Raw genomic sequence first — 281526 nt, 5'->3', positions numbered from 1 at the left:
ACTACAACCCCTGGCCACCAGGGTTATATTCTTTTTTCGCTCGTTTCATCTCAGGTGTTGTCAGCATGGCTAGTGGTCTTGTGCTTTCGGAAGTCATGGTGGGGTCAACTTTCCCTTCAGTGTAATTTCCCAGAGGCCGGAGATGAGATAAACAGAAAGCAAGCCACTTGTAGGTCTCCTAGTCTCTAGAAATATAATCCATCTTTCTTCCCTTAGCTTTTCCTTACGTCAACAAGGTTTTATGGCACCCTAATTGCCAAGCTGTCTCCTAGGCACTTCGTATACAGTGATCAAAACAGATAAGGATCACTGTCCCCGTGAAGCTCGTATTCTAGAGAGGAGAGAGACAATAAACAATAGCGTTTATAATAGATAAATAGATTATACAGTAGGTTCAGCAGTGGTAAGTGTGGGAAGAGAAAAATGTTTACAATAAAGTGGGGTAAGGGACACCAACAATTCCAGGGGAGATGCAGCTGTAACTTGGTAGACAGGGTGGGTCTCAGTGAGAAGGTAGCATTTGAGCTAAACCTTGGAGGAGGTGAGGGATTTATGGGGGGGAGGCATCTACAGAAGAGCATTCCGGGAGGAGTGAGTGATGGAGGCAATGCCCTAAGGCTGGAGCAGAGCTCTGGGGGACAAAGGAGGAAGTGATTAGAGGATGCTATGGACTGAATTGTGTCTCTTCCCCCCAAATTATTATGTTGAAGTCCTAACCTCCAGTACATCAAAATGGGACCTTATTTGGAAATAGGGTCGTTGCAGATGTAATTAATTAAGATGAGGTCATCAGAGGGAGCCCTAATAAGAAGGGGGAAGTTTGGACACAAACACATGCATACAAGGAGAACATCATGTGAAGATGAAGGCAGAGACTGAGGTGATGTTTCCACAACCAAGGAATGCCAAAGATTGCCAGCAAACCACCAGAAGCTAGGAGAGAGTCATGGAACAGATTCTCCCTCCAGCCTCAGAAGGAGCCAACCCTGCTGATACCTTGATCATGGCCTTCCAGCCTCCAGAACTGTGAGAAAATACTTTTCTGTTGTTTAACTCCCCCCTCCCCCAGTTTGTGGCCCAGGGGCAGGAGGTGGAGGAGCAATAGAGAAGGGCTTAAAGGCTGTGTTAAAGATTCTCTTTTTCTTTCTTTTTTTGTTAAGGGAGGTACTGGAGATTGGGTGCATGCTAAGCACACACTCTTCTACTGAGTTATATCCCCCACTCCCTAAAGACTTGTATCAAATTCACCTCTTTTTTTCATAATTAAGTAGGATATATCCCCCAGTGCAAGTGTTATTCAGCATTAGAAAACTATTAATATAATTCACATGCTAACATAGCTAAGAAAAAAAGGTCTATCTTCATAGGCCTTTGACTAAATTCAATACCTATTCCTGATTTAAAAAATAAAACTCAATAAAATAAAATAGGTAACAACTTAAAAAACAAGTCTTAACTAAACTCCGGATTTTATTTGGATTTTGCTAGTTTTTCCATTATCTCCTCTTTCTGAACCAGCATCTGATCCAGGGTTCCCCAGGGCAGTCAGTCGGCATGGCTCCTTAGTCTTCTTGGTCTGGGACACTTTTGCTGAGTCTTTTCTTGTTTTTTATGACCCTCAGTGTTGAGGAGTGCTGGCCACTGTTTAGTTGAGGAATACGCCCCAATCTGGGCTTGTCCAATGTTTTCCCATGATTAGACGGGGTGATGGGTTTTGGAGAGAATACCACATCAGATGTATTACTCTTCACATTATTTCAGAGGTACGTGAGACCCACACAACATCCCTGGCGACATCAGCCTTCCTCATTTGGTGAAGGTAGTGTTTGTCACGTTTCTCCACTGTGAAGTTACTTAAAATGCACTTAGAAGGAGGAGGCATAAATTGGGAGTTTGGGATTACCAGATACACACTACTGTATATGAAATAGATAAACAACAAAGTCCTGTGTAGCAAAAGGAACTATATTCAATATCTTGTGATAATCTATAATGGAAAAGAATCTGGAAAATTATGTATATACATATGTATGTATATATATAATTGAATCACTTTGCTCTACACCTGAAACTAACACAACTTTGTAAATCAGCTATACTTCAATTAAAAAAAACCTGAAAAAATACACTCAAAATGAAAGCTGTAAAATTTATTTTTGGAGACATTGAGCGTGACATGATCTGACTTAAAACATAAGCAGATCTCTCTGGCCATCGCGTGGAGGAGAAGGGGCAGCTGCAGGGAAGACCAGGAGGTCGCTTTGGCAGTTTAGGTGAGAAGGGGTGGCCAGGGCAACGGCAGTAGAGGAGATGAGAAAACAGGAGTTGAAATTTATTGTGGAAGAGTCAGCAGAATTTTCTGATAGATTGAGTGTTGGGGGTTTAAGAAATAAAGATGTGGCCAGGATGAGTCCACACATTCTGGTCTGAGCTGTTGGAAGGATAGATTTGCCATCACCTGAGCTCAGGTAAAAAGTCCAGTCTGCCACTGATCTCCTCTCCCCTCCTTCAATGGCTCACCCATCTAACAAATACTTATTTGGTGTCCCGGCTGACTGCATAATTTGCAGGAACCAGTGAAAAATGAAAACACAGGGCTCCTTGTTCCAAAACACGGGAAAAAAGAGCTTGTTTCTTTCTTCCATGGTGTTTCTCTTAATGGGACAGAGTGTTTTTATTTGCTATTTATTGATGCACTCCCTAAGGCTCGGCGCATTTGTGGGGTGGGGGAATGGGAGGCTGAGCCCCTCATCCCTGGGAGGCAACAAGAGGTGGGACTGCCCGTGAGCTGAGCTCCAAGTCCCTATGCATGTTCCATTGTCCCATCAGACTTCACTCATGAAACACAAATTCCAAGATAAGACTATTAAGAATCTCAAGGTCATGACTGCAGAGCATTAGACCCCAAAGGCAGGGCTCTTCTGATTACGGGGCCCTGTACGACTGCAGAGTCACACACCTGCTCCCTGTTTGGCATCTGCTAGTACATGTCACACACTTTGCTGGGCACTAAGGATGCAAAATAGAGTTCTTTACAGAGGAGGATAGGAAGGGATGCTTTATTCATCACTCCTCCGTGTCAGAGTCTTGCCTATTCACAGTCCAGCGGAACAGAAAGAGTCCTAAACATGAGTGCAACCCAGCCTGAAAAGTACACCACCAGGGAACTGGGTGGTGGGTGGCACGGAGGCCCCGAGGGGGAGGAGACTGTAATTTAAGGGTTGAGGAGTCCTGGACATCTGCTCACAAACGTAGCTGGACAGGCAGATCTGAGTGAAGAGAGGGAAAACGGCCATCACAGTGCTATTTATTTATTTATTAAATTAAAAAAATTTTAAATTGAATTATAGTTGATTTATAATATGCTCACTTCTGGGGTGCAGTGGAGTGATTCACTTACACATATATTCATATATATATTCCTTACCTTTACTTCTACTCAGCGTTCTATTGTAGGAATCTTTCCAGAGCGGTGATTGTAGTTATACATTGTGTTTAATAGAAACATAACGTTCCATTGTACAGAACCCATTTGTATAAAAGTTGTTTGAAGGGCATTGAAATATAATCAGATTTTATTTATTTATTTCTGGTAAACTTTGTCCTCGCTCCTTCCATCCTCTCTCCCTTCCTACTTCTTTCCTTGCTTCCCTCCCTCACATTCGGTGGGATTGCAGGGTCAGAGAATTTGTACTGTTTAGTGAGTTTGGTACATATTCCCCCAACAGCACTGTGGGGGTCGTGTCGTGTATAAATATGTCTTTATAAAGACAGCAAAATGTCATCGAAAATTCATTATCTGCCAGATACTGTGCTAAGCACTTCACATGTATTAACTCATTGATCCTCATAGCAATCCTATGAGCTGCCTCCTACTTTTATTCTCATTTTCCAGAGGAGAAAACCGAGTGAGTATCTGAACTTCCCGAGGGCGCCCAACTGGCCAGGGGCAGAGCTGGGATTTGCATCGAGGTGGTTTGGCTTTAGAGCTCGTGATCTTGTCCTGTTTCATCATCACATGGCTCCATGAGGCAAGTATCCCCATTTTGATAAGGATAAGCATATTATGATACATGTTAAGAAACATGCCCAAGGTCATAAACTGTTAAAGGAATGCCAATATTTGAATCATGGTCTGCCTGGCCCCAAAGCAGGGGTTTCTGGGTCCCTTGTGAGGATTTCTGAGTTCATTCAGGACAGTGTCTTCAGGTGGGTTTTCATCTGCTCGTTCTCCCAGGTTCCTCTGTGGGTTCCACCAGAGCCTGGCAATCAGGTTGGGAAGTCTGCACCTGCCCAGGTCACGCCCCTGCCAAGTCCTGTCGCTGTCCTGACTGTCACAGCCCCGACTTCAGGACATGCTGCCATTCCCTCCCCTCTCCTCTCATCCTAGATCACTGTTGGCTTCAGAATTCTCTGTTGGGCCCAGTTTTGCTTGTGTGTAGCAGAAAACACCACTTGAACAGGTCTTAACAAGAAGACAATTTATTGGCTCTTGTAACTGAAAAGTACACAGAGAAGATGACCTCTGGGCATGGTATGTTCAGGACGCTGGCTCCATTTCTCTGTGATTCTCTTGGTTCTGCCTTCCTCCAAATGTTAGTTTTTGTCTTTGGCCTGGTTGGCCATTTATGGCAGCAAAATGGCTTGCAGCAGCAACAAGACTACATACTTGCTTTTCCACAGTTATTAAACAGCCATCCTGAACTTGGCTCTGAGTGGGATCATCTTAGGTCACAAACTTGCCCTTGAACGTGTCACTATGGCAATGGAGACCATCACTGGGGGAGAAGAGTGAACCCTTCTCTTCCACCTCCCTTGCCTCTACTTTGGTCCCCAGGTCCAGGTGGATTCTTCTGCAGGGATGTGAAGAGATGCTGATGCTGGCATCAAAGCTGACAGAGGGATGAAATAGATATGATTATAGCCATATTATGCATAGAAGCTGCCATTTCTAAAACAGAATAGCAAGAACAGTCCTCCACATTTTGCCAGAGGACTGGCATTCGAGCTGCACATGTCATAACAATGTTTGTGGCACTGGATGTTCTGCACAGAATGGAAAAATGCTTTCCCCTTAGGAACATAGATTCATCTAAGAGGGAGCTGTTATAAGTGGGAAAGGAGGTGCAGAAGATACGTTGGGTGGGCGAACTTGCTGAAACATCTTCAAATGGATAAAATTTTATTCCAAGCTCATCTGTATGTGCCTTTCCCCCTTCTTCAGTGAAATGCTCTTTCTTACCACGGAGGGAAAGATTCTTTTCAACTCTTGTCCTCCAGATCATCTTCCCACTGGAGACCTAAGCTACCATCATTGCCACTCCCATGCTCATCCAGAAGGGGCTCCTTCTCTTTTACTCCTCAGGCTGGAGGGAGGATCAGACCCTCCCTTAATACCCGAGTGATTAGTTGAAATAAACTGAAATGCTGAACCAACTTGACTGAGGGCTTAGGAAAAAAGAGGGTCTTAGAGCTAGGTGTTAGATCCGGCCGCTCTTGCTTTGATCTTTCTCAATAGATCCTTTCCTTGCAAAGATTTCCGTGTCCAGTGGCTGCTGCCCCCTTGTGGCAAAGACTCTTTCAGCTTGCACTTGAGTGCATGTAGACTTTTGCAGTCCAGACCCCAGACAGTCTATTTTCTCCTGTGTTCCCCATTTTCTGCCCAGGAGCTACATTTTCCCTAGAAGATTAATAGGAGGAATGACTGTTCCCTACAGGGACTACCCCATCTTCAAGTCCATTCTAGTCTAGGCATCAGAGCACCTGTAAAGGCAAAGCTTGGGTAGCCCCAGGGCAATTGCTTCCTTATACTTCCTGCTATTACTTATAAATAATAAGAGAATCCAGGAGGACAGCATGACTTAGTTTAAAAAATATGCTTGCCAGTGGCAGAATGGTAGGCACAGTGCCAAGATAAATTTGGCATTTACAGAAGGGGCAGAGTTTACACTTGCACAGATTAGCACTAACTCTAATCAGTAGAAGACGGTTTGGAAAGGACAGACAGACCAGCCTGGCTGTATGGAAGTGAAACTTTCAGGCATATCTTCCTTATATAGACTCTATGACTGAAAGTGATGGACACTCTGAGTCACAGTGGGGATCCACGATGCAGGAATCAAAGGAGATGTGTCTAACTTCAGTTATTCTACAACCATTGAGTGAGCACTTCCTCGATTCCCTGGAAGAGGCTCTGAAGATGAATCAGAGAGGGTCTCCAGCAGCCCACTGTCTAGTGGGGCAGGCTGCAGTTGTAAACACATCATGACTGGACAATAGCCTTCATGTTGTCATGGAGAAGTGGTTACCAAAGGTAAAGCCAAGGGACAGACATCAGCTGCTGGGAGCAGCTAAGGCGGGTTCCCAGAGATGCTATCCTTCATTACTGAGAGCGGGGAGAATGACATTACCTCTACTCCTCCACTCACCAGCTGCCCCAGCTCCTGTGGTCTCCCTGTTGTCCACCCAGCCTCCAAGAATGACCCCCAGCCTCAGGGCCATTCTAATCAAGAATGGTTCATTGGCAGTGGTTGTTCAAAGGAGCAGCTGGCAGTGGAGGGGGATTAGTTCTCCTGCCAAATCTCCACCAACATCTCCACCTCAAAGAAGCTTAGAGTTTCAGTAAAAATTGTGTGCTTGCTGTCCAATCACAGCTCAAGGGCAATCTCCATCTCCTTCCCACTGAGTTTCCCTCTAGTACCTCCCAGTGGCAGACTCCCACAAGGCCTTCCTACAGGGGACTCCTTCTGAAGTCTCTACTGTACAAAGTCAAGTCCTTTCCCCTTTATTCATGTCAGGCAAGTTGGAAGCTTTCAAATGAAAATAAATGCAAGAAAAAGAAGAGAATAAAACTAGTCATCCACAGAGTGGAGAATTCAGATAATGGACCCTTAACTCCATCTTCATGCCTGGTTTCCCTGCTTGGACATATGGACCCTGGGAGTGTCTGATGCCCTGTGATCACTTGACTTAACCTGTTCTCCAAATGTAGTTGTGGGCAGGGCTCAGGGAGGTGGCATGCTGTAGTGTGGCTTCCCTAGTTCACTTTATTCATCAAGTTCCCTCTCAGAGTGAAGTCACTCTGGTCTCTGAGCTCCAGGTTCTTACAGTTGGATGCACATGACTGGTGACTAAGGTAGGAAGCCACCTCTGTTTGCCAGAATTGTCATTGGGGTAGGGTGACTTGCTTTGACTCTATTCTAGAAAATGCATCCATTTGTCTTGGACCTGTGATTTCTGCTCGGTTGGTTTCCTGCCTCCTCCCTTGTGATGGTATAGTAAAACCTGATCTCATCTATGGCTGTAGTTGGTGACAAGGAGGCCACAGCCTTCTTGCCTCCTCTCTTCATACCTCTCCTTTTTATGGGGAAGAGGATGACTTTCCCCAGTTGGATGTTTACTGCTTTGCTTTAAGACTTTGTCTGCTGTGAAAATGCATTACTGGCAGGGATAATGAAATACATGGATCTGAATGAACTCATAGGACCTCAGGCCTGGAAGCAACTCAGGGGTTATTTACTCCGTTTTTTTCAATTTACAGATGAGAAAATGGAAATCTGTAGAGGGAAAAGGACCAGCTCAAGGTCACACAGCTTATTAATGATAGAATCAGGATAGAATGAGGACTGTATACCAGCTACCCTTATTTTCAGTCTTGGTAACTTTTCTTAAGTTTTCAGATTGTTCTCTGAAGACCCTTGGGGGTTTTGGCAGAACCTCTTAGCAGCTGTCTGTGTAGAGAGAGCAACCCTTCCTTCTTCCCCAGTAGATGAACTTTTATCTCTTACATATTGGGCTTCTAGTAGGATTTTGCTTCAACCAATGCTTCACAGTTTAAAAAGATATTTGAAGACAGCTGGATGAGTCTGTGGATGTTTAGGGGTGATTTCAGGGACCCGGATGGGAACTTCTCTCAAATGCTAACACTTCCTTTAGACAGAGGAACAAAACATTTATTGCTCCTTTCGATAGAAGGCTTAAAGTACACTTGAATGCAACCCACTGCTGTCATTTCCTTCCCTCAGCAGATTTTAAGAAGGTCAAACAACAATCAGGAAGGACATAGGAGGGAAGATGACATAGAAAGAGATATCTGAGAGCAGATTTGCCTCCTTCCACTTTTCCTAATGCTGGCTTGCCCCGAATATGTAGGATCAAACTGGTCCTCCCATGTGAGTGCACAGACATGGCTGGGGATGCAGACGGTCAAAGAGAGCACAGAGGTAGTGTTTTAGGTAGAGTTGATGCCGTTACTGGGCTGACCAACAGCAGTTTTTTTTCCCTGTAATCCGTTTTTTTCCCTTTAATACATTTTTCCCCCTGTAGTCCATCTTTTCCCATACTCAGGGCAGACCTCAGAGTTACAGGAAGTTGACAGCATGGTGAAGCTGATCTCTAAAGAAGTTTGGGTTGCAGGTGAGGGAAGGGATCTTCGGTTGCCAAGGCAGCAGAGAAGCAAAAGATACCCCAGTAACTGTGCTCCCATCCATGATGAGAACGACTTGAATCTGAGTTATTAAACCATCTTTCTTTCCTTCTAATCTTTCAACTAGATCAAACCATGACTGTATTCGTGGCAGATTTTTCGAATTACACTGATTGGCAGTTTTATGAGTTTGAAAATATCACTGGCACGCCACCCACAGAAGAACATTATACTCCCTGTAAGATAGACACTGAGACACTCAACAAGTATGCCGTGGTTGTCATCTATGCTCTGGTCTTCCTGCTTAGCCTGCTGGGAAACTCCCTGGTGATGCTGGTCATCTTATATAGCCGGGTGGGCCGCTCTGTCACCGATGTCTACCTGCTGAACCTGGCCATGGCTGACCTGCTCTTTGCCTTGACCTTGCCTATCTGGGCCGCCTCCAAGGCAAAGGGCTGGATCTTTGGCACACCCTTGTGTAAGGCGGTCTCACTCCTGAAGGAAGTCAACTTCTACAGTGGTATTCTACTGCTGGCCTGCATCAGTGTGGACCGCTACCTGGCCATTGTCCATGCCACACGCACACTGACTCAGAAGCGGCACTGGGTCAAGTTCATATGCTTAGGCATCTGGACCCTGTCCTTGATCCTGGCCCTGCCCATCTTCCTCTTCCGTGAGGCCTATCGACCGCCCTTTTCGAGCCCAGTCTGCTATGAAGACTTGGGTGCCAATACAACAAAATGGCGGATGGTGATGCGGGCTCTTCCCCAGACCTTTGGCTTCCTCGTGCCCCTGCTGGTCATGCTGTTCTGCTACGGATTCACCCTGCGCACGCTGTTTGCAGCCCACATGGGGCAGAAGCACCGGGCCATGCGGGTCATCTTTGCTGTGGTGCTCGTCTTCCTGCTCTGCTGGCTGCCCTACCACCTGGTCCTGATCGCAGACACCCTCATGAGGATGCGGGTGATCTCAGAGACTTGTGAGCGTCGCAATGACATAGGCCGGGCCCTGGATGCCACTGAGATCCTGGGCTTCCTCCACAGCTGCCTCAATCCTCTCATCTATGTCTTCATTGGCCAGAAGTTTCGCCACGGACTCCTCAGGATCATGGCCATCCATGGCCTGATCAGCAAGGAGTTCTCGGTCAAGGACAGCAGGCCTTCCTTTGTTGGCTCTTCTTCAGGGAACACTTCTACCACCCTCTAAGACCCCCACACAGGGCTCTTCCCTTCCCTTCACCATCCATTCCAAGCTTCATATCCTCTGACTGTTCACAGTCTGCATGTCAAGGCAGCCTGCCATTCTGGTTACAGGGAGTTGCTGAGGCCACATCCTTACCAGGCCCCCATTGTGTGCCTTGGCCCCACCTCTTACCATAATCATCATGTCAACTGCTAGAGCTTGGTCCATCCAACCATTGAGCCCACAGCCCTCTGTCTTCTGGCAGAGAGTCTTTGAAGACACTCATTTAAGTAACTATAAAAGTTTCCACCATTGGGAACCAGTGATGTCAAACATCATTAGTTGCTTCCCCAACTTTCTCTTTCCTTGCCTTCTAGCAAAGTCCCTTGAGAGAGGCTGAGAATGACAGACACTCACTTTCTAAGACTCTCTTCAGCCAGGAGTGGCCATATCATCTGGTTCTGACTACTGAGACTTAAAGGTAATAGTGTGCTGGTAAACCTTTCTTCTTGGGGGAAACATCCTGATTTGTAGTATTTGCCATGTTCTATGGTGTAAATAAATGCTCCCACCGTGGCCGATTTCAAGGGTGATCGTGTTTAGCAACCAGCTCAGGAAATTTAGAAAATGTAATAATCTGCTTTCACAAACAGGTACAAAGTGGCTCCAGTGCACCATTGCTTAAGAGGAAGTCTGCTGGGGCCAAGGGACGCCTAAGAAATATTCCTGTTTAAACACACACACACACACCTGGTTCTTGTCTTTGAATATAGTTATAAGATATGATGTGTGGAGCTGAGACAGCCACTTTTTTGACAATGAGGCAAAAAGTGTGCCCGATGTTTTTAGGCTGATGGAGCCAAAAGATAAAGAGAACCTGAGAAAAGAGTTCAGAAATAAACCTAAGCATAAATGGTTAAATGATTTTCAACAAGGATGCCAAGACTATTCAAATGGGGAAAGAATAGTCTTTCAACAAATTGTGCTGGAAAAATTCGATAGGCACATGCACAAGAAGGAAATTGGACCCTTACCTTACACCACATACAAAAATTAACTCAGAATGGGGTTGAGATTGGAGTCTGAGATGAAGTCTAGGGGGACCAGGGATGGGATGGCAGCTTGTGATAAGGTGGATGGTCAGAGAAGGATGAATGTCAGGAATAGGGAGAGATCCAGAAATAGAGAGAGGCTGAGGATGAGGTTGAGTGAGATTCAGGGAGGGTGGAGATAAGCTTGGGACCAGATATGGAGTAAAGCTTAGGAATGGGATGAATTTGGGGGTGAGCCTCAGGAAGGGGTGTTAGAAATGGAGTGAATGTCAGGAATGGATTAGTGGGTATAATAGTGGCCATTGCTATTTAGTCTAGTTAGTGGCTGGAGCAAAACAGTATCACTGGAAGGGTCACCATCTTCTTTGGATCTGTGTCTAAGATGCTCTTTCTGAGAGCAGGATGGAGATGCCTTGGCCTGTATACTTGAGACTCTACAAGCAGGTTAGTGAGGAAGGAGTTAAGGGCTCAAGCCCTAAGAGATACATTTGATTCAGGAGAGAAGACAGAAGAATGTGGAAAGAATCCAAAGAGGAAGGCTGGGAACTGGGCCTGGCAACCTCCATCCTCTCCCTCCCTCCCCTAATTCCCCTTCCACCTCTTCTACTGTGTAACTCAATGCTTATCTTCCTTTATCCTCTGCTGCCTCAAAGACAACTCCATCGGGGCTTCAGTAAGTAAATAAGGATACATACTGGGTCTGGGGAAATACAAATGACTAATACATGTCTGAAAAGAAGCTTGGCCTCACTAGTAACCTGCAAAGTGGGAACCCAACAGCAGTAAATAACTTGGAAGTATTTTAAACAAGGCAGGGATGTAGTCAGAATTCTCTTCAAACAATACACATTGTTCAGTTAGATTTTTAAATGGAGTGTGTAGTTCTCTGGGTATAGCTCAATGGTTTGGATTTCAGACCTGTAAAGATACCAGGATGTTGGTATTGAAATAACATGGTGTATGAAAATATCAAAAACTGGTGTTTCGTTCACTAGATAGGGTAGAGATTAGATATCTGGTCAAGGTCAGGGAGATGGCTCACCTCAGAGAGGAACTCAACGTTCAGGATGGGGCTGGGACCAGGGATGCGGCGCATCTTAAGAGAGGAGTGGGGCAAGGGTCAGAGATGGGAGTCAGGGATGGAATTGGGGTTAGGGATGGGGTAAACATCATGGACTGGATGGGGGACAGGGATTGCGATGTGAATGTGTGTTCTGCACAATGCTTGCTGATTTTAAATTTTGGAAATTTGTTTTGTAGGCTTGGTAAAAATATTCCAGCCCCCAAGTTATCATGTTGAATTATGTTATTTCCCCCTACACAGTTCCCCTTCTGGTCAACCACAGCCCCCTTACTATCTGTTGCCTCCTTATGTGGTGGCCCATTCTTACTGGTTCCAGCAAAAATATTAATTGATAATCTGTATTTTATTCTGTAGTGGTTTAAGACTGCCTCTTTCCCAGCAACTTGCATCTTAGAGTATTTTAGAGGCTGAAAGTCTTATAGATGCAGATGAAATAAAATGATAATTTCCGCTTTGGTCTAAGGGTCTTTCCAGAGATATCTTCCCATAGATGACCACTAATCAAGAATTATATTGTGGTTTTGGTTCCAGATCACTGCAGTAAAGTGAATATCGAGATAAAGCCAGTTGCTTGCATTTGTTTGGTTTCCCAGTGCATATAAAAAAAGTTTTATTCACTCTATACTGTAGTCTATCAGGTATGCAATAGCACTATGTCTAAAAAATGTACATACCCTAATTAAAAATACTTTATTGGTGAAAATTGCTAACCACTATCTGAACCTTCAGTGAATCATAATCTTTTTGCAACAGTGACATCAAAGGTCACTAGTGAGCAAATGCTGTTGGAAAAATGGTTCTGATAGACTTGCTTGAGGTAAGGGTTGCCACAAAACTTCAACCTTTGTAAAAAAAAACAAAACCCAATATCTGCAAGTTTCAATGAAGAGAAGTACAATAGAGCAAGGAGGCATGACTGTATAGCATTTTGCTGTTTCTACACAGAGGTTAGAGGGACCAAAGTTCTCTGGGTTTGACCCAGAAAGCCACAAGTGACTAACAGCTGGGCTCTCACAGTGACTGCTATTATCCATCCTGCTAGTCTGTTTTTAAACTCAAGATTCTTCATCTGGAGGTCGTCAGCTTCAAGAAGTGGAATAGAAGGACGTGGAGCTCACTCTTTTCCACAAGTACATCAGAAATACATCTACATGTGGAACAATTCTCACAGACTATCTACTGAACTTGGGCAGAGGATCTTGTCCAATTGAAATTACAAGGAGAATATCATGAAACTGGATAAACAGCAAGGTCCTACTGTACAGCACAGGGAACTATATTCAATACTTTGTAATAGCCTATAATGAAAAAGAATATGAAAAAGAATATATATATATTACCGAATCCCTACACTGTATACCAGAAGTTAACACAACATTGTAAACCAACTATAATTCAATCAAAAAAATCCTTCTTCCAACCCTGAGGGTAGAAATGAATTAAAGAATGAAACAAATAAAAATAAGCAGAATATGTTAGTGCAAACTTTTTAAGATTAGTTTTCCTTTTTTATCAAAGTATTTCCCCCTACATTATTTAAAAAAGCAAAAAAAAAAAAAAGAAAAAAAGAAAAGCAAAACAGCTTTATAAAGCTTATAATGAAAACCAGCAGCAGTCCCCCTTCCTGCTTCCCCCCAGGTAAAGACAACAGCTTTCAACACTCATAGCTGTTTCATTCAACAACGGTCTACATATTTCTAAATATCATCTTTATTCTGCTAGCTCTCGAGATTTTTTTCTGAGTTTTAGGTATCATCTTTTGACTTCCTATTTTGGCTTCTGTGGATTTAGCACTCTCTCCTGCTTCCACCCCCCAGTCCAAGCAAACACAAACACTGCCTCCCCCATTCTCCCAGGACATGAATACCACACTTTTTTTGTTAAATCAACATTCAGTGTTTAAGTTAAAATGACTACATAAAAAAATAACTCACAGTTGGGTAAAATGTTTACATTTCCCTTTTTTGTACAAATTTTGTTTTCCCTGGAATTAACGATAGTAATTTTTCCATGTACTTTTCATTACATCAGTACCATATGTCAAGGTAATAAACATCAGATAATCTGTATCTATATTCTTCTTTCCTGGAGACCTTTCTCCTTGAGCCCTTCATATCCCTGCTCCAATCTGAACGATTATTCTTCAGGCCTGCTCCTTTTTTTTTCTAAATTGCTTTAACTACATTTACAGATAAATTTTAGAATCTGATTGCTAATTTCTACAAAATATTTTGCTGGAATTTTGATCTGGATTATGTTGAATCTATAGGTCAATTTGGAGAAAATGAACATCTTAACAATATTGAGTCTTCCAATCCATGAGCATGGCATCATTCTCCAATTATTTAGATCTTTTCTAATTTGTCTTGACAATGTTTCACAGTTTTTAGTACATAGATTTTGTACACATTTTGTTAAATTTATCCCTCAGTGTTTTATGGTTATTCAAATGTTACTATAAATGGTATTTAATTTTTAAAAGTTTTTTCTTTCTAGTATGTAGAAATATAACTGAGTTATGTATATTGACCTTGTATTCTGGTATCTTAGTAAATTCACTTATTAGTTCTGGTAGTTTTATTTTTAAAGATTCTTTTGGATTTTATATGTACACAATCAGATCACCTGAGAATAAAGATAGTTTTATTTCTTCCTTTTATGCCTTTTATTTATTTTTCTCCAGTACAATGCTTAATAGAAGTTGTAAGAGTAGACATCTTTGCCCTGTTCACAATCTTAGGGATAAAGCATTCAGTCTTTCTCTACTAAATATGATGTTAGCCAAAGATTTTTCATGGAGGCCCTTTATCAGGGTGAGGATATTCTTTTCATGAGTGGGTGTTAAAATTTCCTCTTTCATTAAGGGCATGGCCTCTGGAGCCAGACTACTGCTACTTAGGGGCTTTGAGACTAGGGGCAATTCGTTTAACCTTCCTCTACCTGCTTGTAAAATGTGGATAATGATGTTATTCAGCTAATTTCTATGAAGATTAAATTAAATGATTACACACACACACACCCCATTTAGAAGAATGCTTATGATACCATAAATATAGCTATAGAAATGTTAGCTATCATACTTTTGGTTTACTCCCTTATTTTTCTGAGAAAGGATATAAAGTAGATAACCTTTTAGACACTTTGAATTTCCAAAAAAGTCTTTGTTCTACTCTTGCATGTGATTGGTATTTTGGCCAAGTATTGTATTGCAGGTCAGAATTCATTTTCCCTTGGAATTTTGCAGATTTTTCTTAATTTCTTTTAGCTTCTACAGTCACTGTTGACACTTCTAATGCTATTCTGATTCTTGATCTGTTGTATGTGACTGAATTTTCTCTTAGGAACTTTTAGAATATTCTTTTTATCCTTGTAGTATTAGAACACATGATTATGTGCCACATTAGGGGTTCTTTTCTCATTCATTTTGCTCAGTACCTGGTGAATCCTCTTAATCTGGAAACTCAGGTTCTGTGAAATTTTCTTGTATTATTTCTTTGATACTTTTTTCCTTTTACTTTTCCTTCTCCTTTTTGACTCCTTTTATTTGGCTGTTAAATCCCCCAATTGACTCTCTAATATTTTTTGTCACTTTTAATTTGTTTTTCAGTATCTTCATCTTTCCAGTTTCCATGAAATTATCCTTAACTTTATCTCTCAACCTTTGAATTAGGACTTAAAATTTCTGCTTTCATATTTTAAATTTCTAATAGGCTTTTTTGTTCTCTAATTTTTCCTTTTATGGCACCTCTTTCTTGCCTCATGGATGTAATATTTCCTCTTATCTTTCTGAGGCTGTTATGATTTTTGTGAAGATTTCTTTAGCTCCTTTAATTGTCTCTGTGTCTTTTTTTTTGATCTGATAACACAGTTACCACTTGACATCTACCTTCTGATTTCTATTAAGAAAATCTCTTATCTTTTATTTTCCCTCACATCCTCTTTGTTCTTGTACCTTGTGGGAGTATCCCTTTAAAAAAATCCCTTAAATGTAATTTTTAGTGGATTTTTGAAAGGGAGCAGCCATAAAAACATTCCTCCAATCCTCTATTTTTGATATAAAAATTTCCTGAATTTAGAAAACATAGTTATTTTGAAGTCACATTCAGATTGTTTTATTATCTTTGGTTCCTCAAGTGTGAATTCTCCTATTTGCTATATTGGCTGAGTGTTGATTGTAGTGGCTGTTAGTTCTTATAATATTTGATTGTGAGCTAATCTATTAAAGAGCATTTTTTCCCCGTGGATGTCTTGTATGTATCCTGGATACTGAAGACATCTACACAGGGGCAGTGTCATGGTTGTTCTTGATGGAGCCTTACTGGGTTACATGATTCATAGCATTTTCTGTTATTGTTATTTCTTGGTCCTAGGTTTCCATACCATTCCAAAGGGCAGATTTGGGTCCTCATCATTTTCTTCCCAGGACTTGTAAGTCTGGATGTCCCTCGGGTGGCCCTATTTCCTCCCCAGCCTAGGACAGGCTGCTCACTTTGAGGTCATGTCTCAGAGCTGGCAAGTGTTTTTCTATCCCCAGGTAAGGGTGAGCCAGCTCTTCCCTGATTCCTGGCTTTCTGCAAGGAATCCAGTTCCAGTTCCACACTGTGTATGGGGTCTGTAGATAACAATGGTGTTATCATTCTCATCCTTAAGATGCATGATCAGTTCTAGTATCCTTCTGGGTCCCTGTGGCTTCAACTCTTACTTCCTGATAAGTCTGTGCATTTCTAAATTCCCTTTTCATGTTTGGCCCTTAGAGACCACCCATGCCCCTTTGCTTTTAATCTCACAGATTTATTTAAAAATTAAGAAGTATATGTTATTTAACATTTCAAAGCAGGGTATGTGTGTGTGTGTATTGTTTCTTCCCATGCCTCTTCAGACCACCATCATAACCAGATAACAGTAAAAATTCAAATAGCATATAAAATCAAAACAATTTCTCTTCCTGTTCTTTATTTCCTTTCCTCAAAGGTAAGCATTGTTAAAACTCTCTCCCAGTGAATTTTAATATCAAACTGAAGGACGCATTGGCCAAATTTCTAGTTAACTCACAGTGTGTCTGTGTATGCTGCATCCACATGCTTGTGTTTGTGCATGCGTATGTGTGTGTTGGATGTGAATGACCGTGCGTTATCCCAAGATTATCACCTCCTTCTTTCGGCCAGGTTCAAATCAGCAGGATGGGAGAAGTAAGATACAGAAGGTAAGTGAGGAGGTGTCTCTGAAGAAATCCAGTCACTTCCGACATGGGAAGAAATTGTATTGCCCAACAGAAACCTATGAAGTCACATCCGTACTTCTCTTGGTTCCCATGTTGTAAACAAGACTGTCTTCCTGAAAAAGCTGGCTTTGCTCCAACTGTGAGACTGTTGAAGGTGGAGGGAGACTAAGCAAGTAAGGTCTAAGGGGCACAGAGGGCAGGGCTCTCCACTTTGCTGACGTCCTTGTGCTGATGATATGTATCTGATGATACTCAGCATGCCACTGTCTGCTGTGCCCATTGGCCAAGGTGTTATAGAAAACATGTTAATAAGTAAGAATCAAATATCCAGTTAGCTGATTATGTATCAAATGTCTATTATGCACCCAATTTTGTGCTAGATCCTTAAAAGAAGGGCAGGTACTATAGAAATGAAACTTAGGAGACAAGAAAAACCTGTGAATGGAGGATATATGAGGAGTACATGAAATTTCCTGTAGTTTAAAAGTGATCAGAACAAAGAGAACTTTCTGGGGGTCCTAGTGCACCACAAGCTGAATCTGAAGATTTGGGGAAATGTTTCTAATTAAAGAGAAAGAAAAGAAAGACTTAGTAGCTGCATGACCTTGAACGTTCTTTTAAACTTTCTGAATCTCAGTTCCCTCTTCTGTGAAATGAGGTTGGAGTAGGTCAGTTCCTTTCCAGTTCTAAAAGAAGATATTCTAAATCGAAGAATCTATACGTCTACAGGTGTGAACTTGATATGAAACTTCTACGTTTGCACAGATCATGATCATTAGTAATTAGGTGCCTCATAGAAGACCACTTCTTACTACGTGCTTTCTGGGCAGATGCTGACCAGGTCTAACATGAAAAGTTCTAGAAAGGCCTCGCTTCTTCCCCTCCTCCTCTCATTCCTCCCTTCCCCCCACCTCCCCTTCCAACATCTTCTTCCTTCATCTGTCAGCAATTCATTCCTTTGGAAAAAAATGCAAATACCCCTGGGTGAGGGGAATACTTTTCTTTCAATTATTAAGCCTAGAAAGAGAATGGGTTTTTGAGCCTCTCTTTCTGAGCCTTCAAGGTCATGAGCAAACCAGCACATCAGCTTAGCCTCTTGCTAAAACAGATGTGTCTGCTGATAACTGTAGACATAATATGCAGCAGGCTGTGTGAAAAGCACTTTTTACATGAATTGCTTTATTTAATGCTCACCAAGACCTTATGGTAGTATTATTATCCCTATTTTACAGATAAGGAAAATAATCGGGTAAGTGGCAAATTGCAGTTTCAATCAAGGATTAACTGCTTTCAGAGTCTGAAGCTCTCAATTGCTCATGATAGGTGGAGAAGAACTGGGGTGAAGTGAGAGCTCCAGAGGGGCTTTGGACAAGGCTGGGTCTTGGTCTATCCTGAGTTGTCTGATCTTGCACAAGTCACTTAACTTCTCTGACCCTCATTTCCTTGAAGGCATGGTAGCATTAGAAGCTTGTCAAGGTTCAAGGTAATGGATGTCAGGCTCTTAGAATAGACTAGGGCCTTGATAAGTGGCAGATATTACTGTCACAGCAGAGTCTTGGAGAGGTATGTCAGTTAAGGAACTGGTTAGTAATCCCAAGCCTTCTAACTTTAAGGGCAGTGCTTCCTGCTTGATGTCACAGGGTCAGGGAGCTAATAGGAGAGTTGGAATATAGCGCTTTCAAAGGCATTGGGCTACTCTGAGATGAAAAGTCAGATTTTGGAATGGGAACCGATTGTCTTCCATCACGTTCCTACAACACCCATTTTTTTCTCTTCTCCTGGATCATTGCTATTAGCATACAAGTTCTCATCTTATAATAACTCTCCTTTGACCCCACATTGCTGTCAGCTTCAGTGCTAATTTTCTGTTCCACTTTTCAGCTAAGCTCTGAGTCTCACTGCTCAAGGGGTGCTTTAAGCCTGTGACATTTAGCAGAGTCTCAACTGGATGCTGACCTGGACCTACTCTGGGGTTTGCATAAGTCTGGGCACAACTTAAAAGAATGAAGGGTCTAGGGGCCTGCAGGGAATGAGCTCATCCCTAGGGAGGCAAGAGTTAAGCTCACGGGCCTGCAGAAGGCCATCATTCAGAGTTGGGGGCAATGGAATTGGGCGATGTGGTTAAGACCAGCCTTGGACTGTGGACTCTCACTTGAGTGTTAGCGAGATAGGGCTAGGAGTGAACGTGAAAAAGGCTGGGAGATTTTGGCAGTGAAAGCAACATACTCACTCAGGAAACCTGGCCATGTTCCATTCCAGGTGGCTGGGCTGAAATCGGCAGCTGAGTGAAGGCCAGCTTGGCAGGAGGGCCCAGGAGCCTCAAGGGGGTAGGTGGAAAGTGGGTCCTGGAAAGGTTCCCTGAGCTGCTGAATCACTGCTTGCTCACTGGGTGTACACAGACAGGTGTAAACAAAGAAAGAGTTTAAAGGGAAAAAAAGAGTCAGATTTCTGTCCTGCCAGGAGTGTAGAAGAGCGTTATTGTTTTCTCTCACACACCACACTTCCTCCTTCTTAAGTTTCTGTTTTCCCTGGGCTCCTGCTTCCCTCCCACATCTTTGCCTTCTTTCGGTCTCTTCGGAAGGCCCCTTTCCTCTTTCAGTCCCTTAGATGCTGACATTTTTCCAGATCCTCTTCTCTCCCTTTTCTGCCCTTTCCCTATTGTCTGCTTTTCCTGAGTGATGTCACCTACTCCTGTGGCTTGAATGAGCAGCCATCTCTGTGAAAATGAGCTCCAAAAATGTGTTTCCAGGCTAGCCATTTCTTCTGGGCTTCCAGCACTAGATTCCAGGGCACATTGACATGTCTTTGTGTACCGTTACTATAAATTCAAAGTTGAAGCCAGCATCTTCCCTCCAAAACCTGCTTCTTTCAAGCCATTTGTCCAAGCTAGGGGTTGAAGAATGCTTTTCAGCTCCCTCCTTCTTTCTCACTGCCCCACCCCATCCAACTGATAGCCAAGTCCTCTTGGTTTGCTCTTTAAGATCTCTTTAACTCACGCCCCTATCTCCAACTCCATTGTCATTACTTTGCACAGCCACTCACCATTTCCACTGTAGCCTCCTAAGTGGACTCCTGCCTTGAGCTTCTACCCCTTTCGGTTCATTCATATACCACTCAGGGAGCAATCTGATTGCGGTGTTCATCTGCTTAAAGCTCCTATTGCCTGTGAGATAAAGTTCCAACTCTTTAGCACAGCACTCAAGGCCCTCTGTGATTTGGTCTTACCTGTGACCCAGGCCTATCTATGTCATCTTCACATCTGGTAAGGCCTTTGCTTTGGCCATTCTGACTTCCTTTTCCCCTGATACATCATCCTGTCTGCCTTAGTTTAGATTTCTCTGGTTGTAGTAACAGAAACCTGCTTTCAAGAGGCTGGAGCCTAAAGGGAATTTAGTGAAAGGATCCAAGGGGTATCTGATGGACCCCAAGGGTCATGAGATTTTAAGAGGGACCAGAACCAGGAGCAGGAAGGTGGCTCCTTACTTGGGCACTCTCTTTTTGAGGGCCACTGCTTCTTCATCTCTACTTCATTTAGCAGGTCTATTTTATTCCTCGTTTTAGGCACAACTTTCTCTGCTTCTTTCTGCTCATAGCTATCCATGAGTTTACATCACCCCGAATAAACTGAAAACTGCCTTCTGGGTCTCTATCAAAAATTGGTTTTCTTTCCCCCTGAATTTTCATCTACAGGTACTGGAAGAAAAAGTTCATGGCACAATCTTTTTTTTTCCTTTTAATTTATGTATTCATTTTACAATATTATATTTTTAAAATTGAAGTATAGTTGATGCACAATATTGTATGTGACAGGTATGTAAGGTAGTGATTCATAATTTTTAAAGGTTATACCCCATTTATAGTTATTATAAAATATTGGCTGTATTCCCCATGTTGTATAATACATCCTTGCAGCTTGCAGCTTATTTTATACCTGATAATTTGTACCTCTTAACCCTCCACCTCTACATGGGCACAATCTTATGAGTCTTGACATCAGTCTTGTGGGAATTAGGTTCCTCAGGGACCTGTGAGGAGACTTTCCAGTAGAGAGAAAGGAGAACGACTGGGGAAACAGGAAACCAGGGTCTAGCCCTGCTTCTGTTACTTGTAGTTCAACTTTGGCAAGTTTCCACCTACTCTGGGCCTCAAGTAGGCCACCTGTCAAAAGGGGAACTCAGTCTAGAAATGAATCCTTTTTTTTTTTCCAAAATTTTATATACATACAATGAAATATTAGCAAAAATTAAGAGAACTATGACAAGGATGAACCCTGAAGATAATACAATCAACTGGTCACAAAAAGATAAGTACCATATGATTTCACTTACATGATGTACCAATAGTAGTCAAAAATCATAGAGACAAAAAGTAGAATGGTTGTTTTTAGGGGCGAGGTGGGGGGGAAATTGAAAAGTTGTTATTTAATGAGTATGGCATTTTGTTTTGTAAGATAAAAAGAGTAGTGGGGATGGATAGTGATAATGGCTGAATACTCATATGAATGCACTAATCAAGAAGTGAATCTTTTGGGGGAAGGTGTAGCTCAGTGGTAGAGCGTGTGCTTAGCATGCATGAGGTCCTGGGTTCAATCCCCACTACCTCCATTTAAAAGCCAATCAAACAAACAAACCGAATTACCTCCTCCTCCCACCCCCTCAAAAAAGAAACTGGGCTCCCAAGAAGTGAATCTTTTAAGCTCCCTTCCACCCAGACAATCTAGATTTAGGTAAAGCAGTTCAGGGCCACCACTCACAGATGGGCAGGTTTGACACTGCACAGCCCTAGAGGGTTGCCATTTGCAGAGTGTTCAATGTACATGTATATGTCCTAAGTGGAAATAGTAGAATCTTCCCATAAATGGAGGATTTTTATGCGACACTGACCCTGGTCCCTGGGAGTTACTATGACATTGAATCCCCGGAGCCTTTCAGAAATTCCTGGGAGTCATGCTTATTCATTTTTGTCAGCTGAGTTGGACCCTTGGGCAAGGGAGGGAGTTAGGCAGGGGGCAGCAGTGGTGTCCAATTGCCATGGCCAATTGAATAGTCAAGCAAAGTAAATCCCTTAGTATAATGCTGGACCTCCGAGAAAGTCCTCTAGAAAAGCTAGCTGGTATTATCACTGTAGTGGTACAGAGAAAAAGTATGGGACAGAACACCTCATGGGAATTAAGAGTTTAACACAACTTCTGGGTTGGCTTGGCACAGAGCCAGCTTTGATAGGAAACCGTCCCCACTGTTTATGGCCACGGGAACATGTCTGACATCAGACTTTGCAAGGCTCTATTGGGAAATCAGTGATGTGTCTGTTTTCTCCGGGAAGGTGCCTTGTGAACGTCTCTGAAGCTGCTTGGGGAGGGGCTTAGGTTGGGACAGTGATGTCTGCTCTTCCCCACATCCTCTCCCTACCCCCACATCTGCCCCACCTTGGGTGGATGGAATGGTCAGGAGGAGGCTCCATGCAAGGCTATCTTGCTTTTGGCTGGGGGTCAGCCTAGAGGAGTTGGGGGGGGGGTCTTAGAGACTGGAAGTGGATATGGAAAGAGAGAAGATGTAGACTATATACCTGTAAGGGGAAAATCACTCTCACAGACAATTCTAATCCTGATAGAGAATTTCTCATGTCCAGTTTGAGCAGATCTGCCACCATTGCTTCTGGGTCAATGGGTTTTAAACTTGAGTCTTGATCAGATTCATCTTGGGCTCCAGATTCTCAGGACCCACTCTCAGCTATTCAGATTCTTTAGGACTGGGACTGTCACCTCACGTTAACCTTACGCTGGGGTAGTGAGTTGGATATTTTCCATTTGCTTGTCCAGACCCCCCTCTGCCTTTCTCTACCATGTGCTATGCCCTGGAATGCTGACCAATATGGACTGCCTTAGTGGATTTCTGGTCCTCTGGTTTCTGAGTTCAGCCAGTAGGAACCCTGGCCGGAGATGTACAGGCAGAAGCTTCAATTTCAGAGAATTTATCCCCCAGCTCTGTCCCTGCTGATTGCTGGGAATGGCTCTTGGAAGGCAGCCCACATCATATAGCCTTCTCTTGGGGCTCCTGCCATGGCTCCCCTACCACTCCTTGGGCCTAGGGTTAGTAAGAGCTCACAATCGTTACTGGCCTTAGGGTGCTGCACCATTGCTCATTACTTTCTCCAAACCCTTCCCATATTTTGTTAAAGGTCCTTTTTATTCAATTCTCATGAGTTTTTAAAAATTGAGATATAGTTGATTTACAACATTGTATTAGTTTCTGGTGTATAGCTTAGTGACCTACTTATACATGTATGTATGTATGTATGCCTTTTCATATTCTTTTTCATTATAGGTCATTTCAAGGTACTGGATATAGTTCCTTGTGCTGTACAGTGCAACTCTACTATTTATCCAGTTCTCGTGAGTTTGATGAAACTATCTGTCCTTGCCCAGCTCCAGGATGCTATCTGGGTCCTGCCTGGACCCTGATCCATTTGGGGCTTGTCCACAAAGCTACACTTTAAGCAAGGAGCCCAACTTAAAGATGGAGACAGAAATAGAAATACATTAGAAATACTGTTTCAATGGCTTTTAATGCTTCCTAGTTCCTTTTTGGCCTCTTAGTGCTTAAATTATTTGAGACTAAGGTGATGTTTTTCAAAAAGCAACTTTACCAGAAAATGAAGTTAAAAAGGAAAAAAGGCTAATACTATTTAAGGAGAAAGGAAAGCACAGAAACAGGCATATCCACAAAGCCCAGCCTCCTTGTCTGTAAGGAGGCCTACACCCGTGATGGCCCGCAGGCCCCATCCATACTCCCCAGGCCTCAGTCCTCTCAGTTCTGGAAAAAACACTACCCCAACCAAATAAATTGAAACCATTGAAAACTGCATGAATTAATCGTGAATATTACTCTGCCCTCCAATTCTCTTTAACAGTAGCTCCTTTTAACAGCTTGGTGTAGATCCTCCTAGATATTTTTCTGAACATTTTTAAACCCATATATATTTTTATGTTTTTAAACAAATGGATAAGCCATTTACTATGCATGCTGTTCTACTTTTCTTTTTCATTCAACATTATTTCTTGAAGATCTTTCCATGTCCATTCACACACAATCGTCCCTCAGTTGTCATGGGGGATTAGTTCTAGGACTGCCCCATGGGTACCAAAATCCACAGATGCTCAAGTCTCTTATATAAAATAGCATACTATTTACATATAATCTACATTCATCCTCCTGTAGACATTAAATCACCTCTAGATTACTTACAATACTTAACACAATGTAAATGCTAAGTAAATTGTTGTAACTACAAGATAAATGCTATGAAAATAATAGCTGATGCATGGTAAATGCAAGTTTGGTTTTTTGGAACTTTCTGGAATATTTTTTCCGAGTAGTTTCAATCCGTGGTTGGTTAAATCTGCGTATGCAGAACCCATGGGTACGGAGGGCTGACTGTAACCACGTCATTATTTGTTCAAGTTTTCTAAAAACAGTTTTATTGAGGTATACTTAATATAAAATTAACTCATTTTAAGTACACAATCCGATGATTTTTAGTAAATGTAAAGAGTTGTACAGCCATTACCACAATTCAGATTTAGAATCTTTCCATCACCCCTAATAGAAACGTAGTGTCTGTTTGCAATCAACCCCTTATCTACTTTCTGCCTCAATAGATTCACCTTTTCTGAACAATTTATGTCAGTGGACTCATACAATATGTGATCTTCTGCTCTGGCTTCTTCCACATAGCATCATGTTTTTAGCCCTCAGTTAAACCACTGCCTTCAATGCATTCCATGATGTGGATGCACCTTCATAGTTTGATCTAACCATTTCCCTACTGATGAACATTTAGGTTGTTTCTAAGCTTTGAGTTTTATAAACAAAGCTGCAAGATGTATCCTATATGCATTTGTCCACTTATGTGGGTATTTCTAAGGGGTATATTTTAGAAGTGTAGTTCCTGGATTAGAGGATGTGTGCACTAAAAGAGGTATGAAATTGCCTTCTCTAAAGGCTGGACCTATTTACTCTCCTAGAAGTAGTGATGATAATACTGTCTTCTCATTTGATGAATTCTGACCAAAACCTCTCTGCAATGGCTCCTCCAAATTACTGAAGTTGTCCCCTTTGTTCTCCTGATGACTTTCTTCATATTTCCCCCTTTATTTTAATAATTAAAAGCATTTTAATTGTGAATAGAGCACGTACTTGTGGAGAACTTACGTTTATAGCTTAAAGAATGATAATATAGTGAACCCCAGTTTTCCATGACCTAGGTAAAGAAAGAGAATATTATCAGCACCCTCCAAAGCCCCAGTGTGCTCCTCCCTAATGGGTTGAAACCTTAAAAAAGCATTATCCAAACGTTGGTGGTAACCATTCTTTTGTCTTTAGATTCCTTTTCATAGGTAACCAAAGTTCGAGTGAAAGATTTGTACAGAGTCAGTTTAGTTAAGCTGGAATTATGTTTTCCCAAATCCCTTCCTTGCTTAGTTCCAAGTTAGCGTCGACCGGAAGAAACTTTAGTGTGAGATATGCAAGGCAGAGTTGGAGCACAAGCTGCATTTTTTATGCTCTGGAAGGTCAGCACCAGGTGCGAGTCGCTGTGACATGCTGCCGCTTATCTGCTAGCTGCTGTCGTTGGTCTGCCCGCAGTGGGTCCCCAGCCCCTCGTGCTCCCGAGGCAGGTGTGCGCTAACCTTCACGATGCAGGCGCCAGCTTCTCCAGCAGGCAGGCCATCCACAGACAGAGCCTGGAGGCCACGAGAGCCCCTCGCAGCTTTCAGTCTGCCCTCGCAGGTTCCAGCTTGTCCTCGCTCTTCACTTCACATGCATCTTTCCTTCTTGGCTGTCTGTCCTGCCACTTTCAGGTCCCAACACCAGAAGCAAAATCAACAGCCTGATCTAGACTATTTAACCGACTCCCGGTTGCTACAGTCAGATCCCTGCAACAAATCCCTCCTCCTAGTGGTTCTGCTTTTCTAACTGAACCTTCTGTGGTAGAGCATGTGTCTCAAGAGAGGGTTTAGTTTGGCCTGTCTTTGAACTTCGTGTTGGGCTCTGATTGTCTTTTAACTGTCCTGCCTGCCAGTGCAGAATAGGGTAAGCTTACCTGAGCCTGCCCCTGTACCTCTGCCCTAAACCTCAGCTGGCCCTTCCTTCCATCAGACTCCAAATCCCAGCACCAACATAGATGACTCTAAGTCCTGAAGAAGTAGACTGGCCCTATTGTGTGAGTGGAATGCTCTGAGAAGTTCATGTATAACTCATGTACCATTAGAAAAGCAAAATATTTGGAAAAAAATGAATTGAACTAGGAATTTTTATTCCAGTGTCATTACTATTCAGCCATGAGATTTTGGTCAAGTTGCTTTGTGTGGGCTTCAGTGTCCTCACTTAATGATTTGAAGGACTTGGCCTGGGGGTGGGTCTCTGGGTCTCCCCTGGCTTTACTGCTGCGCGATGGTGTGGTTCTCCGTGACGGTGTGGTTCCCCCTGTGGGCCTACATGTGATGTGTTTCAATGTGACATGCAAACTGGAGGTACTTCTTCATATCACCCAAGAGAGGCTGCTGTTATGAACAACAGGAGCCCATCCTGCAGAGTCTAGGGAGGGATTGTGGCAGAGGAAGATGTCATAAACTTTGGGGACAGAGAAAGAAGACAGATGGTGTTAGTGTAAGCAGAGGAATGTTCTCTGAAAGCAATAGAGAGGCCAGCTCAGACGGAGCATGCAGCTCTGGGCAGAAAGTTGCTGGGCCCCGACATAGTGGGACTCAGGCCTGGAAACTTTGGAGGAAAGACAGAAATCAACAACTCAAAGGCAGACCCTGATTTGCCCTGTCCTAGTGATGGCTTAGTTGGTAGATTATTTGGGCCAAGACTGTCTCTATGTATGTGTGAGAGAGTGTGAGTAAGAGACAGGGATAAATATTAACAGCTCACGTAAGTACAACTCAGCCTCCGCCTCATTGCTTCTGGGCTTATTTTATCCTCTTATTTTCCTTGGAGAACCATGTTCTTTTAGCCCCTGTTCAACAAGGAAAGTGCAGAGTTGCTGGAACCGGAGTGGCCTCCTCCCACTGACAATCATCTCAGGGAGCCGTCCGGTCCGCCTGCCTTGCCCAGTCCTGGCAACTCTGGTGTTTGGTAATTACCTGTCTCCCTGCCTTTCCCTCCTGATGAATCAGAAGCTAGTCTGAAGGCTCAGCCAGAGCAGCTAAGTCATGTTTGATCCTGACTGTAGCACGCCGCCTGGCAGAGTGAGCTGGGAACAAGAGATTACTGTTGCTGAATTAATCCTGTTTGCTGAATGTGAAGGAAAAGCACCTTCATGAGTTAGAAGTCATAGTTGCCTGCCCCGTGAGCATTCCAGCTCAGAAGTTTGCTCCTACCTCCCTGGAGAGGCCTCTTTTCATGGCCAAAGTGGCTATCCCCTTGATTAAATGGTCAGACAGTTGTTAACATGAAAGGGATTGGAACCTGGTAAAAGTTTGGTGATAATGAAGTTCAGTTCCCCTTGCTTCCTGACTTCCTCAATAGGCTGCTCAGAGCCAGAGTCCCTCCTGTCCAAAACCCGTCAGAGACAAGCCCTATGAACAGGGGCTCTGCCAGAGGGAGGCTCAGTCTGTTTTGAGTGCTGCTGTACCCCAAACTCTGAAACAGGAGGCACCCAATCCTGCTGAAGGAATGAGTCAAATCTTTGTTTTGTCCTGGTGACTTATGCCATTTCCCTATTCGACATGAGTGCCCTTTTGTCAAACCTGAATGATGAGTGTGTCTGTGTGTGTTCTGGGTGGTAGAGGGGAGAGAGTGAAGGGGAACTCAAAGTGGGGCTTGCTGGTTTTGAGCTCAGGAGAGCTCTCTGACTTCTGGCTACCCAACCCTCTGACTTGGTAGACTTTCTCAGCCCTTCTAGGTTCGTCCTTGACACTTGAGTACTCTTGCACCCAGGGACGTGAGGAACACCAGGGGATCCCAGGCCACGTTTCCTTCCATAATACATATTCAGCGGCAGGAGGCTTGGGCTGGGGGAGAGGAAGGAAGAAATGCCAGCCTCCACCTTGATTTTAGTCCTTCTCTCTATGTACTCAGTAACTAACAAAGGGATTTATTTATCATAAAGAATTTCATTCAGGACCTCTGCTCATCCTTGCCCGACCTCTCTGTAGCACTTAAATGCTTTGTGTTGCAAGTAATGAAATACCCAACTAAAAGTAGTTTATACAAAAGAGACATTTAATGATATCATTTAAGAAGTTATAGGTAGGTGGGTCCATTGGTTCAAGTTTGCCTTTTTGGAACTACGTGGTAAAATATGCATAATACCGAATTTATCATTTTAACCATTTTAAAGTGTACAGTTTAGTGGCATTAAGTACATTCACATTATTGTGCAATTATTACCACTGTCCATCTCCAGAAACTTTTCATCATCCCGAACTGAATTCTGTATCCATTACACAATAACTCCCCATTTTCCCCCTTCACCCAGCCTCTGGTAAACACTATTTTACTTTCTGTCTCTATAAACGTGACTATTCTAGGTACTTCATATAAGTGGAATCATACAGTATTGTGCTTGGTTTATTTCACTTAGCATAATGTTTTCAAGGCTCATCCATGTTGTTGCATGTATCAGAATTTTATTCCTTTTAGAGACCGAGTATTATTCCATCGTAGGGATATATCACACTTTGTTGATCCATTCATCTGCTGATGGACAATTGGGTTATTTCCACATTTTGGCTATTGTGAATAATGCTGCTATGAACATTAGTGTACAAATACCTGTGTGTAAAGTGGGACCTCACTGTAGTTTTGATTTACATTTTCCTAATTATTACTGATGACCTATTTCTTTATGTTCTTTGGAGGAATGTCTACTTTCTAATTCCTTTACCTATTTTTGAATTAGATTGTTTGCTTGTTTGTTTTTTGCTGTTGAGTTGTAGAAATTCATTATATATTCTGTATATTAACCCCTAATAAGATATATGATTTCAAATATTTTCTCCCATTCTGTGGTTTGCCTTTTCACTCTGTTGATAGTGTCCTTTAATGCACAAAAGTTCTTAATTTTGATGCAGTCCAATTAACCTACTGTTTCTTTTGGTGCCTACACTTTTGGTGTCATATCCAACAAATCATTGCCAAATCCAATGACATGAATCTTCCCACCTATGTTTTCTTCTAAGAGTTTTAGAATTTTAGCTTTAATTTTAAATCTTTGACCCATATTGAGTTAATTTTGTATGTGGTGTAAAGTAAGGGTCCAATTTCATTCTTGTGCATGTGTACATCTAATTTTACCAGCACGATTTGTTGACAGACTATTCTTTCCCCATTGAATAGTCTTGGCATTCTTGTTGAAAATCACTTGACATTTATGCTTAGTTTAACTTCTGAGCTCTTTATTCTTAGGCTCTTTTTATCATTTGGCTCCATCAGCCTGAGTGTGGACATACTTTTTGCCTCATTGTCACAAAGTGGCTGCCTCAGCTCCACACATCATATCTTATAACCATATTCAAAAGCAAGAATCAAGGATATGTTTCTCTCTCTCTCTCTATCTCTCTCTCTCTTTCTCTCTCTCTCTCTTTCTCTCTCTCTCTTTCTTAAATCAAGAATATTTCCCAGGGGTCTCCAGACCCTAGCAAACTTCCTCTTAAGCAAAGGTGCACTGAAGCCAATTTTTACCTGCCTGTAAAAGCATACTATTACATTTTCTAGATTTCGTGAGCTGGTTGCTAAACACTGCCACCCCTGAAATCAGCCATGGTGGGAGCATTTACACACTGGAACATGGCAAATGCTACAAATCAGAAGTTTTTCTCCTAGAAGATTGGTTTACCAGAACACTATTGCCTTTAAGTCTCAGTAGTCAGAACCAGATGATATGGCCACTCCTGGCTGAAGAGAGTCTTAGAAAGTGAGTGTCTGTCATTCTCAGCCTCTCTCAAGGGACTTTGCTAGAAGGCAAGGAAAGAGAAAGTTGGGGAAGCAACTAATGATGTTTGACATCACTGGTTCCCAATGGTGGAAACTTTTATAGTTACTTAAATGAGTGTCTTCAAAGACTCTCTGCCAGAAGACAGAGGGCTGTGGGCTCAATGGTTGGATGGACCAAGCTCTAGCAGTTGACATGATGATTATGGTAAGAGGTGGGGCCAAGGCACACAATGGGGGCCTGATAAGGATATGGCCTCAGCAACTCCCTGTAACCAGAATGGCAGGCTGCCTTGACATGCAGACTGTGAACAGTCAGAGGATATGAAGCTTGGAATGGATGGTGAAGGGAAGGGAAGAGCCCTGTGTGGGGGTCTTAGAGGGTGGTAGAAGTGTTCCCTGAAGAAGAGCCAACAAAGGAAGGCCTGCCGTCCTTGACCAAGAACTCCTTGCTGATCAGGCCATGGATGGCCATGATCCTGAGGAGTCCGTGGCGAAACTTCTGGCCAATGAAGACATAGATGAGAGGATTGAGGCAGCTGTGGAGGAAGCCCAGGATCTCAGTGGCATCCAGGGCCCGGCCTATGTCATTGCGACGCTCACAGGTCTCCGAGATCACCCGCATCCTCATGAGGGTGTCTACGATCAGGACCAGGTGGTAGGGCAGCCAGCAGAGCAGGAAGACGAGCACCACAGCAAAGATGACCCGCATGGCCCGGTGCTTCTGCCCCATGTGGGCCGCAAACAGCGTGCGCAGGGTGAATCCGTAGCAGAACAGCATGACCAGCAGGGGCACGAGGAAGCCAAAGGTCTGGGGAAGAGCCCGCATCACCACCCGCCATTTTGTTGTATTGGCACCCATGTCTTCGTAGCAGACTGGGCTTGAATAGGGTGGGTAGATGGTCCTGCGGAAGAGGAAGATGGGCAGGGCCAGGATCAAGGACAGGGTCCAGATGCCTAAGCATATGAACTTGACCCAGTGCCGCTTCTGAGTCAGCGTGCGTGTGGCATGGACAATGGCCAGGTAGCGGTCCATACTGATGCAGGCCAGCAGTAGAATACCACTGTAGAAGTTGACTTCCTTCAGGAGTGAGACCACCTTGCACAGGGGTGTGCCAAAGATCCAGCCTTTTGCCTTGGAGGCGGCCCAGATAGGCAAGGTCAGGGCAAAGAGCAGGTCAGCCATGGCCAGGTTCAGCAGGTAGACATCGGTGACAGAGCGGCCCACCCGGCTGTATAATATGACCAGCATCACCAGGGAGTTTCCCAGCAGGCTAAGCAGGAAGACCAGAGCATAGATGAGGACAATGCCATACTTGTTGACATCCAGAGATTCTGTCCGGCATGGGGCAGAGTCTGGTAGGATAGAGGGCAGGTCAGTGTTGTAACTGTAATTACCAAAATCTTCACTGTAATTCTCCCAGTTAATGTCGTCCATATTTGAGGTAAAGTTAAATTTCTGGCCTAGAGAAGAGAGATGAGTGTTACTGCACAATAAAATCATCCCAGATTTTAGCCCGTCTGCTCACAAACCTCAGACAGCATTCTTCTTGTTAGCTTGGAAGTAACTTTCACTTCATGGAATGGCCAGGGCTCTAAGGTTTTGGAGACACATTTAATAATAAATGATACATTTCACAAAAAGTGTCTAGTTCCCTTCAAAGTCAGAGAGAGGATAACACTTTCCATGACATTGCTATCACCCAAACCACTGTTTCAACTTTGCTTTGGTTAATCCCTACAGAACATGTGATCTTGGACCCCCTTAGTGGTGGGCACCTCTGACTGTTGAGGCTGATTTTGATGTCAGAAACATGAAGTGCCATTCAGTGCTTAATCCGGGGGATTAAGCAGGCAATACAATTGGGTTAGACCCCCTAGAAAAAGATCAAAGCTTGCCTATAAAGCTGAGAGATGAATTCTTTTGTCCAACTTTCTGAAAGTTAGTTAAAAAGAGGTGTTCTGGAAAAACAGTCTGAGTGATAAGAGCATAGAGTTTCCAGTTGCTTGAGGTAGAATAAAGTTGACTCCGTTGGCACAGCCCAGAATTCTTTTGGGATGCAGGAGAGCTGCTCTGGGAGCACTGGTGCCGTTTGAAAAAATATGTTAAAAATCATAAGGCAGCTGACTGATTCTCCACATGGGTGGAAATGTAACAGATTATTTTGGGAGCTCTGGGTGGGCACATTCTGCCATGCAGGGGTGAGCAGAGAAAGGCAGTATGTCCCCAGCATAAGGAGGAGGGGCAGCAGGAAGCAGAGGAGGCCGATGGAGATACGCTATCCTTGTTTTGGTGGCTTTCCAGGCCTGGTGTGACCCTCCCTGTTCTGCCAGTGAGCACCTTCTCCCAACTCTGACTCTCCAGCATGCCAGGACTATCCCAGCTAAACCTACCTCTGTGGGCTTTGCCCTTATTACAGGGGTAGCAGAGAGCCTGCTTCTGGGGGAAGCTACAGCCCCTCTGAAATATTATCCCAGTTTTCAAAGAGGAAGTGAACTAAAGGAACCAGATCTTGAATTATCTTCCTTTTGAAACATGAAATCTATCACCACAGAGCCATTTCTTTATAACAAGGCATGGTCGTCCTGTGACCCGATGCAAGCCTGTAGCCCACCTGAACATGGAACCTACTGTTAAAGAGAAGACCATCAAGTAAAAAGGCTCAGGAATTACTTCACATTCACTACCACGATCATAATAAAAGAAAAAGGACAATACGGTGGTGATGAAGATGTGGAGAAGTTGGGCCCCTCACATATTGCTGGTGAGAATGTAAAATGGCACAGCTGCTTTGGTAAACAGTTTGGCAGTTGTTAAGAAAGTTAAACACAGCGTTATCATATGACCCAGCAATTCCACTCCTAGTATACCCAAGAGAATTGAAAAGGTATATCCACACAAAAACTTGGACATGAATCTCCTTAGCAGCATAACCACCAGAAAGTGGAAATAATCCAAATATCCATCAGCTGATAAAAAGATAACAAACTGTGGTATACACATACAAGGGAATATTATTCAACCACAAAAAGGAATGAAGTACTGATACACGTTACAGCATGGATGAAACTTAAAAACATTATTCTGAGTGAAAAGAGCCAGACACAAAAGGCTTCATGTTGTGTGATTCCATGTATGTGAAATGTCCAGAATAGGCAAATTGGCAGAGACGAAAAGTAGTTTAGTGATTGCCAAGGGCTGGGGGTAGGGGGAATGTTAGTGAATACAGGGTTTCTTTTTGGGGTGATGAAAGTGTTCTGGAGTTAGATAGTGGCAATGATTATATAACTGTGTGAATACAGATCTTTCTCAACTTACAATAGGGTGATGTCCCAATAAACCTACTATAAGTTTAAAAATTCATAAGTCAAAAATGTATACTAACCCACGGAACGTCATAGCATACCTTAGCCTACCTTACATGTGCTCAGAACACTTGCATGGGACTACAGTTGTGCAAAATCATCTAACACAAAGCCTGTTTTACAATAAAGTGTGGAATAGCTCAGCAACTTACTGAATACTGTATGGAAAGTGAAAAATAGAATGGTTGCTTGTCTCAGTCCAGAATGGTTGTAAGTGTATTGGTTGTTTACCCTCATTATCAGGTGACCAGCATCATGAGAGAGTAGCTTCTTATATGTTGCTAGCCCGGAAAAAGATCAAAATTCAAAGTACAGTTTCTAGTTAATGTGTATGGCTTTTGCACCATCGTAAAGTTGAAAAATTGTAAGTTGAACCATTATCAGTTGGGGACTGTCTGTGTACAAAAGTACAAAACCCCACTGATTCGTACACTGTAAATGGGTGACTTTAATAGTATGTGAAGTGTGTCTCAATTTTAAAAATTAATCAAAGGTGTCTAAGCTTGCAAAGGAAATGCAAATATTAAAATAATATCATCAACATCAATGACAACAACACAAGTGCTAGGAAGCTTTTCTCAGAAGAAGAAGCTGTGGTACTGTCAGTCATACATAGCAAAGCAGAAACCTGAATGAGATCAGGAGGAACTAGGAAAATATGCTCTTTTCCTCTAGAGAGATAGAATTCGCAGGAAGCCTTTGCCTTCCTGAGAAGGCGTTACTTTTCCCCCGAAGTGATGGGGGCCAGATAAATTGCCTTCTCAGCACTCAGAGACCACACAGATAGAGTAGATGAGATAGGTCGGTCCAGGAAGTTGAGAGATGTGGTGATGAGGGTGGGTTCCTGCCTGGCCAAGAGGCAGGGATGGTAGTGAGAGAGGGGAATAGTACAGCTGGCTCAGCCAGTGTTGCTGGCAAAACCTGAAAGGAATCACTGGCTCTGCAGTCACAAAGTCAAGAACAAATTTGCTCAGAGGTCCAGGGTAATACCTACTGAAGTCGCAAGATGGGTCACTTCCAGGAGCAGATGATCAGAGATGCTCTAAGGAAGCACAAGATCGAAGAGAAGACCCACCTTTGAGAGTGGATGCAGAGCTCAGCGGGTGTCGGGAGCTCATTCCCTCAGAGAGGAGAACCTCACATTTATGAGCATCGGCTGTGAGAAGGCAGAGCTGGGGCAGTCACAGAAACTGCCTATCAGAAGGAGCAGCAAAGGCCAAGTGTGATTCACAGAGAGTCTTCATTCTGGATGATCCCGTGCTCAGCTGTACTGGAGGCGGGCTGGAGGCGAATGGGCAATCTCCCACTCCCAGGCATGAAGGGTCCAGAAGGAGACCATGCAAGTCAGGACAGACAGTAGAGAACACAGAAAAGGGAACAAGGCCAGGACAACGACCTCCAGCCACTGGGAGGTGGGGATAGGGAAGATTGTTTTAGTGTTGTTTGCTTTTTAATTCACCAGTCTCTGAGGTGCCTCGTTAGCGCAGTAGGTAGCACGCCAGTCTCATAATTCACCAATCTCTGGAGAGGCTGTCTTGACAGGTAAAGGGAGAAACTCAGGGCAGGCAGATACACATCTGGGGTCTGGTCTGTGCTTCACCAGTACATGATCGTTCGGTAGTTACAAATAGGTGTGATTGACCCTGTTTACTGGTGAGAAGACAAGCCATAACATGGTTCAGAAACCAGCCTGTAGTCACAGAGCCTCCAACAGGTGTGAATGGCTTGACATGCTGTTTTCAGTCTACAGATCTGCTTCTTAAAAACAACCATAGCTCTTATATTAAACATACTTGTAAGCTAAGTTCTTGAGATACCACGAAGTCATCCTGGATATAGTCCTCTCCCACTGTTTGAAGTTTTGTGCATTGCTTCCTTTGCTATTCCTTAGGCCCAGAATGAGAGAAACAGCCTTCACAGGGTAATAAACCAAATGCCCTTGACCTGACTGGTCCCTGCTGACCATCCAGCCACGTTCTCAGTAACCAAGCTGGAGATTCCCTCATTGAGTGAAACCGCCAGCCCCTTAATGACTCATGGTAGTTCAGAAACTCTATAGAAAGGATGAGTCTAATTTATTTCATGAAAATGCTAAATTTACAAGAACCCAAACCTTCAAGGCAATCTTTAACAACAGCGACAAGCAACAACAACAAATTCAAGATTGTTTTAATACATTATTCTTTCTCCATAAATATCTAGCATCTATAAGTAATCTAGTAATCTTTCTCTATAAATATAATCCACACATAAATGCATTTAATAGGGGGGAGAAGGGCTCAGCAGCCCCGGGCTCTTCCTCAGATCCAATCCTAGCCAAGCAGGGAGAGCTGGCTGAGTGGGCAAGAGAAGGGGGTGGGCAGTGAGCTGCCCTAGGTGGTTGTTGGAGAGAGATGTAGGGAAGAGGGGCAGAGGCTCTCCCCTTGAGGGTAGGGGGGCCTAAAGAGATAAGAGGGAGATTAAAGGATATGGGGATAGATGCCTGAGACCAATGGAGGCTGGATGTCAAGGGGGACAGAGAACAGAGAACTTCTGGATGGTGGGAGGTGTGGGTGTTGCAAGACTTACCAGGATTCTGGGCTTGTCACCTGAGGGACACCTCCAGGAGGAAAGATGTGCCTGACTGAAAGGGCGGCGGTGATGAGATGGCAGTGGTGAGAAGCCGGCGGAGGAAGTGAGTGGTGGATTAGGTTGCTCAATTATGGGGTGGAGCCCCTGAGGGTGCGAGATGCTTTTGATAGCTTGAATAATTAATTCCCAGGTCAGCCTTTTGATAACTAGGAGTCATTTTATGAACTGGCAGAGCTCATATTGGGAAGGGACCTGTGGGGTTTTCTAGCCCATCTCTCCATTTCACAGAGGAGGAAACTGAGGCCCACCCAAAGGAAGTGGTCCAGGATTTTTCTCATCTTTGCGCTGATCTCAGCAGCCCCTACTCTTTCAGTTGCCCTGCCTGACTCTCCCCACACTCCAGCTGCCTCGGGCTTCCAGTGCCCCAGACACCACTACCCAGGAGCACCACTGCTCTTGAACATCTTTCCCATCTCAAAGGGGAACAGCTCATTAAGGCAACAGAGGTGGAACTTAAACTTCTGGTGAGTCTGGTGGCTTTCGTTCTTAGACTTAATGCCTCTTGTCTCCACCCCAGCCAGCCCAGGCATCCTTAAAGCCTCCCAGATTCCTTCTCCAAGCCACCCACCTTTGAGAACCCCTACCCGCAAACGGGGGCCCCATTCCACCTCGCGTTGTCTTTCACCTCACTCCACAACCGTCTGCTCTCACCAGGCACCTCTCTTAGGGCATTGCTAGCTTTCTCTTCGCTTGTCCACTTGGAATTGGGTCTGCAGTAGCTGCCACCTTTGGGGCCAAGACCATCTAATTTGGAAAGCAAGCCATTTGGTAAAGTTAAAATCCCACCCAAGTTCAAACACATTTTTGAAAACTGTTGAGTGACAGCAAGACTATATTTTGGCACATTTGCTGTTGATTACACCTGAAAGGATAAATACAGGCAGAGCAGTGGACACTAATTCACCACCCCCTCCCAGGCCCCCACCCGGGAAATCGATGCCTCAACCCCCTCCACTACTCCTGGCCCTGGCCTCTTGCTTCACGCGTCCCAGGACTCACGGAGTGCTCAAAGCCTGTGACAATCTCATCTAAGCTACCCCTAGGAAGGAACTTTTCAGTCCCACTATTTAGCAAATATTCTTTGTCACCTTTCTCTTTCCTATGCTGGAGAAGAACGCAGTGATTTCTGACCAGGTGATGCTAAACCCAGACAGAGGCCTAGGACACATGGAGAGAGACCATGAGAACAACAATTAAGAACTCTGTTAGCTGAGCAACTCTGGGCAAGCAGCTTTTCCTCTCTGAGTCTCAGTTTACTCACCTGTAAAATGAGGCCAATGACAGAATCTAACTTGTTGGGTTATGCTGAGGATGAAATGAGGGTAAAGCATAGTGTGAGCATTTATTGCATTTATTGTTGTGGTTATTATTATTGAAATAGTTTATCAGCGAATAGCATGATGTCTCTCCCATGACATCCCCAAGCAAGAGAAAGCAGTGAGTCTGCTTTCTGAGCTGAAGTCCATGTGTATCTTAATTTGCTTTGACCTGAATAAAAACAGTCACGCTAGCTGTAATGTTGAGTATCAGCTTAGGGTCTAGCTTCTGGGGAGAGTGCTTTTCAGAATCTGTATAATTTAATCTTCACAACAGCCCCATGAAGTGTGCACTTTCTGAATGAGGAAACTAAGACTCTGGAGTTAGGCAACTTACCTAGAGTGACTCAGATGAACTGAGTTTTAAGCAGTTTTTAAGACTTTGTTTTTTAAACCTGACCTCAAATCCAGTGTTCTGTCCACTGTAACAAGGAGCTAGATCCCAGCCTCAGTTTTCTGAACTCTCTGTCCTAGACAACTGAATACGAAAGGTATAGAAAGGACAGCCCAGATTTGACATGTCCCAACCAGTCTACTTCCTGATTGTCATTAGATTGATTTAATTTCCTCTGAGCCCACTGCATGCCTATGGATGGTGGATTGAATGTTAAAACCAGCATCCAATCGTGGTTCTGCTGTTAATGGTCAGGGTGAGCTTGGACAAGTCATTTTTCTCTGGGTCTCAGTATGGTCCATTGGAAAATGAGGAGATTAGCCACATGCTGCTACTTAAACTTAATTAAAATAAAATAAAATTTTTAGTTCCTCAGCAGGGGGGGGGTATAGCTTAAGTGGCAGAGCGCATGTTTAGCATACATGAGGTCTTGGGTTCAATCCCCAGTACTTCCTCTAGGAATAAATAAGTAAATCTAATTACCCACCTCCCACCTCCCCAAAATTTTTTAGTTTCTCATTTCAAGTGCTCAATAGCCGCATGTGACTAGTGGGTACCATACTGGACTGGGGATCTACAGAACATTTCCATTGTTATAGAAAGTTTGTTTGTACCGTGCTGTCTTAGTGAAGACTTAGTTATTTTAGCTTTAAGTTTCTGCAATTCATCACTTCAGTTCTCAAGGGACTCAGAGGAGACTGAGATTTCCAAGTTCTTTCCATCAGAAATATGTCCCCAGCAGCCCAAAGTCTGAACAGCCCACCTACCTGCTGTTGTTGCTACAGCTGCTGTGTTACTGGAGTGGCCACGGATGCCTCCACTGTGACTCAGGGCTTGGTAGCTGTCAGGGCTGTTGGACAGGAAAAAGTGAAGCAGACTTTACATGGAAACTTCTGACCGGGGCCACAGGGGGAAATCCAGGAGGCCCACAGTGGGAGGTGTTCCCACAGAGGAGCAATGAAGTCTTTTCTAGGACTCTGACTGCAGCCCGAGGCTCTGCCTGGCGATTCTGTAATGAGTGCTGGGAATTTTCACACCTTCTTGTCTAATGGCTTCTGGAAGAGCCTGCCAGTCTGAAAGTGGAAGTTGACTTCCTCCGCCTCTGTTCTGAATCCTCCTTACAAGGAAAATGCAGGCAATCACAGCCCCCAGCTGGCAGATGTGCCTAAATTTACGTACACACTTTCTTCCTTCCTTCTAGGGGCAGCATGAGAAGTCACCCTCATCTTTCTAGTGAATTCCTGCACCTGGCTGTGGGACTGACTGCCTCTCACATCTTTGAGGATCTTGCCTTCTGGGCCCTCTGCCCCTCAATCACCTCTTTCCCTGAACTTGCTTGGGTCTTTCCCTCCCTCTGTTCTAGGACCCCTTTAGCTACCATCACCCCCAGGTCCTCCATTTCACAGGCAAACTTCTTGAAATAGCAGCAAGCAGTTGCTGCTTCCACTTTGCCAACTTCTTGTTCACTGCTCAACACACTGCAACCAGCTTCCTTCTCACTGTTCTGCGGAAACAGCTTTTGCCAAGGTTACCAATGACCTAGGGTTACTAAATCCAGTAAACCTTTTTCTTAAAACTGTTTAATATTATAAAAATAAAGCATGCATATTGTAACAAATACAGGTGATACAAAAGCATATAAAGTAAAATTGGAGTCCCTTCCATCCCTCTGTTCACCCATATCTTGTGAACATCTTTCCAGACCTTTGCCCATGCATGTACTAACATGTTTTCCTTCCTTCTTTCCTTAATAAAATAATATTTAACTAGTTATATTGTTCTGCACCTTAAAAATGTATCATGTATCTATTTCACATCAGTTCGTATAGATCCATCTTGCTTTTTTCAATGATGACATAATGGTCCATGGTATGGACTTCACATGATTTATTTGATAATTACCTTATAGATGAATATTTAGGTTCTTGCTATGAGCATCTTTGAATGTAGGTCTTTGGGAACTTGTATGAGTGTTTCAGTAGCTTAAGTATAATTTTGCTGGGTCATATTTACGTACATTTAAATTTTGATTATAACTACTACATTGTCCTTTAAAAAGACTTTTCCAGTTACTCTCCTGTTATCTGTATAAAAGGACCTCTTATCTTATCTACTCATACTATCTTGTATTTGTCAATTCTGTTAAAATATCTTGGCTCAGCCTGCTGTGTGCCTTTTACTTTATTTATGGTGAAATTGTTACCATCCATGTTTTATTTGATCTCTACACCATTTAACCCCACTGACCCTATTCTCTTCTTATTGCTCCTGAAGTTCTCTTGGTCTTGCCTGTCACTTTATTTCTTAATTCATTCCTCAAATATGGATGCTCCTTGGAGCCTGCCTTGGTCCTCTTGTCTACCTGCTCTCCCTAGACCTGCCCACCTGCCTCCTTGGCTTCATCTCCCACCCAATATGTGCTAGCGTCTCCCACACCTGTAGTTCTCAGCCTCTTTTCTAAGCTCAAATTCCTACATGTAATTCCTTCCTGAAGTATCCCCTGAGGTCCTACAGATGCTGCAGGATGCTGAGTTTGCAGAAAACCAAACTCATAGGATTCCCTGAAACGTGTGTTTCTCCTCCTTAACCTGGAAACGGGCACACCCTCTACCCTACCCTCGTTCTTCCTCTCCATGGAGGCCATCTCCGTAACATCTTTGTGATTATCTCCTCTTCCTCATCTGGTGGCGCCAGGCCCCATTTTATTCTCTCTTGCTCAAACTCCTGCATTTGTTGTGTGATGGCTATAGATTCCAGAGCTGGACTGAGTTAGGATCTCAGCAACGTCACCTTGGACAAGTTATTTCATCTCACGGGTCTCAGTTTCACCATCTATAAAATGGGGATAATGAGAGCACCTACCACAGAGGGTTGTCCCGTGGATTAAAGGAGTCTGTATTTGTAAAGCAGTTAGAATGGTGCAAGCACTGTGGGTTGCTGCTGCTGCTGCTACTACCACTACTATTTTCCTAAATGCTTTCTGCCTCAAGCCTTTCCCTCCTCAATCCATCCCCCACCCCCTACCAGGACGATCTTCTTAAAATGTGAATTTGATCACCCTCTTCCTCTCTTACAACCCTTCAAGAACCCCTGTTGCCCTCAGGCAGAGTCAAATTCCTGATCTGGCCAACTTGTGTCCCCGCATGTGACCCCACATCTCCAGCCTTATTTCAGGCCATGCCCCCTTGAATCCTCAACACGACTGCCCTGCAGTTCCCCTGCAGAGCTGTTCTGGTTCCGTTGGGCTTTGTCATGCATTTCCCTTTTTCTCATCCCCAGCCTCCTGGTCTGGCCAACTGTCTCCTTTCCAGTTTAGCTCAGTTGTCACCTCCATGCACCACTGTCCCCTCTGTGCTCCTCAGCATCCACAGACTTACCTGTGTGATGGCTTCAATTTCAGGGACCTGTAATCATCAGCTTGGCTGCCTCCTCCTTCCTACAGTGAGGTTCTTGAAAGCAGAAATTTTTATAATTTATATGAAATCTGTCTCCCCAAACCAGTCACAGTGTTTGATATGTCCTAGGTGCTTAGTATCCTTTGTTGAGCACTGAATGGATTGACAAAGTGGGGAAACTGATGTACATTGCCCTGCCATCTCACTGCTGCCTTTGATAAGGAGAAGTTCTCACTAGCTCTCCAGGGCAGGAACTGCTGTTGCAAAACTCTTGCTCCATGCGACGGTAATGGGCTGCAACTCTTGGTGGCCCTGACCCCAGGAGGCAGTCCACAGGCTCTGGTCAGAGTCACAGGGTTACCCAATTGCTGTGGAGTCTCTGGCAGTCTGTGTGAGGCAGAGGGGACAGGAATAGCACACATGCCTGTTTGGAACCACAAAGTCTGCCCTGGAGCACAGGTAGGATAGCTAATCGCCTTGTCATAGAGTGGGGCCTGTATTTCTTCTGAAACAGCATTCTCGGAAGCAGCACAACTGGGTTCCCAATGAATAACACCTAAGACTTCTTGGGCAATCAGGGGATATGATCTGTACCACAGAACTACACGAGTCCTTAACAACAGTCTTAAATATTAAAGTCTAGCTGAGTAAGCACTGCACAGAGAGTCACCTAGACTCAGCCCCTTCCTCTAGGCACTCACAAATTGGGACCCTGCAAGTCACCATAGTGGTTGGCAGGGAAGGACAGAGAGGCTCAAGCCCCATGTCTGTGCCTCCTCTCCTGTCCACCAAACCAGACATATGCCCTGGGGAGTAACTGGGACTCTCACATTCTGTTGGTGTGAAGGTACAATGTACAATCTCTTTGGGAAATAACCCAGCAGTTTCTTAAAAGTTAAACATACACCTATCATATGACCTGGTCTTTCATTCCTAGGTATTTACCCAACAGAAATAAAAGCATATTTCTTTGCAAAGATTTGTACAGAGGTGATGATGGGAAACATTTGTAATAGCCTCAAATTGTAAACAACCCAAATGTCAGCAATAGGTGAATGTATAAACAAATTGTGGTATAGCCACACAGTGGAATACTACTCAGCAGTGAAAAAGAACAATGGATCTATGCCACAACATGGGTGAATCTTAAAATAATTATGCTGAATGAAAGAAGGCAGATAGTAAAGAATGTATACTGTATGATTCCATTTATATAAAATTGTAGAAAATGCAAACTAGCCTCTAGAGACAGAGAGCAATTAAGTTGCCTAGGGATGAGGAGAGGTGTGGAGCAGGAGGGAGAGATAACAAAGGGCACAAGGAAATGGGGGCTGATGGATGTGTTTATTATTTTGAAGATGGTGTGGCTTCACGGATGTATATTGAAGTCAAAATTCATCAGATTGTACACATCAGATTCATGTGAAGTGTATTACATGTTAGCAGCACCTGGAGAAAGCTGTTAAAAATGAAAGATGATAAAGACATACCCCTGAAGCACACAGACTCCAGACAAGTGTCTTGATGGATGGGCTGGCTGAAGAGGGAGTGCAGAGGAGAAACGTCAGGGCCACCGGCTCTTATTCTTGGATGAGGATTTTCTGAGGGTGAAGGGACTTTCGAGAGGATGACAAGCACTCCCTCATGTCACAGAAAAAGCCTGACAGCTGAGTGCTTTGCAAGGTTGCCCAGCTCAGCAGTGGGAGATGCAGGGCGGGCACCTGTCTCCTGACAGCCAGCCCCGCTCCTTCCACCCTCCACACCACGGCCTGTCCACTCAAGTGCTGTCCTCTTTAGATCGCTGACTTCCAGAAGGTGGGACTGGTCAGACCAGAGGGCCAGGAAGAGCTGAGGGGTAGGGGGTCTTGGTCAGAGGACTTGGGCTTCTCTTCTCTGGGAGCAGGGTGGGCAGTGGCGCTCTCTCTTCTTGTAATCCACAGAGCAGGCATGGCAAACCCGGCCTCCGCAGAGCCTGCAAAGCAGAAATGGAAGAGTGCGGCATGCATGGATGTGTACCGGGCAGGGGGCAACGGGATTCGAGCATCTTCAGGTCCACTTGTTTCTCATCTCCCGGCAGAACAGCCCTGGGTCTGTCTCAGGAGGCCTCCCCTTTCCTAAAGAGTATCCCGATGCCCCACCCTCCAGGGTCCTCTAACTCCAAATGGCAGGTTCTCCTGATGGCCCATTGTCCTCGCTCCTGTTGCTTGTCCTGCCACCGTGTTCCCAGGGCAAAGTGAGGGGCGTAGCTTCCACTGCACAGGAAATCTCTTCCCAGATGAGATCAGCCAGTCTATTCTTGGAAGGGTTACACAGTCCCATCTTTCAGATGCCATTCCTTGTCTGTCCCCTTCCTACTATTCTTGTTATGTTTCTGCTAAGCTTTGGGTAAAATGAGTGGCCAGCTTTAGGTGGCCTTTTATAAGGTGTTCCTCCCTTCTCTGGAGTGGGCAGAGGGCTGTGGCTGGTGGAAACTGGGTTGTCCCAGAGGAAGGCTTCTGTGCCCCACCCATTACCTGCATGGGTACCGCCGAGACAGCCGGCCAAAGATCTTGCTACAGCTGACACAGCATCCAGGGGCCACAGAAGAGAGATGCTGGACCTTCTGCCACAGGTCATCCTTCTCTCTGATGGGTGGTTGGAGGTGGGGACATATACACACAGAGGAAGATAGAAAGATGGAAATGGCACAGATGGAGAGACAGAGAGGGACAGAAAGAGACACAGAGATAAAGAAGAGAAAGACAGAGAGGGACAGAGTGAGTCTCACAGAGATATACACATAGACAAAAAGAGACCGGGGATAACAGAGCAGAAAAACAGAGACACAGAAATGGAGAGGGAGACAAAGAAGGATGGAGACAGTCACTCAGAGAGAGAGGAAGGAAGTCAGGGAGGTGGAGAGGGAGACAGAGACACACAGAGAAGCAGATGGGGAAATACATGTAGAGGGAGAGAGCAAGACACAGGGAAAAAGATGCAGAGACAGACAGGGAAAGAGACACAGAAATAGAGGGAGAGACAAATACAGAGAAGATGGAGAGAAAGAAAAAGACATAGTGATGGAGAGAGACAGAAACAAGTGAAGAGACAGTGAGACACAAACACACAGAGATTGGTGAGTCTCCAGTTTTTCTGGGAAGATGGATGGTGACACCCAGGTTCTCTTTGCCCAACATAACCTTGATGTATTATTTAAGAACTTGTTCATATCCCACCTCCTCCAAGAAGCACTCCCTGATTTGAAAGCCTCCAGGGGGTTCTTGCTCCAGACTCCTAAAGCATATAATGCCTATTATCTTTTATTTAGCACATTGTACAAACTGCCTTGTAGTTACATATGTTTATCCTCCTGCAAAACTATCTTCACTGTTTTTTAAAGGATGTTTATGAATGTGGGTAGTTTTATATTTTTATCAAAATGACACATACATACAATTTAAAAAGTGAATGGTACAGAAGGACTTCTATCAAAAGGCCTTCTTCCCAGTCTCAGTGGCAAACCCCTTACATCTTTTAGCTTATTCTCCTTGATATTACTTCCATGTTTATGTAATATGCTCCTATCCTTCTTTCTTCATTTTATTGATTTATCAAGAAAGAACATCTTCTATAGAGCTCCTTGATATCAGAAGATATGGCTTATTTATTACCATACTCACTATTAACTCTTCTTCCTTCCTCCCAATGCAGTTATATCCCATTTTTGGTTCCTCTTTTGGCTACGATGTAATTTTACAGAATACACTCACACATTTATTTCTCACTCATTTTATAAACTAAAGATATATCACAAGACTGCCATCCTGCAATAAGATTATACCAGCAGCCTTCTCTTCAGCTTTCCCCCTCTCTACTTCCTGACTTGTCATCTATTCCTGCAAATCCAATATGGTAGCCACTAGCCACATGTGTGGCTATTTAAGTGTATATTAAACTTAATTAAGGTTAAAATTAAAAATTCAGTTCCTTAGTTGAAACAGCCATATTTGAAGCGCTCAGTCACTACATATGACTAGTAGCTACCATACTGGACAGGGCAAACGCAGAACATTGCCACCTTCACAGAAAGTCCTCTTGGAGTCTGTTCTGTACTTACTGTTGTTTGGGTGGTGACATTTACACTTATTCTATAATTATAATTGTCTTCTGTGCATTGCCTTTAGGTTGATTCTAACATTGAAAAAAATCAATGAATAGTCTTTATTATTATTAGACAACATATAAGCATACTGTGTCAACTGGAGCTAAGATGTGTCCTATAACATTTGCCTTCTTGGAAATTTGTTGTTTTTCTAAGACTTTCTAATTGCCTTTCTTTGCTCTTTGCACGAGTTGCCTTTAACTTAGCCTAATCCTAACTGCCCCCTCCACAATTTTTTGTCATAGCAGATACTCTACTGAGTCTCTTTCTCCCCAGAGACCTCCCTCCTGGACTTCTCAGTAATTCTGCTATAGCCTGAACTGACTGTTTCCTGGGCTTGCTGCCCACTTGTCATCTTGGAGATTCCCTTTTCTTCTCTCCTAGGCTAGAGCTACTATTTTCTGAATTCCACATCTTCTTTCTTGGCTTACTTCCTTGTTTTTCTGGAGTATATCCTTCATTAACTTCCTAAGAAAGGCTGTGTGGGAGGTGAATTTTCTGTGACCTGTCTATCTGAAAAATGTCCTTCCTCCATCCCCTCCACACTTACTTCACAGTTTGGCTGGACATAGAATTCTAGGGCAAAAGCCAGCTTTTCTCAGAACTTGAAATCATTACATCATTGATTCTTAACATTTGTTGGGTTTGAAGTCTTCTGTAAGTGGACCTATCTTTTAGGATATTCTTCTTATCTTTGTTTTACTGAAATTCTACAATGTTCTATCTAGATGTAGTTGGTTTTTTTCCCCCTTTTGTTTATTGTGCTTGTCACTCAGTGAAATCTGTAAATCTGAGCTCTGTGTCCATCAGAGCTGGGAAAGTGTCTCATATTTTCATCTGATAATTACCTTCTTTCCATTCTTTCCTTTTTTTGAACTCCTATCAGTTGGAGAAGATACTGAAACTCCTGAATCGATTCTTTATGTTTATTTCTCTCACATCTCCTTTTATCTTTGCTTTCATTCTACTTGCTGAGACTGCCTCATCTTTCTCTTTCAATCCTAGTGAATTAAAAAATTTTCAGTGGTCATTGTTTAATTTCCAAGTACGTTTCTCATCTTTTTTTGTTTGTTTGTTTTAGTTTTTTTTTTTGGGGGGGGGGTAATTTGGCTTATTTATTTATCTTGAGAGGAGGTACTGGGGATTGAACCCAGCACCTTGTGCATGCTAAGCATGTGCTCTGCCATTTGAGCTATACCTTCCCTCATTGTTTCTTATCTTTTGATGGTTGCTTTTCACAGCATCATGGGAGATGGATCTTTTTTGTTTATCTTTGTCACTCCCCTTTATTTTCTAGACTCTGCTCAAATGTCTGGGGGATCCCTGGTTGTCATTTCATGTTTAATAAAGAGGTGATAAAAACTGCTGGAGCTCCAAGGAGTGGACAGGGATGGTTGACTCGTGGCTTCCCCTTAGGCAAGCTTGGGCAGGGAGCTACCTGCTGCTCTAGACTCTCAAATGCCAGAACACACTGCTTTATTATTTGGGGCATCTAAATTTCTTTAGAGAAAGATCTTTTAATTATTTGCCTGGGAAATAGGGCCCTCACTGTTGGGTGTTTGCATGGGGGAGGCAGGCAGGAAGCATGAGTGTGCACTGTTTTTTTAATGACTTCATCAGTTAATTTTCCTGATTTCTGCCCCTCATCTCACTTCTGCCACTTGTGTTCTTGGTGTCTCCAGACCCTGAAGTTCTAACATGGGCTAAATCCAATATTCACTTCTCCATCCATTTTCTGGCTTCTGGAAATTAGCTGAAATCTCTCATCTATGGTTGGTTCCTCCACTTACCGCTCTGTTTGCAATTTATTCTTTTACCATCACTTAAGTGAGATCCCAGGATGGAGAATAGATAATGCGTGATCAGTCTATGATCTTGGCACAGAAGTAAACCTTTGTGCTCTCCCCTCCCTTTTTCTTTTCTTCTTCTTCCTTTTTTTTTTTTTTTTTTTTGCTTACGGCTGTATCTTCCGCAACACTTCGGTGAGGGACATTGTATTATGTGATTTGGGACCTGAGTGATTAATTTCTTTAGCACTAGGGAAAACACTTGTCTCTTGGGATGAACTGATGTAGTTCCTTTGAGTGGACAGTGAAATTTAGGTAACTTTCTGTTTCCTTTTTTGATCCTCCTATCAAGATGTTTTAAACCTAACACTTTAGGAGTATTGTTTTTCATCTTTCATTAAATCTATTTTTCTTTAACAATCATATATACAAAGGTCTTTTATTGTTAGCTACGTTTAATTCTTCTGCGAGATATATAGCTAATTTTTGGCATCTTCCTTCTTTCCAGTTGACAGCTCCTCAAAGGAGATTATTCTTCAAATTCTTTGTCCTTTCCAGGCTGATCTCTCCTTTCCTCATCTTTAATCATTTGGATTTTGTGCAAGAGGATTAGTCCAAATGATCCCTCACAACCTCCAGTTCTAATGGAACGTGAGTCCAATGGTCTCCTATTTCCTGAATGAGGTGAAAGTATAATGGACACCTGTGAATTACCGCCTCACTAGACTGAAGGGTAGAAGCCAGGTTTCACACATTTCCTCCATCCCTCAGTGAGCCTAGTGGTTTGGAATTGATCCTGGTGAACTCAGCCTCTGGAACCCAAGACACCTGACCCAGGACAGGCACAGGTCCAGTGGTCAGAGGAAGTCCAATAGACAGGCAGGTATAGGACATTCAATTACCTCTCAGTTAACCTCCTCCTTCTTCTCCTAATTCCTTTTCAACCCTTGGGCTCCTTTCCCTTCTCCTAGCATTGGTGTGTGTGTGTGTGTGTGTGTGTGGAAGTGTATGTGGGGGTTGGTTGGCGGAGTGTGTGCCTTAGAGGTAGAGGACTATATGCAATTTATATGCTGTGTGTCCTTGATGGCCAAGTCAGCCTCTCGGACCCTCTGTTTCCTCATCTGTAATATGGGGATAACAGCGGGGGGGGGGGGGTGAAAGAAGGAAATGAGTTAGTATATAGGAAAGGGCCAGAGCTGCTTGATACCAGCCCCCCTTCTGTACCCCAGTCCTGGGGTCCTGCCCTTACTGAATCAGTTCCAGCACCCGCCTCTTCATGGCGCGGACCAGGTCCCGCTGCCCTTCAAGCTCCTCCTCATGCATGGCATCCCTCCTTTCAGCCTCCAGTTGCTTCTGCTCCAGCTCCGCCTGCAGCTGGGCCCTCTCTTCCTGACACCTGTGCGCAGAAGGAAGACTGAGTTCTGAGGGAGAAAGCGCAGGGGCTGTGACTGAGCTGGGCTGGGCCTCTGCGTGGCAGGGAGCCCTGCTGGGGAAGCTGGGGATGCCCTCTGTGGATGGACTGCACACACACACACACACACATGCACATCACACACTACACACCACACGCCTCATATTCACAACACCGCACACACACACTGCACACACTCACAACACATACACGCTCACACACCACATACTAGAAAACACACACACCGCATACACTCACAACATAGCACACAAACCACACACACTACATTCACATATGCATTATACTACACATCCATACACACCACACACATCACGTACCTACACTTACACCACACCACATGCCACTAGACATACACACTCTGCACACACTCCCAATACAACACAACACACACCCCCCACATCACATACCACACACACCATACTTTCCACCACACGCATACATCATAATACACATCTCACACATGCACACACCCCATACACCACACATACCACACATCACACATCACACCGAACCAAGCACTTTGTGGTCTGACACCTGTGGGTTGATGCCTCAAACCTTCCAGAGAAATGAAAACAGGGCTTAGCCTTGAAGGTTCCTTTACAGAGGACAAGTCAACACTTTCATTTGTTTTCCTTTTTTAAAAGAAAATTTCCATTTTAAAATGTAGTTTTCTGGAAAGGCATGTTCACAATCATGGCAGCTCTCTGAGGGAAATGGGTGTCTGGGAACCCAGGCAGGATAGGCTGTGCCAGCTGAGAATAATTGTGGTGTTTGGGAGAGGGGGTAAGTGGTGTGGGATTTGGAATGATTATTTGGCTTTAAAATATTTTGAAAAATCATGATACATTGTCTTTTCAGTTAAAAAAAGTAATCTTAAACATGTGGCATTCTTCAATTTCTGTTTCAGTTTGGGCTTGGAAACGCCTCAGCTCTATTCTTGCCTCTTTCGTTTGTCGTTGTGGCTTCCTAGAAGGTTCCAAGAAAACTAATGGACTGGAAAGAAAAAGGTCCCAGCTCCAGATCCCAGCCTCTTACTCCATCGCTCAGATAGGAGGGCGTTGCCACGGTGGTGCCTGTCCTGTGACCTCTTGATGCGTGTGTGTGTGTGTGTATGTGTGCACGTGTGTGTTTGTGTGCGTGTGCACGCCCATGCCCCTGCGCTGAGGGCGTTTGAGGGGAAGAGGCTTGTGAGCAGCTTGACATGAACTGAGTTACTAATGTTTCAAATGCTGCCACGTGTCATGCTTCAGGGAGGAAAACTGGGTGGGCCATGAAATCAAACCGACAAGACAGCCACCGAAATGCCGAAAAGGCCAGTCCCTGCAGCCTTAGAAGGAGTGACTTTTAATAAACATTCTAGTCTTCATTTAATGAACATTGTAGCCTCTTCATTTCTAAGTACTGGGATTTCATTTTCCTGTGCCTGCCCAGTGATCCCAGGGCCCCTGGTGTGGCCAGTGCAGGCCCTAATGTGACCACTGTGGGTAGTGTGTGTCTTTGGGTAGGAAGGAACATTTACTAAGCACCTACTGTGTGCCAATGGCTGTTTTCGGTGTCAGGAATAGAGCGGTGCCTATTCCTGGTGGAGCTTATAGCGTGTTTGGGGCAGTGGTCAAAACAAGTGATAGACCAGTAAAATAATTAAGTGTATGACAGCGACAAAGGAGGGGCTGGCTCACAGAGTTGAGAGGCGCTTGGAAGTCTTCTTAGACAAGGTGACATCAAAGCAAATCTGAAAGAAGAGAAGTCTGCAGGGTAGATCCAGCCAAGAGCATACACAGAGTTCTGCAAGTTGGGAAGAACTTGGTTTGTTTGAGGAAAAGAAAGAAGGGTTAGTGAAGCTGTAACCCTGTGAAGGGCAGGGGTGAGGGAGCAGGAGGTGAGGTGGGAGGCAGGCAGGGTCCTCAGAGGCCCCAGGAAGCATAGGCTTTGATCTCAGTGCAATGGAAGCCGTTGAAGCATTTAAAATATTTCAAGTATTTGAGGGGGTGACAGACACTCCTAGTGCAGGAGACATGGAAGGGATTAAAGTCTATCGAGTACCTACTGTGTGCCTGACACTGACCTTAGGGCTTCATAGCCTTGTTTCATTGAAGTTTTGCAAATTTATGGTACAGGTAATACGATCATTATTTTATAGGAAAGAAGATAGAGATTCAGAGAGGGACTAACACTTGCCCAGGGTCACACAGCATGATAAGTGGCAGGGAGCAGAAATTGGAATGCAGGCCTGTCAAGCTCTCACCTCTCTTTGCCTCCCCACACTTGCATCCCAGCAGGGCCCTGATCACCAGTGGTTTGTGGCACCAGGGCTGAGTGGGCAGCAGGTGGGAGTGAGGGAGGGATCCTGTGGTCCTGGGCATACCTCTGAGGAGCTCCATACTGCTGCCCAAGATGGGGGGAAGATGTGATGTTTGCCTAATTCCCCATCTGAGGACCGTCCACTCATTCCTGTCCTAATCCCTTTTGCTTTGAGGTCTAACCCACCTCAAAGGAAAAGGAAACCCAGAGGAAACTCACCTGCTTGAAAAGATGGTCTCGTAAAACATCTGAGCTGTAAGGAGGAGTTTTAGAGATCCCACCATCTCCTTTTGCAAATCAATGACCTAAGGCTGGAAGGGGAGGGCCAGTGTCCCAGGACCCCACTGCCAGAAAGCCAAGGGGTGGGTATTGGAAGCCCAGGCGTATTTTTAAAGCCCCCGGGCTGTTCTGCTCTGGGGCCTGCTGCATCTCCCCTCTGCATCTAGCCTGGGGCTCTGCCCCTGCCCACCTGGTGCCATTTATTCTCCACACCACAGCCAGAGTGATCCTTCAAACACCCAGGTCAGACCATGAGACCCCTCTGCTCATGACTCTGCTCCTACAGCACGTGGGAGTCCAGCCACACACCCGTTTGCTCACGTCAGAATACAGACTAGCTCCATGGAGCAGTAAGTCCTCGAAAACACAGTTCAGCCCAGAACAGGCCTGTCTACACAGACAGAAGGCAGTTAGTGGTTGCCCAGGGTTGGGGAGGTTGCAGAGAAATGGGTAGTGACTGCTAATGAGCACAGAGTTTCTCTGTGGGGTAATGAAAATAATCTAAAGTTGATTGTGGTGATAGATATACAACTTTGTGACTATTTTAAAAACCACTGAATTGTCTTTTAAAAGCAAAGAAGTATATTTTTAACATTAAAACAGTCACATCATGTCCCCCGTCTGCTCAGGACTCTTACTGGTTCAAAGTCAAGTCAAAAGCAAGGTCTTTTTGATGACCTACTGGGGTCTCCCGTGACCCCCCCACCCCAACCTTTTCCTGCATCCTCTCCCTCCTTCGCTCCGCTGGGGCTATAACGACATCCTTGATGCTGTGCCCATTGCCATCGCAGGGCCTTTGCTCTTGCTGTTTGCTCTGCCTGGAACATTCTTTTACCACATATCCAAATGGCTCACTCCTCACTTCCTTCAGGTCTAGATTCCAATTTCATGGAGGTCTTCCCTGGCCATGACACCTCATCTAAACTATCACCCCTGATGCTTACCATTCCCCTTCCCTGCTCTATTTTTTTCCTTCTTAGAACTTACCACAATCTGATATCCTACGTATTTTGCTTGCTTATACTTATCAACTGCCTCCCTATTGGCATGTAAGCTCCACAAGGGAAGGAATTTTGTCTGTTTTATTCATGAAAGTATTTTCAGTGCAGAGTGGGCACTCTGAGTGTTTGTGGAATGACTGAATGATGGAAGGGATGACAGGCAGCAGGACAGGGGTCTGTGAGACAGGGGCTTCCCCAGCCTCAGGGAGCAGCCTGGGGCTGGTGGTCTCCCTGGAACGCCCAGCTACTCCCTCCAGCCTGTCTTCATCCCCAGAAGAAGGCCTGGGTGGGCAAGGCCCCTGCATTCACTTAAGGCCTGAATCATGGGAATCTTTGCTGACCAAAGCACAGGACTTAGCTGAGTGTCTGGTGGGAGGAGTCCCAGCGGGTCTTTTTGGGTTGATTTCTGGGCTGCTGGGCCTCTCTCAGCCTTGTAAGCAGTCAGTAGATACTCTGTGATTCAGTCTGAATCACAGACTCAGGCTCCCCTGGGGGTCGGGGCAGGTGTCAGCCACGTGGGAGAGACAAGGCAGGCGGGCAGACTGAGGCATGCAGAGACCACGGGAGAGACACGGAGAGACTGAATCAGACCAAGGAAGATCTTTGCACAGCGGAGATTTTTAAAAAATAAATTATGACAAAGAAATCGAGACACTGAGAGATCTAGGGGGAAAAGTAGAGATGAAACAGGGCACTTTGGACCCTTGAGGTTAATGTGGTGATGGCAGGATGAAGATGCTGGATGGTGAGAGAGGGGAGGGGGCACCAGGGAGACTGAAATACAGGAACTCGGGATACTGGCCCAGGGGTCGTGTTTAAGCCCACTAGTTCTGGAGACAGTTGTGGGTTCCGGCTCTCAGCTCCTCTACTCACTAGCTGATACCAGGTGAGTTGTGTAGCATCTTTAAGCCTTAGCCTCCTTGTTTATAAAATGAGGGTTCTTGGAGGACTGATCTGAGGTGGCTATGAAGAAGCACCTGGAATAGTGCCAGAGATGTAGTAAATGCCCGGTAATGATAGTTATGATTACAATTATTAAGAAGGTGAAAGAGAGATTGTATAAAAGGGAACAGGAAAATGAGAGACAAACAGAAGAAAAGAGAGAGACTGAAAGAGATAGAAAGGCAGGATTATGGTGGGGCAGGAAGGCTGCATGGATGGACAAGAGAGAGGGGAGCCCAGAAGAGGCAGCAGAAAGGGGCAAAGGTGATTGTGGGAGGGAAGGGAGGGGCCAGAGACGTAGACACCTCCTGGGGCTATGCAGCAAGGTCACTGAGGGAGGGGGCTGGCAAGGGGAAGCCGCCCAAGAGCGGAAACAATACCCTACATGCCTCAGCATCCCCAGCTTGTGCCCCACACTGGGCCTGGTGCACCAGAGGTGCTCAGAAGATGCTTGCTTTTTGACCATGACCGCGAGCCTCCTGCCCCCTGGACTCCCGGCTCCTGGCTTGTTCTGATGGTTGCCTAGGTTACCTTCTGAGCTGCTCCTGCAGTGCCTTCAGCTCCCCTTCCTGCTCCTTCAGCAGCTGCTCCTGGTGCTGGGCCTGCTCCTTGGTTTTCTGGAGACCATGTCTGAGGCTCTGAGGGCGGGGAGAGGGTGAGAGGAAGGGAAATAGAAGCTGAAGGAGGAGGGCAGTGACCCTAGCCCAGGGCCTGACCTGACAGATACCCCTGTGAGACCCCAGGTCATGTGAAACAGCCCTTGGGTGGTGGGCTGGACTGGGGACAGCACTAGGAGCTGGCTCTGTCCCTGGGTGAGCCTGAAGCCACCATCTCTTCCTTCATTAAAGGATTGAAGTTACAAAGTTCAAGGATCTGGAAGACTCCGGCTGGGGAGGAGGCTGAAGGAAGGCTTGAGAACAATCCAGGAGAAGCATCAATAAAAGCAAGGAGGCGGGGTCTGCAGTAGGAGAACTTAGAACCTGCCAATAATGTGGGCTATGGAACTTGAGAACAAGCAACTGCCCTGAAGAACTGCTCGGAAGGGATCACAAACTCAAACGCCTACAAGGGCTGGGCAGGTAGTATTGATGAATAAAGTAGGCTGGGCGTGAAGCAACAGGGAGCGGTGGGGACTGCGGTGGACTGAAGAGTGCATGCTATTCACGTGACAAACTGAAGAACTTCCAAAAGGCATCCTCAGATCCTAATGATCCTGTGTGGACCAATACAAATTGATCTGTGGGCAGGAATGGCCCCAGGCTACCCTTGAGGACACCCATCCGTGGGCCAGGTTGGGGAAGAGAGAAAAGATAGGGACAGAGCTCAACTGCTCTCACCTTGACCACATCCTGCAAAGCCATCTCTGCTTGTTCCTCCTTCCTGGTCACACTGGTCACTTCTGTTTGCTCTTGGGGTTTCTCTGTGGTGGAGCCTTCCTTTGTTCCCAGGCCCTGAAGGACCCAGGGCTCCCCTGGGATGCTGGGCACCTCTCCCTCCTGCCTGCTCCCTGACGCTGCGTCCTCTACTGTCCCTTTGGGGCTGGAGGCCAGCAGCCTACGGACATGACCCCACTCTGCTTCTCTTTCATGAGTCCCGTCTGTTGTTCTCTGGCCCGACACATCCAGCAACACCCCCCTGCCTTTCGCCTCTGTCCCTTTCACCTCTTTCAGAGCCCCCTTGGCCCCCTCTCCCTGTCCCTGGATACTGGATGTTGAGTTCTCCAGGTAGATCCCTGTCCTTGGAGCTCCTTTCTCTTGGTCTTGCTGAAGCTCCTCCCCCTCTGGTTCCCACATGCTCTGGGGGTGCCCAAGACTCCTGGGATCTTTTTTCTTCTTTTCCAAAGAGGAGGGAAGATGCCTGTGTTGCTGCGTCCTTGGGAGTCCAGCCAACCGGTCTTCCCTGGGTGCATCTTGCAGACAGCCAGCTTGGCTGGTGTATGGCTCCTCTGGGTGGACTCCTATGGGGTCTCTGTATGTGGCTGAGATCTGCAGAGAAGCCCCAAACCCATCACCCCTTTCAGTACCAATTCACCAACCTGGTGCCTGTGAAAAGCCACAGCCCTAATCCATTGAACTGGCTAAGGGTATGGATTCCTGGCTCCTCCCACTAGAAATATTGATTCAGCAGATCTGGGGTAGGGTCCAGGAATCTGAATGTTGACAGCACCCCAGGAGACTGGAGGCCCGGGCTTTGATCTGGTCAGGGAGCAGCAGTGCTTCTCAATGCCCTTTCCTTTCTCACCTTGTACCCGCATCTTTCTCCTTCCTTTACCTCCATCTTCTGCACTGATCTGATTTCCCCTAAGTTCTTCCCATCTATCTCCTTTAGTCTTTTCCCCTGAACTTGACTTCTCTGTGTTTCTGTTTTCTCATCTGTAAAATGGGAATCATAATACTGCCTTGTGGTTGTGGTGAAAGCTTAAACAGACAGCCCCTAAGAGTCACTTCTGTCAAGAAGGCTTCTCTGCGCTCCCATGTTCCTGGGCATGTCTGATCACTACACTTGTGTTGCAATGTGTTCCTTTAGGGCCTGTCTCCCTGAACAGACCTGGAACTCCTTTTTAGGACAGAGATTGAGTCATAGCATTTGCACCTGGTGCCTGGAAGCTGGTGGGGGTGCAAAGCAAGCTTGTGGAAGGATGATAACCACAAGTTACCCCTTATTGATTATGTTGAAGGGGCCCTGCTCTGTGCTGGATGTGGGCTGTCACAATGCATCCTCAGGATGCCCCCAACCAGGTGGGACAAGTTTCGTATCCAAGGTTGGTAACAGATGGAGCTGGAATGTGAACCAGGCAATCTAGCTCTTCAATCATTCCCTGAATTGAACTGAGATGTTTGCAAATTGTCCAGCAGAGGATGTTTCCCTCGGCTGTTTCCTATGAGCTTCCGGTCACCTTCTGCAGCACTTCCTCCTCCCCTGGGCCCCAGTGGCACTTGCAGATGGTGCCAGTGGTTCCCTTCTCTCTCCCATATCCTCACCACCTTAGAAGCATGAGCCTTTCCTTCTGTGGCTCCCTAGCCCCAGGTCCTCATGTTGGCCTCTTCCTCTCTGTCTGTCCAGATGGCTCAGTTACTTCTCAACCTGGGGGTCCCCACAGAGATGGAGGAGAAGCAACTCAGAGTGAAAGTTGGGAAGAGGCACCTCCTTTGGGGAATCTGTGGTCTTTCTGGGTCTTCTCCCTTGGGTCCGATTGGAATTGGAGCAGTGGGACCTGAAAATGAAAGTGGCAGGGGGACCTCCGGCCTCTCTCGAGCAGCGGTCTTGGTTCTCAGATGCAGGATATCCCATATTTCCAATCACCCATTCATCCCATCACCCCTCCCATTTTCCTGCCCTTCCACCCTCACGCATGCATCCTCCTCTCCATCCACCCATGCATCCCACCCTCCACCCATCCTTCCAACCCATCCCAACATCCCAATATCCATTCATCCTTCTAAACGTCTACCCCAAACATCCAACAAGTGACTTTGTGTTCTATGCAGCATCATGGGACATCATAAGGTCACACTGGGGAAACAGAAGGCTAGGGAGGTGGAGACCCGGGAATCAGGGAGCAAGAAGGGAGAGAGGAAAAGATGGGGTTGGGGGCTAGTTTGGGTGGGTAGTGGTAACAGGAGCAGGCATTGAAGAGTCCCTCCACGCTACACCTACTCACTCTGAGAACATGGGCCAGGCCCCATCCAAGTCTGGCCGCTGCAGGTCCAAGTCGAAAGCCACTTCACTGAGAGCATAGAGGGAATCCAGGATGTCTTCCTGGAGTTCAGGGCACACCAGAGGGCTCCGGGGGCCATACCACTCCCTGTGTTAACAGTGATCAGCACCCTTGACCTCTGGCCCTGGTGCTATTCCACCCCCAGCCTCAGAGAATCCAGCTCCACTGCACACCCTATTGGGATGGTTCCCCAGGCAGGGTTGTGGCCACTGGGGAGCAGGAGGCCCAAGCATCATGATGTTACCAGGACTGGGATTCTAACCTCCCCTCTGCCCTTTCTCCTTTGACTTTCCCTTTACGACCCTCATTTTAGCTGTCCTTGATATTAAGCCACCATTCTGAGGTAAAGAGGGATCTTCATGAAGGAGGGACATGGGCTCAGATGGTATCAGTAGCCACACCTGATAAGCTCTGGGTTCAGGAGGCAGAGCTGCAAGAACTCAGCCAGCTGTCCATGGGCGAGGCAGAAGCGGATGAAGGCACGGCCTTTTCCCAGTGAGGTCTTCAGCTGCAGAGCCCACAGGGGACAAGTGAGGGGGTGGTGATGTTAGGGCAGAGGGAACCAGCTGGCACAGAGACAGAGGAGCTGGGAATGAGTGGTTGGTGGGAAAGGGTGTCCTGGGACTTGAGGCTGTGGGAGGAAAGGCAGTGGCTAGAGGGGTGCTGAGGGCAGGGCTCAAGAAAGATGAGGACCAGGTGAGGGGGTCTATGGTCAGTGGAGCTGGGATGGGGGAGAGAAGGGCCTCGGGCGGGTCTTTTTCCCCTCCTGGCCCCTGAGCTATCCTTGTTAAGGGCCAAGTGGCAGGTCTCCATCACACCGAGGCCAGCCTCCCTGCCACCTCGCCCTGGATACCTTGCTCTGTGAGTGGACGAAGCGGGCTGGCTCTGTGTTCCCCCGCTGCTGCCCCAGGGCAGTGCAGAGGAAGTCCCAGTAATCCTTCCGAGGCCTCAGGAAGCCCTTCTGCTCTTTCTGGTCAAACTGGAAGCAAGCAGAGGGAAGGGAAAGTGCAGAAATATTTCTCCCAAGAACCTGCTCTGCGTTCCAGCAGGCTGAGTGGGTCCATGGTAGGGGGGAAAGAGCTTGTGCAGACAGGCCCAGCTTCAGGTCCTGGCTCTGCCCCGACTGGCTGTGTGACCAGGAGCAAGCTGCTTGACCTCTCTGAGCCTTCAACGTTCTCATTCATTCCTTCATTCATTTCAGAAATACTTACAGAGCACTTACTATCTGCCAGACCCTGTTTTAAGCCCTGGGGATACAGCAATGAACAACTGATCTCGTGGGTTTACATCCTGGTAGGGGAAACAGACAATGAGCAAACTGAATAGGTAAAATATATAGTATGCTACAGTGTGCTGACTGCTAAGGAGGAAAAATAAAGGAGGGAGAGGGAATAGAAAGTGTGTGGTGTGTGCATGCATGTGTGAAATGTGTGTGTGGTGTGTGTGTGTTAAAAATCTAGATTTGGGTGACCAGAGAAAGCCCCACTGAGGAGATACTATTCAAGTCCAGATCTGAAGGAAATGAGAAAGTATGCCATCCAAATTTCTGGGGGAGGAGCATTCCAGGCAGAGGGAATAGCAAGTGCAAAGGCCCTGAGGTGGATGTTTTCTTGGTGAGTTTTAGGAAGATCAAGGAAGCCAATGTGACTGGAGTGCAGCAGATGAGGGGCAGACTGGCAGGAGACTCACACAGGCACACAACACATACCACACACACAACACATACCACACACACACAAACCTCACACACACATGCACACTCATACCACACACACATACAAGCACAGAGAAAAGGAGGAAGGGTGTGTGTGTGTGTGTGTGTGTGTGGGTGGGTGGGTTGGTGGGGATGGGCTGGTCATGAAGCACCTCAGGGGATTAGAGGGAAAATGAAACAAGATGGGCATGGAAAGAACTTAGCTGGGCACATAGTAAGTACTCAATAAAAGCTAGTGATAGTGATGACTGAGGCTGTAACCAGTAGCAAGGAGGGCCAACCCAAGGATATCCATGCCTCTGAAACTTTTGTCTTTAGAGCAGGGTGGCTGCCCCCAGCCCCACTGAACCCTGCCCCAGCCTGGTCCCACCTCACTTCCCAGACTACAGGGACAGCCTTCAAGGGTGAGGTTATTTGTTAGGAAGGACCTGCTGATTGAGGGAGATGAGGCCGTGCATGGTAGCAAAAAGATTTCTCAGAATCTGGGAAAGCCCATTGGGTGGTTGGTCACTGGGACCTGGAGAGATGGGAGAGAGGAGGGAGGGGAGGGCCCGACCTGCAGCAGAAGCTCCAGGCAGCCACAGAGTCTGTGCAGCTCAGCGCTGGCATCTGTCACCGGCTGCTGCCCACCCCCAAAGCCCTGGAGGATGGCGGAGACGGCCGCTGTAGGGAGGATGGTGGACATCAGACATCGGGCAGTGGGGGCTCTAGCAGAGGCTCCCGAGACCCTGAACCTCTCCCCCAATTCGGTCCCAGAAACTCTCTCAGGACATACTCACCCTTCAGGTCCCTGGTGATCTTGAGGACCTCTCCCTCTTCCGCCATGAATATTTGAAAGTGACGTGATTCCTTGTGGCTCCAGAATATCAGCCCAGGAAGGAACCTCTGGCTTCAGCCGCCCAGCGGTCTCCATATACAAAAGATCAGAAGGGATGTGACATCTTTGGGGCCACAGAGAGAGTTAACTGGTGGGAGAAAATCCCAGCTCTTTCTTGTAAGACAGGGTGGGAGGATGACAGTGTGACCCCCACTCACGGAGCAGTTCCTGGGAGTCAGACCCTGTGCCCCTGCCCTGTGTCCCTAACAGCCTTGTCTCATTCAATCCCCATAATGACCCTAGGAGGGTTATCTCAATTTCATTTTATACAAGGAGAAGGGAGTTCAGAGAGGATAATTGTTTTATCCAATGTCACAAAGCTCTCAGTGGTGAAGCTAGAATTTGAACTGGGGTCTGGCTGCCCACAGGGCCCATGTTTTCAGTCCTGGCTGGATGTGAGCGGCCCTGTTAGAACACAAGCCATGTATATGCTGGGCTGAGGGATGCCACCCCTTCCCCACAGGGGGCTTTGCCAGAGCAGTCATCATCCTTGGAACACACATTCATTCTTTCCTGGGCCCCAGCTGAGTGGAAAATGTGTGTTCTTTGAGGAAAAGGAGGCAGAAGTAAGGCGAGGCCCCAGAGTGGGGCCTCGGCCAGAATGCTGGGTAGGGAGCAGGACATGCGATTTTTATCCTGTGGCTTTCTTCCAAGCGACCCTCAGCCTGTTCCCCTCACAATGGGTCCTGGGGCTCAGAGAGGAACACTGTGGCCCCTGAGGGCCAGTGGGCTTATTCTGAGAGTCTGAAGTAAAGACAGGCATGGGGTGGGAAACCCAGATGTCCTGTCCCCCAGGCTGTGGTGCCTGGAATTTCGGAGAGTGGGTGTGAAGGAGCGGTAGGATGCAGTGGAGGGGAAGAAAGAAGGAGATGAAGGTAAATGAGGAGGGTGGGTGGGAGATGCATTCAGATGTGCTGGGAGTCAATAGACCTGGTTTTCCATTCTGGCCCTGCTGCTAACTCAGTGTGTGACCTGGGGCACAGCCTCTGCCTTTCTTGGGCCTGTTTCCCCATCTATAGATCAAGGGGTTGGGCCGAGGGTCTCCACAGCTCCTCCTAACCCTGGTTGTCTATGAAATCCACAAACATCCAGATGGACCTTCCCCCTTCCTCATCACTATCCAGGATTCCTCTGCCCTTGCTCCCAGCATCACCCCATTTTCCCAGCCACCCCCAGACCTGGGGGCTTCCCTGCTACTCACCTGGGAAGGCCTGGCTGGCTGGGGCATGGGAAGGAGGACACTGCAGCCTGAGACTGTCACTTGTGACTGAGGGCCCCAGCTCAGCCTTTCCCAGAGTTTGCTGCCTGGGAAGTGACTCAGGCCTGGCCCAGCCCACTGGAGGAGGGGGAAACCTTGCTTATAGAGGGAGGAGCAGAAGACTGCAGGGGAGCAGTGGTGGAGGCAGGGTCAAGAGCTCCAGGGCAGAAGGGGTGAGATGAGGGATGGCTCCTCTCAGGCAGACCTGGGGTAGATGCACTTGTTGACGAAACACAGACTCAGACTCACCCATGTGGTAGTGGCAATTGATGCTCTGCAAGTTTCTTTCCCCTTCTCATCACAGTCACTCTTGTCTTTCTTCCTTATCGCCACCAGGTGGCACAAAGAGGCTATGATGCTGCCCCATCTGATACTAAGCAGTCTTCACCATCACTTGGTTGGAGTGTCCTGCAGGTGGGGAGGGGAGGGCATGGGTCCCACCACATGTCTCCCTCCTCCTCCCCTCCTCAGTCTTCTGAGAGGTCCCTGTGAGTGCTGCTCATCAGTGCCATTTTCCCAGTTCTGGGATCACCCCTAAAAGAATTAAAGTGAAAGCACTGGTGAGATGCTGTGTCCAGGAACCCACAAGGGGGGTTGCCCAGGAGGGCTTGTGGTCCTCCCACACTGGCTTTGCTCTGCCTCCTTGAGGCGGGGGTCTTTCCACCACCCGGTCCCCAAGGGCTAGTACTAGGGACAGAGAACAGAGAAACAGGCACCTGCGAGGACTATCCTTTCCCACCCCCAGGAACGGCATGCAAACACTGGCGCACGCGGTACCCTCCTGCCAGGACAGGGTCCTCTTACCAGGACTGCCTGCCGGTATCTCCTTTTCTGGGACTCGGTCTCCTGCGTGCAGAGGCTTCGTCCCCCTTCTCTGTCCCCCGTGTGCCTGTCTCCCGTCTCTCCCTCATTATCTCTCCTTATCTGCTTCCTGCCTCTCCCGTCGCGCTGGCTGGTGATCTCTTTCCCGGCAGGTCCGCCGCTCGCGTCCCGAGACCCCGCCGCCGCCCCTCCCCGCGCCACAGCGCCCTCGGGTCTCCGTCGTTACTGGCTGCGTCCTGGCGCCCGTGTCACCGCCCCTCGTCGGGCCCGCGCTCCCCGGCTTCCTGGCGGTGCGGACCAAGAAAGCTCCGGGCGGGGACGGGCTGGGGGGCGTCGCCGTCCCCCTCCCGACGTCGGAGGCACCCTGGGCAGAGCGGTGGCCAGGGCCGGGGGCGGGCGGGCGCCCGGCCGGATGGGCTGCACCGTGAGCCTGGTGTGCTGCGAGGCGCTGGAGCCCGCGCCCCTCTGCGGCCCCCAGCCCCCGGGGAGCCCTCCGGCCCCCGCGCCGCCCGAGTGCCGGGAGACCCCTGGTTCCACTCGCGCCAAGAGCGGGCGGCTACTGCTTCAGGTAGGGCGCTGCGTGCGTGGGTGGCGGGCAGAGCCCAGCTCACCTGAAACGGGCAAAGAGCCTCTCCAGGAAAGCGCTCGGCAGCGGTTGTGGCGCTCTGGAGCCAGGACCAGGTGAAGGGGCAGTTAGGTTGAGGTCACACCTGGATCTCTTGAGCCCCTGGAAGGAGAGGGATGTAGGACCTGACCCTCAAAAGGGCAAATCTTTCAGGTATGGTTTTAGGAGCCACCTAAAAGGGGCAGGGCTGGACCTGTTGGGAAAGGCATTGGAAGAGTGAATTTCCCCTGAGCCCATCCAGGGGTTGACTGTGTGTCCCACCGGTTTCTGTGGCCGTTGTCTCTGACCCGGCTCTGTAGCCAGGAGGGAGGGGGCCTTCTGAGTCAGGGAAGGCCCCTTCAGAGTCAGGATCGACCTGAGGATGGTGGAGGAACCAGGCCCTCACCCCTGTGTTCTCTGTTCTGGGTAAGTCTTAGAGCTCTGCAAGTGGGACTCAGAGAGGTGGGGACAGGCTGGTGCTGGGAGGCAAGTATGTGTTCTGGGCTAAGTGTCTGTCCATGAGCCACCAGGCCTGGCGCAGGTGTGGGCATTGGATTTCTCTAAGGAGGAGGAGGAGGGGGAGATCTTTGGAGTCACTAGGGACTAGATAACTCTGCCCTTGGTTCCCTGAATAATCCCAACCTACCTCTCTGTCTGGGGGCTGTGAGGGCTGAAGCCTCCCAAGATTTGTTTGCTGTGTGGGGTTTGGATTATACTGATGTCTTACATCCCTCCACCTGGGGCACACAGAGTTTGGGCAACTTAAAATTTATTGTGTGACCACATCCCAGCCCCCTTGTCCCCCTTCACTTCAGCAGCCAGTGAAGCCAGGTGTGTGTGTGTGTGTGTGTGTGTTCACCAAAGTGACCCCTCCACCCCACTTGACTGGTGCCCCTCTAGGACACAGATTTGATATGTTTGTGGTTGTTCTCCACAGTGCCAGGCATAGGGCTGCGCTTATAAACCCAGCTCTCTGTCCTTCCTAAGCTCTAGCCTTAATCATCACCATGATGACCAGCCATGCTAAGGGACAGACTTGGTGGGATGTAGTTGTTGCCTGAGCCCTCGCAGTGGCTGCTGGTCCAGGGATGATCTGGATGGAGGCCAGAGCCTAACTTCGGGCCCTGGGGGTAGGACGAGGCCTGGAGGTGTCAGCTGGGCATCCCAGACTACTGCTTCTTGGTCTTGGCAGAGGGGCAGAGAGTGATGATGACGAGGCAGAACTCTTGGGCCCTTCCAGAGGCCATCAGGGCTCCTCCCCTGCCTCAGAGCTTCATGAACCTTTCTCTGTTCTTGAAGGTTTGGTGGGAAGTGAGTTCACAGTCTCCCTCCCTTATCTGTTCCTATCTCAGATGCTTTCTGACTTTACTCTCTGTTGGTAGGTCTCCCTGCTTTCTCCACTCTGCATGCAGCCAACAATGGGGTGGGTGCTGGGGGGCCACCTGAAGGCGGGTAGGGGCAGGGACAGGGACAGGGACAGGGACAAGCAGTCAGGGCTGAGATGGAGGAAGGAGCCAGGGGCACTGGCGGTGGGTGATCAAGGAGAGGGGAGAGGTGGGGGCAGGGAGTGTGTGTGTGTGGGCATGTGACAGCCACAGGGACAGGCATGGGGACAAGTGTCTGTCTGCATTCGGATGAGCTGGTTTCTGAGTGGCCTCTTGAGAGAGCCTGGCGCTCACCCATGACTCACCCCTCCTTTATCTTCAGGATGAATCTCCGTCCCAGTTCCAGCTCATGCCCACTGCTTCCCTGGCTCTGGGTCCTGCAGGGGACGCTGTTGCTGGCTGCTCTCTCCCCTTGCCGGGGTCCTCATTCATAGTGTAACCCTCACGAGACCTCAGCCACCCAGGAAAGGGCAGCCAAGCTGCCTATTGCCTCCCCAGAGGAGACATTTTACCATGTTCTTGTGTTGGATAAACATCTCTTGGGCTCCCAGCTCCCCCAGGAGTCGGGGCTTAGAAGCTACTTAAGCATCTGGGCTCCCAGCCAAGGCCCTCCCACTGACAGTCCTGCCACTGAAATGCCACCCTTTCTGCCACAGACACCCTCTTCTCCCTTCCCTAGGCCAAACTTCTCTCCTTGGGCCACAAGCCATGTTCACATCCCATCTCCACTTGCGGCCTTGTTCCTCCTCTCCCTGCTTTGGCAAGCACCCTTCTCACAGGGCCATCTTGCTCTCTTGCAACTGTGAGCTGTCCTCACTCACCCCCCTGAGCTGGCTGTCCTCTGCTCAGACCACACTGCCCTTCTCACTCTGGTGGCCTCTTTGTTCCCTCAGGCCCCATTTTCCACACCTCTCTCCTCCCTGGCTGGAATTTGTGGCCTGCGCCTCTTCTCGGCTTTGAGGAAGGTTGCCCACCTAGGCGCACAAGCCTCTAAGCTCCAGCTCTGGATTATTGAAGACCAGAGGTGTAAGCCCTGTCGGGTGGCCTCCTTAGGGTCCGATGGCAGCCCTACACTCCGATTCCTCCCTTGGTCCCACATAGCAGCCTGCCAGCCTCAGGAGAAGGAAAGGTGGGGCTTGGCACCCCTCCTGAGCATTCCTGCCAAACCTTCTCTGACCTGGGCGCCAAGGGGCCTGGAGGGCATCTCCAGGTGCCAGCCGCGCCTCCTTGCTCCCTGCCATATCCCAGGACAAGTGGGTGCTTGTTGGATGGTGGTGGGAGCAGAGGGGAGGAGACTCCAGGCTGCTTCTGCCGCCTCTCTCTGAAAGCCAGCCCCTGGGGTCAGTTCAGCTGGCCTCTGCTCAATAGCCGGGAGCCATACTGAGTTCAGGAGGTTCCTAGGGTTAAAGGTCCTGCAGCCTCCCCTGAATTCCTGTCATGGGGTCATACACCTGTGATGGAAGTTCTGGGTTTCTAACCCCCTCTAACCACCTCTACTATGAGTTGAATTACTTCTTCATTCTCTCTCTCTAGTTATGTACAATCATAGACCCCAGAGCTGAAAAGGATCTTGGTTAGTGGTTCTGAACCTTGTGAGGTCAGATTCCTGTGAGAATCTGATGAAAGTTACAAATACTCTTGTTAGGGAAATGTATGTGGGCATGTACACACACAAACACGCAGACACACACACACACACACACACACACAGAGACGCACACAACATCATGAACCCCCTCAAGCCCACCGAGGGTCTTGATTCTTACAAACCCTGTGTTTCACAAATGGGCACACTGAGGCCCAGAGAAGGGAAATGACTTTCCCAGGGCCACACGAGTGGTTGGCAGAGCCAGGACCACAACCCAGGTGTCCTGACCCTGCGCGAGGGAAGTTTTGTTCTCAGAGGCAACTTTTGCCTTCCCCAGACTGCCTGCAAGATAGGTGGGCCTGACCATTCATTTATTCCAAACTTTTTTTCTTTTTAGTTTTAGGGTATTCATTACCTCAGTTTGTAATAGAATTTATTTCATTGTAAGTTTATGTATTTCTTAAATTTATTTTTATAAAGATGTAATTGACATACAACGTTGTGTAAGTTGAAGGTATACGTGTTGATGTGATGCATGTGTATATTGTGATGTGATTATTGCTGTTGTGTTAGCTAACACCTCTTTCATGTCACATAATTATCATTTCCTTTTTGTGATGGGAACGGTTAAGATCTAGTCTCTTAGTCAGCAAGCACATTTGAGCACCTGCTGTAAGCCAGGCGTTGAGCTGGGAGCTGAGACTAGAGCAGGAATGCAGGCAGCCCATTTTCTTGGCCTCAGAGCAGGTGTCAGTCTGGTGGGAGAGAATCAAGTGCAAACAAGTAATTGCACAAACGCATTGTTGGAAACAGCACGATGGAGAGAAGTAGAGGATGTAATGGGAGCTACCGGAGGGATCAGATGTAGATTGGTAAGGCAGAGGAAGTGGCATTTAAACACGGCACCGAAGTGCAGGTAGAATTTAGTGAGACGCAGTCTGGGTTGTGGGAACAGCACACGTGAAGGTCCTGAGATGGAGAGGAATTGGGAGTGCCTACAGAACTTCACAAAGGTTTTCTCTGGCTGCTGCTGGCTCCTCCTGAACTCTGCTGTCTGTGTGGGGTGTGTAGGGGTGGATTGCAAGGGGCGAGGGGCAAAGAAAGGAGACCTGGGGAGGTGGTTGCAGTCATGGGGGTGGGGATGATGATGGTTTGGGTTAGCGAGGTGACTGGCCATAGAGAGGGCTCCCTGAGGATGAGGCCAAGACTGATTCAGGACGAGAAGGGACAGGACATGGAGATGGCTTGGAGGTGGGGTGAGGAGTGGGGGGTGAGGTGAAGATGACTACCTTCATCTTACGAAGACCATAACTGGTAAGGCTTCATCAGGCATTCCTTCATTTTAGTTTAGTGAAGTATTTCATAAATACAGAAAAGTGGGCATGCTTTCCACAAACTGAACACGCCCATGTGTCCATGTAAACAGGATCAGCCAAGAAATAGCGCATTGCCTGCACCCAGAAGTCCCCCTTCCTGTCCCCTTCCAGTCACTAATCCCCCTTTGAGGGTTATTCATTCTCCTGACTTCTGCCAGTATAGATTTACTTGTTGTAGAACTTCTTATAAAGGGAGCACATCACATGTGCTATTTTGTGCCTGACTTCTTCTGAGCAACATTGTGGTTGTGAATTTCATCCATATTCTTGAGTTTGGTTGTAGTGTCCCTTCTCACTGCTGCACCGTGTTCCACCGTGTGAAGACATCAGTTCTGCTATTGATAGGCATTTGGGCTGTTTCCAGTTTGGGGCTATTGCACACAGTGCAGCTATGAGAATTTTCGTGTGAGAGGATCCTGTGTTCTAGTTTCTGTCCGGTAGACATCATCCCTCTATTTTGGTGGTGTCTCTAGAAGACTCAAGCATCTCAAGAATTAGAGGCATCATCCCACAAAGGGAGCACTTCATCATCTTGGCAACGGACATGAGAGACATCCTGGGAAAGGGGAGGATTCCTAACTCTGTAATATGTCCCTCTGTGGTGTCTCTTCTCATCTTGCCACCCTCTTCCCCCACGTGGGGCTAAGGTGTCAGAGGGGAAGGAGGAAGAAACCCTAGAGGTCTGTATTCAAGTAAGGGTGGGGGGGTCAGCTGACTACCTGTCTCAGCCTTACCCACTCTCTGGGGGCAGGTCTGGGTCCTGGTGTGGGTCAGGAGTGTGTGAGGCTGAGAATGGGCCCACACCCTCTAGTCCTTCTCTCTTTCCTGAGGGCAGGAAGCCAGCTACAGCCTCCTTGTTTGATGTATGAACTTGCCAAGGGCCCCTGGCACCAGAACGGAGTGCCGCGCCAAGGGCAGGCAAGCCAAGGCAGCCCCTGGAGGGGCAGCAGCCCAAGAGTGGGAAGCAGAGGCTGCCATCTGCAGAGAAGCCAAGCATGGGGAGCAAAGGAGATTCAGGTGATGCTGAGGGTCCAGGTCCCCTTGCTGACTGTCCCAGCGCCGATTGCTTTTGGCCCATCCCCATCAAGAGACCCTAACCCTGGTGCTTTCGGCCAGCACCTCCCTCTCCAAGCCTGAGTAGCTGTAGGGCCCAGAGCAGGAAGCTGGGTCTCCAAACCCACCCCAGAAATAGGGGATGGAGAGACCTCAGCTTTAGCGTTCCTTTCTGGCCAAGAAGAGGAGAGTGTTGGGGGTGCTTCTGGTGATGCCTGTTTCCCTCATAAGTCTGTGAGCCGGTGTTTTCAGGCCAGAGCCAAGGTTTGGAGAATTTGGTATCATAGGACGTGTACCGTATAGATGCTCAGTAAGGGTTACTCAGTGAGTGGATGGATGGCGAGAGTGGGGCAGGGAGAGACCCCAGGGAAGGAGAGAGAATCCAGGTGGAGGCCAGGCACAGGGCATGGTGTCGGGAAGCTGTGGCCTGCTGCTTTTCTGCCTGGGAAGCTGTGGTCTCTCCTCCAACTTAGGGCTCCTCTTGGCACCCAGTGGGTGGGCACAAGCGTGGGGATAGGAGCTGGGGTGAGGCCACCTGGGTCAAGCTCAGGCATGACTGGAGGTCAAATAGGAATGTCTGCAGGGTTGGAAGATGTCCACTGACAGCAGGCCTTTTTGAGATCTGAAGAGTGTGGGAAGGGAGGTGGTCGGCTGGGGCCGGCAGTGGGCGGCGGTCGCAAGGAGGCCAATTGCTGGGGGCTCTGTCCTCTGGCCTCAGCTCAAGCTTTCACCTCTGCCCAGCTCCTCTTGGCATTCCTGCCAGCATCTCCTTCTCAGGAACTTCTAGTTGCCCCATCAAACCCCATTTCACCCCTCTTCCTGCTGCGGCTGAAACCACAGTTGTCGAGAATGGCCGGGTGGGTGCTTAGACCCACTCCTCAGAGCCTTCTGGCAAAGCCTTCGTTTGGTGCTCTGTGGGCCCTGCTGCCTCTGTGTGAAATGTTGGTTCTGCACCCAGTGGAAACTTCCTGGTTCTCATTTATCTGCTCACTTCTCAGCCAATCTGCCTTTCTACCTACCTGCTCCTTCTTCCAGCCACCACCTTCTCTTTTCCATCCACCCTTCATTCTTGTCTCCATCACCTTTCCCTTCTCCCACTCTCCCATCCTCTGCCAAGTACCGGGCACACACATGTGGTCTTCCCCAGTGAGTCCTCACCTTCTGTTGGGACACCCTGTGCTGTGGGGGTGGGTTGGGGTCAGACATCCAAACACATCATCCTGAGACAATATGCAGGGAGGCCTGTGCAAGCTGTCACCTGGTTCTGGGGCAGGGAGTGGCTCTTCTGCCTGGGACAGTCTGGAAAGCCCACCCAGAAGAGGTAACATTTTGACAGGGGTCCTACAAGATGAATAGAAGTTCACCGACGCAGAAGGGAGCCAGGGCCATTTTTGTTGGGCCCAGGAGTGTGAAAGTGTGTACTGCCCTCAGGGAGCTGGAGTAGAGGGTGGGAGGGGAGAGGCTGGGAAAGAGTGGGTCAGCATGGGAAGGGCCGTGAATGCCAAGCTGCACATTTTGGACTTTAGACTTAGATAGGCCATAGAGAGCCTCTGAAAGTTTCAACCAAGGCTGGGAGGGAGTCTGCATTTGAAACTATCCCTGGCACAGGGTGGAGGATGGATGACAGGTGGGCATGGGTGATTGGAGTCAGCTGATGGGGTCATTCTCACGTGGCTGTGGATGAACCAAATGGTTGTGTGTGTGTGTGTGTGTGTGTGTGTGTGTGTGTGTGTGAAGGGGTGCTTTCTGAAAGCTGGTTCCCTTCTTCATCCCTGACTTCACCTCCACCCAGCCTTTCATCCCCTAACCAACAGCCCCAAGACCCCGGGTCTGGCGGGCCAGGAGTTAAGCCGGAGAGCTCACCTGGGGGAGAGGCGGCTGGCTCTCTGCCTTGTCCCTTTGGCTTATTTTCACCTGCTGCCCAGCCCAGACGTTGCTCCCACGGAGATCGGGCAGGGGACAGGCCTGGCTTTGTTGGGACCCTGAGACCCAGCCTGGCCTGTTGGCTTTGCCCTGGAAGGGCTGGAAGATGAGGAATGGAGGCGGCGGGGAGAGATGGAGATTCCTGGGACCCAGTGCTGTGAGCAGACTGGCTGCTGAGTTCCTTGGCTGCCACTTCTGGCACACCCTGGTCACATGCCTGAGGGGGTGAGCTGGGGGTGCTTGGCCAAGTTTGGCAAGAGGTGGGTGGGTCGGAAAGTGCCCCAGGGCCATGTTCTCCTTCCTCTTCTGCTTCCTGTTGTCCAATAGCTCAGCCCGTCCCTGCCCTGAGGAGGTGCGGTGCTCTTTCTTGAAGGATCAAGATCTTTGGGTCCAGAGTTGGCTCTCCTCCTGATCTCTATGCCTCATTTCCGCCTTCTTTCTCTCCTTAAATCTCTCTTATGCTCTAACTGTTTCTTTCTGTGTCTGACCTGCCCACCTCTTAGGAGTTTCAAGTCCCTTTTCCAGCCTCTTTCTTCCCCTGAAAGGCAGGAGGCAGGGATGGATGGCCTCTCCCTTACAGAGGAGGCACAGAGGAGTAGTGGTTACACAAGTGGCCTTCTGAGTTAAACTAAGTTTGACTTCGGGCTTTGCCATCTCAGGGCTGTGTGTCACTGAGCATTTTATGTAACCTCTCTGTGCCTTGGTTCCATCTGCTGCCCTTAAAAGCACGTAGGACGGTGTGGGGGATATCGATAGCATTTAATCAGGAGTAGCTGTTGTTGCTGTTTTTATAGTTATTGAGTGATTGTATTAGTTCAAGTCCTCTGAGAAACAAGCTGGGCTTAAATGTGTGACGATTTTATTAGAGGAGATGCTTGAGTGAAAGGAAGGAGCCAGGGAGGATGTGAGAGCCCTCAGATGGCAACGTGAGTCTGACCCTGAGTGAAGAGGAGGCAGAGGGAGTGAGAGTGGGATGCAAGTGTCCTAGACCTCTGTGCAGTCGAGGGAGAGTTTAGCAAAGCTGACAGGGAACCCAGGAACCAAAGTTGGCCGAGTCGGCTCACCCCCAGGAACAGGCCTGTCTTAGAATCGCTTTGACAATGGCAAGGAGCAGCCCGAGGGAGGTCCGGCCTCAGCGAGCACGGTAGTGGGTTTCAAAGCGTACAGCTGGGCCCCTGCTCCTGGCACAGGAGGTCTGCAAGGTGCATTTTGGTGGCCACCACAGGGCCTTGAGACTCAGGACAGAGCCATGGTCCTGAGGTCTGAGGTGGGTTGGGAGGGATGGAAGGGGGTGACCAGAGGAGCTGGGAGAAGGCAGCAGCCTGAGTCCTAGGCTGTTATGTCCCCTTCCAGGCCTGAGCCTGCTTGGTCTGGCTGCTAGGCCTCCTCGCCTGGGACCTGGCTTCAGTCTGGGTCCTGGCTGTTGAGTTACTATCCTTTACCTTAATCATGTTAAATGGTTGGTCCTGCTTGGAGCAGAGGGCTGGCTCCACCTGGCCTCTGACACTGCTCTCTGTCCCTCTTCTTCCTGCTGGAGGTACTGAGGGGGAAACTGAGGCCCAAAGAAGGTTCTGGGTAAGTAGGGGCTTTCAGGAATCAGCATTGCAGTGGCCTCCTCTTCCCCTCTGGACAGAGCCATCCACCTCAAAGTTCATCCTAGGGGAGGCCTGACAGCCTGACACTACCCTTAACACTGACCTTGGGTGTCCTTTGGGACTGGCTGGGCTGGCCGGGCTGGCCAGAGTGTGGGACAGGGGTGCGGAGAGACAAGCCAAGCTGCGACACCATTAGGGGAATGAAGTTGGAGCAGGAACAAGTGTTTCTGGACGCTGAGCTGAGGCCATCTGTGGCGGTCGGACCAGACCCAGCCCAGCCAGACTGTCCTCTCCACTGCCCCCAGGAGCTCCCCATCACTGCAGACTGCATTGAGATGTGTGAGCCGCCCAGACGGCCTCTTGAACCCCAGCCACTCAATATGCTAAGCAGGGCTAATTTATTCCCTTGCTTCTTAATGGAATTGCAGCAAAGCCAGCAGGGAGTGAATGTGTTGGAGGTAGCTGGTGGTGGTGGAGGGCGGTATTCTCCATGGTTCTCTGCATATCTTGCTCCAAGACCCCTGGGCTCCAGAGTGACTTGACATTTTCCCCGCACCGACCCCAGCTCCCCATCCAAAGCTCAAAGAGGAGGCCTTGTAGTGAAGGGAGCAGGGTAGCTGGGGACAGGTAGCTAGATGAGTTCTTGCTTGCTGCTTCCTAGCTGTGCGCCCTGGGCAAACTACTTAGTGTCTCTGAGCCTCAGCTTCCTTACCTGTAAAACAGGGAGAATAGAGCCCAGCTGACCGGGCTGCTGTGAAGAGCCCATGCCAAGCTCTGGGACGCTGTGGGCAGGTGGCCCCGTTTGAGCCTGTCTACATGCTGCTCTTGTTGGCGCCTCTTTCCCTCTTTTGTCACCCTCTGCAGTCTGGACTCCTGAATCCTGAGGTCAGCGGGGGATGCGTGTGCAGGGAGGAGGCTGTTCTGGAAGCTCTGCTCTATACTTCAGGGATTGGGGGTAAGGGGTAGGGACAGATGAGCTGACAGCCCCATGTGAACAAAATGAGACAGGTTTTGTGGTGGAAAAGTGTGTAACCATGTGTTGGGCTGATCTGGTTGCAAGTCTGGGCTTTGCCACTGACTACGTTTGTAAGCCTCAGTTTCCTCATCTGGGAAATGGGAATGTTAGCACCTACCGGCAGGTTTAGGAAGGGGATTAAGTTGGCTGACGTTTGTAAAGTTACTGGCATATAGTAGGCTCTCAATACACATCAGTTTCCTTCTCCCTCTGGAAATGTCCTTCGAAATCATCTGGTTGACCCCTTCACTGGCTGGCTTGGGCAAGGGCCTCACCTCTGAGCCCTTCTCAGAAAGGGCGGGGGATAGGGAGAGCCCTGGGCTTGGGATCTCTGACTTGGCAGACAGATTAGAGGTCACTTAGCAATAATGATAATGAATGCCCTTAAAAAGAGACTCACGCAATACTCACAACAACCCCAAAGTGATGCAAGCAGGTATTATCACCCCATTTCACAGATGGGGAGTTGGAAGCCCAGGGAGTGATTTGTCCATGGTCTTGCCGCTGTCAGTGCAGGGTTGGGACATGAGCCAAGTCTTAGGGTTCCTGGTTCTCTGCACTTGGCCTGTCTCCTACCTCTTACCCATCTGTTGAGCAAGACAGCCCCACTCAACTACACGGGGAGGGGGTGTGCAGTACAGGTAAAGGGAGGGGTTCTTCTTGTTCTCAATGGTCCCTTGGGAGTAAGAAGTCATTGTCTTGTTTGACTGGTCAGTCCCTCTGGGACACTCCCACTTCGCTGTCTGGTCTCCAGCCTTGAAGGCACCCACCTTCTTCCCTACCAGAATGAGGCAGAGTGGGGAATGGGTGGGGGTTAGCCTGCGGCAGCTGCCTTCTTTGGGGTTAGGGTAGGGTTAGGCCTGTTGCCCCTCACTCAGGCTGGACCGGGAAACGCAGCTACCTCTCCCTCAATTGCCTCCAGCAGGTTGACACTTCTGACCTCCTCCTCCAGGAAGCCACTTCTTGTCCCAACTCCCCAGCACAGGAGCCCCATCCCCCACCCCTGCTTCCCCTTCCCCCTAAGCTCCCCAGCAGCCTCTGTGGCTGTGAGAACAGCCCCCATCTTGCTTCCCAGACCCACTGACTGGGCTCTGGGGTCTCCCTTCTCCCCCTCCCCTTCTCCCCCCATTTATCTCGGGAGGCAGAGGCCCTTTGTGAAGCTCTTTGTGTGGATTTGAGATCCCAAGGTCAGTCAGGGGGACAAAGGGACACCCCTCTCCCCTCTCCATTGTCCTATCTCTTCCCAAGGATCTGTGTGTGTGTGTGTGTGTGTGTGTGTGTGTGTGTGTGTATGCACATATGTGTGTGTCCATGTCCTAGCTTGGTGTCTTTTATATGGAAGGGCAGGAGGAATCTTGAAAGAATTCAGGGAGGCAGAGCAGTCTTGGGGCCCCTACACCAAGGCTGAGAGGCCCTTGTGGGAGAAAGGAGACTAGGTGCCTTTGAAGAGGGGTGATCGGTCCTGGGAGTGTGTGGGGTAGGGGGGCCGAGTCACTGACTCTCTGGCCCCAGGACTGGGTGCTGTCACTCCTCCCCCCACCCCGATTCCATCTCTGATTCCATCATTCTGTATCTGTTTCTCTCTCCTTTCCCGCCCCTGCTCCCCCTCTCTCCCTGCAGCTCACTCTCTCCATCCTATCCCTCATTCTCACCCTGGCATCTGCCTTCCTTGGCACTGTCCCCTCTCACCCAGGACAGACCAGGCAGGCACCCCTCCCCGTTACTTGATGCCAGTTCCAGGGAGGCCCTGTCACATGCTGCCACCCCTGTACTCCAGCCCTTTCTTGACTTCTGCCCTCATCTCAGCTGTCCTAGCCTTGACTCCCTTGCCCTGGGCCCCTGCTATTTCCGCCCCCCTCATTCTGCGGGTGCCTCCTCCCAGGGGTGCTATCTCCATGGCCCCAGCCGTGGCTCCCCTTTACCCTGGCCAGCCTGATGACCCCACGGTCTAGAATAACACTGGGTGGCTGGCTGCCCGCCGGGGCCTGGCTAAAAATAGACCCATGCTTGGTGTGCTTTCAGGGCAGTCTGGGGCAGAGGTAGGGTCCAGCCCACAGGTCCTTCATGGGCTCCTTGGGGGACATACTCTGCCGGGGCCCTGGGGCCTCCCCACCACCCCGCTGCAGCCAGAAGCTTGGTTGGAGGGCCATGGGCCCCAGAGACACCTGGGAGGGACTTTCTGGTGCTGGTGGGTGACACATGGGCTCAAAGAGGCAAGCTGAGTGCCAGAATCAACCCAGGATTCCCAGCTGGTAAGTGTCGATGGTCTTGACTTGAACTCAAGTCCGGGCTCTCAGACTGGAGGCACAGTTGCTCCAGCCGTAGCTGGCTTTTCTGCCCACAGGTTGCTTTAAGACGAGTTCTCATTCCCAGCTTTGCACTTCTCTTGCTTTGGACTCTGAGCAATGACTCAGGCTCTCGGAACACAGGCTTTCCCACCTGTACGAGGGGGTGTTCCACCTCTTGGGGCTACTGCTAGGCACGTGGCTGCTGGGTCAGTGGTTGACAGGACTCCTGGGGGGTGTCCACAAGCTCACCAAGCTGGTAGCCTCCATCCTTTTCAGCCCCAGCCCTGGACACTCTGTCTCCTCTGGCCTTTTGGATCCCTCCCTGGGTCTCGGTCTTCACGTCCTCTCTGGTCTCCAGATGGCTCCAATCATGGACTCGGGGGCCCTATGGGGTCTGCAGAGCTCCCTGGAGAGGACAGCCTGGCCTCTGCCACTGTGTGCAGAGTGGGTGAAGGGGCAGCTATGGGCTGGGTGCCCAGTGAGGGCCTCCATCTGGTCTCTGTGCTTTAAAATTCCCAAGAGCCTTTGTGTTGTTGCTCTCTGAATATTCTTTTAATTTTATTGCTGCTGTTCTTGTTTCATGGATGCTTTTTCTCCTCTGATCTCTCTGAGGAGATTGCTAACTTTTTCTCGAAGTTTTCCTCCCATGGATTCTACCTCCTTTCTCCAAGTTGCTGCTGGTCTCTGCTGCTTCTCTGCTAAGCTTTCCTCGGATGCCTGGGAAGCTGGGCTCCCCATTTATATTTCAAGTGGGACATTAACGGGTGGATTGTTTGCACTGGGGTTGGGCATGGACCCACCCAAGGCTTTGCTGGCTCTCGAGTGTCCAGCTGGACTCCTGCACTGGGGAAACTGCTGTCAGTGTCTCTGAGTCTCTCCTCCTGGGCTTGCCAGATTTCCAGAGAGGTTCCCACTTTTCTGCCTTGGGGTAGGTACAGGCCTGGGTGCTTCATATTCAGTAAACACTCACTTGACCCCCTCCTTCCTATCAGTACTCGTGCCCGCAACTGTGCCTGGTGGTCCCGGGGCCAGAGTCCACTGTCTTTCCAGTGGACTCTTGTCTTCTGCTGGGGGTCAAGGAGAGGATCTGGAAATCTAAGCACTTCTTCAGTGTCCTGCCAATCTTCCCGGTTCAGGTTAACATTGACCCCTGCCCTTAAATGTGTTCCAGTGCCACTGATCCTAAACCTTTAGGGGGTTCTGTGCTGAATAATCTGGCGGCTTCCTGGCTTTTCCCGCAGCCATCTCAGGGTTCAGCTTTCTCAGGCTCACAGTTCCCACGAATACATCTGCTCTCCAGCTCCCAGAATTTTGACACCGTTGTCACGGGTGATAATCAAAATATTTAACAAGAGATCCTGGGGACTGTGCTGGGAGGCTGGAGCAGGTCCTGAGGCCCCTCCTGGGCCAAGAATTTGCCTTTTCAGGTCCAGGGAAGGGGCTAGAGCAATGGGAGGGCGGGTGTGCAGTAACTATTTACCCACTGGGCCAGAAGTATGTTAGTTCTCAACAACCGCAGTGGTTGTGCTGTGCTGAGCATCACTTCTCTTCTGCTTTCTTTTTTTGGTCCTTCAGGCTTTATGCTTTAATTAAAAAAAAATCTTTTCTGTTGCTTTCAAGGAGTTTCAAGAGGGAGCAAAAGTAAATGTGTGTGTTCAACTGGCCAACTTTTCTGAAAGTATGCACTGCCCTTCTCTGGGCTGGGGCCTCCCTCACCTGCAGTGGAGCAATGCTGGCAGGCAGAAATGCTGTGACTGGGGAGGAGGGCTGGAAGATGCAGCCTTTTCTGGGACCCAGATGCAGGAGGTCCCCCACTCTCCTCTTCCTAGGTCAGCTGTCTTAGTTGTGGCTTTGAGGGCACTGATGGGATGTGAGGTGTGAAGCCACCAGCAGGTGTGAAAAGAGCAGCAGAGGATGTGGGAGGTCAGACATTAGGAAGCACTTCCCAGCCAGCCAGGGCTATGAAGCCAGAGAACAGATGATCTGGGGATGCTGTGGGGTCTCCCTTCTGGAGAATTTCAAGCCCCTGGTTGATCTGGGCTAGAGGGGATCTGCGGGAAGGCAGGGGGCTGACTGGGATGACCTCAGGCGGCAAGGATTGGATTTTGGTCTCTTGATTTCCCTTTGCCAACCCCCTCTCTTCATCAACAGAAAGCTTCTCTCCATGGGAGGCAGGGTCCCTCTTCTGTGGTGCTAAGGGACAAGCCTCTTAGGGAAGAGGAAATTTGAAATGTGAGAGGCAGAGATATGAGGAGGTCTGGGGGTCTAGAAAGAGACTTAAGGGTGGGGAGAGACCCCACGAGGGCCCCCCCACCCCAGGGCCCAAGGCTGGAGGGGAGGGGCCTCCTCAAGGGGGATGGGGGTTTCAAGGAGGAAGACAGTGGGAGGGAGGTTCTTAACTCCAGGACAGACCCATACTGACATCTCCTATAGTCAAGCAGGACGTAGACAAAGAAATTCCTGTCAAGCAAACTCATTTGCATATTCTGCATCCAATTTGCATGTTATTTGGGGTCCAAAATGGCTAGAAATTTCCTTTGATACCTACTTTTCTCTTTCCAGGGGTACTCAGCTCTACCCCTGTCTATTCTTTCCTGTCTACAGGGTCCCAGCCCTGAACCTTCTGCTCCAAGACCCTCACCTTATCCTGTGGGGGCATGTTTTATGTATTTCCATCTATGCTGTATACAATTCCTCTCTCTTCAGGATCTTTTTTTTTTTTTTTTTTTTTTTTTAAGTGGAGGTGCTAGGGATTGAACCCAGGACTTCCAGCATGCTAAGCACACACTCTACCACTGAGCTAAACCCCCACCCCTCCTCTCTCCAGGCTCATTTTTGCTTCCTTCCTTTGGCTCCTTAAACAAAACATACCCCATTGCTAACCAACTCCCAGCCCTTTCTTACAAACTTTCAGGAACAATAATGGGGTTCCATCAGCCTTTCCCTAAGAGGGCTCCTCCCTGTCCTCCAAGCTGCTTCACAACTCCCACCTCTACCTCCATCCTCAGCCTGTTCACATTTTCCTCTGTCTCCCAGACACAGAAACTTAAGGAAGGGGACAATCGGGTGCTAGACAGAACTAGGTGTGAGTGGCCAGGAAAGGCCTGGTTGAAGAAGATATTTCTGATGGATAAGGAGTAGATGTCTGGATGGGAAGAGGTGTCCTACTCCAGGAATCTAGGATGACCATGGCTGGTAGGAATGGGTTTTGGTTTTGGTAAGAGAATCCATACAGAGGGTGCTGGGCTGAGTAAGGTTGGAGATTTGGGGACAGGGGAGCAGGGCTGGCCTGCTTTCCTGCTGAGGTTTTGTGCTAAGTCATAGGAATCTGAAGACTCAAACCTCATTTGGGGTTTAGAAGAGTTGGGGAATAGTAGGGTGAAAACAGAGGCCTCTCTGGCAGTGTGGTGCCACATAGGAAGTTCTTCCTGTTGTCTAACTTGAGTATTTCCTGCTGAGTCCTGACCATTTCTTCCTGATTATCCTCAGTGGGGATGGGAAGCTCAGGAACTCACACCTATGCTTTCTCTTCTGTCTTCCCTGCTTGAGAGGCATCCCTCAGTTCCTTCTCTTCCTGAGTTCCAGCTTTTTCTGGGCTTATGTGCCCCATTCTACTTCTCCTTTGGCCTGCTTCCAACATCTTCCTAACAATGCTGTTTTGGCTTCATCCTGCTAGGACTCCCGGCTGCTCTTTCTCGGGTGTCCAGTCTCTGGATGGCAGTGTGAACTGTGTGTTCCAGACAGGGTGCTCTAGCCCAGGGCTCTGGCGGGGACTGTCTGTCTGGTGGGGGAGGGGTAGGCAGCTAGCAGACCCAGGGAGGGTTGTGGGGCAGGTGAACTTGCTTTTACAGTCACCCCAGAGTGCCTGCCCCTCCTGGCCCCAGGTTCTAAGATATTTGTCCAGTAGCTCCCAAGGGTGCCTTGATGAGTCAGGTCTGGTGCCAGACATTTTCACATGTATTGAATCCTCACAATTACCTGTGAGGTTAGGATCCTTGTCTCCATTTTGGAGAAGAGGAAATAAGTTCAGACGAGAGAAATAATCTCTTCAGGTTCATACAGCCAGTAAATGTCAGGGCCAGGATTTAGACCCTGGTCTCTGCCGGCTTTATACCTCAGTTCTTCTCTTTGGGAGGTGGCAGTGGGGATGACGGAGGTGACACTTCCCATGTCCCCGGCATGGTCTCAACTGCACTGGGAGGTGAGAGAGGCAATCGCAGCAGTACCCATTCCCCAGAAGAGGACACTGAGGCTCCCAGAGGGGCCGTGCCTGAAACCTCGTCTGAGGTGTTGCCTCTTGTCCTCGGGTCCGACTCCTCACCCCTCACGGCCTCATGACTCTGCTCATCCATCTACAGGGCTGGGATGGGGCTGGGGTGCCCAAAGCAGGCTGCACCAGTAACCCCCTTCTCTCTGGTCTGTCTGGGGCCAGGCCTGCCCTGCTCTACCCTGAAGCTCCCAGACAGAGTGAGAATAGAATGTGCCAGAAGTCAGGCTCAAGTGGATCACAGAGAGGGTCTGGGATCCTTCTAGGAGGGGGGCAAGGAGCAAATGGAAATCAGCAGGCCCAGGAGAGCCTCCAGCCTTGATTCAAGGGGGTGCAGGGATTTTACCCATGTCTGATGCAGGGTCCAGCCAAGGCACACCGAGGTGCCAGTTTTCCTGGCTTCTGTGGAGCAGTGAAGGATTCAAGTCTGGGGACTCTTGAGGTTCTCCCAGGAGCTTGTTCTGGGCCTGGCCCCTGGGCACCAGCTGTGGCCTTCTAGTCAGGAAGCAAGTGCTTGAGAGCCTTGGCCCAGATCTGGTTCCTGACCCCAGGGACTGCAGCCGGGTCCTTGAGGGTCTCAGCTCAGACTCCCTCTGGGTCTGCCCCTTCATGATCAGAGTCTGGAGTGGCGGGAGTCCCTGGGAGCCCTGGGTCCGGCTTGCTTCTGGAGCCTGGAGATGAAGCCATGTCGCTTTGTTTTGTGCCTCGGTTTCCCTGGTGGGTTGGCTGGTGGCATGCCATACTTTCTCTCCTCTTTCTTTATTCCTGTCCTCTTCCCTTCCCTTGAGGCTGGTGAGGCTGACCCTTCCCCGCTGCTCTTTGTGAGATGGTCAGAGCCCTCCACCTCCCTTCTGTCTGCTGTCCCCCACTTCCTCCTGCCCTCTGCTTGTCTCCATCTCTACACTCACACCCGCTCTCTCTCACTTCTCTGGTTTTAGACAGCCTCAGCTCCACTGCCTTTCCCATTTTGGATGTCTCTCTTGGAGGCTCCACTTCCCCTCTTCTGTCCTTATCCAACTTGGGGTCCATCTGGAATCTGGCTCCTCCTGGCCCTCCTTCCTTCTCACAGCTTCCTGAACGTCTTCAGGGCACAGGGGTCCCACTTTCCAGTCTCTCTCCCATTTCTTCTCTCTGTAGAAACCGTAGTAGGCGGTGGGCCCAGGAGAGGAGCCCAGTGTGGTGTCCTGGCTGGAGAGGGGTGAGGAGTGCCAGTGAGTGGGAGGAGGATGGTTGTCCAGTGAAAATAGGCGGTAGGTGGTGATCTTCTTATCTGTATCCACCCCCATTTGCTCAGTCTCTGATGTCCCTAGCTGCCTGCCAGTCACTGTCACTATCTTTTCCTTCCTGGGACTAGGGGCTTTAACCCAGCTCCCTTCCTTCTGTGCCTCCCATACCCAACTGCCCTCTCTGTCCAGTTGGCTGGTTTCCCAGGAAGGGGAGGGGGGCTGTGTGGGAGGAGGTAAGGGTGAGGTGGGTGGTAATTGTATTGTCTTGTACCAGTTCTGATGCAATTGGGCTTCCCAGACTGGAACCCCCCACCCCCCTGCCCCCTCCTTCCTCCCTCTCCTCCTGCCTTCTCCATTCATCTAGCTCTGTCTCCCAGTTCCATCAGAATCAATTAGACAGTCCCTGCTTTAATCTCATTGCAGGAACCTGGGCTCAGACCCAGCAGCCCAGCTCCTAGGTCTGCAGTCCCTGTGCTGGCCCCTGCAACGAACACCCCAGGGACAGAGGGATGACCAGGATGACCTCAGGGCCCCTGTTCTTACTTCTCCACCCCCAGATGCTATGGCCTGCCCCAGGAGGCAGCCCAGGCCCCCAACGGATCAATACCCACCATCACTCCAGGTCTGTCCCCACCCCTCCCCTACCCACCGTTTATCATGTCAGCTGCTGGGTGGTGAAGGAAGTCATTTGGAAAGGGGCCCAGAGGACCCAGGATTCTTAGCCTGCAGAATGCAGAGTGGTGGGGGTAGGGTGGTGATGGGGGCTTGAATAATGAGCCGCCAACGCCTAAAGGCATTTATTGTGCAGAGAGGGTGACCAAGTGGTTCTTCCCCAGACAAGGCAGTCTGAGAGGAAAGGGTCTGGAATTTGAGAGCCGGGATGGAGGTTAGGTATCAGGAGGAACTTCCTGCCTGTCATGGGTCAGAGACCTGGGTTGGTGGTGATAAAGGGGAGAACGAGAACATAGGGGCTCACCTCCCTGGGATATCTATAAAGGAGCAACGTTTCCTCTTCTCTCCCTCCTCTGTCTGCAATGTTGGGCTATGGCAAAGCAATCGAGCCAGGAATGGTGGGGCCTTGATCCATTCTGGATCTGCTACTTTTCAGCTGTGTGATTCCTGGCAAGTCACATTACCTGTCTGGGCCTCGGTGTCCTCATGTGCAAATCATGTTGGGGTCGGGGCAGGGAAAGGTGTTGGGTCTCTTTCAAGTTTAACTGGAATAAGTGTTGGATATTAAGGAGCTAGGATGCAGAATAGGGAGGTGGGTCCCTCGTCAGGGGCGGGTAGAGTGGAGATTCATAAAGATCTCACTCTTCTGGTGCAACAGCAGTAAGAACCCGGAAAATGACTCCCCACTTCCAGGGCTGGAAAGCTGGGGTAGGGACCCAGTGGGTTTAGAAGCAGAAATGGCCCACCTTCCATCTTTCTTTTTTTTATTCATGCAATCAACCAAGCAGTCCACCAGGTAACTCATGTTTATTGACCATGTGTCCTACATCATGCTGGGTGCTGAGTGCTGGGAGTGCAACCATGAATGACTGACAAGGTCCTCTGGGAGCTGGCAATCTGCTGGGAAGGGCGTGAGACAGTGACGAAGTGAGCAGATCTATCAACAAGAGATAGTGCTAAGTGCTGTGAAGCAATGAACTTGCTGGTGTCACACAGAGACTGGGAGCCGGAGGGATGGAAGGACTCCAGTGGGGTGGTTAGAGAAGGTGACCTTGGAACCTATATGAGATGGGACCCCAGCTCTGCAGGGACCCTAGTTCTGTCACTGTGTATGAGTCCTGGACCTTGAATATGGTTGGGTAGTTTAACCATGAGTGGGGCTGGTGAACTCTGTCCCTGATGGAGGTGCTGAGGCTCTGGGGAACCCAGTCTTGGAGGTGAGACCCAAGTGGGAGCTCCCTGGGGGTCACAGGAGGAATTGCTATAGCTGGGAGGGTGATAAAACTAACTCTAGTTGTGAGAAAGCACATGGAGAGCTGGGCCTGCCAGAGCTGTCCCCATCTGATGGAAGAGAAAGGCTGGGGGACCTCTGGGGAATGGCCTCTGTGCAGCTCTCTTGGTGTGAAAGCAAGACCCGGAGCCTCTGATCAGATGCCCAAGCCATCTTACAGGAGCTGCCTTTGTTCCCCTGCAGACAAAACCAGCCAGGGGCACTATGGCCCTGGGGACCTGGGACAGAGGAGACTCTGTGCTTACTTTTTCCCCAAGGGGCTGGTGGCTGTGACCTGCTCTCTTGTTTCCCTGACACCTTTGCTGGATGCCTCTGGGAAGTTTCCCGTTCTTCTGGTCACTGTGGGGGGGGTGGGGCAGAGTGGAGAGCAGCCCCCTCGCTGTGAATGTCGCCTCCATCCCTCCTGGCTCTAGACCCGAATCTCCTCCCTGGCCTGCATTCAGAAGCCAGGTCTCCAGGCTGAGTGAACAAGAGTGGAATGTGGAGGAGAAATTCTTCCTCCTTCAAGCCCAAGCCAGACCCACAGTCCAGCTCTGCTTGCCAGTCTGGAATCTAGGAGAGGAGAGGAGGTAGAGGGAGGAAAAGCGAGGGTCCCAGGGGGTGGGAGACAGGCCCAGGGTCTGTGGGAGCCTGAGCAGGGTAGGGAGACAAAGAGTCCCCAGAGGATCAGTCAACCCTTTGAGGATGGTGGCCAGCTTTTCAATAGTTCCACTGGGGAGGCCAAGGTGAGGAACTGGGGGGGCTGCCGTCAGCTACCTACGTGGGGGCTGCAGAGAGATTGGCGTCTGATGTGAGGCCCCTGTGACTGACCAGACCCTGCCCAGGCTTATCCCAATTCGTGGTCTCCTGTGTCTGAGCATCTGAGTCTGGTCCATTCTGTGGGGTCCCGCGTCTCTGTCCCTGATGCTTGGGGGCCTGGAAGGAGAAATCTGGGGTGGGGGCATGCAAGAACCCACCAGGTGCCAGATGCATTTTCTGGTGCATTGAGTGCTTTGCGGAGAAAGAGATTGAAGTTGGAAGGGGATTGAACGCCCTCCCCACCTCTTCAAGATGCACGAGTTTGGGTGAAAGAGGAAGCATAGGGATCCTTGCTAAAGCTTTCCAGAAGGTTCTGGGGGTCCTGGAGCTGCTCGCCTCAGGGTTCTGACCTCCTCTGGGGATGAAAACAGAACCGAGGATATGTGACTTCCCATGAGGCACCAAACTCCCGAGGACAAATTTCTGCATGCTGTTGGGATTGTGCACAAGAGGACAGAGTTCATCAACCTTCGACCTTTGGGAGCTGAGTTACTGGGCCTGAAGCTATGTGGGGCGATGGGCTAAGAGAGGAGACCTGGGGAGAAGCTCCAGACAGTGCCAGGTCTGGCTTCCTGTCCCTGTCGGGTGCAGACTCTTCCCTTGCTCTCTGGAGGGTCACTGGTTTAAGGACACCTCCTGCTGGCCAGTGGGTGAAGTGAAGGACTCCCCACCTTCGGAGTCCTTTTCATCAGTATTTCCTTGTTGGGAAGGGCAGAATCTAGAAATCTCTTCCTTCTCTTCTTTCCTTCTATTTGATGAGTGCTTTTCATGCCCTAAGTGCTCAGAAGACTTAAGAATCCTCTTAAGGAAAATCATCTTGTCCTTGCCTCAGGGTCCAGGCAGGAAGACACTCCAGCCTTTCTGAAGAACTTCCTTCCATTTAAAAGATTCAACCTGGGGTTCCTTCCGATTCAGCTTTATTCCACCTACTGTGGATTAAGCTCCATTTCCTCACATCTCACATCTGATCCATTTCCTCTGGTGCCAGGGTGGGGAGGCTGTGGAGATTGCAGGCCCCCAAAGAGGAGGCAGGCCCCTTCTGCAGGCCTGGCACAGACTTCGTAATGCCTGGCACTTCGCTGGAGGTCATGGGCATGAGCAAAGGCAGGACCTGCTAGGGATGGGCCCATATACTTCCTTTCCACTTACTTGCCTGATTCCACCTTTCATCCAGAGCCTTCATGGTGGTGTGTGGGAGGGAGGTGATGGGGTTCCCTCTTGCCTGGGAATTGTGGGGGGGGGCGGGGTTGAGGGCCCTAACATCTGTCTTTCTCCCTCTCTCTGTCTACGGGCCAGCAAGGCCCCCTCTTTCTCCCTCACTGTGCTCCTGCCAACCTCCCCCAAAGCCCTGTACCCCACTGCCTTGTCTCAAGGAGAGGAGCTGAAGTCGGGGCGGGGCAGGGCCTGAGAAGTCTGCTGGAGTAGAGGAGAGCTTGGCCCTGGTCCTCAGGCTGCATGTTGGGAAGGAGACCCTGCCTGGAGCCTCCTGATGCTGTCTCTGTGTCCTCATCCTTCCCTGAGGAAGGGGCCAGAGAGACAGCATTGCCAGGGAAAACGTCCCTGAGATGGTGCCAAGGAAACCCAGGCCTGGGAGTGCAGGCAGCTGGGGGCAGGGTGGGGGTGGGGCCTGGCTGGTGCTCCCGTGGCCTGTTGCTGTGGAAGAGGCCCTGGCAGGGTCCTGCTTGCAGCCTCAGCTCTCCCGCCCCTTTTCTTTCTGGGCTTGGCTGGCTGGCTCTCCTCCCAGTTTCTCTGCAGCGACAGAACCAGGGGCAAAGCTCAGGGCTGCTTCTCTACCTCTCTGTAGTCTGCCTGTGGGTCTCCTGCCAGTCTCCCTCTGCCTTTGTCTCTCTGTATCTCTATGTCTCTGTGCCTCTCTCCAGAGTCCAGCACCTCCTTCTCGTCTCTCTCTTCTTCCTGCTCCCTAGTTCCAGGGTCACAGTATGGTGATCCCAAACAATATTCTGGAGAGGCCCCCATCCCCTGTTCACATCCTCTGAGCACTGCAGAGGCAGAGAAGGGTTCCCAGCCTCTAGTAGCGACCATGGGGCAGGACATGATGGGACACAGTGCACCCTGGATCCTAAGCAGGAGGTTCAGCCAATAGCTGTGGGAAGTTTGTCCAGCTCTCATCAATCTGATCTGGTACAGCCTCTCAGGCAGGGGCCCTTCCAGCTTGTGGGGGCGTTTGGATGCTTGGAGCTCCCTCCTATAGTTGGCTGGAGAGAGATCCAGGCAGAGGAGTCGGGGTGTGGCCAGGGTCAGAGGTTGGTGAGTTGGGACAGCTGGTCCAGGTTGTGTCCTTGTGTGCATGCCAGGCCCACGGATGTTTCTGCTTCAGTCAGGGAAGCCAGTGGCCTCCGTTTAAGTTAATCACATTATGCTCTGGGGAGCAATATGGAAATAAGAGTGAGGTCTGGAGGGAATCCGCACACACAGGCACACACACACATACGTGCACACTCACACACTCACTGCAGCTTGGAGCACAATGCTGCCGCCGCCGCCGCCCAGGCTCCCACCGCCGCTGCGCCTTCCTCGCAGGTGGACGCCCGGTGTCTGGCACCGCCTCCGTTCTGTCGGATCAGCCTCTCCTGCGAACCACTCCGGGAGCCTCCGAAGTTGCCGGGGTGCCTGTGCCCGCCCCTCAGTTCGCCGGGGAAACCAGCAGGCGGAGGCTGTCACGCCGAGGGGAGGAGAGAGGGAGCTGGAGGAAGTCCCCGAGGGTGGAGGAGCCCTGCAGCGGTTCGCGCCTCCCGCAGGGGCTCCTGAGGAGATGGAGCCACGTCGGGGCTGTGCCGCGGGAGCCCCATCAAGCTCCTCCCGCTAGAGGGGCCGGGACACTCGGGCTGCTCCGGCGGAGCTGAGCTTTCGGGAGACCGCGGGGCAGGGCTCTCGCCTTCCTCCTCACCACCTCTCCGTAGCGCCGGGTCCTCCTCCCTCGACCCTCGACCCTCGCACCCCGAGGTGCCCACCCTCGGGGTCAACATGACTCGACTGAGCTGGTGCTTCTCCTGCGTGATTCAATGGAGCAAGTACCTCTTCTCCTGCTTTCTGCCCCTGCGTTTCTGCCTCCGCAGACAGGTAAACTTACCTGGCACCTGCCCCACCTCTCCCTGACAGGCACTCTCCTCCCTCGGGCACCTAGGCATCTAGTTTATCACCCTCCCACCCTCAGAGACACCCATCTGGACAGCTGTCAGCCTGGCTGTCATCAGTTTGAGGACTCCTGGGGAGCCCCCACCCATGCACGGATCAATGAGGGGGAGTGGCTGCCCCTCCCCGGCCATCTCTGGTTTGGGTCAGAACCCTGAAGGTTAGCACTGGAGTGTGTGCAAGGGCGGTGGAGATCTGAGCACAGAGGAACATTTCTAGGGGCTTTAAGCATCCCTCCCAAGTTTCTGTGGGAAGGGAGAGCAAGTTCCTGGAACTGTCTTTTTACACCCCACCCCCCACCCCGGCTCGGAGGATTTAGTGTAAGGCTGGGCAGTAACAGAGTGAGCTGGAAATGGGGCTGATGGACGTCAGGAGGGATTTCCTATTTATTCAGGATGATGAAGGGTCATGGAGAGGATGGGGGCAGTAGCTGGGTTAGTGAGGTAGGAGGGGTCTGGCAGGACCCGCAGTGCTGTGGTTCAGCATCTTTTCCCCTGGGATTCTCCCAGAGAAGATCCTTGACAGTGCCTTCCGCTTGTGCATTGGGAGTGAGGAGGTTGAGGAGAAGGTGGAGGTGGGGGTATAGCTGGCCAGGAGAGCAGAAAACTGGTAAAACTGCATGTAACCTTAAATCCTCCCCTGGAGGCACATGACCTCAAGCCCCCAGAAGTCTCCAGTGAGGGGAAAGATTTCAGGGACTGGGGGTCTGTTTTCTGATCCACTCTCCATTCCTTAAGGGAACCACAGGGGCCCCTGTCATGTAGGGGGAGGGGAGGGCGCTCAGTGCATCATTCAGGCTAGAAGTGCCAGCTATAGAGCCAGTCTGCCTGGCTGTGAATTCTGGCTCTACCATTTGCTAACTGAGCTTTGGGCAAGTAACCTACTCTGCCTGTACCTTAGTTTTCAAACATGTAGAATGGAGATAATAAAAATACCTGTATCACTGGATTGTTGCGAGGATTAAATGAAGTAGGACATTTGAAGTGTTTACCAAATGCTTATTCCATAGTAGGTGCTCAGTAAAAATTAGGGATCTTACCTTTATTATTGCTGTGCTTTTCCAGCAAGGATCTCCCTCCTTGTAGACTTCCAGGCAGGCCAGAGACGGAGTATGTGGGGATGGAGGGATCTCTCCCAGGATCCATTCTTCCCATCACATGGGTAGGAAGGATCCTTTCACTCCGTAAGAAGTTGGGATGTTCAGCTCCTCCTCCCAGCTGCCGCCTCTGGGACTCAGTTTCCCCTTCTGCCACTCCGCAGTGGGGAAAGGTGCCAGCCGGCTCCCGCCCCAGTCACCCAAGCTGTGCTTTGAAATCTAGCAAAATGCATTGTCCCCAGGGATTGGCTGCGAGGCAGGCGCTGCAGCTGTGAACCGCGGGGCCAGAGCCCCATCTGCACCCCTCTGGGCTCTGAGTTCAAATGCTGCCAAGTCCAGGTTTTCAGACTTGGGAAAAGGCAGCCTGCGGCAGGAATGGCCAGCCAGGACCAGGTCAGTCGGACCCCAGGCCACTTGGTAATGCCCCCTCCTCACTTGGAGAGGTTGAAGATGACCAAACTCCTCCTGGGCTAGGGTTTGAGCTGGGGACTGGGGGTGAGGGGCTGGATGATCAGCTGTGGCTGCCTCCCTCCAGCCTCCGAGGGCCTGAGTGAGGCAGGAAATTAGAGCTAGGGAAGAGATTGAGATCACCGAGTCAAGCTCTGGGAAGGATTTTATTAAAAATTGTTGAGATTGGGCCTAGAGACTGTCCCCACCCAGGGTGCAGGTGGAGGGGAGGTAGGGGAAGGGGATGTGAGTCATGCTTCTTCCTGGGTCAGCTAAGGAAACCAAGGCCCAGGTAGGGCCTGGTTGGAGCCTAACTTTCCATCTTAGGGAGCATTCTGATTTCTGGAGTGCAAGGAAGTGACTTCCATATCATACCGTAGGGGTGGTAGGCATGCAGGCAAGGGGCTGGACCTCCCCTAACCCCTAGGATCCCTTGATGGGCATTAGGATGAATGTCCCATGCTCCAGGCTGATGTGAGTCCCAGGCTTGGTGAGTGGAGCATGGACAGGGCCTCAGCCGCCCTCACTCCTTGGCTGCACCCTTGTTCCCTGAACACCCTGAACTCTGGTATGTGGAGGCTCTGTGCCGCCCAGAACTCAAAGGCTGGGTGTGTATGGGGGAGGGGAGCAGGGAAAGGTGGTATGGCTTATCTGAACAGAGTCCCTGTGGCCAGCAGGGGCCAGACCCTGCCCTCACCCAGGGCTTGCTACGACTCTGCTTTTTCTCTTCTGGTTGGCTCTTCTGGAGCCACTAGGGAGTCAGTCAGTCTCACCCTGACCCAGGTGGCAGGATTGTCCTCGGCTTCCCTCTCTGTGTCCCCCTGCCCCATCCTCGCTGCCCCAAGCTGGACCTGGGTCTGAGCAGCTGACCTTTTTCCTGGAGCTTCAGCACCAGCCCTTGGATAAGGAGTCAGGAGGAAAGGACAGCTAACACATCACCTCAACATGGGACCAGCCCATGTCCCTGTGCAACTGTATTGCTAGAGGAGCAGCAAGAAAATCCTTGATCCTCACGAGAGGTTGGGTCAGATGCCCTGGATTCCATTCTCACACGTATTAGTTGTATGACTCTGAGCAAGTTGCTGAACCTTTTTGTGCCTCAGCTGGTAGGAGGCTTAAATATGGTACTGCAATTAAGCATCTGGTTAGTTAATATTGATCTATCTGGGGACGGGGGCAGAGTGGCAGAGTCCAAGGGGGCCAAAGGATGCAGATGCGGTTACCGAGGGCTTTGGTGTCAGGTTCCTGTGTCCCATGCTGTTGGGAATCTGCTGTTGGTCATTGACGGGGAATCGCAGCACCAGCTCTGCACTTGCCTATCTGGTGGGAGGCTCTGGGACCTGCTGGGAGGAAGGCTGCGGTGCCTGTGGCCCCAGTGTGAAGGCAATGGCTGCAGCGTTGGCAGGAGAAAGCTGGCAGCATGACTCTGGTCTTACAGTGACTGGACAGTGGGTGCTTGGGAAAAAAATCTGGGGCCTGGGAGCCACTGCTCTGTGACCTCAGGTCCGTCCCACCCCCTCCCTCCACTGCAGTGGTTTCATCTCTTAGCAAGGGGGCTGGGTTAGGTGAGCGGTGAGTCATAGACCAAAGCCCCCTGGCAGATTTGTTTCATTTAAGCTGACAGAATGATTTGAAAAAAGAAAAAGCCAACCTTTAAAAATTCATATTTTTTTTCATATTTTGTATGAAAGTTTCATAAGATAATATAGATTTGGGGTTTTTCTTGAAAGATCAAAAGATCTGACAGTGTGGACTCATGTCGCTGTTGCCACAGTGGTTGTTGCTGCGGGGCGGGGTCCCCGTTAGCCGGACCTGCCCTCTCCAGGTCCCCGTAGACTCCTTGCCCACTCCCCTCATTTAATTTCTGTTGAGCCCCTGAAGGGTCTGACTGTGAGCCCTGGACTAGTTGAGCCTGGAGGTCTTTCCAGCTCTAATATTCTGTGACCTTCGGACTCTGTGGGCAGTGGTGACAGAGGAAAGTCTCGATGCCACAATAGGAGGTGGGCTGACAATGGGAAGAACTTTTTGATGGGCAAGTGTGGAAGGATAGAAAGAATGGATTGGAGGGAGCTGGGGCCTTGCCCTGGGAAATCCGTGGCATCACAGGAGGTGGAGCTGGAAGGAAACTTCGAGACCATCATCAGCTTGGTCAGTTTGCAGGTGAGGAAACTGAGGCTGGGAGAGGGCAGTGCCAGGCTCAGGCTTTGTTCCTGCCCTCACTCACCCTTCCCTCTACCTCAGCTCAGCCTGCCTCCGGTCCCAGTGCCAGCCCCAGAGCCCACAGTCCTGACTGTTTCTTCAACTGGTTGCTGACTGGAGGACAGTGAGCAGCAAGCAGGAAGGCTCTGTGTGCAGAGGGGAGAGAGGAGTTAAACACCAGCCGCTGCAGGAATGGCTGGGGCAGTGGGTGGCATGTCACAGGGTCGGGGTGCTTGCTAAGGCTCCTGGGACCCCAGCCTGGAAAACCCAGCCAGCCCACCGGTGTGTACCTGATGTCTGCTGCGTGTGAGACCCTGGTGCAGGCATGGGGTGGGGATCCTGGGATGGGTGATACTGATCCAGCCTGTGGAGAGTCTGCAGCCTGAGAGAGCTTGGAGGTGAGGGGGTGAAAGGAAGAGATGGTGCTGAAGATAGGTGGGTATTACAAGCATGTGCAAAGGTGTGCAAGCAAGGTGCACCCAACACCCTTTCAAGGGGGCCAGGGTGGGCTGGGAGGAAGATTTTGGAAGGGGATAGTAGATGATAAAAGTAGGAAAATATGTTAGGATCCATTGGTTGGTAGATTGAGTCATTGCTTCTTCTCATGGCTGGCACCTGCTGTATGCCAGGCTCTGGGGTTACAAACACAGGCTATGTCCTTGCCCAAGGAACTCTCCTCATGTGTGGATGGGGGAGGGGATACCAGGCTGTGAAGGATGAATAATGGGTAACAAGCCTGAAAGCAGAGTCATTACATACAGATAGACACCTCAGATGGCAGAGTTGAGCATTCAACAGGGAAGGTGGTGGTTGGGTAGCTGGAAGTTCTTCCCAACAGTGAAAGGTTAAAATACAGGGGAGACCCCCATAGTCTTGGAAGAGAGGGGTGGGATTCTCGAAGGGGCCCCCCAGCACTAGCGTTCTCCACTCCCATTTTCAGTCCCAGCTGAGGGGACTGCAAAGGGAGCTGGCCTGGGGGCTGCAGGGACACTTTGGGCTGCATGGGAGGCCGGATGAGTTGGTGTCACTGTGACTTAGTCTTCGGTCTTGTTTTTCTTGTTTCTGGGAAGCCGCAAGGTGATTTCTCAGAACTCCCGAGATAGCTGCCGGGAGGCACATCTTCTAGTGACGCCAGCAGCAAAGGGCTTTGGGAGCAGGCAGGGGGAGATGGGTGGGAGTGGGCACTGGGACGTCAGGGCTGAGCTGGCTGTGCCCTTGAAGTTGCTGGGAGGCTGGCAGGGCTGGTGATGATGGCTAGGGGAGGGCCCCTGAGAACCACTCCTCCTTGATTACCCTACACTCCAGCCAGTGGAGAGAGGGAGGGTTTGCAGGAGTGTCTGTCTGTGGGCATCCCTAGAGATGGCTGCAGGGCCAGCTACATGTGGGACACTGGTCCATTTCAGTGTTGGCTGAACTGTCAATTGAACCCTGGCAGGCTTGGAAGGGATACCCAGGGGGCATTGTGGTTCTGGAAAGGGATGCAGGGTAGGGGAAGAAACTTTCATTGCCCCATAGCTCTGCAGAAGGACTTAGAAAGATGTGAGAAAGGACCCTGATTCCTCACCTTATAGCCTTCATCAGAGCAAAGATTCTTGACTCAGGTACCTGCTTCAGGAAGGACCAGAATTAGACATCTTGCTTTGGTATCCTCCCCTGACTTCTCGTATCACCAAGTAATAGAGGCCCTTGTGCAGTGCACAACTCGCACAGCTGCACGTGGCAGCCTGTTCCCAGATGAAGTGTGAATGTTTCCCTCTCATTCTGGGGTATCCCAGGTAGGTGTCCTGGCTGGACTATGGGCTGGGAGCCAGCACACCTGGCTGGGCAGGTCCACCTAAAGGGAGAGGCCAGTTGAAGAGATTGAACCTTGAAGTTGTGCCGTGTGTGGTGTTGACAGAGAGTGGTGAGGGCATGCTCTTGGGTGAGTGGGAGACAGAGGTAGGGGATATATAACCCTTTTCACATGTGGCCCGGGTCATGTACTGCATGCTGGTGTGTGTACATAGGAGCTCAAGCAGAGGACTTTCTTGCCAAGTTACTCAATCCAAGAAAATGGTCTCTGAGTGCCTGCTCTGGGTGGGGCCCTGTCCTCGGCATTCTGTGTGTTTATGTGAGTTGGACTGTGTGTCTTGGTGTGTGTGTGTCTACAGAAGGGGGTGGGGCTGAGCCCTCTTCCCCTCCCCTGGAAGGCTCCAAAAAATAGAGCTGATGATTCACCAGCCCCACCCACCCTCACTTGGTCCAGCTGCGGCCAGAGCTCCAAGAGGAAAGTTTTGGAGGGGAAGGTGGAGGGGGAGTTGAGACAATGAAGGCCCTGGGGGCGGGGGCAGATTTTGCTGGATTCCCCTTCAGTGAACCCTGGGAATGCATTTGGAACCTGTACCCCTCTTCTTCCCTGCTCTAGACCCCAAACTCTTGGCCCTGGGCTACGGTGTTGGTGTCGGGGAGGGGAGGAGAGGGGAGGGCTCGTTGGGGGGGTTGGGGGAGACCCTGTTTGAGGAGAAGTAGGCATGTGGAATGGTGGGAGGTGAAAACTGGGCCCAGGGAGGGGGAGCAGGGGAGGTGGAGGAGGAAGTGGGGAAATGCAAACCAAATGTTGGCCCAGGGCACAGTCAAGAAAAACAGACTCTCGCGGGAGCCTGCAGCAGGGCTCCCTTTAGGAACGGCAGGAAGGGCTGGGACAGATGTTTGGAGAAAAGAAAGAAAGGGGAAAAAAATGTAGGAAAAACTTGAAATGAAATCCACAGCTCAGAGGGGGCAGGGCCGTCCTCCAGCGGTCTCAAGCCTGGTTTCTTGCGAGTAAAGCATCGGGCTCTGAGCTTGCTGAAGGGGCACCAGGGCCTGACCTGGCTAAGTGTGTGTAAGCGAGCGTGTGTTCCAAGGGCGGGAGGGCATGTGTGTGATCTTGGAGATGGGATGGGGCCAAGGAACCCCAGGGCAGGCAGACTGTGCTGTCTCATGTCTGCCTGTCCATCCATCAAAGGTCGGGGGTGGGGGTCTGCAGTAAGTAGAACAGACTCCAGACGCCTGGTGGTGCCCAATCAAACCAGAAGGCAGAAGGAGCCTTGGGGGCTCACAGGGGCGGTGTGTCTGGGTTTGGGGGTGGCTTCTGCAGGGAGGGGCTGTCTCCTGCTTTGCCTCCTTTCCACCCCCTGTAAAGCAGAGCTTCTGACCCCCAAAGCCACTAGTGGAGCTGGGAGGAGGGAGGAGACAGGAGGCTGGGACAAGGGGGTGGAGTGGGGGAGGAGGAGGAGAAGGAGGGAGGGTGAGTTGGAGGCAGGCAGGGTGAGCTGCCGGGGCCGACAGATGCTGGCAGAGCCAGAGCAGCCGCTGCAGACTCAGAACTCCCTTCTGCCTACTCTGTGGGGACTGCGAGCTCAGGGGGACAATTTGCAGGCCCCGAGTGTTGCCCCAGACACGGGACCCATCGAAGATGACGTGGATCTGTCTGTCCTGCATGCTCTGGGTAGGTCCTGCTGCTCTAGCTAGGCGCTTGAACCCCACCCCCCCACCCCCACTCCTTCGACCTTAGCCTGAGGCTGAGAGAGCCTGTGGTGGGGGGAGTGTCGAAGGTGAAGGAGGGGGGGTCTCTCTGTCTCTAAGGGATGGAGGGAAAGACTGACTTGAGTAGATCCTCAGCCTGAGTCTTTCCCCATCAACAGGGCCCAGGCCCTGGTTCTACTGGTCAGTACACCCCGGTCCCCACTGCTCTCTCCCCGAGTTGAGTTCAGGAGCTGCAAGTAGAAAGAAGTCATCAAAAAGTTGGATTCTTTTTGGAGCCTCTCCTGTCCCCACCCCCACTGCCACCCCCACACTGGGGTGAAAATTCTTTACCCCTCAGTTGCTCAGCCCATGAGTCTGAGGAAGGAGCAGTGGTAGGGGCCTGGGGAACAGGGGATATTGACCTAGAAAGTGAAATTTGGAGAAGCAGGGCTTGGGGTAGGCTCTGCTCAGATTCCATCAGTTTTATCCCAATTTCAAATTCTACCTGCTGCTATCCCTCCCTCCATAGCCCTCCCATCCTTACCAAGACCTCCCGACTCCCTCCTGTCTCAGAGGAGGAAGCCATGGCCTCCTCTCCCCCTTTTCTTGGCCCCGATTCAGGAAGGCGTGTGTTGGGGCGAGGTGCCTGAGGGGTGGGCAGGCAGGGTCTGGGGGCCACATGGTGATGGTGAAAAGTCTTAAGGCCAGTCAGGGGCAGAGGCTTCTGGGAGAGGGGGCTGGGAGGGGGCTGACTGCTGGAAGAGGGGAGGGAGTAAGGGTGAGACCCCTTCCTCAGAGGGGCTCCGCTGCTGTCTGGGCCAGGAGAAGGCATGCACAGGGGTCAGGAGGGCGAGGAAGTCATCCCTGGCTGAGGTTAATGTTGGTCTCAAAGAGAATGATGGCTGGTTTGGGGGAGGGGGCTTCAGGCCCAGGATCCAGATGTGGCCTTTCCTGCCCCTTGCCCTGTTTCGGCCAGTCCTGGGGAGGGTTCTCTTTGGCCCAGGCAAGCCCAGGCTGAGGACAGTGGTGGGAGATCAGACTTGGGCAGCCAGGTGTACTTTGGGCAGAGAGGGGAAGAGGGGAAGAGGGGAAGGGGCTGGGCTGAGAGGGTTTGGGTGGAGTGTGGGGCTTGGGTGCAGGCACGGGTCTGAGTAATAGATTGAAGGTGTCTGGAGAGTCCTGCGCAGAGGAGGCATCAGGGGTTCATTGGGCTGGTGTTGACATCTGTAAAATGGGAGCAAGTTCATCTCTCCAGGCCCTTCTGGCTCCTTGGGACAGGCTCTGGGAGGCCTGCGGACTATGCTGAGGATAGAGGTGGGCAGGGAGGGAGGCCTGCAGTGGGCAGGATGGCAGTTGGACTTCCAGGGGTGATGTGCTGCTGTGGATGGAGGAAGGGCCACATCAGCAGAGAGGCAGTGGGAGAAGCGTTTCTTGGCTGTGAGCCTCAGTTTCCCTGTTGGTGAGATGAAGCTGATGGAGTGGGGTGCAGTAACCCTGTCCATGTTTCTTCTCTCCCCGAGACCTGGGAGAGGGGACAGGGGACCAAGGGCAAGTGTGGATTCTGTGACTTCTCTGAGGCCTTCCCTTTGCTCCTTTTTCTGCCCCCTCTCCTAGTGCCTTCCCAGCCCCTGTCCTGCCCCCACCCCCCACCACTGGGGTTGTGGGACAGCCGAGTGGGCAGGTTTCTGTGGGAATGGGAAGCAGCTGGTGGGAGTGGGCTGGGCAGAGGGTGTTTTCTCTCCGTCCAGCCCCAGCCTGGATGCCCACCGGCAGGATGGGCCCAAGTCTGGCATTGGGTGGACTGGCCCAAGGCCACAGTCCTGGCCCCATCAAGCTTCTTATCCCCCTCCTCCAGTCATCCAAGGCTATTGTACCAGAACTTTCCTCCTTTCTGGATGGGCCTCTGTGGGACTGGGGTGTGTGTTTGTAGCAGGGAACGAAGGGATAACCAGTGCCAATTATGGATGGGGGCATGGAGGTCCTGGAGACCAGGTGTTGCTTCTGCCTTGAGAGGCACCTGGTGGTGGGAAGTGTGTGGACTTTGACACCAGGCAGGATTAGGCTCAGATCCTAGTTTTGTCATTTACCAGATGGGCAGCCTTAGGTGCAACAGCTTCCTTCTTGAGCCTCAGTTTTCTGACCCGTTAAGCGGGGAGAATAATCCACACTTTTTGTCCTGCTCGGGTGAAGACAGAGACAATGTACATCCAAAGACCAGGCACCCAAGCACACAGTAGGTGTTCAGGAAATGCCGGTCCCTCCCCTACTCCATACCCCTCTGCTAGGCTTATGGGATTCCCTATATCCCAGATCTGATGTGGGGGAGGATCTCCCCAGGAATAGCTGCAGACAGTTCAGTCTAGAAGTAATCTATCTGTAGCACATGGTTTTAACAAGCTCTAGGAATAAAAATCACTTTATTAGCTGGGGAGCATAGCTATATATTATGCATAACTTGATTTTTTTTTCTTCAAATGCTCCCACTTGCTATTACATTTTCAAGTATGGTTTATTTAGAGAACAATTACATGCTATTAATTGAGGCTTTTTGTGTTGCCCAGATGGAGTTAGAGCTGCAGGCTCTTCCTTCTGGAGGGGCTCATTCTATTCCTGGGAACTGGGAAGAAGCTTATTAGATGGGGCTGAAAGAACCCCCAGGCAGGACTGAAGGCCAAGTCCAGCCCTGACCCCTCCCTGAGCAAGCCTTGTGGCCTCAGGCTCGTCACTTGACTTCTAGGCCTCACCGAAGCTTGGATGGTGTTCTCTGAGGCCACTTCCAGCCACAGACAAGGAAGCGTTCTCTTTGCTGGGACCTGTGTGCTTCCCAGCGCCAAGCACATGTTTTTGTTGGAGAGTCCTCATGGGCCCCTGGTTTCCTGGTGGGCAGTTCTTGCCCTGTACACCCCAGCCTGACCACTTGGTCCTGAGTTCACTCTCTGGAGTTTTGTTGGCCCGTAAGGGCTGTGCCCACCGTGGGTTTGGGAGCTAGTCTGGGCTGCATGAGACTGATCAGGGTCTGAAATAAAACACTCCTTTTGTAAAATTTTTCAAAATGACGTTTGAGGTACAAAGTCCAGGAGAAATACCGTCCTGTTTTTGGGCAGTGTTCAGAGGAAGTGTGGCGCGCTGGCCGAGAGCTCAGTGCCTGGGTTTCATCCTGGCCCTGTCAGTTGGGAGTTCTGTGACCTTAGGCCAGTAGCTCCAAATCTCTGTCTCGCGGTTTCCTCACCTACTTATAGGGTCGTTAGGTTTTAAATGAGCCAATATATGTAGAATAGTGTCTCCTTCCCAGTAAGAGCTTGAGAAATGTTAGCTCTTTTCATCTGATAGCACATTTTCAAGGCCATGCAGCAAGTTTGTCAGAACTAGAACCTGGATCTCCTGCCTCCCCAGCCAAGGCTTCCTTTCTGGGAATACTTTAGCGCAGAGCATGTGGGGTCAGTGAGAATGGAGGTAAGGAAGATGTGAAGGCCCAGAACATGCAGGCCTTTTCCTGCAAGTAGCTTGCACAGGGTCAGAGCACGGACTTGGGTGCAAATCCTGGCTCTGCCGCTTGCTAGCTGTGTGGTCCCGGCAGCTGTTGAACTTCTCTGTGCCTTACCTGTGTCCATTTCCTTGAGTTTCACAATTTCATTTGAACCTCACTGTGATTCTGGGAGGTAGGAAGGCCAGGGAGCTCCAGTTTCTAGCCAAGGTGAAAGAGACCCACAGAGGGGAAGTGGCCTGCCCAAGGGACCACAGGGCCACTGGGTTCAGTGCTCCTGCAGAGAGGAAGGGTATGGGCTGGGGGCTTTGCAGCTCTGCGTTGAGGGGTTGGTGGTGAGCAGCCCAGGGATAGGAAGTGGTGAGCACTGTGATGAAGAAACCATGCAGTCGTTGGGCCATGTGAGCCCCCACCCACCCATGTTCCCGTCCATCTACCTCACAAATGATTACAGGTGCCAACTTTCTTCAAGAAACTTGCAAATATTAGGCAGATGATTGCAATAAGATGGGTGTTACCAGGAGGATGGGGGTCGGGTTATAGCTCAGTGGTACAGTGCGTGCTTAGCATGCTTGAGGTCCTGGGTTCAATCCCCAGTACCTCCATTAAAAATAAATACACATTGTGCTGTACACCAGAAACTGACACAACGCTGTTGTTATGTACTTCAGTTAAAAAAATTATAAAAAGGAATAAAAAAATAAATATACAAGTAATATCTTAAAAAATAAATACAGGTGTTTAAAAATAAATTTTAAAAATGTTAAAAAAAAAAAAAAAGATGGCTGTTACCAGGAGGGAAACTGTGGGGACATTTAAAGGAGGATCTAACCTAGATTAGGGGAGAGGAAGATGTATCAGGAAAGACCTGTCCGGAGGTGAACTTTAAAATAGCTCCAGCGATGAAGCTGAGACCTCAGAAATCCAAGTGCAGGAAGAAAGAATAATTGAAGAAGAATGAGGCGGAGTAAAGTGGCCAGTAGACGGCCTTTGGACCGAAGGGCACTGACGATGTAACTGCCGGGGCTCCTCCAGGTCACATGGACGGCAGCTGTCAACACACCCTTGGAAGTGGTGGTAGTGCCATGGTTAGGGACTTGGGGACCCTGTCTCAGACTCAGATTTGAATCTTCCATCCCGCCTTCCCTGTATGTCTCAGAGCACATTCTTCAGCTTCATCGTAGGATGTTGTTGTGAGGATTCAATGATGGAACCTGTGCCAGCCCCTTGCCATTTTGTCAGGCCCATTCATGGGAGCTTAGATGACCCACATATCTGCACCCTCCCACTCCAGGAGATGATTTCACTTCAGAGCACAAGAAAGGGACTTGGGACTTGGTGCTCAAAAATGGTGGGATGTGGTTTACGACGAAGCCAAGGGGAGAGAGAGACAGGCAGTCTGATGGAGAAGAGATGATTCAGCTCAGGAAGCCAAGTCAGGGGCAAGGGCTACCGGGGAGAATCCCAGGCTTCCCAAGCCTCTGTGTGCTCCTCTGTCACGGGGGAGCGCAGTTAAAGCCACTGTCTGCATCCTCCATCCCGTGGAGATCCAGGGCTTCTCAGTATCAGAGAGCTTTCTCCTTGGCCAGGTGATGCCAGCACCTGGTGTCTGTGGTGAGTGAAGGGGCGGAGCCCGTGTTCTGTCCTCTGAGGGCTGGACAATGGGAGTGGGTGGAATTACACTAGAAGGAACCAAGGTCAGGCAGCAAATCCATCTGGTTTGCTCCTTCTGACTTGTTCGGTGCTCCTGCTGTTCTGGACCCAGGGGACACGGAGCAGCATGACATGCAGATGCTTGTGCCCAGTGGGCTAGTCCAGCACACACAGGCACGTCAGCACAAATCAGAGCCCATTTCCAGTAAGCACTTACTACATGTCAGGCGCTATTCCAACCACTTTTCAGGCATTGCATCCTTGTGATCCTCACAACCTAGGAGCGGTTGCTATGATTAGCCCACTCAGCAGATTAGTAAAGTGAGGCAGACAGGGGTTAAGCACCTCGCCCAGGGTCACTGAGCTAACAAGTGGGGAAGCAGGAATCCGTCAGATTGCACAGAGCGCTGTGATGGGGCATGAAGCACGTGCAGTGGAGGAAAGGAAGGGACACTTGGCGGCGCTTAGCCTGGACCGAATCGTGAGGAAATGACCAGACAAATCGAGATGCTGAGGGACAGACAGTCTGTCAAGGAGCCTGGACTCTTCAAAAAAGTCAGGGTCATAAAAGAGAAATCAAAAGGTAAAGCAGTGTGTCCACATGAAAGAGGAAAGAAACGCAGCAACTAAATGTAATGCAAGACCTTGATCGGATTCTGAGTCCAAAATAAAATCAAATGCAAAGAGCCAGATCTAATGGGTGCATTGTGGCAAAAGGGGAGATTAGACTATGAACTGAAGATTAGGTAACAGTATCATATCGATGTCGAATTTCCTGAGAGCGGTAGTTATACTGGGCTGAGGTAGGGGACAGAGACAGAGAACAAGCTTGGGACTGAAGTGGCGAAATGTTAACAACTGGTGAATCGAGGCCAAGGGCTTACGTATGTTCATCTTTTTCAGAGTTTTAAAACTTTTCATAGTGGAAAAAGAAGACAGGGGTGGGGAGACTGATTTTGACAGAGGTGCTGGGAGGTGGTATCTGGGAAGAGCTCCCTGAGGGGATGAGGTTTGAATGAGGCCTTCGAAGATGCCTAGAAGCTGGACAAGCTGAGAGGGAGGAAGGGCATTCCAGGAAGAGGGAACAGCAGGGTGGAGGCTCAGAGGTGGATGCAGGGCAGGGAGTTGGGGAGCTTGGTGTAGGGGTTGAGATGGCCTGATGGGTGGGGTATGGACCGAGGCTGCTTCCCTGCTGACTCGAGGGAATGCAGGTTTTACCTTGGATGCATGGGAAGGCGTGGAAACATTTTGGGGTGAGTGGGGGTGTCAGTGGCCCCACAGAGCTGTGCTCCTTAGAGGCTGTGTGGGGAGGAGGGGCACAGTGTCGAGGGGCCCATGAGGCTGTTACACCAGTCCCAGGCAGAAGTGACAGGGCCTCCAATTGGGCAAAGGTAGTGGAATGAAAAAGCACTGGAGGCCAAGAGAGTGTTTGGGAAGCAAAATTTACAGTATGGCAACCGGTTGGATTGGAGGGTGGAGGGCCGGGAAGAGGTGAGAGTGACTCAGAGTTTTCCACCTAGGGCGACCAGGAACATGGTCTGGCCATTAGCTGGCTGGGGGATTTGCAGGGTGGGCGGGTGGTTAAGGAACTTCGGGGTGTACATGAAGCTGAGGTGGACTTGAGGGGGAGCTTGCATTTGAGGTGCTGGGGGACTCCCAGATGCCAGGCTGCAACTTCATTGGGAGTCCCAGTCTTCTCCACAGAAATGATGGCTGATGCCAACCAGGGCCTGGTGTCCCAACCCAAGGTGACAATACATGGAAGGGTGGATGGCCAGGAGGCAGGGTGAGGACCAAATGATTCTCCAGGTCTGTCTTGGACCTGCTTTTTGGTGACTCTCCCAAGACTCACTGGCTTGCAGGCATCTGCCCTCTGGCCTCATCATCTGGGCTCCTAGTGTTGGCCCAGGGAGCCTAATGGCCAGGGCTGAGGAGATTTCTTGGGGAGGAGGCAGGAGTTCATGAGCTGGAGGACCCCTAGTGTTATTAGCCCCTTTTCATCACCCCCCCCCCCCCACCACACTGCCCCATGGGGCTGGGAGGAACCAACAAACAGCCATTCCCACCCCAAGGCCAAGGACTCCTGCCAAGGCTGCCCAAACCAGATGTGCCACACCCCTCTGGCAGGAAGCTTGGCTGAACAGAGGGTGGGAGGAAGAGATCCCCTAGAGGCCCAGGAAAGCCCTTCAATGCTGGATGGGCTTGTTCCAGGGCTAGGGCTCTGGGCTTGGAGAGTGGGGAAGAATGACTTCTGGCAGGGACCCCTCCCCTCTTCTGGGCTCTGGCTCTCAAGGGTGTTGGAAAGACCAGGCAGCTCCTGCCATGCTGGGCCTCCTCTGAGTTTCCCCCAGGTCCGTTAGGAGCTAATCCAGCAAGGGAGGGGCTGGGTGTGCTTTGTGAGGCTGTCTGCCACTTGTCGGGGAAAATGATGATCATTGTCATAACAAGCCGCTACCCTCGAGCTTGGGGCTTTATGGGCTCATCCACGTGCTCTGCCTGTGCGTGCAGGGTGACCGTGGGCGAAGGCAGGGTAGGTACTAGACCCTCGTTTCTCTTCTTCCTCTGGGCTTTGACATGTGATTGTTGGGAAGTTCTCGTTCCCCCGAGGCTAATTGTGCATCCTGGTGGTTCTTGCCCGCGGGGTTTGCTTTGCCTTCAGTAACTTCACAGCTCGTGTCTGGCCCCTTCTTACAGTGACAGATCCTGCGGGTATTTGATAAGAGACTTACCCACCCTAGACTTTCTCCTTCCTCATCCTGGGGAACCTTCACACCTGTGCATCTGACTCTTTCAACAAGATTACCAGACATCCCAGTTTATACCCGGAGAAGCCAGTGCTGGCAGAGTCGAGGTCATGACCTGGGGTCACTTGCCCGGGCGTGGCTGAGCTGGTCTCCTCGCTCCTGCTGGGGTTGCCCAGCCTCTCATGGAGGGCGATGTCTTGCTAGACATCCTTACATCATCTCGTTAGATGTAACCATGTCCCATCCGCAGATCCCACAGTCCCTTCATCTCAAACTGGCCCATTATTTCCCCTACACTGTGTACACTCGGACTGTCTTGTCCACATTTCATCTGGGGACTATGAGGTCCAGAGAAAGCCACTGTGGTGTTTTCAAGGCCTAAAAAGCAGGTCTCTAGACTCCCCTCCCAGGGACCCCTTAGTCAGAGAGGCAGGATGGGGTGGAGGTGAGGGGAAGGAGCGTGCCAGGTCGTCCCCCAGGAGCAGCTTAGGAAGGCTGTGAGAGAGGCCAAGGAGTGTGTCTGAACCCTGTTCCTGCTCTTCAAGGCCAGGCGAGAGGAGATTTCATAAACTCATATTTTATGGGATTGGGTCGGCAGGGTAGGCAAGCCCAGGGCCCAGGGGAGAAGGCTGGGTGTTTGCTTGTCAGCCTAGAAGCCTCTGCCTGCTCCCCATCTGTTCTCTGGGCAGTGGGACCCTCTTTGGGGAAATTCCACTACCCCAACTATGCTTTAGGGAGGAGACCTCTTTCCCTGGGCTTTGGGGGAAGGGCTGGATTGGGGATGAAGGCAGAGAAGTCTGGGGGATAAGCTGGAAAAGGGAGCTTTGTCAACTTAGTGGGGTGGGAGAGGTAAGCTTGGAAGCGGCAGAGTAGGACTGAGATGACCGTGCTCTAGGTCTTCCTGCCTTCCTCCCCAGACAGGCCTTACACTGAATGCCAAGGCCCCTCCCTGTGCCTCCTCCCATCCCTGGGCTGTGCTGTTGACCTAGGGCTGGATCCCCTCCCCGCAATGTCTGTGACCGAGATCATTTGGAAGGCTGCCAGCCAGGGGCTGAGATGGGAAAACAGGGGAGGTGTGACCTCAGAATGGAGGGGATTCACTTGCCTCTCCTTGTGGGATGGGGACACTGAGTGAAGTCCAGAGCTGGGCAGTGCCCTGCCTTCTACCACGCAACCTGACACCTCTCCTAGAGCCGTCTTTGGAATATCAGAACCCTGGCCCGGCTGCCTGGCCCAGCCACCGGGGGGCACTGCTGGGCTCCTGCACCCACTCCTGGCTCCACCACCCTTTGCTCTCTCTGACTCTGCCCTGGGCTTTATCTGTTCCTTCCTGCCTCTCCACCGTCTCTGTCTGCCTGTCTCTGAATTTTGAGACAATCTAAAACTTCAGAAAAGTTGCAAATACGGTGCAAAGAATTTTTTCCCCCTGAGCTGTTTGAGAGTAAGTTGCTGGTATGATGCCCTACTACCCCTACATACGTTCCTGTTTTCCTACAAGGACTTTTCCTACCTAACCTGACACAGCCATCGAAGTCAGGATAGTGACATTGCTGCGTGACTGCCTTCTCATCCTCCGACCCCACTGAAGTTTGGCCAGTTGTCCCAGTGATGTCCTTCAGGGGCATGGAAAGAATCCAATTCAGAAGCGGCTGTAACATTTGGTTGTCACATTGATTTAGTCTCGTTCCGTCTGGAAACCTCCTCGGTCTTTCCTTGACTTTTGTGACCTTGTCACTTTTGAAGATTAGAAGCCATTTAATTGGTAGACTGCCCCGCCATTTGGGTTGGTCTGATGTTTCCTCCTGATTAGGTTCAGCTTGTGTCTGTTTGGCAGGAGCATCACGAAAGTGATGTTCTGTTCTCAGACTGTCTCCTCCGTGGCACACGGTCTCCACTCATCCCATTACTGGTGATGTTAACTTTGATCGCTTGATTTAAGTGGAGTCTGCCAGGGAAAATTACTTTTTTCCCCTTTGTAATTTATAAGTATGATGTGGGGAAGTGCTTTGAGACTCGCAAATGCTCTGTTTCTCATCAAACTTTTGATGTATTCACTTATTTCACGTATCAGTGCGGGCTCATTTAAGCCATTACTATCATTATGTATTTGATGCTCAGATCTTCCCAGTCTGAGGGGCCCCTTCAAGCTGGCTTCTGTGTCCTTTTGTCTGTCTCTCCCCCTTTGATTCTCTGGTTCCCTTTATAGTCTCCATGTGTTTCTATCTAAACTCTCTCACTCTCGGTGCGTGCTTGTTCGTCTCTGTCTTTGTCTCTGCCTTTATCTTGGTCCTGTTTTTTTCCCCTCTCTGTCTGAGTCTTGCTTTTGTCTGTCTTTCTCTCTTTTCTCTCTCTCTCTTCTCTCTCTCCCTCTATCTCTTTCTGTATCTTTGTCTTTTTCTCTGTCTCTGACACTGTCTTTGTCTCTCTTTCCCCCCTCTACCTCTCTCTGTCTTGCTGGCTTTCCGTCTCTCTCATTTTGATCATTTTCCTCTCCGTGTCTTCCGCGGCTCAGTCTTGTTTGCCCAGGACTCACCACTGCAGGGTCTTCAGCTGGGGGTCCTGGACTCGCTGGGTTTGTGGGACACTGTCAGCCACCCTCGTCTGAACACACAGAGCTGGAAGGCTCTGGAGCAGGGTGCAAGGAGGGGGATTGGAGGAGAAGAACCCTCTCCCTGGAACTGCGGGGTCTGTGATCATGTCTGTGTCCATGTGTGTGCAGAGGGCGGGGAGAGGAAGCGTCATGTCTGTGCTCTGCTGGCCCCTGCTGCTGGAGCCGGGAAATGAATCACGTTAGACACCAGGGTGAGGTCCTTGGAGAGGACAGTGCATGCGTGCAGGGCATGACTTCCTGGGGAGTCCTCTGAAAGGGGAGCTTTCCCAGTCTGTGCCTGGGCTGGGGGCCGCGGGTGGGAGGATGTTGGTCCTAAGCAGTGTAGGCACAGGACTTTGCGCTTAGAGTGCATTTCCATATCTGGTCATAAGGGGTGTGGGGTCCAACCTCATGCTGTCTGGAGGGGGAGACTGAGGCTGGTGGTAGCGGTGGGCTGGCTACTGGCCCAGGGCTCACGGCAAGTCAGACCCAGAGAAGGCTTGACTGCCAGCCCGCCTCTCATTTCATGTGTGTGGTGGTGTAGTCTCAAAAAAGATATTTAACCTATCAATATTTTTATAATTCAAAGCATAGTATATAAAAATAAAGATGGAAGATGCCTTCTAGGCTGGGGCAGGGGGCGGTAGTGAGGGTGAGGGAGAGAACTGAGGGGCCCAGCACTCTGGGGACGTGGGTACAAGATTCAGGGCCACCCACAGTGGAATGGATGAGTGAGCTGCGGGCACAGGATGGAAGACCACACAGCGATGGGAAGGAAGGAGCCACTTCTCTATGCGACCACGTGCATGAATCCCACAGATCCTTGCTGAGCAGAAGAAGCAGACACATACTGTGTAATTCCACTCATATAAAGTTTAAAACCTGGCAGAATGGATCTTTGGTGATGGAAGTCACAATAGTATTTACCTTGGGGTGACAGGGACTGGGATGGCCACGGGGGAGCCTCCTGGGGTGAGGTTCCATGAGGCGCATGTGTGTCAAATTGTATTGAGCAATAAGTTTAAACTTAGTGCACTTTGCTAATAAAGTAAAATTTAAGAACATGATTAAGAAACCACAGAGGGGCCTGTGGTCCCTGGGTGTGGGGTTTCCAGTTATCTGTTCCCACTTCAGTCTGGGAGCCTGAGTCGCACCCATAGCCTTCTCTGTCCCTGGGCACCTCCTCCCAGAAGTGGGCTCAGGCCTCTCACAGCTGAAGGGGCTCTCGCCTCTCCTTTTTCCCAGGGTCTGCCTGCTTCTCCCCAGTCCCCCGGCTCTTTCCCCAGGAGCCCTGCCTTCTGCCCAGGCCTGACCACTGTTCCTTTCCTCCCACAGCCCGAGGATCTGGAGGCCCCCAAGAGTCACCACTTCAAGGTGAAGACATTCAAGAAGGTGAAGCCCTGTGGGATTTGCCGACAGGTCATCACCCGGGAGGGTTGCACCTGCAAAGGTGAGCAGCTGGCTGGGCCATGGGGGTGAGGAGCATGTCTTCATGGGAAGGAAATGGCCTGGGGCCCAGGTCAGGCTGGGACTTGGCTTTATGGATGTCCTTGGGGTCCCGACTTGGTGCCTGGTTCTCCTCTGGGAGGGGATGCTGAGCACATGGATGGCAAGCGTGTGGGTATGTTTGGACGGCATATGGCAGGTGTGGATGGCATGAAGGGGTATGTGGATGGCATACAGATGGCATGTAAATGGCCTGGAGGAGGCGTACGGATAGTATGTATTGGCAGGTGGCTGGTGTGTGGTTGGTGTGTGGAGGTCATGTGGAAGGTTTGTGGGTGGTGTGTGCCCGGCACTGGGGATACTGCAAAGACACCAAGCCACAGTCCTCCCCCTGTGGCAGCTTAGGGGTGAGTTTAAGAGGACCCATGTTCACCCTTGGAGAAGGGCCTGCTGGCTGCCAGGCTTTTGCAATGACTGTTCTCATGTGTTCATGGAACGGCCTGGGGTTTGCTGTCACTGCTGCCAAGGGAGTCAGTGTCTTGTCCCAGATTACACAGTGAAGTCAGCAGGAGGCCCCTGCACCCGATCTTGGTGACTGACACCACCCACCCCGATGTCCCACCAGATGCCTCCCTGTCCCTCACCCCTGCCTCCCATCCATCCCCAGCCCCCTCCTCCATGCGGCTTCAGTTGCTGGGCTTCTCTGCAGCCAATTCAGGCAGCTGGCATCTCTCACCTCTTGCAGCCCCTCTGCCTCTCGCATCCTGACCCCCCTCTCCAGCCCACCTCTGCACCAGCTTCCATGTGGATCTAGTCCTGTCAGTTCCCTGGGTAAAGCCTTGGCAGCCCTGACACCCTCAAGACCAAGCACAGACCCTTTCCTGCGGCCGCATGGCCTGGCAGTCCACCCATTGCGAGCTCTCTGACCCATGTCCTCCAGCCCCCAAGGCCATAGTGAAACAAGCTACACCTTGCACACTTCTCGAATATGCCAAATATATACAATATGCCAAAGGGCCAGGACATTTCTTGCCGGAAGCCTTTACTCATGGATGTCTCTCTGCTAGAACTCTCCCCTCTTCCTTCCCTTCATGCCCAAATCCTGGTGGGGCTGGGAAGCTGGGCATCACAGCCTAGTGAACAATGAATAAAACACTTCGTATGAAAGCACTCCTGCACATGATCTCTTGAGATGCTCATGGCATCCAGGAGGTGCTGGGGTCATCTCTGTTTTACAGATAAGGAAGCTGAGGCTCAGAGTAGCTAAATCTCTTGCCAAGGCACACAGCTGTCTGGGTCAGAGTAGTGTTTCCAGCTTGTGGCAAACTCTGGGGGTGGGAGGGCTTCCTAGACAGGGAGTTTCAGCTGGTGTTGGAGGTTGGAGTGAGTAGATAGAAGTGTGTGTGTGTGTGAATGTGAATGTGGGAGATGTTCCAGGTACAGCTAAGGGCAGAGGTTTATGGTCCTTAACTGCAGGGCTGGGTCACCCAGACTGAGTTTAGGGGGCAAACAGGAACTTTTGCAATACCAACATTAGCCACAAGGTGGCATCCTCCCCCCAAGACGTCTGGCTGGGATAGGTGGTGGTTTAGGGTGGGAGCTGGAAATAAGCCGGGGAGACGTTGCTTAGGGTTCTGCATTTTGCTTGCATCACCACCTCCACACCACCCTGTCCCCTGAACCTGCTCAGGTTAGCCCCTGGCCATCTCCCCATTCCTTCCTAATTCAGTGTGCTTTCCCTTCATCCCAGTGACCCTCAATGCTGCTCTTATAGGGGCTGGGGTTAGAGGGAAGTTCCGACATATTCACTGGGTGACCTTGGGCAGGTCTCTGGCCACACACTCTGTGATAGTCTGTGGTCCTAGGTTCTGCAAATGACCTGGCTTCAAGGCCTCGGTTCAGGAGGGGATTTGACCCCACGTGAATGGAAGGCTCCCAAGGTGAGCAGGGATGACCCTGGTCTTACTTGGTTTGGAGCCCGTTCCTGCTAGTGTGAACCAGAGTGGAGGGCCCATGGCCAGTGGCTGCCAGGCTGGTTTGGCAGCTCTGGGTGAGTTTGCAGGAAGAATGCCAGGGCTACTCTCCGGAGGCACCACCAGGTGTCAGGACTGGGCCACGGAAGGACCAGGGGCCCCCGGCCCTGCAAGGGAGGACAGAAGACTCCTGGCTCTTCTACAGGCCATATGTGCACCCCCAGCAAGAGGGTTGGGGGCAACAGGTCTGTCAGCAGGGTTGGGGCCACTGCGTTTGCTGGTGGGAGATACAGGAGTGGACCAACCCTCTGTGCTTTGGAAACAGAAGGTTGTGATGACATGAGATGAACAGACCCCTTATCCATCCATCCATCCATCCATCCTTCCCTCCATCCATGCAGGGCCACCAGGTGTGTTGAACAGGCTGTTCCCTGGCTGAGAGGGCAATTGTGGACTAAAATCCAGGCCATATTTTATTCACCAAGCCCAACCCAAAGGGTGTGCTATGCTCCCTGGTTCCTCTTCTGGTCTTTAAGTCTCGGACTACAGCCTGGATTAATGGCTGGGGGTTCTAGGTCGAATGTCAAGGCCCTGAATTCGGTCTCCATGGGGCTTGCAATGTTGAGGGAACTTCTGCTGCAGGCAGGGGCAGTGAGGACACCTTCCCAGATCTAGAGAGAATGGGGTATTTGTCCATCTCTCACCAGCTGCCCTGCTCCATAGGTCCCACTCTCCTGCATTTCACCGTTTAATGGAACATGGCCGAAGGAGGTGGGGTGGAAGATGGGGTGGAGAAGGAATTCAAGGAACCTGGGGTCTAGTCCTGGTTCTGGAGACTCAAAGGCGACTGAGGCAAAGAACCAAGGTGGGTGGACATGCGGGTGTAAGCGTGACAGACATATAGGAAAAGAGGTCGCCGTGAGACCTCAGCTGGTCTTCTCTGGCACTGAGCCTGCTTCCTCCTGCGTACCACGCGCTTAGTAATCAACCTTGTCCTCATCTCTGAGGTGGTGATTGTGAGGAGCACGAAGGTTCTGTGTGTGGCTGTAAAACGGGCAGGAGTGTCAGGACCAAGGCTCCCTGTGGGGAGACCATGGGAGAAGAAGCCCAAGGCCTTTGTCAGTGGCCCAGCCTCTATTTCCAGCCCTGTTGCTCACAGGATGTGTGACCTCAGATAAATCACTTCACTGCTTAGGCCTCAGTTTCCTCATCTATAGATAAAGGGCTAGAGCAAGAATGTCCCCTGAGGCCCAGACCATGGAAGAGCCTGGAGAATTCCCTTGTTGGCATCTGTAGAGTCTGGTAACCCTCCCAGCGTAGGCTGCCACTCCACGCTTGTGTGCATGTGTGCACCCATCTGACAGTCATGAACCAAGCCCCTCTGGGCTGGATGCTGGGCCAGATACTGGTGCCAAGATTCAACCCCTGACCTGGGAAGCAGACATGCTATTAAACAGTTACAGGGCCTGGTGGCAAAGCTGGCACAGAGCTGTGTGTGAAAGGCTGTCTCTGACTCAGCAGAGATTTTCCTGTCAGGCTTCAGCAGGGATGGCATATGTAGGCTGGGTCTTGAGGGATGTGTAGGAGTTCCTCAGCTGAAACATGGGTTTCTCACAGGTCTCTGGGGGCAGTGCTCCAGGGAGTCTAGGGCCTTGCCCAAAGGCCTTAGCCTCTTGCCGGGCTGAAACCCAAGGGAAGAGACCAGAATGCCAGCTCAAGAGCCCAAGGGCTGCCGTCTGGATCTGAATGGGGGCCCAGATTTAGAGTGTTTCCCTTTTCAATGCCCCTGGTCACCCTGGAAGATAAAGGCCGTCACCTGCAGTTTCCCCAGGGTGGGATGCACCTGGGGAAGAGGATTCAGCCCTTCATGGGACAAGCCTACCAGAAGCCCTCATTGGCTGTATTTGGGGAAACCTTGTTTCAGGGAGTCTTCTCCTCTCCACTGGGGATCCCAGCTTCTACTGCATCTGAGGACCTCCTTGGAGTCATTGCAAAGAGCCTGCTAGAGTGGGAGGACCCTGGGTTCTAGTCCTGGCTGGCCCCTGCATGGCTGTGTGACGTTGGGTGAGACACTTAACCTCTCTGGGCCTGGTTTTCCTGGTTCTCTAAATGAGGGGTTGGACTAGGGCACAGGTTCTAACTGTTGCAGGGAAACTGTAAGTTTCTTTGAAGGTGTTTTAGGGATCTGAGAGGGTAGAGAAGAGGGGAAATCTGAGAGCAGTCTTAAGGATCTAGGGCCAGGGAAACCCTGCCCACTTCAATCAGGGCAGCTCTGGTTTTGGGAGTTAAATATATTAGGAGGCCGGCTGGTGTGGCAGTTTTGCAGTTGTCTCAGACATCCTAGATTCAAATCCCAGCTCTTACTAGTGAGGACTTAGGCAGATTGCTTCCCCTCTCTGAGCCTCAGTTATCTCACTTTTAAAATGGGTCACATAGCAAACCTCCCTCCTCAGGTTACTGTGGGGATTACCTGAGATAATACCCATGAAGTGCTCAGGACAGATCCTGGCACACAGCAAGCATTCAATAATTGCCAATCAATATCACTGAGATTCCATCTAAGAGGAGGCAGTTGCAGGAGTTTAGCTGCAAAAACAAAAGTTTGAAAACCACTAGATAGGATGATCTAGAAGGTTTCTTCCTGCTTCAACATCAGAGCCACATTGTACCCACTGCCCCTGACCACCCCCAGAGATATCTTGCATTAGGGTTCTCCAGAGAAACAAAACCAGCAAGAGGGGTAGGTAGGTAGGTAGACAGACAAATATTTAAGGAACTGGCTCATTTGAGTGTGGAAGCTTGGCAAGTCCAAAATCTACAGGGCAGACTGTCAGATTGGAGATCCAGGGAAGAGTTGCAGTTCAAATCCAAAAGCAGTCTGCTGGCAGAATTCCTTTCTTGCTTGGGGAAATCAGTCTTTATTCTTCAGGCCTTCAACTGATTGGACAAGGCCCACCCACATTATGGCAGGTAATGTATTTTACTCAAAATCTACTGATTTAAATTTTTACCTCATCCAAAAAAATCCCATTCACAGAAACATCTAGAATGATATTAAACAAATATCTGGGTACTGTGGACTAGCCAAGTTGACACCTAATATAAACCCATCACATACCTCCAAGCCAGGCAGTGGAGATTAGCAAGGCAGGGAAGACCTGAGAGGCCCGGTGGGCAGGTGGGCAGCTGGAAAGTTGTCTCTGCCAGTCGGGGAAGGAGTGGAGGCCGGCCAGGCACACAGGCAGTTATCGCCAGGGTCAGGTGCACACTGAGGCTATGTGCTCATTTTCCGACCCGAGGCCAGGAGGAAAAGGCCATTTAGATCCCAACAATGTTGGCTTCCTGTGTTCCCGAGAGGCAGGAAGCCACCCCAGGACAGAGCACCGGCAGCCCAGCGAGGCGGGAGTTGGCCAAGGGCTGGGGTTGGGGGTACGGTGCTCCACCCCTGCAGGTAATCCATGAACCCCTCCCCAATATGGGATTTTGGCTCCGTCTCAGGCCACCGGCTGGGCCCTGCTGCACGGAGGCAGTGTTAACACCTAGGGGCAGAGGTGGGGCCTCTGGAGCTCCATGGCGCTTTGGTTTGACAGGGTCCTTCCCCAGAGGGCATCATCTTGCAGGGTCACTGGCCTTCTGTGGGGGGAAAGCCACCATCTGCTCAGGTGGGGTTGATCCTGAGATGTGTGTCCAGAGAGGGCTTAGGCAGCAAAGGGTGCCAGGAAGGGGAAGCTGGGCTTTTCCTGCCCTTGTCACCCTGAAATGAGGAATGGTACCCTGTGGAGTGGGTATCCTTGTCAGCTGGATGTTTCCTCAACAACCTGAGATGTCTTCAGGGTTGGAACCTGGGTTCCCCACTTTGTTGGTTGGAGGGAGGAAGTGGTGGGTGGTGACTGTAAGAGCTTGTGCACAGGCTCTCACAGCTGGAAGAGGGCTTGGAGACCATCTGTTTCAGGGGTTGGAAATGCAAGCGCATTCAAGGGGAAAGCAGGCAAATGAGTGTGGACAGTAGGCCATGGTGAGGGTCCAAGGGATCTGGAAAGAGCTGATCTGCTGAAAGGCATTCCAGCTAATTAAAGACATCTTTGAGTTTTAAATATTGGGCCAGCTAATGAAGGCAAGGGTGCAGGCCCAATCTACCTTGGAGACTGCCAGTTGACCGTGTTATTCTCTAAGCAGGAATTAAGACTCAGAGAGGGGGGAATGACTTGCATCAGGTCACACAGCTATGCTAGCAGTTAGGACTAGGACCCAGGTCTTTTTCGAAGTGCGCTCTGGGCTGGCCACGTATATTAATTTGTTTAATTCTCGCAACAACCCTGCGAGGTAGGTGCTATTATTACCCCTATTTTGTACATGAGGAGATGAAGGCTCAGAGTAGTTAAGTAACTTGCCCCAGATCACAGAGCTGGTGCATGACCTGCATCTGAGCTGAGAGCCAGTCTACATGTAGCCAAGTAAGTAAGCAGGTAGATGGAGAGCAGGACCAGTGCGTGAGTGGATGAAGGATCAGTGAACTCCTTTAGTGCTCCCAACCCTCACCAGGCTTGATCATACATGGTGTTTGTCCTGAAGCACTTGGGAAGAGTGACTATGGTCCCTACTTGCCCTCTCCCAGCAGAGAGTGGAGCTGAACAGCGGGGCTCACCCACCCTTACTTGTGTCTTTTCTATTGTCCCAGAATGTCAGCCCCGATCCAGGGGGTTTAGGGTGGGGAGAATTTTTCCAGTTTGAAATTTACTCCACATTTATTGAGCCCCATCTATATACCTGACCCAGTGCTAGGGGAAGGGACAGTATAAAAAGCTGCAGAGTTGAACAGCACCTCAGGACCTCCCTTTCTGTCTTCAAGAAGCAGTTGAATGTGGGGGAGAACAAATCAAAGGAATATTTAGTTCTTCAAGCTGGCAAGAGCTTTCCAAGGGTGGTGGGCTGAGGATTCTAGTTGCACAGAGAAGAGAGGGGCCATTTTTGAATGCTTTATTATCCAGGGAAGGACATTTTGAGCTGTGCTTTGAAGGATGTATAGGAGTTCACCATTCCAGACCTGCACCTTGTAGACTCAGAGTCTGTTTGAAGAGTTTGATGCTGCAGGAACAGATCTTGTTAGGGGCAGTGGCTGGAGGTGGAGGCAAGACCAGGTCATGCAAGGTCTTATAAGTGTGCTGAGGAGCTGGACAAAGAGTTCTAAGCAGGAGTATGATGTGATCAGTTTGTACCTGAGAACGGCCTGTGACTCTGTGGATTGAAGGGGGACAAGGCTGGTGGGTAGATGGGGCCCAGGGAAGGATAATTGGTCTGAATTGGTGCAGTGGTCAGGGAGGAAGGCTGAGATTCAACAGCCTCTTTGGATGACTAGTTACTTAGTAGGGTAAGGAAAGGGAAGAAGGAATTACAGGGAGGAACATGCAGGGAGCAGGGAAGGACCCAGGGGACGGCAGCTGGTCTCGATTCTCAGCATCAGCCTTTGGCTTCTTGCTTTCTGAGGGATCCTATATTTCTGGTTCTGGTTTCTGTATTTGTTAGCTGTAACTGTGTAACAAATTACTCCAAGCCTTAGCAGTTTAAAATAAACACAAAATTATTCTCTCATATAGGTTCTGTGGGTTGGGCATTCATGAGTGGAGATTTGCCCAGGTAGCTGGGTGGTTTGCCCATGTACTCTGGGTGTTTCCTGAAGTTGCAGTCAAGATATCAGGCAGGGCTGTGGTCATCTGAGGGCCTGACAGAGGCAGGAGATTCCACTTCCAAGGTGCCTCAGTTGTGTGCCAGCCAACTTGGTGCTGGCTGGTGGCAGGAGAGCTCAGCTGTTCACCACATGGCCCTCTCTACAAGGCTGTTTGAATGCCCTCGCAACATGGTAACTGACTTCTCCCAGAGTGAGTGATTCAGGAGATGAAGGCTGAAGCCACCAGTAACTTGGTTGAGAAGCCATCTACCATCAATTCTGCAATAGCCGATCAAACAGCCCTGTGCACTGTGGGAGGGAACTGCAGGAGGATGTGCACACCAGGAGGCCAGTCACACTGGGGGCCACCTTGGAGGCTGGATGCCGCAATTTTCCTTTCTGTAACACAGTTGAATGTGCCGTTAAACTAGAAGTGAGAAGCCAACCAAATGGCATGTTTTAAATTGCAGCAAGAGGGATGCAAGTTAGAGAGTAGGAAATACCGCCCTATGGGAGAATACCTGAGACAGGTGACTAAGACTGCAAAGGAGCCTTCCCTGGAGGGGACTCGGGGCAAGAGGGTTTCCTTGCAGTTGGGAGCAGGTGATTTTAAAGGTGTAAAAATCCATGGGGGCTTGGCCATGCCTGCGCTGCTTAGAACCTGCCACTTGAATTCAGTTTGCTGAGCTGTCTTCTGGGCTGGGGGCTGGGGGCAGTTTTCCTTGCTCCCCGCTGTAGAGCTTTCAAGGACAGGCTCTGCATTCCAGCACGTAGGAGCACTCAGCACATTGTACTGAACTTGCCCGATGATTTCCCCATCTGCCCTCCACTCAAGGGCGTTTACTGAGTGTCTGCCCACTGTGTGACAGGCAGGGCTGCCCTGAACAGTCATGTAGGCCATTCACTGCCAAGGGCGCCCGGCCGCCTGCAAGAGCACTGGAATCAGCCCATGCCTTGCTTACCAAGCCATGCATTCAGATTCAGGGCTGGGTCCACCTGGAGAAAGGGCATCTTCTTGCCATTCTCACAAAGACACTGTACTCAGTTGTGTGTCCACCAGGTTGGTCTGCTCAGAGGGTAGGACTTTTTCTAATTTTCACATAGGTGCTATTTGGTGCTGTGGGCCTGGAGCAGACACTGTTCTAGCTGCTGGGGATACAGTGTGAATGAGACAGGCATACTCTCTGCCCTCATGAATCTAGCGTAGGGAGATGTACTATATATAAGGGAGCAGGAATTATCCAAGATGACTTGAGATTGTGAGCTGCGCTAACAGAATTTTATTAGGATGCTGCTGAGAAAGAATGATGGGAGAGCCTACTGTAATTTGGATGGTCAGGGAAAGAGATGGCTTTCAGTGGATTCTAGAAGTAGAAGAAGGATATGGTTGGGTGAACAATGGAGAGCTGGGGTGAGAGAGAGTGTTCCAGGCAGCCCAAAAAGCAAGTGCAAAGGCCCCAAGGTAGGAAAGATCTTGGTACATTCTGTGAACATCAGGAGTATGAACTATGATGCTGGAGGAAGATGGGAGTCCTGGCTCTCACTGTGCTCCTAGTGTCTACAACTACGGTTGGGAGGCCTGGAGTGGACACATAGGGATGGATTTTGATTGAATATGAGACATTGAGAGGAGGGTTGTGGTTCAGGAAAAGGCCGAGAGTGGGGTGGGGATGATTAAATGGGGGTGAAAATAAAATTCAGGCATGATCTTCAGTCAGGTCAACTCAGCAAACATCTACCAAGCCTCTGCTGTGTGCTAAGTCCTCTGTATGTGTGTGTTTGATACAGAGGGAGATAGAGACCAAGCCAGGAGTTCCCTTCCTTGAAGGAGCCCATAGCTGTAGGAACCAAGATGGTGGCAGGAAACGTGCACTCTGTAGTGACGCCTTCAAGGAGGTAGGGAACAGTGAGAGAGGCCTTGAGAGAAGGGGCCAGGACTTATTCCTGAAGACCCAGCATTTGATTAGCAGAGGGAGAGGAAAGGTTCCCCTAGTCTGAAGGCAGTGGCCCAGTGGGGCGCCTGCCTGGCTGGGAGGGCCTTCCAAGCTCAGGCCACATGGCCTGAGGCTTTCTCAATTCCACATTCCATGGCCAGAAAAGAAGACATAGTGGGTGGGGCTGGGAAGGCTGCTGGTGTCAAAGTGGACACACCCTTAGGAGCCGAGTTGCCACCTGGTGGTGGGGCAGTGAGAGAGAAGCAGAAAGGCTAGACAGAGGGGCATGACTTGACTTGGGTGGCCGGCGGTGGAGAAGTCCCTGAGCTGGGCTGTGTGGCTGGTGGGGTCAGGAAAGCCTTGCTCAGCACTGGCTGAGTCACAGGCCTGAGCTGGGGCCAGAACTAGGTTCTGGGAGAACAAGATCCGGCCAAGGTCACATCCCAGACTCCTCCCAGTGTGCCTCCCGGTGTCTCCTGACCCCTACTCCACAGACAAACCAGCAGGCTTAGTGCAGGGAGCCCTGGGGCCTCCATCTGTGCCTCTGTCTCCCTTTCTGTGTTCCACTGGGGATCTGGTTGGAAAGGAGATGGGGAGACTGTAGATCCAAGAGGCAGGGCAGCTGACTGTGGCCCGGAGCTGTGAGGATTTGGGGTTAGGGCTGTTCTTTCACAGGTGCCCCGGCCCACCTGCCTCAGCCAGCCCTGGGCAATCCATAAGGTCAAGCCAGTGCAGAAGCTCTTATTAGGGGACCCCCTCACCCTAGCTGCAGGACCTGGTGGGAGGGGGCCACCAAACTCCTGGGTGAGGGCCCTAGGGGTAGGGTGGGCAGGACTGGGACATTCCAGGCTGAGGGAACCCCATAGGAAATTTGATTCCAGCTTCTGTTAGTGGAAGGGCGGAGCAAGTCATGTGTATGTGTGTTTGTGTGTGTGTTTGCGTGTGTGTGTGTTTCAACACAAAGTTTGTGAGTCTGTGTCCACAAGTCTGTCAGGCTGTACTCCAAGGGTCTCCCATGAACGTGTGTGTGCTAGTGACCCCAAGTCAGAGGTTTCTTCTTGGCCTGTGTGTGCGTCTGTGAGGCTGGCTGTATGTGCTCTGTGTGCACGTATGGACGAGTGTGTGGACGTAAATGGTTCTTGGTGAGTGTCTGTGTGTGTGTATATGTATGTAAATATGTATGTGTGTGTGCACCGGGCCTCCCCTGGATCATGAATTGGGTCTGTGTATCTCTCTGGGGTGGGAGGGGGAGTAAGTGTGATCGTGGTTCCCGGGTGCCGGCTGACTGTCTAGTGTGTAAGGGAAGGTCCCCTTAGTCCTTGCTATTCCCTGCTCGGTTGGCAAAGGGCCTGGGTCCTGGCCACCTCTGCCCCTGTTAAGGATCCAGAGGCCGAGTGGGTCCGCGGCTCTCCCCCTGCTCCTCCCACCTTCCCGCGCCCGCCGGAGGGGCTCGGGCAATGGGGGCTCGGCGCCTCCCCGGGCCCCGCGGGTCCACAGTCTCCAGCGTTCCCGCCCCGCAGGCTTCGAGGAGCTGCGGCAGCCCCCCGCCCCCTCCTCTCTCCTTCCCTCCTTCGCTCCGTCCCTCCTTCCCTCCCGAGCGCGGGTTGCGGGCGGGGGTGGGAGGAGATTTCGCCGGAGTTTCCATTTCATACCTCGCGGCTAAACTTTCTTTCTGTGTCTCGCCCTCTTGCAGTCTGCAGCTTCTCCTGTCATCGGAAATGCCAGGCCAAGGTAAGGGGCTGTGGGCCGGCTGGCCCCGCGGCGGGGTTGGGGACGAGACTATCTTGGGGTGCCGGGACTGGAGCTGGGGCGACGGCGGGCCGAGGCGGTGCCCTGATCGTCCCCTCCTTCTCTCTTTGTTTATGCAAAGCTTCTGGGCCCAGGAGCGGGCTCAGGTCAAGGTGAAGGCGAGGGCCGGTGGGCAGTGGGAGGAGGGGCGCAGCGAGGGGCATGGGGGGCGCGGCTTTCTGTCTCTGCGGCTACTGGAGGTGGCTGGTGGGGACCGAGATCCGGGAGAAGGGCCTTTGAAGGTATTTCCCCTAGTTCTCTAGGCGGGTGGAGATATGGAGGGGGTGAGGGGTGCATTTCAATTACCCTGTGGGCCGCGCAGAGTCCTAGTCCGCCGGATTTGGCCAGCAAAGGAAAACGCGGGATGGGGCCACAGCCGTAGGACCTCGAGGGCGGGCGAAGGGGATGGGTAGGAGTGGGGGGAGGGGGTGAAGTTGAAAAAGGTCAGAGGTCAGGGTCGCTCTGGGCCTGGAACCTCCTAAGCAACCATCCCACTCTCTTTATTGGCGGGGGTCCCAGTTTGGTCCTCAGTTTCTCTGTCAGTGGTTCCTGGCTTGTCTTAGTGGGAGAGGAAAACGGAGGCAAGAAGCCTCCAGAGGGATTGCTGGGTCCTGGTTGGCCAGGTTGGCTGGTCCCCTAATGCATCCTCTCAGGCCTGGACAGAGGAGTGATGGATCAGCTGGTGGCAGCCTCTTGGAGTAAAGGGATGGCAGGGGGAGGGAGGGATGACACCAAGATGGATTGTGATGAATCATTTGGGAAGGAAATTGTTCTGTCAGATGCGCTCAGCTCCCTGGAGGTGGAAATGCCCTGCCTTAACCTTTCCTATGCAGCCAGTCTCTGCACTGTCCCCCATTGTTGCTAATATCCTCCCTGCCCTCTCACCCCTACCTTTGCTGTTCAGTTCAGTGAGTGGAATGGGGGTTGGGGGGGAGAATACTTCAAAAAGGAACTTTGAGCAGTTGAGCCCCAGTGTCTGGTACATCTCATGCTCTGCATCTTATTGGCTGGATGACCTTGGGTAAGTCATGTAATGTCTCTGAGCCTCTGTTTCATTCTCCAGGATTTGGGAATAAGACAAGATTGTTATAAGGATGAGTTGGGTTAATGTGTGTGACACACCATAGGTGCTCAGAGACACAGCAGGTAATTGACTGTTATCAATCAGTAGCTCTGAGGGTCAAGTGTCACCCTGGAGAAGGGTGCTGATGGAGCAGACAGGTCTGAGAGGAATCCACTTTCTCCTGTGTGACCTTGCTCAAGTGAAGTACACAGCTTTGCTGGGAGTGTCTCCCCATCTGGAAAGTCTGTTCTCCCAACAGAAGTGCAAAGGGCCCAGCTCATGGTGGCCACATCTGGACAGTTCCTGCCCCTTCTGTTGTTGTCTGCTTTTCTGACTCCCTCAGCCTTTTCTTCCCTAGGTGGGGAGTGAGTTTCTGCTTCTCCCTCCATCTCCCTCCTGGTTCTCTTCATCCAGAGCAGAGTTTTCCACCCTTAACCTCAGAACCTTCCAGTGCTCTTGCTCCTCCTCAGTCTACCCCACCCCCTTCCTGCACCTGCTTCTCTCAATAACAATGGACATTTGTACAGTGCTGTAGGCCTTAGAAAGCACTTCAATGCATTATCTGATTTTATTCTTTTAATTCTATCAGAGCATAAAACAGGCCGAAAGAGCCCGTTGTTTTTCAGATAAGGGAACCGAGGCACCCAAAGGTTGAATGACTCTCCTAAGGTCTCACAGTATAATTCCTCACCCATCTCTGTCCTTGGGCCTTTGTGCTTCCTTCTAAATGCTCTTTCTTGCCTATGGACAGACATTCCTTGATCCTTACCTGCACTTCCACCTCTGCCTTTCATCTCTTGCAGCAGTGGATACAGTTAGAGAAGGATCTGAGTAGGGTGAGTGGGGAGTCTGGAGAGGCTGAGAGGTGTGACAGAAGGTGGCTCTTTGTTGTACAGCAGCCTCCTGTGTGGAGGCAGAGGGATGCCCAAGTTGACTTCTTGGGGATGTAGCCTGTCTGGCAATTCGCACATATGCTGGGGGTCGGAATGCACCAGGCTACAGCAACCCTGTTGTACTCAGCCAGGAAGGCCAACCCAGAGCAAGGGGGTGGACTTGCAGGGCAGTGGTCAGACAGACAGATGGGGCTTTTTGTAGGATTTTCCTCTGTAGGAAATGAGACCCACTGGTAGTATGAGCTCCACCCAGCTGGCAAGTCTCTCCCCTGAAACCACAGCTCTTACTCCCGCCCTGCCTCTTCCTCCTGCAGGGAAAGGGTGATGTGAGCCCTAGAACACACAGCAGAGCTCTGAACTTGAAGGTCCTCTCATCCATCCTCCTGCCTCATCAAAATGCATTAAACAAATTTTTTTTGAGCTCTTTCCAAGTTCCAGACACTATTATTGGTGAACAAAACAGAGAAGGCCTTTACCCTCATGGGGCTGACATTCTAATAGGATAGACAGTAAATAGGCAAACAAGTTATGAAGGAAATGAGCTAGGGTGGTAGGTTAGAGAGTGATTAAGCTGAGTGGCCCAGGAAAACTCCTCCAAGGAAGTGTTGTGTGAAGTGAGACCTCAGTGATATTACGTGATGATTTGAGATTGAAAGAGCCAGTGCGAAGGCCCTGAGGTGAGATGAGTGTGTCATGCTTGAAAGAAGGCCATGTGGCTGGAGACTAGCGAGTGCTGGAGAGCTTTGAGCATGAGAGACATGATCTGGCTTCCACTTTGAGAAGGCCACTCTGGCCTTGAGCAGTCCAAAGAGTAGGAGAAGGGAGATGGGCCAAGAGGCAGCTGATATTGCCCAGGTGAGAGAGGCTGGTGGCTTAGTCCAAGGCGCTCACAGGAAAGACAGTGGGAAGGGACCAAGCCTGGGATGCATTCTGGGTTGTGCCCAGAGCCTGGCTGGTGGATGGGATGTTGGGTGCGAGAGAGAATGGGCTCAAGGATGACTCCCAGGTTTTTGGCCAGAGTCACCGGTACATGTGGTTCCATTTACTGAGTTAGATGAAGTGTGTGAGAAATTTCTAGGGAAGAAGGTGCCAGGATTTCTGCTTTGCTTGGTCTCTTATTTCTCAGTTCTTCTCTCCTACACTGGGGGTTTCTTGCTGATGTTGATCCTCTCCTGTCCTCTCAAATTCAGCTCACTCTGGCCACCCATCTAGAAAGTGACTGGTTCTGGATACTTACACATATCACCTTCCAGACTGTTCCTGCAGCATGAACCCATAGCTCTGAGAGGGGCTCTGTTATTTATATGTCACAATACGGTATAACAAATTACCCCTAAATTTAGTAGCTTAAAGCAGTAACACACAGTTTCTGTGGGTCAGAAACTTGGGAGTGGCTTAGTTGGCTGGTTCTGGCCTCGGGTCTCTCATGGGGTGGCAGTCAAGATGTCAGCTGGGGCTGTAGTCATCTGGAGGCCTGATGGGCTGGAGGATCTTCTTCCAAGTTGGTTTTTTCATGTGGCTAGCAAATTGGGGCTGGCTTTTTGCAGGACGTCTCAGTTTCTTGCCACACAGACTTCTCCATCAGGCTGCTTGCGTGTCCTTACAACATGGCAGCTGGCTTCCTCAGAATGAGTGATTCAAGAAAGAACAAGGTGGAAGCCACATGTCCTTTATATCCTACCCTTGGAAGACAAACACTATTTCTCCAATATACTATTGGTTACCGAAGTCAGCCCCACTGAGTGTGGGAGGGACCTATATAAAGACACGAATACTTGGAGGCAAGAATCATTGGGACCATTTGGAGGTGGACTACCACAGACTTCCAGAGAGAGAGCAAAACTGATCTGGCTCTTGGGAGGTCTCAAGAGTGGTGGGAAGGGCAGGGACATAGGAATTAGACATACCCAGGTTTGAACTCTACCCCTGCTGCCTTCCATCTGTGTGAGCTGGGTTATAGAGGATTGAATGCACACTGGCACATAGTAGGTACCTTCTCCTTTCTTGGAACCATAGGTGAAACTGGAAAGGAGCCCAGATATTCTATGCCCCGTTCTTTGCCACTTGGGCTTACTTGAGAGAAAATGCTCAGTACCAGTAGAGGAGGGGCCTTAGCGCCCAGCTCATAGTAGGTGTTGAACACATGTTTATTGCACTTGCGAGGGTTGAGAGATACGTTGTGCCCTCAGTTTATAGAATAGTGCTTGGGTCATATTAGAGGTTCCAGTGAATGAGTAAAAGAGTGGAATAAAGAAATGTTGAGAAACAAGAAGTTCTTATGTAGAGATAGAGGCTGATGGGTGGATGGGAGCAGGAAAGAGGGAGCAGAGAAACCATTTTAAAATTCCCCTTCAAAAAGCTCTCCTACCTCCTGACACAGAGATGCTCCAAATAATAAATCTAGATGTTTACATTTTCTAGTTGGTGGTATAACTCATATACCATAAAGTACACAAGTGGATAAATTTGTACATACATATGAGCCAGATCAAGATCTGGAACATTTCTAGTACCCCAGAAATAGCCGTTATGTTCCCCTACCAATCAATAGCCCCCACAGGTAATTGCCAGTCTTACTTGCGCCATCAGAGGCTAGTTTTGCCTGTGGATGAACTTCATATAAATTGAATCATGCAGTATGTTTACTTTTGTGTCTGGCTTATTTCACTCAGCATTATGTCTGGGAGGCTCATCGGTGTTCTAGTGAGTGGCAGTGGTCCATTCTTTTTTATTGCTATGTTGTACTCCCGTAGGTGAATTAACCACAATTTATTTATCCATTCCATTGTTGATTGCCATTTGGGTTATTTCCAATTTGGGGCTATTATGAACAGGCCTGCCATGAACATTTAATCACCTGTGTCTCCACTGAACTTTGTAATACACAAAACATTTCCTTTCACCTTCTCGGTTCTGTAAGAGAGCCCCACTTTATAGATCCAATGGGGAGGCCCAGGTAGGGTAACCAATTTGGCTAAGGGCACCTTAGCACAGTGGCTTTCTGGCACTGCCCTGGGATAGATGGAGGGGGAGCAGATGAGAAGAGGAGTAGACCAAGAGTGAGCGTGAGCCAGAGAAACAGATGAATAGAGAGAAGGGGCTGGTTCAGGCACTGACAGCTCACTGTAGTTCATGGAAACCCCACTCTCCAGCCATCCCCCTAAATCTCTTGAAGGAAGCAAATTCTAAGCCTCCTTTAGTCCCCACCCTTATGTCTCATAGGGGTCCTTATTTGTTCCCAATTGTTTTTCTCCTGTTGAGGATTTAAAATGAACGGCCCAGGATTTGCCTTCCACTTTATTTGAGCACATGCACGGTGTGTATATACACAGCAGATTTTCTTCTGTTTTGCTTTTCTCCTCACGTGCCTGCTATACAGTTCCACAACCTCCAGATACATTGTATTCATTTACGTTTTAATTTATTGTTTTAAAGGAGATTTTAAATTTTGTGGTAGTTTTACAGTTATGGAAAAGTTGCAAAGATAGTACAGAGAGTTCCTGCAGAGCCCACTCCCAGTTTCCCCTAACCCCCCATGTGTGTTTGAGAAACCCTCTTTTCACTCCTCATTTGCCCACTTGTTTTGAAATAGCAGTCCCAGCTGACAAGGGCAGCTCCTTCCAGCAAAGTGCTTGGTGTCCATTCCAGGTCAGATAAGAGATGAAAGGACCAGGTAGCTGCTGGGCAGGCAGATTGCGCAGGCCTGCACCTCAGCCTCTGGGCAGAACCTTCTCACCTCGCTTTTAGCCTTTTGCTCTCTGCTGCCCTCCTCCCAGCTGGGCACTTCCCTGCCCTAAGTACCCAGGGAGTTGAGAAGTAGTGGGTGAAGGGAGGAGGCGGCAGCTATAACTTGGTCTCCTTCCCTGTACCAGAGGGGTTTAAATCCCATCCTTTAAGCTTGAAAGGAAAGGAAATCCCATAATTAACCCCCATCTTTCAATCACATTACACATCACCTTTCCCGCTCTCTCATAAACACACCTGCAGCCTCCTGTCACAGTTGTGTTGGAGGCTTGTTGTGGTCTCCTGCTACCGGGATAGCCGGGTAGTGGGAGGAGGTTCTTGGCCCCAAGACCCATCCATTGCTCTAAGCCCAGCGGAGGGTTTAAATTCTTTGCTCTTGGAGACAGACTTTTGAATTTAAATGCTGACTACACCCATAACTGGCTGTGTGACTTTGGGCAAAGTACTTTACCTCTCTGAGCCCCAGTTTTCTCATCTGTAACATGGGAGTTATACTAACACTTATCCTGTAGGGCTCTATGAAAAACCAACTAAAATGCCAAGCTCAAAATTTAGTGGTCAAAAAGTTGCTAATATCATTTTGTGTTCCTCCTGCCTTCTTCTAACTCACAAAAGGTGAGGAGAATCTGAGAGACCAACCAAGCTTGCTGAGGGCACTGGTGTCAAGCAGGACTAGATACCTGCGTGTGCCTTTCTTCTCTTCTCCCTCTCCGTTATCAAGGAGGAATGAGGAAACCACGCTGGCGAATATGTCTTTTGCTTGTTTGCTTGCCTCAGGGCCCCCGAGATCCATAGCAGTGGTTTCCAGACGTTGTTTGTACATTAGAATCACTAGGGTGCTTTAAAAATACTCATGCCTGAGTCCTCCTCCCCAGGGATTCTGATTTCACTGGTTTGGGGCATGATCTGGGCATTGGGGTTTTTGCAGGTGGCAGCCAGGGTTGTGAGGGTACATTGGTACAACCTTTCTGGAAAACAGTTTGACTGTTCCTTTTATAAAGGTAAACATACTTGCCCTCTGACCCAGCAATTCCACTCTAAGGTATTTACCCAAGAGAAATGGAGACATGTCCACAGAAAGGCTTGTATGAAAATTCATAGCAGTTTTATTCACAATAGCCCCAAACTAGAAAAACCTGAATATTCAAAAACAGGTGAAGGGACAAATTGTGATCTAAAGGTCCAGTGGAATACTACTCGGTAATAAAAATGAGTGAACTATTGTTACCCGTAGCATCATGGATGAATCTCAGAAATACTGTGCTTAGTGAAAGAAACCAGACGGAAAGGAGTACATGCTAGGTGGCTCAATTTTAATGAAATTCTTGACAAGGCAGAACTATCATGACAAAAAGCAGATTAGTAGTTTCCTGGAACTAGGGGGGTATGGTGGAAAGATTGACTGCAAAAGGGTGCAAGGGAACTTTTTTGAGAGTGATACAGATTCTCTTTATCTTGATTGTGGTGGTGGTTGTCCAGAGTGTATATATATATATGTATATTTGACAGACTCACTGAACTATATGCTTAAAAGGGATGCATTTCTTATATATAAATTACATTTCAATAATGTTGATTTAAATGAAAGCTTCCCAGGTGAATTTGCAGCCGAATTTGAGAACTGCTGGTCTGCAGCTTCTGAAGACCCATCTCTGTCCTTGCTGACTTGGTGAGCACCCGGCCCAGCGCCAAGTGTGTAATAGAGCTTTCTGCAGTCAAGAGCTTACTCTTTTTAAAAAATAACAACTTTATTGACATGTAATTCACATACCATACAGTGCACCCATTTCAAGTATACAATTCAGTGTTTTTTTGTGTATTCAATATTGTGCAGCCATCGCCACCGTCAATAGTAGAACATTTCATCACCTTGAAAAGAAACCCTAACTGTCCCTCTTCAATCCCTCTGCCCTAGCCCCAGCCCTAAGCAACCAGTAATCTGCTTTCTGTCTCTTCAGAATAGTTCCCTATTCTGGAGATTTCATAGAAATGGAATAATAGAATGTATGTTGTTTGGGGTTGGCTTCTTTCACACAGCATGCTTTCAAGGTACATACTTTTTTATGGCCAAATAATACTGTTGTATCAGTATACCATATTTTGTGTATCCATTTATCAGCTGATGGACATTTGAGTTGTTTGCACCTTTTGGTTATTGTGAGTAATACCACCATGAATATTCACGTACAAGTTTTTGTGTGGGCATATGTTTTCACTTCTCTTGGATATGCAAACCTAGGAGTGGAATGACAGGGTCATATCATAACTCTACATTTAACTTTTTGAAGAACTGCCAGGCTGTTTTTCAAAGTAGTTTATGTGAGTTTTCTAGGTTTGCTGTGACAAAGTTCCACAGACTGACTTAAAATAACAGAAATTTATTGTCCCATAGTTCTGGAGGCTGGAAATCCAAAATCAAGGTGTTGGCAGGACCATGCTCCTCTGAAAACTGTAGGGGGAATCCTTCCTCACCTCTTCTAGCTTCCGGTAGAGAGCTTTGGTGTTTCTTGGGTTATAGATGCTTCACTTTAATCTTGTCTTCACATGGTATTTTCCATGTGTGTATTCTTATCCTCTTCCCTCTGTGTCTGTCTGTCTCTGGGTCCAAAGTTTTAGAAGGACACCAGTTATATTGCATTAAGAGCCACCATAATGATCGCACTTTAACTCTGTAAAGACACTACTTCCAAGTAAGGTCACACTCTGAGGTCCTGGTGGATTAGGACTTCAACGTATCTTTTTTTGGGGGGATGACACACAATTCAACTTATAACATAGCTGCACCATTTTAAGTTCTCACCAGCAATGTATGAAGATTCTGATTTCTCTACATCCTCATCAGCAATTATTTGACTTTTTGATTTTATCCATCCTAGTAGATATGAAATGATATCTTATTGTGGTTTTGATTTAATTTCCCTGATGACCAATGATGTTGAATATCTTTTTATGTGCTTAATGGTCATTTGTATATCTTTTTTTGAGAAATGTTTACTCAAATTCTTTCCCCATTAAAAAACATTAGGTTATTTGCCTTGCCATTATTGAATTGTAAGAGTTCTTTATATGTTCAGGACACAAATCTCTTATCAGATATGTGGCTTGAGGTATTTTTTTACCCATTCTGTGGGTTGTCTTTTTACTTTGTAGCATACAGTTTTAAAATCTGGATACCGTCCAATTTGTTTATCTTTTTCTTTTATGGCTTGTGCTTTTGGTGTCATAGGCTAAAGTCAAATCTTAAGTCATATTTACTCCTATGTTTTCTTCTGAGTTTTATAGTTTTGGTTGTTGCAATTAGGTCTTTATCCATTTTGAGTTAATGTTTGTATATGGTGTGAGGAAAGGGCTCAACTGCATCCTTTTTTTTCATGTGCCTATCCAGTTGTCCCAGAACCATTTGTTGAAAAGACCATTCTTTCTTCACTGAATGATCTTGGCAACCTTGTCAAAAATCAGTTGACTATAGATGTGAGGGTTTATTTCTGAACTCTTTACTGTATTTCATTGAGAATGGAATAAGACTATGTTTACCCTTATACCAGTGCCACACTATTTGATTATTGTTGTTTTGAAGTAAGTTTTGAAATTGGGAAGTGTGAGTCTTCCAAATTTGTTCTTCTCTTTCAAGATTGTTTTGTATATTCTGGGTCCCTTGAGTTTTCATTTGAATTTTAGGATCAACCTATCAATTTCTACAAAGCAGCCAACTAGGATCGTAGTAAGGATTAAATTGGATCTGTAGACCAATTTCGAGAGTATTGCCATCTTAACAATATTGAGTCTTCTGATCTGTAAGTGTGGGATATCTTTCCATTTATTTATATCTTTTTAAATTACTTTCCATACTGATTCATAGTTTTCAGAGTATAAAAGTTTTATACTTTTTTTTGGCTAAATAAGTATTTTATTCTTTTTGATGCTATTTTAAATGGAATTGTTTTCTTAATTATACTTTCAGATTGCTTATTGCCAATATATAGAAATACAATTGATTTTTGTATACTGAAGATTTATCTTGCAACCTTCATGAACTCATTTATTAATTCTAGTAGTTTTTAAAAAAATTTTTTGGGGGGAAGGATAATTAGGTTTACTTATTTGTTTTTTATTTTTAGAGGAAGTGCTGGGGATTGACCTCAGGGCCTTGTGTATGCTAAGCATGCACTCTACCAGTTGAGCTATATCCTCCCCCTTAATTCTAGTAGTTTTTAAAATGGATTCCTTAGAATTTTCTACATACAAGAGCATTTCATCTGTGAATAGAGATAGTTGTATTTCTTCCTTTCCAAACTGAATGCCTTTTATTTCTTTTTTTTTTTTTTGCTTAACTACCTGGCTAGAACCTCCAGTACAGTGTTGACTAGAAGTGGCAAGAGGGGAAATTCTTATCTTGCTTTTGATCTTAGGGGAAAAGCATGCAGTCTTTCACCATTAAGTATGTTAGCTGATGCCCTTTATCACGTTGAGGACATTTCCTTCTATTTCTAGTTTGTTGAGTATTTTTAAAATCAGGAAATGGTGGTGGATTTTGTCAAATCTTTTTATGTATCTATTGAGATGATCTTGTGGTTTTGGTTTTTTATTCTATTGATATGGTGTATTACAGTAATTGATTTTCAGATGTTAAAACAACTGCATTCCTGGGATATATCCCTGTTTGGTCATGATGTATAATTCTTGCTATTACATGTTGCTGGATTTGGTTTCTGGTATTTTGTTGAAAGTTTTTGCACCTCTATTCATAAGAGATATCGGTCTTTAGTTTTAATTTTCTTGTAATGTCTTTGTCTGGTTTTGATATAAAGGTAATACTGGCCTCATAGAATGAGTTGGAAGGTGTTTGCCCCTCTTCTACTTTTTGGAAGAGTTTGTGAAGAGTTGATACTGATTATTCTTTAAATGTTTGGTAGAATTCATATGTGAAGTCGTCTGGGCATGGGCTTTTCTCTGTGTGTAGTGTTTTGATGCTAATTTAATCTCTTTATTTGTTATATATTTGTCTATTCAGATTTTCTATTTCTTCTTAAGTCAGTTTTGGTAGTTTGTCTTTCTAGGAATTTGTCTGTTTCCTTAGCGATCTGACTAATTGCCATACAATTGTTCATAGTATTCCTTCATAATTCTTTTTATGTCTGTGAGGTCAGTGATAATATCCTCTCTTTCATTTCTGATTGTAGTAATTTAATTCTTCTCTCTCTCTCTCTCTTTTATTTTTCCTCTCCTGGTCAGTCTACTAAAAGCTTATCAAGTTTGTTGACCTTTTCAAAGAACCTACTTTCTCTCTAACTCTTACAGGGTTTTTCATGGTAATCACTTTGTTTATAGCCACTGTTTACTGAGTGTTCTCTGCATGGTGGCTTGGCACTCGTCTCATTGAATCCTTAAAAAACCACACATAAAGCAGATATAATTGGTCACACTGTCAAATGAGAAACTGAGGTGAAGTGTTTTGCAGCAGTCACGCAGCCAGCAGGCCTGAGTGTCTGGCTCCAAAACCTTTTTACTTCTTACTTTTCCATCTTCAGCCTTTACTCTCTGCTGCTGTGGTTCATTTTCTGATTTCTAAGGAGATGAGCCATGAGTCACCAGTCCCTCGCATCACCTGTCAGTGGGCCTCAGCCTCACCTGGGGAGCCCATTAAGCATATTCCTGCCACCCTTCGCTTTGGTTCAGTGAGTCTTGGCTTGGGCCCATGGATCTGCATTATTATCTAACACCCCCAGTGATTCTGATGCTGGGGTCCCTTGATAGCACCTGACTAATGTGTGTTTGCCCCCTGGAAACTCCTCTTCAGCTCCACTGGACAAGGGCCTCCAGGAAGCCACTGGTTCCTCTGGCCTCTGTTCTCCTGGCTTCTGTTTTCCCTGAGGTGGGGGTCAAGGATGAGGTAGGTCTTGGGTGGGAAGCCATTTTATCTCTGCTTTATAGTAAATTGCAAGAAGTTGGAACAACCACCCCTCCCCCCAGTCTTTCTAGCGCTCTCTCTGAGAGTGTAGGGCCTTTGGGGGTTAATAAGTAGGCCTGGAGTGTGTCATAAGCAGTCAGTTAGTGTGCCCCCCTCCCCCCAAGGCTGGAGGAGAAAGTGACACTGAGCTGTGACTGGCTTCTCATTTTCCTGGAATGTGGCTCCCAAAAGGTCTCATATTTTTTGGCGTTTCTGACTCTGGGGCTGTGTAAACATTACACAGGGGTTTGCTGCATCTGACAGACTGTAGGAGTTAGGAAGGGGGAGGGTGGGAACACAGAGCAGGGAGAGAAGGGCAAATAGGGGCTGGAGAATTGGAGCCAGAGAGGGAGACAGTAGAGGGAAATCCTGGGGTCTCCTTGAAACAGGACATGTGGCGAAACATGCAGGAGGGAACAAAGGCCAACGGATTCCCACTAAGAACGAGTGTGAGGGATCTGGTGAAGGCTGGGGTCTATGGTGTAAGGAGAGGGCAGGGGGGCCAGGGCAGGTTAGAAGTCCTATCAGTTGCCTGGGAGGGCAGGTGACTCCTGAACCCCTGGTCCATGCCAGCCTCCCTTTTAGCTGGGGTGGTCTTCAGTGCCTGCTGGAGCTGGCCAAGCAGGGAGAATGGGGGTGAGGTGGGCTTCCCCTCCTGGGGCGTCTGCCTGTGCCTGAGAGCTGCTGGTCCTGAAGGAGGACCCCGAGATGCCTCTTGAGGATTCTCCCCTGCTCGGCTCTCCCTGTAGGCCATGACTCAGTCTTAACCTTCTGAGCCTTTCAATCCACTGACCTAAAACCGATGCCAGAGCCTAGATGTCCTGGCGAAGGTGGAGCCCCTCTGGCCGTGGGCTCAGGTGGATCTTGACTCTGCCATTTACACGAGCTTTGTTCTATCAGACAAATTGCTCCACCTCTGAGGCTGGTTTCCTCATCGGTATAAAAATGGTGACATTGATATGGATTAGCCACCTTGCAAAGTTGGTGTGAGGATTAGAGAAAATGTAGGTAAAATCCTGGTAGGTAATAGGCTCTTCCTCGATAGATGATAACTCTTATTCTGTTACTCTGAGACCCAAGGATAACAAACAGAGAAGTGCCCCAGAAATCCACCAGGCAGCAGGCCTGGCCAGAGTCACAAGAATGACCATGGCCCACACTCCCTTCCCCTCCCCCTCATCGATTCCTCCACCTGTGGTCACCTGCTGGCCCCCCACAGTCTCCTCCTGGTCCCATGTCCTCCTGCTCTGCCCCACCCGGAACCTATGAGGCCCCTGCTCCCTTGTCTCTGAGGGTTTTGGCCCCTGGCTGATGAATGACTTGGCCAATTGTTCCTGGCAGCCAGCAGGCAGGCGAGATGGGATGTTAGCGGGGGGCCATTAGGAGGAGAGGGGTATGTGTGTCCTGGGGCAGAGCAAAGCACAGAGTGAGTCACAGATTAACCCCCTGGCCTGTTTCCACCTGCTGGACCTGGGCACCCAAGCGAGGGTGTCCAGAGGTGTCTGGGTTCAAACCAGGTTCTGTCCAAGGAAGCGGGGAAGGAAGGTCACTTGTGGGTCATGTGTGATTGGAGTAGCCGCAGAAAAGCTCCAATACCCTCTCCTGCACTCCGAAAATCATACTGGCTTGAATTCCACCATTAGTCTCCAGTTTACAAAGATCCTCTATCCTTACACAGACAGGATCATTTAATCTAATCCTCACAACACCACTAAAAGATAGGCATTAGTATAATCCTCTAGGGCACAGAGGAGGAAACAGGCTACGATGGTTGAGCGATGTGTTCATACAGGTGGAACTGGGACCTGGGAGTTGAACCCAGACTCAGGGAGAGCCTTGAGGAGAGAGTCTGACCTGGAGGTGGTGTGGTGATCATCCCCGACCCCGAGTCTGACTTTCCATCTTCAACGCTCACTAACTCTGTAACTGGGCAAGTTGCTTAGTCTCTTTGTGACTTGGGTTTCTGATCTATGAAAGTCATAAAAATAGACCCTGCCTCCTAAGATTATTGTGAGAATTGAAAGAGTGAATATGTCTAAAGCGTTTAGAGCAATAGATAATTACCAGCAATTATCATCATGGCTCCCCTGTGAATGGAGCCCCAGGACAGAGGCTGCAGTGAGGTTAAATAGAGGAAGTTGTGCTTTACTAAGCCTACCTGGATCTCCAGGGAAGACAATTGGGTGGTCCCCACTTGACTGGGCTGTCTTGTGAGATGGTGAGCTCTCAGCAGCCATCTTGTGTTGTAGGGAGGGAGTTTGGATTGGAGGCAGTGAAGGTCTTTTTGGTGTTAAGACTTGGGAGCTCAGGAGTCAGAGCTGGATTTGTTTCCTGCTTTCCTTGCTTACAGCTGAATGAACTTGGACCGTTTTCTGAAGTGCCCCCATTCTCAGTTTCTCATCCAAAAACAGGTCTTAAAAACCTTCCTATAGGGTTGTGGGGAGAACTAAATTAGCTAGATATGGAGTGTGCTTTTCAGCTCCTGGTGCACAGTAGCCAGTGATTTGTGACAGCTGTGGTTGTGGTGGTGGCATCGTGGTTATTATCATTAGATGCCGAGTCTGGGTCTCTCCAGGTGATGATTCCAGAGCTAGAATACCCGTGCATTCCACGTGTGTCACCTTATCCCTCAGCCAGATCTGTTTGCTCTGCTCCCTGAGCCGTCTGCATTCTTCCTCTTCTGCCCTCTTAGTCTGAACATCCCCTGTCTGATTCTGAGGACACCTTTCCAGGTCGAATCCTTCTTCTCTCCCAAGGACTTAATTCTTTAACGCTCCTCTGAATATCATTTTAACCCCTAATCTGTGGTCTTCTTTAAGACCCACTTAAATTTTTTTTAAATTTTGAAATGATTTTAAACTTACAGAAAATTTGCAAAAATGGAACAAAGAGTACTAATATTCCTTTTCTCAGTTTTTCTGAATGTTGACATCTTACGGGACTGTTGCACAATCATCAAAACCAGGAAATTAACATTGATCTGATGCTATTAACTAATCTACAGATCTTAGTAGAATTTGGCCAGTGTTTCCTTTACTACCTCTTTTCAGATCCAGGATCCAGTTTCAGATCCCACTCTGCATTTTTTCATGACCTCTCAGCCCATGCTAAGGTGGGACAGTTCCTCAGTCTTGTTTTCTCTCCCGTGACTTTGGCCCTTCTGAAGAGTACTGCTCAATTATTTTGCAGAATGTCCCTGTTTGGGTTTATTTGATTTTCTATTTCCATCATTCCTTCTACATTTATTAATTGGAATTCTACTGTAAAGAACTGTCCCTTATCTTCTGTTTATTTATTCAATTATTTGTGGGTTTGGAACCTGGATATCCACTTTATTTATAGGTTATAATCATTATTTTTATCATTATTTTTCTTGGATCAAATTGACCCAGCTCTGGTCACTGAGAAGTCTTTTAAGTTGGTAGGACCCGTGGTTTTTGACCTCTCTTATCTGCTCTCTGTAGCAGGCAGGGTTCTCCAAGGAACAGAACCAACAGGATATTTATATGAAGAGGATTATTTTAAGGAATTGGCTAACGCAGTTGTGAGAACTGTCAAGTCTGAAATCTGTAGGGCGGGTTGGCAGGCTGGCAACTCAGGTAGGAGTTGATATTGCAGCCTTGAGTTAGAATTTCTTCTCCAGGAAGCCTCAGTTTTTGCTCTTCATCTGATTGGATGAGGCCCACCCATATTATTGAGAGTAATTTCCTTTTATGTAAGGCCAGTTGACTGTAGATATAAACCTATCTACAAAATACCTTCACACACACCTAGATTAGTGTTTGATGAAATCACTGGGTACTCTAATCTAGTCAAGTTGACACAGAAAACTAACCATCACACTCATCCATTGTTTAGGAAGCAAGAGGGTCATTTAGCTTTCCGTAAGTCAACAAGGGTGGGTGGATGGAGAATACAGGGGCCCCCTCAGGCTGGTTTGGGATGGAAGTATGCAGTTCTGGTTCAGGCCTCTTTAGTTTCCAGGTTTGACCTTTGCTTCCTGCCCTCTGTGAGAGCTTGGGCAAATCCTTTTATCTGTAAAAGGGGAGAATCATTGTTCTGGGGTGGGTGGATTCAGAAGAAGGATTTTAAATGCCTGCCTTGGAAGCCTGAGTGGGCCCCAGCCCCTGCCCCAGGGCTTGGCTTCAGGTACCTTCCAGGACTTGCAGCCACCTATCTGGGGACATACCTGGGGTACCCCTCCTTCCTGGGAGAGGCGGAGGTGCTGTTAGCAGCAGCTGTTCCTCTCTCTGATCTGATCACTTTGGAAGAGGGTAGTCAGGGAGTCCAAAGTGGATTAACCACAGAGCCCAGGCAGGAGTTGTGGCTACGGGTGTGTACACGCATGAATGTGTGCTTGTGTGTTTAATATCCTGAAGTCAGATGGGCAATAATTGGAGATGCAGGGAGACCTTCTGGTACTCCAACCTGCAAGGGGCCCACAGATGCTGAGCAAGGCTCTCTAACTGGACAGGGTTCCCGAAAGTTCTCAGGCTGCTGAGGAGGTGGGGGTGAGATGCCTGGCTTTCCCAAAGTTGGGCAAGGAGATGTAGAAAGAGAAGGGGAAAGGGGCCTTCATGCAAGAGGAAAACCCTAAATATATCCCCCAAATCTCCCCTGCTGAGGGGGCCTTGACGTTCCTTCCACCTCCCTGAGTGTCAGTTATTCCCCTTCTTTCTATAAGGGAAACTGAGGCCCAGGGCGGTTCTAGCTTCAGAAGAGGAGTGGATACCAGACATTGTCACCAGCTTATTTTCTTGCTCTTCATGGAGGGCAACCTAGGAGGAAACAAGTTGAAATCACAGCTGGAGAGGGTTGGGTTAGTTCTTGGAGGTGCTGGTGGGAGCCTGGGAAGGGGGCCCAGGGGACTGAAGGGGCAGCTGGGACTCCGTGGCTGGAATCTCAAGAACAGAAGTGGTTGTGTTTGGCAGGTGAGGGCCAGGCCTTCCTGCACTGATGCTGTGTGTGTCTGTAGCGGGGCAGGATGAAGAGCCGAGGAGAATCCTGGGGTCCCAAGCTGCCTTGTGCTGACTTAGGGAAAACAGTGCAGTCCAGCCGTGCCCCTTACAACCTCATTTGTTCTCATGCCACCCCTGTATCCACCTCTGGGGTGGTGGGACAGGAGATGGGACTGGTGTCAGTGAGCATCCTTGGGCCATGAGCTGGACCAGTCCAGCCTAAGTTTCCTCCTCTGTCTAGCTCACGGGTTGCTATGAAGAGCTTTGGAGATGGCATACCTCGTGGGGCCCATGTCCTCTTTCTGGCTGGGGTGATCAGTAGGGGCAACTTTGTGTAAAGCTGGCACTCCTTCTGCCCCACCGCTCACTGAGGGGACTGGTCTCCCAGGACCGAGGTACAGGAGTGAGTTCCTCCCCTATGGGGAGTCCTCCCACTGCCTTCTGCAGCTACCACTCCTCCTCCTTCCCTTGCTCCCCCCTTTCCCTCCTCCCCTCACCCTCACCAGGGAGGATGATAAACTTGCTGCCAGCTCCGAATAGGGCCTGACCTCAGCGGCGAGGCATCCCCTTGCCCCCCACCCTCCCAGCCGCGGGTCCTGCATTCCTGGAGAAGATGAGGTTGAGCTGCTGCCACTCACCCCTCCTTTGTCCTGAGGGCTGCTGCCCACCCTGCCACTTCCTTCTTCTTCCCTCATCAGAGCCTTCAGTGCCAAAGGCCCCAGCTGTGGGCCTCGGACAGGATAGATGATAATAATAATAATGGTGGTTACCATTTATTAAGCAGTGAGGCACATTACATGGATAGTGTCAATGAATTCTCAAGACAGTGCCATGGGGAGGTTGCTATTATGATTGTTCCAGTTTTAGCCTGGACAGGGAGGGGAAGGTGGTGAAGAGAGGGGAACTGAGGCTCAGAGAGGTCAAGCTGCTTGCACCACCTCACACAGCCCCCGCCCCCCACCCCCCCAACAGCCCACCAGCAGCATTAGGCTCAACCCAGGACACAGGAACTGGTCCTGAGAGGAGATGCAAGCATGGGAGGCCAGACTTGCTTGGGGGCCTGGAGCCTCCTGGGGCATCTCAGCTGCCAGAAGAGATGGGTGGGCATCTCCTGGGTGTTGAGAGCTTTATGGAGGAAAGTTAATGTCCCTCCTCTTTCCTTCCCTGGTTTCTAGAGGCATACATTCAGATCTGGGCAAGCAGGCAGCCCTCTCCAGTGTACTACCTGCCTGCCTTCAAAGTTCAGCAAGCAGGCTTGGGTGTCAGGGAGATGTAGGCTCGAATCCTGACTCTGCCACCCACTGGCCCTGGGGCCTTGAGAAAGTCCCATAATCTCTCTGAATCACAGTTTCCCCATCTCTAAGTGGGCATGATATCGTCTACCTCGAAGGACAGTTCTGGGGACTGGAGATACTGGAAGAGCAGAGCCAGGCCCGAGCTGCCCTTGATAAATCGCAGCATTGCACCCTCCGTCACCCAGCAGCATCATCGCTCTCCATCCCAGCTGTGCAGCACCAGCCGCCGGGTCCAACCTCTGGGACCGCCATGTCCGGTGTAGCCACGTACCTGCGTGCTCAGGTTGCAGACGAGAGCCCGGGTAGGGGGTGAATGACTCCCACTGTGGGGCTGTGTATCGGCTTCCCACGCAGGGGGCGGTGTGGGTGATCTTGCTGCTTTCCCAACCACTGTCAGGCTCGTTCTCCTTTCCCATTTACCACATCAGTCATCATCACCTTGCACTATTACTTCATTTAAAAAAAATGACTTGCTTTTTTTTTTTTTAACCTTTTACTTGTTCTAGGTGATAGAATTTATGGGTTTAATCCAAGATTATGTATTTTTAATCTCTTGCTAAATACAAAAAAAATTAAATTGTTGAGCCACGTTTCCAATGAAAATCATCTTGAATGTCATACTTTAGGAAACAGTGGTCAGATGAACTTCTCTCTCTTATAGATTTTTTTTTTGTCAATTCTTAATTACCAGAGATTTGAAACATATACAGAAGCAAGAAGAATAGTATACAAAGAATAGTACTCCTTTGTACCCATACTCCTGCTTCAAAAGCTATCAATATTTTGCTGTTTTTGATTCATCAGTCCCCTGTCACTTTTTTTTTTTTTTTGGCTGGAGTGTTTTTAAAGCAAATCCCAGACGTTATATCATTTCACTGTAAATACTTCAGTACGTATCCTTAACAGATAAGGGCTTTTAATTTTAACATTACCGTAATACCATTATCACAGTCAACATAATTAGTAACATTTTCTTAGGAGCCGCTAATACCTAGTCTGTGTTCAGTTTTCCCTGATTATCTCAAAAATGTCTTGTTCCAGTTAGTTTGAGTGAGGCAGATGGACTTGGAAACTGTGCTGTAGTCTCTCTGTTTCTGTAATAATCCTGTGTCTGCATGTATCATTGCCTCTGCCTCTTCACCAATCAATGGATCATACATGATCACTTTTTCTGACGGGTCCTTATTCCAGTTTTCACCTGTCTCCTCTCTCATCCATCCTTTTTCTCCAGCACAGTTTCCCTCCAGGCTCCTAACCAATGTCTCTGTCCAGTTGGATGTGAAATCAGGAGCCCAATATCCCTCACATTTCCAGCGTCCCCTCCCCAGCCTTGGCCTGGCCAGCCCACTGCCTTGTCCCCAGGAAGGAGGTGCTCTGGAAGGAGAGGCAGTGGGTACTTCTTGGGTGAAGTTGGGCACGGTGGCGGGGAGCTCCTGTGCCCATCTCCCTCGATGCCTCATCTGATGAATACTATGTCCCTGAGATGCCCATGTAAGGCTGCCTGGTTTGCTGGGAGTGGGGGCCAGTGGACAGGGCCGAAGGGGCTGGTTGTGGGGTCATGAGGCTCTGGGAAGCCTTACTGGACGGTTGGCCTAGGGCTGGCCAAGGCCTCGTGGGAACACACCCCTGCTTTTAGTCGCGCTCCCCTCCAGGGCCCTCCCTGCCTGGGGCCCCTGCACTCTTGCTTTCATTGCCAGCCAAGGTCCTGCCCTCTCTGAGCCTGGTTGCAAGCTTGGGACGCTGCTCTGCTACTCTGATCCCAACTCCCTGGGGCTGGGAAAGTCATGCCCCGAGTCCCCGGGCCTTGTGTTCTTCCTCTCCTGCCTCTGCTCCCGAGGTCTCACGCCTCAGTCCTTTGTCTCCTGGGAAGTTGAGAGGATGGGGGTACTTAAGTGGGCCCTCTTCCCAGATTTCTCCTCGAGATCCTCGGCATCTTTGAAGAGGCTGCAGCTGTTCCCTGGGTCTCAATGTTCTCATTTGAGAAATGCCCAGAACAGTGCTTGACCGCGTTGACCGAGTCACCAAGAGGGATGTTTGAGGCTTAGGTGTGTGCATATGCATGCACGTGCATGTGTGGGCACCCAGACTTTAGAGCTGCAGCCTCTGAATGTGAGTGAGGGCTGCCCGGCACCACCAAGGTCCAACAGAACTTTCCAGCCCCTCGCCCCGTGTATTCTCTCTCTGCTGTCTCTTCCCTTCCGGTATCTCAGGTTCCACCTCCACATCTTTACATCTTTGTTCTCTTTCCTGTCTGACTTTTCTCTGTGTCCATGTCACTCCCTTCTGCTGTGCCTTTCAGGACTCTGTATACATGTGTCATCCTCAGGGTCCTACCTTGTTCCCCAAGTCCCAGCCCTTCATCCTGATCCCCTCAACCCTTTGTCCTTAACCCCTCAGCCCTAAAATCCAAAGACCTCTCCCTCTTGACTCCATGATTGGGGGGCCTCTTTCTCTCCCAAGTTTCCTCCAAAGTGCTCTGTGACTTAGGGGAAAGGAGGGCTCATGTCCTCCCGTCCTCTGTCCCAAGGATACCCCTCCTGCCCAAAGGCAGCTACAGATGCCCCAGAACTCCTCCTAATGCCTGACAACTTTGTAGGGGTATTGCCTTCATGTGTGTTACTGAGAGTCCCCGTTTCTGAGCCTGTAATGAACACAAGGCTTTTCCCTGAGAAAGACGATCCCTGAGATGTCCCTGATCTATCCAGTGGCACTGAAAATATGTGATTTAAGGGTCAGCCATGAAGGAGGGTTGTTTGAGGTCCTGGCTTAGGCGATGGAAGACCTTGGTTCAAATTTTGGGTTTTCCTCCCTAGCCATGGGGTCTCAGTGAGCCTCAGTCCCCTCATCTATGGAAGAGGAGCAGCAGTGATGTCACTGAGTTGTGGAGAGAATGGGGCCAGATGAGGCGCCCAAACACCCTGTGGTGTTGGCGGGGGGCTCCCGTAGCTTCCCCATTGCCTCAGGCTCTGCCTGTCCGAGGTGCGCTCAGATGGAGGTGGTGCGGGGCGTGTTTGCCTAGCTTGGGGGGCCTGGAATGCAGGGAGGACAACCTGTAGTTTAGTCCACTTCTCAGGATGAACACAGCCCTCCTCTCTTGCTTGTGTGGGTGGGTGTCTCTGAGGGGTCCCTGGAGATGGGAGACTGCCAGGCCCCTGGCCAAGGCGTCTGTGTTGGTGGCGCCGGCTTCTGGGGCACCTCCAGGACGGCGCTGCGGGTGGGTGGAATCCAAAAGAGTGAGACACCGAGGCCGGAACGTGCCGAGGATGCTTGGGGCTGCTTATCTCTGGCCAAGAATGTGCTGTGGTATTATTAGCCGGCAGCCTTCTCGCCTTTGGAATAACCACCCGGGTGGCATGGCAGACACCTGTCCAGCTCTGCCTGCCCAGACAGCCCTCGGGTGCCTGCACTGAACCTCCTGTGGCTGGAGCTCATGTGTGTGCCTGTATGTATGTGTGTGCCTGTATGTATGTGTTTGTGTGCATCTACATGGATCCACGTGTACGTGGGTGGGGCATGTGCCTGTGTGGGTGCAAGTTTGCATGTCAGTATGGTTCTTTGGGGGCCTTTAAGCACTGGCATGTGTGTGCAAAGAGTGTGCTTGTGTATCTGTACTCATTTTCATGCCTGTGTGTACACGTGGATTTAAGTGCATATGCTTGTGTGCAGTGTGTAGGTACCTGTGCACGCATGCATGCATGAGCGTGTGCGTGTATGAGTAAGTGTGAGTGTGCACGATTGTGTGTCTGTGTCTGTGTGTACCTGTGCCTGGGGGAAGCAGGAAGCCCCGAGGAGGCCTAGGGAGCAGGAGGGAAGTAAAGGAGGGGAGGCTGATGACACCACCTGGACGTGGTGAGAGGCTGGGAGGCTGGGTGGGGAGGAGGGGACAGCAGGCAGGTGTGCAGGGTAGGCAGAAGGGGCTGCTGGGATTCTCCAGACTAGGCGTCTGGGCCACTCCCCTTGACTGGACTCTCCAAGGCAGCATGGTAAAGAGCCCTGAGGTCAACTGGCCTGAGTCCAAGTCCTGCCTCCATCAGTCACTAGCCTTGTGACTTTGGGTAAGTGACTTAACCTATCCAAGCCTCAGTTTCCTCATCTGTATGATGGTGATAATAATAGTACCTGCCTAGAAGAGTTACTGGGAGACAAAAAAACACAGTGCCTGGAACATACTCAGAGCCTGATAAATGATAACGTATCGCCATCATCATCATGACCGTGGACCCCTCTGTCTGCCCTGCATCTGGCCTTTGCAGTCCCTCTCTGGCTGAGACCTTCAGGCAGGGTGGGAGACCCCCAGCTCATTCCGCTCATGGCATGACAATGAGACGGAGGCCTAGAGAGGGCACAAGACTGGTCCAGGGTCACCAGGAAGCACGGCAGAGCCATAAGGTCGGTGCCCCTTGGCTCTTGGTAGCTTTTTCTACCAAGAAAGGCTATTGAAGCTCTTTCTGCCTTGCTCACATTTCTGGGTTGGCAGTCTGTTGCCGGGATGGAGAGGAGGGAGAGTCTAGCTGGCTTTCTCACCCAGGCCAGCTTCTGCCGACAGCCCAGGGCGCATCTGTTCACCATGCAGCTTCTTACAGGACTGAGGCTTCCACTCTCTGCCCTAACTGCCCTCCTATGAGTCTTTGATTTTGAGCTCCCAGGATCTTACTGCAAATCCTGACTCTCAGATGGAGAGGATTGGGGGCAGGCCCCAAGATCCTCACTTCCTCTCCTTGTCCTGCCTGAATAGCCAGCTCCGGACTGAGGTCCTCACACCTGGTTGGGCTACCCTGGCCTCACCTTCTGCTCCGTCTTTGGCCAGACAGGAGTGAAATTCCTAGGAAGCGCCAGGCCCATTTAGAACTGGGCCCCCACCTGCCCGCCTCTACCCCCACCAGCACATCCCACATCCTCTCCCTTGGCCCGCCTAGGCCTCCCTTGAACTCCCAGGTGCCAGGACGACTGCCCCACCTCCTCCACCAGGGTAGCAGGCCCAGGGTGTCGCCAGGCATGTGGGGGTGGGAGCGGGCACTTTGGCGCCTCTGTGTGGTGGGGTGGGGGTGGGCAGAGGCAGGTGGAATCTGCCAGGATCCCCGAGCCTGGGCAGGCTGTGATTGCCCTGGACATCGGCCAGAGAAGACTTGTTTTTCACAACCACCACCAACTACCCGGAAGAAGAAAAAAAAAACCAACAACAACAAAAACAACCACCAAACTTTTTTTTTTTTTTTTTTTTTGTGGAATCTGCTGTTAATGGCCGATTGGCTGTACATTATTAAACAGGCAGCTGGAGGTCTGCCAGGGTAGGGTGCTTGAGCCAAGACTCACAGCCTGAACACAATGTTCCTAGGAAAACAGTCACCGTGGGGTCCCTGGGGAGGAACACCCAGAGGGAGGGGCTCCAGCTGTTGCTTCTCGCCCTGCTCATCTTTCCCACCCCAGCCTCTGTCTGGTCATCTTGTGGGGCCAGGGCCGTGCTATATCTGGAGCCTAAGCATCCAGGCCCTGTGAGCCCTTTCCCTTCTCCCTGCTCTTTCCCTTTTCACGGTTATGTGGACAGCCTCTTGCTTCTGTCCCTGCCCAGTGAGCCCAGCACTGGCTCTCCTGGCGGCTAGGCTGAGCATTGGGTTGGGAGCTGGACACCTGGTTCTGGGTTGATTCCATTGAGTTCCTCCCTGTGGTGACATTGGGGTTCCCTACTTGTACCCATGTCACTATAAGGATGGTCAACTCTAAATTCTCACCAACATTTTGTAAGCCCCATGGGGTGGCCTTGGAAAGATGCTGCGGTGATTGTTAACCAGGCTTTGTAGCCCTTCCTGCTCCCGTCCAGGTTCTATCGGTGAGACCAGGAGTCATTTCTCACCCAAACTCTGCTGGGAGTGACTGGACACTGGATCCATTCACATCCTTTTGGACAGTCCCTCCAGCCCCCTTGAAGCCAACCAGGGTATAGGTCAAAGGTCTGAAGGTGACTTCAAGTGGAAGAAAAGCAGAGGGTCTGGAGTAGGGTGACCACCATCTTCGTGAAGCCAGCGCCATACTAGGGTATGCGGACAGAAGCAGAGCGTGGGGTCTGTGTCATGCCGGGGCTGGCCCACTGCCTTCTGCACTATCAGGCTGCTGCTGGCACGTGCGTGTGGGGGGTTATGAGTTTGGGAACTGATCCTAAGGAACCTTCTCTGAGCCTCTAGAGATAAGATGGCGTCACAGTTAGGAGTACAAACTGGGCTTTGATCCCATTGCCACTGCTTCTTTGCTGTCTTCTTCTTATTGACTTTGGGCAAGTGACTTCGCCTCTTGTGTCTGAGCTGCTACAACTGTGCAAAGCAGGTTAGAATAACACTCACTCACTCCCAGGGCCGTGGTGCGGAGTGAATGAGCTTGTGCGTGGACGGGGCCTGGCACGTGTGGAGGGCGCACTGGCTGTCGGTGGTCCCTCCCACCACCATTCTGTGCTTCCCCTTCATGTTGCTCAGCACTCTGCATGTCACATGTCTGTGCTTTGGTTTGCTCAGTGTTTCCTCATCCTCCAGACCCTGTACCTGGCTTTGACAGGGGCTTTGGGGCACAGGGCCTGACCCAAGGCAGCACTCACAAAGCATTTGCTGAATGAATGGGTGAGTGAATGAACAAATGAAGGGATGAGGGCTGCCTGGTCAGGGACCAGAACCAGAGAAACAACTGAGCACCTAGAAAGTGGAAAGATCCAGAAACTGTGGAGGACCAGGAATGTCCAGCCTGTGAAGCGACTACTCTGGGAGATGGTGAGTGACTGTGTGTCTGCGTATGTATGATTTTTGAATAAAGCTTGGAAGTCATTTGTTCCCTGAGGCTGGACCCGGGGCCTCAGGAAGTAGGCTGCAGCCAGTGGTGGGAGCTGCTTTGGCTGTGGGGGGAGCTCAGGGTGGGGGGTGAGCAGGCAGAGGCTGGTGGCACGCCAGGCACACGGAGAGCCCCGTGCTGTGTGGGAGGTCAACTTGCCAGGTCCCTGCCGACTTGATGCTGCTGCTTCAGCTAGAAGAGTCACAATCTTTTAGTCGATGTCTCTGAATGTCAGTTTCCTCATCTATAAAATAGGATCAATAATGGTCAATATCCATAGGGTTGTTCAGAGGATTCAAGTGAGTTAATATCCACAAAGCTCTAAGAACATGGAAAGCATTCTATAAATTTGAGCATTTATTAAACAACACCAAAATGATATATCGGAAGAAGAGATGAATTGTGATTCAAGTGGGCGCGGTGATGGCTTCTTTGAAGGAGGATGTGGGGGGAGCATAACCGTACCAAGGGCTGCCCTGGACAGACTCTGCACTTGGCACTCAAAGCGGTTAAGTGACTTGCTTGAGGTCACACCGCCAGTGGGTGGGTGGCCAGGCTTCGGGCGCAGTCTGTGCCTCTCCAAAGCCTGGACTCTCTTCCCTCCACTCCTGAACTCCAGCAGGGCGGGGCTAGATTTCTCTGATTCTCATACCCTGGGAGGGATAGCACCTCACTTCAAGGTGGAGCAAAGTGATTATTATTATCTCTAGGGATGGAACCTAAGTCCTCAGGAGGGAAGTCTCCAGCTCTGTCCAACCCTGAAAATGCTTTATAATTAAAAAAAAAAAAATGGGGAGAGAGTGAGAGTGGGACAAGGGTGAAAGTTTCAACAGCCTGTTGCCATGGAAACCAGGGCAAGGAGAGATAGTCATAAGAAGAACACTGGAGGGACGAGGATATGTTAAGGAGAAGATGTTAAGGAGGAGGAATGGTGAGATGATGGGTAACTTAAGGGGGTACAGGGAAGGGAAGTCGATGCACAGAAGGGTGAGGAGGTGGACGAAGGCCATGCCAGTGATGAGAGAGAGGAGGGAGCAGAACCCAAGGTTTGGTGGGACCTGAGCCAGTGGGCAGCTCCAGATTTGGGGCAAGCGTGGCTGGCTAGGGCCAGTCCCCAAAGGTCGACTGGGCAGTGGCAAGGGGGTAGTTGTAGAGGTGGGAGGTCAGTGGACCAGTACTTGAGCCAGCCTGGGACAGCACGTGTAAGTTCAGCCACCAGCCTGGCTCCTTGCCTCTCCCAGCCTGGCCGGCTCAGCTAAAGGGCCGCTCTCATGCTGGGGCCAGCAGCCTATCGGCTGACCTGGCCTTGTCAGGATGCTGCTCTGTCCTTAGCAGCTGATCAGCCCCTGGCTGTTCCTGCTTCTTGGACATTCAGAGGCGAATGGAAAATGGTCCCAGGCTTCAAGGAATTCACAGAAAAAGGGGCAGAAAGAAAAAGGAGTGCATATGGGCCGTGACGTTTGCCCTGGCTTACCTTCCCGAGAGAGGTTTTCCAGTATTTGATGATCCATGTTGTATCCTTTCTGCATCATCTGAAATAAAAATTGGACCCTATTTCTTTAACCCTCCTGTGCTTTTATTCAACAAATATTTATTGAATATGTACTGTTGTCCCCCCCGGGATGCTCTTTGATTTACAGAGTATAGACGAGGACTTGACATTTCTGATGGTGTCTGAGCAGTGTGGAGTAGAGTGGAACCCTTACCTACTTTGGTTTGGATTCTATACCTCTATTAATGCAATCAAAAGTGCGCATGCCTTTTAGGGGCAACCATAGCCTGCTGTCAGCTGCACTGAATTTCTGTTTTCACCAAATCTTAGACCTTTCCCAAGATTAACTCAGTTTTTTTTTTTTTTAAACTTTTGAACCTTAATTCAGGACTCTACCCCATGGGAAATGTTCCCTTGCTAATTTTGGCTTTTTTGTAAAGTCAGTTTTACACTTCGATTCAGTTTGGCATCTTAGCTTTTCCTTCTACTTTTTGTTTTCTTCGTGTACTTGGTAAACCTCCATTGTAAGTCTTCACCTAAGTTACTGATAAGTATGTTGGACAAGCCAGGGCAGAGGACAGAGCCCTTTGGCAAGTGAGAAAGTTGACATTGATCTATTAATCAACATCCCTTGGCTTGCTGGCTAGGAATCCACTCGGCTTTCTCTCTTGGCTCTAGGCATTTCAGCCTGGATCCTGCCAACACCTTCCTGAAACCCAGATAATCTGGGTTTGGGGATTCCCCGACCGTCCAGTCTCGGAACCTTATAATAATGGGTTAGGGTGGTGGATGTGGGTATGTGAGGCGGTGGGGGTGTGGGCTCTCTGAAAGAATCCAGGCAGAGCCAGTGATTATCACTGAGATAGGCTTAAGGGGAATCCTGTCCTGGAGGCAACTAAATCTCAGGGTCCTTCCAGCTTCAAAATTGTGTTGCTCGGGGAGACAGGGATTCGTGTGTAGTCAACTGGCACCATCAGTGACTCTCTGCCAAGGACCATCATCTGCTTGGAAACGTGTCCGAGGAATCTTCTAAGGGACCTGAGAGGTTATCAGATGAGAAGATGAAAGCCAAGAGGGCCTGAGAGTGACCTTGGGTCACCAAGACATCAGTGGCTGAGCAGGGCTGGAACTTGAGGTCCTGACTCCCAGTCTGAGGCTCTTGGTGCTGAATCCCAGTGCCTCTCCTGGGTGGAAACTGAGACGGTCTCCAGGAGGGGAGAGGCTGCTAGCATGTGTCTTGGGGACAAGCTATTGGCAAGCCGCTTTTTTCTTGCTTTCCCTGCCCTCTGATCCTCCACCCTTAGACTACAGTGCAAATCTGAGAGTAGGAAGCTGGAATGTGGAAGACCTAGTGCTTTTCCCTCCCTGGGGGAGTGTGTGGCAAAGGGCCTGAGGCATTGCTGCACTTTGAGAGATGCTGGGAATGCATGTAAATGAGATGCAAATAGGGGACTGCGGTGAGGAGGGGGTGCCCCTGCTCCTGCCTTGGTCTGGCCTGAGTGTTAAGGATGACAAATAGAAAAGGAAAGGACCAGTGACCTGGGGTGTGAAGCCCAGTTTTGGAAAGAAAGGAGGAAGAAGGGATCTGTGGGGCAGCAGATCTGTGGGGTGTGGCTTTTGGAATCAACTCTGGAGGGTGCCCTAGCCAGGAGGTCCCAGAGGGTGCCCCAGAGATGAAAGCATCCCAGGGGGCAGCCCAAACTCATCTGTAGCTGCAGGAGGGTGGTGTGGTCAGAAGGGGAAGGGCGCAACCCAAATGCACAGACATTCACCACATGTCTAGGGTGACCCCCGGGGCCTGGGTCCCAGCCAGCTGTGTGTTTGGCGCAGCAGAATTCTGAGGCCCTGGGCCTCTCCCCTCAGGGTCTTTGGTGGAGAGGGAGGAAGAGGGTGAGGGCCAAGGGTGCTGGAGAGGGTAGCTCCAGCACCTCCCCCAGAGACCACCCCTCTCCCTGTCCTAGGAAGATTTAAGAAGCCAGTCCCTCCCTGCTGGGTGTTTGTGGTCAACTGTCAGTTCAGAGGAGCTTCCCCTCAGTCCTGTTAAGAGCCTGGGAATCTGGCCTCTCGAGAGTGGGGGTCGAGTGACACGATGCCCTCCAGAGGGGGAGCCGGGGCCTGGCATTCCCACTTGTGCCATATGGCGACTGAGCCTTGAGTTGGAAGATCTGGATCCAAATTCTACCTCTTTCCTCAGCTGCTCTGTGATGTTGGAGTCCCTTAACTGCTCTGAGCCCATCTCTAAGACTGGGAGAAGAATCTATAGTCACGTCCCAGGTTTTAATGGAGATCTGCACGGAGAAACACAAGGGAAAGTTTAGGTGCAGGGCGGGCGTTTAAATATTGACAAAAATGAAATGAGGGAGCAAATGAGATCAGCTCTGGGTGGACCTCCAGCCCCCTCTAGGAAACCTGGATTCAATGCTCTTGGGCATTGAATCTTGGGCACTTTTCTTTCTCTTGGCCCTTTCTTCTCAGTCTTTCAGTAGCCCTCTCTCCCTTTCTGTAGCATCCCCGCCTCTCCTCGTGGCAGTGCCTGATTCAGCACCTGGCCCCAACATGCATGGTTCATTTTCCCTCTCTTCTCAATGGCCTCTCTGTAGCTTCATGGGCAGTCCCATCATCCCCAGCTCCCTCTCCTTCCTCCTTCTGGGTCCCTGTTTCTGACTCAGTCTTTGTCCCACTCTCTCCTCCTGGTTTTTCTGCCCTCCGTTTCTCTAGCGTCTGTCTTCCCTTAACAAGCATCCATTGAATGCTTATTAGATGCCAGGCACTGCCCTGCTCCTTTCTGGGTTCTGTGTCTCTCCTTGCCTCCCTGCTGCAGGCTTCTCTCCCTCCCATCCTCTTAAGCCTCCTGCCCTCCCTTCCCCCAGCTACACTGGGCTCCAACACTGGTATTATTCAGTTTTATGAGAACCCCCTCAGGCCTGCCCCTGAATGGACCAACCACAACTGGAACCAGATGTGCAGTCTTGCGCTTGGGGATGGGAGTGAGGGAGGGAGGAGGGAAGGGGCATAGGCTGGCTCAGGGAGAGGGGAGGGGGTTGGGGGGATGGGAGATGGGAAACCCTGGGAATCCTGAGTTTTTAGGGCTAGGGGAGGAGTGGGGAGGGGAGAGAGAGAAAAGGGACTGTGTAGGCTTCTGAGGAACCGGTTCTGGCTGTGTGTGTGTGTGTGTGTGTGTGTGTGTGTGTGTGTGTGAGATGGTGGGACTGATTGGGGAAAGTGTGTGAGATCAGCTGTGGGACAGCTCTTGGAAATAAAGGAAAAGGCTGCTCTTCTTTGAAATCCTCTAGTTCCTCTTAATTCCTCTGTGTGGTTTCTAGAGACTTGCTGAATTCACAGTTCTGTGCCCAGGTGCCAGAGTGGGAAGGCTGGGGTAGAGGGAATGAAGTTGGGGTGGGGGATGACAGCGGCTGGAGGAGGGCGTCTCTCAGAGCCCCCTGGATCTGCCGCAGACCTGACGTGGGTGGGGTGCACTTGGGACATCCATGTACCAGTCGCATGGTCCCCATATCTTAGCAGAGTCAGTTTTTTGGTTTGCAATTATATAGCTTTAAAGATAAAAGTCTGCAAATAATTATCTTGGTACAGCTTTGTGCAGAATTAAGCATTTAAAAGGGAGGCTTCAAAGACAGGGCCTCATCACAGAGGGCCTCAAATGTCCTGCTGCAGAGCTTGGACTGGATATGGTAGGCGATGGGGACCTGGGACTATTTGAGGTCAAGCAGGATGAAGGTGGGTGTAGGTTGGAAGCAGGTGATGGGGAGGATGGAACTTCTGCTATTCTGTGACCTGGTAGAGGTTCCACTTTTATAGTCAACTCCCCCTTCCACCTCTAGAAGAGCCTAGAACCTTTCCACTTCCCTCCCCTGACTGTGGCTGGCGCAAGGCCCTGAGCTGCTCCTGGTCTGCAGAGGGTGTGCGGGTTGGGCAGGAGAAGGCTATCTGGAGAGTTGGGGCCAGCGAAGGCTGGACAGGGGCCTGAGGAGGCCTGGGCCAGGTTTCCCTATGCAGTCTCAGAGGCATGTTCTGTGGGGCCAGGTCTTTCCCATCTCTGGGCAGTGCCAGAGATTGATTGAACTCATGTCACAGATTGAGGCCGCTGTCAAGGCTGGTAGGTTCTGAGACGCTGGAGCTTGGGACTCTGGGAGGCCAGACTCTTCCCACCTGGGCAGGGATGAGGCCATCTTGCTCTGGAGGCAGCGGGTGGATGCAGTGATGCCTCTATTCCGCCCTCCCCACATAAGGTCCTGAGAAGGTGCCCCTCTCCACCCCCTCCATTCGCCTGGGCTTCCCTATCACTGATGATAGGGGGTGGGGAGCAGCCCTCTAATGTGCTGACCATCCCAGTCACATGGCCCCAGATGCTCCCAAATCTTTCCTGGGCTCCCAAATCTGTTCCTCCTGGGCTCCCCTGTCACTTTACTCTTTGGAAAATTGAAGCCTGGGGAAAGGTTTGGCTGGATTCATAAAATTAGTGATCATCAGAACTGAAAAGGTCTTGAAGACCTTTGGATCCAAAATCATTGGCCAGCAGGGGAAACTGAGTCTCAAAGATGCAGGTCATTGGCCCAGGACCTCCCACATGTCAAAGTGAAGGGCCTTTCAATCTCGAAGGGCTGGGTGGTGGGAAGCTTGGCTCTGGAGACCGAATAGGGTCAGAGTTGCTCTCTGCGCTCTCCTGTGTGGTCTTGGACAAGTCAGCTAACCGCTCCAAGGTCACTTTCTTCAGCTAAAATAACAAGGGAGATTTGAAGATTAAGTGAGAGAGAGAATATTCTTTAAATGTCCAACATACCGATAGTGGACGGCAAATGACTTTTCCCTTCCCCTCAAAATAATCCTGTCTGCTTCTTCACTTTTATCATTTGTATGGTACTCCAAACTTTTGAAATCACATTTCCCCCAATGCTTTTCATCGTAAAAAGCTTTTTACACATGGAAGAGTTGAAAGGATGATATAGTAAACTTCCTGATTCTATAATGAACACTTCGATGTATTTGCTTTATCACATTTCTATCTATTTGGCAATCCATCTTTTTTTTTTTTCCGATGTATTTCAAAGAGAGTTGAAGTATGCATTCCCTTAACTCAGAGTTCAATTCAAATCACTTTTGAGTATACAGTCACAAATGTCTAACTCAGCGCAGGAGAAAAGCAAGGATTGTTACCCCACATTTGCCAAATAAGGGAAAAAAAAACCAGAAGTGATATTCTAGGTCTCCAGTCACCAAGTGAGTTGGTAACAGCATAAAGCAGAATGGTTTGTAAAACTTGCTATTTATTATTATTGTCTCACCAACCATCCTTCTTCACCCAGTAGCCCTTGAGCTGTTTCTCTGCAGCTCTGTCTCTTCCATGGGGTCCTGGACCTCTTGGCATCCCACTCCCTTTCCCTACCTCTGCCCTGCAAGCAAGCCCCCTGCCCCTCCCTATGGGTCCCCAGGGGGGCTGGTGGGCCAGTAGCTGAAGGAGAGGGGAGGCCACCCTTCTTGGCATGCCCTGCCCCAGGCGGATGTGCTCTGCTACCAAGCAGGCGAGCTGGGAGCTGGGCATGAGTGCCCTGGCCCGAGTGCTTCAGGGGTTAAAGGAGGTGGCGGGGCGGACTGCTGGCCGGCTCCGGGAAGGGGGAAGGAGGCGGTGCGCCGATAGCCCGCCCGCTGCCGGGGGAGGGAGCCGGGCGAGCAGCGCCCTCGCTCAGTTGCTCCCAGCAGTGGCCCTGGGACCAGCTCTGCTCCCTGCGCCCGCTCCCCGCCTGGACACAAGGCTCACTCACGCCCTCCTCTCGGCAACCAGCTTTTTGCCAGCCACAGCTGCTGCCCCATCACTGCCCACTGCCCTGTCCTGTGAGCCCAGACACCCACCCAACCCAGTGGCTTCTCTGCCGGAAAGGTGAGTGCGGGGTGTGAGTGTGTGCTCCGTTTGTGTAACTGGCTGCCGACATTGATGCTGTCAGGACCACGATCAGGGCGTAAATTGGGGGAGGGGGCGGTCAGCCCGCCTGATCATGTGTCTCTGGGCTAGGTAGCCCCTCAGGGCCGACCTGTCAGTCCCCTGCCTTCAGTGTCTGGTTCTGGCAGGGATGTCTGGGGCGCGGTTGTCCCTGCTCTGAGAGAGACCAGTCAGAAGGAGTTTTGTTTGCTGGAGAAGTTGCTGGTGTCAGTGGCTGCTTGAGACCCAGACCAGCAGGGGTGAGTGGGGAGGGACATACTGACCAAGGCAGGGGGTAGGTTGGGGGATTTAGGCTCCAGGGTCCCTTCCCCTACATGCCAGCCACCTCAGGGCTGCGTGGAGGAGAGGACCACCACACAGGCGTGGGCATTTTTTCCTCTTCATTTCTTTCCCCGCCACTGGCTGGAGTAGTTCCTGGCACCTTCTTCCTCCTTGGGGCTCTTTTTGTTCCCACCCCTCATCTCCCAGGGGGCCCCCAAGGCAGCAAATGAGGGTCTGGCAGGCCTGGAAAGGTCTCCCGTGCTTCACTCCCCTCAGCGTGGGTCCGTGCTCCTTTGCCTGTGGGCACAGGCTGGCATGAGTGCCCCATGCCACCCTCCCCCATCCAGCAGCTCTTACTCCTTCTACACCCCTCTAGGCAGAAATAGCTAATCCAGGTGGTTAATGAACAGACATACGCAGCTGCCTTTCGCCCCCTTCTCCTTCCTCTGTCCCCACTGCCGCCGTCTCCTGCTCTGACCCTCTGATGCCCTGCCTACCACCCCCTTCCGAGCCAGAGCATCCATACAGAGCTAACTTCAGTGTCTGTCTCCCACCCTCAGTTCAGGACCAGGGCCAGGACTGCCTGGCCAGATGTTTTTAGGCTGGCCACTGTCCTAGTAGAGGAAACTGGGACGGTGGTGACCGAGTGGTGATCAGGAGAAGGCTGCTGTGCTCCCAAGTCTGGTTCCTTACAGGGGAGTGGGATGGGGTTAGGGGACAGGGTAGGTGCTGGCTAGGGGAAGAACTGGTTTAAGGAGGCCAGGACAGGTGGTTGTGGAGCGGGGTGAGGCTAAGAGGGAAAACTGGAAATGAGGGTTCCAGAGTTTTTGGGGACAGGGGCTTCTCTTCTGGAAGCCCCAGTGCCCCTTCCACGTGGCAAAGCCAAGCCAGAGGGGTCAGGAGGGAGAGAGGGGAAATAGCCTTTTTCCTCGAGTCTCTGCTGGGCCTCTTCCTGAAGCTGCCTGGGTGGGGTGGGGTGGGGACCACTGTGGCTTAGACTTGGTCATAAGTTGCTCCCACCCCTGCCAGCTGGTGGCTACTCCAGTCTCCCCCAGCCTCTCTCTCTCCCCCAGGGCCACAAGGCTTGCTACAGCTAAGACACCCTCTTCCCTGACCCCTCTGGCCTAGGGGTGTGGGAGGGAGGACCTGGACCTGGCTCGGGACGGGGAGCTGGATGGGAGAGTTCTAAGTGGGATCAGTGCTGGGATCCCAGCTTGGGGTTGACCTTGACTCTGCTGCCCACAGAGGGCAGGGAGTGGAGGTAGTGGGCCAGGGCCTAGAAGGGTCTCAGCCAGTCTAATAGGACTAAGAGCCAGGACTTTGATCCAGAGCTGAGACTTCTTGGGTGGCGGAGGAGGCAATCTGGGAACCTCTGCTTCCAAATACCTGGCCTTGAACCCTTCTGGCTCTCCTTCTGATCCCTCATCCAGTATTTCATACTTCCCTTCCCCTCAAAGCCCCAGAACCTCCCATGGGAGTTTCGGTGTCCAGAATTGTAAACACAGGGAGCTGGTGGCCAGGTGGAGGGGGGCTGGGGTAGGGTGCAGATGAGTTCAGGGGCAAGGTTACAGTTTGGTGACCATCTTCTCATTGCTGGTGGACTGTGGCTGAAGCCTTGGAGTTTGGGACCTCTCAGTGTCCTGGTTCTACTGAAGAGTTGGAAGCAAAGGGGCAGGATGGATTTTTGTTCGGTGAAGGAAGGTGTGAAGGAGGCCTCCCTAATAAACAAGCCTGGCGGGTCAGCGGGAGAAGGGGCTGCCTTGTAAGGTAGTGAGCTTCCCTTCCAGGGGGGAATTCAGACAGAGGCTGGACAATAGCATGGAAGGATTCCTGAGCTGGGATGTGGTTAGAAGGGATGACCTTGAAGGTCTCCTGGGATGCTGAGGTCCTGGGATTCTTGGAGCTGGGGAATTCTCTGACACCCGCATCAGGGAGCAGGAAGTCAGTGGCCTCTGGCCTGGGGCGTGGGCGCAGACACTCAGGGTCCTCCTCATCCCTGCCATGTTCAGGGAACAGGGAGCCCGCTACTCTCCCTTCACATCCATTGCTCAATGGCCCACCAGGTTGCCTCAGCTGCTTCCTGCAAGGATTCTGAGTTTCTTCTAATTCCTCCTGTCCCCCTCTGCTCCTTGCCCTGCTGGTTAACCAACACCACAAGGGCTGGAGCAGACCTGTGGGCTCCTGGCCTGGTGTGGAATGGAGCGGGAGACGCATGGCAGACCTTTACCCATGTCCCCTGCAGAGTCCGCGCCCTAACCCCACACCGGTGAGGTGCTAACTGGGGGCAGTGGTGTGCTGTGAGGGTGGACAGCTCGAGCCCCTGCCCAGTTTGGCCCCCCAAAAGGGGCTGCCCCAGCCTGCCTGGGGATGGTAGGCAGCAGAGCCAAGATCAGAGATGCAAAAACAACCAAGGCTGCTCTTCTCTGAGCCTCAGTTTCTGAATTTGTAAAATAATACAAGGTTGTCAGGGCAGCTCAAAGTGGTTTGTGTAACTAACAGCTGGGGGTTCAAGCAAAGGGCGTTGTTCTCAAGGGCCTCTCTGGAGTGCAGGAGGAGCAGGCCACCTGCTCCCCCCTGCCAGCCTCTCCAGACCTGTTTTCCAGGTGGAGGTGGGCCTTGAGAGCAGGGAGGAGAGGCAGGGTGGGGGTGGGGTGAAAAGGTTCTAAACACCGAACTCTGGGAGGCTTGGGCGTCCCCTGATGGAGTGAGTGTCAGGGTGGGCTTCTGGGTTGGGCTCTGGACCTACACCTTCTTCTCCCTACCGTCCCTTCTATCTGGGTGCCCCTTGATCCTTTTTCTCCTCAGTGGAGAGAGTGAAGGAGTAGGGTCCCGGCTTTGACTAAGGATGAAGTTCTTTCTGATGTCTAACTTCAATACCTTGGGCCCAGATGAGGCTGCTTAATCAAGACACTCCTTCCTCTGGTCTGACTGGGACCCAGTTCGGGGGTGAGGGGCAGGAAGGTGAAATGCTGAGTGTGCCCTTGAGCCTGGAGAAGTCAGGGTCAGAGCTGGGGCCGGCAGAGGCTGCTTCTGACTTCTTGGCTTATTTCTGGGGCCACAAGTCTCTGATACCCCAGAAAGGAAAACTAAGGTCCAGTTGAGGGATGCATATTGAAGAGGGGAAGAGGAAAGCCCTCTCAGTTACTAGACTCTGAAAAAAGCAAATCAGAAGCAGGTGTGCTGCTGCGGGAGGAAGAGAGTGGGTTTGGGACACTTCTGTCCCTGGCAACCCCCCTCCCCTGGCCCTGGCTCTTAGTTTTCAAAGCTATTAGGTGTGCAGAGGTGTGGGCACCAGTGAGCTGGAACGACGGTAGTGGAGGTGGCAGGGCTGCCAGCCTTGCAGGGCCGTGCTCCCTCCCTCCATGGTGTCCCCTCCATTATGCACAGTCACACGCCACCTTCCTCTCCTTCCTTTTCTCAAATCGCCTGAAACATTTCCCATCTCTGGGTGGCGGGGGTGGTGTAGGAGGTGCAGCTGGATCCCTGGTCTGCTCCTGCCCAGGTTGGTGACCTTGACCATCTTCCTGCTTGTCTACAGTTTGATTTCCCTCAGGGAGGGTGATTGGTCTCTTAGGAGTTGGAGCTTGGGTGGGGTGGGGGTGGTAGGTGGGCCTGAGCCAGTCCCTGGCGCTGCCTCCTCCAGGGTTAGCCTGGGCCCTGTAATCCCTGCCTTTTTAGGGCTGGATGCCTGTAGCTCAGGCCTGGGTGTTCCAGGAGGCTGAGAGGGACTGGCTGAGAAGGGCGGGGTCCTAGGGAGCTGCTGGGCCATGAGGGGTTACAGGAGGGCCTAAGTGGAATCCCATCCTTCTGCTACTATGGGGGGAGGGGCCTAGTCCTAGGTCAGGTCTCCCAGGAAACTTCCTAAGCCTTTTCCAGCAGAGAATGTGGGACCCTTCCGTTCTCCTAGCCCTTGCAAGCTCCCTGTGTGCTGACTTGTCTTCTAACCGGATTAGAAGCTCCTTGAGGGCAGGCCTGTGTCCTTTGCCTCCCTGGTGATCCTTACTGTGCCCGGCAGAGTGCTGCTGAGCACAAATTGACTACCTAATGAGGGGCAGAGGGGTAAGAATTTTAGTTTTTTTATTTTCAATTTTATTTTTAATTTAACTTTTTATACAATTTTTAAAGGTTACTCTCCATTTACAGTTATGACAAAATATTGGCTATATTCCCTATATGAATACATCTTTGCAGCTGATCTCACACCCAATAGCTTTTACCTCCTACCCACCCCGAGTGTTGCCTGCCCCACTCTGCCCTCTTGTAACCACTAGTTTGTTCTCTGTATCTGTGAGTCTGTTTCTTTTCTGTTATATTCACTAGTTTGTTGTATTTTTTAATCTCCACGTATAAGTAACATCATACAGTATTTGTCTTTCTCTGTCTGACTTATTTCACTTAGCGTAATGCCCTAGGCAGTTTTAATAACAGTTTCTGCCTCATGGTGTGGTTGTGAGGATCAAGTGAGTTAGTTTATTTAAAACACTTTGAACAGTGCTGAGCACATAGTAAGTGCTCAGTAAATGTGAGTAATTATTATTATTATTGGTGGTGGCAGTGGTGTTCTTCCCAGAGCCCCACTCTGGGCTGACCCTTTCATCTCCTGTCGTGGTTGTTCTACCCCTAAGATGGGAGGGTTATGGGACCAGAGAGTAGATAGAGGACATGGTGGCATCGTTTTTGCTCAAGGGGTCCTACCATCAGAGCCAGAGAAGAGACCTCCTTTCCCCCTAACTCTTTGTCTCTCTGACTGAGGGGAGGTGGGGTGATGAGGGGACATCTCACGGTCTTCTCTGCCCGGGAGGATGCAGTTATGTTTATGGAGGGCTCTGAGAAAGCTGCTAGCACTGTAAACAAGATGCATTATTGTAAACCAGCCCAGGCTCTCCTTGGATTCCTTCCCATTCCCCGATAAGAGTCACCGAGTCGGAGACTCTCAGGCCTGGCAAGGACATGGCCTGGCCTCCAGGCAGGCTACGCTTGACCATCCATAGGGGTAGCACCTGTATGTTAAAGTGTGATTCCCCTAATATGCTGCAAATTGCTGTGTCTTACACCCTCTATGTCTTTCTGAAATCTAACCTGTGTCCCTCTTGCTGCAACTCTAGCTCAGTCCCTTGTTGGTAGGAAGTGGGGGAACCACACGCAGCCCTTCCTGTGTGCCGTGTAGCTGGGAGCTTTGACTCCGTGGTAGGGGCAGGCTCCTGGCCACATGCCCTCTCCATCCCAGGCCTCCCTGGGGTCCTTTGCTTCCCTGTGCCCCTGACGTTCCTCATTAGCAGCGGTCAGCCTTTGGGGCCTGCCAAGCTACACGCTCCACCTAGCCCTGGTTCCCACCCAGGGAGGCTGAGGTTGCTCCGGGTCGGGGGTTTGAGCTCCATTTCCGGACCCCTGGCCCGCCCAGTTGCAGCTGTAAAAGGCATTAAGCACTTTTTTTGGAGAAAGAATGGGCTTGGGCTGATGATGTTGACAGCTGGGGAGGGTTCCTGAGCTCAGCCCAGCCCTATCTTGCTTCCCCTCCTCAGCCCCTGCTCACCTCTGCCTCATTTCTAGGCCATTGCTCATCTAGAGGAGGGGCTCACCTTTGACCCTTGACCTTGACAGTAGGCAACTGGTCTCCGACCACCCTTTAAGGGGAGCACTCTGTGGGCTCAGCACTGGGCTTGGTGCTGGGGTGGGAATGGAGGGCAGGCAGAGGGCTTCCAGGGAAGTGTAAGGGAGCGTTTCTGCCCTGGGGTCCCAGTGGCCGAGGGCAGTGGGAGAGAGCAAGGCTCTTTCTCCATGCCTGGACTCTGGACGAGTCCCTTCCTTTGCTGAGCCTGGTGTCCTCACCTGTAAGACAGAGGGCTGGAGAGAGGCTAGGCTAGGAGAGTCTGCAAGTCCATCTCCCTGCCGGAGCCTTCCCTGGTCCCAGACTGCGAACTTCACCTTGGATTGACCTTGCTTCCCTCCCCGCCCCGCCCCCACCTCTGGCAATTGCTGGCAGGAAGTCCTGCTGATTAGGGCCCTAATCACCGCTGAGACTCCCAGAAACAGCCAAGCTGGTTGAGCAGAGAGGGACCGCCAGGCCAGGAACGGGGGAAGCACCAGAGAAGCTCCCACCTAGTTACATGGACTGGGGTGTTGACTGTGACTGGGGGACACTAGTTGCCCGCTTGGGATTGGGGTCAGCTCCTTGGGCTGGGGCAGTGCCCGTGCACCTGCTGTAGCCTTGTGGCAGCAGCTGAATGCAGTTGGGCACACTTAAAAGCCTTTTTGGGCATTGGCCCTCTGCCAGGCAAGGTGCCAGGGGTAAGTCTGGGGCTGGAAAAGCCAGAGAGATGTAGTCTAGTAAGAAACAATGGGGAGTAGACAGAGGGTTTCTGCAAAATGCAGAGGGGTCATTGAGCAGGAAACAGTGTAGATGAGCTGGCAAGTGGAGAAAGCTTCAGAGAAGAGGTGCCATTTGAGATGGGTTTTGAAGGTTGAGAAGGAGTTCTATAGGGAGGAAAAGGGACAAAGACTTCTTCAGGCACAGGGGAAAGCACAGAGCCGCGAAAGTAACAATGGATAAAACAAGGGCTCCAGCCCTGTGTCAGAGTTGGACAGGCTTGGGTGACCCTCCCAGCCCTGCTGCTTACTAGCTATGTGACCTTGGGTGGAGCCTCAGTGTCTGCATCTGTATAATGGGGCTAATCCTTACCCTCACAGAGTTATGGTGGGAGATGAAATGAGATCCTACTTGTGAAGTGCTCAGCTCTGTGCCTGGCACAGGCTCAGCCCACAGTAAGTGGTTTGGGTGGGAAAGGCTGGCTTTGGGGGAGCCTGGAGGTGTTGCTTGGGGTCTGGCTGTGGGAAATTTTCTGAGAGAGGTTAAAGAGGGAAGCAGCAGAAGGCTTTAACATAGGAGAAACAGAAGGAGGGTGTTATTGAGAAAGGTGATCTGGACAGCTGTGAAGGCTGTGTTAGGCCAGGGAGACCCGGTGACAAACCCAGGCCCCTGGAGTCCTGTGTTCCAGTTGCTCAGCCTTGGACTGGGAAACTCCAGAGTCACTCCATGCCTCTGGGCTTGCTTCCCACAGGCTGTCCTCTTCTCTTGATCAGGAGGCTGGGGAAGCACTGAGATCTCCTTCCTGGGAGATCTTTCAGGCTGGAAGAGAGCCCTTTTTGGCAAGGCTTCACACACACGAAAGGCTGGACAGACTGCAGCAGGCGGGAGTGAGGGTAGACTGTGGGCAGCTCCAATTTCTAAGGTGTTAAGAAGCTCCTTTGGGGGGCGTCCGTCACCACCTGCCTGGTACCCAGTAGATGCTCACTGTTTGTTGAATGAATCAATGAACAAGAGTGTCCCCGGGCAAGGTGGAGGGACCTGTCTACTTGGAAGCATCAGGTGCCCATCCTGACTGTAAGTGACCTGGTGAGTGTCCGGATAGGGGCTGCCCATCCGGAGCCAAGAGGAGTGTTGAGTGTCTCAGAGGCCAGGTGCCTGGCCCACTGCTGGTGCTTAGTGACTGTGTGGATGAGGGAGCGGGGATTTCAGGAGCTTTAACTTCCCTAAGTGGGGTCTTATCACGAGGGCAGTGTGGTGTGGGGGTCAAGATCAAAGACTCTGCAGCCTCACTGTCTGGATTTGAATCCTGATCCCACCTCTTACAGACTGTGTGACCGCAGACAGCTTACCTAACCTTTCAGTGCTTCAGTTTACTCATCTGTAAAACGTGGGAAATGGAAAGAACAGTGTCCTCTGGACATGCTGCATGAGCCTTGGTTATTATTACTGTATTGGTATTACTATTGTTGGTGCGGAGGGAAAGAGTGGGGCAGGGGCTTCTTGGCAGGGATGAGTGCAGCTTCCCAGAGGGAGATGGGGGAGCATAAGAGATAGAGGGGTCTCCTCTGGAGGCTTTGAAGAATCCTTGGCGCCTTATGAACTGCCTCTGACACCACACATGGCGCTGCCTTTGCTGTGGCCAGCTGAGCGAGCTGAGCGTGGGAGCGGAGGCAGCAGCCAGGCCTGGATTCCAGGCTGGAGCCCTGGGAGAGCAGGGGCAAACCGGAGCGAGGGGCGGGGGAGGAGAGGTGAGCAGAGACGTGGCCAGGACTCTCCCTAATCCCCAGCTGGGACCCCAGGAATTCCTTCCATCATCTCCTGCCAGAGGGCCTGGCCTTTTAGCTCCCGGGCCTCTGGAAGGCCTGTGGTCCATCTCCTTGCTTTCGGCAGACTGTTCCTGATGCCCCTTTACTGTTAGAAAGCGATTGCTCACACTAACCACTGTCTGGCTGCAACTCCTTTCTTCCCGCTCCATCTCACCTTCAGATCTCCCATCGCCAGTGTTGTGGGATGCGCAGCTGCTTTGCAACAGGAGGGAGTGAGGGAAGACTTGGTAGACATCAGAGCCCTGCCCTGATTCCGGGCAGGGGGAAGGGACTATGCAGTGTGGTGGAGGGACTGATGACAGGGGGTCAGGTGGCCTGTTTCTAGTCCCCCTTTAGTACTGTGTGACCTTGTACAAATCACTTCCTCACTCTGAGTGTCAGTTTTCTCGTTTGTGAGATGAGAAGTTGGAGTTGGGAGAGTTCTCACTTTCTATTTGGTGCTGAAATTCTGCCAAGTCCAGAGATGGTTCTGAACAGAGAGGCTCCTGCTCTTGGGGCTGTTGGAAGAGCTGTCTGCCACGAAGGTGGGGGCTCTGGAGGGTCTGTATGTGCCTAGTGTGACGCCCGCTGAGATGCGGGGGAGGTCCCCTCCAGCCCTGGGATTGGAAGAGTCTTTGCCCAGTGACTGCTCCTCCAGCTCCATTTCTTGGAACAGAGTGGAGGGCAACAGCTGTCGGGGGCGAGTGGGCCAGAGTCTCTGAGTCTCTGTCTCAGTGATTCAGGTGGGGATGCTATGGCAGGATTTGAGCTGGTGAAGTGAGGGAGGGAACTGGGCAGATCTGCCGGCTCCCCGTTGGCCACTCTCAGGGGACAGAGTGGGAGTAAGTGATGTGCTGAGCGGTTGGGGTGCAGAGAAGGGTGAGTAACAGTTGTGAGTAACGGCTCATGTCTCTGCTGGGCAGGTGGCCTTTAGACTGTACAGAGCCATCTGGGGCTCCAGAAATGCTATCCGGAGGCCCAGCCACTGAGTCACGGCAGCCTGAGCTCCACTGCCCCTGCCGTCCTTAGGAACAGGGGCCGGTTGCATGCCCATGTCCCCTGTCCCCTTTGCCTCTGTGCCTCACTTTAGTCCCTCCCACCATCTATACCTCCAATCCCCTTGGCCCCATAGCTGCCCTGTCTGTCTTCTAAGCATCCAGGTGACTTGGATTACCTGAAGGATTATAGATTTTATATTCTGGCTGTCCTAGGCTTGAGTCCCAGCTCAACTGCTCATGCTGAGAGGTCTTGGGAAACTTACTTTTCTTGCTGAGGTTCAGTGGCCTCATATGGTAAAACGGAGTATTGCTTGTTGTGCATATTGTTGGAAGGATTAAATGTGATACTGCGTCTGAAGTACACAGTACATTGTAAATATTCAAATGAAATAGTTGTCCGCAAGCCCTAAACTCTTGTTTTGCTCCTCCTCACCACGTCCACACCTAAAATTCCTGCTTCTATGCCTTCATCCCATAATTTTCAGGATGCTTATCCTCCAGTTAGATCTGCCCCATAGTTCGTGCACATGCCCTCCTGTTTCTGCCATCTCCTGCCCAGCTTCCATTGGTGTGCTTTTCCCCGTCATCTTATTCCTACAGAAGAATGGGCAGGGCTCAGTGGAATGGGCGAGTCCAAGGGGAATTTGTCACTTGCCTGGCTGCAGTGTGTGGGCAGGCTCCTGTGGGCATCTTGCACCCCCGTCTCCCCGCCGCTGGTTCGTGCTCTCCCCTCCCCTTGTCTGCCCGCATGGGTCACTTCCCCCTCTGGCTTCCTGAAATCAGCTGAGCTTAGGGCCATACAGACTGCCCCTGCCAATGGGTGTGTTGATGGAGCTGCCGTGTTCCTGTCTGTGCTGCTCTGCTTGGGGTGGGGCGGGAGGGAGCACCAGGGAGTGACTTTGCATCTGGACCTGGCAGTGGTCCTATGGCGTGTGTGGGCTCTGTGTGTGCCTCGGGGCATCTGAGCTGTGTGTGTGCAGTGTCTCTGGGTCACCAGGCGCCTATCTGATATGAGCTCTCTCTCCTGTCCGTTTAAATTCTGCCTGTGTTTTCCCAGCCAGATAGAGCCAGGTCTTCCGCTGCTCCTCCCTCCACCCCCTCTTCCCTCCAGACCTGGTTTCAGATGCGTGCATCTTGGAGGGCCTCCCAGGGAACAAGGAAACATTGCAGGGGGGTGGATATGCGTCAGATGGAGCCAAACAATGCCGGTGACAGCCAGGCCTCTGCTGGCCTTCATTGCTGGCCTGGCTTCAAGTCTCTGCTGCTGGCTAATTGGGAGTGAGAGGGGGCTTCCTGCGACTCGGCCACAGATGCATTTAAAGGAGCTACAAGGATCTGGGCTGTCCTGCTTTCCAGACCTCCTGCTTCCAGGGTTCCTGGTACAGTCCATCAGAGCAGATGGGGTTCCAGAACACCAGCCTTTGACATGAGCTAATTGTGTGGAACGATCACACACTAACTCCTCTTGTCGCTGCCATCTGTGGCCCAGGAGTTTTCTACATGAGTGAATTTTCAGATAATTGAAGCTTAAGGTCATGTGAGAGTCGAAAGCTCCAAAGGAATAAAGGTAAATTGTTCTGATGGGAATCTTTTGCATTGTATTATACTGTTCCGAGCTCTGAAACTTAAGGTAGATGGGACCTTAGGAATCACCTACCTCTTCTTATTCTGTTCTTGTTCCTCAGTTTTTTCTGTAAAGTGGGCATAGGAACAGAACCTACCTTTGGGTTCAAGCAAGGGTTACATGAGTTGAAACACATCAAATGTACGTAGTATGCCTGGTACAATTTGTTGTCCTTTTTTTTTTTTTTAAACATTTTAATGTTTCTGAAATTGGAATGCATCTTACAATTGAAGTGTACATTTGGGGTAGCATTTCCTCCTCAAAAGCTGTTGATGGTGCCCCAGACAGTCAAATGGTATCCTTAAGATTAGGAAGCAGGGCTGTACACACTTATGGTCTGCAAGGCTCTTTGCAGATGTGGAAGGGAGAGAGACCTGCAGGGCTGACTGTGGCCAAGTTTCAGAAGGCAAGGGGGCAACTCTGATGTCTCTGTGGATTTGATGGTGGCCCCCAGCCCTGGAATTCTCTGGGGCCTGGCTCATCCCACCCTCTCCTCCAGCCCCCTGCCCCAGCCTCCTCTGCCGGCCCCTAGCATGCTCCTCGGCAGTTCCTGAGGCTTCTTGGGTTTCCCCCATGCTCTTAAATTTTTTTCCCATGCATCCTTCCTGCCTCACTGTTCCAGCACAGCTTAGGGTCAGAGACTTTTGTCCCTTAAAGTTCTCATCGAGGGACAGAAACTCTCATGGGGAGTGAGGGGGTGGGGTGGGCAGTCTCCCACTGGGTGTAATTTCTGGAAAAACAGATGGACTTGAGTCCCAGTGAAATAATAACCCTCTTCATACCACCATTAAAGCAGTTACTGGGCTCTTTTGTAATTCTCTGTTTACATGCCTGTCTCCTCCACTGGGCCACAAGTTCCCCTCCTGGGCTGGGCCATTCTTACTCCTCTCTGGCTCTCTAGCTGGGAACATGGCACCGAGGGGCCCTCGGTCACTGTTGTTGAATGAATGCATGGTTTTGCTTCCATACCCATCATCTCCCCCCGTCCCCAGTTCCACTAGAACCTTGACCACAGACCACAGCCCTTTCCTTGACCAGATTCTTCTAGGAACTTCCTAGAAGCTCTGTTTTCAGTGCTGAAGCCGTGTCACCCAATCCCCTGCTTCAGAATAAATGGCCCTTCTCCAGGTGGGGAAGAAGGGCTGGGGTTTTCCCTGCTCTTTAGATCTCAGGAGAAGGTCACCTTGAAGTCTGCTTTTTAGACTCCCTGTTCAATGCCTCCACTTCTGTAATAGAGGTCCCATGTTCTCTGGGTCCTCCTGTAGTAGAGGTCCCGTGTCCTCTGGGTCCTCCAGGCTGGGTCCTTCAGTGGTGTCCGGCTCCTCAACCTTCTCACATCCCTGTGTAACCTCGGTAACCTCTCTCCTCTCTTCCTGGCCCCAGCTCAGAGCCTCTTTTCACCTTGGTCTTCTCTCTCTACCTCTGCCCCCTGACATCTCCTGGGCCCACCCACCTCAGGGCTATGCCCTCTGTGAAACTCTGCCTGTGGCCCCTGGCTGGGCAAGGTGGTGTGGTCCTGGGCAGAGCCGAGGCTTGGGGTGCCCCCAAAGTAAAACTCTGGTTCCATTACTTACTGCTTGTGTGACCTCAGGTTAAGCATGTGACCTGCCAGAGCTTCATTTCCCCATCTGTAGAATGGGTTGATAACCCCTACCTCAGAGTGTACATGGGAAAAACCAAACTTGAAAGTGGTTTTCCCTGGCTGGAGCAAGGGCTTGGAAGTGGAGAGGTGAGAAATGGGACCAGAAAGAGAGACATGGCCAGGTCTCAAGGGCTGTGAGGACCATATTAGGGCACCTGGACTTTATCCCATGGAGCTGGGAGCCTCAGAAGGACTCTAGGCAGAGGAGTGGCATGACTGGATGTGCATTTTAGAAATAGTTCCCTGGCTACTGAGTGGAGAGTGGATTAGAGGGCCAGGGCTGAGGGCAAAGAGGCCTGTGTTAGGAGGCTATTGCAAGAATCTCCTTGACTAACGGGACTGGGGGTGGTGATGGAGGGGCTTGGAGAGATGTTTGGGTGGAGGACTTGGCTAGGCTTGGTTGGGGCAGGAGGAGGAGTCCAGGCCGACCCTCAGGTTTCTGGCTTAACCACCTTGGGTGGCCAGGGGTAGGGGAGTGGGGCAATTGTCAGTGGCCAGTGGGGGAGCCCTGGAGGGGGCAGAATAGGGGCAGGGCTATGAGCCCAGGATGCTGACCAGTGTCAAGCCCTAGGCCCAGTTGTGCCTTCTCGCCCCTGCTGGTACTTCCCTGCGGCTCCGCATGCCCCACCCTTGTCATTGCTGGCCCTTCCTGGGCCCCTGGCTTGACCTCTTGTGCTCCCAGGAGGCGCTCAGTACCTGTTTGCTGAACTCAGCTTCTGATTCTCCTGCTTGCTAGAGTTTGCTTGTGAGAAGTCTGGCTTGGTGTGCAACCACACTGACTTTGGGTGTGGGCAAGTGTGGTCCCTGAGCTGGGGTTCCAGGGGAGGCAAGATCTTCAGAAAAAATATTCTGCCACCAGCTAGGTGTCCAGCGAACCAGATGCTACCTTATGCCATCCACCAGACAGGCTCTGAAGGGGGCTGGCTTCAGAGGGTGGGGCCCGCTGGCTCTCAGTGTGCTCTGCTAGGCCCAGCCCACCCGCTCTGCTGCTTCGGGGACCTTCTAGGGAGGGCTGATCTGAAACACCACATTCCAGAGGGCTCCAGAGGGTCGGGCACACGAGGCCCTACCCTTGTGGGGGTTGGGCTGTGCAGGTCAGGGTTGCCGTGTGTGGGCGTGGCTAGCAACTCCCCTGGCTGGAGAGCCTCATCTTAAGTGTGTTACAGGACCTGGAGGCTGGCAGGGGCTGGGGTGGCAAGTGGGTGAGGCTTGAGAAGAGGCTCCTGAGACAAGAGGGACGACTGGGGTACAGGGAAGGGGGCAGCTAGAGCTTGAGGGGCAGACTGATTGGGTCAATGGTCCAAGTGGATCCTGGCCCAGGAGGATTTGGGGGAGGGGTTGGGGCTGGGGTTCTGGGAGCAGTGCCCCGAGCCGGCCGTCTGGGACTCCCTTGGGTCTTGTCTGCCTGGGTTCTGAGTCACAGACTGTGCTGAGTTTGGGGAAAGAGCCGGGCCCCATCTGCCCCCCGACTGGCTCCCCGGCTGCGGAGGGGACTCTGAGCTGGGGCATGGCCCCCGCCCCTCATCTCGAGGTGTCCCTGGGAACAGGCCCCTTCTTGCCTTCAGGAACTTGATGTACTTCCTTTCCCGGCCCCGAGCAGAACTCTATATAAGGGAAGGAAACAGCGAAGCAGGCCGGGAGCGAGCTCTGGTGAGGATAGGAGGCCCGGAGGAGGGGCACAGGCCTGGGAAGGAAATGGAGTCAGGGCAGTGGCCCCCTCTTCCCCGGGACCCCCCTGCCCAGGGCTGGAAGCTCAGTCTGGGAGGCCGGTGCCTTCTGGCCGTTCCTGGGGCTCTGCCTCTTTCGCCACAGTTGTTCTACTTGCTCTGTCTACACACCCCACCCACATCCCCCACAGCCCTTTCATGGCTGCCTGACTGGGAGCGCCCTCAGGTCCTGAAGGAGCGCATGCTCACCCCAACCTGGCTTCCAAGCCAAGCCCTGGTCCACTTGGCTGGGCCTCTAGCCTGCCCTTGCCTGGCTGGCTGGGCCTCCTGGGGCCTTCTTGGTAAAGCCCAGTGGACTTGTGAGGTGAACTCTGAGGTTCTGGGCTGTCCACAGATGAGGGGTCATCTGGCTACATCCTTGATCATGGGGCATGCCTGCTGGATCCCTCTAGGATCCGTCTGCATTATTCTTGACCCCTCTGGTGTCACCTCAGTGACCAGGCCTCAGAGGATGGCTGCGTTCTGGCCACAGGTTCCTTGGGCGGGACCCGGCGGGTGAGCAGCAGGCAGAGCTGTGGGCAGGATCCCGGCTCTGTGAAGGGCAGGAAGGGAAGTGGGGGACCGCCTGCCCCCAGAATGGGGGAGCGGTGTCCTGCCATGCTCTGGTGGGGAAAGAGTAGAGGCTGGAGGGGCATCTGTCCAGATGAGGTGGGGATGAGTGTCTCTAGGTTTTAGGGTGCCTGATGGCCCCTTGTCTCTAGGCTTCCAGGCTCCTCTCCAACCCCTTTCTCCTTCCCCCCATTATTATTGGTGTTACTGCACATCTCCTGCTTGCCTTAAGCTCCCCATCCTTCACCTCCCCCTGGTCCCTCTCCTACTCAGGCACCTTCAGTGGCTCCCCAGGGCTAAAAGTCTTAACTCCTCTGCTGGACATTGAGAGTGGCCCAAGGTCCAGCCTGGAAAGAGAGTTTGCAGCCAGTCTGCTTCTATCACCTCCTTTGATCTGCCCTTCAGTGCTGTTTCTTCCCTCCTGTCCCCCATCCCGTGTCCCAGCCAATGGGGCTTCTTTTAACATATGAAGCATTCGCACCTCTATGCCTTGTTCCTGTGGTTATTTCCACCTGAAATGCCCTTTCCCCATCTCCATCTTCAAAAACCTTATCCAAGTACCTCATGAGCTCCAGGCTCTGAGCAAAGCACCAGAGCTTCTCGATGAAAATGGTGCATGTGCTTCCTGCCCCTGTGGGGCTTCCAGGGGAAGTGGGTGAGACACACAAAAGAACAGTGAAAGCCTGGCTGGGGTGTCCCCTCCTCCAAGGAGTCTGCCTGGGATCCCTGAGCTCTCTCTGCGCTCTCACAGCCCCGGCACCTCTACCACGGTGCAGCCTCATCCAGCCGTGGAGGCAGTGAGGGCATGCTGGGAGAGGCAGATACTGAAGGCAGGCTAGCCTGGTGGTGGTCCTGCACTGTCACTTGGTAGGTGTGCCGTCTTGGATCTCACAGGATTGTTGAGGGGGCTGCCTGAGATCTTGTAAGATGAGGATGCTAGTAAACTACCTCAAGGGGGTCATAAGGAGTGAAGGGATAATACAGACCAGGGCTTAGAACAGTGCCTGGCACCCAGTGAGTGTGCAGAAAATTTCAGCAACTACCACTTCTGCTTCTGCCAACACTATTACTTTTAGCTGTTTGACTTCTGGGAGATGGCATTGAAGCCAAAGTCAGAAGGATGAGAGGGCTAGCTATGCAGACAACTGGGCCAAGAACATCCTGGGCAGAGGGAACAGCATATGCGGAGGCCCTGAGGAAGAGCAGAGCTCAATCCCAGGGACTGAGAGGAGCCACCTTGTGGGTGGCTTTGGGTCCTGGACAAGGGGGGATGAGCACAGAATGATGGTGGGGGAAGACGGCAGGAACCAGGTTGTACAGGGAGCTCCTGGCTTGGGCTGGCTGCTGTCGAGTGCTTTAGACCCTCATGTCCTGGTAGTCTCCAAGGCTGTGCCCTGTTGTTGGCATTGTGCCCAAGGACCTTTGAAGTTCAGAAAATACTTGTGGGTGGAGGGCTGATGAATGTCAGGCATTGACCCTGATTGAGCCCGGTAACACATCCTGCCTGCATCCCTGGCTCTCTACCTCGCAGACTCCGGAGATAAGCCGTTCTGCTGCATTGGCCTTGGGCAAGTCATTACCCTTTTTGTGCCTTGGTTTCTTCGTCTGTGAAATGGGTGTTATAACAGTACAAGCCCATATATTTTTTTATTAGGATCAAATGAGTCCAAGAAAAGGACTTAGGACAGTAACAGACATATCAGCACATCCTGCAGGCTTTTTGTGCTCTGTGGAAATTGGTGTTCATGGGAGAATCAGCACAGCAGAGAGGGCAGGAGCACGCCTCTGTCTGGAGCCAGACTGCTGGGTTTGCATCCTGCCTCCTCTGCTGGACAGCTGATTAACCTCTGTGCCTCTGCCTTCTTATCCACAGAACAGGACACTCAGGGTTGTTGTGAGAATGAAGTGAGTTAATTTACTCCAAGTACAAAGCACAGGGCCTGGCATGTAACAAGTGTGATGGAAGTTATTTGCTGCTGCTGCTGCTGCTTTTATAGTTGGCATATTTTTCAAAGAGGAAAGGCTGAGCCTCGGGTCCACCAGCAACCCTGTGTGCAGATGGGTTGTGGAGGTAGACCCAGGGGGAGGAGGCTTACCTGAGGCCGACTTCCTGGGCCTGAATTCTGGAATCTCGTGCTGTCAGCCCTGGGGAGGTGAAAGGTTGGCAGGGTTGGTACTGAGAGCCCCCGCAGACACTCCAGAGGCCACCTCATCTGCAGAGGGAGGGTTCCTAGCTGGGGTCCCCAGGGGGCAGGGGGAGTGGTCACTGCCAACAGTAGGAGTCTGGGGCCACAGGGCATGGGCCAGAGTGGCAGGGGGCCCTGGCTCTCCCTGGCACATTCCAGGCTCCTGAGAGGGTGGCCAGGGGCCAGGGTGCCGGAGGGAAGGAGAGAGCCTTTTAAGGAAACATTCTCTGCTTAAAAAAAAGAGAGAGAGAGAGAGAGAGACAAGAAACATTGAAACACACAACAAAGTTAGTGGGCTGGCTGGCCGGCTGGCCCTGGAATGCACAGCTGTGGGCGGCGGGTGGGGGAGGCCCACTGGGGGGCAGCAGGCCACGAGGGGGCACCAGGCATCAGGCCCTTGGACTGGGGGTCCACAGCTGCCCCTCAGATCTAGGGGCTGTCTCTGCCTCAGGGGGACAGGGAAGGGACCTGGGGTAAGGACACCTGGGGCCCCATTTTTTCCACTTTCTTAAGGTGGTGCTGGGGGAGAGACACTTGTCTATTCTGACTCTGCCTCAAAATGTGTCTGCAACCCCCTCCCTCACTTTCCCAGCCTCCTGTCCCAAATGGAGACTAGAAACTCACTCTGATATATTGCAGGGGAAGCCAATGGCGGTGGATGGAACTTGGCTGTGGCTGGGAGGCTCAGGCAGTAGCCAGTGGCACCCCCATCTTTTGCAGTTGATCCCCTATTTAGGTTCCCAGCTCTGTCCCATCTCTAGCTCAGAAGGAAGGAACAGAGCAGGGTGCTGTCCTGTAGATTGCACCTGCTCCTACCCAGGGCCTGAAAACCCGTGGGTGATAGAGGGAACAGGGGATACTGGGGGCCTGGCCCCATGAGGTTGAAACCTATAAGCCCCAGAATGGGATTTGGGGCTGGGGGCTACAAGAGACAAGGAGGAGGCCACTGCTAGTGTGCACCCTGTACCTCAACAGGAGGTATAATAGTACTACCTTATTGGGTCGTTGAAAGGATCACAGGAGTTAACGTGGGTAAGGCATTGGTAATAATGTCTGTCATGCAATACACATTCAGTATGTGTTATATGTTTAAGATATTGTTCCCCTTTTTTTGGCCTCATATGTTACTCTCCCAAGTCCTGGAGTAATGTTGAGTACTGAGACTTCAAGCAGGCCTCTGCTTGAAATGAGTTGGGTTAGGAGCCTGCCATGTGACTGGGTCAAGAGCCCACGGATGCTAACTCCTAGCCTGTCCACCCTTTCCAGGGCTCGGGCCACATCGTCCTGCAGGCGTGGTCCCCTTCTGGGCTGCTGTGTCAAGCCAAGGGAGCCTTTGGGCTGGCTGGACAACAGAACGGGGTGGGTGGCGGGAGGACCGGGCTGAAGGTGAGGTCTTTGTGAAGAGCTGGGGCTCTTCCAGCTGGGGCTATAGGCTGTCACTGTCACTGCTCCACTGGGGTGGTGGCTGGGATGGGAGGCCGGCTTGCTCACTGTTCCAGGAGGGAGCTATCCCCTCTTTGGCCATCCACCGCTTATGTCCAGACACCCTCAGGCCCGGGGGGAGAGCTTCCCCCTCCGTCCCCTCTGTAGGCCTCCTGCCTGGTGTTCGGGTCGGGAATTGGAGCCAAGGTTGAGGTATGAGCTCCAAGAAAAACGTGTCCCAGCTAGAAAAAAGGAACACACTGAGTCTCTGATAAAGGCCCCTGCTAATTGTCAGGATAGTGGTTTGGCTGCCCGGCCCCCAGAGAGGGAGTGTTATCTCAGGATAGGAGCAATCCAGCCCCCTCCCTGCCCTCTCCCTCTGTCTTGAGGCCACATCACCACCCACCTCCCCCCATCAGAGATGAAGATGAGGATGATGACTAAAGTAATAGGTCACACACTGAGGGTGCTTTCACCCTTCAAGGCCTTCCTCATCAGTTAGCGAAGTGGCCAGTTCCCTCTGGAAGAATCGGCGGGGTCCTCCACCAGCCTGTTCCTGCACGCTTTGAGAAACTTGCCAGCTGTTTGCAGCTCTGACCTTTGGGTGAGCTATCTTGGCACTGGGGAGAATGAAGAATGTGACTTTTTCTTTTCTAGAAGTCTTAAACATGGTTTTAAAAAATTTAAAACAAATCTTCCCATATTATAGAAAATTTAGAACATGGAACCAAGGAAAAAGAATCTTTATTCTTATTACTTTAACCCTGGTGCTTTGACCTCCAGTCATTCGGCATATTTTTTAACAGAATTTAAAAACTGTGACATCCTTTCATTTTTGCCTTCTGCTCCTCCCGCTCCCACCTGAGCATTATTGCCTAAGCGTTTTTCCATGTTGCTACATGGTCTTCCATCAAATTCTCCCACTGGAGAGTGTCAGTGTTTGTGAGTTGAAGGAAGGGGTGTCTAGTGTGGGATGGGGAGAGTGGAATGATCTCAGGAGGCCCTGGTTTTCTATGGGGATGAAAGATGCTAACCTTGCCCCTTCTTTCTTCCTCCCACAGGTGGCTGCCCCCTGTATTCCTCCATCCAGCCATGAACTGGTGGTGAGTGACAGTCCATCCCGTGCCCTGCCAGCCCCACCTCCCCTCTTTCCTCAGCTCCCTGCTGCAGCTTACTTTAGGCCCAAGCATGCTGAGTAGCCCCCACGGGTGCTGATCTGTTAGGTAAGGAGGAGGAAGGGGCCACGTCCCAAGGCCGAAGCTGGATTGGGAGGATATGAGTCATGAGGTCCCTTCTGATGAGATGTGAGGCCTTCTATTTCAATCCTGAGACTTAGGTCCTTGGAAAAACCCATAAAAGGGCATCTTGCCTGTCTCTAGGCCTGGCCAGGTGCCTGTTGTCCTGGGGCTCGTGGGACCTGGGGATGGCATCTCCTTCTACCCTGGTCCCCTGTTAGGTACCCTCCGGCCGGAGGAGGCGGGGATGGATGGCATGACCCACAGAATCCATGTACCTGGGCCGTTGCTCACATTTATTCGAGTGGCCTGTTCCACCTCCAGGCTCTTTGGCTGACTCTGCTTTTTTGCTCTCTCTCCACGTCCCCCTTCTCCTCCCTTCCCTAGTCAGGCTTCCAGAAAAGCATAGGGCAAGACTTCTGTGAGTTATGGGCTGTCGAGAGGGGCCTGCTCCAGACCGATCCCAGCTGGGCTGATTTGGAATGTTGGGAGCTTTCCCTCTCTGCCCTTCAGAGATCCCTCCTGCTCCCCAGCCCAGCCCTGGAGGCTGCGGAGGAGGGGCCTGCCTGCGTGCAGGTGCGTGCTGCTGCCTGTGCCTGTGCTCAGGGGTGTGTCACGGAGGGCCCCTGAGGGCATGATCTGATCGGCCTGTGGCTGGTGCGGAGGTGCCTGTGGTGACACTGATGTGGGTGGGAGTCTGGGGGAGGTGGCAGAGGTGCCTCGGGGCCCAGGTGGTTTCGGGTGTCTGCATCCCTGTGTGGTAACTTGCCCAGCCTGGGTACTGGAATCTCACTCAGGTCACCTGGCCTTCTCTCCTCTAACACCTGTTTGCCATGTGACAATGCGCAGGTCCTGCCCTCTTTCTGGACCTCAGTTTCCCTTTCTGTCGAAGAGAGGGGTTGCACTAGATACTCCAAAGGCCTTCTCAGTGCTGATAAGTATTCCCTTGATTCAGGGTCCTTGATGGAATGAAATAAATTATGCAAGAAAAGATTATTCAAGAGTGCTTGTGACTCTTAGCTGTCTCGAGGACCCAGAGCAGTGTCACTGCCCTCTGCCCTCCTGGCCCAAGCCCTGCCCAGCTATTTCCCTTCCTTGCTGTAGCCCCTCTTCCTGGTCTCAGTGGGCTCAAACCCTTCTGGGCCTCAGCTCTCCCTGGCTGTGCCGCTCCAGATGTGGTGTGTTATTCGCACAGGGCCCAGCCGAAGGTCATCTGACAAGAGTAGGGGATGGGGGTGGGATGCTGTGGGAATGAGGCCAGCCTGGTTTGGAACTGCCAGGGAGAAATCTCTCTGGGACTGTGGAGGGATACCATGGGGAGGAGGGTAGGGAGGAGTGGGGAGGGGTGAGGCTATGTCTCATCATTTCAACCCAGCTGCCACTTCGCTGCTGAGAACAGAATGTCCTTGGCTGGTTTGGGATGGCTAGGGGGCTCCGGGGTTTAAGGCTGTCCAGGCAGAAGCCAGATGCATGACCTCTGGGAGTCTCGTGAGCTTGTTTATGTGAGAAGGGGTCAGAGGTTGAGACAAAAGGGAATAGGTTGGCATTCCAGCTGGAGGCCATGTAGTTAGATTCCAGAAGAGACTCCTGCCTGAGCGAGGTTGTGGAGTCTTCCCTTCTCTGTGATGTGCCCTACCTGGATGGGGGAGCTCTGACCTTTAGGGAGGTTGGATCAGCCATCGGATGGTGGAGTTTCCCCACCTGAGTCAGAACCTGTCCCCCACCCCTCTTCTAGAAGCTCCTTCCTTTACTCACTGTGCTGCAGCTACCTGGCCTTCTTGTTGGTCCTTGAACATATGAGGCATGATACTGCCTCAGGGCCTTTGCACTTGCAAAGCTTTTCTCATGGATACCTGCCAGGCTCTTGCCCCCCTCCAGGGTCTTTACTGAAGTGTCAGATTTCCCTTCCCCCAACAACCCTACTCGGGCTTTTTTTGCCCCTTAACATGTATCACCATCATACTTGCTTATCTTGTTTAAAAGGCTCCCCCACACCAGCATGTAAACTCTGATACAAGAAGTTTTTTTTATCCTTTGTGTTCATTGCTGTATCCCCACTGTCTGGCACACAGTTGGTGCTCAATTCATGTTATTGAGTGGCTGGAAGAGGACCTTCAGCCAGATGCCTGGCACAGATTAGGTACTCAATAGACAGGACTGCTGTTGCTCTTAGTCCCTACTGGTGGGCGGTGGGGGATGTGATGGGGGCCAGTCTCCAGTTGGAAACTCTGCTGCCTTCCCCGGGGAGGGAAAGTGGCCCAGGGGAAGCTGGGAGAAAGTTTGGCTTCCCCCAGAGAGCGCTGAGCACCTGTTTCCTCACGGCAGGCAGGCAGGCAAGTGCTTTGAGCAGGTTCACAAGAGGGAGGAAAGGGCGGGTTGTATTTTTCCTTCCTTTTGCCTTCGCTGCCTGCCCTTCAGCCTCTGCAGGGCTGGTCTCTGGCCTCCCCGCCCCCTCCCTCTTGCCTCACACTGTGTGTCTGCCTGCTTGTCCTGTTTTGTCCATGCCTCCAGCTCTCCCTCTCACCCATCTTGCTTCAATCCTACCCCCCTGGAATCGGACCGCTCATCCCTGGGCACGGGATTTCTGCCAGCCTCTGGGCCCTGCCGGCCAAACACATCTTCCGGCCTGTGCCAGGCCAGCCAGGGCACAGTGGCTTAATCTTCAACCAGTGTTTTTGTCTTACTCGACAGATGTTGCCCAAGCCCTTGGGTAGAAGGGTCACCTGCCTCCTGTGGGGTCCACGTGTTGGGGCAGGATGGAAAGGGGAGAGGGCATGTTTGCCATGGACGGTCCTGATCCTTGGAAAGAGCTGAAGCAGCTTTTCTTAACATCTAAAAAATAAGAGTCAAAAGGAATTTCCAGAGGGTGATGGCCAGAAGTGGCCAGGCCACCAAGGTTGGTCAGATGTGAGCCCTCCTGCACGCGTGGTCTGGCACCAGGAGACCTGGGCTAAGGGAGAATGTGTGGGCGCTGCTTCTCCTCCGAAGGCCAGCCCCGTGGTGCTTGAAACGTCCTATGGAGTGAATCCCATCGAATCACAGGTCGGGGTGGAGAGTGCAGCGGGGAGGTGAATGGGGAAATGGGAATGCTAGGTTGATTTCCTCTATCGTAGTAATCAGAGCAACAGTGAGAAGTTAATTCTTGTCTAGAACTTTCTCTTTGCAGACCTCTGTTCTGAATGCTTTACAAAAGTAAACTCATTTATTCTTCAAGACAAGGCAATGTGTGTGGGGGTGTCTCAGATGGGGAACACAGATGAGGCTTAAGGCCACAGAGTTATTCAAATGGGGAGCTGGGATTTCAACTCAGTGGCTGGGCGCCAGGGTCCACACTCATGACCGTGATCATGACAGACGTGACTGGCTTGCACAGCAGCTGTGGTCTTCTGAGCCTGTCCCCTGACACTGGGCCACTCAAGCCCACAGTGACTTCGGCAGAGATCTAAATCCATCCTTAGGGAGAGGAGCAAACTGGAGCTCAGAAAGGCCAGACTGGTTTGCAGTCACACACAGTGGCTGGGGCTGGGGCAGGAGTGGGGTTTGTATTCCTGAATCTGCTTTCTCCCCAGTACCCTTGGTGCTTGCTGCTGATGTAAATACCTGATGTTGCCAGGCAGACTTCCCCTGCATTTCTTATTCTAAACAGTACCAGCCGTGAGTCCATCTAGCTAGCTTCTCTGTTTACCAGTGGGCCTGGGATTTTGGGGAGGGTCTATCCATCTATCTCTCTGCCATCCACCCTACCAACAAACGTTTTCTGAGTGCCTACCTTGTGCCAGGCACTGTTTTCAGGCTGGAGCTGCAGGGTTCTTTTCTGCCAAGTACCGGGGCTTCTGGAAGGCAGGTGAGGATGCAGTGGGCACGGAACCACAGGATTGAGAGGATTAGATGCTATCTAGTCAAATCCTGCTCTTTCTCAGGTGAGGAAACTAAGGCCTTGAGATTTCTTTTCTACTCTAATCCATTTTTAAAATTGTGGTTTGTTTCACTTAGCGTAAGGATGCTCAAGGATGAAACCTCAATATTCACCCATGTTGTAGCTTGTGTCAGAATGTCCTTCCTTTTAAAGGCTGCATAATATTCCATTGTGTATATATGCCACATTTCACTTATTCATTCACCTGTCAATGGACACTTGGGTTATTTCCACATGTTAGTCACTGTGAATAATGCTGCTATGATCATAGGTGTATAAATATCTCTTCAAGTCCCTGCTTTCAGTTCTTTTGGGTATGTACCCAGACGTGGAACTGCTGGACTATACAGTAATTCTGTTTTTGATTTTTTTTTTGGAGGAATCACCATACTGTTTTCCATAGTGGTCGTACCACTTTATATACCCACCAGTAGTGCACAAAGGTTCTAATTTCTCCACATCCTCCCTCATACTGTTTTATTTTATGTTTTTCTTTAATTTAATTTTTAGTAGTAGCCATTCTAATGGGCATGAGGTGGTGGCCCTGAGATTTTCAAATGACTTTCTCAAGGTGCACCTGTATCAGATCTGGGGTGAGGAGGTTGGCAGAGAAGCACGTAGAGCCCTTTAGCCCCCGTGCTGCCGTCTTGCTGTCCATCAGGGAGAGTGGCCAGCATTTGCTTTAGTTCATTTGAACTCCCAGCCCTTATGTGTTTCATCCAAGGGCACTGAGCCCCTGGGTAGCCATCTTTGGGAGATTCTGGAAAGTGGAGCAATGTCAGGAGAGATGAGCCCAAGAGAGACTTGACTCTCAAAGGAGAAGGCAAACTCTGAGCACTGCATTCCAAATAGGATTCCCAGAGTGATGAGGGAAGCTGGAAACCCCAATCTGTGCACCTCCTAGGCTGCTTAGTTCGGAGAGGGAGAGTAAAGGCAGGCTCAGAATGGGAGTGAGTGTGTTGAAGGACACCCTGGCTTACTTCGTGTGGCTCTCCAAAGTCGAACCTTGTAGGTGGAGGTTCTCATGAAGAGGAGGAGACATGGATGTAAAGGAGAATTTTCTAACACCTACAATGGCCCATCGGTGCTGTCTGTCACTGGAACACATCATACTCACTGATGCCTATTAGGATGCAGATGGGAGGTCCTCTCTCTGGGAGGTGCTTGGGTGGAGTCCTCAGGGCCCTCTGAGGCCCTGCCCTTAGGCGGGGCTGTGGAGGGATATGGTTGCATGAATGTGCTGACCACCTTTCCTTTGATCCCCACTGGGAGAAGCTCCAGTTGGGTGAAGGGGGATCCTCTGGGGACCCTGTTCAGTGGGGAAGAGAGAGAGAACTCTATTGTGGAAATGAATTAGTGCCCGACTCGGGGGTTCTGACAAGAGGCAGCCTTGGGGTCCAGGGAGGGCAGCAATCCATCTGTGCTATGCTGGTTGAGGCGTCTGCCTCCTCTTCCAAGTCCAGTTTAAGATCTGAGCAAATGGAAGAGAGGAGGGAAGGAAAGAGGGCCTTCCCGAAGGTGGCAGAGCTGAAACAGAGATGGGGTAGGGCCTGGGACAAATTATCAAGTCTGATGGGGCCAGAGCAAATGCAGAGCCCTTGCTAGGGGGAAGAGGGTGCCAGGAAATCTTGTTCACCTTGGTGGCCGTGGCTGAGTGCTGGTGAGAATAGACAGAGAGTGAGAATGGAGGCGGGAGGCAGCGTGGCACGGTGGTGGGCAGTGAAGAGATGGGGGCAGAGCCTGCCAGTAGAGGAAGGGAGAGGGCAGTGGAGTCCACCCGAGGAAAGAGGGGCCAGATAAGGGAGGAATCCAGAAGCCGGGTTGGGGAACTTGAACTCAGTGAACCACACGTTAAGGGCCATTGTGGGTCCTTGAGTGGGAAAGTGACCCAAAGTGGGGTTTGAGAGCGGGAGTCTGCTGCCAGCTGTGGGGTGTGGCTTGGTGGCGAGAGGTTTGCCAGGAGACGGGCCAGGGGGACCAGATGAGGCTGGTGCAGGTGCTCAGTGCTGGGTGGAGGATTTGGGCAAGGGCAGACAGAGGGGCGTGGAGGAAGGGTCCAGGAAGCACAGACTCCCAGGGCCCTGGCTGAGGGGTGGAACAGCGTTCGTGGGGAGCGTGGCAGGAGGGGGCGAGAAATATTCCAGCCTGGCTCAAGACCAGCCTGGTGGGCGTGTGTGAGCAGGACAGGGTGGGGGGGTGGGGGTCCAAAGTTACCCAGCTTCAGCAGCCGGGAGTTGGGTGCTGGGTCCCTTGGGGTGATTTGAGTGGGGAGCTGAGGACAGGAGTGGGCTTGCCCAGGCCTCTCCCTGGGGGTGCAGGGAAAATCAGGCATCACATTCCATTTAATCACATCCAGCCTGTTTTTTCACTCTGGTGGCTTCAGCCTGCCCGGGAAAGGATGTGGCCCCTGGAGCAACTTCATCCAAACATTCATGGGGTGCAGGCTGCTGCTGCCCTCCCTCTAGCCCCTTGCCCTCCGTGGTGATGCTCCCGCTTCTGGGATGTGGGAAATCACATGGGGTGAGGAGTGAACATGGACTTTGAGGTGTAGATCTGAGCTAGTATGGAGCTGGCTAATCTCCCTGGAAAATGTTTCCTCATTTGCCAAGAGGGATTCAAAGTGCCCCTCTGCTGCCCCTGCTGCACGTGTTTTTGTTATTACCACGTTGCTGGTCCCCCGACCCCCGCTGGCTGTGGGGTCGGTCTGTGATGTGCCTGCTGGCCATGCTCCCTCTAAGTGCCCCATAAATGGAGCTTCCCTGCCCTTCCCTGCCCTTCCTTGTTGCTTTCAGTCTTCTCTCTTCATTTGTTTAGGGTTCTATTTTGGGAACAAGTGAGCCTGGAATAACGTGCTCTGGGTCCTGGGACAGAGGACATCCCAGCCCCCACCAGCCCCACCACCAGTGCCCTTCCCCTTCTGATAGGCAGCGCTGCCCTGACCTCATAGTTCAAGTCCCTCATGGCAGTTGCTGTGATGTCATGGGGTCTTTTTTGGCCTGAAAAACTGCCTGGATTCCAGGCCTCCCAGGGGGCAAGAGTAGGGAGAGCTGGAGAGGTGGAAGGGGGGAGGGTGTGAGGAATTTCTGGACGGAATGTTCCTCCGGAGGCTGAGTCCGCATTCTGCGCTGGCCCCCCTCCCCCCAGTCCAGGGCTTGGGCACCTCCCCCCACCTGCTATGGCCCTCTGCCTTTTCCTTCCTCCAAAACAGCAGCCCACAGATACATTTTTTCCCCCCAGCCCACCCTCCCTGCAGGCTACCAAAGTGTCCCACCGTGTGAACCTCCAGCTCTCATCCCAGCCACCCCAACCTCCACAGAACAGCCCCTCCTCGGGCCCACACCATTGGGGGTGGGTATGCATGGAGAAGGCAGGCGTATCTTTTTTTGGAAAAAAAAAATCGAGGAAAGGATGTGCAGCTTCCCTTATCCACCCTGCGGTTCACAACCCCTCACATTCAGGAAGCTCTCTCTGGTGTCCGACTCCAGTCTCTCCTACTGCAGCCTGTTTCCTCCTCTTCCTCTGGAAGTGTATTGAAGAAGTCTCTTCCTCCTGGGGACCTGAGACAATTAGTCTTTAAGCTGCAGAAAGCTTGTTCCCAATAGGAGGGCAGTTGATTAAGAGTAAGTGGAATTGAAGGTCATGGCCAGGAGAGGAGACAGCATGAGGGGGATGTAAGGAGCAAAACCAGCTCTCCTACCTGCCAGCTGTGTAATCTTGGCCATGTTATTTAATTTCTTGGCCCCTCAGTTTCCTCACCTGTAAAATGGGGTAACCCTGTGAGCATTATGAGGACTGATGATCATGAAAGCGAAGAGGCCTATATTAAGCCCAGGGCATCATTAGTACCTGTTGAGTAATTATTATGATTGCAGTAACATTATGAAAAGGCACCTGCAGACCAGGGCAAGGAAGAGGTAAGGCAAATGGGGACCCTAGGGTGCAAAATTGGAGGGGGTATCACTCTCAGGGTTGTGCACCCTGACGCTGAATGCCTCCTTAAATTTTTTGCCCTGAAAGTCTGAGTCTGGTCCCTGCCTTGCTGCAGACTCCCCGGTTTGAGACTCTAGAGCAGAAAGATCCATGGAGAGCAAAGCCTTGCTGTCAAGTGGCACCAGGTCCAAACCTTGAGCTGGATTTGAGTTGTCCTGCCTAGGGGCTGGGGCATTCTGGAAGACCCTAGCGGCACAGTGAGTCAGCTGCCCTCAGCTCTGGAAAGTCCGAGGTCCTTAAGATCCAGAGTTTGTCTTGGGATTGGGCAGTGGGTGGGGCCTGGCGGGGGGGTGCCATCCTTGTTTGGGCTTCATCTTCTTTGTCTTTCTGCAGCTGAGCCTGTGTGTGGAGGAAGAGCAGAGACTGCCAGGAGCTACCCAACTAACCCTGCCTGCAGGCTGGCTGGGGACAGGCTGGGGGGTCAGTGAACGAGCTCATTGGTGGGCTTTACTGGGTGCCAGCCTGAGTCTGCCATGAACCGCACTGTGCGAGGCTGGACGGGTTATACCTACACCTCTCTGCACCTCAGTTTCCCCATCTGTGAAATGGGGAGGGAGCAGCTGGTGTCTGAGTTTCCCCTCAGAGCTGATGTTCTGAGGAGTGGTGTGCAAGGATGGGGTGTGTGTGTGTGTGTGTGTGTGTGTGTTGTGTGCTGAAGGTAGGGTGACAGCCGAGGCCTAGTGGGTCTCTGCCAGCCATTGAGCTCTGGGACTGTGGCCTCAGGAAACCACAGCCCTGATGGTCTGGGAGCTTCCCTGGAGCATACCCAAACCTCCCTGCAGGGCCTGGGGTGGGGGTGACCTCAGGGGAGACCCCCCCAAACCTGGCCCTCCTGTTACCAGTTCTCTTTCCCAGTAGCCCCAGAGCTGGCAGTGCCTGGGAAACAGAGAAGCAGGACTTCAATCCCAGGAGGACTGGGGTGGAGGGGAGGGGCGGGGAGTGCAGCTTGCAGGCTGGGCTGTGTTTGCAAACTCTGCAGGAAAACACTGGGTGTTTAAGTCCGAAGGGGTTTTTGGAAATTTTTAGTTCTTCAGAATCCTCACCACCAGTACATTGAAGGCAAGCATCTGATGGCCGGCCTCCAGCTGGCACGAGGAAGGGATGGGGGCTGAGGGGCTGGTGCTCAGATGATTGCTGGCAGGGAGAGAAGTTTCTTTTGCACTGCTGAGGCCTGTGGTTTCTAATATTGACTCCTTGGTCTGCACTGTGCCAGACCCAGGAGGGGCGGGGCAGGAGGGTCAAGGTGGGGCAGGGTGGGGTGGGGTGTCTGGGAGAGGGCCTGGCCCTGGGCGTGTGCGGGTGGAGATGATAAATAACAGCTCCCATTTACTGAGAGCATCCTAAGTGTCAGGCCCTCTTCTAAGTGCTTTCTGTGCTTCATCTCACTTGCTTCTCACAAAATAAGGCCTTGCAGTCTTGCCAAAGAGCAGCAAGGACAAAGTGACCTACCTAAGGTCACAGAATTGGTAGCAGAGGGAGTCAGGACAAGGCCTGGCCATCTGTAGCCAATGCTTTTGGCTTAGGCTAGTGGTTTTCAAAATGTCATCCCTGGACCCGGAAACCTGTTAGAAATGCACATTTTCAGGTCCCTCCATCCTCTGCTGGATCCCACCTGGTAGGGAGGGCCCAGCTATACATGTGTCTGTCAACAGTCCTCCAGGTGATTGGAAATTTGAGACCCCCGGCTCTCACTCTGCTCTGCCCAGAGTTGGGGTCTCTTGGGAGACTCCCCAGAGCAGGGTGAGGAGCTCTTAAGGGCTTGTAATGGGCCTGGGACAGGTACTCTGTCTCCAGTTTCTCCATCCCACCTAACTTCTGTCTTTCTGACCCCCCCTATCTAGGGAGGCTGGTGACTGTGAAGAGGGAGGGTTTTGGACCTGGGAGATCTGGGTTCAGATCTCAGTTGTGGTGTGTAGACTCTGCGCACAGAAGGTTCCTGCAGGCCTTCTCCTCCCCACAGGAGGCCAGAGCAGCTCCAAGAGGAGGCAATTGGGCTGCCCTGCCCCGCCGAGGGGTCTCCACCTGAGCATCCTAGAACCCTGGACCAGAAGAGACAGGCGGCAGGGTGTGGTCAGAGGGCTGGGGTGGGCTGGCACTGTTTCAGAGAACTCCCCTGGGTGCGGCTAGGTGGTGGTTGGAGGCTGGGGGAGACCCTGGTCCCAGTTGTCAGGTAGCTCCTAGGGCTCAGTCTGGGGCAGGGATCCCCAGGGATTTCCGGGAGGCTGATTTTCCCCCTGCCCAGTGGCCTGTGGCTCAGGATTGTGGAGTCTGGGGGCAGCTGGGTGAGGATTAGGATGGGGCTGGGAAGGGGCAGAATGTGGCATCTTTACTCTTCTTCCAGAGCCATCCTCAGACTCCAGGTGGGCCAGCCTAGGGGGGCTGAGGGAGGCTGGCTGATGTGCCTCCCCACCTCCTACTCTGTTCTGGACCCTGTCCTCCCTCAACCATCCCAAGCTGCCTTGACCCTGAACTACACAAGAGGTTTCACCCACCTGGAGAGAAGTTTTGGCGTCAGCCTCCCGTCTTCCCGGCAGGAGGGGTGAAGTATGGGCCCCTTTCATAAAGAGCATGACTGCCTTTGGCTCAGCCCACTTCCTTCCTCCATGCCCATCTTGGCCCACTTCTCCTCCCAGATACCAGGGCCTTTGAGGTCATTCTGTCTATCCCCCTGTCTTCAGACATGAGCAGCTCACCCTTAGGTCCCAGGGATGGGATTGGGCGGATGCTCCTTATTTTGAAACGCACTATCTTAACCTGGTCTACACTCATCTCGGCAAAGGCTTGTTTCCATGACCTTGACAGCTGTGCTCACGCCTCTTTGTAGGACTCAAGGGCCCTTCTAACTGAGCTGGGAACAGAGGCCTGGAGACTGTGGCCAGGAGGTGGCCCTGGCACGGGGAGTTTCTCTCTGGTGATCGGGAGTCTGAGGAGCTCATGTTTCAGGATGCCTTTAGTAGGAAGCAATTCTGTTGGTCTGAGCAAGGGAAGGATGGCACTGGGGTGAGGGACAGCCCAGTCCACAGGCGTTTACTGATGGTCCGCTCCACATAAACCCAGCATGAGGGACATGGCAACTGAGTTGGTAAAATGCTGCTTTGACTCTGTTTCAGAGGCAGGGCGCATAAGAGTCGTAAGTAAAACAATAGTTGGAGAATTAGACATCTTCCCATGATGAGATTATTCATACCCTGAAGACCAAATAAGTGGCACAGATCCTGGAGGTCCACGGTGTGAGAGAGAGCCCCCTCTTGCGGGGGGGTTCAGGGAGGGCTTCATGGAGGAGGAGAAGAGAGGAAGCAGTTCTACAAACAAAGGCTTGGATGTGGGAATAGCAAGGGGTCTGGATGGAGCAGAGCTTTTGGGCATGAAAACAGCTCTGTGAGGGGGCTGGGCCACTGGTGGGGGTGGCCCTTGAAAGGCCACTGAAGAGAGGACGCTGGCAGGCCCCTCACCCAGGGTTGCTGCAGTTTGATACAGAGCACGAAGTGTAGAGACCGAAGATGGGGTTCTAACCCGTTGTCCCTCTTTGTAGTAGGTGACTTTGGGCCACTCATCTAATTTCTCCTTATTTGTAAAGTGGGGCTCAAAGCTAGTAATGTAGCTGCCTCACTGAGTTCTTGTGAATAAATGAAACGGTCAGTGTAGGTGCACTTGCCTGGTGTGTGGGAACAAGAGTAACTTACTTGCTCCTTGCTCCTTTTTGGCTGTCTGAGTTATTGGCCCTGGTGAGGTGTGTCCAGCTGGATGGTTCTAGTAGTAGTTTGTCATTTTCCAAACTCTGCCCCCCAAGCTTGGGGTCAGCGCATCTGTCTGAGTCTTGGCTGGTGCCATCGCCCTGTCTCAGGACGCCTTCTGCCCATCACAGCCACTGGCCCTGGGGAGAGAGCCAACCTGGGGAGGTTTGCCCTGAGGCCTCATGCTGTTTCTCCTTCTGCCCACAGCCCGTCAACACTGAGAGCGCTCCAAAGAATGTAGTGGACACGGTGAGTGACGGCGGGGGGTGGGGCGGCGGGGTGGCCGGAAAGCAGAAGGAGGATTGGGAGGAAAGTGAACAGATGTGTTTGGGGACACTCTTCTGGAGTAGATTTGGGGAACTTGAGGGAAGGGTGGGGACATGGATGATGTTGGGAGCCGGACATCTGACCATCCCCTTGTGTGTCTGGAAATGGACTGTAGAGGAACTAGGCTGGGGGAGAGGGAGAGGCCAGTGGTTAAATGTGGACTTCTTTATTAAATATGTAGAATGTGAGAAAGCCAGGCAGATCTTTCCAAACCCATCTCCCTGACTTAGCAGAGAGACACTTTCCTCAAGGCTGCGTGGAGGAGGCAGGGAAGGAAGTGAGTGGGTCCTGCGGAGGGAAAACTGAGGCTGACAGCTGAGAGGCATCTCTTGGCCGTGGCCAGCGTGGAATAATGGGCTTGGAGACTGAGGACTTGGGTTTACAGCCTAACTACTCCAAGGTTCTATTTGTGTGACTGTAGGCAAGTCATGAGCCTGCCTGTGCCTCAGTTTCCTCATCTGCAAAATGGGAATAGTAATAATGTCCCCCAGGAGAGGTCAGGAGACACAAATGGAGGGTGTGATTAGCTCTGAGGAGCCTTTAGTGGACAAAAAGATTCTACGCAAACAGCCGAGCCCCTTGCCAGGCCCTTCTGCCAAGCCCCCACCCCCCACCACTGCTACACCCAACTGGATAAAGACCTGGTAACTTTTGGTGACTTTCCTTGATTCCCCTCTCTGACTGCCTTTTCTTTGTCTCCAGGGAGAAGGAGCCTTCCGGGGTGGAAGCACACGGAAAAGCCTTGAGGAAGAGGTCAGTATAGGCAGGAGGAGGACAAAGATGTGGCCGGGTCCCTGGTGCCTGAGGTGCGGGGTGGACCATGTCTCACACTTTCGTTTGGTGGGGCCTCTCCTTAAGGCCCGCTTTCCAGAAGGGCAGGCAGGGGTTGCTCAGCTCAATTACTGAGCCAGGAGAGGGGCTGGGAGGGTAAGCAGGCCCCATTACTTGGGTACTAGATCCCAATCTTAGCTTCAGCCTCCAGCTCAGCTGGATCCGGAGCTCATTTGCCATCACTTAGGTGGACTCAGTGCTGCAGGGTGGGAGGAAGAAGAGAAGGGGCCTGCTGTGCTGTGTGAGGCCTGGCTGGGTGGTGAGCAGTCACCAAGGTAAGGACCAGGGGAAGGGGCAACGCCGCAGCAGGAGGAACTAAGGGCGGAGATGAAGAGAGACTCCCGGGATCTTAGAGGGAATCGCAGGCTCTGCTTCTCTGGAGAGAGGAGGCTTTGAAAATGTCCTAAATGCTGCTGGTTCAGGAGGAAGCTGGAAGATGGTTGATCTCGCAGGACTCCTCCTGCCCTGCGGTTTTGGTGGAGGGTGATGGGCAAATTCCTTACGTGGAAGGACCTCAAGGAAGGCAAGAGGAGCTCTTCCGGGACCCCGCTTCCAGCTGTGCTCGTGTCTGGGCTCGTCTTCACAACCCCAGGGGCAGAGGCCCGGCCAAGTTGGGCCTTTCTCTTTCTTCCCCGCCCTTCTCTGACAGTTTGCCCCTCTGCTGGCCTCTCCATCCTCGCCTGCCCTGATCTGCAGAGGAACAGGGAGTGGTTTTGGCGGTTGGCACGGGGGGAGCTGTTGATGGCATGAGGCCCTATCATCTGACAGCTGCCTGACCCACGGCAGGGAGGGCCTCAAAGGAAGGTACTGGGCTCCCGCGGGCAGCCACACTTCTGTGGTGAGCCTGCCGCCGCTGCCACATTGCCCAGGGGCAGCCCTGCACAGCCAGCCCTGCGAGGCGGAGGTGTCCCAGGGGCTACACAGAGCCCCTCCAGGAGGAGCAGGACAATGCCTCTCAAATTAGTGGGGAAGGCTCTGTTCAAGGTATGCACGGGTCCTGTGGGCACGGAGTACCCATGCTGGTGTGGGACCCTTGTCCGGTTTGTGATGTTTCTGGGGCTGGGGTGCAGGGAAGAAATTAATTTTTGTGTACCTACTACTAAGGATTAACTACCTTAATGTACACAAAGTGTATAATATGTGCTCAATAAAAATGGGAGCCATTCTTCTTACTGTTATTTTGGCTAAGGGCCAGGAGCTGGGCTGGGTCTTTTTTTGATCCTCATGACATCCCACTGTGGCAGATGCTGAGACCCCATTTTATAGTTGAGGAAACAGAGGCTTGGAGGGGTTCACTGACTCGATAAACGTCTTCTCCATCCCATCCCGGGATGGCTGCCTGGATCTGGTGTTTCCAGGACTCTTGATCCTTGGCCAAGGGACAGGGTGACAGCGTGTGAACCAAGCCATTTAGCCAATGATCTGGACACTCTTATAAGCTGAATCCTAGAGCAGTTGCTCCCCACAACCCCAGCCTCGACCAGACAGATTTTACAAGGTAAAGCTGCAGCAAAAGAGACTGAAGTCAGACATCATGAAGAACTTTTTGACACGAGGATATGTGTGACCTTGATCCTGGGAGAGAAAGAGATTGCTGTTTAGTTGGGATTAGGGGTGTGTGGTTTTTTCTTTTTTTTTTTTTTAAGGAAAAAGTTCTGTTGATCTGGGATGAAAGTGTGTGTGTCTGTGTGTGTCAGCAGTGGGTAAGGGTGCCGTCTTGTCTGGATATGGGAGAAGGGACATGATGAGTTTTGCTCTCATTCATCTAAAGTTGTTCATGAAAGACTAAGCGAGTGAGCAGATTCCAGAATGATCTGGATACTGCAGAGGAGGAGAGAAAACCTCTCCTGAGGTTCCCAAACACCTGTCCCGGGCTGAGTGATCCCCGGGTCACCGAGTCGGTCCCCTGCCCATCCACAGGTCTTTCCTGCCGTCTGCCCGGGGTGAGGAGACCACTTTTCAGGGCAGCATGGTTGCTGCCCTGGGCCTGCTGCTGTGATAATAATGTGCCTGTTTGTTGAGCTGCTTTCCTGTCTCTGGCCTGCCGCCCAGGACTCACAGGGCAGGAATGGCTGTTTTCCTCTGACGGGGTTGGTGTGTAGCAGCGTTTGTGGATGGTGTGCTGTGTCGCACTTTGTTTTGGAAAAATCCAGGCTGGTGGGCAGGAAGGAGAGAGGAAGGGGTGTGGCTGGAGGGGCTGGTGCGGAGGGGAGGGGATGGTTACAGCCCCCAGAGGAGACATAGGGATGGGGAAGGGCCCTTGACGTAGATTGGTCACCGATCTCTGGCTGCTTGACATGGCCCCTGGCATTGCTTCCAGACCCTCCTCCCAACTGTGCCCCCTGGGGACTTGGGCTCAGGAAACAGCTTTTCTTTTGGTCCAGAGCTGTTGTGTTTGGTCTGTGGACCTCAAAGGAAGGCAAGACTCTTCCCACACAGTCATTGCTCCAAACCAACCCCGCCCAGATCCTGGGGTTCCCACTCTTGCTGTGTGGTGGTGGGAGAGGAAGAGAGCAAAAAACAGAGCCGAGGGTCATAGATCTTGAGCTGCTCAGGAGTGTCTGATCGGCGGTCAGCAGCTCTCACCTGCAGTGAGGACTAAGGCCAACAGAGTTGGCCTAATCTGCAGCAGGAAGGGTGAGGGTTAGATACCAGGAGAAACTGCCTGATAGTAAGAGAAGTAAGACACCGTTTGGGGAAGGCTGTGGAATTTCCTTACACAGTGTCCTGTAAGCAAAGGAGAGACTTGTTTCCTAGGGAGCTGGATCAAAAGTCCTTTTATTGATCCCTGTCTTGGGAGGGCCAGGGAGGAAGTTCAAACCATGTGGGTAAAGGGCTTTGAAAGTCTTGGAGAGGGAAAGAATGGGATTACGGGCAGACAGAGAGCTAGTTTTCTTTATAAAATAAAATCTTTGGAGTACTCTGTAAAGCCCTCCGGTAGTTTCTCCCAGAGGCTCTAAGTGGAACGGGTCAATTACATGCGATTGTGTTGTACCCATTTTACATATTGGTCAATGAGACCAAGCGGCTGCTTCTCACACTGGCTGCGTGGATGAGTATCTTCCTTTGCAGAATATAAGCTCTCTGAGGTCAGGGGCCTCATGCACAGCCAGTGGACTCAATGAAGTTCATTGCATGAGGGAATGCATGCAATGATGGGGAGGAGAGGGGACTGCATCCCTCTTGAAAAAGGCCTGTGTAATGAGGCACGCAGCGGAAGGCTGTCTCCAGCCCTGTGTGTGTGAGGTCACTGTGTTTCTTGAAGCGTTTTATGTTGCTCACATCCCCCTCCCTGCCCCCCAGCCCTTTTGTGGTTCTCTGTTCTCCCTGTGACTCTGTGTCCACCAGCACTCAGACAGGTTACCTGTGCAAGTCTGCTTTCTGCCAGTGAGCGTCACATGCCCGAAAACTTTGCAGAAAACAGGAAGCCCTGTCAGTTAGAAGGCGGCCCAGTGATTCATCAGGGGATGACCGTCCAGCTGTTTGTCCCTGTCCTCCACGCTGGGGTCACTGTCCAAGGCAGCTTCCTCCCGTCTCCCCTTCCCCGGCTGGCCCAGCAGAGCAGAGCCGGCTTGGACTTTGTCTTATCACCTCTGGAGGCGGCATGGCCAGACTCTGTTAGGGCCAAGTTTTTATTTATCTTCCCTGGCTTTTTTGGGGTGGGGAGGCTGAGGAATGTGGAATGTTGTAACATTGGGAAGGGGGGTGGAGAAACAGGAGCTGGCTCTCCGGCCCTGCTCATCCTCCTTACCCCTGCGCCCGTGGAGGCTCCCGGCTCCCCTCAGCTCCCCCATCCCCTTGCCAAGCCCAGCTCAATATCCCATTGTCTCCCTGCAGCTCCCTGGGCCTGGCCCTGTGGTCCTGGCCACACCTCCAGCCTTGGCTCTGGTTGTGGCTTCCAGTTGTTAGAAGCAGCTGTGGTGGCCTCCTCCAAACAGGGCTATGGATCAGCAGCAGACGGAACCCGAGGGGCTATTTATAGCAGGGTGGCCCTGGGGCCTGGAGCGGGGCCTAGGGCCTGGGGAGGTTCAGCGGCTCCTCATCAGGGGCCAGTGAAACGGAGACGGATGAAGTGTGGGGTTTCTGCGTTCCTCTGGGTGGGTAGTTTTGGAACAGCCCGGTTTGGGTCTTGAAAACCGAACACAACTCAACCCCTCCTTACCGCCCGCCCCCAACCCCCCACGCCTGACTCATGCAAACCCGAGTCCTCAGGGCCAGGAGAGCTGTGGAGACAGAGAAACTTTCCGCCCCGACAGTCCCACTTGGCTGTTTCCTCCTGCTGCTGCCTCCAAGGCTGAGCTGTTCAGAGCTGGGCGGCAGCCCAGGCGGAGGGGACTCTGGCCACAGCCTTCTTACGGGAGGCTGGATGGAGGGGACTCCTCTTAGTGGGGCTGCCCTGACTTTGGGCTCAGCTGGGAGCTGGGCCATGGAGCCCAGCCACCCCTGCCTCGTAGGCGCTGCTGGACCTGGAGAGGGCTGAAGGGGGCTTCTCTTCTTGCGGCCCCAGTGGTCCAGCCCGAAGTCAAGGTAAATCCTGCCGGTCATCACTGTGGGGGTGAGTTACTGTGGCCTTGGTTTCTCCTCTCCTTGGTGGGATTGTGGTCCTGCCTCCTCCAAGACGTGGATGCGTATTGGTGGTCAGGAAAGGCTGGTTTTGGGGAGTCTCAGGGATGTTTGGAAGGTGCCAGTGGGCTCAGAGAGCTCTGCCTGAGTCTGGGAATCTACCAGTTGGTGTCTGATTTGCGTCGAGGGAGGTGGCTGAAAGGATGGGTGGCAGCTGGTGATGTTGGATTTTGATTTTCTGTAGAGGTGAATGTTTGGTTATATCTCTGACTCGCTTTTTAATTGTCCTTGATGTAATAACGGTAACAACATCTAAGTGCCTTCTGGGCATAGTTCTTCTTAATCTTCAAACAACCTCATAAGGATTGTCCCGTCTTACACGTGACATTACAGAGGCTCAGAGCGTTAAGGAATGCAAGGCTGCCCAGCAGGATGCTGTGGGACTCTGACCCTGTGCTTTCATCACTGAGGCATTGGGATGTCCTGGGATATTTTGGACACCAACTTGGGTTCCTTTGCCTAATTTTGTTCAAGTTGATAACCCTGGGATGGGGAGCGAGTGAATGGGGGGCGGTGACAGATGCTGGGCAGTGGGTCCTTAGGAGTGTGATTTGCTGCCTAGCACTGGTCTTGGTTACTGCCAACCATGCCTGATTTCTTCTTGTCTCAAAACTTTTGATAGAATGAGCCGGTGTTGCTGCTTTAAAGGAGAGAGGCGTGTGGGCTGCTGGTGGTCGGAGGAGAAATGTTCAGAGCTGGGCAGAGGGTGGCCAGCACGCTCATCTTTCCTTCTTTCATGCTTGCGATCTCTATTCTCCACTTGGGGTTGCTATTCCGATGTCCAGCGAATCAAGGTGAAATGGGTTTCCATCAGTTTAGTGACAGTTTTATTGAGCGTGGACTCAGCGGAGATAGCAGGTGTGATGCATTTCTCAGCATTTGGGATTTCCTCCTTGTCTGGGGAAGGAAAGCCTTCCCCTAGGGAGGCTCGCAAGCACACAGGCACACTCACGTGGGATTGGCATTAATTGCTTTTGGCTTTGGGTTGCTGTGTTGCTGGGGCTTTAGGGTGCCTGGGCTGGAACGCTGGCAGAGGTAGGAGAGGAGAATCTGTTTGCCCGTGGTCCTGACTGCTCCCATGGACAGCTCTCTGCTGCAGTCTTGCTGTCCTGCTGGCCTCCTCCCTAATGCTACTTCTCTTCTCTCTTTCCCAGGGCTCCACCAGAGTCACGCCAAGTGTCCAGCCCCATCCCCAGCCCATCAGGTATGCCAACTGTGGGTCAAGGGGTAAGGGTACATGCAGTGAGGTCGCTGTGGGTGTTCTTCACAAGTCATGCCTTTTGGTCTCTGAGACTGAAGTCACAAAGCCACCGGTAGGGAGCATGGGCAGACGTGAAAGCCGCAGGGAGAGGATGCAGGTTGATGCCGCTGGGAAGCATCATGTTTTGCATTCTAGCTCGAAGCCAGGCCTTGTGTTGGATTCTTTATTGACCAGCATGATCCTATCAAGCCCTTGCAACAGCCCTACAAGATGAGTATTTTATTCCCATTTGGCAGATGAGGAAACTGAGTCTCAGAGAGATGAGGTGACTTGTTAAATGTCACAGAACCACCAAGAGGCAGCTCTGGGGTTTGCACTCAGTCCTGGCTGGCATCGAGGCCCCTGCTAGACCCTGTTCCTCTCCATGGGCAGAGATTTCTGATGCTGGAGGGTCATTTATAAAAGGAAGGTTCTCTATCTGGCTGGGCTGGGGGAAGGAGATGCACAGGGGACTTGGTGCCTTGCTCATCCATGATCTCTTTTTCCTGCCTCAGCTTCTCTAATTTTCCAGCTGGGGCGCTTCCCTCTCTGCCTCCCCTTCAACCCCGAGGCTCCCGAGATGAGTGAGAATCTGGCCCTAGGGATATGGAGCCCCAGCGAGAGAGGGCCTGGAATGTAGCTGAAGCTCCCAGTGGGTTATAGTTCAGGCTCCAGCTGTCCACAGAGACTCGAGGGCCCATTTAGAGGATCCCCTCCTCTCGTAAGCTGAGAGTCACTGTGGGGTGGGTGGGTGAAGAATGTGATGCTAAGGTTGTCCAGGTGGGGGTGCGGTTCTGCCTTTAGTAGGAACCCCACTCCCAAAGGCTGCAGTGAGAAGCTTGCTTTAGGGATGAGGAATGGCTGAGAGGTCAAATTCAAAGTGGGCTCCCAGCCGACTGACCCCTGCTCCCTGCCATTGCCACCACAGAGAAGCTGTTCAACACCCTTGGCTCCCCTTTCTCCAAGCCCCGTCTACACAGTTGGGCTCAGAGCTAACCCTTCTGGATTCTGCCCTGCTTTCAGCATCCCATGGCTGTACTGTCCGGTGCCACCGTGTCACACTGAAACACCTCTGTGGTATTCCTCCTGCCGCCCCTCTAGTCTAACTTTACCCCACTGTAGTGAAAGGTTATCAAAATGAACTGTGAGTGTTGCTCACCTTGGAGAGAGGGGGGGAAGCAGGACACTAGGAGGCTGGTGATGGGTTAAGAAGGGGAGGGTGTGAGGTGCACCCACAATGGAATGCCAATGTCCCCATTTCCCCTTCCTGTCAGGCCCCCAGTGGTACCCTGGACCCTCCCTGGAAGAGAAGCTGGGTGAGGTACAAAGGACCCCCCACCTCCCCTCACCCAGTGCCCAGCCCAGGGGGCTCCCCACCTCTCCGAGGAGCTCAGATGGTGCTGGGATGTCTGGGGGCCACCTGCCACCACAGCACACCCTCTGCTTCCTGGGCCCTTAGAAATCAGGGCGGTCAGTGGCAGGAAGCTGCCCTGGGAGGTGGTGGGAGCTGACAGAGGTGGGGAGACAGCCAGAGAACAAAGGGCAGGAGTCGGCCTGCCTCCGGGGAGGGCTGGAATGTGTGCTGTGGTCTGGCTTACCTGGAGCCCAGGTGAGCGTGTCACCTGAGCTGCCCCTTCCCCTGAGGGGCCTCCCTGCCCACTCCACAGCTCGGAGCAAGGGGAGAGCAACAGAAGACTCAGCTCTGGGATGCGAAAGCACCCAGTTCAGGCTCTCCTTTCTCTTCCGGAGCTGTCCCCGTGTCCTTCGAGAAGCTTCTGCCAGACCAGGTGGCCATGATATATCGGGAGGCTGAGCTGGACTCCTGGGTTCCTGGCTGCTTCTGGCTCTGACTCTGAACTCTGGGATTACAGGCTGAAGGCAACGCCAACAGGACTGATGAGCACCTAGGACTGGTGTCATCACTCCTCTGTTCTGAGATGGCCTGAGATCCTGGCCATCTCCTTCCAGCCCTGTTCTCTCCGGCACTCCCAGACTGGCCTTGCTGGCCACACTGGCCTTGCCAGGGGAAGTCTCTGGCCTTGGCTGTGGGTCAGGGAGCAGCCAAGCCCCTGGGTTAGATTTGGGGGCCATGTTTGATGTGTTGAGGGTGCAGATACCCTGTCCTTGTCCTGGGGCCCTGGATCCTGGTCTGGAACCCCTCTGCCTGCTGTCTCCCCAGAAACATGAGTGTAAGCCGGACCATGGAGGACAGCTGTGAGCTGGACCTGGTGTATGTCACCGAGAGGATCATTGCCGTCTCCTTCCCCAGCACAGCCAACGAGGAGAACTTCCGGAGCAACCTCCGCGAGGTGGCCCAGATGCTCAAGTCCAAACATGGAGGCAACTACCTGGTGAGGACGAAGCCTCTAGCCTGCTGGCCTGGTGCCCCCACCCTTTCTGCTTGCCACCTCCTCCTGCTGGTGTCCCGACCCACCTGCCCCTGAGCCAGCTCTTCTTCCCTTCCTGCTCCTGCCCTTGGCCCCGGGTGTCTCTCGTGGCCTGAGTCTTCACTCACTCACCAGACCAGCTCTACTGTAAGGGGTGTATCTACAGTTGGGATGCAGCACCTGGAGCCAAGTTGTGTGTGTGTGTGTGTGCTTCTGTGTGTATGTGGGGTGTGTGTACGTGTGTGTGTGTGTGTGTGTACGTGTATGTGGGGTGTGTGTATATGCATGTGTGTTGACCAGGAGGAGAGAACAGCAATAAAATCTCACGTTATTGAGTGTGATGAGCCAGGTCCTGTTCTAACTCCTTTCCGTACATTTAAACTTCATGACAGCAGTAGGAAGCAGGTTTTGTATGAGCACGGAGGGGTGGGGTATCTGCCTAAGGTCCCAGCGTCAGGAAGTGGCAGGAGTGTGACACTGTCAGTGCCTCTGAGAAGTCTTAGGGCAGGGTTGTGGCAGAGTGTGTCTGAAGGGACCTTGGGTTGCTGACACTGGGATCGTACCTGGCACAGGAGACTCACCTAACCAATGTGGAGGAAGTGGCCCCGTGGTCTCTAATGTCAGAAAGGCTGGCCTGGGGGATGGGCTCTATCCTGGCCCCAGAGGAGGGCTCGATCCACTTTACAGGGAGGTATGTGTGGGCTGGACCCACGGACCAGATGGGCCACCTTGAGGAGCTGTCCTGGGATGTCTGAGCAAAGACGGGGTGTGAGGCTGTACTAGGTCCCAGGGCCACAATAGGAAATTACCACAAATTAGGTGGCTTAAAACAACAAGATTTACTTTTTCACAGTTCTGGAAGCTAGAAGTCCAAATCGAGGTATCAGCAGGGCTGTGCTCCCTCTAAATCCCACAGCAGGGGCCCTGCCTTGCCTCTTCCTATCTTCTGGTGGCTCCTGGTAGTTCTTGGTGACCCTGGGCTTGTAGTGGCATCGCTCCAGTCTCTGCATCTATCATCACATGACCTTTCTTTCCTGTGTCTCTGAGTGTCCTCTCCTCGTCTTATAAGGACACTAGTCATTGGATTTAGGGCCCACCCTAAATCCAGGGTGATCTCATCTCCAGATCCTTAACTACTTACATCAGCAAAGGATCTATTTCCAAATAAGGTCACATTCTGAAGTTCCGGGTGAATGTGAATTTTTGTGGGACACTATTCAGCCCTCTACAGAGGTCCATCCATCAATTCTGTTGGGCATTCTGGCTTTAGGGGGAGGGTATAGCTCAGTGGTAGAGCGCTTGCTTTGCGTGCACAAGGTCTTGGGTTCAATCCCCAGTACTTCCATCAAAAAATAAATAAACCTAATTACCTCCCCCAAAAAAGAAAAAATTTGAAAAAAAAAAAAGAGCCTGGCTTTAAACATCAGAAAGTTCTGGGTTGGAATGCTGGCTCTGCTTTTACTATCTGATCTTGGCCCTTAGCTGCACTAAGAATTAAGATTTCCATCTGTAAAATGGGTCTAATAACCCTCCGTACCTCTGTGGTTGCTGAGAGAATTAAGGCAGCTGTTAGACGTAAAGTCTTAATACGGCCTGGCAGGCTGCAGACACTCAAGTGGTGTCTGTTGTTAACAGCATAAGGTATGTTCCATCTAAGATCCTGCCAGATTTCAGGAGTCAGGAATCCGTAGGTCTCTGCTTTCCTTCCCATTCCAGACCCTGTGGTCTTCTTCTCTCCCTGGAGACATCACAGGGGTCTTTGAATTTCCCAGGCCATGAGGTGGGTATGGGGAGTTCTGCATGCCTCCTTCAGAGGTGGAGACAGAGATTGGGGGATTCCTGTGGGATGTGGTCAGGTGTCAGAGGGCATCTGCTGGGAGAGGGGTGTCAAGGGTCTGAGAGGGCCCACCCAGCGCGGGTTACACTCTTGGATGGAGGGTGTCCGACCACAGAGCAGTTGCATCTTCGTGGGGTGAGCTAAAGTCAGTGTGTGAAGTGGAAACCAGAGATGGCCAAATACTTATCATTTGATACCATTGGATTCCACTCAGGGTGGGGAGATGCCCACCTTGAGGGTGGCACAAGGGACCCAAGACAGGTTGATTTCCTCCTCGTCTTTAGTTCAGGACGTCTGCTCCCCCAGGGGAGTGGCTCGGTATGTCTCCCTCTTTATCCTGATAACCTGTAGTTGAGTTCCTGTTGGTCAGTGTGTGTCTGATGGGACGCATGTATGCTCATGTATGGGTAGAATTTCCAGTAGGAAAAAGAGAGAGAGAGAGAGAAGGAAAGAGAGAAAGCCAGCCTTCTCATAATCTCCTCCTTTTCCTCCTTCTAGCTTTTCAACCTCTCCGAGCGGAGACCTGACATCACGAAGCTCCACGCCAAGGTGAGCCCATGGCTGCTTGGGGGTGGGGGCTTCTCCCTGCCTGGAAGGGGGAACAGATGGGCCCCCTCTCCCTGAGGTTCCCACATGAACATCTTGGGGAAAGTGCTGCGACAATTTGCAAAGCCTGTTCAAAGTTACAGTGCCGTCTGCTATGTGAAAAATAGAAGAGAATGTATTTATTGTTTGTGTACTACAAAATACAGAAAGCAAAGCTCAATACGGTGCTCTTCACCCAGGTCTGCCCCCTGCGGTGCACACTGGGGCTGGAGCTATGGGATGTTTAGTCTTATTGAAAAGTATCCCGGATTTAAACTGGCTGGGAATCGCCAATGCAGACTTCCTCCAGCCAGCCTCCTTTCACTTGCGATTCAGTGGGCTGTGTGTGGGGCTTAGCATGGACGTCTGCTCTGGACCCTGTATTCTGGTACCTGTCACTGTGTGACCTTGAGTGGGCGGCAGACTTCTCTGGGCATCAGTTTGCACCTCTGAAAGTGGATTAGATGTGCTCTCTGGGCCCTTCTTGACACAGGTTTTCTCTGACTTTAAAGTTCTATTAATTAAGAAAAGTTTGAAGGAGCCTAATGTCTGCTATTCAGGTCTGTTCTCTGTTCCCTTCAGACCTCTTTCCGCTGACCTGAAAACTTGATGGTTTGTGTGTCCGGGGCTTGGAAAAGAGCTATGAATAGCCCTTCACCCTTCCTTCTTCCTCCCTGAGCCAGGTCTCAGGGTTATCTGTGGGAGGAGAGGTTGGGAACAATGCTAGGGGGTGTTCTGAGGTCAAAGTGATGTACAAGGGACCTAGGGGCCATCGGCTGTAAGCCTTTGCCTTATGCACGTATGAGAAACTGGGGCTGGGGAAGGGGCCGTGACTGGCCTGAGGTCGCACAGCCAGCCAGTGTCAGCCAAAACTCAGGCCCAGGGTCTCTGGTCCCGGGCCAGCATCCTTTGCCTCTGCATCCCTTCCTCCCAGCTGGGTTGACGGTTAAGGCAGGAACTGAGGCCCTGCTGCTGGTGCCACCACTTGGGTACTGGCACGAGGCATGTGTGCTGGCCCCTACCCCACCCCTGTCGTTGACTCTCCGGGTTCTGCCACTTCTCTCTCATGGCTCGGGCCACAGGTACTGGAATTTGGCTGGCCCGACCTGCACACCCCAGCACTGGAGAAGATCTGCAGTGTCTGCAAGGCCATGGACACCTGGCTCAACGCAGACCCCCACAATGTTGTCGTTCTACACAACAAGGTCAGAGCCGGGGCTACAGGATGAGTGTGTGTGTGCACGCACATGCGCACGCATGCACACACACCCACACATGTGTGACTATATCCTTGGATGAGTGCATGTACCTGCCCGTTTCATTGACTGTGTGAACACACAGGTTTGTGTGTGTGTATTCTCCTCCTTGAGGAGAATAAATTCTGTCCCGGGCACCCCCAAGAAGTGGGGGGTAGCAGCTTGAGGGTCCCTCGGGCATGGTGAATGATCAGCTGTGTTTTTTCTCTTTGACGGTCAGCCCTCACCTGCTTCTGCCCTTCTCCTGTTCTCCCTTGGACCACCCCCTTCTCTCCAGCCCCTGCCCCTGCTTTTCTTCAAGGTTCTGGATGGGCTCCGGGGCAGGAGGGCCAGCGTTAAAAGTAAAGGCTTTTGTGTTTCGGGGCTTTTCCAGGGAAACCGAGGCAGGATAGGTGTTGTGATCGCGGCTTACATGCACTACAGCAACATTTCTGCCAGGTAAGGAGGCCCTGAATATCGCCAGCAGGAATCCCCTCCCCTCTTCACCCATCTAGAAGTTATGCACGCCTCTGCCTCTGGCCAGCAGAGGCCTCTTCCCACTTAGGTATTTTGCAGCAAGAATAGAACGCAACCAATGGATGAGTCCCATGCTGATTTGGGTTTGCAGAGGGGCAGAGGGGTTGGTCCCTTCATTTAGCCATTTGACGGGGGTGGCGGGACAGCCCCTGTGCAGACTGCGCTAGGTGCTGGGGATAGAGCAGGGGGCAAGGCCAGGCCCCGGCCCTCATGAATGTTCAATAAGTAAACGAATATGTCAGTAAGAGCAGGTGACAAGTGCTGTGCAGAACGGAGACCAGAGCAAGACTGTGGGGAGGGGAGGCCTCTTGAGGAGGTGGAACTTGAGCAGAGACTGGAATCAAGTGAGGGGAGGTGGGAAGGACTGGGTCATATACAGCCTCTGGGCTGGGGGAGAGGGGGAGCCGGGAGGGGTGGTGCTGGGGGCCTGGGACCTTCCAGGCAGAGAAGAGGGGATGCAAGGAACTGGCGTGTTTGGAGCCGAGTAGGTGAGGGGACGAGAAGTAGTAGGTAGTGAAGCTGGGAGTGGGCGGAGCCTGGGGGGCCTTGTAGCCCTTGATCAGGATGTTGGGGTTTATTCTAAGAAGGATGGGACTTCATTGCTGAGTTAAGAATGGAGGAGCTGTGTGATCTGTCCTTTCATTTTAAAATCTCTTTGAGGGTGGGTAGAATGTTCTATGGAGAGTTTGATAATAGGATGGTAGTTTTATGACTTTAAGAAACCCGACCTGGCCTAATCTTTGCTTAATGGTGAACATTTCCTATGCACCTACTGTGTGCCCACATGTGCCAAGCTCTTTACAGATGTTATCTCACTCGATTGCCATAACAACCGTCAAGTAAGGCCCGATTATTACCTGATTTGACAGGAAGGGAAAGTCAGGTTTAAGAAAGTTAAGTAACTTGCCCCAAGGTGCAGGGCTACTAAGTAAGTGGTGGACTTGAGATGGGTTCCCAGGCTGCCTGGCTCCAAGGCCCCCATGCTGAGTACATGCTGGGGCAGTCCTTTCCTGAAAGCATCTCAGGACAGGGTGGCTGGAGGGCTCTGCGGGGCAGGGGTCTGGGGACAAGGGGCTCTTGGACATGGAAGCTGGCTCCTCTGACTACCTGTCTCTCCCCACAGTGCTGACCAGGCCCTGGACCGATTTGCAATGAAGCGGTTCTATGAGGATAAGATTGTCCCCATAGGTCAACCATCCCAGAGAAGGTGGGTGGCCAGGGTTCTCGGCCTGGTGCACACTTGTGTGTATGTGCTCGCTGTATGTGGGAACTAGTCTTGTGTGCTCATGGGGGTGGAACAGCATGCCCAGGTTGAGGGTGTGCCAAGCACACGTGTCCAGGTGCCAGCCTAGAGGGGCGTGAGCTCAGGGTCATGGTTGAGCCCATGTGCAACTGTGTGTGCCCACAGGGGTTCCAGAGGCTGGTGCAAGACAGCAGCGGGGCCATCAGTGGGAGAGGTGCAAGAAGGCAGCTTGTATAAGAAAGGCAATGCCATTCAGGGTTGCTTCCGTGTTTAGGTGGGTCTACAGGAGCCTGACATCACTGCCACCTCCCCTAAGGAGGTCACAGACACTCATGATAAGGGCCACCTTCGGCTAGGAGAGCTTTACAGTTTTACAGAGGGCTCTCAACCACGTGATCCACAACAGCCCAAACAGGAAGCAGGACAGGGATGGATTTCTTCATTCATCTGGCAAATTTTGGGTCCTCTAGTGCGTTCAGAGTGCTAGAGATATCTAGTCGGACAGGACAAAGTCTTTTGCCTTTGGTGAGCTGACATTCTATTGAGAAAGATGGACATTACACAAGTGAATGAACCATCAAGGTCATTTTGGACAGTGAGAAGTGCTTTGATGTGGAAAAACCAAAACAGAACATGATGGGCTGGAGAGTAATGGGGGTGGGTGTGAGGGGCTGATTCCAATGGACTGACCTTTCTGAGCAGTTGATATGTGAGGGGAGGTCTGGGAAGGGAGAAGGAAGCATCTGAGTGAAGGTCTAGGGTCAAGGATCCAGGCAGAGGGAGCAGCAAGTACAAAGGCCACAATGTCCTATGGGCTTTTTCCAGCCCCTCAGAACACTGACTGGACACTCAGGACCCCCAGCTGCAGATCCTGGAGCTTTCCAGCCTCTCTGTGCTGGGAGTCTCCAACCCACACCGCATCACGCCTACCTTGCTTGCCTGGCTAAAAGTGTGCTGGCACTGCTGGGGACTGTTTCTGCCGTTGTAGCAGGAAGTACAAGAAGGAGTAAGTCCTCAGGTAACCAGTGCCTTACAACTGACACAGGACAGCTGGTAGTCAGCCTCTGTGTCAGTGATCAGAAATGAGCTGTCTTTATTTGCAGAAAATTCTGGCTAGGCTGCCAGACACAGCTGCTGTGGATCAGTGAGAGTCTTCCCAGGGAAGAAGTCTCAGGGAGGAGAGAGCTATCATTCAAGACCCTGGCTTTTGCTACATGTGACTGGTGGCTTTGGTCCTGAGTCTCGCCCTTGACCTTGAAGGATGAGAGATTCAAACAGAGGAGCATGATGTTACAATGGCACAATGCGGCTTGGAGAGAGTGGGCAGAGCAGTCACATCTCTGAAGCTGAAAGCCTGGGCAATGGGGATCAGTGTTACCTCTCAGGAATAGAATTGTTCAGGGATTCCACTGTGCAGAGTGTGTGCTTACATAGCATGTGATCAGTGTGTGTGTGTGTTTATATTATCTGTGTCTGCCTTGCAGCTCATATTTGCAACTGCATCATCTGATGGGTGGGTAATTCCATCTGCATCTAAATGTGGAAGTGCAACTGTTGGGAAAGTGGCATTCATTGCTACTTTCCTGCCTTCTTGTCAGTGTCACTTGCAGGGAATGGAGCAGCTGGAGGAAAGGAGGGCAGGGACAGAGGGAGGGAGGGGCTTTGACTGCAGCTCCCCCATTCATTATCACCCCACCCCCGGGCTCATTGTCCCCAGCACACAGACACATCCTGTTGGCATGATCAGAAGATCTGATAGGAGCCTGCCATTCCAGGTTTCCGGTTTGAGCAATGGGGCTGGGGGCTGGGCAGGGGCCTCAATAGGAGCTGGCCCTGCCCATCAGATTATCTTCCTGGGGTAGTCCGAGGTGGCCCCACCCTGGCCCAGGGACAGAGGCCCACAAGCCTGGAGGTGAGCCAAGGAGCCAAGAGTCAGGATGGGACCACTGTCATGGTCATGCGGATTCTGGTCTCACCCGCCTCAAAGAGCCCCCATTGGCTCCCTTGGAGACTCAGGATGCATTCTGATTGGTCCAGATGACTCAGCTTCACATCGTCTGGCCAGTCAGACAAGGAGGAAGTACTGACCAAAAGGACTGGCCTGTCCTTCTAGTAGATGCACTGGAGTCAGACTGCTTGCTTCCCTTCTCCCCTGACCCGCTAGCCTCCCAGCTTTGTGTGTTCTTGCTGTGTGTCTTTGGGAGGCTGATTACCATTTCTGGACTGAGTTTTCCCTCTCTTCTAGAGTAGTGGGGGATGGCTTACTCCTTCCGTTCTTCCAACAAGATCTTTGTTAAGGGAATCAGGGGTTGTTAACCCTAGAGATAGGAATACTTAGTGGAAGCTAAGTATCCCCCAATACCAAATGAATGATATAGAGAAACTTTGTACACTTCAGTGTAATATAAAAATGTGAAGGGTTATAATTATTAAGCTCTTACTGTTTGCTGGACTGTCATGTGGCTAATGGGTCTGTGGGGTAGAACTGGGGCCTGTGGGTACAAATGTAAGCCTGGTTTGGGCTCAGTGTAAGGGTTGTCAGAGCTGTCTGGTGGTTGATCAACTTGCCTTGTGCAGTAGTGAACAGCTACATGCTGCCAGGGATGTGTGGGAGTAAATTTGGTCCAGCAGGGGATTCCTGGGCTGGGAGTGAAGCATGAGTGATGTGGTCATGTTGACCACCAGGGGGCGCTAGAGAACCCCAAGTGGGAGGCTTGCCTTGACTCCATTCTAGGTGTAATGGTACCTGTTCACCCTCCCTACCTGGGGCTCCAGGCAGTAGGGGAGGACTGTGCTGGGGGCAGAGACCCCAGCTGCCAGGAAGCTGGGGTTGGTTGGAGGAGGGGAGCTTGGTGGGGCCACCTAGGGTGATGTTCTTAGGGGGGGAAGAGAACAGGACTGCTCTGCTCCAGCACAGGCTTCCCTGGCTGAAGCTGCCCCTCTCCCTGCTCCAGGTATGTGCATTATTTCAGTGGCCTGCTCTCTGGCTCCATCAAAATGAACAACAAGCCCTTGTTTCTGCACCATGTGATCATGCACGGCATCCCCAACTTCGAGTCTAAAGGAGGTAACTGTCCGTGCCCGCTGGCTTCCACTCCCCTCCTGTCTTCCATCTCCCTCTCTTAGGAGGCAGCCCTGGGGGGTAAGAATGCAGGCTAGCTGCAGCCTTAGGCTTAGAGTCTCAACTCTACCACTTCCTATTTCTTTGAGCCCCAGTTGATTCATTTGCAAAATGGGTTTAATCCTGGTGGTGTCTGCAGGGCAGATGACACTGGACATGGCAGTGTTTTTGTAAACTCAAAATGCCTTTTAAAAGTCAGGAAAAAAAAAAAAGAAAAGTTAGTATTTCTTCCTCTTTCTTTTTCCATTTGTCCTTCCTCTTTTCCTACTTCCCCTTCTTACCTTTCCTCCTCTGGTTGTTCCTTCCTTCCCTCATCCCTCCTCTCCCCTTCCTCTTCCTGCTGTGTCTGTTGTCTTGGCTAACACCACCCCTCCCTTACAGGGTGTCGGCCATTTCTCCGGATCTACCAGGCCATGCAACCTGTTTACACGTCTGGCATCTAGTAGGTATTCGCAGGAACGAGTGGCCAGGGATGCCGGAGGCCGAGCCTGAGGATCAGCGGCACGGGTTGGGGGGCTGCCTAGAACCTTTTCTAGGAGGACTTTTAGGAGAGGGCTCAGAGATGGGGTCAGTGAGTTTCCCCAGTAAGCCCCGGCAGAGGGGCAGCTGGGAGAAAGTGCACTGCCCCACCCTCTCAGCAGCCCTCTCCCCTCTGCCTGCCTCTCTCCATAGCAACGTCCAAGGAGACAGCCAGACCAGCATCTGCATCACCATCGAGCCCGGGCTGCTCTTGAAGGGAGACATTTTGGTGAGTCGCCTCTCTGCTCAATCCCGTGACTGCCATTTTTTTTTTTTCCTGCTTCCCTCCTGCCTCTCTGGACAAGAGTGTCATTCTTGGTAAGCCGCCAGCCTTGGGGTTGCAGGTTCCCAGGGGCCCTGCTGGGTCTTCCAGGCTTTGATGACCCTTGTCCATCCGCTGCCTTGGAGTTGGACGTGCCCTCCGCTGGGCTCTCCTCTTGTTCTAGATCATCTTCAGGGAAATATCTCTCAGTGTGAACTGTTACCTCAGGGCTTCCTGCTGGTGACAGGACTCCCTCAATCCAGGTCCCTCCTCCCTCCTGCAATTTAAATCCACGCCTATATTTTCTATTCCTACCTGCATGCAGGAACTTCTTGGGATGATAGCCTTGTCCCCGCAGGGCAAGACTGGCCTCCAACTCTCTGCTGTTCTAGAAGTTTCCCCAGAGAGCTCTGAGCGCCTGTCTGGTATTGGTGACCTCTTCCTCACTGGGTTTGGGGTGAGCCTTGAGGGCCCAGTCATGGAGCTAGTAAGGAGGCTCCCTAATTTCCTGCCTGATGGGCTCTGCTCTCTTTCCCACGCAGCTGAAGTGCTACCACAAGAGGTTCCGGAGCCCAGCCCGAGACGTCGTCTTCCGTGTGCAGTTCCACACCTGCGCCATCCACGACCTGGGGGTGGTCTTTGGAAAGGAGGACCTTGATGATGCCTTCAAAGGTGGGCTCGTCGAGTAGAGAGGCAGACCTAGCAAGGAATAATTAGAACCACAAGGTGGAAGAACAATGACGGAGCGGCTGTGGCAGCAGTGAAGGGGGAACCATGTTCCCAGGGAAGGGGAGGTGTCAGGGAGGTGTCTGTCTGTGCTTCTTTCTGCTGTCCATTTGAGGTTTCATCTACATCGTGTTCAGGCAGGCCTGGAACATATCCACATCCATCCATCCACCAGCATCACTCGTGTGTCTGTATGTTCCAGGCATGTGTCAGACCCTAGTGATACAAAGAGAAAGAAGTCAGGCCCTACCCTCAGGGAGCTCACAGTCTGGTAGGCGAAAGACACACAAACATGATACTATGAAGTGATGCTCACAGTGATGGCGACAGACACAGGCATGATGGGTGCTCCACGGAGCAGACACCGTTGCTACTGTAACTTCTCTTCCTACAAGCAGTGGATGGTGATCTGTGTCCAGATTTGGCCCAGGCAGAGATCAGCTCATGCGGCTGGGGCTCAGAGGGGGGAGGGGCTTGATCTCCCACTATAGTCTGGCTTGTGCAGGAGAAGGCTATTTCTGTGATGAGCTTTCCCTGTACTGGAGCCAGGAGGGCAAAAGCAGATGATGTTGTTATAATTGCAGAAGAGAATGTAAATGTTATCAGTCTTAACAAGGAAAATAAAGGGCTAGCTGACAAAATAAATGGGTTGTAGAGAGGTGGGGGGAGGGAGTGGCACAAATTTCCTCTTCCTACATGGAGTCAGGACATGATTGAAAATGGACAGATCAAGAAATAGAGGCTTAACCATAGTACTGAAAGTTTCAGAGGTAATCAGAAGGATGAATTAATAATAATAAAAAAAATAAAGCCAGATTTAAGAAGAGAGGTGGTGCAGCCATTATGGAAAACTATGGAGATTCCTTAAAAAACTAAAAACAGTCTTAACATATGATCTAGAAATCCCCCTCCTGGGCATATATCCAGAGGAAACTCTTAATTTGAAAAGATACATGCACCCCAGTGTTCGTAGCAGCACTATTTACAATAGCCCACACCTAAAGGTGGGCAACCTAAAGGTCCATTGATAGATGATTGGATAAGGAAGTTGTGATATATTTATATAATGGAATACTACTCAGCCATAAAAAAGAATACAATAATGCCATTTGCAGCAACATGGGTAGACCTGGAGATCGCAAAGTACTTACTTCACCTAAGCCAAGTAAGCCAGAAAGAGAAAGAAAAATACCATATGCTATCACTTGTATGTGGAATCTTAAAAATAGACACAAATGAATTTATTTATAGAACTGAGACAGACTCAGACACAGAAAAACTTATGGTTATCGGGGGAAAAGGGGAAGGGGAGGGATAAATTGGGAGTTTGGGATTTGCAGATACTAACTACCATATATAAAATAGATAAACAATGAAGTCCTCCAATGTAGCACAGGAAACTATATTCAATACCTTGTAATAGCCTACAATGGAAATGAATATGAAAAAGAATATATGTATATGTACGTATAACTGAATCACTATGCTGTACACCAGAAACTAACACAACACTATAAATCAACTATACTTCAATTAAAAAAAAAGTGATGGAAAAGAGAAAAAAAAAAAAAAGAAGGGAGGTGGGAGTACTGTAAGTGATCCAAATTATTCATCTTCATAGTGGTGAATCAGTGAAGATTATTTAAAACTGATATACCTAGAAATAGTGGCATAGAAACTATGACTATTATTTAGAGTCTTAGAGGTAACTTTTAGTAGAACAAGAGCTAGAAATAGTTAGAAATGGTTAACTCAGGCAAGGAGGCCAGGGCCTAGGGTGGCAGCCTTAATTTCATTTTGTGTGTGTGTGTGTGTGTGTGTGTGTGTGTATATGTATATGTAAAACTTATATTATCAACTATGTATGCACATATTGCTTTAATTTTTTCTAGAAGAAAACTTTTTGTGAAGTCCTTTTTGGGAATTGATTGCCCATTTTTGTTTTTCCTCTTCCTTTTTCAGATGATCGATTTCCAGAATATGGCAAAGTTGAATTTGTGTTTTCTTATGGACCAGAGAAAATTCAAGGTAAAAGCCAAGTTAGAATCCATTGATTCACTCCATTCCCTCGATCCTGCCCTGCCTTACTTCACCCCACTTCCACCACTTTCCCACTGATCTATTCTACGATTATCAAGTTACCTGTGATTGAGAGGCAGGCCAGTAGTAAAGGATCTGGATATCATAGTGGACCCCCAGCTAAACATGAATCAGTGACTTAATCCCTGGATAATAAAAATAAAAAAGTAGACAGAGAGGCGCTGGGTTGGATAAACTATTCTGGTCTCATTAGGTCATTATCCTATTATATTCAGAGACTGAAGGCCTTGGTGGATGGAGGGACTGGCCAAGGGGACACTCAAAGGTGCTGGATGGATGATAAGTATTTATGAAAACTGAGGTGATTCAACCTGAAGATGAGAAGGCCAATTTAATTATAGCCTTTAAGCCAGTACACTGGTTATATGTGGAGACCAGTTGTTTTCCATCTTATTTGAGAACAGAATGGGAAGAGGTGAAGTTGGGTTACAGACAGAGGGACTCTAGGTGAATTAAAAAAAGGACTGCTGGGTCAGGAAGGTAACTCATCCCAGAAGGCCTGACTTGCACCTTATGCTATCTTCATGCTGGATGTGTAGGAGAGATTCTACCTGGAGTGGAGAGCATGTTAATGGGGAGAGGGGCAGGGATGGCTGAGATGACCTGGGTCCTCTCAATGTCAAGGCTGTGATTCGCCTGCTGTCCCTGACCCCATGCAGCCCATCGCAAGCCTCTCCCACCTTCCCTCCTGACTTCAGGGGCAGACTCTCCGGACTCTTGGCACTGCCCCAAGGGCCCCTGGGATACAGAAAAGAAAGAGGGTCCCCAGCCAGAGTCCTCGGCTTTCTTCTAGAGGGTCTTCATTCCTCAGCGCCCCTGTCCTGACTTACCCTTATGACCTGGTGTGAGCCTCTTCAAGAATGCAGGAAACCAGACTCCTGGGTTCTCCATCCAACTTAAGCCACTAGTCCCGCCCCACCGTGGTCAAGAAACTGAGAAGTCCCGTAGGGAGCATCCTTGGGGAGCTGGTTGGCTTGCTCTGTTTTTCCAGCTGCTGATCTGTTTTTTCTTTCCCTTCACTGTCCTCTCTGCCTTTCCCACTGTTTTTAGGCATGGAACACCTGGAGAACGGGCCGAGCGTGTCTGTGGACTATAATACCTCCGATCCCCTCATCCGCTGGGATTCCTATGACAACTTCAATGGGCATCGAGATGACAGCATGGAGGGTAGGTGGGACCAGCGGCTTCCAGCCCCTCCCCAAACTGCACAGCCCCTGCTCACATTGCCTCAACTCTCTTGGTTTGCTACGACACCATACTAGGTTCAGAGGGAGAGTGGTGCAGAGGAGAAGTCCAAGGAGAGAGCTCACAGTTCAGTGGGGGAAGAGAAAACAAAACATGAATGTGTTAAGTAATGAAGGCAGAGCTAAAGAATGCAGCAAAGCAGCCATACAAGGGTGTATCCTTGGTGCCAGATAAGTCCTGTTGGCAGCAAGTGCTCTGAGATTGGCAGGGGAGGGATTCTTGAGAGATGGAATGATCTCGGAGGGCTCCTTGGAGGAGGTGGCCCTGCGTGGAGCTTGAGATAACTCTCTGTTCTGCAAATATAGCATTTGTTAAATCTCTTTTAACCTTGTTGTTGGATTTCTTCAGGCTCGCTGCCTGAGTTCTCTGGGGTCAGAGCACTAGGAATGTAGACACAGCATTTAGGGCCCTCCAGCTTTCATCAACAGCCAACGAAAATGTTTGCGAGCTGGAACCAAACCGGGAGGCTCCAAAATTTGAAAAGAAAGCAGCAGAATTGAAATTAATACATGTTTAATTTAGCTACAAAACCTAACATTATGTCAGATGTTCATCTGCAACTCTGTTCAACTCTTGAGAATTAGATATGAATTATATTGATTGATGTGGTTCATTTGAATATGTGTGATGGGACGCAGGGCCGGGCCTCTGAAAGTGAGCATGTCTGGAGCACAGGAACCCTTGAGACACCCTGGCTGTTGTTTGGCCACAGGCTTGTTACCCTGATTTGGTCCCGGGACCACAGAATATGGGAGCTGGGAGGACCTCAGGACCATTGGCCCACCCCCCCATCCATCTTCAGCTGGGATAGCTGAGATCCCCGTCCCCCAGGAGGAAGCATCTCTTGATTTAACCCCACGACCAGGATGTATCATTTTAAGGGCACTGGTGTCCCAGCCTCTGTGCTTCTCTTCCCAGCTGGAGCTGGTCCTTGGGTGGTCTGCGCCGTCCCGGGGACCCTGGGCCATGTGGCAGAGCTGGGCTAGGTAGATGCGGCACCCTCACCCTGCCTCCTGCCTCCATCGCCAAGGTTGTGGATTTTTTTACTCCACCCTGAAAATCTTGTAGGCCTTTTCTTGCATAAAGATTCTCCCTCTGACCTTGGAGATACCAGAATGACTGATGGATTTCAGACTGGGATGAGGGTGGTGGTTGGGCTAGAATTGAGGATTTGTTGGGAGTATGTTCATGTGCAACGTTGCCATGTTGAAAGTTTGTCCTCGTACCTACCTGATTCCCACCCTTCTCCGCTCCCCAGGGGCCCAGCCCATCCACCAGGGTCCTCCCTACTGCTCTGAGGCTGTCCCCTCAAATTGCTCCTCCCCTCGCCCCAACCACATCCCCTTGTGCCCAGTAACTGAGGAGGAGGAGGATGAAGTGAATTAGTCCGGAGGTACCGGTGGCTGCCAGCCTAATTGTTCATTGTTCTGGGGATGTTTGCATTTTTAACAAGAACACTTGGCAATTTGAAGGAATTTTTCAATGTCTCTTCATCTCTCCCTAGTGTGGATTCAATGTGATGATAAATGTAAAAACATTTAGTAAGCCATAAAGTGCCAGGCAAACAAAAGGTAAAATACTTAAGGGGAAAGGAGTGGCTGTGGGAAGAATGGGGCTTGGGATATTGTCAGCTGTGGGGACAGGGAGAGGGCAGACCAGAGAAGCAGGGAAGGGGAGGAAGGAGAGGGCGAGGGAGGCCCTGGACTCCTCTCCTGACCCCTTGCCAGCCCTCCTCTCCTCTGATCTGCTCCTCCAGGCAGGGGGATGGAACCAGTGGGACCTTTTGGCCAGTTAAAGGTCAGCTTGTCCTGTAGGGACAGAGGGGCTCCTGTCTGGAGGCTGAGATGCTGGCCCCGTGCCCGAGGGTGGGAAGGGAGGGCAGGGGAGCAGCTCACTGCCATGCTGTCCTCCTCCCAGGCCTGGCTGGCCTGGGCCCGGAGCTGAGCAGCTGGGGTGGTCACTGGGACAGACCCTGCCTGTCCCACTGTGTGCTCCCCACTGTCTCTGGGCTGCACCTCCGACAGGGACAGGAGAGCGAGGCGGGTGGCCCTGGGGCGGGAGCAGTGATCGTTATCCTCGTCCTGCTTCTCCTGGCTGAAGCACTTCTGGAAGGCTCTAGATTCTGGGGCCCAGAGGTAAATGCATTTTGTTCTGGCTAATTTTCTGGTCAAGAGAGCAGAGCAGGAGGCCTGTGTCTGTCTCCCTGGTTGTGGGCTGGTCACTGTGTCTCAGTTTCCCCATGTGCTAGCTAGGATATGGATGCCTAATGCCCAAGACTCTGGGAGCGCAGGAGGTGGCTCACACTGGAGCCTGGGAGGGGCTTGGCTGTCGGCCGGAGCTGTCCTAGGGCTGGGGGATGGCTTTGCGGGGGGCGATGTGGTGTCTGAGGCAGCTCTGCCTGCTCTCCGTGGAGGCCCTGGACCAGGAGAGGCAGGCTGGCCCCAAGGCGCTGAGTGCAGGGGGCGAGCACGTGTGCTTTAGAGCCCAGCTACCTGGGCCACACCTCCTGTCTGCCCTCTGCAGCTGTGTGCCCTGGGTCTTCACCTTCCTGTGGTCTTTGTTTCCTCACGACAAACGTGGAATGGTGACAGTCTTCACCTCCTCGGATTACTGTAGCGATTTTCACAAAAGGCAGTTGGTACAGTGGTTAAGACTGTGACCTCTAGAGCCAAACTGTCCGGGTTCAAATCCTCTGACAAGACACCATTCTCTTGGGGCCTCAGTTTACCCTGCTGTGACACAGGGATTCCGTTGATAGGTCAATTTGAGCACCTTTTGGGGGAGCAGGAGCTGCAGGGGGGCTGCCTGTTGTGTTTCCTTGTGAGTCTCTACCATGTCGATAGTGACTGTGACTGGCATCTCAGGGGTCTGCCGACAGGACCAAGGGAGGAGCTCCCTTGGCCTTGGTGTCCAGCTCTGGCTTTGCCATGCGCCAGTCACGATGCCAGGCACTTGATAGCTGCCATCTCATCTGATGCTCATGGCCACCTTGTGAGGTTGGCACTGTTATTAGCCCTGGGTGGGGGATCATCTAGGGCACAGGGGGCTTAAGTGACCTGGCCAAGTTTGTCTCACTGGTCAAGAGCGGGTCTTGGTGTGAAACCCCAGTGCTAACTGCTATAGCATCCTTGACTGGCCGACATCGCCAGGGGATGTCCTGTGACAATATCTGGGCCCCTTTGAGCCTGGGTGAGTGTCTGTCAGCTCTGTCCCCCACTTCTCACCACTGGACAGTCCAGATCACCCTGGCCCTGCTTCTGAGGATGAGGAGGGGTTACATGCAGTGATGCACTGAGTATAGTACCTGTGGCAGGTACTTAGCAGGGCCTGAGTGCCAGGAGCAGCTGAGGTACATCCACTGATGTCCTCTGTCTCCCTTCCTCCCCCACAGGAGGGACTGCTCACTCTGGTGAGGGGCTGACCTCTCAAAATATGAAGGTGGTGTGTCCAAGGTGAGGTGAGGCCATTTCTGGAAGTGGCCCATCTCTCCTATTTCAGGCCCGCCAGAGGAGGGCCCAGGAGGGGCCAGGCCAGTACCTCTGGAGCCCACTGGGTGACTCAGAGTGGCTGGGGGTGGCACTGAGCCGGGCTCTTGGTGACAGAGGTCATCTCTGGCCTGGGCCCCACCTTGGCCATCCCTGCAGCGAGAGGTGGTCAGCACTGGGCTCAGAGTGCCTACTCCTCTGGGAAGCCCTCCAGATGACGCTGACTTAACCCTCCTCATCCTGTCGGGAACTGCTCTGGACTTAACCCCTTCCTCACTTCCCACATCCCCACAACACAGCTCCTGTGCAGGTTTCCAATTGAGGGCGTACAGCACAGTGATACCCAATGTGCCCTTCCGCTCCCTCAGGACATCCCCCAATAGTCTCAGTAGCAAGATGATGGAGGAAAAGCCGGGTGGGGACTTCTGGTCTCTGCAGGCCTGCCTCCCCAAACCACAGAGCACATCTCATGCCTTCCGGCCACAGAGAGGAAACTGAGGCTCGAAGGGGGACGGGACCTGCCCAAGGAGGAGGAAGTCCTCACGTGTGGGACCTTCCTTCCATGATCTTGGTTCACTCTGTCCCAACCCCATGGGGTGATGACCACTCAGGTCCCCAGCATGTGGGGAGGTCAGCGATCTCGCCTGGGACCATGAGATAAGGGGTGGGGTTGGCTTGTGAATCCAAATGTTGACTCCAAATCCCTTCCCGCCCCCAGGCTCAGTTTCTTCTCCCCACACCCTGAACTCAGGATGGTTGTCCAGCTCCTCACCTTAGAGGACAGGGTGCCCACAGGGTAGGCGTGGGTCCAGGAAATAGAGCCAGAAATTAAGGGGAAAGGGAGAGTGTGCCTCTCTGTGGGGGACCAAGGCTGCAGTGACCATGGTGCGTGGACACTTGGCTCCCCTACACTTAAGCCAGAGGAGGGGGAGGTGATGAAAGGGGAAGAATCCAATGGAAGCTCAAATGAAGAACTTTCTGATCGGAGAAGCTTCCATGTCTTGGAGCAGGTGGCCGGGGAGCAGAGGAGTGCTGGCAATTTTGGGGACTCCTTACTTGGGGAGCAGCATGCTCTGGTGAAGCTGGGGGCCGGGTGTCTTAGTCAGCCCGGGAGGCTGCAACAAAGTACCACAGACTGTTTGCCTTAAACAACAGACATTTATTTTCTGACAGTTCTGGAGGCCAGAAGCCTGAGATCCAGCTGTCGAAGGCTTGGTTTCTCCTGAGGCCTCTCTTCTTGGCTTGTAGATGGCCGCCTTCTCTCTTCTCTTAAGGACACACATCCAACTGGATTAGGGCCCATCCTTACAACCTCGTTTTGACTTCATCACCTCTTTAAAAGCCCTACCTCCAAGTAGTCACACTCTGAGGCACTAGAGGTTAGGACTTCAACATATGAATTTTCAGGGGACACAATTCAGCACATAATGCCTGGGAAGGAGTCTTCTGGGTCGCCAGTAGTCGGATGCCCTGAGTGCAGAGTAAGAGAAGGTGCTGGGTGGGTGGAGGGGAAAGCAGTCTGGTCCCCACCAGCCTCCTGCTCTCTGTCTTTCTCTGGTTTGGTCCGGAGCCTGCCAGCTCAGCACTCTGGCTGACACCACATTTCACAGCCTCCAGAAACCCCATTAGCTCTTTGGCCTGAGTCCTGAAGCCCCGTGCCCAGATCCTGGCTCCTGGTGGGTGGGAGTGGGGCTGTGTTTTTGTCTATGTTGCACAGAGTCATCTCCAAATTCCTCCAGAGTGTTCCAGGGCAAGCCTTCCCAGAAGCAAGTGCCAGGCTGAGGGAGTTTGGGCTGCCCTCCACCTCCTAGAAGCCTGCAGGTTGACCAGGCCTGAGTTGCCTCACTACCCACTCACTCACTGCCACCCTTCCCTGACCTCCTTGGACATTGAGTTGATTAGAGTTTCTCTTGACTTAAAAAGAGAGGACCCAGGAGTAGGGGCTGGTGCTGGGTGAAACAGCAGATTGCTCCGAGCCAAAAGGCAAATGAAGGGAGAAATGACAAGTCTGTTGGCCTAGCTGAAGATGGGGAAGGGGCTGGGAACCACCCCACCCCTGCATGATGCCCAGCACCCCTTCTGTTTCCGTGGGCAGCCCTGCCAGAGCCAGGGGCTGGAGCCACAGGGGCTTGGTTTTGTACCCGAGCTTCTCAGCCCTCGGTTCTGTGAGGAGAGGAATCCCCTCTTTCTGGGGAGAGCGGCCAGCTCTGTAGGACACCACCTCCTCGCCACATTCCTATGTCTGAGCTGGGGAAGAGCCTCCCAGGAGCCCCTGGTCTGGTGACTCTCATGAGCTGGACTTGACAAATGATTCCCTGATTTTTATTGAGAGAGACACACAAACAGGCAGAGAGTGAGAAAGAAAGAGAAACAAGTGAGGGATCTGGAGAGACAGACTGACCCGGACAGACATTGGCCTGGGAGACAGGAGATTTGGGTTTGGATGTCCCTGGTAACTCCTTTTTTTTTTTTTTTTTCAGATCTTATTTATTTCCTATAAAAATGGGCTCCAGTTGTGATTATTTCCATTTCTCTGAGCTCATTGTTTCTTTTTTTAAAAGTGTATTTCTCCATTCTATTGCAATAACAATCTTAAGTCTTGGTGACTTACAACAATAAGGATTTTTATAACAGTTTTTTAAAGAGCAGTTTTAGTTCACAGCAAAATCAAGAGGAAAGTACAGAGATTTTCCTTATAACCTCTGCCCCGACACATACAAAGCCTCCTCTGTTATCAACATCACTGGCCAGAGTGGTGCAGTTTTTACCCTGGATGAACATACACATCATTATCACTCAAAGGCCATAGTTTATCTTAGGGTTCACTCTTGATGTTCTGTGGATTTGAAATGTATAATGACATGTATTCATCATTATAATTCCATACAGAGTATTTTCACTGCCCTAAAAATCCTCATGCTCCACCGTTTCATGGCCTGCCACGACCCCTCTCCCTTGGCAAGCACTGATCTTTTTTTACTGTCTCCACAGTTTTGCTTTTTCCAGAATGTCATACAGTTGGTATCATACAGTATGTAGATTGGCTTTCTTCACTTAGTAATATGAATTTAAGTTTTCTCCATCTCTTTTCGTGGCTTGATAGCTCATTTCTTTTTAGCACTAAATAGCCATTGCCAGGATGTACCACAGTATATTTATTCATTCACCTACTGAAAGACATCTTGAATACTCCCAAGTTTTGGCAATTATGAATAAAGAGAGCTCACTATTTCTTTTAGTAACTTATGAGGTTCTAAGATGGACCTGCTGAGCTGTCTTGAACTGGAGTGAGAAGTAGCAGCACTCAGTGGCTGTGTCAGTCAGGAGAGGCTTGGTTCTGCTGCACAACAAACAGCCCCCAATTATCAGTGGCTTAACCAACAAAAGCATATTGTTTGCCCATGCTGCATGTCCAGTGTGGATTGGCAGGGGTCTCTGTTCATCTTACTTTCTCCAGGCTGATGGTGGCTTCATATCAGAGATGCATCCACCACTGCTGCTGAAATATGTAGTGGACAGTCTGACTTGCACATACTTCTGTCTGGACATGACACACTTCTGCTCACATTCCATTGGCCAAAACATGTCACACACCCATGCCTAACTTCAAAGGGGACAGGGAATTTGTGCGTGGAAGAAAGCAGAAATATTGTTGAACTGACTGAGGTCTCCTTTAGAGATTAAGATTGTGGGATCTAGGATTGGAAGAACTGGTACTAAGCTCTGTTGTTTTTAACTGTGTGCCTTGATCAAGTCACTTTGCCTCTCTGACACCCAGATGCCTTATCTGTAAAATGGGTACAAGAACAGTACTTTCCTTCTAGGATTATCATTAAGACTCAATGTGATAACATATGAAATGTGAAAAGAACAGCACCTGGTGTGTACTATGCTGGCAATAATTTGTGTCTATTGTTATTATTGTCAAAGTGCTGGAGGAAAGAAGAAAGAGATGTTATTTTGAAGGCATGCAAACCCTATCTTTTATGAAAAAACCCACATCCCCTGGCCCCTCTACTCTCTGGGAACCATCTGTAGCTGGCTCTGTTCTGGGAGCCCCACGCTTGGAAGTCAGGAGACTTGCTGTGTAACCTTGGAAGAGTCACTTCCCCTCTCTGGTTCTGTTTTCCTCATCAGTGAATTGAGGAAGATGGATTCCCAAGGGGACTTCAGCTCTACAACCCTGATGCTGGTAATGATGGTGACAAAGACAATGACTAGATGATAGCTAGCCTTGTGTACCCACCCTTTGCCAGACAGCATTACCTACCTGTTCTTTTGGTTACTCCTGCCCACGTGCCATAGGTGGTTACTGTTCTGAAATCATTAGGCTGAACCAGCAGAACTTGTAGGATGTGGTTTTAAAGCTTCCCCTGCCCCTGAATGACATTGGAGCGAGCCCTGTGCATTTTCTCATCACACTGAGGTAACACAAGAGCCTCGGGGCAGTAATAAATACACCCAGAGCCAGTGAACTTGGTGCTGCGCCCCGTTAGTTCTTCCCCCCATCTGCTCCTACCTGGAGCTAGCTGTGTGTGTGTGTGGCGGGGGGTGGTGGTTTCAGTAGGTTTTCTCTCTGTTTTCCTGACTTATGTGAAGGGAGGAAGGAAGGAAAGGAACAGAACGTTCTTCTGCCCGCACCACTGTGAGGCTGCACAGACGCCCTGGGTGGAGACACAGGCATGGACGGTCGGACTTCTGAGCTCTTTGCCAGTGGAAGATTCCAGAGGCGTCAAATGCTGGCTGTCTCTCTCCTACAGCCCTTTCATGGGTGTTTTGGGGACACCCCCAACCCGCTCTCAAACTCCCCAAAGTGTCTCCTCACTGTCTCCTTCGGGTGGGTGGCTGCAGCTCTGTCAGAGGCTCACGACCCTTCCACGGCCCAGCATCCCTGGCTCCCTCCAGCCTCCTGCTGCTGAGACAGTTTAGCCCTCCAGGTGGCAGCCCCAGGCTGGCTCTCTCTCTGCTTGCTCCGTGGGAGCCCTTAGGCTTTTTTTTGGGCTGAGCACCGCCTGGGACTGAGGTCTGCTGCTTACCATGCGGACTTGCAGGCCTGAGCTAGCCACAGCTCTCCTGTTTTCCATGCTCCTGCGGACTCATATTGAACTGAGGTGCAGGAAAAGCCCCCGGCAGGTGGCACTTGCATTAAAACATTCTTCTCTTAGATTCCTCTTAGAATCTCCCACTTCCTGTTCCTTTCACTCCCTTGACCTGGAAGTGTGTGTGTAGGGTGTAGTTTAGAGCCACAAAACAGTTTTCAGCCACCCTGTCTTTAAAAAAATTTTAACAGCTAATATTATATATTCCCAATATAATAAAATATAATGAAATATTATATTGATATAATCTAATACCATAACTTCACCTACTTAAAGAATACAATTCAGTGGGTTTTAGTATATTTAGGGTTTACAACATCCCCATAATCTAATCTTAGAATATTATCACCCCCTCAAAGAAACCTCCCACCCATTAGCAGTCACTCCCCACATCCTTCCCCACCCTCAGCCCTAATCTACTTTCTATCTCTCTAGATTTGTCTGTTCTGCATATTTCATGAAAATGGGATTATACGGAACGTGGCCTTTTGTGGCCTTCTTTCACTCAGCATAATGTTTTCAGGGTCCATCCATGTTGTAGCGTGTTGGTACTTGGTTTGTTTTGATTGCTGAACAGTATTTCATTACATGGTTTTACCACATTTTGTTTTTATATCTACTGCAGTGGATGAATATTTGCATCGTTTCCACTCTTTGGCTAGTATGAAGAATGCTGCGATGGGCATTCACGTATGTTTTTGTATGGACTTATGTTTTCATTTCTCTTGGATTGATACCTATGAGTGGAATTGCTGGGTCCTGTAGTAACTGTGTTTAATCGTTCAAGGAGCTGCCAGGCTGTTTTCCAAAGTGGCTGCAACCATCTTACATTCTTACCAGCCAATGTATGAGGATTACAATTTCTCTACATCCTCACCAACACTTGTAATTTTCTATTTTGGAGGTTCTAGCCATCCTGGTGGGTATAAAGTGGTATTTTCTTGTGGTTTTGACTTTTATTTCCCTAGTAATTAATGATGCTGAACATCGTATCTTCTTTAGAGAAATGTCTGTTCACATCCTTTGCACATTTTGAAAGTTGGCTGTTTTTCTTTTGGTCTTTTTATTAAGTTATGAGTTCTTCCTATATTCTGGGAGTAGGTCCTTTATCAGATACATGATTTGCAAATATTTTCTCCCTTTCTGTGGGTTGGCTTTTCACTTTCTCGTTGTCAGCCATCTCTCTGTGCAAGCCCTGCTTGGTGATCGCCTGCCTTACTTTTGGAATGTGGCGCTCATGTCCTGGGGTGTCTGTCACAACTAAGGCCTGAATACTTCTGTGTGAACACCAGGTTATGAGCACTCTCATTTTATAGGTGAGGAAACTGAGGCCATCACAGAGAGGTTAGGGACCTCATTCGAGGTAATACCCTCAGTAAATGGGGAAGGCAGGGTTCTGACAGGGGCGAGTAGGGGTCTGGAGCCAGTCAGAGATACTTCTTCTTATCATTCTGTGATCTTGATCTAAAAGATTATTCATCCATAGCCTGAAATGCTTTAGGCTGCTTCATTTGAGCTCGTTCCTACTCTGGAACTGGTGCTGGACTGGCCTGGAAAACAGAGAAGACTGCAGCAAGAGGGGCTTGAGTTAGACACCTGGTAGAACTTCCTGACTGTGAGAGGGTGGACTAACGGGCAGGGAGGTTGTCCTCTTGGCCTTCTTGGGCAGAAGTGTTGAGAAACAAGGGAGACAGTTCTCAGTGTGGGGTGATCTACATAGAGATAGCGACAGAGGTAGGAACAGAATGACTTCTGGAGGAGGATCTTGGTACCTTCTACTCCCCGAAGAGGGAGTCCTCTCTGGACCTGCTGGCACAAGTCAGAGTGCTGAGAATTTAAATGTGGGGTCGGCCTGACCTTCAGGGTAAAGAAGATGACACCGCTGACCCAGCATCTGCCGGCCACCTGCTCAGCGCTGCTCCTGGCCGAGTGGGGTGGGGTTTGTCCTGATGCCCTTGGACCCTTAGCTGGCCCTGCTCTGTGGGGCAGCTGGCAGGCTTGGAGAGTAGTGTCTGCCCATGGAACATTCAGTAAATCAATACCCTCCCGACTGAATGTGCCTTTGGTCCTCCGTAATCTCTGCTATCGGGTAGAGGTTGGAAGGCTGGAGCCACACTCAGAGCGGACGCAGAGCTCTTGGCCAGTGGCCTGAGTGGCACGTCTGCCCTCTTGCTGAGCTCAAATATCCAGCTTCAGGCCAGGGAAGAGGAGAACGCACAGTCTTTCCCTCTGAACCGCCTTCTCTGCCTCCTGCCAGACCTGTAGACAAGTGCAAGTTAGCTGGACCCGGCAAGACCCCAAGATATGAACTCTAACCGTGTCCAAGAAAAGAAATGCAACCTCCCATTGATCAAATTTTTTTTTTTTTGGTACCCAACTAAAGCTGCCTTTTACCCCTCATTTCCTTACTTTCTCCCTTTCATCTTCCTTCCCTCCCTTCCTTTCCCCCGCCCTCCTTTCCCAATAGTTACAGATCATCTACTAGATGGTGGGCCCTCCCCGAGCTGTAAAAAGTGGTGCCTTGGAGTCGCCTGCAGACAAGAGCAAGGTGTGTGTGTGGCAGGATCAGACAGGTACACCATCTGCGGTGACCCATGGCCAAATGGAGAAGGATGTTGGCCAAGAGCCATGCTTCTCAGGAGAGATGAAACTTCTGGGGATAGTGGTGATCAGAGGTGGATGGCTTCGCAGAGGGGCTGCCTTTATCCTGGGCCTGGGACAGTAGATGGCATTGAAAACAGAATTGTTTTTCACTAAAAGTGGCATAACAACATTGCTCAAAGTCTAGAAAGTTGAGGGAAAGAAAGCAATCAAATTGGCCTGGCCTTCCTCTCACCGCTGCCCCCATCCCATGGTGGGGTGGGTGGGATGTTAGTGGAATTTGGGGGTTGGTGAAAGAGGGAATGTTGGAGAAGGTGGAGGTGAGAGTGAGGGGAGCACTGAAGAACTGGATTCACGGGGTCCAAGAGGAGAACAACCAGGAGATTAAGCGAAAAGACAGCACACAAAATCCTGCTGCAGGTAAGCCCCTGCAGCCCAGATCTGTTGCCCAGTGGATGTGGCTGAGTGATGGGCGCTAAATGAGAGCAGAGCTGGTGAAAGCTGTTTTTCTGGATTGTTCTGGAGTATTCCTTGATGGACCTGTTCAGGCCCTGGGTGTTCCTCCGTGCCTTTGGAGGCTGTGCCTGGCCCTCTTTCTCCTGGTCCAGGCCAGTTTGCCTGGGGCTGGCTCGTGAGTGCTCACTGAGGCTACTTTGCTTTTTGGCAAAGTTTAACTTCTCCACTATGGTGTTGGCTTTCAGGCCCATCTCTCCATCAGCCTTGGAGAGGCCGTACCTCTCTGGAGCTGGTCTGCGTCTTGCCCACTCCTCCTGCCTACTAGCTGGTGTGCTTCTCTTCAGGCAACAGAGCCCGTTCCTCTTGGTCCGCTCCCCGAGGCCCTGCTTTCTGCCCAATAGAAAGTTCTGAGGCCATTTATGGGAGAGGTTTCAGTGGATCTGGGATCTGGAGGATGATCTGTCCTTCCCTCTTTCCTGGTTCCCCTCCGTCTACTTCCCCAGCTGCTCGTGGATGACTCATCTCCTGTACGTCTCTTTCTTTCTTCTCTATGCTCCGTTTCCTGCCAAGAGACCTTCTAAAATCCTGGCGAAGTTGCTGAGCTCACACACCTTCAGTAATAGGCAGCTTCCTCTGAAGTTAAGAAGGACAGTGTCTTAGAGAAGCTCGGGAAGGGATGAAACCCAGGGCACCCTAGGGAGGCAATAGAGGTGCCATAGTGGTTGAGAGCATGGGCTCTGGACTCAGGCTGCCTGGGCTCAAGACCCAGCGTTGCCTCTTAGCTTCCGTTGACCTTGGGCAAACCATTTAGTCTTCCTGACCCTCAGTGTTCTCCCCTGTAAAATGGGAACAAGGATATACCTTTTCTATAGGGCTGAACTCTTAGCTTTTGTTTATCTGTGAAGCTTTTGATTTCTCCATCAAATCTGAATGAGAGCCTTACCAGATAGAGTATTCTTGGTTGTAAGTTTTTCCCTTTCATTGCTAAATATATCATGCCACTCTCTTCTAGTCTGTAGAGTTTCTGCTGAAAAATCAGCTGATAACCTTATGGGAGTTCCCGTGTATGTTATTTGTTGCTTTTCTCTTGCTATTTTTGAATATTTTCTCCTTATCCTTTATTTTTGTCAATTTGATTACTGTGTGCCTTGGTGTTTTCCTCTTTGGGTTGATCCTGTGTGGAACTCTCTGTGCTTCCTGGACTTGGGTGACTGTTTCCTTCCCCAAGTTGGGGAAGCTTTTGTTTATTAGATAGGGCTGAGAATTAAATGAGGTAATGGATGGGTGCTCAGCTCTGTGTCGGTTACATAGAAAGACATCAGTTAACATTAGCTGTTACTGATACTGCCACCTGCCCTTGAGTGGTATTTTACACAGTGCTTCCCTGAGTGAGAGTCAGTTTACCTTTCAACCATCCCAGTTGTTGAACTGGACTTTGAACCCCAGCCTCTGGCTGCAAGTCCTGTGTTCTTCCTACAGAAACTTTTCCCCTGGCATCATCCAAGTGCCAGGCTCCATTCCTATTGTGAGCTGCTCCCTCTGCTCAGGGGTTGGAGGATTTGCAGAAGTCCCACAGATAGTTGGGGGCAGAGCAGGCCTCTCACTCCCAGGTCTTTCCAGAGTCCTAACCTCCACAGATCCTGCCTCCCTGGCATCGATCATCAGTGCTGGCCAGGCTGTGGGCCCAGGTGACCCCTGGAGCACCCATAAAGCTGCTTCTTTCTCTTCCACTTGAGAAAACGTATTGGGATGCAGGAGAATGAGAGTGCATGATTACTGGTGTAACCTTGAATCCGCTGTGCTGAAGAAGAAGAAAAAAAGAGAAAAACAAATCATTTGTGTTCTTTGGTACATGGCCTGTCCTCAGTAACATCCATTTGTTCATTTGCCTTTTATTAAACAAATATTTATCGAGTGCCTGTTATGTGCTGCTATTCTAGATGCTGAGGATATAATAGTGAATAAAACAAAGATTCTTGCTCTTGTCATGATTGTATCCTAGTGGGAGAAGACAGACAATATAAAAAAAATTTTTTTTGAAGACATTGTAAGTGCATTTGACTCTTGAACGACACAGATCTGAACAGCGCAGGTCCACTTATACAGGGATTTTTTTCAATAAATATAAGTCTGTATTTTCATTTTATGGCTCTTTAACTGTGGGGAAAAGTTTGTGTTCAATTAGAGATCACAATGTGTGGACTGAAAAGAACAAGGGTTTGAATCCTGATTTTATCCAGACTGTTTCAGCTTCCTGCCCTCGGGTGAATAATTTATTAATTCTTTTGTTTTTGAGGCAGAGAAAACAGTATGTGGATTTTTGACTATGTAGGGTGTTGGTGCCCCTAACCCGCCCGCATTATTCAAGGGGCAGCTGTAAACCGGAGAGCATGTTAAAAGGTGATAAATACTCTAGGAGTAAAATAGAGCAGAGTGAGGGTTATTGGAAGTTGTTGTGGGACATCGAATGGTGAGTTGAAAGTTTTTAAAAAGCTGATCAGCCTAGGCCTCACTGAGAAAGGGACACATGAACAAAGAATTGAAGAAGGTGAGGGAGTCAGCCAAGCAAAAACTGAGGAAGAGCAGGGGGAACAGCAAGTGCAAAGGTCCTGAGGCTGGAGCCCACCTGAGATGTTTGGGAAGCAGCCAAGGGGCCAGTGTGATTGCAGTGATGGTTGTAATAGGAGATGAGGTCAGATGAGATGGGGACCAGATCATTTAGGGTATAGTGGCCACTGTAAAGATTTGGCTTGTACGTGAGCTGTTTCACCTAATGCTATAGTATGATGATCTTTTCATAATAGCATATAAAAAGCCTTCTCATTTTTTCAGCTGCATAATATTCCACTGCATATAGGTACTGTGTTTTATTTAACTAGTATTTTTTTTAACTGTATTTAAGTAGCATGAACATCTGTGTTGTTTTCAATCTTCTGCTGTTTTCAGAAATGCTGCAGTGAGTAGCCTTTTCACTTGTACGTAATACAGTTTCATTTGTGCAAGTCTGTCTGTAGGACCAATTTCTAGAAGTGGAATTGCTGGATGGAAGAATATATGCATATATAATTTTGATAATGCCAAATTGGCCTCCATAAGCATTGAATTAATTGGCACTCCCAGACAGCAGTTTGGTTAGGGACTAGAAGGAAAATCTACCTCTCCCTTCTGTATACACCCTCCATGAGTCTATTAGGTACCCATTATGTCCTTTACTCCTCATCATCCTCCTGTGAACTGAATATCCTTGTTCCTATTTCACAGATGAGGAAACAGGCACAGAGAGGTTAAGTAGCCTCCCAGTGTTTACACAGCCAGGTAGATGTAGAGCTGGGATTCTGACGTCCACTGTTTCTCACCATAGCTTCATGAGGGCAGAAGTCTGAGGCACCCTGCCTCCTGTCCCTCTGCTACCCCGCCTCACCCCAGTGGGCACGTGAACCTAGCACTACTGTGCTGGCATCCTGGAGACCCTTGCAGGCCAGTGGCATGATGGGAAGAGGCCAGCCCGAGGGGCCTGGAATCACCCTAGCTGAACTGGCTAACCCTGACTTCCCCTTCTGTCCCCTCCCATCATCGGCCCCATTGGTGAGACCTGGGAGGCTGTGATCTAGCTAATTCTGCTCTGGGGGGCGGGGGGAGCTCCCTGCCGCCTTCTGCTGGGTCAGCTCACTCCGGAGTCTGGGTTTCGGCGTTTCACTGATGAAAATAAATCTACCTCTTTATTGCCCTGCATGGCCCTTGGAACCTCTGCAGCCTGGTGTGTATTTCCAGACTTCCTGTAAGTCACCATTTCTGTCCTATCCCCCAGGGGCTCTGTGTCTGCTGCAGAAATAGCCTTGGACCAGTTTGGAGCCTGGAGCCACCCAGGCAAGACCAAGTAGGTGAGGAGAGTCAGGCCCAAAGAATTCAAGAGCTCTGAGACCCTGACAGTGCCTGGTTGAGCATCTTCTCTGAGTTGGATCCTTGAGCATCTAGAGTTGGCTAGGAGTTCAGGGATGACCCGGCTGTACTCTCCCACTGCACAGAGGAGTAAACTGAGACCCATCCAAGCTCACTCCGTAGTCCTCTGGCCCTTTGACTCCCAGTTTACTGTTGCTACCAGACAACACTTTCTCTGGATCTCTTTATTGTGCAGTGGTCAGTTAGGGGTTGGGAGGCAGAGCTGGGAGAGAGTGGGTTTTAGCTTCAGCAGGTGGGGTGGAGGTCTGTCCTCAGGAGAGCCGTCTTGCCTTTGAGGGATGTGAGAAAGGGGAGCTGGTGGCAAGACTGGGTTTTGTTGAGGTTCAGGTGAATCCTCCACCCACGCATCTATCAGATCAGGGGAGTGACAGCTTCTAGGGAGCGAGAAGGCATCTTGTAGGGAGCTCTGACAAAGCCGCAGCAGGTTCTGTGTGCAGAGGGGACTCGTGAGCCTTGCCACACTCCCCTTTCTCCTGCCTCTCCCTTTCTCTGCTGAAGCATTATTTGCACGTGAAAGACTCTCCTGCAGGGGTGGAGGTGCCCTGCTCCAGATGTCGGACCTGCTTGCCTTCCCTCCCACCCTCCAGGGCCAGGGCCTGGTCCACCCCAAGCCGGCTTATTCAGGCTGCAGGCGGGCTCCCTGGTTCTGGGAAGCAGTGCAGAGCTGTCGGTGGGTGGGGGCCGGGAGCGGCTGACTGCCTTTCTCATCTGGGACCATGTCTTTACATCCTTACAGCCAGTCAATGCCCCTTGTGTTGTTTTGATTGCTTAAAAAACTGTTAGCAGCAAAGTGTTCTTTGATGTTTGTTCTTCGATGTTTGTTCTCCTTCTCTAGGGGCAGTGAGATCAGATTTTGATATGAAAGCTCAAAGCTTCTCAGATCATTCCTTTTTCCTTCCTCCATCCCCCTCTGTCTGTATACTGCTTGAGAAACTTCGAGAACCAGGCAGGAACTCTTCATGCAACACAAGGATAGAAAGAGGGCTGGTGGTGGTGCCCTGGCTCCTATCTCCTGTCCAGGCTTGTACCCCATGGTGCTGTAGCTTCTGTGGGTAAGAAGGGTCACTTCCAGCTTGTCCTTCTGCAGCAGGGCCTTCCTGCTTCTGGCTCACATCTCCTCACTTGTGTGAGCTTGTCTACAAGTGCCTGGGAGAACCCCACGGAGGGGCCTACAAGAGCCTCCTTCTACCCATGCACACAGAGGGACACATTTGGGAGAGGAAGCAGAGACCCACCCAGATCCTCCACCCATCCCCGTTCCATACCCACTCAAACACAGAACCACAGAGAGCCCTCTGCACACAACCACCGCTCGTGCATAGGAGCCCACCCCACTGTACATCCCCATAGCAGTGAGGTGAGGGGAGCTGTCATGTAAAACACGGCAAGCCTGGTAATCAGTACTTCAGTGTGGTTCTTGATGGACTTGTTGAGTACCATTGACATGCGATAGACCCTAAGTGCAGAGATGGGCTCATTATGAACCAGCTCTGAGGCAGTTCCCTATGAGTTTACAGAAATGCTTTGAGCCCTGGCAACATCATTAGGATAAATGCTTAAAATTCCCGGGGACCACTTTGGTGGGACAGCACCCACTTGGATGGTGGGGTTTGGGCCAGTTGTGATTTAATCATCTCTCTCCACTCCCTTCATCCTGCTGGATCCTCCAAGCTCTCATCCTCTGCCCTGTCCCTCTCCTTCCTCCTTCCTCTCGGGGAAGTAGAAAGAACTTGAACGTAAGAGTCAGATTGGCAGTGTGATCTTGAACAAGCCACAGCCTCTAAGCTCCAGCCTCTTTACCAGGAAGATGGTTGCCCTACTTTGAAGGACAACGTGGAAGCAAGCGAGAGAACATCCATTAATGTGCAGGCACATAGTTAAAATGCGCCCACCCAGTTCTGTTGTGCTATCTCATCCTTCCTGCCTCCCCAAGCCCCAGGAACGTCCTTCCTCACTCTCCTGCCATCCCTCCCAAGTGAGGACTGCTACCGAGATGATGTCCATGTCCCGGAGGCAATCCGAGTGGGGAGAGGCGGGAGGGAGGTGAGTGGATACACCCAGACCCTTGTCCAACTCAGCCGTCTGCCTGGGAGTTGACGATTCCCTTCCTGCGTAATCCTCTGGCACTGAGCCTTCTGCCCTACTCTTGGGGAACCCGTTCCTGAGCCTGGCCCTGTCCGCTGCCGTCCTGAGGGGAGTGAAAATTCCGGAAGGCTGGGGCCATGCCAGGGCTGCCCAGAGCCTGCCCGCCCTGGGCTCTGGGTCGCCTGCCTTCTCTATGCTCTGGCCTGGAAGACAGGGAGGAGGTCCTGTGGGAGTTTGTGACTTGTTCCTATGCCACACCCTGAGCCGCACCCCACCCAGACAGCCGCCTTTCCCTGGGGTCCTCCCTCTCCCCTGAGACCTTCACATCTCGATGCTTGAGACACCCGGGCCTCTCTCCTCCTCCTTGTGTTCTGCTTAGAATCAGAAGCTTTAGAGTTCAAAGCTTATCTTGCTTTTCTCTCTCATTTTACCACTTCGGAGATGGAAGCCTAGGAAAAGGAAATGACTTGGACAAGGTCAAGTGTTGAGTTAGCGGCTTGGCTGGGATTGGGACCCAGGACTCCTTAATTGGGCCCGACCTCTGTCTCTCACATCCCAAACTCCCTCTGCCCTCAGTCTGGCTCAGGGCTTCTAGGCTGGGGCACCGCTGACATTGGACGCGAGCCTAGTGTGGGGGCGGTCCTGTGTGTTACAGGATGTCTAGCCGCATCTCCACCCACTGGATGCCAACAGCATTTCTTCTACAAATGACAACCCCACATATTTCCAGACATTGTCGCATGTTCCCTGGGATGCCCCATGCCCTAGGGGAGGACCGCTGGTCTAGCTATCCCTTCAGCCCCTTGTCTCTGGGACTTCACTTCTCCCATTTGTAGGATGTGAAGTAGCCCTTCACTAGGGACACTCTTTTCTGCTTCCTGCTTCTGTTCTAGGACTGGGCTGCTTGGAAACCAAAACACTCAGCCATTTTGTTCCTTAAGAGAAAGAGCAAAAACCCAGGTCTGGAAAGATGCCATCCCTCCCTCCTTCCGGTCTTTGGTGTTGAAGCCATCTCTGGAGATGGGAGAGGCAGTGGCATTTTCAGGTACAATGTTGGCAATAACCGATGTTGGGACAGTCCCAGTGTTTGTTAATTGAACATCACATCCTCAGCTGTTTCGTGAGACTCTTCTCTTTGCTGGACACTCGATGCCACGATTTTTGAGCAGAGAAAGGACAGGTCCTGAAGCTTAAGCAATGAGCGTGCTTCGTCTGGGCCCAGTGAGATAGGGTCACCCAGGAGCTGTTCAGGGCGGGGTTGGGTAGGGAGGGAGGAGGAGAGGCAGATACTGTAGTGGTGGGGGTTGTATATGTGTGGCCTCCTCATTTAGAGCACCTGTGCGTGCTGTGCTGCGTGCTTTACGCATATTACATCGGTCTTCGCCGTGCCCTCGGAGATACCCATTGTACAGATAAAGAAACTGAAGTTCAAAAAAATTAAGTAATTGGCCCAGGGTTGCTCTAAGCTAGTAAATAGTAGTGTCTGGATTTAAACCAGTGTCTGCTTGAACTCTATGCCCATGTTCTTAGCCTCCGTGTTCCTGGCAGATGCTGAAGTGACATGCGTCACAAGGGCTGGGTACAACTTCAGGTTGCATTATTAAAGGTATGGTTTCCAGAAACTGGGAGATGTTAGTCCTGTGGTGCTCCTCATAGGTCAAAGAGCCCACATGGTTGTCCCTTGCTTCAGAATGATAAAAACTACTGGTAGCAAGTGCTCAGGTGGTGAAGAGAAGCGAAGGGAAGGTATGGTATGGCGGGCTCAGGGACTTCCGGTCCTGGGGTTGGGGGGGGGATTGCCTGTCAGAGAGACTCAGGAGGACAGTGTGCACCACGTTCAGGGTCTGAAGAGCTCTCATGTGGCAGAGCTTCGGCTTGTCTGAGCCACCCCATTGGGCACAACAAGAATAGTCAGTAGAAAAGGAAGGGAGCTAAAATCTACCTCTAATGATGAAATGGGCCTTTGGGGGGACAGTAAGATCCCTATAGCAGGAAACAGGTAAGTACAGCCAGGACTTTTTAATTGTTTTGCCAAACCTGGCTGCCTAGTATTCTCAACTGGAGTGTATTTTACAATTCAGATTCCTGGGCCCCACCCTTCACAGTTTGGCCTCTGGAGGTCAGGGGTGGAGCCAGGGGATCAGGGCTTTTATAAAACTCCCCAGAGGCTTCTGGTGCAGCCAGTCCCTGGGTGGAAGCAGAAAACTGCAGGACCGGGATGCTACTTACAGGGACTGCCGCGTGGTAGTGTTTCCAAAGTATGGCACGTGGGCCAGACTGGTAATTATATATGCAGTGATTTTAGGGGTATTTATTTTAATGCACATTAAAAAAAAAGTATAGAGCTTTCACACCAAATCTGTGATATCATGGATATTGATGCTTGGAGCTACTTGATGTTAAGTTTATTTTAAGAATTTTACAAAATTTATAAAAATAAATTGATGGGGTTCCTATGTGCAGATAAACATGAAGGTTGTATGCAAATAAAATCTAGGTTAACACTGTCTTAGATGAACAGGCAAGTGGCTGGACTGGTTGACCTTAACCCTTTTAAGAACCTGTGGTTTGTTGGTTCGTTCTAGAAGGCTCCATGGAGGTAGGAGGGTAATTACAGTAGTTTGTCCAAATTGTGGTCTTACAACAATCCTGCACTGGGAGAATCGGAAGCCCTCCTGCGCCCAGTTTGGAGTCTGAGGCGTGAAAACTCTCTTCTCCCTTCCCCATTCTTACTGGTTTCTGTGAAGTCTTTGACACTGGTCTGGGGGCCTCCCCCATCTCATCAGTTACGATAGAGCAGGGTCCAGAGTACAGGGCAGCACACTTGTTCTTCCTCTCATTTTCCTCCTTTACTCTCAGAGAGAAGCAGCCGGTGATGCTGGCAGCGGGGAGGGGGCTGGGGGTGAGGTGTCTGCTCCCAAGAGGGAGAAGTAGGTGGCCTGCACCTGGCATGCCTCTCCCTCCCAAGCCTGCAGTGGCACCCCTGGCTGTGAGGGGTCTGGGCATCAGAGTGGGGTGGCTGCAGAAGCACTTTGGGGTTGCAGACTAATTGGGGCCCTGGTGGGGAGACCCAGGCCATGAAGCCCCCGCTGGCCTGGATGCAAACCCCAGGCTGTCTCCTACCACCTATGGGTGTTGGGTTGGGACATTCAATCAAAGTACAAGTATAAGATGGAATTTGGTGTCTTGCTGGCACTTTTTAGGGCACACGAGGGGAATGGTGGGGACTTTTGGGGCAGCTCATGTGGCTTTTGGCTTAGCAAGCCCTTTCAGACCTGGGTGTTTGGGGATGAGAGTGGCTGTCACTGACACTGAAAAGTTACTCTCTCTGCCATTCATGATTGCCACAGATGGGAACAAGCTGAATACCAATAGCCAGTCAACTGGAGGCTTCTCAGGTGGCCTGGTGGATCAGTATCCTGGGCCAGGCACCTACTGGCCTTCCCACTGGGCCAGAATCTAAAGCTTTGCACTGAGAATCTCGCTTTGGGGCTCCTGTCCCTCTTCCAGCAGCCTGCTTACCCAAATACCCCAGTCCGTCTACTCAGGCTCTCTGGTCACCTCTGAGAAACACAGGGACTTGGGTTTTTTCCCCCTTTTATAAGCCAGGGAAGTGTCTTGGCTCTTAGACTCTGTCCTGTGAGGGGGAAGGACGGGGAGAGAGAGGGAAAAAAAAGATTTCCACCTTATTGTTCAGCAGCTGGAAAATTGTTGTCATCTGTTCTGCCTTTCATTTGCTGAGAATGGGAAAAAAATGTGGAAAAGTTAGGGGAAATAAATCTCAGTACCCTCAGAGGAACTCTCACCCTTCCCTCTTTCTCCCTCACATCCTAGCCGCTTTGCTCCCATTTCTTGTCTGGTCCTGGGGCCATGATGCGTTTGGGGCCTGGGCTGGGCAAGGGCTGTTCTGAGGCTGTGCTGGGCTGCTCTGGGATGGGACTGGGCTGGGGCCGTTGCTGGGCTGGGATTGAGGTGGGGCTGCAACTGGGTTGGTGCTGGGGCTGGAGCTGGGCTGGGCTGGCCACTTCTCACTCCATGTGGAGGGCTTGGGAAGCCACTGTGATGTCATTCGAGAACTGCATAGCTACAGGATGATAAGTGAAGCCCTGGGGACCCAGCTGGCTGAAATTACAGACAGAGTTTTATCCCACTGGCTTCCTACAAGCCAGAGTGAAGCAGCGCTAGCAGAGCCGAGAGGGGGAGAGAGCGAGTGAGCGAGAGCCGGAGGGAGGGAGCGGTGTGTGTGTGTGTGTGTGTGTGTGTGTGTGTGTGTGTGTGTGTGTGTGTTTGTGGTGCACGGGCAGGCAGGAGGCACTTGCTCCTCCCACCCCTGACAGTCCGAGGGAGCCCGGGTAGGACACAGACAGCACTGGGAGCTGCAGCCATGGAGAAATTATTTGAAACTTGAGGCACAAAGAGCAGAGAGCAAATCAGAGTGCTCCTTTTCCCTTCCGTTGCTCCCTCTCCGTCCAGAGGGTAAGTGTCTGCTGTGTCTGCCGGGCAGCTGTCTCTCCCGTGTGTGTCCTTGTGGGGCTCTCTGCTGGACCTGGGGAGAGGGTGGTGGGCAGCTTCTGTGCCTGGGGCCTGGGTTCTGGGGTGGGCCTGGACCTGGGAAGGGCGTAGGGCTGTGGGGGGCCATGGCCCACCGTGCTTCCTTTAGAGGCGGATGGGGCTGACCTTACCACCTCCCTCCTGGACTCGCTGCCCTGTGTGAGAGCTGCCGCCTCAGGTCTGGATTTGGGAGGTGTTGGAAGGGGGCAGTGTGTCTCAGTTACCTCACTTGTTTAGGGGTGAAAGTTCACGGTGGAAGAGAATGGGGTGAGCTGAGGGCTTGGTGGAGACATAGAATAGCTCCTGAAACATTCCCATTTATTCAGGATAGCACCCCCATCAGTCATGTGGCCTGAAATCTGTGGCACCCCCAGTGCAGACCGTTCCCCTGCCGGCCTCCTGTGGGCTCCCATTTGTGGCTTCCTCCCAACTTTGGCAGGGTCCTTGGCGACTCGGCCGGCCCCCTTGCCAGGGATCTCTGAGTGTCCAGGCGGGCGCCCTGGTCTGGCAGAGAAGGCCTTCGGTTGTTGTGGGCCCAGGAGCTATTTTTACCTTCCCGAGTGTGCCTGTGATATCTGCTGCCCGGATAGGCCGATGGCTGGAGTGGGAGGGCCGGGCTCTGGCTATAGTGCCTGGCGTGGGAGCTGAAGGCCAGGCTGGAGGCTGGCCCTGCAAGTTCACATTTGTCTCACCAGCGTGGGCTGGCCTGTGCCTGGGCAGGTCAGTCACTCTCCAGGCACTGGTCCCCTGGGTCTGAGATAAAGGTCACAGGCAGGTTTTCTGTCCCTACTCCCTCTCTCTGGGGGAAGTCAAGTGAGAGGATATCTGTGTAAAGTGTGTGGGTCCTTCCTGAGGAGGGCCTGGGGACACATCTGTCACCTTCACTTGCCCAAGCCCTCTGTATTATGTTGTGAGGTTCTTGGTGCAGCCGCAGTTGGAGAGTCCCCCCGCCCCCCAGGCTACTCCAGCCATCTTCACCTTGAAGCGCCATCAGGGGAAGAGCGCTGAACTTGGAGGCAGGGAGCCGAGTCTGTGCCCTCCGTGCTGGGTGACCTTGGAGCTTCCCAGGAGCCTGCAGAGCCTAACTGTCCTATAAAATGAGGGGTGGGTGGCAGATTAACTGATCCCTTAAGGCCCTGCAACTCCCCAAACCCCATTGCTTTTAAAAGGCTCTCTTGGCTCAGACTTGTTCTGCTGCCTCTGGGGGCTGCAAGCTGCAGGGGGGCAGGAGCCGCTGGTGGGAAGGGCTCTGTTTTCCATTTCTGTCTGAATGCTGACTTTATCCATCTTCAAGACCCATGGGCTGAAGTTCATTTGGACATTGGGTCCTGTGCCTCCCTCTTTCTTTCTTCCCTGAGCAGATTGATGGAGGTGGCCCAGGGAAGGTCCACAGAGGCAGGTTTTTGGGTGACACTGGTGAGGTCCCTTGTACGGGGGCAGAGCCACCTGTGAGAAGATTGATGGCAGCCCTGGGAGGATTCTCGTTGCCTTGGTCCATGCTCTGAAAATGCAGTGGGTGCCCTATGAGTGTTGCTGTACAGGGGGAAAGACAGGTGTCTCCTCGCCACATCTGGACTCATCCGTCCCCGTCAGCCGGGGCCTGAGCCTGTCACTGTAGCACCAGTGGACACTTCCAGGGTGGACCTAAGTTCCTCGGGCTGCACCTGTCACCGGCCCACTTTGCCTCTCAGAACCCGTGTGTCCTCTGTGTGGTTCCCTTTCAGAGACTCGGGGGCTTCTCTTCAGAGCCTAATTCTGCTGCTCCTCAGAGTCCCTGAGGAAGCCCATTCCCATCTGGAGAAGTTCCAGAACTCTCTGTGAGCTGTGTTGAACAAAGGGCTGCCTCAGGCCCTGGCGAGCTGTTTGTGGGGGAGAGGGAAGGGGGCGGTCAGCATGAGTGGAGGCCAGGACTATCACAGGCTGGGCCACAGGAGGTCCCTGCTGCCATTGCCAGGGTGTCTCAGGAGAACCGCTGACCATGCTTGAGCCATGGGGCTGAGGTCCCCACCGCCCTCTGCGTCCTCATCCCCTCCTCACACCACGCTGCTCCCCCAGGCAGGTTAGAGCTCAATGTGTTGCTCTGGGCTGGGCCCCTTCTCAGGCTCCTCCAGCTGGAAGGGTCCCCTTTCTTTGTGTTCCCCCATTTCTCTTGGATGGAGCCTGGTGTTCTCCACAGAAGTCTGCGTGACAGTGAGGGCCCCTTAGAAGCAGCACCTTAACTGTTAGATGCATATATCTTAATTTAAGAATCATATGTGGACTCTAGGGTGTCCATCACCCCCCTGAAATTATGTGCAAAATTTGTACGTGTGCATTTTGGAGGGAATTCATCAGATCCCTGAAGGGGTCCTGGGCTGAGAAAGTGAGTGTCCACTGGACTGGGTTGGAGCGTGGCTGAGGAGTCTGTGGGGGACACTTGGGGTATGCTGGCTCAGCCAATTTACAGGGACCTCCCTGGGGCCCAGCCTGTGCTGCTAACTCTGTAGAGTACCCCTCGCTCATGATATCTTGGCTGCAAGGTGTCTCTTCCCTTTGGGAGAAGCTTGGGGTCCACCTGCTTTTTCACTTCTCTGGGGAGCAGTGGAAGAAGAGCGTCTCAGTGCTGACAGGGCTAGTTCATGTCATGCAAGAAGCATTGAAGAAACCTTTAGTGTGCGCCAGGCCTTGCACTCTGTAGGGCCATCCTGAATCGCTATGTGAAGTTATGCACTGAACTCTAAGAGGCTCTGTTCACATAGACCACATGCGAACGGTCCTATCTGGGAACCAGGCACTGAGGGAGAGAGAGAAAGACATAAAGGCCTTTCCTCAAGGAGCTTAGTGGGGGAGGTAAACATGGACGTCAGTAGTGACCGTCCAGTGGGTGACTGGTGGTACAGTCACAGGAACCGGCCAGTGGGAGCATGAGAAAGGCCTATCTGAGTCTGGAGGACCGGAGAAAGGGCTTAGGCCAAGGGAGGCTTCCCAGAGAAGTTCACACTGAGCCTGAAGGAGGAGGAAGAGGTTCGCCAGGGAGGTTGGGAGCTGCCAGAGCAGGGTGAGGAAGGGTTTTTTAGGAGAGGGAACAGCATATAAATAGAGTGGGGGTGTTTGGAGTATTGAGGACAGTGAAGGTGAGGTTTCAAAAGGCAGGCGAGGGGTCAGGTGATAAAAGGTCTGGCACATCTGTCAAGAGGGGAGAGGGGCTGGGCTTTGCTCTGTAGGTGATGAGAGCTGTTGACATGGAGAGAGAAGAGTATGGCGTGTCTGGATGTGCCAGGCCCAGCTCACGATAGTCAGCTCCTGAATCCTATCACTCGGCAAACCGGCAAGTAAGCATTTGAATCTTGACTTGAGTGGCTTCGAGGCCAGGCTCTGCGTGGTTAAGTGGTTGACTCAAGTTGAGTTGGCCATTAAGACGGAGGCCGTCCTTCTGAGTGATAGGTGCATTTGGGGCAGTGGTGGGGTTGAAGGAGGCGCTTCTCCTCTGCCTCCTCTCCAGAACCACATCCCTCTGGCCTCCCTGGTACCCAGTCCCTTCCTCTGGCTTCCATGTGTTGCTTCTCAATAGCCCTAGCCCTACCCCAGCCCATGGCCAAAGGATTAGCACACTCAGAACTTGCTCTCCTGGCTGCCTCTTGGCCTAGCCTCAGGACTTGTCAAAGCTCACCTACCTCCCCGACCAACACACATTTGACACCTCATTCCCATGTTTAAGGAGCTGAGACTCCCTCCCGGCCTGCTAGGGCCCCCAACTGCCTCCAAGCCGCCTGTGTCCAGGGTGGGCACAGTGCCTCTTCCTGTTGGCACTGCATTGATTTTCCTCCACGTTGGCTGTTGGTTGGTTATGACTGCTTCGGGTAATGTGTTCTAATGAATTGTTATTCTGCTGGATGTGGACCCAAAGGACTTTTTATCCTGAAGGGCCCCCATCCTGAAAACCTTGATAAATCATTTTCTGTGCACAACAGGCTTGTGATTGGATAGGGAGGGGTCTCCCCTCCCCTAGTCACTTTCTTGCAGTTGAGTAGGCTGACTCCCTTTATTCTTCCTGGTTGGCCTTTCTGGCCCGCCTTCTAAATAAATGGTATCTCCCCACTTGACATCAGTAAGAGAAGTGGAGGTCCTTAATCTCAGGGCTCAAAAGGCTGACCGTCAAGGTCAAGGTTTCTCAAGATGTTATCAAGAAGCCCCAAGAGCTAGCTAAAGTGCTGATCCTTGGCCCTACCCTTGACCTATGAGTGAAAACCTTTGGAGATAGGCCCTGGAATCTACATTTTTAACAACTCCGGGAGGAGATTCTTATGAACAACTAAATTAGAAGACAACTGCGCTAAACCCTTTAGCACCTTAGCATCCCATGTTTATTTCCTTGGTTCCTTTGAAGTATGTGAGACGGATGTGTGCTGGCCTGTGTGTGCTTCCAGCCCCAGGGGCACCTCTGCAGTTCACTGGCGGGAGCCTGGGGAGCAGAGAGTAGGGAGGAGGTCCGCATCCAAGTCAGCTGGGGATTTTCCTCAGAGCTTTCCAGAAGCATGACACGTACATCTGGATTACGGCCGCTGTGGAATAAGGGCCCCTTGGTGCAGTCGAGCTGAGTGTTGAGGGTGGAGTCCAGGGCTTGGAGCAGCTGCTGGGAAGAGCGGGGAGACATAGTCAGACAAAGCAATCAGAGCCTTGAAGAGACTGCGGACTTCACTTCCTGAGAGAAACAGGCACAGTGTCCAGCCTGGCCCGGGCTGGGGGCCTGGGAGCTCGCCCCGCTGGCCGCGGTACCTTGTGTTTCCCTTACAGTTTGTCCTTCTGCTCCACTGTCACCCATTCCAGCACCCACGGCCCCATCCAGGCAGGTCCCTTCCTCTATCCCCTGCCCCTTCCCACTGGGTGTCCAACATCCTCTCACCTGTGATGGTTTTACCTGAAATGGCCTTGCCCATTGAGGCTGCTGGACTTTGTGATGGATCTAGTGGTCCTTTAGCTTAAGAGTCTTAAAGTCATCTTCCCTCACCCCTCCAAGTCCCCACTCCTCCTACCCACCTCTATTTCACTCCTCCTCTTTGCTCTGCCTGCCTCTCTTTTTTGTCCTTCCTGCCTTAATAGATTGAAACCAACATGGTGTTCCGGCTTCTTGTGGTCCTGGTAAATAGCTCTTAATGTGACCGTGGTCGATGGGGAGACAGGGGTGACGAGCGTGTTGCACAGTGTGGGGGACACAGGCACGTACCCTCATCTCTGATGGGAGTGGCAGGTGTATGTGCCCCACATGTCATGCGTGTGCTGGGGTTTCAGCAGAGCCCTCACAGGGGCTAGACAGACCTGGGACAGGTGTGGATGTCCTCAGTTTCTCCTCTTGATATGAAAAGGAAGATGACCCAATGAAGGTGCAGAACAGCCTGGAGTGTGCTGCCAGCTCTGGGCGTCGGAGCAGCTGGCCCCTCCTTTGAGGACAGAAATAGATATTTCCATTTGTACTTAGCAAATAGAATTTAATGAAACAGTTTACACTTTTGATTTTCTTATCAAGCCTTCGTGGCCTGGCAGTTGTAATTCCTGATGCTGTTGCTGCAAACAGTAGCCCACGTAGGAGTAAATGACGTGGCAGAGTAAGTTTAGTATTGACATTTTCAAAATTAGTGAAGAGTGGGTCGCGGCCAGAAGGGCTCAGGTGTCAGGTGGTATGAATTCTCCCTCCTTGCCTCAGGAGGTGCTTTCTTAGCTCTTTTGCCAAAAGCTCTTCTTTTGTGAACCCTAGTGGGTCTGCTTTCTCCTGGCAGGAAGGAACACTCTCAGGTTTGCACTTGTTTGCGCCCAGGGGTTCTCACTGCCTTCTGGGTGTAAGTGAGACCACTGGAAACTCCACCCTTTGCTGCTCCCCCACTTCCTAGACCATGTGTGCATGTTCTTGGGAGGTTAGGGGGTTCAGGGTGTGGAGGAGATAATGGTTTGGGCTGCAGGGTGGGGCCAGGGCCCAGGAAGGGGCCCGCTTTCTCTGGGGCCAGCAGCTTTCCAGGCACAGTGAGAAGGAAAGACATCTCTTCAGACTCCCATTAACTGTTGTCAAGGGCCCATCCTCGCAGGAGCCACCCCCTAAAATCTGGGTGGATGAGACCCTCCTGAATGCAACACTTTTCTCCTCTGAAAACAGCCAGCTGGGGTCTCTTTTGTGTGTGTAGTACGGAACCCATTTCTTTGGAGGGACGCTGTGTGAGAGGCAGCCTCTCGTCTGACATTTCGGCCCCTTTAGGAATGATGCCAGGCGAGTTGGGAGAGGCAGCCATGTGTGCAACTGCATTTTAGTAGCCTTTAGGGGTCCGGGCACAAGGGGCAGGCTGTTGGAGAATCTGGCCTTTCTCAGCTGAAAGCCCTTTCCAGTTCAGACCAGCGCCATCCCTGTGAGCTGTGGGCTGTGGCAATACTCTGGCCCAGTGTCACTTGGGGCCTGCTGCTGGCTGAGGTCCCAAAGCCCCAGGGAAAACTGGGGGCAGAGAGATGGTTATGGAGAGTTAAGGGAATGGGCAGAGCATCCAGCCCCTGGGGGGTTTGTGTGGACAATGTGCCTTGTCGGGCGTCTCGATGCTAGCTCTCGGGTGACGTCAGCTGGTTGGCCTGTGGTTTGTGTGTGTGTATGTTGATCAGGATGTTCCTGTTTTGTGGTTGTCTGATCACTTGTTTTTGGCCGTGAGCTTCTGTATGAGTGTTTATTTTTAGCAGCTGCCACTTCTGGCCTGAGGGCTGATCCTTGGGCATGGTAGGAGCTTGTATTTTCTGAAATGTTTGTGGCTTTAAACTTAAGTATTTATTTTGGGGTATTGCTGCTTTTTACTGTGTTTATTGTAGTGTGTGTGTGTGTGTGTGTGTGTGTGTGTGTGTGAGTGATATGAGAGATAGGGTAGAATAATACAAATTGTGTGATCTTTAAATTTCTGATTTAGTTCTGATCTTAAATTAGTTCTGATTTAAATTTAGTTTTATTTTAATTATGTTTTAAATTGGTTGTGTTTTTAAATCCCAGCGTTACCCAGGTACTGTGTGTCTACAAATAAATGGTTTCACCTCTCAGAGTCTCAATTTCTCCTTCTTTAAGATAGGCATAACACCTCTGACTCACAGGATTAGAAATAATGTACGTGTGAGTGGAGCAAAGTGCTTGGCATAGAATAGGTGTTGACTGCACGTTAGCTATTAATACTGGTCTTTGTATATTTGTGTCCACGCCCACTCTTTCTGACTGGGGGTGCCTGTCTGGTGTACCCCCTGAGTGCACGTGTCTGGGTGTTTGATTTGGGCGATTTCTGGGTGGAGCGTGTTTCTCTGGATGTCTTTGTGTCTGGTTTTCTGCGTGAGTGTGTGTGTGACTGTTGGTGTCTGGGCTGGAGTTTGTGCCGTATTTGGGAGGGGGCTTGCTTTTCTTGCCAACTGGGGCCTGCCTTGGAGTGAGGGGAGGGGAGGTGTGTGCGTGTGTGTGTGTGTGTGTGATGGCTGGAAACTGGGCTGCTGACTGTACAGGGTGTGAAATCACCGAGTTCCTCTGGGCGGGGAAGTTCTTCGTTCCTGAGTCAGCCCTTTGGCCTCCAGCCACCCAGCGCTCACTTTTTCCTTCCAGAGAAAGTATTGCTCATGGGGTCCCCCAGAGCTGTCTGCAGACAAATGACCCGGGGGACACCTCTCCCTGATGCAAACTCTACTTTTATGTTCTCCATCCCTAAGATGCTCCCTCCACCTCTGGTCCCTGTATCTCCTTTTCAGACCCCTACGGGCCCCAGAATTCAGAGGAAAGTGTGTCCCCTTTAACAAGGGGCCTCCTGGCTTTACTGAACCCCACGTTGGCCCAGCACCTCCAGGTCCTTGGGAAGCTAGTTACGTACCAGAGCCAGGCTTTGGGCTGGGGCACTGTGCCCCCAGGACCCCTGCCCAATCTTGGGCTCCACTGCCTGGCCCTGATGCCGGGTGTTGGGAAGGGCAAGAGCCTGGGGAAGGGATCCTCCTGTCCTTTTGCTTTTCTGGCCCTCCTCAGGTCTGTCTTGGAGTGCTAAGGATGTTTTGGGATCCAAGGAAGGGAAGCTTTCAGCTGCTTTCTTTGGGAGAATAGAAGATGTCCCATCTCCCACTGACATCTGCTATCTCTATCTCCCTTCCTGGCCCTCTCTTGTAGAGGTTGTGGGCCACACCCAGGGACCCCTGGATGGGAGCCTGTACGCCAAGGTGAAGAAGAAGGACTCACTGCACGGCAGCACTGGGGCTGTCAACGCTGCGCGTCCTGCCCTTTCGGCCACCCCCAACCACGTGGAGCACACCCTCTCTGTGAGCAGTGACTCCGGCAACTCCACGGCCTCCACCAAGACAGACAAGACCGATGAGCCTGTCCCGGGCCCCTCTGCTGCCCCTGCTGCCCTGAGTCCCGAGGAGAAGCGTGAGCTGGACCGCCTGCTCAGTGGCTTTGGCTTGGAGCGAGAGAAGCAAGGCACCATGTACCACACCCAGCATCTCCTGTCCCGCCCAGTGGGGGGCCCTGCTGCGCCCTCCTCTGGCCGCCACGTTGTCCCCGCCCAGGTTCACGTCAACGGCGGGGCCTTGGCATCCGAGCGGGAGACAGACATCCTGGATGATGAGCTGCCTAACCAGGATGGGCACAGCGTGGGCAGCATGGGCACACTGTCCTCCCTGGATGGGGTCACCAACACCAGTGAGGGGGGCTACCCAGAGGCCCTGTCTCCACTGACCAATGGTCTGGACAAGCCCTACCCTGTGGAAACTATGGTCAATGGCGGGGGCTACCCCTATGAGTCTGCCAGCCGGGCAGTGTCTGCCCAGGCTGGCCACGTGGCCCCCATGCGGCCCTCCTACTCTGCACAGGAGGGTTTAGCTGGCTACCAGCGGGAGGGGCCCCAGCCAGCCTGGCCACAGTCAGTGACCACCTCCCACTATGGCCATGATCCTAGCAGCATGTTCCGCTCTCAGTCCTTTCCAGAAACCGAGCCCCAGCTGCCCCCAGCTCCAGCCCGTGGCGGGAGCAGCCGGGAGGCTGTTCAGAGGGGCCTGAATTCCTGGCAGCAGCAGCAGCAGCAGCAGCAGCAGCCTCGCCCACCTCCTCGCCAGCAAGAAAGAGCCCACTTGGAGGGTCTTGGGCTCAGCAGACCTAGCCCCCAGCCACTGGCAGAGCCCCCCATGCCTGGCCTCCCTGAGTTCCCACGGGCAGCCTCCCAGCAGGAGATCGAGCAGTCCATCGAAGCCCTCAACATGCTGATGCTGGATCTGGAGCCAGCCACGGCGGCTGCCCCCCTGCACAAGTCCCAGAGTGTCCCTGGGGCCTGGCCAGGGGCTTCCCCGCTCTCCTCCCAGCCCCTCTCTGGCTCCTCCTGCCAGTCCCATCCACTGACCCAGTCCAGATCTGGCTATATCCCCAGTGGGCATTCCTTGGGAACCACTGAGCCGGCCCTCCGGTCCTCCCTGGAGTCTGTCCCTCCTGGCAGGCCTTACTCACCTTATGATTATCAGCCATGTCCAGCTGGGCCCACTCAGACTTACCATCCAAAGAGCCTAGCCTCCTCCTCGTCTGCTCTCCTTCCAACCACCCAGAGTGCACCAGGGCCTCAGCAACCTCTGGCCTCTCTTCCTGGCTTCACCGCTCAGCCTCAGCTCCCACCAAAGGAGATGACTTCAGACCCATCACGAACTCCAGAGGAGGAGCCATTGAACCTGGAGGGGCTGGTGGCCCACCGGGTAGCAGGTAAGAGCCTTGGGGACCATCAGTGCTTGCTGTCCCCTCCTGACTTCCTCTACACCTTCCCTCTTCGGTCTTGGTTGGTTTTGCTGGGGGAAATGCAGGCACAGTCATCATGCCTCAGTGGGCGCTGCTTTGGCCCGAGGAAGAGGCTGTCAGGAGCCCACATGCCAGCCATCCCTTCCTGCATTCATTGTCTGTTAGGCTCTAAGACAGGTATTGAGAATCAAAGATCAGTGTCTTTCAAGAGCTTTCAGTCTAGTGAGGGAACAGGTACACAGACAGATAATCCTAACAGTGCAGTGTGTGCTACAACAGAGGTGGGGAGCAAAGCCCCAGAGCCTGGGAAAGCAAGGCTTGCCCCCTAGGGCAATCTGCAGGTGTTGACTCGGGTTGGAGAACAGATTTCCTATCAGAGAATGAGCTTATCTTTGTGGAGAGAGGAGAGAGAGTGGGGCAACCAGTCGAGCTTACTGGGGAGATAAATGCAAGAAACAGTGGCATGCCCAGGGCCATGCTGGGAGGGGCAGGAAGTCTCCCTTCCTTCCCTCTGGCCTGAGCTGATGACCATTCCGTGGGGCAGCCAAACTGGGCGGGAAATCCTATGAGTTGGTTTTGTGGTTGACGTGAAGTCCAGCCATGGGTGAACCAGAGCCTGGGGCAAAGGGGACCTTGTACCAAGCCCCTCCGCTGACAGGGTGGTGCGAGGCCGGGATGCAGAAGAGGAGCTGGGCAGCTGACTCTGCCATCTGTCCCTTTTCCTAAATTTAGGGGAAGCTGAGTCACCATGCCAGCTGCAGAGAGGAAGGGAGACACCCTCCCTGGAGATGGATGGTGGGTTTGGAGAAGTAGCTGGGGCCAGGCCTGTTGGCTAGTGGGCTGGGTCTAGGATCTGGTGTGGGGGCATGGACACCCAGCTCCTATGCTTCGGAGCAGAGCACAGTCCCCAGTTCAACTATTGGTAACTTGAAATTGGCCATAATGAAGTATTCACATTATGGAAATTGGCAGTCAGGGCTTCACCTGCTCTGGAGAGTTGGTCTAGCAGCACATCATTGCTTTTACCTGAGTCAAACCACAAGATGAGCAGCTCTATAACCCCGGGGTGAAATGCTCCATGGGGTGGTCCCCTTGGGGCTCCGTCTACTTTTGTCCACATCTGGGCCCCTGTGATACAGAACCCCGGGCTTGTGGGCAGAAACCATTTTCTCCTGGTTTTGTTGAAGGGAGAGGAATGGGTCCTCTCAGTATTTTACAGGGTTGAGGTGTTAGCCTGAGGAATAGTGATACTCTGGTCTAATGACCCAAGGGACTCTTCTCTGCGGGAGAAGGATGAATTTCCTCCCCGTCCCAGAACCCTTCTGTAAAGCCACACTTTAATGGCCCCATAAGGATGTCCCTCTTGTAGCAGCTCTCCCCTCAGCCTTTTCTCTCCTATCAGCTTCTGAGATCTTGACTGTCAACCTCCATATCCTGTAACTGCCCAGATTTTGGCTGCCAAGAAGTCACAGGGAGGGAAGGATATCGTTGGCACAGTATGTCTGTCCCCCAACCCCACTGTCATCTCCTCCACCAGCTGTAAGTGACTTAATCAGGGGAAGGGGTAAGATGTGTATAGGGGACAGTTACATTTGGTCCCCAGGGCCACAAAGGGCCCCTTTGGTCCATGCCCTGTCATGAACAGTATTTCTTATGTCAGCAGTTCTTCTTTGCACACCTTCCTCAGGAGCCCTTCAGGGTATCTGCAGTGCTTGTCTAGATAGAGATGCACCAACAGGATCAATTTGTAGAACAATCTGGGGCCAAGGGATAGACTTTCAGCACTGCCTTTTCCTTCTCATTCTATATTCTTCTACTAGAAGCTGGAACATAAGCTTCAACATGAGTAACCCAGGAAGCTCAGATCTGAGGGAGAACCTCTGTATGGCCATGGATGTGATCTGGTTTCTTCTGGCCTTTCTCCCTCGGGTCTGCCTTTTCTTCCTTGGCTGTCCTCCATACCTCGGTGCTATGTCCCTGGTTCATTCCACTTTGATCCAGCTACTCTTTATGTCTTATTTCAGCTTAGATCTCAGAGACTGTAGGGATAGTTTTCTTAACTTGATAAAGGGTGGGTACCAGAAATCTATAGCACACATCACACTTTCTTGTGAAACGTGAGACGCTTTCCCATTACACCAGGGACAAAACAAAGATGCCTGTTGTCACCACTATCATTTAACATTGTATTAGATATCCTGCCACTGCAATAAGACAAGAAGAAGAAATAAGAGTCAGAGTTGTTGAGTCCATTCAAGTTATCTTATGATCCTGATTCTGTGACTGGAGCGATCTCAGGTGTCTCTAGAGGTAGAGCTTTCAATGCATATTGGAAATCAGATGTGGATCTTATCTCCAAGGAGTCTAGAGTTTAGTAAGGGGAAAAAGAACTGGAACTTTAAAATGAAGTTATTTGGAATAAGAGAGAGATGGAGAAAGTTCTGTGGGAATGAAGAAAAAGGAAAGATCATTATCAGCTAGAGAGATTGGGGAGGCTCTGTGTTGAGTGTGGGTTTTGAACAGAGCTTTGGAAGCTGGGTAGGATTTTGAAAGTGAGTGAGGTCATTGGAGAGAGAGGATACATAATGAAGACAGGAAAGCATAGGACATGTTTGAAGAATAGAGTAGGTTGGGAACATATAAGCTGTATGAGAGAGCGTCAGGAAAGGTAGTCTGTGGCCTGCGTCCAGTTGGTTTTAAATACCAGACTGAGGAGCTTGCATCTTACCCAGTGGCAATGTAGGAAGTCATTACTATGTTTCAGTCAGAAGAGGATGCCATGATCAGGGCTGTAGTTTAAGAAGATGTATCTCTGATGGGTCTGGGCAGGAAGGATGCAAAGGGGGAGAGACTCTGAGCTAGGAGATTTTAGCTTATTAGCTAGCCTAGGTGATGGGGACTGACCATGGAAATACAAAAGAAGAATTGGGTGCCAAGGACTCTGTGGGAATAGAACCAATGCATTTATGAATTGATTGACTGTAGTAGATGAAGAAGAGAGAGACATCAAAGATGATTCTGAGGCTTCATGGATAGAAGCAGAATGATGGTTCCATTAATGAGCCAGAAGTTAGGAGAAGGAGCAGGTTTGATGTAAGGTGAAGACCTCAGTATCAGATGTGTTGAGTTTGAGATGACGGTGGAGCCTCCAGGTAGAGATGTATGGAAGGCAGTTGGACACCTAGAATTGGAGCTTGAAACAGCAGATAGGGCTATAGATTTCAGAGTTGTCCTCACAAAGGTGAAGGTTAAAGCTTTGGGCATGGATGCGATCTCTATGTCAGAAAGCATGGAGAGAAATGACAGAATGAAATGGCCATGAGGGAAAAGGAGGCCAGGGGACTGAGAATGAATGTTCAGGGCAGTGAGAGGAGACTGGGACAGTAGGTCATCACAGAAGTTAGAGTAGGAGAGGGTTTCCAGGAGGAGGAGGGGGAGGTTAGCAGTGTCACTGTGGAGAGATCAGGGGAAAATTCATCGTGCTTGCCAATTAGGTGGCCCCAGTGATGTTCAAGGGCATATTTTCTGTAGAGTGGTGGTGACAGAAACCAGACTGAGGGATTGAGGAGTGAGAGGTGAGAGAGTGCAGACAGCGTATCAGTTACTCTTTTGAGTGGTTTTGTGATAAAAGGGAAGAGGATGGTAGCTGAAGAGAGTAGCAAGATATTGAGAACTTTTTGTGAATATAGGAGCCATGAGAATGCTTTTAGAGAAGGAGAGAGCCCAGGAGGATAATTTAGGCTCAACCAGGAGGTGAAGTACCTCTTCATGAAATAAGAATAAAGATGGATACAGATATAGAGAAATGTTGGTGTCAAGCTTTGGGAGCTTAAATTGAGAACCCAGTTTTTACACTTTGCTATGGAAATAAGAGATGAGACAAGGCCCATTCCATCATTCATTCAACATGTACTCCTAATCCATGCTACATGCTAGTCTAGGCTCTGGAAAAATGGTGATAAACAAAAGAGATAAAAACCCTGTTTTTAAGAAGTAGAAATGGACAATAAACAAATAAGCAAATACACATATAATATGTCCAATGGGTGATTAAGTGTCATAGAGATAAAATAAAGCAGTGAAATGCCAGGGAGGGGTGAGGGGTGGGTGAAAGGCGGTTGCACTTTACATAGGATGGTCAGGGAAAAGGCTTCACTGGTTGGGGAAAGAATGTGCCAGATGGAACAGCAAGTGCAAAGGTCCTGAGTCAGGAGTGTGCCTGGTGTGGGGGATGTAGGGGGCCTGAAGTCAAAGAGGGGATGACAGTGGGGACCAGCTGGCTGTGGGCCTTGTAGGTGATCATAAAAAATTAGGTTTTACTATACATGATATGAGGAGCCTTAGGAAGGATTTGGGCAGAGGCATGATATCCCTTGACTTGTTTAAAAAGGATTAGTGTGGCCAGGGTGGAAGAAGACCAGATAGGAAGCTGGTGTTATCGATCAGGATGGTGTCTAGAGATGGTTAGACGTGCTCGGGTTGTAGACATATTTGGGAGGTGGAGCCATCAATATTTACAAGGAGACTAGACATGGGATGTGAGAGAAGGCAAAGTCAAGGATCCTGGCCTGAGCAACTGGAGGATGGGATTCCTCTTTATTGAGATGGAGAAGAATGTGGGAAGAGCTCGCTTAGAGGCATTATCAGAAGTGTGATTTTGGCCACGTTAGATTTGAGATGCTCACAGAATGTCCAAGATGGTTGGATATGTAAGTCCGGAGTTGATGGAGGGAAAGTTGGAGCTTAGAAATGTGGGAGTTGTCAGCATATGGATGGATATGAAGCAAGGAGCTACATGACACTACCCAGCGGGTGAGCACAGATGGAGGAGGTCCCAGGATTAAGTTCTTGAACATTCAGCAGTTGGAGACATGAGAAGGAACCAGCAGAGAAACTGGTTTGGAGCAGCTTTCGAAGTAGAAGAAACTGAAAAAGATGTGTTTCCCTGGAAGGCAGGAAGGGGTGATATTTGCCCCTGTGCGGCCCCTGTGGTGTGAGATGGGTTGGAATCAGCTGGGGTGAATAAAAGGACATCGCTGGTCCTTACGGTTCATCCAGGCTGGCTCATCTTAAGAACATTTCAGCGGTGCCCAGCAGTTTGGGGCAGGAGTAGGAAATCCTAAGTGGTTCCCATGGAAGGGGATTATTAAGAGGGGGTGTGATGGAAGAATGAAGGGCTGAGGGGTGCTCTGATGCTAGAGAAGATGACCCTCGGGCTCAGACTAGCAGGGTCACTGGTGAATCCTGGAAGAGACAGGTGACCATGAGAGGAGGGAGGTCCTGGGATGGGGCTGCTCTGAATGTGAGGGCAGGTGGGGCGATAGGATTGAAATCTCCTGGTCCCAGGCCGGTAGCTTCTTGCTCCACGCTGGGGTTAGAAAAGAGAGATGTGGGTGGTGTCCTTCCAGACAGCAGCAAGTCCACCTGCCCTTTGGAGAAGCAAGACCCTGGACCACCCTCTTTTCTTGTCTGCCACCCTGCCCACCTCCCTCCAGTGTGTGGCCAGATCCCAGACTCAGAACACCAATTAATCTTGATTTTCTCTTTGTTTTTGTTTTGTTTCGTCCTGTTTAATGCCTTGTCCCTTGCATTCTCCGTGTGTCCCGTGTCCATCTGTCCCCTGTGCCATGGGTGTGGTGCCTTCCTTGCCTGGTGTCCTCCCCTCCACCCTGCCTCCCCTCCCTGCTTCCCTCTGCCGGCTCCCCTGGGGTGGGGATGGGCAGCGTACAATGCCAGGCTGCAGGGCATTGGGCGGAATGTCAGCTCCGGGCACCATCCTCTCCACCGGCTCCGATCCACCTCTCTCTCTGGTTGGTACCTCTCCCCCTCCCATCTTTGCTCTCAGTTTCTCCCTCTTGCTTTCCGCCTTCATGTGCTATTCCCGCTAGACTTTTACCCACTTTCTTCCACCCTCCTCATTTCCCACTTCTTCCTCACTTTTCTTTCTCTCCCTCTTCTGTTCTTTTCTTTCTTTCTTTTTAATTCTCATTGCCCTCCTCCTCTCTCCTTGCCTACCTCTCCTCCTCGCTCTCCCTCCTCCCTCTCTTTTCTGCATGAGCGAGTGCTCCCACTTCTGCATGGACATGGCATGATGCTTCCAGCCTTGGCCTTCCCTGCTGGGAACAGGATCTGGGGTGACTAGACCAACTTTCAGAGTCCTGGTGGACACTCAGGGCTTTGCAATGAGGGTGCTCAGTGAGAGTTCAGGACAGCCTAGCTCTTTAGCTGCCCCAACCAGACCACCTGGGCCGCCTGGCCAGAGCCTCAGTGGGTACAGTACTTTCCATGGACCATCGGGCTCAAGACACAAGCTGGTGCCCTGGCACCGGCTGCTCCATCCACTCTTGAGTACACACTCCCTGGGGACAGGGCACCCCCTCTGACCTCATCCTGAGCCTCTGATCCTAGGAACCAGGGCCAAGAGTCAGAAGCCCTGGGTGTGGTCCTGGCTCTGCCTGTGACCACCTCTGTGACACTTCTGGGTGAATCTCTTAATTGCTTTGAGCTCAATCTCCCAGTGTGATAGAGGATCATAGCCTTGCTGGGTACTGTTTGCATGATGCCTTGATGCACCCCAATATTGTGAACCCTCCATCGAGGGTCACGTTCCTCTCTTTGTTGTAGTCCACTAGTGTCTCTCTCCCTGGCTCTTGGACATCAGGCCCATAGGCTTTTAACCCTGGGGAGGGACTCCCCTCATCCTTTCCCTGCTCCTTGGAGCCCGGCGGCCCAGGTAGGGAAATCATGTGCTCAGGCTTACCCCATGCGTGGCCTTGAGCAGTTCTGGGAAAAGGCTTACTGGGCGGTGGAAACTGTTGACTCCCAGTGGCAATATCTGGTGCTTTCACGACCATGGATAACGGGGAGATGGCTCTAGAAGAACGCCCCCTGTCCGCCTCCTCTCCTGTCCCTTCACCCTTTTCTCGGCCCAGTGGTGGGGAGTGCAGTGTTCAGCTGGGCCTAGGGGTTTGGGGGCAGTTCTGGGGTGGTGGGCCTGTCCTGAGGGGAGCTGGCATGGCTTGCCCTGGGGCTGCTAGTGTGACTGCCGTGTGGCTTTCTGGTGCCCTGGCCCAGCAGGTGGCCTCCCGGATCCCCTCACTTCCGGAGCCCCAGGCAAGCAGTCGGACACCCAGCCCTGCCACCTGGAGCTGAGGAATCCAGTCTTTTGGAAATTGGAAGGCTGGAAAGAAGAGCTGGGTCTGTGGGGGTAGAAGCGGCCAGTCCAGGGGGCATAGGGGAGGCATGTGATGAAACCCGACCTGAGGGCATTTGTCTGCAGGGGCCCAGGACCGGCTGGCAGCCATGCTCTATCAAGGTGGTGTATTGATGTATGCTGGGGCTGCAGCCCCTAGAATTGCCCGTGTGTGTGTGTGTGTGTGTGTGTGCTCGCGCGCACGCATGTATGTGATGAAGGGGATTCACGGCCTCAGGTGCAGCCCACTTTAGGGGAGCTTTGGAGCCATCTGTCCCCCTACGCACAGCACCATCCTGGGGGGCAGAGTGAGAACCCACGGGAGACGGGGCTATTCCTGTACCCTGCTTTTCTTGTCTGGTGGCCGATGTGGAGGCCCTGGGCTACACTGACTACCATCCTCCAGGCGGTGGGGAAGGCCTGATGCCCACAGGGTGTGAGTGACCCTTGGAGGACGACAAAGGGCCTCTGGATGTAGCGTATTATCATTGTAAGGGCCACTTTCTGGCCATCAGGGTATCCATTCCTCTGGGATGGGAGCTCGAAGGCTGGACTCACCAGCTTTGCTGGGAAGACCTTCCAGGGCCCCTTGCCTGCCTCTCTTTCCTCCTTTCTTCATGAGCTCCCTCTGGGCCCCGGTTTCCTAGTGGGGAAAGGCTGATGGTGGAGCTTCTGAGGGTGACTGTGCCCCACTGCTATACCTGTCGGGCTAAGGCTGTGTGCGCCCCCGCCTGTGTATGCATGTGCCTGTGTGCGTGCAGGAAGACACAGAGGCCCTGAGAGCGGGGCCAGGGCCAAGAGACTGAGAAGGTCCCAGGGTCGGGGGTGGTGGGGGAGGCGGGCAGTGTGGGGAGTGGGCCTATTTTCATTATCCATCCGTCTCTGGGATGTGAGGGAGGGGTGTTCTCCCTCTGACACTGGCTGTCAGCTTGTGTCCAGACATCCCAGCTTGGCTGAAGAACAATGGAGCTCTCTTCTCTCCCCTCTGCCGTGGCCCGCCTCCCCTCCCATAGAGAAAGACAAGGGAGAGAGAACATGGCTCTCTGAGCACTCCAGGGCAGATCTGGGCCTGCCAAGGGGGACAACAGTGAGACACTGTGTTCAAAGAATGTGAGAGGCCCAGGCCAGCCACTGGGGCTGTGGGGGCACTCTGCGGGAGAGGGGCTGCCCCCGTGGGAGTGGAATGCAGGGTCTTCCCCCATCCGCAGTGGGAGACTCTGCCCTGCAGCACTCTAGCTCTTTGGACATCAACCTGTCCACCCCCCTGCCTCTGGACAGAGCGTGCTCCCGCGTGCCAGTCTGTTAGCAGCGGCGAGGGGGCTTGAAGAGGTGTGATTGCTCTCAAGTGTCTGACCGCCTTGGGCTGGGATCTCACACCTCCACAGCCCAGAAGCCCCTCCAACAGTCCAGCCTCCTCTCCGGGTGGCTGCAACCATCTGCGGCCCCTGAACATGGAGGACGTTTTGGATGCGTCAGGGAGAATGTTCTCTGTCCCTCTGGGAGATTCAGGCCCTCAAATTGAAACAGACCCATTTCTCAAGGGCAGACATCAGATCCCCAAATGGGGAAACTGGCCACCCTTTGCAAAGGCAGAGGGATCTGCCAGAAAGAGGCTGTGGGGCTGGGTGAGCCGGAACTGAGACGAGCCCTAATGCATTTCTTTTAACCTTGGGGCTGAACTTGGTTCCAAACCCCAAGAGCCTTTCCCGAATGGGTCTCCTTTGTCACAATTATTATTAGAAAATCAATGGCTATGTCTGTTTCTCTCTAATGTTTTTGCCAGGAATGAAACCAGCAGCAGCTCTGGACCAAACTGCCCAGGGAGGCCTGAAAGGGAAGGGAACTTGGTGGAGGTGGGGGAAGCGTAGCCCCCACGGGGGTCCCCATCCGAGTTGGTGGGAGGTACAGCCGCTTCTCTGACAGCTGGGAGCCTGGGATTTCTGTAGGGCCCCTGGGCACTGCTCAGCCACTTAGAGCCGTGCCCCATCTTTCATCTGGGCTGTTGCTCATAATGGCCCCCATTTTTCTATTCTGAGAATAAGGGCCCTTTGAAGTGAGGGACTTACTTGCTTTAAGTAAAGCCGTTTGTGAGTCTGGTTTACTGTCTTCAACCGGGGCTCTTTTTTCTCGCTTGAGATGGTAGGCAGGTTGCCTCTGAATAATGAAGAGCCCAAAGTGGAACCCCAGAACACCCCTCCCCCACCCCAGGGTACCTTCTGCATTTGCAGAGTCGTGCCAGTCCTGCTGCTGTCCAGACGGGGCTCCCAATTATGGGACAGTACGTGTGCGTGTCTCTGAGTGACTATGTGTGAGAGAGAGACTGTGTCCGTCCCTAGACTTGGCAGCCAGCAGCCTGCTGTTCATGAGTAGGAAGGCTTCCCAGTATGTGTTTTTCATGGCTGCCTTAGTGGCTGTGCCAGGTGGGAGCTGGGGAGCCCCCCAGGGCCATGCAGACCCCATTGTGGAGGGTAGATGATGATTCAGTTTGAATGAGGGTGATTTCTGCTTGGCTGCACTGACTCTTTCCTGGGGCCAGCTGTGTATGTGTGTGTGTGCACGCGTGTACTTGAGTGTGTGTGTGCATGGGTGCCATGGGGCAGTCTTTCCACAAATGCTGGCTTGAGGCTGGTGTAGCCAGAGTCTCACAATGCCTTTGGTAAGTCCCAGCACCTCCTCTTACCTCGCCTGCCCTCATGGGTGGTGGTGAGGGCCGGGCTGAGAGTTTCCTCCTGCAGGGTAATGAGGATGAGGGGCATGCCCTCAGGCTGGGCCTTGGCCTCTGGGCCCTGGGGTGTAAGTTTTCTAGGATTCTGGAGCTAGCTCAATGAGGCAATGGGTTTCGTGCCGCAGCCCAGCTGTGGGAAGAGGGGTGGGAAGGGAGGAGGGTGAGATTAACAACGTCCCCAGGCCCGTGGACTGGAAGGGAAGTACACAAAAGCAGATGGAGTCCATGACTCTAGGCTCTTTGCCTGCTGTTCTGCTGGGAGGGGCAGGTGGGGACCTGGACCATTTTGGGGGCAAGAAGGGGGTGGGTAGATAAGGGGTCAGCATAAGGGAAATCAGTAGGAGGTTTTAGAGGTGCACTGGATGAAGGCTAGGGAACCCCAGAGAAGGCCAGTGATATTCCAGGGGCCGGCTGGGGCCGGGACGTCATGACGAGTCTTAGTCATTTCTTGGTTTCTTCTCGGGAGCATGGTTTGCAGGATGAGGCATCATCCACTCTTTCCAAAATCCTTCCCCACGGGCCTGGTGTTGCTTGTTGGTTGATGCAGTCGCCTTGGAGACTGTCTCTCCTCCCACCACCTTCCCTCACTTGCCTGGAAGCTCTGGCCCTCTGCCTCTGGGGCTTGGAAGAAATTGACATCTGTTTCTTGTATCAGTCCTTTGTGCTCCAGGCCCCAGCCCTGTGCAGAGTAGAGATTCTTGGTGAAGGCCAGCTCAATCGAAGCAGGTCCCCAACCCTGCAGAGAAACCTGGGTGTGGGCAGAGGCAGGCTGCGGGGAGATGAGCCCCACTCCAGCTTGGCCCCCTGGGCTGAGACACACTGCCCTCTCTGGGGGAATGATCAAGCCTTTCCCCCGTGTCATGCTCATCACCTTCTGCACCCTGCCATTCCTCCCAGGGGTGCAGGCTCGGGAGAAGCAGCCTGGAGAGCCCCCAGCACCTCTCCGGAGGCGGGCGGCCAGCGACGGGCAGTATGAGAACCAGTCACCAGAACCTGCATCCCCCCGTAGCCCGGGGGTCCGCTCCCCTGTCCAGTGCGTCTCCCCGGAGCTGGCTCTCACCATCGCTCTCAATCCTGGAGGGCGGCCCAAAGAGGTGAGTCCTGGGGCCCCAGAGGGTAGCAGAGCCCACCTGAACTATTCAGGAATTTGATGGTCACCTGGCTGGCACTGACCTGTCAGTAAACTCAGTAATTTTTCCTCCCTAGGTCTCCTCTCTGGCCTGTGGAGCCCATTTCCTTTTCTAAATAGCTTTTATGCCCCTACTTCTTCCATGAACACTGAGGCTGAGGTTCCCTTCTGACCCCTAAAGAGGGCACCTTAGTGGGGTGGTCAGCACCCTGGATATGACATAGGTGACCGCAGTCTCTAAACTCCAAGCCAGATCCTATAGACTGAGAGTTTTTTAGCCCTTTCTAGACATTGGGTTTTCTTGGGAGATCTAATTTCAGTGCCAAAGTGCATTTCTGAGACGTTTCAGTAGTTTGAGGAAGTAGGTCTTAAACTTTAATGAGGTTAACAGTCACTAGGGAGTTTGTTTAAAATGCAGATTCCCAAGTCCCTGTCCAGAAAGCCTACCATAATAGACCTGGGACGGGACCCAGGACTCTGCATTTTAAACATGCGCCCTGGAAGATCCTGATGTGAGTGGTCCGTGTTTGATAAAGCCCGGGCTAACAAGTCATTCTGGATATAAATGACTTTTGGACATCTTTTCTCTCCTGCCTTCTGGCAGGACCCCAGTGCCCTGCCCCAAGCCTCTTCTCTTTGGCCTTGTTGTGAAATATTTCCAAGGCAGGTGCTACTGGACTGTGGCAAATAGACACTTTCTAGCCTCTTGACTGCAAAAAGTTGTTGGGACCACAGATGGCGGAGGTCTCCCTTTGACCTCTGTGTTTACCTGGGGAGGGTGAGGGGCCAGCCTGGTTAATTGGGAGCCTTCCTCCTCGGGGTCATGGGCACCCATGGGTACCCCCTTTCCCTCCCTTGTTGTCCTGCAGCCCCATCTTCACAGCTACAAGGAGGCCTTCGAGGAGATGGAGGGAAGCTCCCCGACCAGCCCACCGCCCAGTGGGGGTAAGAACTCCGCACTCAGCCTACTTTCCCTGCGACCCCTCTGGCCTGTGTAAGCTCTCCAGGTTTGGGGGTGCTGGCAAAGTTGGGCAGGGCCAGAATCTGCTGCTTCTCATCCCTGTGGCTTGTTTTACTTCAGCCTCCTTCCCCCACTGCTCTTCTGTCCTGTTGTCCACGCTCACACATCTAAGGATGCAGCAGCCACAGGCCTAGCATCCAGACTGACCTACAACCACAGGGCTCCTGGACTCCCATATTGTGGAGTTTGCCTGGTTGATGAGAGCCTCTGCAGCCTTATGTACAAAACATCCCTCATCCTAAAGTGATTCTTTGTGACTTGCTGGTGTATCTCTGAGACACCCCCGGGCCTTCTTGATTCTGATCCTTGTTTCTGTCTGGGTTCAGGCACCTCTTCCACTGTGGGCAACCTGTTTAATTTCCACCAAGGAAAGAAAGGCTTAGAACCCTCAGGCTGACCATGTCCCCATCTCATCCATCTCTTGGCCTCCAGATAGGAGCATTTAGTCTGCATCTCCCTGATGCTCTCACTGGAGAGGCAAATCCCTGTAGGGCAGAGACATTTCCACCCACAGAGAAGACCTGGGTGAGCCTAGGAGAGGGGCAGTGTTCCTGTATATGGTAGAAGAGACACAAGGAGGAGCTGGGGGAGGCCGTGATGGAGCAGTACTCAGGGTCCCTGTGAGAGTCCCAGGTTGGCAGAGATGGAGAGACTGATGATGCTCTAGGGTCAGATTGGGTGGGCCTGGCCCAGGCTATCCATTTGCTCCAGTCAGAGGGGAGGAGGGTGAGGACAGGAGAGTCAGAGCTGGCCATGCCTTCTGGTGGTTGGCTGTCCTGCACAGGGAAGGAGTGTGGCACCGGTACCTGTCCGCTGGGCCAGCAGAACTCATGCTGGCTACCATCTTGGATAAGCAGGAGACTGAAGTTAGGAGTGGATACCACGGCTGTTCCTAGAGCAGCACTGTCCAATGGAAAAATAACATGAGCCATGTTTGCAAGAGAAAATTTTCTAACAGCTCCATTAAAAAACATACAGGAAACTGGAGAAATTAATTGTAATGACTTTTTAAATTTAGCCCCAAATATCTAAAATATTATTATTTTGATAGGTAAATCAAAATAAAAATATTAATTATATATCTTACAATCTTTTTTAAAAAATCAAAAAAGAGGCTGGTGAAATTAATTTTGATAATAGGTTTTATTCAACCCCAAAGATCTAAAATATCATTTCAATATGTACTCAGTATAAAAAGATATTTTGCATCATTGTTTCATACTAAGCCTTTGAAATCCAGTGTGCGTTTTACACTTACAGCACATCTTGCCTCAGACTGGCCACACTACAGGTGCTCCATAGCCTCATGTGGCTCGTGGCTCCCATACAGGACAGTGTGAGCCCAGGGCAATCTGTTCAAGACAGTTCTGTGGCCTTTTATAACTCCATGGAATCTCTCTCCCTAGTCTTAACCCCCTACCTTCACACCTGCTCTGATTCCCTCTTGGTCCCAACAGCCAGGATCCTGGCCATCACCCTGTTTGGGATGAAGCCATCTGGGCCAGGCTAGAGTTGGGTTCTGCCACATGTTTCTGTTCCCATTCTTCCCTCCCTCCCCTTGGCCAGTCACGGGTGCTCCCGTGGGAAGAATAAGTTAGAGGTTTCCTCTATGCACAGGGTTGGGAGAGGGACAGAGGTGGAGAAATGTGAGGAATTCTTCTCTTGGGAAGCCAAGCCTTGCCTGGCTTTAGGGCCACCCACTAGTCTGCCTCAGCAGAAGGGCCAGATGCCTGGGGACTGAAGACAGGAGTGATTAGGGAGCTGGAGGTGCTGAGGGGAGCCTAGAGAAACCTCCCACTGCCTCTTGTCCCCTCGTCCCCTGCACCTCCTCTCATTGTTTCACCTGTGCCTCTGTTGCACTTGTTGGGGAAACACATGCGGACTTCTGGGCTGGAGAGGCTTCGTGCTCATTCTTCCATAATTAATTATATTCAAATGCATTAATAAGTGTTTGATAAGTGTCTGTTACAAGACACCTCTGTGTGTGTGTGTGTGTGTGTATGTGTGAGAGAAGGAGGGACAGACAGAAGCACGCAGGCCTAGACCTACCCCAGGCCTGGACGTGTGTGTTAGTATGTGTTTGTCCTCTCTGCTGTATTTGTCCATTGGGTATCTCAGGATGGAGTGAAGGTGGAGTGACAGGTGGGCCACCCATCTGGACTCGTGTGATGGCTCTCTTTTCCCATGGACACCTATGTACACCTGCGTGTGCACAAATAAGTTATTTAAATTGCTGCATTGAAAGGTTATATTTTGGAGGGGCTAGTTGCCTATAGGTCTCACTGTCTTTTGGGAAAGGGAAGCGGTGCCAGGGAAGGTCCCCAAGCTGCTGTGTTTGTCCTAGGCACCCGAGGGCCACAGCTAGTCTGTTGAGGCCATCAGTGTGGGGCAGGCAGCCTCAGGCTGTAGCAGTTCTGTGTGGCTGCTGTCCTCAGTGGCTGTGGCCTCTGCAGGCTCCCGAGAGCTGTGATAGGAGACACAGAGCTCATTTCTTTACTTCTTGAAGAGGTGTGTTAGGAGAAATCTCGTGACTGGGCAGAGCAACCGCCCAGCATCAGCTCAGAGTCGCCACGTCCTCGGCTGATGGGAAAAAGCCTGACTGCCCTTTCTGACCTGTGTGTCCTGTGACACTTCCAACCCAGACAGGCGGCTTGGGAGGGAGCTGGGGTTCGCGCAGGGAAGTGGTGCTCTTGGCCGAGGATTGTGGAGATGGGGCTTCTTCCCCTTCCAAAACATTGAGGTTTTGAGGGGTGGGTAAGAGAGCCTCTGCTGAGAAATTCTTTCCTCCTGGGGTTTGCAAGGGATCTGCTTGCTTGAGGGCCAAAGCCCTGTGACCAAGGGCTGGTCTGGGTCCTAGGGTTGGTTCTGCTGGTGGTCCCTTCCTCGCCTTCTGTCCTTTACAGGGTGCGCCATCTTAATACTACATTTTCTTTAAGTCCATCTACGTGCCTTATTTAGAAAGATTGTGTGTGTGTGTGTGTGTGTGTGTGTGTGTGTGTGTGTTAGGGGTGGGATGGGGAAAGTAAGAGGAGGTGGGTAGGGAGAGAATAACATAGAGCAAGTCAGAGAGCGCCCAGGAAACCTGCACGTGTGTTCTAAGCATGCGATGTGAAGGGACCATAGCGAAGCAACTAAGGGCCTCGGGAGAGAAACTGTTTTCTCGAGGCTGATGGGCAGGGCCGTTCCCTGGCTGCCTTTACCCTTTGCACCGCTGAGCCATGGAGAAACAGAGACAGGAGAGGAGCCATAGCAGCACCCCAGGGCTGGAGCTGGCTCCGCTGCTCCGTCTCCTGCTGCCCCCCTTCCCCAGCATGCCCTCACTTAGGAGGGGTCCCCTCCCCACATCTCCACCCCGAGCTCACTCCCGGGGTCTCCCCTCTTCTTTCTGGCACAGTGCGCTCCCCCCCAGGTCTGGCCAAGACACCCCTGTCTGCTCTGGGCCTGAAACCCCACAACCCAGCGGATATCTTGCTGCACCCCACAGGCGGTGAGTGACTCTGGCAGGAAGGGAGGTGGTCCGGGAGGCCGAAGGGAGGAGAGGGGAGTTGGAGGACCCCTGTGGTCCTGGGCAGGGCCCAGAGGTGGTGGGTTCTCGGGACCCTTCTGGAAACAAGGTGGCAGCCTGGCTTTGTGCCCACACTGAGGGCAGGCCTGGGTGGGGCTCTGTGCAGCTGAGGGGGACTAATCCCTCTGTAGCCTTCCTGCCCAGGAAGGGGTCAGTGCCACTTCCAGCGTCCTCTGGCCTGGGGGTTTTGGAGGCCTACCTTGTTTCTGTGGAGTTGGTTAGCTCTCTGCCGGATGCCTGGCTCCCCACCCTGCAGTGCTCAGACACTTGTGTACACACACACATACACACACACACGTGCATGCACACACCCCAGGTTCACACCTAGTCACACTTCCCAGCTTCTCTCCTTCCTGTGGGAAAAGGGAAGGTGGGGGCCCTGGGCCCTTACTGGCCATTTTGAACAGACTGAGCCCAGAAACTTGCTCCCTAGACTCCGGTTTTTGGGCTGGGCTGAGGCTCTGGGGGCCAATTTTGTTTCTTTTCCTTAGTCACCAGAAGACTGATCCAGCCAGGTAGGCGGGCAGTGGCATGCAGGTGTGACCTACGTGGACACATGGCCGGGCACAGCCTCCCACTCAGGATGTGTCTGCATGGTCAGGGACACTGAGTCACCGGGTGGGGGGCTGCCTCTCACCAGGCCCGCACACTCCTGCTTGAGGCATGGGGACAGTGACAGGGACGCCGGGCTGCTCCTGAGAGTGAGGCCCTCTCCCCTGGGAGCCCTGGATCTGGGGGCAGTCAGGATGGACTGCACCCCCTTACCCTACAGCTCTTCTGGGGAGCTTGTCTCTGCCCTGGGCTCACCCTGCTTTCCCAACTGCCTTTTCTCAGCAAAGTCTCTCAAGAAATAATCCCTGTTAACCCATCTCTCTCTTTCCTTTTTGCTCTCCCTTTCCTCTTCATCACCTGCCTCTGTCCTGCCTCTCCTTCCTCCCCACTTCTCTTCTCATCTTCCCTCAGAGGAGGATGAGGGGAAGGGGGTGACAGAGCTTCCCAAAGGTAAGTGTGGCCTTGCTGTGTGGCCGCTCCCCACTCTCCAGGGCTGGGAATGGCATTTCACTTCGAGTTTGCGCTGCCTGGCTTGGGGGCAGCTCTTTGCTCTGATCGGGTCTCGTGTGACACATCGCCCCCAGTCCCCACCCCCTGGTGATGAGCTGTCACCCTGGATGCTGACTGAGGTGCCCGCAGCTGCTGGGCATGGGTCTGGGCGCGGCCAGTGTCCCGGTGCTAGTGCGGTGCCCCCTGGCTGACAAAATGCCCCTCCCCAGCAGCATTTTTGCCCCCCCAACCTGGGGTGCAGCCAGCCCCTTCAGAGGGCGGGGGCCCGTCACCCCATTGCCCAGTCGTGTTCCGCACTTACAGCTCAGAGCAGGGTTTCTCAATGTCGGCACCACTGACAGTTGGGGCCGACAGCTCTCAGTTATGGTTGCTGCCCTGGGCCTTGTAGGGTGTTTAACAGTGTCTCTGGCCTCTACCTGCTACATGCTGGTAGCACTCACCCAGTAATGATGATCAAAATGTCTTCAAAATGGCAAATGTCCCTAGGGGAATAACCACCCCCAGTTCAGAGCCACTGTCTTGGAGCCACGAGTTGCCCTCTTGACACCCTTGCGTGATTTCCTGTCAGCACAGGTGGTAGGACATCCATCTTTCTGGGAACTTGGATGCCTTTGGGGATTTTGGAAAAGCCACGGACCCACCTCTACTCAAATGCATTGGGACACCCATGCACATAATTGTGACAGTTTCAGGGAGTTAGCACGATATAGATGAATTCCACATTGCACACAGGGAAGCAGAGAGGTGATGTAATCTGGCTGAAGGCCTTTAACTTATTAGGGACACAATTCAAATGATGACTCAGAGCAGCAGGTGAAATGAAGGCGTCCTGCCTGGAACCCCCTGGGCATGGTTCTGGGCATCCACGTCCCCATTTCCACCCCAGGGGCTTGGACTAGGTGGGCACCGAGGCACCTTCCGGCTCTGACGTGTTAGGTGTTCTGACTTCTTACCAGAGCCTGGGTTCCCTGTGGCCTCTGGTTTCTTAAGCCCACTTCCTGCTTTCCTTTCCACTTACTACCTTGATTTTCTATCCGCAAAGTGGGCGTGGGCTGTGCCCCGCTGTATCTGCCATCACCCAGTAAGATGGCTGGAGCTTCCCATAAAACTCGCCCAGTCCTAGCCAGCTAGAGTTCAGGCAGCAATGCCAGGCTGCCTGGGGTACAGAACAAGGAAGCCCCCATCAACAGATCCTAGAATCAGGTGAGCCACGCATGCTCCCGGCTGCTGGTTCCCGACAGGGCAGTGGAGCTGGGACAGGGGTCTGAACAAGCTGGGGCCTGGAGCCAGTGTTCGTGTGCTGTGTTTCAGGTGCCCACCCATGCAGCAGGCTTTCAGCTTTCCTCATGGTTGCTGATCTCCACGGGCTGGGGGACCTCACACACTCTCCAGTGGGAAGGTCTGAGGGTGAAAGGTGCTGGTTGTGTGTTTCCCACTTTGGGGTGACTCTTTAGAGGAGCGAGTATCCACAGAATGGAACTGACACCCGCCCCTTGCGCCTTATGAATGAATCTCAGCCTACAGGGCATGAGCCCTCTGACCCTCCTCCCTCTGCCCTGGAGTCACGGAGTTTGCAGAGGAAGGTTCTTAGGGATCAACTCAGCCACACCCCTCATTTTCACAGAAGTGGAACTGAGGTGCATGTTTTGGGGTGAGGGTGGGCCATCTGCCCAAGGTCATAGTTAAGCGGCCAAAACTGGACTTACTGGTCTCCTGTCTCCTTGTCAAGTGGCCGTTTCAAAGCCCTCGTCCTGCCTCCAGGCGCCGTGCCCTGGGATTCCAGCGTGGGGGTTGGAATGCCTGTCATGGCCTGGGAAGCCGGTCGGGTGGGGGCAGGGGGCAAGGCCTTGGGCCGCCAGTCCCACTTCTCCTGACTCACACATCACCTCCCGGGTCAGACTTAAAAGCACATTCTTTGCTGACCCTCAGAAGTGCTGCTTGATTTCCCTGCTGATACTTTGATGGGAAACTCAGAAAAAGAGGCCTGTGAGAAAAAATGATGAGAGGCAGACTTACTCAGCTACGGGGAGCAGAAGACTTTAGGGGAGTCTGCTCTGTTCAAAGTGCTATGCTAGATGCTTTTCATTCATTCATTCTGTCATTCGTTGATTCATTTTTTCAATAAATATTTTGTGTGCCTACCATGTGCCAGGCACTCTGGGGATATAATGATAAGCAGCACTATGGTTTCTAATCTCATGGAGCAAATGCATGAACAGGCCAGAATTAAATTATCACTCAAAATTACATATTGTGATACGTGCTCCAAAGGGAAGGGATTCCGTTTGATGAGACCCTGGCTGAAGAAGTAAGATGTGAGGGTGAGTGCATTAAGTTGGTGACACTGGGATGGGAGAAAAGCATTCCATGTAGAGGTAAAGGGCACGTGTGAAGGCCCTGAGGTGGGAGGAACAGCATGTTCTTTCCAGGAACTGTGAAATCAGTGAAGTGAGAGCAAAGGGTAGCTGGAAGGTGGAGCAAGAGGGAGTGTGGGACAGAGTGAGGGTCATTGGGCAGGGGCAGGACCATGTGGGGTCATTGTCACATCATCTTGTTTAATAATCACAGAAAGACTGAGAAGAAGGTGGTAGGAACCCCAGTTTGCTGATGAGGAGATGTTTAGGGATGTTAAACGACTTGTCCAGACCTAGACAGTCAGTCAGGGGCACAGCTGAAAGCCTACCCTGGATCAGCACATGGAGGCTGCCCCTTTCCATGTGGTTGCACAGAGCACAACCTCTAAACGTGGGCTTGGAGACTGGGAGCTCTTCTCTGTGATGGAAAGAGATGAGGAAAGCCTGCAGCAGTAAAGACAGGAGGTCAACACTGGGGACATCTTCCCCATGGTGAAATGGAAAGAAATTCCTGAAACTTCTTCCCTGGAGGAACAGGAACAGGGAACATTCAGCTAAGGTTCTGTCTGTCTGGATGATTGATGGGATGGATTTGGCACAAAGGAAGACAGTGGACTAGAAATGACTCCTCTGGGGATCTTTCCTGTTCTGAGATCCTTGGTGATGGGTTTCCTGTGGCATCTGGGTATTTCAGGGCAGTGCTGTGCAATGCAGATTTATTGAGCACCTACTCTGTGCCAGGTCCCATGCTAGGCATGGAGGGTATAAAGATGAGTGATACAGCCTATTGAGGACAGAGATGCTGGCAGATATTTCAGCATAAGATAGTAGTGCTGAGTGGGGGAGATGAACAGCATGTGATGGGAGCTCAGAGGAGGGCCGTGTGGCTCAATCTCAAAGTTTGAAATTCTGCCTTTTGAGCTCCTGGATTGGGACTTGTGGGGTTTTACTTCCTGCCTCTCCCCCACCCACATGTCTTCATTTCACTTGGAGTGGGCAGGCCCTTTCTCTCCAGGCAAGGAACCTTTTCTGGAAGGCAGAAAATGCACTTCAGGGTGTGGGTGAATTTCTGACCATGGGCCCCAGTCACCGATGGGGCCAAGTTGTTCTCTCTACCTCAAGTCCAGCTGCTCTCACCCTCCAACAGCCACTTGGAATGGGTTTGGGCTCCTGGAATGTTCTCCATGGAGCACCCTCCCTGGCCACACCTCTCCCGCCTTTCCCAGTTCCCGTTGCCTCTGGGTGTAGCTGCTCCAGAATTGGCGGAGAGAAGAGAAAGAAGGTGCAAAAAGAAGGGTACAGGGAGGCGGGCGCAGACACAGCTCAGGCACAGGCTGGCGACGGGGGGCAGCTTATAAACTGGAACTAGCAAGAAAGAATTAGAAAGGACTTTCTCATCTCTTGACACTTGATCCTGGCTGGGCAGGTGGGTATTCTCATTCCCATTTTACAGATGAGGAAACTGAGACCCAGAAAGGTTCAGCAGCCTGTCCCATGTCACCCCTCCAGTAAGTGAAAGAAGGGGGAGCTTATAGGTTGTATGCTGTCCTGAGGTGGGGAGGGGAGAAGGAGGGCAGGAAAAGACAGGAAAAGGGGGCATTTACAGTACAGAAATCTGAGTCTGAAAATTTGGGAAAACTGATTATTTGACCCCAAAGGTTGGTTTTGAACAGTTCTGGAGGTGGACTCAGAAAATCAATGATCTTCTTAAAGGTACCTCCTGCTCTGGGTTCATGAGGAGCAGAGATTAAGTGAATCTCTACCCCCCGATTTGGGCCTGGAGGGGCAGGAAGGGGTGACAGACTAGCCAAACAAAGAAGAGGATGGAGGTGGAGAAGAAGGTCAGGGCAGAGCCAGGTGACCTGGATCTGAAACGTACAGGATGCTAGCCCCAGAGCAAAGCCCCCAGGCTGGTTGGCTGCCTAAAGTCACAGGGCTGTTCCCATGATGGCGGAAACGGCTGCTGGTGCTTCTCCCTGGGTAAACAGTCCTGTCCCCCAAGTTCAGATACCGATTCCTTTGAGAGCTCTGGAGCTTAGGATCTGATGGGAGTGAGGATAGGGCTGATAAGGCCGATGCCTTAAGAATGTGGCCATCGTATAGCCACCTCTGGTTTTCTGATATCTCCAGCTTTCTAACATCCTGTCCCATCAACGTTCTGTGCACACTAAACTCGGACTCCTGGCCTTGAGCTCAGGTCACTGTGTTTGGGCCAGAAGGAGTTAGTGGGGATGCAGCCTTGACTAATGGCAAACAGAGTAGATAGGAGTCAGCCTCCATCATCCCAGGCTTGGCTCTGTTCTGCTGTGGGACAGGTTGGGTGGCCCACCTTACCTCAGTTCTACTGCTGGTAGAAGCAGTCCATGTACTTTTTGACAGGGTGAGGTGCTTACCCAATAATGTGAGCTGGCAATATCATGTGAGTTTCTTACCCAATGTATGGGTCAGGTCCTGGTACGAAACAGATACCTCATTCCAGTGGAGCAACCAAGGAGAGTTTAATGGACTATATAGAAGGTCTGGGCAAGCCATCGAGGGACAGTGAAGTACCTGAGCAGGAAGAGGGAGCCTGAAGGAACCAGGAGAGAGGTGGAGAAAGGGCCCTTGGGTGGAGGGATGCAGCTCTGGCACTTTGACCTTCTCTCCCCTCTCCCTCGCTCCCGCTCATCCCCTGCCAGTCCCTCCTACTGGCTGGCTGAAGGCCAAAGCCATCTGGAGCCCTGAGCCAGGAGGCCTGGGGGATGCAGTCAGTAAAAGCTGGCTTCCAGGGACACGGAGCAGGCTGGGGAGTGGATCAGGAGGACATCAGCAGGTCGGAGAGGAGCACGGACTGCAGGGGTCATCCACATGTGTTTTAGCTTGAACTTTGGGAGTCAGCAAGAATTCAAGGGAAGGACTGGAATGAATGTGTGCCTCTTAGGTCTTTGTTCCTGTGTACCTCTGTCTGGGTGGGGCAGAGGGTAAAGGTCACACATATCAGGGACCTATTGTGTGCCAGGCGCTGCAAATACAGATCAGCAAGGAACCCCAGGGCAGCCAGGGAGCAAGTGGTATCTTGCTGTCTCTGGGTCAGGGAGAAGGGTGCTGAGTGCCACGGGCACCCCAGAGAAACTGAGAGCCTTGAAGGGTCCAGGAGGAGTTTTCAGAAAGTGACCTCGGGAGGCCAGAGATGGGCAGGGAGGGTGGTCTCTGCCCTTGGGTCTCAATTGCTATTTTCATGGGTGTGAGGCCCTTTCTAATGGTCCCTTCTGTTAATCTGGGTTATCCCAAGGCGTGGAGCGGCCCCCTAAGGCTAAAGACACACTGAAGCTCTTGGCTCCCCGCTTTTCACCTGGCTGTATGTGCGGGGCTGAGGAGTGGGTCTGAGGAGCAGGCTCTGAGCCAGATCGCCTGGGTTCCTGGGCCACCCTGCTGCTTGCTACTGTGTGACCCAGGGAAGATACTTACATTCTCCAAATCCTACTTTCCTCATAGAGTTTGCTATTTTTACCATTATTAATAGCCTGTGGAGTTGGCTCTTCTCTGGCCGACGGGCTGGAGTTCTGGGTAGCAGCCAACTGTGGGTGTCCCCATAAGGCTGTGTTCCCTCTCTAGGCCACCCAGAGCCAGCACTGAGAGTCAGGAGATGGTATCCATGCCCACTGATTGGCTGTGTGTTCTGAGGCGAATCGCTCCACCTCTCAGGGCTGAGGAGATAGGTTACATCAGGAGCCAGAAAACTACGGCCAAATCTGGCCCACCACCTATTTTTATAAAGAAAGTTTTATTGTAACACAGCCATGCTCATTCTTTTATGTATTGTCTGTGGCTGCTTGCGCGATACAGCAGCAGAACTAACTGAGCAGTGGTGAGAGAGACTGTCTAGCTCTCTAAGCCTGAAATATTTACTGCTGGGTCCTTTATAAAAAAGTGTGCTGCCCTGGGCCAGGGGGTCTCCACAGTGTCGCCTGCTTCAGCTGGGCCTCGGGCTTGGACGGCACGGAATCATTGCCTTTGGAGTGGGTGTGACCTGGGGCTTCTGGGAGGTGGGAGGGCGGCCTGGGCTGGTTGAGGGGGGCTTTTGAGGAGGCCTTGCTGGCCTCTGCCCACAAGGACTCCGTCATTGGGCGCCGTAGCGAGTCCCCGGAATAGACTGTCCCATGCCCGTCCTTTTGCAGACATCTTGCCCTACCCTCATCCACTGTCAACTGCTGTTGGTTGGAGGGAACGTTGGGTGGAAACTAAAAGACACACTGGCAGCCTCTGGCTGGAGTTGTACGCAGACCCCCAACGCCGGCCTCCTCTGTAATGGGCCCTGTTCTGAAGGACCATCCTTTCTTGTGTCCAGAGGCCTCTGAGCCTGGGTGCAGGAGGTCAGGCCTGGAAATCACGTCAGAGGCCAGGCGCAGGAGGCTGTGCTGAGCAGTGAGAGCCTGTAACAGCCCGATAACACCCTGGTGATTAGGCTCCTTCCAAAGTAAGGTTTTCTTTGGGCTGAGTGGAGGAGGGGGCTGTTCTCTGACTTGGTGGCTGGCACAGTCCTGGCAGCGAGGACCCCAGGGGCCTGGCCCTCCAGCGCCGCACAGACTCTGTGGTTCTTCTGTTTCTCGGGCTGGTTTCAGCAGACGCCCTAATTGTGGGCAGATGGTGGGTGTGTGCTCAGGTCATGTCCCTCCTGGGATGTCCACAGGGACAGTGCCAGGTTTGGAGGTGGCAGGAACGTCATCCATCCCTGATCCTGTCCCTGGAGAAGCCAAGGGTGCCCTTCTTCTTCTTCCTGTTTGATAGTGAGTTAGTTTCAGAGGCCTGGGGTGAGGGTTCGGGGGCGTTGGGGGTAGGGGGTAGGGTGGCCCAGGAAATCTGGGTCCTGGCTGTGCCTCCAGCCATTTCCCTGTCCAGGCTTCAGCGTCCTCACCTGCAAACTGACCTTTCTGGAACTTGCCCCCGCCCCTCCCCCACCTAGCCTTCCTCTCAGACTGTTCTGAACACCAAGTGGATAACGATGTCAGTCTCGGGAGGAATGCTAAGTGTGTCAGGCAAGGTGGGTGAGTGTGTCTTGGCACACAGGGACAGGGTGTGACTCACCCCGCACAGGCCTGTTGCTAAGCCAGCAAGCCTGTTTCTGGATTCTGGGCGCCGGGTGGAGCCATGGTGAACCCGGGCACTGTACTGAGATGCAAGGGCAGGCTGGAGCTCTGGGCCCACAAAGAATCCAGACTCCAGCGGTGCCTGGGGAGCCTAGAAGGACCTGGGGTCCAGGGTAGCTGGGCTGTAGAAGAAAAGAAGCAGCTGGTGGGGGGACACCAGTGATGGACGGGCGTCCTGGCTCTAGGAGGGAGGATTCTGTCATGGCTGTGTTCTGAGGCCCATTTCTGGAAAGCTTCTCAGAATGAGGCCCTGGTTAAAGGTTCCCTGGGGGCTCTCAGAGCTTCTCCAAGACGCTGGGAAGAGGGTGGGCATGAACAAGCAGGAGCCCTGGAGAAGTACCCTTTGCCTGCATGGCTGTCCTTTTGGGGCTGTCCCCATAGGCTCTGCTCTGGTGAGGCGGGTTTCCTGGAGGCTGGGTGGGGTCCACACTGCACCCCTGTGGATTCAGGCTCAGTCCCTGTCCCCTCACCCCTTCCAGAGCCCCGGAGCTATGTCGAATCGGTGGTGCGGACAGCAGTGGCTGCGCCCCGGACTCAGGACCCCGAGCCCAAGAGCTTTAGCGCCCCGGCTACCCAGGCGTATGGCCACGAGACACCTCTGAGGAATGGGACTCTGGGAGGCTCCTTTGTCTCCCCGAGCCCCCTCTCCACCAGCAGCCCCATCCTCAGCGCTGACAGGTAAGTTGGGGGGAGGACCCAGGCCTGGGACAGCTCAGATGAGGCCTTTTGCATCTGCCTAGGGTTTGGACGGGCAGAAATCATACTCAGATTGCTGCCCCTGGGAAACCAACCCCTCAGGGTGCATTGGGCGAGTGTCCCCTGAGTGCCAAATCCCTGGGCAGACTACTAAGGTGAACCAGGTCCTTCCCCCAAGTTTAGAATCAAATGAGTCATCACTATGTTGTGAGTGCTTCCTGTATGCAGGCATCTTGCTAAATGCTTTCCATTTAATCCTCACAGCAATGCTCTCAGGTAAGTACTGTTATTATTTCCACTTCTCAGAAGAGGAAACTGAGGCACAGGGAGAGGAAGTAGCTTGTTCAAGGTCCTGCAGCTAAACAGTAGCAGAAATGGGATCCAGATCAAAGGGGTCTGGTTCCAGAGCCCACATCTCTGTCCTCCCCTGAGACCTGTGTTACAGCACCCACCTGTCACAGGGTGTCAGTCAGATGTGCCTGAAGCAGATGTGTAAGCGAGGCGCTCAGAGCTCAGAGCAAAAGGCTGTTATTTCTGGCTCGGGGTGTAGAGAGTGTCTCTGGGGGCTGGAAGTACTTGTGCTGAGGCCAGAAAGTTGAGCAGGGGTTGAAAAGTGAAGGAGGGTGGAGAGGGCCTTCTAGAAAGACAGCACAGCAAGGACAGAGCTGGGACTGCTTCTGTCCATCCCCTCCCATGTCCCCTCCCCCTCTCAGCCTGGGACCCCGTGGGACCCCGTGGGATCCCTGTCCAGCCTCTTCGTCACACTTCCCCAGGCAGGGGTGAGCCGAGTGTGCGTGTACCCGCACTGGCCCAGGGCAACGCGCGTGCTCCCAGGTCGGGGGTGGAGGACGAGGTGGGTGAACAGAAGCAGTTTTCTTCTAGAGTCTGAGAGTTCTGAAACCTTGAGCCACGCATGCACCCCCAGTCCACCTTGCCCCTCCTCAGCCTTTTGACGTCTCCATTTTTGAAAAGGTCTGGCTATGGGCAGAAGCTACATTCATCTTTTAGAGAAAAGAAGATTTTCCTCGCCTGTCTAGCCACCCATGCTGCTGTTCAGGCAGTCCTGATATTAGGAAGTCTTCGCTGTTTCTCACTCAAATTCCTCCTGCAGTAGGACTCAGGAAGCTAGCGTTTCTCCTCCAGGATTAATTATTTGGAACTTCATTTCTGTGTCCCTAGCACCTCCAAACCCTGGCTCAGCCTGACGTCCTCCCATTCCTCAGAACCCAGGTTATTCTATACTGAAGTAGTGTTCCACTCGGGCCCCTTCTGGAATGCGAGGTAGACTTTGTCCTGGCCTGGCCCTTGACCTCCTCCCTGCCCTTGGCTCTTGCCTGGCCCTCCCACCTCACATCACCCAGGGGACCCGAGCTTATCCGACCCAGCCCAGGGTGGGACCAGCCAGCTTCCAGACTCCGGCCTTCCAGTCTGCAGCTCCAGGCTTTGTCCCGTAGTCTTATGTAAGGACCCCCGCCCCGCCCCCAGCCCCAATGGCTCCTGGTCAGAGCCTGCCTGCTACCTCCCTATAGCTGCTGCTTATGCAAAGTCCCTGTCAACCTCTGTCTCTCCTTCCATGTTATCAAGGAATAGCAGTTTGGCTCTGGAAGGAATCAGGGTCACTTAACCAATCTCCCTCATTTTTCATGTGGGAAAACTTTAATATGCAGAATGCAGGTTTCCCAACTCAGAGGCCATTGTGTGGACGGCCACATGGTCTGGTACTTAACCTCACTGCAGAACCTTTGGTTGTGTCTATTCCCCCAGGTACTGTGCCCTCTGAACTGAATTTTATTAGTCTTAGAATTGAGAGCAGTGCCTGAGCTCATCTAATATAACCTCCCAATGGAGGAAATTTCCTTCACAGCATTCAGGTCAAGAGATTTGTTAGCCTCTGCTTAAATGCTCCTAATGATGAGAGTCTCATTACCATTTAGGCAGCCTGATCCATTAGTGGTCAGATCCAACGGCTGGAAAGCAGGCCTTATAATGAACTGAAATCTCCTTCTATGAGACTTCCTTGTCTTTGCTTTTTGGAGCTACCCAGGAATGAAGGCCAAATTACAGCACTCTCAATGTTTAAAGATGCCCATAGCACACCTGGGAACACTGAGTCAAGGTGGGGCTACTTCCAGTAGGAACAGGATCCAGGTGGCTTGACCCGCCTCTCCAGTGTTCAGTTTCTATGAAGCTGGAGAGGTCAATAGGACAGTCACCTTCAGTTTCAATAGGAGAGGTCTTCTTTGACGTGGTTGAGCAGTCAGGGTGGTGCTTGGGAATACATGGGCTTTGGAATCACAGCTGAGTTGAAATCCTGTTATTTTTATGAGCTGTGTGGTTGTGAGCCAATTGCTTAACCTCTCTGAGCCTCAGTTTCATCTTCTGATGGTTTTTAGGATGATGTATAAAAGCCCCTACTTTCCAACTTCCCATATGAGGGAAGCTTTTATTGTCGTTATTAATGGTTGAAGGGAAGTCTGAGGTTCACTGAAAGCCTGTCCTTCTTTAAATGCCATCTGCTGACATCTCGACCTGCCCCACCTCTCTCTAGCACTTCAGTAGGGAGTTTCCCATCCGGGGAGAGCAGTGACCAGGGCCCGCGGACACCCACCCAGCCTCTGCTGGATTCTGGCTTCCGCTCCGGCAGCCTGGGCCAGCCCAGCCCTTCGGCTCAGAGAAGCTACCAGAGCTCTTCTCCTCTCCCGACTGTGGGCAGCAGCTACAGCAGCCCCGACTACTCACTTCAGCAGTTCAGCTCCCCGGAAAGCCAGGCCCGGTCTCAGTTCAGCGTGGCCGGTGTCCACACAGTGCCCGGGAGCCCTCAGGCACGGCACAGGACAGTGGGCACCAACACTCCCCCTAGTCCTGGCTTTGGCCGCCGGGCTGTGAACCCCAGCATGGCTGCACCCAGCAGTCCCAGTATGAGCCACCGCCAAGTGATGGGTCCACCAGGAACTGGTTTCCATGGTAACATGGTCTCCAGCCCCCAGAGCAGTGCAGCGACCACTCCAGGAAGCCCGAGCCTAGGCCGGCACCCTGGGGCTCACCAGGTTTTAGGCTTCCACGGCAGTGTGGCCACCACTCCAGGGAGCCCCAGCCTGGGCCGACACCCTGGGGCCCACCAAGGCAACCTGGCCTCCAGTCTCCATGGCAATGCAATGGCTAGCCCAGGAAGCCCCGGCCTGGGCCGTCACCTGGGAGGGTCTGGATCTGTGGTTCCTGGCAGCCCCAGCTTGGACCGGCACGTGGCCTATGGTGGCTACTCCACGCCTGAGGATCGGAGACCCACGCTGTCCCGGCAGAGCAGCGCCTCGGGCTATCAGGCTCCTTCCACACCCTCCTTCCCGGTGTCTCCTGCCTACTACCCGGGCCTGAGCAGCCCCGCCGCCTCTCCCTCACCGGATTCAGCAGCCTTCCGACAGGGGAGCCCGACACCAGCCTTGCCAGAGAAGCGGAGGATGTCCATGGGAGACCGAGCAGGCAGCCTCCCCAACTATGCCACCATCAACGGGAAGGTGTCCTCCTCGCCTGTTGCCAGCGGCATGTCCAGTCCCAGTGGGGGCAGCAGCGTCTCCTTCTCCCACACTCTGCCTGACTTCTCCAAGTACTCCATGCCAGGTACGCCCTCCCTCCACGTCCATCTCTCCTGCTGGCAGATTAAGTCCACCAGTTAGGATATCTGTCCCAGTCTCTGTCCTGACATCTCCTTGGCAGACAATCTTGGGTGGATCACTGACTTCTGGGCCTCAGTTTCCTCATCTGTATAATGGGAGTTGGAGCGGTCCTCAAAGCAGATGTGCTGTGGTCATGATAGCTGAGGGGGCAGTGATGAGGATGTGGATGGTGTTGGCATTGCTGTTATGATTATCATCACCGTCACCATAGTCACTACCACTTGCTGTGCCACTTGGCAAAGTGGGTATTATTACTTCCATTTTACACGTGCACAAACTGAGGCTTGGAGAGGCTCAGTCATTTGTCCAGGGTCTCACAGTTAATAAATGGTTTCCCATCCAGACCCTTATCGCTCTAAAGCCTCTGCTCTTAAAGCATGATCCGAGTTGTCTTGTGTTTGCGTATCTCGAGGGTAACTGTGATTTAGCACAACCTTGAAAATGGGCCTTCCAAGCCTGGACCCCCGTCCCTTTTGTCAGCCCACAGCACTCTGCTTCTACCTGTCGATCCCCACTTTGCGCACACATCACTAATAATATGGCCAGATGCCATATGGGACAAGGCCGAGGTTTGGGCATTTTTACTGGAGTCTAGTTTCTACCAGCCTGGCTTCCCTGAAGCTCATGCCGGTTTGCACACTGAATTCTTCTCTATCACCGGAACTGGGCACATTTTGCTTCCACGTAGAGGGCTCATTATCTGAACAAAAAGGTCAAGGCTTCAGCTGATCTGCAGCTTCTCAGCTAGACCTCAAACCTGACTGTGCAGAGTGGCCCTGGGGCCTGCGGCATTCGAGGAAGATTTAGAATATGGCAGGCAGCCTGGGATGGGCCCCAGCTGCCCAGATTCTCCGTGTGCCATTCCCAGGTCCTGCCCTGAGCCTGCCAAGCCAGGGGCACCTACAGTGATTCTGCACACCCCTGCTTCCTGCTGTCCACCAGAGACATCTGGTTCCCAGCCCCAGTTCTTGGAGGATGCAAAACTTCTAGTACTTGGGACATTTCCTGTTTCCCACCACCTCCCTTGCTTAAAATAGCCATGGGAGTCAACACAGGAAGGCACACAGGGCTGCAGCCGCCTCTGACAGCTCATTAGACAGACCTCAGCAGCCGTGGGGCCTGGGGCTTCAGAGCAGAGAGAGAGGCAGCTTGCACAGTTGTATGGCCCAGCTGCCTAGCACAGAGGCCCTGCTCATTGCACAGCTGCCAGGGAAAGGAGCTGACCTAGACCCCCTCTGTCCTCCAGAGACCGATCCCAGAAGTGGAGCAGAGTGTAAAGGACAATTTGAAATTGACTAAGCACTGGACACACAGCCCAACCCGTGTCTCTTGTCTGTGCCCTGAACAGCATAGACTCCCCTGCTCCAGACTCTCTCTGAAGAAAGGAAGCATGTAGAATTGGGTTACTCCTTTTTTTCCCTCTTCCCCCATCCTCCTTTTTGTTTCCCTTGGTGCCAAAAGATGAAGAGGTTGTAGAGTGAGAACCACATGTCCTAGTACCCAGGAAGATACAGTGTAGCTGGCACTGAACTGGCTGCTGTGTCTTCTTACCTGGGAAGGTTTTACAAAAGCCTTTCTATGGACCATCTGTGTGACTTGGGCAAGTCACTCCCCTTCTCTGAACCTCACACTCTTCACATGCAAAGTTAAGTGGTTGGTTACGATGCTCCTCCAGAACCTACTGTTCTATGAAAGCATCCCTAGCCTGTGGAGGATCTGGGGCCAGGGTGTCTGCCTGGGAAGTGGGTTATGTGACACACAGTAGATGGCCTCTTGATTCCAGGCCAACTCTTCCCCAGTTTGTCCCAGGCAGGGCAGGAGTGATCTTTTTGCTGCTCTGCATGAGGCTGAGCCCGTGCTTTCCATATGGGAAGCGAGGAGGGGGTTGGGGAGAAGTGACAGGAATGTATCTTTTTGCTGTCATCCTTGAGGTTGTTATGATAGAGCTGGGAAGTTGAGCCTGTTGGGAAAGAGACTGGAAGGCCAGGGGGTGTCTTAGCCTGAGGGAGAGAAGCTTCCAGAAGGGTTAGCCTGAATCTTCTAGAGGAGGGGAGGAGGAATGGAGTAGGGCTGGCTTGGTGAAAATGCTGTTCAGGCTCTTCGACAGGAGGGCAGCTCCGTGACCCACGATGGTTGGCAGGAGACGGGGAGAGGATGAGAAAGCAGCTTGAGGACCCTTCCAGCAATGTTCTGATGATATCTGAGGAGACTAACCTTCTGTGTTAGTTTCTTAAACAGCCATAACAAAGTCCCACAGACTCGGTGGCCTAAGGCAACAGGAATTTATTCTCTCACAGTAGCGGGGGCCAGAAGTCCGAAATCAAGGTGTTGGCAGGGTTGATTCCTTCTGGAGTCTCTGTGGGAGACTCTGCTCCAGGCCTTTCTATTAGTTTCTTGTGGCTGCTGGCGGTCTTGGGATCCCTTGGCTTGTAGACACATCTCCCCAGTCTCTGCCTCCATCTCCATCTTCATGTGATGCTCTCCCCATGTGTCTTCCTGTCCCCTTCCCTCTTCTGGTAAGGACACCGTTCATATTGGATTGGGGTCCATTCTAATCCAGCATGACCTCTTCTTAACTCAGTTACATCTGCAAAGACCCTATTTCAAGTAAGGTTCCGTTCACAGGTACTGGGGTTAGAGCTCCAACGTACCTTCCTGGAGGACACAATTCAACCCACAACCCTTTCTTTTCCTCTCCTTCTCCTTTAGACAACAGCCCTGAGACGCGGGCTAAAGTGAAGTTCGTCCAGGACACCTCCAAGTATTGGTACAAGCCTGAGATCTCCAGAGAGCAGGGTGAGTGCTGGGCGGCGCTGAACGCCCCAGGGTCCATCCGGTCACAGCTGGCTGCTGCCCACCGTGTCCTTTCTGGGCAAGGAACAGACTTACTCCTCTTTGCAGTAGGTGGTGGTCCCAGAGAGGGTCTGGGACCAAGCTTAGACAGTAAGAAGCACCTCCCCACTGTGAAGTGGCGCGGAACAGGAGCAATGGTTGTAGCTGCTCCTCCGAAGGCTCCTTAAAAACAGCAAAGTCTTGGTTTTCCAGGGCAAAATCAAAGGTTGGCAGAGATGATATGAAACTTTAACTCTTCATCTGCATGATGTGGGAGATTTTTGCACATTTTACAGAAAAAAACATAGTCGGGATTGTGGGGGTGGAGATGTGAGGCCTTGGCCCCTAAAGAAAGTGCTATGTGGCTGTCGCGCAGGGTGACTGCCACCCACGGGTCGGATCCAGACTGCCGCCTGTTTTCGTAAATACAGTTTTATTGGAACACAGCCGTATCTGTTTATGTGTGTCTGGGCTGCTTTCGGGCTGTGATGGCAGCACTGAGTAGTTGCAGCCGACACTGCCTGCCTAGCCTGCAAAGCCTGAAATACTGTCTGGCCCTTGACAGGAAACTTTGCTGACTCTAGTATAGGAGGACCCCTCAGAGTGTTTGCACTTGAACTTTAATCTCAACTCACCCGAGGGAATGAGATTCGTGGCCCGATGAGACTTAAGCAAAGCCAGTGCATCAATTTTTCATTTCCTCTTCTCTCCTCCTGATGCAGCCATCGCCCTCCTTAAGGACCAGGAGCCAGGGGCTTTCATCATCCGTGACAGCCACTCCTTCCGAGGAGCCTATGGGCTGGCCATGAAGGTGTCTTCGCCCCCTCCGACCATCATGCAGCAGAATAAAAAAGGTGACACCAGCTCCTCCAGCAGGGCCTCAGCCTAGGTGGCTCCTACGTTCTTGTTAGAGCCTGAGCTGCCGGAAGGGCTAGGGGAGGGGGCTGTCAGCTTCTAATTCTCTCTGAAGCCAGTCCCTGCCAATCAGACTCTTGAGAAGAGTGGGTCTTGGGCTTGGTGATGAGTGGTGTCAGAGAACAGGGAAGCAAGATTATTAGCACCCTGTGATTGAGTTTTCTCAAGGGCTGGGATAGCAGTGGTGGTCTCTCCACTCCAGGGCTCTGGCCATGCTACTGCTGCGACCCTCTCTCCATTAGAGCCCTGCACGCTGGAGAAGTCAGAAGTGGTGTGGGGAGGTGGTGGGAGGGTGCCACGAGGAGTGACCACTCTGCGTTTCTTTCTCTTCGTCCCAGGAGACATGACCCATGAGCTCGTGAGGCATTTCCTGATAGAGACGGGCCCCAGAGGAGTCAAGCTCAAGGGGTGTCCTAACGAGCCAAACTTCGGTGAGCTGTCCCCTCTGCCTCCCAGTCTCAGGCCTGTCCCAGGTTCCCCGCCACAGCTTCTGCCCAGCACCCTTGTCACAGGCGCAGCAGAGAAGTGAATACTGACTCCCTTCCTCTGCGCTGTGGCTCCTTCACTCTGCCAAACACGTTCTGTATTTGTCCTCCCCGCGGAGACTTCTGTCATTCTCATTGGAGTCACAACTATAACATCTGCCTTTACCCACCACTTACTATGTGAAAGTCACATCCAGGTACCTTGTATCACTCCTGGTCTCAACCATCCTGCATGGTAGGTGTCGTCCCACTTTACACATGAGGAAACTGAGGTTCCTAGGAGTTAGACACACCCAAGGACACATAGCTAATATGTTGCTGAGCAGGGATTTGATCCTACTATCTGCTGACACTTCTGCCGCACACTCCTGAGAGCAGCCCTGGCAGCTGGAGGGACTTAGGAGAGACATCGGGAGTGACTTCCTATAAAGGAAAGTTATGCGGTAACTTTCTGTCTGCAAAAGTGAGCCTTTAGAATCTTCCCCCTTGAATCTTGCTAACAAAGAGGGAGTGGATTTTCAGCTTTGTGGGTGGGTTGAGGGAGAAGAAATAGAGAAGCTGAAGATTATAGACAGTCATGGGGGGTTGGGTGGGCTTCCTCTGTGCCCCTGGCTGGCTCTCAGTAATGCTGTGGCTGACGGGCTGTCTCCTCCCTGCAGGATCTTTGTCTGCCCTGGTCTACCAGCACTCCATCATCCCTTTGGCTCTGCCCTGCAAGCTGGTCATTCCAAACCGAGGTAGGAACCTGAGACTCCTTGCCCTCCAAGCCACACCCTTGTGCTGGCCTCCTTCTTGTCTTGGCCCAGCCAGCTGCTCCAGAACATGGGCCAAGGTTGGAAGAAATGGGTTATTTGGCCAAGCTGGGGAAACTCAAAACCACTCTCTTCTTTATTTTTTTCTAATAAAAAAGAAGGGAAAGTTCATTAAAAAGCTTAACTCTAGAAATATACTTAATTGACTTGCCAGATTGTTCTGGAAAATTCTCTGGAGGCTTTAAGAATTCGTACTTGCATCCTCAGAATTAAGCTTCACCTCAGGGGAGGCACTTGAAGCAGGAGACAGTCCTGGGGAGGCCCATGCCCAGAGGATGAGATGAGCGTCGGTGGGCAGGGCAGAGGGAAGGGGGAGGTGGGGCAAATGTAGGTCATGGGGCATCCAGGTGTGTGGGGGGTTCTGCATGGAGAGGAGCAAGCACAATCGAGGGCTGTCTTAGAGGAAGAGGTGGCTGGGCTCCGCGTGGTGTGGGAAGGAAACAGGAAGCCTAAGGGGTCCCTGGAGCTTCTAGTCTGCATGGCAGAGAATGTTCCCTGGACAAGGGGATACTGAGCTGATGGTAGGAGCAAGCCCTCTTTTGATTGTGGGAAGTATGCATGGAACCCAAGAGCCTCAGGACATAGAAGGCGAGAATTTGAGTGAGACTCCGGGGCTGGACAAGGAGATTTTAGTTTCTCTTAAAGAGGTGTCCAGCTTTGGAGGATGGCAGATAGAGACCCCAAACTCCTCCCAGCACAGGCTTCCATCACACAGCTCCAGGTCCACGGGGCCCACACGAGGGGAGGGGAATATGCCTGGCCCTGAACTTGAGGTCTAGGAACAGGGAAATGGGGTGCCATCTACCAGTGCTCTCTGTTCAAGAATAGGGTATTCAGAAGTGTGTCTGGGACTTGCTTTCAGTCTGTCTTGGAGCTCCTGGGGTTATGTCCACACATAAAACCTCCAATATTATTTGGCAGTTTCTATGTATCCAATTCAATTTGTTGAATTATTAATGATAATTGACCACTCTTATTAGTTTAAAAGTTCAAATACTATTTAAATAGCACTGTTAACTGCAGGATTTAGGCACTATTAAAATTACATTTCTAAGGAATTTACCAAAGTAATTCAACAATTATGAAACTGCTTGATCGTTTACACTGTACAAATCACTTGTTCTCAAAGTGTGGTCCCCAGACCAGCAGCATCAGCTCCCCTGGGAACTTGTTAAAATTGCGAATATTCTCAAGCCCCACCTAATCCGAACCTCTGGGGTGGGGCCCAGCAATCTGTGTTTTAACAAGCCTGCACACCAAAGTCTGAGAAACGCTGGTATAAACAACACTCAATTCTTATTAATATAGAAATTGTAGTTGTGCCGCGTTGTGGTTTAATGAATTAGGGCATTTATTGATCTGTACAAAGACACGTCAGTACAAAACAACTTGCCGCTTGAATGCTTGCTGTATGCCAGCCACTGCGCTGACACTGTACCTGGAACATCTCAAAAACCCAATGAAGCGGATACTCTCACCATCACCTCCGTCTTGTAGATACTTGGTAAGTGCCTGGGTGGCCATATGAACCCCACCCTGTTGGACTCCAGAGCTCCCGACCAGTGCACTGAATACTTAATGACTGGATGTTTAAACTGGACACACGTGCCATCTGCCAGGGCCTGTTAGGAAAGGCAGTATCTGTTGCACAAAGTATTTGCAAAACTAGCCCGAGGCCCAGCCAAACTTGTGTTTCTTTCCAGCTCTGGAGTTTTAATTACCAGCTGAATTAAATGTTTGTTTCAGACCCCACAGATGAATCGAAGGATAGCTCGGGCCCTGCCAACTCAACCAGCGACCTGCTGAAGCAAGGGGCAGGTGAGTGGCCACCCCAGATGGGATCCCTGCCCAGGCCTTTCTTCCCCTCTGCCCCGTACCCTCCTGCAGGTGCGGGCTGGATGTCTTTCCCAGACCCAGATCTCCCTGGGCAGACCACATTTCTGTGTGCACATGCCTTGGCCTAAGACTGGCCTGAAATTCATCTGCTAGCTTCTCCCTTTAGGGAGTGGTGCCCACCCATTTCAACCCCCATGACTCCTTTTTGGGTGGGTTTCTTCCAGCCTGCAATGTGCTCTTCGTCAACTCTGTGGACATGGAGTCCCTCACTGGGCCACAGGCCATCTCCAAAGCCACTTCTGAGACACTGGCTGCTGACCCCACACCAGCAGCCACCATCGTTCACTTCAAAGTTTCTGCCCAGGGAATTACACTGACCGACAACCAGAGAAAGTAAGACTCTTCTGCTTGCTTCGGTGTTCCTGTGACCCATCTGCCCATCCACGTACGCACCCACTTACCAACTGATTCATACACTGCATCCATCTATCCATCCACCCACCTATCCACTCACCCACTTGCTCACGCACTCACCAATTGATCCATCCATTCCTGCATCTATTCATCCCCCATTTATCCTCTCCCACTTATTTATTCCTTCACTCATTTATGTCACCCCCTATCTATCCATCCATCCATCCATCCTTCCTTCCTTCTACAAATACGCCTGAATAGGTTAGACAGCTGTAAATGCATCTGATAAAAGCACCTGCTCTCTAGAGTGGAGCCCCTCGTCTCATGCTCTCTCCCCAGCCCCTTTTCTTCCTCCTCCAGTGTCTCCCCCATTTCTCATTCCTCAGTGCCAGTTTCTTCCTTCTTTTCCTAGCCTCTAGCATTTGGGACATGTTTCTATGACACGTCCCTCTGTCCCTATGTGTTGCTTTATGTCCCCAATGTGAGCAGCCCCGGCCATCATGCTCATAAGGGAGAGGCTGTGTCGACCTGTGACAGCCACAGATGGAGGGTGGGGAGAGCAGTCACTTCAGCGCTTAACTCTCTGTTTCTCTGATGTGTGCGCCACAGACTCTTCTTCAGACGACACTACCCCCTCAACACCGTCACCTTCTGTGACCTGGATCCGCAGGAGAGAAAGTAAGTCTCTTGTAGACACCTGCCCTCCCAGCCATCACTAGAACACTGGAGTCTGTGTGTGTGCACTCATGTACGTGTGTGCATATGCACGTGTGCTTGTGTGTGCATACATGTGTGCACGTGCGTGTGTGCATTATTGGATCAATTTGAAGATCTACCTGTGTCTTTGGGACTGTGAGTCACTGTGCAGGGCATCTTTTTGAGTTTTTCTATCACAAATTTGAAGCGCCTCCCAGGGATCATGCGCCTGCTTCCACCCCATCTGCTGTGTCCCTGACCCCAAATCTGATTCTCCCTCCACGTTGGGGAAGGCTCCTTGTGCGGCAGGCCGCCGTGTTCTCTTCACTATGAATGCCCTGCTACGTGATCTTTGGAGGCTCCCATCCCCGGAACAGGGGCTCTGCCTTCCCAGGGGGCCTGGGCCTGCCCAGGGCTGGGCTCTAAGGGAGAAGGCGGGGTGGTTCACACTGTGCTGTCTTTCTTTCTGCAGGTGGATGAAGACGGAGGGAGGTGCCCCTGCTAAGTAAGTGTGCTTGTCCCCTGCCCCACTGGCTGCTCTTTGTGCCCCTTGCTTGGTGGTGGGGTAGGGTGGTGGTGGGGTAGGGTGGTGGTGGGGGTGGTGCGGGAGCAGGTTTAGAATCCAGGACCAGGGGTAGGCAAAGGGCAGCAAGGGTCACTCAGCTTTGGAGAAAAACTTGACAAAGGCCCAGACTCCAGTCTTGTCCCCTGCCCTCTCCCAGGACCAGACCATCAGGGGTTTGAGGAAGTGAACAGAAATCGTTGCGTTTTACTGAAGGTGATGGCAGTGGGGCAGGGGTTGTTTAAATGCTCTTTCCTGCAGTCCTGGCTCCCTGGGTTCCCTTTCTTGCTCTCTTGACGTGGTTGGGCTAGATCTCCTCTTCAGACTGAGGGAGTCTGGAAGGTCTGAATTCCAGGGATGGCCCTGGGGCCCTCTGGTCCATTTTTCCATCCATTCAGCAATTCATAAATGCCTCCAGGGAACTCAGCCCTGGGAGGAATCAGACCAACGGAGGCTGACTCTGCCCCCAGGAGGTCTGACATTGGCACAGTGAATAAGATAAATGTATAAACAGCAGTGGTTTTCAAACGGTGTTCCAAGGAGCCCTAGGGTCCTCAGGTTGCCACTGAGCTGTTACGCAGGGAGGAAAACCCGGCTATGATTTGCAATTATTTATAAGGATGAATCAGGATTTTCTCAGTTAAACCAAAACATAGTATAGGAATAACCTGGGTAATGAAGCTGATATAAGGCTGTCACTGCGATCTATAATTCCACCTTTTACTTTGGTTCATCCAAACAGCCCCATTTTTTCTCACTGATGGACCCTGTAATAGGTAATGGTTATGCTGTTGAATTGACACATTTATAGCCATAAGGACTGCTGTCAGCTTTATATATCCAGACTTCATATAAGATTGGCTTTAGAAAAAGAAAACTTCTGCTGTGTAAAAAACAAATAAATAAATAAAACCACTGCTGAATGAGATATGTCAGGAGGGTACAGCTCACATCTGTGGTGTCGCAAAGGAGAGCGCTTCCAGGCAGGGAGAGAGTTGGGAGAGTTTGGGAAAAGAACCTATATTTAAAAATAGGTCTTAAAAACAGGTCGAAATGGGTGTAGGGGTAGGAGCGAGCTGATTTCTTGGGGACAGGGAGGTGGGACCACAGACTGAAAGCTCCCTGAGGGCAGGACTGTGTCTGCTGTGTGGGAGGGGCTGATAAATATTTAATGAAGAAATGAGAGGGTGGAGGCAGGGAGGAGGAGAGCGAGGAGGAGCCCCAGTGAGGCTACCGTGGTCAAGGTGAATGGAACTGACCAATCTCAGCACAACGAATGCTCCCTCTGGGGGTGTCCAGAGGGGCCTGTGGGATGGGGGCCCTTGCCTGGCCCCAGGTCACATAACGAGTTAGCAGCCCCACCGAAAGGAGGCCCCAGCATCCAGTCCTCTCAAAGCTTGCTTCTTTCATGCCTCAGCTCTTCCTGGGCTCACGGGGTCATTAGGGTCTCCGAGTCCCCCGCCGGAAGGCCAGAGCTCCCTGCAGGAAGGAGCTTGTCCTTAGTCACCACCAGGCCCTGGGAGGGGGAGATGGGCCAGGGAAGGAAGCGGGCTGGCCCCAGGCCTGGAAATCCCTCTCCTCATTTGGGAGCAGGTTGGGTGTTGAGCCGGCTGATGACTCGCCCTGGCAGACGTCCGGGAGAGATCAGGGCTGGACTGTGGTGAGGCAAGCGAGATGCCTCAGGCCCCCGATTTAAGGGGGTGCTTGTTTGTGCTCCTCTCTGCCCTTGAGGACTGAGGTTTCTCACCTGCATCCGCTCCCCCAAGCAGAGGAAGGACTTGGGCTATTGTGAGTCGGCCCTGGGACCATGGAGCTGAAATAAACATCAGGGGAGGGTAGGTGGGCGGTGTTCAGCCTGAGAGGTTGGCCAGCTCTCCATCCTGACAGAACCTGGCACCGGCACCAGGGTGGGTGCTCTGTCATGTGGGCAGCTTGGAGCCACTCCCTCTCTCCGCCCTTATCTCCCTCCATGGCACAAAGGAGCCTGGAGAGGGGGCTCTGAGGAGTGGTCCACAGGCCTAGGCTTCCCTACTTGGGTAGACCCTTACCCCAGGCCTCTGGCTTCATTGTTCCCAGCCCCTGAAACATAGTTGGGGATAGCAAAGCCGAGGGGAGCCCACTGTGTGTGTGTGTGTGTGTGTGTGTGCACATGCATGTGTGTGTACATGAGTGCACAGGGTGACAAGCCAGACCCAACTTTGCTAATTTTAGCTGTTGAGGTCCAGTCCTGGGAGAGGGGTTTCCATTGGAATCTCCAGCTGTCGTGATTTCCCCATCTAGCTCTAATTAGCAACGTGCTGGCTGGGAGGGGACCTGAGCTCACATTCTGTTCTCCCCGCTCATATTTTTAACTCTGTTTTGCACAGAGAGAATGCTAGGTCACTCCAGTCCTGGTGTGGGGAGTGGGGGTTGGGGGAGCAGGTGTGGGGTCCCATCCCGCTCCCGTTCTTTTGAGCCCAGGAGAAATGTGTGCCTATGTGGTGGGGGATGGTGGTTCCTTGTCCTTGGGTCTCCTTGACCTTCTGTGGTGTCTGAAGAGGCAGGGGACATTTAATTCATTTGTTTGTGTTGTGTGTGAGAACAGTCGGATAAGGGTGGGGCTGGGACAGGCGGAGAGAAGCTGGTCTAGGAATGTTCCATTTTATTTTTGGTCTCATCCCCACCTCTCACTGTGCAGTCTTGTCATTCACCTCCAGCACCTCCTCCCTCTGCCCCTCCCAAAGGGCAATTTCTGCTGACCCTGAACAAGTGACACTGTCATCTCCAGGCGTGGAGGAGATAGGGTTCTTTCCTGTGCTCCACTGTCAATACCCAGAGCACAGTGGGGTGGGGCAGGATGGGGGAGAGAGATCAGCTGGAAGACGAGCTTGCTCTCCTGGGCAGCTCTCCAAGGCTTGGGGTTCCTCGTGCTCCCTCCTCACACCTGTCACCCCTCTCCTGCCCCTGCAGGCTCTTCGGCTTTGTGGCCCGGAAACAGGGCAGCACCACGGACAACGCCTGCCACCTCTTTGCCGAGCTCGACCCCAACCAGCCGGCCTCTGCCATCGTCAACTTTGTCTCCAAGGTCATGCTGAGTGCAGGCCAGAAGAGATGAACTCCCACCCCTTGCCCCGGGGCCAGGGCAGTGGGGGTGGGGTGTGTGGGGAGGGGACCCATGAATCCTGACCATCCTTGAATCCAGAAGGAGGACTTTGGGCCAATTTTGGAGAAGGAGAGAAGAAAGTGTAACGTGGGGAGAGGGAAGTGAATTGAGTGGGAAGGGGGAGAGAGAAAGAAAGAAAGAAAAAGATGGAGGAGGAGAACTTGGATTCCCCCAGGTAGATGGATACTGTGAAACCCCCCAGAGCCTCCAAAACTAAGCAGATCCACCTAACTTCCCCTCCACCCTCTGAGAGGACGGAGCTGCTCAAGGGAGACAGAGCCAGCTTCCTTGGGGACCCACATTTTGGGGAGAAATGGAAAAGCTCTTTCTCCCTAACCCAACTGCTTTGCAAGAAGAAATCATGTCAAGAGAATCTTTTTCTGGCCACCTTTAGGGTAGATCACCAAACCAAAAAAAAGGCAGCATGGGACATCCAGTGGCAGAACTTTTGCTTTTGAAATTATCTCAGACCCGAGGCACTTAAGGTCTCTTTGCTCTGCCTCTGATGTACAGTTTGTGTATATATGGCCACACCCACGTCCTCACACACTGATCTGTTTGCCTCTCACCTAGAGTTATAAACAGGTGTGCTTGTCCATGTCCCCTGTGTTTGTACACACATGTATCCTGTCCAAAGAAGGTAGAGTTGGGGAGACAGGGCAGCTGTGGGGGCACAAGCCCTCTTCCCCAGGAGCACGCAGGATGATGGGTAATGGACTCTCTCTCAGTCTCTGCACCTGCTCTAAAGACCTTGGGTGCTGCCAGCCCCACCTCTTCACAGAGACCCCGACAGGAGTGGGGCTGGCCATGTTGCAACGTTAGCCTTGATCTGCCTCCACCAGGAGGCTGGAGCATTGGTTTGAGGAGATGCGGACATGTGTGTCTGTAGCCTTGGGGAAAGGATCCCTCAGGAAATGTGGCTGTTGAGCTCCAGGCACCTTCCCCAAGGCGTGCGGTCCAGCATCGGGGTGGGCAGCTTCCAGCCCTCAGCCCTTCCTTGGGTTTTGTGCCCCAGATCCGCCTTTCTCAGACTGGCTTACGTGCATGATGCCTTTTGGGGTGCTGGGGGTTGAACCTTCCTGCTCTGCCCTGCCCTGTCTTGTCCTGAAGGGTCCCTGCGTTGGGGGCTCATCCTGGGAAACTGTTTCCAGAAGCCCTGCTCTGCGAGGCCACAGGAGACGCCCACAGTTCTCGTGCTCCCTCTGCAAGGCTTTGGGGTCTGACTTTTGCTGGGCTGCCCGGGGGAGCTGGGCAGAGCTTTGGGGGCTGCTGCCTGTATACCACATGGCCTGCGTACGATACCAAAGCCTTGTTCTCCCCGCTTCTGCCTTGGGTTCCCCGCAGAGCCCAGCTGCCGCAGAGCAGAGGGCAAAAGGCTCACATTTAGGCCAAGGGGCCAAGAGTCCAACTGGGCTATTGGGAACCCCCTGACCACCACCCAAGGTCTCTAAGCCAGATGGAACATCCACCAGATCTCCATCCTTAAGTAGCTCTTAAGCCTCTGGGCTCTCTAGAGAGAGGCATTGTACTGATATATAAATATATATAATATATATGTGAGACATACTGACAGAATCTGTAAGCTAATAAAATATAAGAAAAGGTTAAAAAAAAGAATAGGTAAATTGACAAGAAGTATTTATTATTTTCCCGTACTGCGTTATGGCCTCCCTGGCATAAACCAACCCCTATCCCTCTCTGTACAGATAAGTGAAGCCTGAACTGTAGGGGCCTTTATCCTTGGAGCAATTGGGGTTCTCCTTGCCCTGGCCTTGGCCGTCCCTAGACTCTGTCTGGGGCTCAGTGGGCAGAGGGTGCAGGTGTTCCATCCCCTTTAGCTTTGGCCAGCCAGGGCCCTGCCATCAGCTCCCAGCGATGAGAGGGGAGCTGCCCTGGTAGGTGTGAGAGCCTGCAGGGGACATGGGTGTGCGTGGTGGGCGTGGGTGATGTGTGCGTCTTGTATTATTTTCCTTCCAAGAAGCTGTGTCTGTGCGGACATTCTGTTTCAGGGAGTTGGAAAGGAGGGCGTCTGAGGAAGGCTGGGAGCAGCACCCCACCCTGTGCTTCCCAGAGGTTGAAGCCTTGTTCTTGGTGACTGAGATTCCTTCAAAGTGCTCTTCCTTCTGAGGCCTTGACTACCCTGATTTCCCCTCTCTCATTCCCTCCCCACCCCCAGCCCACCTCTCTACCCAGACAGAAGAGAATATTTGCACCTAGTTCCTTTGTAAATATCTTAATCTCCCACTGGACAGTCTGGGGACTCTCTCCTCCTGGTCTGGATGGCCAGGTGGAGCTTCGGACCCTTTGTGCAAATCTGGGTTCAGCCTTTGACATGTGCTTTCCCACTGCCCACCAGCAGCCCACCTCTCAGGCATGGCCAGCCCACCCCACTCAGACCTGACCATGCGTGACTCTGGGAAGGACCCAGGAGATGCTGGGAAGCTGATCAACTCATTCCCCAGCATCCTTCTGGAAGGAGTCAGTTTCCTAGAGCTCGGCCTGTCCAGAGGAATGATGGGGAAGGGTACCCCAGTCTCCATCATGGCTCCGTCTCTGGGTCAGACATTGCTTGGAAGACACCATAGTCCCCCCGTGTCTTACAGGTTAGGCCTGTGCACCCTGCACACGTGCACACACACACGCACACACACACACACAAACATCACAGCACTGCGGTATATTCTTGCCAAAGATTTCCTTTCAAAGAAAGCACTTTTAATTATTGTTATTATTGTATGAATGTCTATCCTCTTTTCTCCCCACCATTTGTGCTGTCGTTTATTGTTGAATCTGTTTGTCAGCCAGGAGAGTGCAGTCTGGTTGTGAAAATGGGCTGGGGAGTGGGGGACAGGAAAGGGTCTGGGAGGACTTGCAAGAAGGAGCCTGGGAGGCAAGGTCAGCTTGTGATGCAGTGACATGGAGCGCAGGCAGCCTCAGGCCCAGCCCTGGGCCCAGGCTGCCTCTCACTGTGCAGCCAGGCCTGGAGGCAGCCAGAGCCTTGTAACCAGCCTGTTTGGTGCCTGGAAGGCAGGGGTCAGGGGAGTGACACCCCTCCCATTCAGGGAGGGAGGCCCAGTGAGGTCTGCATGGCCCTTCCCAGATGGAGTCAGAGGGGAAGACAGGGCATGGGAACAGTGGAGAGGTGACCCCAGAGGGGAAATGGGGAGGAAGTGAGCATTTGATCCAGCTCCAGGGGTGAGTGGAACGCCCCTGCCCGGCCATTGCGGTCTTCTGTCCCCCTCATTCAGCCGGGTGTCCAGGGACAGACGTATCGCGGAAAGGCCCTGTGACCCAGGTCCTCATTGGAGTCTGTCCCACAGCAACTCCAAAAGCTCCAGGACTGCCAGGATCCCTTCTCCCCTCGCAGGGTTTTTAGGGATCCTTGGGTGTGTCAGCGACTGGCAGGATAAGGGAGGGGGCACCTGATGGCCTTGTGGCCGTAGGAGGGAGCAAGTGGGACAGGTGTGATCCTCAGTAAAGGGGCTTCCAGGAGGGAGACGAGGAGGGCACTCTGCCTGACTCGGATGGGCCCAGCAGAGGCTGGGCAGGCTCCTTCCGCCACCCGGGCACTGTGGATGGTCTGTCAGTGGAGCAGCATCCATGCCCTCCCTTCCCCTGACGTCCGTCCACCAGCCCTGGCTCCTGGCTCTTCTCCCCTTTGGTCTTTCCCAGCTTCAGGATCTGGGGGGATTGAGGGGGCCAATGCCCTTCCCAAGGGCTGCTGCCTCCTGCCCCTACATCTCTCCACCCTCAGGTTCCTTGGAGAGGCTGAGGACAGAGTCCCTGGGCCACCCTTCACCCAGGTCCAGGTCCCGCAATCCCGAGACTGGAGTCCCCTGGCCAGTGGTAACACAGGATGTGTGCGCGCGTGTGTGCAAGTGTGGGTGTGTGTGTGCGTATTTTTGCTTGTCTCTTTAGGGAACTTAGGAGTTGGGTTGGAGGTGGTGGGCGATGGGACGTCAAGTTCACTATCGCCCAGCGGTGAAAGGAATCAGGAGGTGAGGCCTGTAGGGCCCCCGATTTGGGGGATCTCAGTGTTGGCAAAGGTGGGGCTCCTCTGCCCTCAGATGTCTGAAATGTTGGAAGATCTCTGTTTCTTTCCCACACCTGGGCTCTTCCCAGCAATGAGGTGACTGTAGAGTAGCCCACTTTTGTTTCTAATCAGTGTTCAACAGGTTGAGACTCTCCTGTGTGTCCACGTGTGGTTCGTGTGTGAGAGAGCACATCTATGCGTGCATGCTGTTTCCCCATTTCTCTCCTCTCCAACATGTCATTCAGAAAAAATGTAAGAAATTCCTCACCCCCACTCTCTCCTGCCTCCCAGGCCCTCTGCAGGAAAAACAGAATAACCCAGCATCTTCCCGATCCCCTGGCTGTGTGTTTATATAGATGGAAATATACTTTCTATTTTGTATCATCGTGCCTATAACCTCTGTCACCTTGTATAAACCTTGATGTATGCTACTTATCCTGGACATGAATGTATTGTACACTGATGCTCCCATTCCTGTACAGCTGCTTTGTTTCTTTGCAATCCATTGTATGGCTTTATAAATGATAAAGTGAAAGAAAAATCTGGACTGTTATCTAGCTGTGTTGTTTGGGAAGGGGCTCTGTCAGTGGGCAAAGGAGACCTCACCCAGGCTCCGGATATGTGGTGGGCTTCAGGGATGCCTCTGGTGGACGACTCACCCCAAGTCCTCCCCAGTGGTTTCCCCATCATCCAGGTCTTGTGTCTGATTATGATGGGTTTTTCAGATTCTTTTAGCTAGAAGAGAAACTCAACTCAAAATGGTTTATGGGGGGGGGGGGAAGGAACTTAGTGACACATGTGACCAAGAAGTCCAAGCAGAGCTGGCTCTAGGGGCCCAAGTGGTAGGGATTTGTCTCTGCTATTTGGTTCTGAGTTGGTTTAATTCTTAGGCAAGCTCTATCCTGAGGGTGGTGCCACTGGATCCTCCAGAACACGCCACTAGAGGCTCCGGGCTGTCATCCTACCAGTAAGATGAGAGCTCTTTTTCTCCCACTGTTTTCAACAAAGACCTGGGGCAAATGCTCATTGGCTCTGAGAGACTGCTTGGGCTGTATGACTAATTCTGAAGCAACTGCCCTAGCTGGATCTGGGTCACGTGACTACCTCTGGAGCCTTCTGAATCATGGGGACTGAGAATGGGGCAGTGGCTGGTCCCTGAAGGGGTGAGGTTTACCAGAGGACGGGGAATTCGAGGCTGCCAGGAAAAACCCATGGCGGCCAGCAGACGGCATGTGTGTAGCTCACTTGGACACCAGGCCCAATGGTCCTGGGTGAATTCTTTGCAGTTCCGGAAGTTTGAGGTGAGGCACACCTAACACAGTGCAGCGTCCCTCGGGAGATCTCAACTACTCATGACACAGCTGCAGTTCCCCAGTTGATCTGAGCTCGGATGAGCTGATTTGGGTGAACGTATGCCGAGACCCCCATTCAGCCAGCACAGCAAGTATCAAGGACAGCCTTCTCAATGTTTGGTATTGTGAGTGAAAAGTGTTACTTGCCATATCAGTAAATAAAGGATGTTGCAGCCATCAAGCCACGAGAGCCACCTGATGGTGAGCCCTGAGAGCACTCAGGATGGGGACAAATGGACTGCTCGATGCCAAGCCCTTAGCCACTGCAGCCACCCACATCAGTGCACCCAGAGTGGACTCAGGATGGAAGAGGACAGGACACTGGCCCCGGATAGATAAGGTGCACACCAAAGGAATGATTTCAGTGAGCCCTGACTCCTGCATCTTTCTATACATAGTAAAGCCTTAAATCCCTTAACCTGAGATAATCCGAACTTGGTATTTCTTTAATTAACAGTAAGTTTTTGATGTTCTGACTACCTGGTCTTTGTTGCAAAAACTCCTATACATCCTGGCTCTTCCCCTACTTTTTCAGCGCAGCCCCTTAGAGTAATCGGACAGGCTGTCTCCCGGGCTTGAAGTCCTCAGAAAATCCACCAAATAAAACATAAAATTCTCAACTTTTCGGTTGTGCACTTTTTCCTAGTCAGTGGTTTCAGGACTCCTTTATATTCTTCAGAATTACTGAGGACCCCAAAGAGCTTTTTTTCACATGGGTTATCTCCATATTTACCGTATTATTCATTAAAACTGAGACCATTTAAAAATGTTTAATTCATTCCCACAGCAATATTAAACTCACTACATGTCAACATAGTATTTTTATGAAAAAAAATATTTCTTAAACAAAAGAGATTGGGTGAGAAGGGTAACACTGTTTTGCATTTTTGAAAAGCCCCTTTCATGCCTGGCTTAACAGAAGACAGCTGGATTCTCCCGTCTGCTCCTGTGTTCACTTTGTTGTGATATCACACATATGTAACTCCAGAAAACTCCGTTGTACACTCGTGGGAAAATGACAGCAGAAAAGACAAATAACAGCTTAGCATTATTAAGAAAATAGTTTTGACTTCACACAACCCCTGGGAGGGTCTCGGGGATCCCTGGAATCCCAGACTTCAGCCTGAGAACTGCTGCTCTGGGAACAAATACACAGGAAGCACAGACCCTGCCTGGGATGGAGAAGTAGCGTGCATTGCATCCCTGCCGTGTGCCGGGCTTCTTCCTGCTCAATCTTCCCAACGAACCCACGAAGCTGGTGTTGTTACACCCAAGTGACAAACAAGGAGACTGAGGCTGTGAGAGGTCACATAGCTTCTGATTGGTAGAGCTGGTGCTTGTCACTACTGGGACAGCTGCATTTAGCACACCTGCTAAATGCCAGAGACGGTGCTGAGCACATGTGTGTATTTTCTCATGTGCGTGCACCCGGTGAGATAAAGGCTGTCCTTGTCCTCATTTTACAGAGAAAGAAACTGATGTTCAAAGAGGTTCAGAGATTGCTTGAAATCACACAGCTGCTGAGAGGCAGAGCCAGGCTATGAACACAGGC

General features: G+C 51.4%; 4 protein-coding genes and 1 non-coding gene across 23 annotated transcripts; 3 read left to right on the top strand and 2 right to left on the bottom strand.

Moving 5' to 3' along the window:
• Positions 1-7057: 7057 nt before the first annotated feature.
• LOC105064001 (C-X-C chemokine receptor type 2) lies at positions 7058-14397 on the top strand. Its single transcript, XM_010948751.3, has 2 exons — positions 7058-7135; positions 8553-14397. The coding sequence occupies exon 2, from the start codon at positions 8561-8563 to the stop codon at positions 9629-9631; it is 1071 nt and encodes a 356-aa protein (XP_010947053.2). The 5' UTR covers positions 7058-7135; positions 8553-8560; the 3' UTR covers positions 9632-14397.
• A 13771-nt stretch (positions 14398-28168) lies between these two features.
• On the bottom strand, positions 28169-42625 carry CXCR2 (C-X-C motif chemokine receptor 2). Of its 3 annotated transcripts, XM_074364288.1 has the most exons (4): positions 42492-42625; positions 40984-41055; positions 38374-38456; positions 28169-31363 (listed from the first exon to the last, which is right to left on the bottom strand). In XM_074364288.1, the coding sequence occupies exon 4, from the start codon at positions 31335-31337 to the stop codon at positions 30276-30278; it is 1062 nt and encodes a 353-aa protein (XP_074220389.1). In that variant the 5' UTR covers positions 31338-31363; positions 38374-38456; positions 40984-41055; positions 42492-42625; the 3' UTR covers positions 28169-30275. The 3 variants fall into 3 exon arrangements, with proteins under 3 accessions (XP_074220389.1, XP_074220390.1, XP_074220388.1); XM_074364289.1 differs by lacking the exons at positions 40984-41055; positions 42492-42625 and adding an exon at positions 35834-36640 and having other exon boundaries at positions 38374-40520; XM_074364287.1 differs by lacking the exons at positions 40984-41055; positions 42492-42625 and having other exon boundaries at positions 38374-40515.
• RUFY4 (RUN and FYVE domain containing 4) lies at positions 42327-62033 on the bottom strand. 5 transcript variants are annotated; one of them, XM_074364286.1, is made up of 13 exons: positions 61885-62033; positions 60701-60985; positions 59096-59223; positions 58873-58979; positions 57456-57581; positions 57004-57110; positions 56546-56689; positions 56029-56098; positions 54222-54869; positions 53416-53522; positions 48179-48325; positions 43515-43625; positions 42327-42973 (listed from the first exon to the last, which is right to left on the bottom strand). In XM_074364286.1, exons 3-13 carry the CDS (start codon positions 59139-59141, stop codon positions 42871-42873), a joined length of 1716 nt encoding a protein of 571 aa, XP_074220387.1. In that variant the 5' UTR covers positions 59142-59223; positions 60701-60985; positions 61885-62033; the 3' UTR covers positions 42327-42870. The 5 variants fall into 5 exon arrangements, with proteins under 5 accessions (XP_074220387.1, XP_045367980.1, XP_045367981.1 ...); XM_045512024.2 differs by lacking the exon at positions 61885-62033 and adding an exon at positions 61256-61664; XM_045512025.2 differs by lacking the exon at positions 61885-62033 and adding an exon at positions 61256-61664 and having other exon boundaries at positions 60701-60859.
• Positions 62034-85126: 23093 nt separating this feature from the next.
• On the top strand, positions 85127-279169 carry TNS1 (tensin 1). 13 transcript variants are annotated; one of them, XM_074364276.1, is made up of 36 exons: positions 85127-85435; positions 104539-104653; positions 115915-115952; positions 167747-167788; positions 179768-179809; positions 180590-180640; positions 186496-186545; positions 188761-188932; positions 191304-191354; positions 192473-192595; positions 193020-193084; positions 194286-194369; positions 197360-197472; positions 197908-197968; positions 198199-198274; positions 198850-198979; positions 200996-201061; positions 202184-202300; positions 232747-234321; positions 240078-240164; positions 245169-245365; positions 246270-246345; positions 249816-249908; positions 250478-250501; positions 250950-250988; positions 259008-259206; positions 261773-262839; positions 265605-265691; positions 266450-266581; positions 266981-267073; positions 267787-267864; positions 269686-269757; positions 270000-270168; positions 270799-270867; positions 271358-271390; positions 274397-279169. In XM_074364276.1, the coding sequence occupies exons 1-36, from the start codon at positions 85340-85342 to the stop codon at positions 274539-274541; spliced, it is 5727 nt and encodes a 1908-aa protein (XP_074220377.1). In that variant the 5' UTR covers positions 85127-85339; the 3' UTR covers positions 274542-279169. The 13 variants fall into 13 exon arrangements, with proteins under 13 accessions (XP_074220377.1, XP_074220384.1, XP_074220381.1 ...); XM_074364280.1 differs by lacking the exon at positions 85127-85435 and adding an exon at positions 92565-92715; XM_074364278.1 differs by lacking the exons at positions 85127-85435; positions 240078-240164.
• Positions 190241-190313, top strand: TRNAA-UGC (transfer RNA alanine (anticodon UGC)). Its single transcript has one exon. It is a non-coding gene; the product is annotated as a tRNA-Ala (tRNA).
• Positions 279170-281526: the final 2357 nt, after the last annotated feature.

The sequence above is a fragment of the Camelus bactrianus genome, chromosome 5 (genome assembly GCF_048773025.1).
Source record: "Camelus bactrianus isolate YW-2024 breed Bactrian camel chromosome 5, ASM4877302v1, whole genome shotgun sequence".
Lineage (NCBI taxonomy): Eukaryota > Metazoa > Chordata > Mammalia > Artiodactyla > Camelidae > Camelus > Camelus bactrianus.
The sequence above is the reverse complement of the archived record's forward strand: the minus strand, read 5'-3'. Positions and strand labels throughout refer to the sequence as shown.

Coding starts and splice junctions, on each gene's coding strand:
- RUFY4 (XM_045512023.2), bottom strand. CDS start 57,782: ATGAGAACGTTGAAGGCTCAGAGAGGTCAAGCAGCTTGCTCCTGGTCA. Junction 48,326..53,415: donor CTGCAGGAGCAGCTCAGAAG/GTAACCTAGGCA, acceptor TTCTGCGCACAG/GTGTCAGGAAGAGAGGGCCC. Junction 43,626..48,178: donor CGGGTGCTGGAACTGATTCA/GTAAGGGCAGGA, acceptor ACCACCCATCAG/AGAGAAGGATGACCTGTGGC.
- LOC105064001 (XM_010948751.3), top strand. CDS start 8,561: ATGACTGTATTCGTGGCAGATTTTTCGAATTACACTGATTGGCAGTTT.
- TNS1 (XM_074364276.1), top strand. CDS start 85,340: ATGACTCGACTGAGCTGGTGCTTCTCCTGCGTGATTCAATGGAGCAAG. Junction 179,810..180,589: donor CAAAGAATGTAGTGGACACG/GTGAGTGACGGC, acceptor CTTTGTCTCCAG/GGAGAAGGAGCCTTCCGGGG. Junction 197,473..197,907: donor CAACTTCGAGTCTAAAGGAG/GTAACTGTCCGT, acceptor CCTCCCTTACAG/GGTGTCGGCCATTTCTCCGG.
- CXCR2 (XM_074364288.1), bottom strand. CDS start 31,337: ATGGACGACATTAACTGGGAGAATTACAGTGAAGATTTTGGTAATTAC.